General features: G+C 42.9%; 5 protein-coding genes, 1 long non-coding RNA gene and 1 pseudogene across 14 annotated transcripts in view; 3 read left to right on the forward strand and 4 right to left on the reverse strand.

Annotated features, from left to right (window-relative positions):
• Positions 1 to 6,455: 6,455 nt before the first annotated feature.
• Positions 6,456 to 59,772, reverse strand: b3gnt2b (UDP-GlcNAc:betaGal beta-1,3-N-acetylglucosaminyltransferase 2b). 6 transcript variants are annotated; one of them, XM_043704236.2, is made up of 4 exons: positions 59,637 to 59,772; positions 29,323 to 29,761; positions 9,418 to 9,496; positions 6,456 to 8,711 (listed from the first exon to the last, which is right to left on the reverse strand). In XM_043704236.2, exon 4 carries the CDS (start codon positions 8,700 to 8,702, stop codon positions 7,515 to 7,517), a length of 1,188 nt encoding a protein of 395 aa, XP_043560171.1. In that variant the 5' UTR covers positions 8,703 to 8,711; positions 9,418 to 9,496; positions 29,323 to 29,761; positions 59,637 to 59,772; the 3' UTR covers positions 6,456 to 7,514. The 6 variants fall into 6 exon arrangements, with proteins under 6 accessions (XP_043560171.1, XP_087847841.1, XP_043560170.1 ...); XM_087991715.1 differs by lacking the exon at positions 9,418 to 9,496 and adding an exon at positions 10,837 to 10,919; XM_043704235.2 differs by lacking the exon at positions 9,418 to 9,496.
• Positions 59,773 to 64,247: 4,475 nt separating this feature from the next.
• Positions 64,248 to 65,258, reverse strand: LOC148149067 (snRNA-activating protein complex subunit 1 pseudogene; annotated as a pseudogene).
• Positions 65,259 to 71,815: 6,557 nt separating this feature from the next.
• Positions 71,816 to 181,744, reverse strand: commd1 (copper metabolism (Murr1) domain containing 1). 2 transcript variants are annotated; one of them, XM_043704241.2, is made up of 3 exons: positions 181,554 to 181,744; positions 138,857 to 139,124; positions 71,816 to 72,781 (listed from the first exon to the last, which is right to left on the reverse strand). In XM_043704241.2, exons 1-3 carry the CDS (start codon positions 181,722 to 181,724, stop codon positions 72,750 to 72,752), a joined length of 471 nt encoding a protein of 156 aa, XP_043560176.1. In that variant the 5' UTR covers positions 181,725 to 181,744; the 3' UTR covers positions 71,816 to 72,749. The 2 variants fall into 2 exon arrangements, with proteins under 2 accessions (XP_043560176.1, XP_043560175.1); XM_043704240.2 differs by having other exon boundaries at positions 138,843 to 139,124; positions 181,554 to 181,742.
• A 6,849-nt stretch (positions 181,745 to 188,593) lies between these two features.
• On the reverse strand, positions 188,594 to 190,531 carry LOC148149068 (uncharacterized). The gene is made up of 2 exons (XR_015758547.1): positions 190,185 to 190,531; positions 188,594 to 188,821 (listed from the first exon to the last, which is right to left on the reverse strand). It is a non-coding gene; the product is annotated as an uncharacterized LOC148149068 (long non-coding RNA).
• A 76-nt stretch (positions 190,532 to 190,607) lies between these two features.
• cct4 (chaperonin containing TCP1, subunit 4 (delta)) lies at positions 190,608 to 217,511 on the forward strand. Its single transcript, XM_043704242.2, has 14 exons — positions 190,608 to 190,889; positions 191,233 to 191,285; positions 202,464 to 202,553; positions 202,847 to 202,955; positions 206,346 to 206,488; positions 211,346 to 211,467; positions 213,300 to 213,432; positions 214,547 to 214,686; positions 215,331 to 215,427; positions 215,554 to 215,664; positions 215,786 to 215,916; positions 216,621 to 216,855; positions 216,953 to 217,066; positions 217,324 to 217,511. The coding sequence occupies exons 1-14, from the start codon at positions 190,781 to 190,783 to the stop codon at positions 217,336 to 217,338; spliced, it is 1,602 nt and encodes a 533-aa protein (XP_043560177.1). The 5' UTR covers positions 190,608 to 190,780; the 3' UTR covers positions 217,339 to 217,511.
• An 8,508-nt stretch (positions 217,512 to 226,019) lies between these two features.
• On the forward strand, positions 226,020 to 259,715 carry abcb10 (ATP binding cassette subfamily B member 10). 2 transcript variants are annotated; one of them, XM_043704243.2, is made up of 13 exons: positions 226,043 to 227,919; positions 228,483 to 228,686; positions 231,679 to 231,881; positions 233,117 to 233,251; positions 243,190 to 243,336; positions 247,795 to 247,930; positions 249,689 to 249,784; positions 252,578 to 252,787; positions 252,983 to 253,062; positions 253,198 to 253,378; positions 253,479 to 253,522; positions 254,067 to 254,101; positions 258,795 to 259,715. In XM_043704243.2, the coding sequence occupies exons 1-13, from the start codon at positions 227,616 to 227,618 to the stop codon at positions 259,048 to 259,050; spliced, it is 2,031 nt and encodes a 676-aa protein (XP_043560178.1). In that variant the 5' UTR covers positions 226,043 to 227,615; the 3' UTR covers positions 259,051 to 259,715. The 2 variants fall into 2 exon arrangements, with proteins under 2 accessions (XP_087847842.1, XP_043560178.1); XM_087991716.1 differs by lacking the exon at positions 253,479 to 253,522 and having other exon boundaries at positions 226,020 to 227,919; positions 258,795 to 258,932.
• A 12,494-nt stretch (positions 259,716 to 272,209) lies between these two features.
• The window catches only part of nup133 (nucleoporin 133), a 62,173-nt gene continuing 46,024 nt past the window's right edge, over positions 272,210 to 288,358 (forward strand). The window contains exons 1-2 of one of the 2 annotated variants that reach the window (XM_087991718.1): positions 272,210 to 272,766; positions 281,052 to 281,170. In XM_087991718.1, the coding sequence (XP_087847844.1) occupies positions 272,594 to 272,766; positions 281,052 to 281,170 (292 nt within the window). In that variant the 5' untranslated portion in view covers positions 272,210 to 272,593. The remainder of the gene's footprint in view (positions 272,767 to 281,051; positions 281,171 to 288,358) is intronic. The other variant, XM_043704246.2, reaches the window with a different exon arrangement.

Here is a 288,358-nt window from a genome sequence, read left to right on the forward strand (position 1 = left end):
CAGGTAGATAGGATAGTGAAGGCGGCATTTGGTATGCTTTCCTTTAGCTTTAGATTACTCAGTGTGGAAACTGGCCCTTCAGCCTAACAATTCCACACCAACCCTCCAAAGAGCAACCCACCCAGATCCATTCCCCTACATGTAACCATTCACCTCACACTACGGGCAATTTTAGCATAGCCAATTCACCTAACCTGCACATCTTTGGACTGTGGGAGGAAACCGGAGCACCCAGAGGAAACCCACGCAGACATGGGGAGAATGTGCAAACTCCACACAGTCAGTCGCCTGAGGCAGGAATTGAACCTGGGTCTCTGGCACTGTGAGGCAGCAGTGCTAACCACTGTGCCGCCCGTTAGGATATTAGTTAGGATAATGAGTACAGGAGTTGGGAGGTCATTTTGTGGCTGTACAGGATATTGGTTAGCCCACTTTTGGAATATTGTAGGCAATTCTGGCCTCCCTGCTATAGGAAAAATTTGTAAAACTTGGAAAAAGTTTCAGAAAACATTTACGAGGATGTTGCCAGGTTTGCAGGGTTTGAGCTATAGGGAGAGGCTGAATAGGCTGCGTCTGTTTTCCCTGGAGTGTCGGTGGCAGAGGTATGTTCTTATAGAGGTTTATAAAATCATGAGGGGCATGAATAGGGTAAATAGACAAAGTCTTTTCCCTGGGTTAAGGGAGTCCAGAACTAGAGGGCATAGGTTTAGGGTGAGAGGGGAAAGATTTAAAAGGGATCTAAAGGTGATCTAAAGGGATCTTTTTCATGCAAATGGTGTTGTGTGTATGGAATGAGCTGCCAGAGGAAGTGGTGGAGGCTGGTACAATTATAGCATTTAAAAGGCACCTGGATGAGTATATGAATGGGAAGGGTTTGGAAGGATATGGGACAAATGCAGACAAATGGGACTAGATTAGGTTAGGATATCTGGTCGGCGTGGACATATTGGACCTAAGGGTCTGTTTCCATGCTGTACATCTCTATGACTTCAGAAAAGGGTGAGGAAGCTCAATAATGATGGAGTTAACAGTCAGTAGAATGCATGGAAAGCACCTTCAGAGATAAAGCGTTTTTACGAGATTTTGAAAGAGGAGATAGAAGCTGTGTGATTGATTGGAGAAATGGCTCCAACAAAATGACTGAAGGTCAAAAGTCAAAACAACAACATTTTTAAAAGGGAGAGGAAGAGACAAAGGAAGCACACGGTGAGGTCAGTGCAGAAGACAGACAGATAAAGAAACCCACATTGCTGACAGAGCACTGAACCTGCAGTGACTGCCTTTGCTGTTTGAATTCATGTATCACTGGAAATCGGAGTGCACCTGGGAAAATTAACAAACAGTGAAATTCACAAATTATCTTGGAGGAACCCGTTTGGCAGACGTCACAGGACAGAGATAATTGGATATTTTAAGGGTGGCCTTACAGTAAGTCTGCAGGAGTGAGTAAAGTGGGTTCTTTGGTTATATGTTTTATTGAGATATGTCTCTTGATTAAACTTAAAATACAAGCCATAAGTATTAATTTTACCAGGGGCAGTGTTTTGTAGAGGAATAAGACAGTGCTATTTTCTGGGTCTGTATATTGAAATAAGCAAAAATGGCCTTGAGTAGAGTGTTATGCTCTTCTTGTCAGATTTGGGAATTCAGGGAGAGTTTATGGGTTACTGAGGATTATATCTGCAATAAATGCCATTGGTCGCAAATGCTATCCAGATCGAATGGATCAATTCGAGAGACAGTTAGAGGCAATGAGGAATTTTCAAGAGCAAAAAGATGTGATGGATAGGAAGGGGGAAAAGTTGCAGATACAGTCATGTAGATGGGTTAACTCCAGGAAAGGTATGAAATAGGCAATGGCTCCAAAGCTGCTTTGGTTTGAAGCAACACTCGTTGTGAATCAGACAAGCAATCCAAAATATGCAAAATTAATCAGGATCCAGAAACTCCATCTCCATCCAGACTAAAACTTTGGTGAAGAGGACAGTGAAATTTAAATTCAACTTACAAAAGCTGGAATTGAAAGCTAGTCTGTGTGATGGTAACCACAAAAGTAATCATCAATTTTGTAAAGACCTACCTGGTTCACCAATGTCCTTCATGGAAGGAAATCTTACATCCTTACCTCATCTGGCCTAAACATGACTCCAGACCCAGAGTAATATGACTGAATCTTTACTACCCTAAGAGCCACTGAGTTCAAGGCAATTAGGGATGGGTGAAATAAGCTTTTCCAGAGACACCGACATCCCATGAAAGGAATACATTTTAAAAATTCAAGTTTCAAATTGAGTTTGGAATGGACAGAAGTTTAGGCTCCATTAGATTCCTTAAATTCTTCTGAATCATTCAGTGATCAGGAAATTGAAAAATAATCTATCATGGGTCAGTTCAAGGTAAGAACTTGGAATTGACTGAATCCTCAGATCACAGTGGGATGTGGAAGTTCAACACAGAATTGGATGTGCACATGTAAGGGATGGATGGGATTTCAACATCAAATGAGACTGTAATTAAGGAACTTATAAAAAGGTAGTGGTGTTTACTGTAATACATGCAAGCCTGAGTGGAAAGAATTAAAATTGCTGCCACATGGCAAAATTGAGGCATGTGCCAGAGGTGGATTTAAGAAGAATAAAGGTAAGTACAAGGGGAAGAAATAAATCAGGTTATATACCATCAGGATCAGATGAATTACAGTGGGAGGAAGTTAATGTGGAAGATAACACTGGCAGAGAACAGTTCTGCCAAATGACCTGTTGTTGTGCAATAATACTGTGCAGTTTGTAACCAAAAAATGAATGGATTCTATGACAGATCAGGGTAGTTATGGCTACAATGGAGTAGTGGGGTGAGAAAATTAACTAATTCCTGTTAAATGTTAACTGGGCTGCCCCAGAAAGTGATTGAATTTGATATGACGGATCTTTCTTCTGTATTGAATTTTAGTCTATGATCCTTGGGCATGGAATGACCAGAGTAAAGGTTTAGACCTGATTCCAGAGTATTTTAATACACATAGAGGATGGTGGGGATCTGGAACTCATCCTATGAAATGGTGTTTGAGACAGAAATCCTCACCACATTTCAAAAATATATGCATTGCGATCTAAAAAGTTCCCAACCAAAACCTGGAAAGTATCATTTGTCTTCACATCTCCTTATTGCCTGCTGGACAAACTTTCCTCATTCCTGAAGAAGGGATGCCCGAAACGTCGATTCTCCTGTTCCCTGGATGCTGCCTGACCTGCTGCGCTTTTCCAGCAACACATTTTCAGCTCTGATCTCCAGCATCTGCAGACCTCACTTTCTCCTCAAACATCTCCTTATTAGCTCAGGCAGGCACAATGGGCTGAGTGACTCCCTCCCACGATGTAAATTTGCATGATACTATGGAGTGAGGGACTTAGATCTTGTAGCATCTTTCAAACACTTGCAAACATTCTGAACTAATACTATTAAAGTTTTATCAAATTGATAAAGGTCATTATTCTTGTCTGATTAGTAACTAATTACCTCTCCCATCATTGAGAAGGAAATTTTATTCTTTTCCAGTTGAGTCAACTTTTCTGATTTCTGCTTTAATTTTGTCCCGTTGCAACCATAATTACAAGGTTTCAGTATATATTGTCAGTCAGTGATACATCTCACACATCTGCTACTGCTGTAAAGGGAAATTTTGGGGGATATTCTGTGTAATATTAAAAGATCAATCATGAAATAAAAATAACAAAGTGAGACAACTTGTACATGCCCATGTACAGGCAATAAAAACTTGACATAGATAAGCATTGTAATTTAAGTGGAGAGAAGCCCACATTGAAACTCGCTTTCCTTTCTCCGTTTCATTTTGGCAATGTGTTCACTGTGTCAGTGTCTTAAAAGGCCCGGGCTCACCCAAGACACAATCTTCAAACTACTTGAAGCAACATAGCACAAACAAAAAAAGATTCTATAAGATCAGTTTATTCACTTAGCACATGTATCTGCAGTCAAGACAGCCTAAAAAAACAAGTTTAATATGACTGGAACCTCTTAAATATAAACGAGAATCATACAATACAGAAGACACCCTTGAACTCAAATTGGCCTATATCCTTGAATGTTATGACACTTCAAGTGCTAAAAAGTATTTTTTAAGAGGTTGTGAGGTTTCCTGCCTCTGGCTCCCAGGCAGTGCATCCGAGATGCCAGTCACCATCTGGGTGAAAAGGGTTTTCCTCAACTCCCCTCTAAACCTCCAGCCTTTCACTTTAAAATGATACCCTCCAGTTATCGATCCTTCAGCTAAAGGGAACAACTACTTTCGATTCATCCTGTCCATGCCCCTCAATCTTCTCTACTTCAAACAACCTGCACATATCCAGCCTCTTATCACAACTAAAATGCTGCATACCAGGCAACATCCTAGTGAATCTCCTCTGTGCCCCCCTCCAATGCAATCACATCCTTCCTATAGTGCGGTGACCAGAACTGAACACAGTATTCTAGGTATGGCCTAAGCAAAATTCTGTACTGTTTCAACTTAATCTTCCTGCTCTTATAATCTAAAGCTTTAAATTTAACAAGGGTACCATCCAAGCTAATTCCTGGCCAATCAACACTCAGGAGTGCGAACTGATGGCTGATGCCAAGAACTTCACAGAATCTCTGACTCAATTACTGCACAGGAGGGGGCCATTTGTCTGTGTCAGTTCTCTCACCTATTGCCAATCTCCTGCCTTTTCCCCCACATCACTGAATACCAATTCTATCCAAATAACTATTTAATGCCCTCCTGAATTCCTAATTGAAACTGCCTCCACATTTCCAAGTAGTGACCTTAGAGGTTTATAAAATCATTAGGAGTATAGATAGAGTTAATGATACGTGTCTTTTCCCTAGGATGGAGGATTTCAAGACTAGGGGGCATACTTTTAAGGTAAGAGGAGGGAGATTTTAAAAAAAAGACACGAGGAATTTTTGTTTTTACACAGAGGTTGTTCCACGTGTGGAGTGAACTTCCTGTGGAAGTGGTGGATGTCAGTACAATTACAATGTTTAAAAGACATTTGGATAATTACATGAATAGGAAAGGTTTGGAGGGATATAAGCCAAGAGCAGGCAGGTGGGGACTAGGTTAGTTTGGGATAATATTCGGCATGGACTGGTTGGACCAAAGGGTCTATTTCTGTGTTGTATGACTCTATAGACAGTAAATAAATCTCAATAATAAGTTAGAAAGTTCAGAATTTGTTTTTTCTGGTTGCCCATCTCAATGAGATGGCTTTCTGTCATTAATGTCTCAACATTTATATAATAAATTATCACAATTTTAATGAAGTAACCTTGTCTCTGGAATTCCCTTCCTCTGAGTTTTGTAGGCTAGATCATTGAATTAAAGTTTAAGTTAGATATTTCTTACATGGACGACAGTGAGGAAACTGGTTGGGGGGCGGGGGGGGGGGGGTAGTCTAGAGGATTATTTTGGTGGTGGTGGGGGAGAGAAGAGAGTGTGAGGGACAGGAAAGTATATGAGACATGATCTTATCAAATGGTGGGGCAGGTTTGAAGGCTGAAATGACCTACTCCTGCTCCACAGTGCTAAATCTTCAGAATGTGAGAGTTGGACTATGAGAAATGGAAATGTTGATTCTGAACTATTTTAGTATTCACAAAACAGGGCCAGATGAAGAAACAAATTTATAGGAATGGCTTCAAACAAGAAAATGCAAATTACAAAATGTAAATTATAATACCTTCGTTTTAAAGATAATGTTGACAAAATAGAAACACATACCCATAAACAGTACTAACATTTTGAAGAGTCACACCAGACTCGAAATATTAATTTGTTTTTCTTTCAACAAAGACTGCCAGATCTACTGAACATAGGAGAATCTTCCTGATGAACAGCTTACACTTGAAACATCGATTCTCCTGCTCCTCAGATGCTGTCTGACCTGCTGTGCTTTTCCAGCACCAGACCTACTCAGTATCTCCAGCTTTCTCAGTATTTGTTTCAGATTTCCAACATTTTACTTTTTAACCACCAGTGATGCACATTAAGATGCAAATTCAAGTCATTCAAATTGATAAGCTTCTTGGAATTTGTGGAAATAGTAAATTACATCATTTCTGCAAATGTTGACAAATCCCATGGAAGTGTTCAGCAATTTCCAACTATATTCTCATGTTAAATTTGATAACACATTTTGCATTTATGCCCTTCCTCCACCTCAACCAAAAATATGCTAGGTATTGATATCTGCCAAATCCAGACACTAAATGGAGATCAAGGGAAAAGACATGGTGCTGGGGGCATTTTCACTTTTCTGATGTCACAGAACTAGCAAAACACTCATCATAGCTAAAATTAAAATCAAAGTGTTTTGTTCCAAAACTTATGCCAATATTTTCACAAAGATTGATGGATATGTAGGATTTTGCTGTCATGCATTTGTTTGAAGAGAGTCTAAGTTATAAATTGGTTTTATTGATAAATATGCAGCCGTTAAATAATTGTCACACATTTTGCTTTATGTACAGTTAGAGCTTCCTCCTTTTCATTTAAAAGAAACGCATACTAGAAAATTGTTACATTTTCAATCATTGCCAAGGATGATATTAACCAAGTTTATTCACAGACAAATCGCACTTGAGGCTTTACAGACAAATAGACATTGCTTTTTAAAATAGAAACTATAAACAATTTGGTCTTTTGATCGGAATAAATAAAACAGCAGACACTCTTTCACATAAACCACAGAAAGCACACATGCTTACATAAACTGGAAATTGTTCAGCAATAGAGTGGAAATAATCTGCTGTGTGCCCAGAATTTTAATATAATCTCTGGATTTATTATGTCACTCATTCTAAAATTTAAATAGCTTCAATTTTCCATTCACAAATTAGATTTATTTAACAAAATCCACTTACATTCTTCTTTGAAGACATGAAATATTGCCCTTCATGATGTACAGTACAATGTAATCAAATGATTGATAGCGAACCTCTAAAATTATCAGTGTACACATGATTTGACGAGACAGCATCATTCTCCCTGCTGAAACTGTGCAGGGTAACATTCAGTAATCTCTGATGCAGATAAAATACATTTTATTGCCCTACCATATTCTGACTGATTCCCTCTGTTGTCATGATTACCAGAACTCATTTGAATTGGGTCCATTATCATCTCCCAGGATTTCCTTTGATAGAGAATGGAAAGCATCCTTTTTGGAAGATAGCTACATTTGAGACAGTGCAAATTGCAGAGTCTGAGACATTTCTGTATGTTCAGTAGGATGAATAAGAAAATCTGACCAATAGAACTGACACCTCCTAGGGACTTCTAGAATCCTTTGGACTCTTTATGCTTCTCCCAGATCTGTTACTGGAGACAGGCTCCAACATACACTTTCTCACAGCTTATGAGCATTGCAACATCAATATGTGTGCAAGAAAGATAACCTTTTACAACCAATAGAAATAGGACTCAACTTTCAACCATTTTCCTTAAGTATTTTAGGTTAACATTTCAATTCAGGATCCTGCAGCCTGCTCCAGATTCTTATCATTTCTTGAGGATTTCTGCTGTGGACTAATATTAAGTTTTTATATGCACAGGTAACATGTCGATCTTTTTGCATTATATCAAAAGTCCTGAAACCTTTGTGCTTTTCTGGAGCAAGGCCAAGTTTTTTAAGGCACATTCCAGTATACACATCATCAATCGGATAGAGTGTTACTTTATGTGACACGTTATAAAGTCTCTTTGCCAAGTATCCAGAGTACAGAAACCCACCCCCACCAGCATAAGGAGGATATACCCCCTCGTATATACTCTCCGGAACATAGTATTTTAACTTTTTCTCTCGATGAGGCCCTGCATTTGTAATAACATCACCAATAAACAGATCTTTGGCCTTGTCCTTATCCAGAGTGTTCAAGTATTCCAGAACCTGCACAGTGTTCACAAAGACATCATCATCTCCTTTAAAAATATATTGAATATCAGAGCATGATTTGCTTACCCATTCCAGAAATAACACTTCTTTCAGAGTTAGATTAAAGAAGGTGTCCCTGTAATCCCACAAAAGAATATCTTTGTGCTGTTCACTCTCAAATTTTAGCATATCTGAGAGATTAGGAAAATCATCTGCCGGAGATGACTTTCCCAGTAAAAAGATCCTAGCCACTGTCTTATTCCCTGTAATTTCTTCTTTACCCCAAGACTGACGTATGGCCTGCCTTCTATCAAAGTGTGATTCCAGTGACTTTATAGCCAGCAGCAGTACAGGCTTATCCTGGCATTTGGTTGGTTGGTCAATTATTAATGGATAGCTCCTACATCGTAGGTAGGTTAGAAAATCCTTGAAACGATCCGGCAAAGAATCAAAATTACTAATCTCATCCTTTAACTGAGAGTTAGGTTCACATGTGTACATTGTTGTCATGTTTATGTTGTCCATCACAGTTCTGTTATATAAAGCAGCAGTAACAGGGTTATATAACTCATCCAGCTTGTGCTGTTCTCGATTCCAGTACGGCTTAATATGAACCAATGGCTTCCAAAAGACACTGTTAGAAATGATGACTTTTTTGCTGGAGTTTCTTTCTTGGTGGCCACTGCGTGAAATCTCTATAACTATATAAATGAAGAAGTTTACCATCATCAAAATCCCCACCAGCTTCGTCCTTTTGCGCCCCACACTCATTTTTCATACCTGTTAAAAGAATAATTAGACAACATTTACCAAACAGACAGAATGAGTAGTTCAGCTTCTTGCCACAGTCAGACTGCTCATACATGAACTGTCAACGAGTAGATCCAGAATCAAATACTGAGTGAGTATCTCAGGCTTCCTAACTTACAGTTATGAGGGAAAAGTAACTGGGTTTCTGATAATTCAGAGTAATTTTAAAAAAATGTCTTCTTAGCTCTGGTGATGGAAGGAGCTCCAAACAAAAACACCACAATCCTAAGTGGACATTTGAAGAACAGATTTAAGAGGATGTTGCCGGATTGAAAGAAATGGCGCTATGATAAAAGAGTGGACTGGCTGGGATTGTTCTTGGAAGAGAGGAGGCTGACAGGGAGATTTGATTAAGGTGCTCAAAACTGTACGGGGTCTGGATACAGTGGATAGGAAGGGAACAGAAGGATTAACATGAAAATGAAGACTCTTATTTTTACCAGTGGGGATGGGGGTTATGGAACTAACTGCCTGAAAAGGCAGCAACCTTTGGCTCATTTAGTTGGTGTCTGGATATACACCTGTAGTCTTGTCATGTGAGGACTACAGATCAAACGTTACAAAATGGGATTTGGCTGGGTGTCTTTTTTTTTGGCCAGTGCACACATGATGCACAAGTGTCTTCTTTCTGTGCTCTAAACATTCTATGTTTCCACAGTTTAAAATTTCTTGTTACCTTTCAATCACTAATACATCCACCAGATTCCTGATCCAATTTTACACTTCGAATCAAATCACAAATACCACAGTGAATCCTGCAATGACAGGAATGTGTGAGCACTGCCGATCAAGATGGAAGTGGAATAATGTTGCACCAATATAACTTCACACTAACAATGCAACACAGACATGAAAGAAAAATAATTCAAAAATGAAAATAAAGACAACAACAACATGTGGCAACAAAAAATTGGAACAATGTAGACCTGTTAAGAAATACAAGCTCCCCAACACTGAGCTAAGGGGGCTGCTCTTCGCTGTCTTTTACTGGGACAGTACGGGACCATGCACATTAATTACTGGAAAAGCCAAGAATGGTGCCTGCAATCAGGTCAACCTCTCCTTCTCATAACCCAGATCTTTCATACCCATAAAATAAAAAGAAAGATGATTTAAATCTGAAACAAAAACAAAAACAAAGCGCTGGAGAAACACAGCCGGTCTGGCAGCATCTATTTAGAGAAAAACAACATTTACATTTCCAGTTCAGTGATGCTTTGGCAGGACAGTTCTGATGAAGGATCATGGGGAACAAAATGCTAACTGATTTCTCTCTACAGATGCTGTCAAACCTGCTGGGTTTCATTTCAAACCCACGACTTAAATCACCTAGAAGGACAGCAGATGCATAGTACAAACAACGGAATTTCAGCAGCATGGGAAGAGTGCAGGCAAAATCGACGTTTCGGGCAAAAGCCCTTCATCAGGACCCTTTATTCCTGATGAAGGGCTTTTGCCCGAAACGTCGATTTTGCCTGTCCTCGGATGCTGCCTGAATTGCTGTGCTCTTCCAGCACCACTGATCCAGAATCTGGTTTCCAGCATCTGCAGTCATTGTTTTTACCAGCATGGGAAGAGTGACTGCCCTTGATATCATGGCTGTATTTGATCCAGTGAGGCATCAATAAAACTGGAGTCAATGGGAATCAAAGGAGAAACTCTCTGCTAGTTGGAGTCATAACTGGCACACAGGAAGATGGGTTGTGGTTGGTGGAAGTCAGTCACCTCAGCTCCAGGCCATCACCTCAGGGTAGTGTCCTAGGCCCAACTATCTTCAGCTGCACCAATAATGTTCCTTCCAACATAAGGTCAGAAGTGGGAATGTTTGAAGATGGTTGCATAACGTTCAGCACTATTCACAACTCCTCATACATAAACAGTCCATGTCCAGAATTCAGCAAGACCTGAACAATATTCAGGCTTGGAGTGAGAGATAGCAGTAATGTTTATGCAACCCAAGTGCCAAGCAAAGATCACCTCAAACAAGAGAACACCAACAATCGCCCCTTCATTTTCAAAGGTATTACCATCGTTGAATCTCCCACTATTAACACCTTGGGAGATTGCCACTGATTTGAAAGTGAACTGGACTCACCATGTGATTACTGTGATTACAATAGGTCAAAACTGGGAATTCTGCTCCAACTCATCTCCTGGCCTCCAGAGCCAGTCTACTGACTAAAAGGCACATGAAAAGAGTGTGATGGAACATCTCCAATTAAGCTCAACACCATCCATGACAAAATCGCCGATTAATCAGTATTTCATCCATCAACTTAAAATACACAACAAGAGTTCTTATAATACGTTATGGAATCAGTTTGTAGTAAGGCTGAGATCTAGTATTGTATGATGAGGCAGGGTTAATTAGCTAGTGTTAGGCTAAATGTTAGTAACAGCAAAAGATCCACTGGGGAATACTGATCATGACATCATAGGACACAGAACATTACAGTGCAATAGAGGTCCTTCGGCTCTAGATGTTGTGCTGCCCTGTGAAACCAATCTGAAGCCTATCTATCCTACACTACTCATTCTTGTCCATATGCCTATCCAATGACCATTTAAATGCCTGTAAAGTTGGTGCAACTACTACTGTTGCAGGCAGTGCATTACACGCCCCTACTACTGAGTAAAGATGATATCTCTGACATCTATCCTGTATCAATCACCACTCAATTTGAAGCTATGCCCCCTCATGCTAACCACCACCATCCTAGGAAAAAGGGTCTCACTGTCCACCTGATTTAATCTTGTGATTATCTTATAAATTTCAATTAAGTCACCTCTCAATCTTCTTTTCTCTAATGAAAATAGCCTCAAGTCCCTCAACCTTTTCTCATAAGGCCTCCCTTCCATATCAGGCAACATCCTAGTAAATCTCTGAACCCTTTCCAAAGCTTCCACATCCTTCCTATAATGTGGTGACCAGAACTGCAAGCAATACTCCAAGTGCGGCCACACCAGAGTTTTGTACAGCTGCAGCATGGCCTCAAACTTGAAAGGGTTCAGAAAAGATTTACAAGGATGTTGCCAGGGTTGGAGGATTTGAGCTATAGGGAGAGGCTGAACAGGCTGGGGCTGTTTTCCCTGGAGCGTCAGAGGCTGAGGGGTGACCTTATAGAGGTTTACAAAATTATGAGGGGCATGGATAGGGTAAATAGGCAAAGTCTCTTCCCTGAGGTCGGGGAGTCCAGAACTAGAGGGCATAGGTTTACGGTGAGGGGGGGAAAGATATAAAAGAGACCTAAGGGGCAACCTTTTCAGACAGAGGGTGGTACGGATGTGGAATGAGCTGCTAGAGGAAGTGGTGGAGGCTGGTACAATTACAACATTTAAGAGGCATTTGGATGGATATATGAATAGGAAGGGTTTGGAGGGATATGGGTCAGGCGCTGGCAGGTGGGACTAGATTGGATTGGGATATCTGGTCAGCATGGATGAGTTGGACCAAAGGGTCTGTTTCCATGCTGTACATCTCTATGCCTCTAGGGTGCCGAAACCCAATCCCACTACCAATAAAAGCTAACACATCAATAAAAACGTTAACACATCATTTGTCTTCTTAACAACCCTATCAACCTGGGTGGCAAATTTGTGGGATCTCTGTACACGGTCACCCAAGATCTCTCTGCTCATCTACACTACAAAGAATCTTACCATTTGCCCAGTAGTCTGCATTCTTGTTACTCCTTCCAAAGTGAATCACCTCACACTTTTCTGCATTAAACTTCATTTGCCAGCTCTCAGCCCAGCTCTGCAGCTCATCTATGTTCCTCTGTAATCTGCTACATCCTTCGGCACTATCTACAACTGCACCGACCTTAGTGTCAGCCACAAATGTATTAACCCATCCTTCTATGCCCGTATCCAGGTTGTTTATGAAAGTGACAAACAGCAGTGGACCCAAAACAAATCCACTGATTTACTACAATTAGTAACCAAACTCCAGGATGAACATTTCCCATCAACTAAAACTCTGTCTTCTTTCAGCTAACCAATGTCTGATCCAAACTGCTAAATCATCCTCAATCCCATGCCCCAGTATTTTGTGCAGTAGCCTACCATGGAGAACCTTATCGAATGCCTTACTAAAATTCACATACACCACATCCATCACTTTACCCTCAGCCACCTGTTTGGGTCACCTTCTCTAAGAACTCAATAAGGTTTGTGGGACACTACCTACCCTTCACAAAACCATGTTGACTATCCCTAATCAAAATATTCCTTTTGAGATTATTATAATTCCTCTCTCTTATAACCCTTTCCAACGCTTTACCCACAACCAAAGTAAGGCTCACTGGTCTATAATTACCAGGGTTGTCTCCACTCCCCTTCTTGAACAATGGGACAACATTTGCTATCCTCTAGTCTTCTGGCACTATTCCTGTAGACAATGATGACAAAGATCAAAGCCAAAGGCTCGGCAATCTCCTCCCTGGCTTCCCAGCGAATCTTAGGATAAATCCTATCCGGCCCAGGGGACTTATCTATTTTCACTTTGCGGAATTTCTAACACCTCCTCCTTGTGAAGCTCAATCCCATCTAGTCTAGTAGCCTGTTCCTCAGTATTCTCAACAACAGTCTTTTTCCAGTATGAATACTGATGAAAAATGTTCGTTTAGTGCTTTCCCCTATCTCCTCTGACTCCACGCACAACTTCCCACTACTGTCTTTGATTGGCCCTAATCTTCTCTAATCATTCTTTTATCCTTTATTTATCCATTGAACGCCTTAGGGTTTTCCTTGATCCTATCCACCAACAACTTCTCAAGACCCCATCTCATCTTAGCTCTCTCTTTAGGTCTTTCCTGGCTGCCTTGTAACTCTCAATCACCCTAACTGAGCCTTCACATCTCATCCACACATTAGCATTCTGCTTCCTCTTGATATAGAATTCAACTTCCTTAGTAAGCGGCTGTGTGCTCGATAACTTCCTCCATATCTGACTGGTACACAGGTACATTATCAAGGACCCACAGTAGCTGTTCCTTGAATAAGCTGCACATTTCTACTGTGCCCATGCCCTGCAGTTTCCTTCCCCATCCTATGCATCCTAAATCTTGCCTAATTGCATCATAATAGTCTTTCCCCTAGCTGTAGCTCTTGCCCTCCAGTGTATACCTATCACTTTCCATCGTTAAATTAAACATAACTGAATTGTGGTCACTATCAGCAAAGTTCTCACCTACCTCCAAATCGAACACCTGGCCGGGTGAATTGCATGTTAGGTTTGAATACCCCAATCTCAATAATGTTAAATCTAAATAAAGCCAAATACATATGCACCAGGGGGCAACTGGCCAAGTTTCAATAGGCAAATTAAATAAAGGTTTTCAGTAAATGAACAGTGGAAAATATGAAAGAAATAATCCAAAGTGTCCCACAATTTACACTCTAGTTAAAAGTAAAAGCTCCATAAAAAAGCCCCACTGCAGCACAATCAGGAAATTAAAGACAGTACAGAGGAACCTCGGTTATCCGGCAGTTGATTATCTGAACATCAGACTATCCGGCAAGATCTCAAGGTCCCGATGCTTAGCTAAACTGTGTTATCTGGCATTCGGTTATCCGGAATTTGATTAACCCAACGAAATACTCCTTGCCCGTGTCCTTTGGACAGTCGAGGTTCCTATGCATTATGTTAAAAGAAGATCAAGATTGCATGAAAAACTGTTGGAAGTCAGAGGATTGAGAATGCTAGCAATGGGTTACCAAAAAATTGATTAAAAAGAAAATGACAATAAACTAATCAGAAATATAACAACAAATTGTAAGGGGTTTTTATAGGGATATGAAAAAAAAGGTGAGCATCTAAAGTAAACATAAATGTAAACAAAGACAGGAGAAAAAGGGAGAAACACAATGAATATTTTGTATTTATCTTCACAGATTCATAACCCGAAATAAATAGTAACTTCACAGTTAAAAAGTGAGGAAATTAACATCAATGGAGAAACGTATTGGAGTAACTCAAGGAACAAAAGTCCAACAAACCTCTAAGACCTAATGGCCGACACTTTATGGTTCTAAAAGAGATAGCTGCAAGGCCAACTATAATTTTCTAGACCTCTTCAGTTTCAAGAATGATCTTATCAGATTAAAAGTTGACAAATGCCTGCTTTTCAAGGAGGTAAAAGAAAGCAGGTCAGTTATCCTGACATCAATTTTTGGGAAAATGCTGGCAGTTATTATGAAAGAAGTCTTAACAATGCATTTGGAAAAGGATAGCGGATTAAAATAAATCAGTTATCCTGTTCAAAATTTTTCAGAATGTGACTGGTACAGCAAATAAAGGAATACCAGTATATATGACTGCCAAAAGTCATTCAAGGAGGTGCTAGAAAAATTAATAAGCAAAAAAAGGCTCGTGAAGTTGCATGAGCATGGTTAGAGATTGATTAAGACAGAAAGCAGAGAGTGGGCATAAATGGTAGTTTGTTTTGAGTTTGCAGGCAGCAATTAGTGGAGCTTTACAAGAATTGGTTCTGATGCCTCAGCTAATTACAATCTATATGAATGACTTAGATTAGGAGCCTGAGAGTAAGGTACCTAAGTTTGCTGTTGATACAAAATTAGGTGGAAAGGTAAGCTGTGGGAGAACACAGACCTTGCAAAGAGATATAGACAGATTAAGTGAGTGGTCAACAAGATGGCAGATGGAGTATGTTATAGATAAGGGTAAAATTATTCAGTTTTAAGTGATTTTAAGAAACGAAAAGCAGAATTTTTTTTGAAAGGGTATAAGACTTAAATATTGATATTCAACGGGATGAGTATGCTTGAAGAATGCAAAAGTTAGCATGCAGTGCAATGAGTAAATAGGAAGGTAAACAGCATGTCAGTCTTTCTTAAAAGATAATTGGAGTACATTAACAAAAGTTCTGATGCAACTGCAGGGTTTTGGTAAAACCACAAGTGGAATACTGTGTGCAATTTTAGTCTTTACATTTAAGAAAGGCTACACTAGCAATAGAAGTAATCCTGGGAGGTTTAACTAAATTGGTTCCTGGGATACGAGTATTACACTTTGATTACAGGCTGAGTAAAGTTGTTCTATATTCTCAAGTTCAGAAGAATAAGAGATTATTTAGTTGAAATATATAAAACTCTGAAGCAGTTCGATAGAGTTGATGCTGAGAGATTGCTTCTGCATCTAAAAGATGGGAACACAGTCTCAGGATAAGGGGATAACTGTTTAGGACTGAGAGAAAGATGTTCTTCACTCAAAGGGTTAGCAATCTTTGGAATTCTCTTTCCAAGGGACTGTGGATATGCCATCAATTAATATATTTAAGGCTGGATCAGACAGATTTTAGTCTCTTTGGACTTCAAGGATATGGGGAGTACGTGGGAAAGTGCAGCTCATATCAAGATCAGCCATGATATACTGATGGCAGAACGCACTCAACAGGCTGTATGGTCTACACCTTTTCCTATTTCTTCTGATGACTCCCTCCATCACTAATTCTCACTAACAGCAGTGTGTACCATCTCATCTACAAGATGCACTGCAGCAACTCACCAAGGTTCTTTTGGCAGCACCTTCCAAAACTATGACCTCCATTATCTCGAAGGACAAGAGCAGCATTATATGGGAACATGACTAATCCTGGGTACTCCTCCAAGTCATTCATATCCTGGTTGGAAAATATATCACTGTTTCTTTACTGTTGCTGGGTCAGTGTCTTTAAACTCTCTTCCCAACAATGCTGTGGACATCCCTACATCAAATGGACAGCAGTGGTTCAAGAAGACGGCACGGTGGCACAGTGGTTAGCACTGCTGCCTCACAGCGCCAGAGACCCGGGTTCAATTCCCGTCTCAGGCGACTGACTGTGTGGAGTTTGCACGTTCTCCCCGTGTCTGCGTGGGTTTCCTCCAGGTGCTCCGGTTTCCTCCCACAATCCAAAAATGTGCAGGTTAGGTGGATTGGCCCATGCTAAATTGCCCATAGTGTTAGGTGAAGGGGTAAATGTAGGGGAATGGGTCTGGGTGGGTTGTGCTTTGGCGGGTCGGTGTGGACTTGTTGGGCCGAAGGGCCTGTTTCCACACTGTAAGTAATCTAATCTAAGACAGCTCAATCCCACCTTCTCAAGGGTAACTCAGGATGGGCAATAAATGCTGGCCTAACCAGTGATACCTACATCCATAAGTTTATATTAAAAAAAAAGAGCTTTCTATTTGAACACAGCAGATGTTCTAACATTCAGTTTGTATAATCCGGCATTTTAGAACATAGAACAGTACAGCACAGTACAGGTCCTTCAGCTCACAATGTTAACTTAAGATCAACTTAACCTACACACCCTTCAATTTACTGCTGTCCATGTGCTTGCTCAGCAGTCGCTTAAACGTCCCTAATGTCTCTGACTCTACCTCTACCACTGGCAGTGCATTCAATGCACCCACCACTCTCTGCGTAAAGAACCTCTGACATCTCCCCAACATTTTGCTCCAATCACCTTAAAATTATGACCGTTCGTGACAGCCATTTCTGCTCTGGAGAAAATGTCTCTGGCTCTCCACTCTATCTATGCCTCTCATTACCTTGTACACATCTATCAAATCACCTTTCTTCCTCCTCCTCTCCAGTGAAATGCCCTAGCGCACTCAACCTCTCTTCAGAAGACAAGCCCTCTATTCCAGGCAGCATCCCGGTAAATCTTCTCTGCATCCTCTCCAAAGCATCTATATCCCTTCTATAATGAGGCGACCAGAACAGGACACAATATTCCAAGTGTGTTTGAAACAAGGTCTTACAGAGCTGCAGAAAAACCTTTCAGCTCTTCAACTCAGTCCCCCTGTCAATGAAAGCCAAAACACCGTACGGCTTAACAACCAACAACCCATCAACTTGTCTGGCAACTTTGAGAGATGTACATACACGCCAAGATCCTGCTGTTCCTCTACACTGCCAAGAATCTTGTCTTTAACCCTGCATTCAGCATTCAAATTCGACCTTCCAAAACTAATCACTTAGGATTTATCTAGGTTGAACCCCATCTGCCACTTCTCAGCCCAGCTCTGCATCCTGCCAACGTCATGTTGTAGCCTGCAACAGCCCTTGACACTATCTACAACACCACTGACCTTTGTGTCATCGGCAAACTTACTTACCTACCCTTCCACTTCATCCAAGTCATTTATAAAAAACTATAAAAAGCAGAGGCCCAAGAACAGATCCCTGTGGGACACCAGTCTACCTCCAGGTGGAATACTTTCCATCCACTACCACTTGCTGTCTTTCAGCCAGCCAATTCTGTATCCAGACAGCCAAATTTCCCTGTATCCCATACCTTCTAACTTAATGAGCCTGCAATGGGGAGCCTTATCCAACGATTTATTGAAATCCATACACAAGTCAGATATAACAAGTAAATTCATAGAACAAGTTGGGCTGGCAGTATTTCGCTCAGATAACAAATTATTCGGATAATCAATTTGACCTTAAACAAGGGAACTGATCTAAATGTTGTGATCTCCCAGAGAGTTTGCTTGAATCTATCATTTTGATGAGACTGCTACTTAAACTAATCTTTGCATTCTGCAAATTGCAGGTTAAACCGAGAAGGACTAAACCTTTACCATCACATAAATACATTAAATGCCAGCATTAAGGAAGATCCTGAACAGCTTCTCCAATCACAACAGCATTTGCCAGTTTCCACTGAACCCGGTGCCACGATAGAAAGACATAACATAGAACATAGAAGGATACAGCGCAGTACAGGCCCTTCGGCCCTCGCTGTTGCGCCGATCCAAGCCCACCTAACCTACACTAGCCCACTATCCTCCATATGCCTATCCAATGCCCGCTTAAATGCCCATAATGAGGGAGAGTCCACCACTGCTACTGGCAGGGCATTCCATGAACTCACGACTCGCTGAGTAAAGAACCTACCCCTAACATCTGTCCTATACCTACCCCCCCTTAATTTAAAGCTATGCCCCCTTGTAATAGCTGACTCCATACGTGGAAAAAGATTCTCACTGTCGACCCTATCTAAACCCCTAATCATCTTATACATCTCTATCAAGTCACCCCTAAACCTTCTTTTCTCCAATGAAAACAACCCCAAGTGCCTCAGCCTTTCCTCATACGATCTTTCTACCATACCAGGCAACATCCTGGTAAACCTCCTCTGCACCCGTTCCAGTGCCTCCACATCCTTCCTATAGTATGGCGACCAAAACTCTGCCGCACCAGAGTCTTATACAACTGCAACAACTGCACTAAGTCCTGTCTCATGCAGGTGTTTATTTTCTCTGCCATTTTTCCACGAGGGGCCTGGTAGAGTGATGTGAACAAAGGACTGTGGAAATAACCCCTACGTTAAAAAAAAAATCCAGTTGCTGTTGCTTGAGGTGCTTGTGTTTCTTTGTTTTTGCCGGTGTTTTCACATGTTCTTCAGGACAGGTAATCCGAATTCACTTACCTCTTTGCTGTCATGTTTTTAATGGGACTTTCAGATCTTGTTTGGATAATCCAAAATTTGGATAATTGATATTCGGATAACTGAAGTTCCTCTGTACACCACATCCACTGCTTGACCTTCATCAACTTGTCTCGTCATGTCCTCAAAGAACTCAATAAGGCTTGTGAGGCATGACCTGCCCCTCACAAAGCCATGCTGACTTATCGTTAATCAAACTATGTTTTTCCAAATAGTCATAAATCCTATCTCTCAGAATCCTTTCCAGTACCTTGATTACCACAAATGTAAGACGTAGTCCCAATGATTTCCCTATTTTCTTTCTTGAACAGAGGAACAACATTTGCCTCCCTCCAATCAGCCAATACTACTCCCGTGGAAAGTGAGGATGCAAAGACCAGAGGCACAGCAATGTCATTTCTTACATCCCATTGTAACCGTGGACATATCTGGTCCTGCCCTGGAGACTTCTCGATCTTGATGCTTCCTATAATTTCCAGCACATCCACTTTCTTAATAACAATCTGTTCAAGCCTATTAACCTGGTCCATGGTATTCTCACTATTAACAAGCTCCCTCTCTGTAGTGGATACTGAATACTGAAGCAAAAAACTCATTTAGGGCCTCCCCTACCTCTTCAGACTCAGTGCACAAGTTCCCTCCGCTATCCCTGATTGTCCCTCGGATCATTTTCTTATTCCTCATGCATGTGTAGAAAGCCTTTGGGTTTTCCCTAATCCTTCCCACCAAGGCTTTCTCATGCCCCCTCTGAGCTCTCCGTCCATTTATGAGTTCTTTCCTAGCTACCCTGAAATCCTCTAAAACTGGGCCAGATCTTTGCTTCCTCAACTTTAAGGAAGCTTCCTTCTTCCTTTTTGCCTGTCTCACTGGGACAAAGTAATGCAACACTCGCTCTTAGGAAATAAGGCATGGCAGGTGACCGAGGTGTCAGCGGGGGAGGACTTTGGGGCCAGCGAGCATGATTCCATTAGCTTTAAAATAGTGATGGAAAAGGATAGACCAGATCTAAAAGTTGAAGTTCTAAATTGGAGAAAGGCTAATTTTGACAGTATGAGGCAAGAACTTTTGAAAGCGGATTGGGGGCAGATGTTCGCAGGTAAAGGGACGGCTGGTAAACGGGAACCCTTCAGAAATGCGATAATGAAAGTCCAGAAATAGTATATTCCTGTTATGGTGAAAGGAAAGGCTGGTAAGGTGTAGGTAATGCTGGATGACTAAAGAAAGTGAAGGTTTGGTTAAGAAAAAGAAGGAAGTATAAGTCAGGTACAGACAGGATAGATCAAATAGAAGAGTGTAAAGGCAGTAGGAGTATACTTAAGGAAATCAGGAGGGCAAAAAGGGGACATGAGATAGCTTTGGCAAATAGAGTTAAGGAGAATCCAAAGGGTTTTTACAAATACGTCAAGGACAAAAGGGTAATTCAGGACAAAATAGGGCGCCTCAAAGATCAGCAAGTTGGCCTTTGTGTGGAGCCGCAGAAAATGGGGGAGATACTAAACGAGTATTTTGCATCAGTATTTACTGTGGAAAAGAACATGGAGGATATAGAATGTCAGGAAATAGATAGCGACATTTTGAAAAATGTCCCTATTACAGAGGAGGAAGTGCTGGATGTTTTGAAACGCATTAAAGTGGATAAATCCCCAGGACCTGATCAGGTGTACCCTAGAACTCTGTGGGAAGCTAGGGAGTGATTGCTGCGCCTCTTGCTGAGATATTTGTATCATCGATAGTCACAGGTGAGGTGCTGGAAGACTGGAGGTTGGCAAACGTGGTGCCACTGTTTAAGAAGGGTAGTAAGGACAAGCCTGGGAATTATACACCAGTGAGCCTGATGTCGGTGGTGGGCAAGTTGCTGAAGGGAATCCTGAGGGACAGGATGTACATGCATTTGGAAAGGCAAGGACTGATTATGGCTTTGTGCGTGGGAAATCATGTCTCACAAGCTTAATTGAGTTTTTTGAAGAAATAACAAAGAGGATAGATGAGTGCAGAGCGGCGGATGTGATCTATATGGACTTCAATAAGGCATTCAATAAGATTCCCCATGGGAGACTGGGATACAGAACTGGCTCAAAGATAGAAGACAGAGGGAGGTGGTTTATTTTTTAGACTGGAGGGCTGTGATCAGTGGAGTGCTACAAGGATCAGTGCTGGGTCCACTACTTTTCATCATTAATATAGATAATTTGGATGTGAACATAAGAGGTACAGTTAGTAAGTCTGCAGATGACACCAAAATTGGAGGCGTAGTGGACAGCGAAGAAGGTGACCTCAGATTACAACAGGATCTGGACCAGATGGGCCAATGGGCTGAGAAGTGGCAGATGGAGTTTAATTCAGATAAATGCGAGGTGCTGCATTTTGGGAAAGCAAATCTTAGCAGGACTTATACACTTAATGGTAAGGTCCTAGGGATTGTTGCTGAACAAAGAGACCTTGGAGTGCAGGTTCATAGCTCCTTAAAAGTGGAGTCTCAGGTAGATAGGATAGTGAAGGCGGCATTTGGAATGCTTTCCTTTATTGGTCAGAGTATCAAGTACAGGAGTTGGGAGGTCACATTGCGGCTGTACAGGACATTGGTTAGGCCACTTTTGGAATATTGCATGCAATTCTGGTTTCCTTCCTATGGGGAGGATGTTGTGCAACGTGAAAGGGCTCAGAAAAGATTTACAAGGATGTTGTCAGGTTTGGAGGATTTGAAGGGAGAGTTTGAATAAGCTAGGGCTATTTTCCCTGGAGTGTCGGAGGCTGAGGGGTGACCCTGTAGAGGTTTATAAAATCATGAGGGGCATGAATAGGATAAATAGACAAAATCTCTTCCCTAGGGTGGGGTAGTCTAGAACTAGACGGCATAGGTTAGGGTGAGAGGGGAAAGATATATAAGAGACCTAAGGGACAACCTTTTCACACAGAGGCTTGTATGTGTATGGAATGAGCTGCCAGAGGAAGTGGAGGAAGCTGGTACAGTTATAGTCAGAGTCATAGTCATAGAGATGTACAGCATGGAAACAGACCCTTCAGTCCAATCCGTCCATGCCGACCAGATACTCCAACCCAATCTAGTCCCACCTGCCAGTACCCGGCCTATATCCCTCCAAACCCTTCCTATTCATATACCCATCCAAACGCCTCTTAAATGTTGCAATTGTACCAGCACCCACCAGCTCATTCCATACACATACCACCCTTTGTGAAAACGTTGCCCCGTGGGTCTCTTTTATATCTTTCCCCTCTCACCATAAACTTATGCCCTCTAGTTCTGGACCCCCTGACCCCAGGGAAAAGACTTTGCCTATTTACCCTATCCATGCCCCTCAATTTTGTAAACCTCTTTAAGGTCTCCCCTTGGCTTCTGACGCTCCAGGGAAAACAGCCCCAGCCTATTCAGCCTCTTTCTGTAGCTCAGATCCTCCAACCCTGGCAACATCGTTGTAAATCTTTCTGAACCCTTTCAAGTTTCACAACATCTTTCCGATAGGAAGGAGACCAGAATTGCACGCAATATTCCAACAGTCCTGTACAGCTGCGACATGACCTGGCATCTGGATGGGTATATGAATAGGAAGGTTTGGAGGGATACGGGCCAGGAGCTGGCAGGTGGGTCTCGATTGGGCTGGGATATCTGGTCGGCATGTTTGAGTTGGACCGAAGGATCTGTTTCCATGCTGTACATTTCTATGGCTCTAAGTGTTCCTTAAACAGCCTCCACATTTCTGTTGTGCATTTCCCATAGAACTGTTCCCAATACACATTCCACAACTCCTGTCTAATAGCAATATAATTTCCTCTCCCCCAATTAAATACCTTTCTGTCTGCTCCTATCCCTATCCCATGCCTGTCGTAAAGGTGAGGTGATTGTGGTCACCGTCACCGAAATGCTCTCCCACTGACAGACCTGACCCCTGACCTGCCTCATTGCGCAGCGCCAAATCCAATATGGCCTCCCTCTTTGTCAGCCTATCTACATATTGAGGTAAAAACAATGACTGCAGCTGCTGGAAACCAGATTCTGGATCAGTGGTGCTGGAAGAGAACAGCAATTCAGGCAGCATCCGACTAGCAAAATCGACGTTTCGGGCAAAAGCCCTTCATCAGGGAATAAAGGCAGACAGCCTGAAGCGTGGAGAGATAAGCTAGGGGAGGGTGGGGGTGGGGATAGAGTAGCATAGAGTACAATGGGTGAGTGGGGGAGGAGATGAAGGTGATAGGTCAGGGAGGAGAGGGTGGAGTGGATAGGTGGAAAAGGAGCTAGGCAGGTCGGACAAGTCCGGACAGGTCAAGGGGACTGTGCGGAGCTGGAAGTTTGAAACTAGGATGAGGTTGGGGGGAAAGGGAAATGAGGAAGCTGTCGAAGTCCACATTGATGCCCTGGGGTTGAAGTGTTCCGAGGAGGAAGATGAGGCGTTCTTCCTCCAGGCTTCTGGTGGTGAGGGAGCGGCGGTGAAGGAGGCCCAGGACCTCCATGTCCTCGGCAGAGAAGGAGGGGGAGTTGAAATGTTGGGCCACAGGGCGGTTTGGTCATTGGTGTGGGTGTCTCGGAGATGTTCCCTAAAGCGCTCTGCTAGGAGGCGCCCAGTCTCCCCAATGTAGAGGAGACCGCATCGGGAGCAACGGATACAATAAATGATATTAGTGGATGTGCAAGTAAAACTTTGATAGATGTGGAAGGCTCCTTTAGGGCCTTGGATGGAGGTGAGGGAGGAGGTGTGGGTGCAAGTTTTACAGTTCCTGCAGTGGCAGGGGAAAGTGCCAGGATGGGAGGGTGGGTCGTAGGGGGGGGGGGGGGGGGGGGGGACCTGACCAGGTAGTCACGGAGGGAACGGTCTTTGCGGAAGGCGGAAAGGGGTGGGGAGGGAAATATATCCCTGGTGGTGGTGTCTTTTTGGGGGTGGCGGAAATGTCGGCGGATGATTTGGTTTATGCGGAGGTTTGTAGGGTGGAAGGTGAACACCAGGGGCGTACTGTCCTTGTTACGGTTGGAGGGGTGGGGTCTGAGGGCGGAGGTGCGGGATGTGGACGAGATGCGTTGGAGGGCATCTTTAACCACATGGGGAGGGAAATTGTGGTCTCTAAAGAAGGCGGCCATCTGGTGTGTTCTATGGTGGAACTGGTCCTCCTGGGAGCAGATACGGCGGAGGCAGAGGAATTGGGAATATGGGATGGCATTTTTGCAAGAGATAGGGTGGGAAGAGGTGTAATCCAGGTAGCTGTGGGAGTCGGTGGGTTTGTAAAAAATGTCAGTGTCAAGTCGGTCGTCACTAATGGAGATGGAGAGGTCCAGGAAGGGGAGTGAGGTGTCTACATATTGAGTCAGGAGTCCCTCCTGGGCACACCTGACAAAAATCGGCTCCATCCAGACCATCTGCACTAAAGAGGTTCCAATCAATATTGGGAAATATTTTCCTTGATAATACGTTTTAGAATTCAAATCAGAAAGTTCAAAAGAAAATTCAAAGCTACTGTGTGGTATTGTAATAGAAAAGTGGCATTTATAACAATTGGTGAAATGCTGCTTACACAACTGGACTGAAACATGAGCAGGAGAAAGTGAGGGCTGCAGATGCTGGAGATCAGAGCTGAAAATGTGTTGCTGGAAAAGCGCAGGTCAGGCAGCATCCAAGGAGCAGGAGAATTGACGTTTCGGGCATAAGCCCTTCTTCAGGAATGAGGAAAGTGTGTCCAGCAGGCTAAGATAAAAGGTAGGGAGGAGGGACTTTGGAAATGTGATAGGTGGAGGGAGGTCAAGGTGAGAGTGATAGGCCGGAGTGGGGTGGGGGCGGAGAGGTCAGGAAGATGATTGCAGGTTAGGAAGGCGGTGCTGAGTTCGAGGGATTTAACTGAGACAAGGTGGGGGGAGGGGACCACCCCGTGGCTCAACACTTCAACTCCCCCTCCCACTCCACCAAGGACATGCAGGTCCTTGGACTCCTCCATCGCCAGACCATGGCAACACGACGGTTGGAGGAAAAGCGCCTCATCTTCTGCCTGGGAACCCTCCAACCACAAGGGATGAACTCAGATTTCTCCAGTTTCCTCATTTCCCCTCCCCCCACCTTGTCTCAGTCACATCCCTCGAACTCAGCACCGCCTTCCTAACCTGCAATTTTCTTCTTGACCTCTCCGCCCCCACCCCACTCCGGCCTATCACCCTCACCTTGACCTCCTTCCACCGATCGCATTTCCAAAGCCCCTCCCCCAAGTCCCTTCTCCCTACCTTTTATCTTAGCCTGCTGGACACACTTTCCTCATTCCTGAAGGGCTTATGCCCGAAACGTCGATTCTCCTGTTCCTTGGATGCTGCCTGACCTGCTGTGCTTTTCCAGCAACACATTTTCAGCTCTGAAACATGAGCAGGGACATGATGGGTGCAGATTTTCAAGCTTGACATTTTCCATCTTACTGACAATATTCTGATTCCAAGCTGTGTTAACATGTCTTTTAACCAAGGGTAAAAAACGACCAGACTGACAGTGACATTTTACTTGAACAATTATAAAATTACCATCAGTTTCTGTCCCATTCACATCATGTTTGTAAGAATTGTCTGTTTTTAAATTATGTTGCTTGTTCTCCAAATTTTAGGTATGTATTTTGTAAATAGTTGTATTGGATTTTGATAAACACAAAGTTAACTGCTGCTATGTGAAGAATTGTCCACATTGGTTAGACATAAATAAAGGGAGGTGACATAATGATTAACCTTAACGTGTCGTATAAAACTGGACATTTGGAAACAAAGACTAGGAAGTTAGAACAATTCAGAATGATTACATAGAAATTGAAAGAATTTAAAATGATCGAGTCTGTCTGGAATATACAGTGCAATAATAACAGACAAGAAAAGGATGAATCTCAGAAGTGTCGAACTAATAGGATAACAATTACAGGGGATTTTGACCATCTCAACATTCAGAGGGACAAATAAAATATGAAAAGCTTAGAGGGGCAGATTTCTTAAAATGTGTCTAGAAGAGATTTTCATATTAGCACATAGAATGTCCTATAAGACAGGTGACGGTGCTGGATCTAATTCTAGGAAACAGATCTAGGAAAATGGAATACTATCAGTGAGCGACCATAATTAGGTGGAGTTTAGGTAGTTGTGGAAAAGAACAAAGTTGAACTGGGAACAACTTCTGAATTGGAGAAATGTTGATTTTGATAAAGTAAGATAGCATCTGGCCAAAGTGGATTGGGAACAGCGACTTGTTGGAAAATCTACAGGAGGTCAGTGGGAGTCCTCATAAAAGGAAATAATGAGGGGGGCAGGGCCAACATGTTCCTGTGAAGGTGAAGAGTGGGATCAACAAGTCAAGTGAACTCTGGATTTTGAGAAATGTACAGTATTGGATAAGGAAATAAAAGGAAGCTTATGGTAGACACTGATGGCTCAAAACATGAGAAGCCTGGAGAAATATAGATAATGTTCTTTGCCATTTTTATAAATGACTTAGATGAGGAAATAAAAAGGTGGGTGAGTAAGGTTGCTGATGACACAAAGATCGGTGGAGTTGTGGATAGTGTGGAGGGCTATTGTAGGTTGTGACGGGACACTGACAGGATGTAGAACTGGGCTGAGAAGTGACAGACGGAGTTCAACCTGGGTAAAATGTGAAGTCATTCACTTTGGAAGGTCGAATTTGAATGCAGACTACAGGGTTAAAGGCAGGATCCTTGGCAGTGTGGAGGAACAGAGAGATCTTGGGGTCCATGTCCATAAATCCCTCAAAGTTCCCACCCAAGTTAATAGCATTGTTAAGAAAGTGTATGCGTTGGCTTTAATTAGCAGGGAGATTGAATTTAAGAGCTGTGAGGTTATGCTGCAGCTCTATACAGCCCTGGTTAGACCACACTTGGAACACTACGTTAACTTTTGGCCGCCTCATAATAGTAAGAATGTGGAAGTTTGAGAACGGGTGCAGAGAAGATTTACCAGGATGTTGCCTGGACTGGAGGGCATGTCTTATGAAGAAAAGTTGAGAGAACTAGGGCTTTTCTCATTGGAGCAAAGGAGGATGAGAGGTGACCTGATAGAGATGTACAAGATAAGAGAGGCATAGATAGAGTGGATAGCCAGAGACTTTTTCCTGGGGTTGAAATGGCTATCACAAGGGGGCATAATTTTAAGGTGATTGGAGGAAGGTTTAGGGAAGATGTCAGAGGTAGGTTCTTTACTCAGAGAGTGGTGGGTGCGTGGAATGCACTGCCAGTAGTGGTAGTAGACTCAGATATATTACAGACATTTAAGCAACTTTTGGATAGGCACATGGAAGATAGTACAATGAAGTGTACATAGGTTAGTTTGACCTTAGGGTAGGATAAAAGATCGACACAACATTGAATGCCAAAGGGCCTGTACTGTGCTATCTTCTGATGTAAAGGGGTTATGGAAAAAATATTAGGAAAAAAAATACGAGACATAAAACAAAACACTGTGGAGTAAAATAAACGAAAATCTAAAGTTGCTTTCTAAGTACATTAAGGGTAAGCGGGTAATGAAGGAACGAGTAGGGTCCATTAGCACAGCAGCAGTGTACCCAGATCTTGGCCCGAATGCCCAATGCATAGTCATAGCCATAGAAGTGTGTTGCAAAAAACCCAAAGAGGTTAAAATTTTAAAAAATCAATTCAGACTTCAAACCATCAAACTTTGTTCATTATAGTTTGGAATGTAGCTAATGATTGAGTAGTTATGTCTATAGGTCATTGATATAAATGGAGAATTTATCATATGGATTGTTTTAGGAATAATGCGTCAAATGCTTTTTAGCAAATATGGAAGAAGAAATCCTGAGTATTCGAGCTTGAGACTTATAAAGAGTGCTTTCTGAAATACATCAGCAAACAAATTGACAGGAAAAAGTAAATCAGACCCAGAACTAGCACTGATCGGTTCTAAGAGTAAAGGTCTTATGTAACTTCTAAATTGTTGTCCAGTTGCTAAGCTTGGTTTAATTGTTTTACTAATTCATAAATTACCTTTAATTTACTACCAAACCTATTGTCCACCAACCATTTGGCTGGTTAAGAACCCAGGACCGAAGGGTCTGTTTCCATGCTGTACATCTCTAGGACTCAATGAATTCTCAGGTATCTTGCAGACCTTAAACATTTACCTTAATTCACCCAATATTACTTCTCTTCCCTCTTTAGCTATTAGCTTACATTTGGTATGTAATTCCACAGGTACCTTCCACACATGGGCATCACAGCTAAGCAGCTCATCTAATGTCGAGTGAAAATAATACCGACAAGCCACAATCATCCAGAGAGAGGGAGGATAGGGTCATGAAAGAGTGCGAAGGGCGAGGTATGGGGCAAATAACACAAGTCAGAAAGGGGAAGGGCTGGTTGAGCATCAATGGTAGGGCCAGGCAAGTGCTAGGGTGGTGGAATGTGACCAGGATAGGGAAGAGGAGAATGAGAGGAATGATGGGTTGGCATCACCAAAACCTATCCTAATCTTCCACATACCTCTTCAGGTTTCAAAGGATTGGAAACACAATTAATTTTCAGAGGTCAATTTTACCCTTACAGATTTGGAATTTTAAAAGCCAGAGTTAAAATTGCATATCAGCCATGATGAAATGGCAGAGCAGACTTGATGAGCCACATGGCCTAAGTCTGCTCCTTTAATTTTGTGGTCTAAGTGAGATCCTTTCATCACTCAAAGTGAAAACTTCACTCAAAGTACCTTGGTTTTCCAATTCAGTTATTCCATGTACAACATTTACCTACATTCTAACAGGATTACACAGCATGGAATGTCTTCAGGCTTAAAAATAAACTTAGAAAATGATCATGCTGTAATAATTGAAGAGAATGGTGTATATTACAATGACCTACATACTAACTCAAACAAAAAAATCTCATCAACAATGAACACGTATGTAAAACTGCAGCAGGGAGAGGGAGGAAAATCATTTCAAACCCTTCTGTGGGTTGCAAAAGTGACAGTACGTATGCAATCAAGTTCAAGAAAATAAAAAGTGCAATTATTCCGAAAGGCTGATCCAGAGTGAAGGCTCAGAACATTAGCAGCAGAAACAAAATACAGTTGTGCGTTCACAACTCTTGAGACAAGCAGCCCAATAACCAGGAGCTCGTAACTACATTACCTCTGGTGAATAGTCCACTCTGCAATGAATGAAGGTTCCAGCCACATTTCTCAAGGCAGCTCAGTCCAGTGGTAAATGATGACAAAGTTGTCGATTGGCACTACTGCACCAGGTTCTTAAGAATCTCCACAGGATTTCCACAGAAATTGACTAGTGTTCAATAAAAACGACTATGCTTTCTCCTTATCAGCTCAATCTGTTAAAGTTTCACACTGAATTACAAGTAAGTACGTAACTGCACAGTTCGGAAATCAGACTCATTAAAATATCTCTTCTCACTTCACCAACCCCTTTTTTCCCCTCAAAGCAGGAGCAGGGCAGGGGGATCACTAGAACACCTACAGGTGGTGTTCTGCTTGCTGTCAACACAAAAGAATGGGATTTCCTTCCATATGATGGTAATATATTCTGTACATTGTATTCCAAGAATTTTCTGTATCTGAAACAAACCAAACAATTTGTATTTATAAAGTAGTTTTGATGCAAGAAAAATCTCAAAGCTCTTCATGCGAGCATTTAAAACAAAGTATGACACTACACCACACAAGGAACATGTCTAGTTGTGATGGTCAAAACCTTGCTCAACAAGGAAGATTTTAATGTGTGCCTTAAAGAAGGCAGGCAAGGGATAGAGGTGGAGAGGTTAAGGCAGCAAATTCCTAAGTTTGGGGCCAAGACAGCAGAAGGTGCAGTCAGCAACGGTGAAGCAATTTTAATCAAACACACGAAAGTGCAGAATCAGCAAAGCACAGATATCTCACAGGGTAATTAGGTTGGAGGAAATTACAGAGACAGGGATGGGTCAGGCCATGGAGAGGTTTGAAAACAAAGATTAAAGTTTTTAAATTAATTTGTTGCTTAACTGAGAGCCAATAAAGGTCAATGAGCACAGAGTTACGGAATGGGACTTGTTGCAAGCTTCGACATGGGCAGTTTTGAATGACCTTTAGTTACAAAAGGTAGGATAAGGGTGGAACCCTGAAATTATTTGAAATAAACAATTAAAACTGTGAAGAAAATTGAAGAAATGATCAACGCGAAATCCAGAATTAACTTTATCAGAAGGCAATTCAATGTTTGATACAATTTCACTGGGCAGATTTACTATTTACACATTAAATAGCATTAATGTTCACCCAATGAAATATTGTCACCATACTCTGAGCTACTGTTTTTAAAACTGGTCTCCAAACTCATATCAACTTCAATAAAATCTCCATTTTATGATATTATAGAATAAAATTAAATTCAAGAGGTCAATTTCATTATGCTAGATACAAAACAATTTCAAATATTTGTTAAACTTCAACAATAATTTTGGCAGCAAATGTTGTTTAAAAAAAACCCTTGCCTTAAAAGCTGTTCAGTAAAAGTCAATACTTTAAAGTTGCAAATAAAAGTTTGTCAAATACTTGCTTTGTACATTAAGGTTTTTGTCAGCACAACCTGGAGGAAGTAAAAGAAACGATAAAATATGATCAAAGTGCAGGAAATAGGAGCGGGAATTAGAAACTAGAACACAGATGTAGCACATATCAATATGCAGGTTCTCAGAAGTAACCATATCTCTACAACTTGGACAAAAAAATAAACCTGGCTTTCAGAAAAACACCTTAAATGGTTCTGAGGCGGAAAAACTGTCAAAATAAAATATTAAAGAAAATGACATCAATAAAAATTACAAACATGGACAATCTGTGTGGGATTTTGTTCAGGAGGACAAATATTTTAAAATCATACCCACAGCACCCGTGGTAAGAAATTCCCTAAATTGGGGATTATTGTGAGAAATACACAACGTCTCAGACACTTTACTGCAAAATTTTAAACTAGGTTCTTTTGGTTGACTCTACGCCATATTAGAACAACAGCTAGTAACTTGTGTTCATTTTCTTCCAAAAGTGATTATCCTAACGCTCGAGGCGTGCGGAGATTGGGAAACATGATGTGGAGGTGCCGGTGTTGGACTGGGGTAGACCAAGTTAAAAAATCACAACTTCAGGTTATAGTCCAACAGGTTTGTTTGGAAGTACTAGCTTTCAGAGCGCTGCTCCTCCATAAAGCACTATCAAAATGCACAATCGTTTTTTCTGCAGTATTCTAGTCTGCTGTATTTAGATTTAAAAATGGAAGGGGCAGCTGAAAAAAAAATGCTGGCCAGGCAAGAATTGGGAAACGTGCAATTAAAGCATGAAGCTGAGTCACAAAGCAGGGTGATTTCACTGGCAACTGCTGTGGAAATGTATAATATCAAAGAAAGCTGGTTGAAGTAGTTGGAACAAATTTACAGTGCTCAGAGCAAGATTCACAATTTCAGCAAATTCTAGCAAATACTCATCTGTGAATGGTCCAGAATGTTATTAGACAGAAAACCGAAAAACTCTTCCCAAAAGATTGCTGTCAGTTTAGTGCAACAGATGTTTCGGGACAAGCAACCCCATTACAACAAAATTGGCTGGTATAAAAGCCAATCCCTAATGTGGAACAGTTTGAACATAATGTTAAACAATTACTGAAAGAGAACTGCAAATGAAACACTGACGCTAACCCTATTGGCAATTTGAGAGATGGAAATTCCCTGTTTGTTCTTTCTGGCTGTGCCCTACTGATATCCAGAAAATACTTTCAACTTGCACAACCCCGACAGAGGTCAATGCACTCGGAGTGTGTACTAGGAAGAATTGGTAGTGTTTTCACTTTTCTAATTATTTACCAATAAGTTGAAGATTTCACATTTCTAACCAGTGCAGTCTCATTCGCAGTTTATAGGATTCCTTGCCCAAAAACCATTCACATCTGTTCTACATTAAAATGGTTTGAAATAATGTCCTCAAGGCAAAGTTCTTGGAATCTGCCCTCAACCAATTAACACAAAGTTAAACTGATACTTCGGTTAACTTCAATTCAGGAGTTTTCTCCCAGGTCACAATTCCTCCATCTGTAGAAGTCTTGCTGGAATAGCTTTCCAACTTCAGTTGCTCTTGTGGAAGTGTATACTGAGTGCTGAAAGACATTGGGCAGCCACAGCACTGCTCATGCCTCACTGAAGGCTGGAGTGATCAGAAGGAAACAACATTGGAAGCAGAAAAGATCAGGGTTTTGTAGTACTTTCTGTGGGACCCACACACATTTAGCCTTGTTAACGAGTTGCAGCTTAACACCACTGAACATGTTAAAATTAACTTCATGAAAACAAAATATACCCATTATAGACCTTGGTGTTTATGCCTCCCCAAAAGTCTGGCTCTGATCTAAATCAACTATCATTTCAGGAAAACCTCTGGTGACACTATGCCCCAATGCCTATTCTTATAGGAGCAAATGTACATTGCATCACACAATGTAGATATAGTTGGCAATCATAGACAATTCACAGCAGCAACAAAGGAATGATAAGTTAAAGACTGCAGTGCCATACGGCTGACTGCTAATTAAATGTCAACATACATATCAATACTGAACACATCTGCTTGGTTACCACAGAAACAGAAGTTCTCAGATTTCAGAAGCTTGACCACACTTTAATCCACAATTTGCTGAAACAGATGAGAAGGCCTCCGTTATGTGACATCCTCAAAAGTCTGGTACATTTCTCCCCACTGTGCAGAGGCTAGGAGTCAGCCATGGACAATCAGAGGGGTGATGCCTCCAGCAGGAACAAAGCCACAGGGATGGCTCCATTGGGCAATGAATCAGCCTTGAGGAAGGCCCAAGCCCAAATCCCTGGAATGGGATGTATGGAGTTCACAACAGTTTACCTGACAAGCCTTGTTATGTAGATGCAGAAAAGTGTGGCTTTTATTTTGCCTATTAATTGGTTAAATTCAAACATACTTTGCAACTTTCTCTCAGCTCACAGCACTCTCTCCTTTGAGGCACAAGGTCTTGAGTTCAAGTCAAAATCCAGGCCTTGCGCACAAAGCACTGATAACTCTAGTGCAGTACTGAGGAAATCCTGCAATGTCAGAATAGCTGTCTTTGGATGAAAAGTTAAATTGAGCCCCCTCCTGCCAGCTTGAGTGGATGTAAAGATATTACGGTTCTATTTCAAAGAAGAGCAGGTGGGTTTGTCTTGTTGTCCTGGCCACTAAATCCCACAATCAACATCACCAAATAGACTGCCTGGTCATTATCATGCTCCTGTTCATGGGAGCTTACTGTGTGCAAATTGGCTGCCTGATTTTTTCCAATAACTTCGCTGGCATTTTGAAATGGATGGTGCCCTTGAAAAGTGCTAATGAAATGCAAGTTTATTTCTCAGTTACACATTTCTACTAAATTCTATGCAACTGAAAAATGCCAGCATGGTGACCAGAAAATATGCCCAGTGTCTGTGGCCATTAACCAAAGCCTCTGAGCATTTTTTGATTGAATATTCTTATCGTAGACAAAATAAGCAAAGAAAATAGGCACAAATGATTTACTCCATAATGACCAGGCACCTTCAGCATAGGCAAATATCAGACATCCTTGAACAGTCAACTGATTGTCCTAAGTGGGAAAGAGAAAGAAAATGTTTTCTAGACTCGAACTGATTCCAGAATTGCAAACATAGCAATGGGGAGATTGGATAAGGTCGAACAGGAGAGGCAGAGATGTAGTAATAATGTCACTGGCTAGCAACCCAAAACCTCAGGCTAATGCTCTGGGAACACAGATTCAAATCCCATCACGGTAGATGATGAAATGTGAATTCAGCAGAAATTTGTAATTTGAAATTTGAACTCAATAAAGGCAAGAGGGGAGGAAATCGTTTGAAGGAGTCAGTGGGTTCTGAGAAGGTTCTGATCATCTAGCACCAGTCTGTGTTGAGGAGGGAGATCAATCTGGACAAGCTCATTACAGTGACTTCACTAACATTTGTGGAAAAAGGAGCAGCATTGGGAAGATGATACATTAAATATTGGAAGTGGGTGGATGGAGAAGACTAATGAGAGTAAGCACCGAAATTTCAAAGGCCTTCGACATTCAAAGATTCAGTCTATCAGGAGTATCCAGAAGACCTTAAGAAACTGACTGTGATATTTTCCGCATAGGCCAACTGAATGGCCACGAGAAAGAAAATGTCTAAAAAAGGGTAATGTTGGAAAAGCACAAGGTCAGGCAGCATCCCAGGAGCAGGAGAGTTGATTAGCCCTTCATCAGGAATATTGTACACTTTCTCTATGAGAAAGGAGATGCTGTACCTGGAGGTTATGTTGAATTGGCTCATTAGCAATATAAGAAACCAAACAGATGAGTGGGAATGAAAGACAGGCCCAAAGGAATGAGTGACTTTCATGACAATAGTCTGAAAAAGATCATGCCACTGGACAGGAGTCCACATCACAAGCAATGAAGACGGTTAACAGAAATGAATGACAAGCAAACTGCTATTATACTCAAAATAAAGTTCTATGGCCCAGAATATTGGTGTGGGAACATACAAGTGGCTAACACGTTATTGAGATTTAGTGAAAAGGTATTGGAAATTGGAAGGAATAAAAGCTCTTAGAGGAGGCAGTCACATCTGAGAACTAATTTTGGGGGTGGTGATGATGGAGTTACTGCTTTGTGATTGAATCATGTGCAAGTTATAGAACTGGTCAGATAGTTTGATAAATGTTGGGTAGGTATGGACATTGGTCTGGGTTTTAAAAAAGGCTAAATAAAAAACACAACAAGCATAATGGGGGGCAGGAGAAAATCTTGCTTAAGGAAAAAGGACATTCCAGAAGCTCTGGGGAAGAAACTGAAGTCACCACAAGGGATGCAACAAAGAAGTATTCACAAAAACAAAGTAGTAACAATCCAGGAAATTCTGAAATCTGTAGTAAAGAACTGTGCAAGTCAGCTCCCAAGAAAACATTCAAAACAAGAACGAACCCGAAGTAGACTGTACAAAAATTAGGGAATAGGCATGGTGAAAATTTGATTTCATTAAATTTGAAAATTTAATGAAATCCTTGAGTTCTGCATGTACAATCTACTACAATAACAGCTACCAATATTCTCCTCTCCCTGCTTAAATGTCTCACCCACAACAAAGAGCAAACTTGAATTTTTCACAAATTCAAAATGCTTCAAAGCAAATTAGAAGCTTCTGATGTGCACCCATTGTATTCTTCCATATGCTCACATAGAGAGGTTGCCCAAGAATCCTATAAACTGCGTATTTTCTTTTATCTATAAACTGTCTACTCAAGACATCATCAGAAGTCACAAGTCTGTTTTTGCATGTACACCATTTCTCCACACTTTTCCCTCTTCACCACTGACGTAGACAGACTGATTATTCAACATTCCAGCTTGGAAAAGTTGAAATTCTTTGAGATAAATTCTGTGAAGAACAAAATCAATGTTTCAATCCCTGTTGCAAGTTACCGTTGCCACTAACACAATTCCATCCAGCTCTCTCCCTGGACACAGACTCAGACTGAAACAGATTGCTTGCAATTGCAGCAGCCAGATCAATTCCAAGCTCAGGTCACTTATCCTAATCTCTCCTCCTGTGGTTCTAGGAAACATCTTAGGAATGTTTTGACATTTTAAGGGAGACATACAAGTTGTTACCCTCCAGTGTACATTAGGGCATTTCATCCATTTCTTGCAACATGGCTTTTAGGAGCAGACTGTAACTGAGCCTGATAACTACCACTTCAGCCTGTGACATCATGTTTGGAAGACGGGTGGAAGTAGCCACATGTTTAAAACAAAGCATCTTTCGCATTAAGTCTTGAATGTCATAGAATGGTTGCAGGACAGAAGGAAACATACTTATAAGGAACCTGTGTCTGCTACCTTCAAAAACAATTTAGTTAGTCCACTACCAAACAGAGATTCACGTGTGGAGTTACAGGAAGAATCTGAATATCTCCATATCCTTTGTGCAGTAGTGGAGTGAGAGTATTGGTGTTATTTCCAGCCCAATCAGCCAGCCTGAGATCTTTGGTTGAAATACTGATTTAATGTCCAATGCAAGATGCCATTTTGGAAAAGCTGTTGAAACCATCACGAGGAATGACGGTCGTGAGGCTCATGGAATATAGAACATCACAGCGCAGTACAGGCCCTTCGGCCCTCGATGTTGCGCCACCCTATCATACTTATCTGAAGCCCATCCCACCTACACTATTCCATGTACGTCCATTTGACTGTCCAATGACGAGTTAAATGCACTTAAACTTGGCGAATCTACTACCGATGCAGGCAAAGCATTTCATACCCTTACTACTCTGACTAAAGAAACTGCCTCTGACATCTGTCTTATACCTATCTCCCTTCACTTTAAAGTTGTGTCCCCTTGTGTTTGCATCCCCATACTTGGAAAAAGGCTCTCCCTGTCTATCCTATTTAACCCTCCTGATTATCTTGTATGTCTCTATTAAGTCACCTCTCAACCTCCTTATCTCTAACGAAAACAGCCTCAAGGCCCTCAGCCTTTCCTCGTGAGACATTCCTTTCATACCAGGCAACATCCTAGTAAATCTCCTCTGCACCCTTTCCAAAGCTTCCACATCCTTCTTATAATGCGGTGACAAGAACTGTACACAATACTCCAAATGTGGCCGTACCAGAGCTTTGTACAGCTGCAACATAACCTCCTGGTTCCGGAACTCAATCCCCCTATTAATAAAGGCCAAAACACTGTATGCCTTCTTAACAACCCTGTCAGGGATCTGTGTACATGGACACCGAGATCTCTCTGCTCATCTGCACTCCCAAGAATCTTACCATTAGCCCAGTACTTTGCATTCCGATTACTCTGTCCAAAGTATATCACCTCACACTTGTCCACATTAAACTCCATTTGCCATTTCTCAGCCCAGCTCTGCATCCTGTCTCTCTGCAACCTAGTACATCCTTCGTCACTATCCACAACTCCACCGACCTTAGTGTCATCCGCAAATTTACTAACCCACCCTTCTAAGCCCTCATCCAGGTCGTTTATAAAAATGACGAACAGTGGACCCAACACCAACCCTTGCAGTACGCCGCTAGTAACTGGACACCAAGATGAACATGTTCCATCAACTACAACCCTCTGTTTTCTTTCAGCAAGCCAATTACTGATACAAACTGCTATGTCTCCCACAGTCCCATTCCTCCGCATTTTGTATATTAGCCTACTGTAGGGAACCTTATCGAACGCCTTGCTCAAATCCATATACACCACATCAACCAGTTTACTCTCATCTACCTGTTTGGTCACTTTGTCAAAAAACTCAATAAGATTCGTTAAGCACGACCTACCCTTCACAAAACCTTGCCGACTGTCCCTGATCAGATTATTCTTTTCTAGATGGTTACAAATCCTCTCTCTTATAACCTTTTCCAACACTTTACCAACAACTGAAGTGAGACTCACTGGTCTGTAATTACCAGGGTTGTCTCTACTACCCTTTTTGAACAAGGGAACCACATTTGCTATCCTCCAGTCCTCAGGCACTATTCCAGTAGACAATGATGATTTGAAGATCAATGCCAAAGGCTCGGCAATCTCTTCACTTGCTTCCCAGAGGATCCTAGGATAGATCCCATCTGGCCCAGAGGACTTGTCTATTTTCTCACACTGCAGTATTTCTAATACCTCTTCCTTGTGAACCTCAATCTCTTCTAGTCTAGATGCAAGTATCTCTCTATCTTCCTGGCCAACATTTTCATTTTCTATAGTGAACACTGTCGAAAAATATTTATTTAGTGCTTCCCCTATCTCCTCTGACTCCACACACAACTTCCCACTATTATCCTTGATTGGCTCTAATTTAACTCTCATCATTCTTTTATTCCTGATATACCTATGGAAAGCCTTAGGGTTAACCCTGATCCTATCCGCCAACAACTTCTCATCTCCCCTATTGACTCTTCTGAGCTCTCTTTTTAGGTCTTTCCTGACTTCCTTGTAACCCTCAAGCGCCCTGAGTTTTCACATTTTGTCCTAACATAAGCCTTCTTCTTCTTGACCAGGGATTCCACTTCCTTAGTAAACCACGGCTCACGTGCTCTATATCTTCCTCCCTACCTGACAGGTACATGCTTATCTAGGACACACAGGAGCTTTTCCTTGAATAAGCTCCACATTTTTAATGTGCTTATCCCCTGCAGTTTCCTTCCCCATTCTACGCTTCCTAAATCTTTCCTAATTGCATCGTAATTTCCCTTCCCCCAGCTGTAATTCTTGCTCGCTGGAGTACACCTATCCCTTTCCATCACCAAACTAAACCTGACAGAATTATGATCGCTGTCTCCAAAGTGCTCACCTACTTCCAAATCTAACACCTGGCCAGGCTCGTTACCCAGTACTAAATCTAACGTGGCTTCGCCCCTTGTAGGCCTGTCTACATACTGTGTCAGGAAGCCCTCCTACACACACTAGACAAAAACTGACCCATCTATAGTACTCGTACTGTAGTGATCCCAGTCAATATTTGGATAGTTGAAGTCCCCCATGACAATTACCCTGCCTCTCTCACTCCTATCGAGAATCATCTTTGCTATCCTTTCCTCTACATCTCTGGGATTATTCAGAGACCTATAGAATGGTGACTTCTCCTTTCCTGTTTCTAACCTCAGCCCATACTACCTCAGTTAATGAGTCCCCAAACATCCTTTCTACAACTGTAATATAGTCCGTTGATGTACACACACTTCAAACCAGGTTCTCGCTTGCCAGAGTCAGATACTTGATTTGGGAACTCCCTACTCTCATCCTCTTCTGTACCGGTCCTACAATTTTGGTTCCCATCCCCCTGCTGTATTAGTTTAAATCCACCTTAATAGCTTTAGCAAATTTCCCACCCAGGATATTGGTACCCCTCTGGTTTAGATGAAGACCATCCTGCTTGTAGAGGTCCCACCTACCCCAGAAAGAGCTCCAATTATCCAAAAACCCGAAACCCTCCCTCCTGCACCATCCCTGTAGCCACGTGTTCAAATCCTCTCACAAAGAGGATGGAGGCCAGTTAAAATGCCTATCAGTGCTTATTAACAAGGACTAGCTGACTGGAAGGAAATATGGTGTCAATGTTCATATCAAGCACCACTTAAGGGAGACTCACCACCAATATCCCTCATTTTTTCCTTTGTGTGGGACTACTAAACCTTTTTGTATGGGTACACATGCAAAATAACTTGCAGGTGATTGGCAGCTGCGCAGCTCAGATGGAGTACTGCTCGTTACTTAAATTTTGTGCTCATTACTGCTGGAGGCATAAAGGGGATTTTTGGTCTCTCAGGAAATCAAGACCTTGGGAAGTGGTCAGGAAAGTGCAATTGAAGCCCACAATCAGACATCATCATATTGAAACAAGGAGGCGGCTCAACAGGCTGAATGGTCTACTCCTGCTCCTTTTTCTTATGCTTGACAAACTGCTCATCAATATAAGTATTAAGTTTGAGAACATTAACTTAAGGCAACAATGGAGACATGAGGCAAAATTTTTTAATGCAGCAAGCAGGTTTTGGAATCCACTGCCTGAGGATGTGGTTGAGGCAGGTTCAGTCATGGCTTTTGAAAGACAATTGAAATAAACACCTGAAGAGAACAAAAAATTGTCGAGCTACAAACTAAAGGCACTGGAGCAGGGAGATAAATTGTTCTTAGAGACAGTTAGTATGCATTCCTTCTACCTTGTAAGCTTTCTTTGATTATGGGACAGATTTTCAAATCTTCAGCAATGATCTATCAACATTTAATCCTTCAGATCACTCCCCCAAATATAGAGAGAGTGTTGCGCGAGTTTTCTCTACAGGAGTTATTGATCATGGAAGTCTTGCTCAGAGGCTCATGATTGTAGGAGGAATGGAAGGCTGACATAAGGCCAGGCAGAGTAGCACTAGCCTTCTTTTATTCTTTTTGAGATGTCAGCATGTATAGTAAGGCCCTTCTCATTGTCCTTGGCAAAGTGGCAGTGGTAAGTTGCCACCTTCAATAAGTGAACTCCATTTTGTTGGAGTAGACCTATTGTGGCTGTTTGAGGGTCAGGAGGTTGAAATGAACCCACGAGATATTGCTTGCCCTCTGGACCTTTTCCAAGTCAATCTAGGTGCCCCGTCTATCGAGAACCCAAGCCCCTTCTCCTTCAGTCTCTGAATCATTCTGTAATATCTTGATGCACGCGCAATCTTGTGTGCGAGCGGGTGGGAAAGGTCCACAGACACTGAACATGATCAGAAAAAGGAACAAGAGTAGGCTATTTGGTCCCTCGAGTCTGCTCCACCATTCAATGTGACCATGGCGGATCCAAAACTTGTCGCCTCCAATTCCTGAACTTTCTCCATAACCCTCAATTCCCTATACTGATCCCCGACTTGATAGACAAAGCTGTTGTTTAGTGCCTCCAAGCAAATTGAAATCATGCTAATCAGTAATTAGAATCATAGAGATGTACAACACAGAAACAGACACTTCGGTCCAACTCATCCATGCTGACCAGATATCCTAACTTAATCTGGTCCCATTTGTCAGCACTTGGCCTATATCCCTCCAATTCATATACCCATCCAGATGCCTTTTAAATGCTGTAATCGTACCACCCTCCATCACTTCCTCTGGCACCTCATTCCATACACGTACCACCCTCTGAGTGAAGTCACCCCTTAGATCCCTTTTAAATCTTTCCCCTCTCACCCTAAATCTATGCCCTCTAGTTCTGGACTCCCCTTTACTATTTACCCTACCCATGCCCCTCATGATTTTATAAACCTCTATAATGTCACCCCTCAGTCTCTGACACCCCAGGGAAAACAGCCCCAGCCTATTCAGCCTCTCTAGATAGCTCAGACCTTCCAAACCTGGCAACATCCTTGCAAATCTTCTCTGCACCCTTTCAAGTTTCACAACATCCTTTCCATAGCAGGGAGACCATAATTGCACATGATATTCCAAAAGCGGCCTAAATAATGTCTTATACAGCACAACATGACCTCCCAATTCCTATACTCAATGTTCTGACCAATAAAGGAGAACATATCAAAAGCCTTGTTCACTGTCCTATCTAGCTGCCACTTCACTTTCAAGGAACAATTAACCTGCACACCAAAGTCTCTTTGTTCAGCAACACTCTCCAGGATCTTACTGTTAAGTGTAAAAGTCCTGCCCTGATTTGCCTTTTCAAAATGCAGCACCACACTTATCTAAAGCAAACTCCATCTGCCACTCCTCAGCCCATGAGCCCATCCAACCAAGATCTCATTGTACTATTATGCAACCGTCTTTGCTGTCCACTACATCTCCAATTTTGGTGTCATCTGCAAACCAACTAACTGTACCTCCTACGTTCACACCTAAATCATTTATATAAATGAGAAAAAGCAGTGGACCCAGCACTGAATCTTGTGGCACACCAGTGGTCACAAACACCCCTTCACCACCACCCTTTGTCTTCTACCTTCAATCCACTTCTGTATCCAAATGTCCAGTTCTCTATGTATTCCATGTGATCTAACCTTGCTAACCAGTCTCTCATGGGGAACCTTGTCAAATGCCTTACTGAAGTCCATATAAATCATCGAGGTAAAAACAATGACTGCAGATGCTGGAAACCAGATTCTGGATCAGTGGTGCTGGAAGAGCACAGCAATTCAGGCAGCATCCGACTAGCAGCAAAATCGACGTTTCGGGCAAAAGCCCTTCATCAGGAATAAAGGCAGAAAGCCTGAAGCGTGGAGAGATAAGCTAGAGGAGGGTGGGGGTGGGGATAGAGTAGCATAGAGTACAATGGGAGAGTGGGGGAGGAGATGAAGGTGATAGGTCAGGGAGGAGAGGGTGGAGTGGATAGGTGGAAAAGGAGCTGGGTAGGTCGGACTAGTCCGGACAAGTCAAGGGGGACAGTGTTGCTGGAGGTTAGAAACTAGGATGAGGTGGGGGAAGGGGAAATGAGGAAGCTGTTGAAATCCACATTGATGCCCTGGGGTTGAAGTGTTCCGAGATGGAAGATGAGGCGTTCTTCTTCCATGCCTCTGGTGGTGAGGGAGCGGCGGTGGAGGAGGCCCAGCATCTCCATATCCTCGGCAGAGTGGGAGGGGGAGTTGAAATGTTGAGCCGCGGGGCGGTTTGGTGCAGGTGTCTCGGAGATGTTCCCTAAAGCGCTCTGCTAGGAGACGCCCAGTCTCCCCAATGTAGAGGAGACCGCATCGGGAGCAACGGATACAATAAATGATATTAGTGGATGTACAGGTAAAACTTTGATGGATGTGGAAGGCTCCTTTAGGGCCTTGGATGGAGGTGAGGGAGGTGGTGTGGGCACAGGTTTTACAGTTCCTGCGGTGGCAGGGGAAAGTGCCAGGATGGGAGGGTGGGTCGTAGGGGGGCGTGGACCTGACCAGGTAGTCACGGAGGGAACGGTCTTTGCGGAAGGGGAAAGGGGTGGGGAGGGAAATATATCCCTGGTGGTGGGGTCTTTTTGGAGGTGGCGGAAATGTCGGCGGATAAATCATGTCCACTGCTCTGTCCTCATCAATCCTCTTTGTTACTTGTTCAAAGAAACTTAATCAAGTCAGTGAGACATGATTTCCCACACACAAAACCATGTTGACTATCTCTAATCAGTCCTTGCCTTTCCAAATACATGTACATCCTGTCCCTCAGGATTTCTTCCAACAACTTGCCCACCACCAACGTTATGCTCACTGGTCTATAGTTCCCTGGCTTGTCCTTACCACCCTTCTGAAACAGTGGCACCACGTCAGCCCACCTCCAGTCTTCCAGCACCTCACCTGTGACTATCGCTGATACAAATCTCAGCAAGAGGCCCAGCAATCACTTCTCTAGTTTACTACAGAGTTCAAGGGTACACCTGATCAGGTCCTGTGGATTTTTCCCCTTTTATGCATTTCAAGAAATCCAGTACTCCCTCCTCTGTAATATGGACATTTTGCAAGATGTCACCATCTATTTCCCTGCATTCTATATCTTCCATGTCCTTTTCCACAGTAAATACTGATGCAAAATATTATTTAGTACCTCCCCCATTTTTCTGCGGCTCCACACAAAGGCCGCCTTGCTGATCTTTGAGGGGCCCTATTCTTTCCCTAGTTGCCCTTTTGTCCTTAATGTATTTGTAAAAACTCATTGGATCCTCCTCAATTCTAGTTGCCAAAGTTCTCATGTCCCCTTTTTGCCCCCCTGATTTCCCTCTTAACTATACTCCTACTGCCTTTACACTCTAAGGATTCACTCGATCTATCCTGTCTATACCTTACACATTCTTCCTTCGCTTTCTTAACCAAACCCTCAATTTCTTTAGTCATCCAGCATTCCCTATACTTACCAGCCTTTCCTTTCACCCTGACAGGAATATACTTTCTCTGGATTCTTGTTATCTCATTTCTGAAGGCTTCGCATTTCCCAGCCGTCCCTTTACCTGCGAACATTTGCCCCCAATCAGCTTTCAAAAGTTCTTGCCTAATACCATCAAAATTGGCCTTTCTCCAATTTAGAACTTCAACTTTTAGATCTTGTCTATCCTTTTCCATCACTATTTTAAATCTAAGAATTATGGTCGCTGGCCCCAAAGTGCTCCCCCACTGAAACCTCAGTCACCTGCCCTGCCTTATTTCCCAAGAGTAAGTCAAGTTTTGCACCTTCTCTAGTAGGTACATCCACATACTGAATCAGAAAATTGTCTTGTACACACTTAAATTCCTCTCCATCTCAACCCTTAACACTATGGCAGTCCCAGTCTGTTTGGAAAGTTAAAAATCCCCTACCATAATCACCGTATTATTCTTACAGATAGCTGAGATCTCCTTACAAGTTTGTTTCTCAATTTCCGTCTGACTATTAGGGGGTCTATAGTACAATCCCAATAAGGTGATCATCCTTTTCTTATTTCTCAGTTCCACCCAAATAACTTCCCTGGATGTATTTCCGGGAATATCCTCTCTCAGCACAGCTGTAATGCTACCCCTTATCAAAAATGCCACTCCCCCTCCTCTCATGCCCCCCTTTCTATCCTTCCTGTAGCATTTGTATCCTGGAACATTAAGCTGCCAGTCCTGTCCATCTCTGAGCCATGTTTCTGTAATTGCTATGATATCCCAGTCCCATGTTTCTAACCATGCCCTGAGTTCATCTGTCTTCCCTGTTCAGTCCCTTGCATTGAAATAAATGCAGTTTAATTTATTAGTCCTACCTTGTCCCTGCTTGCCCTGACTGTTTGACTCTCTTCTGTTCTCAACTGTACCAGTCTCAGATTGATCTCTTCCCTCACTATCTCTCGAGGTTCCCCCCTCCCCACCTTACTAGTTTAAATCCTCCCAAGCAGCTCTAGCAAATTTCCCTGCCAGTATATTAGTGCCCTTCCAATTTAGGTGCAATCAGTCCTTCTTGTACAGGTCACTTCAACCCCAAAAGCGATTCCAATGATCCAAAAATGTGAATCCTTCTCTCATACACCAGCTCCTCAGCCATGCATTCATCTGCTCTATCCTCCTATTCCTCCCCTCACTAACTCATCGCACCAGGAGTAATTCAGATATTACTACTCTCAAGGACCTTTTTAAATTTCTGCCTAACTCTCTGTAATCTCCCTTCAGAGTCTCAATCTTTTCCCTTCCTATATCGTTGGGTTCCAATGTGGACAATGACCTCCTGCTGGCCCCTCTCTCCCATGAGAACATTCTGCACCCTCTCGGTGATCCTTGATCCTGGCACCAGGGAAGCAACACACCATTCTGCTTTTTCTCTGCTGGCCACAGAAACGTCTGTCTGTACCTCTGACTACAGAATCCCCTAACACAATTGATCGCTTGGAAGCCGCCGTACCCCTTGTTGCACGAGAGGCAGTCTCAACACCGGAAACTCGGCTGTTCGTGCTACGTTCCCCTACATTTTCCAAAACAGCATACCTGTTTGAAATGAGTATGTCCACAAAAGACTCCTGCACTAGCTACCTACCTCTCTTACCCTTCCTGGAGTTAACCCATCTATGTGCCTGTATCTGAGACTTTCCCCCCTTCCTATAACTGCCATCCACCACGTGCTGTTGCTGTTGCAAATTGCTCATCGCTTCTAACTGTCTCTCCATCCGATCTGATAAGATTCGCAGCCAGCAGCATTTATGGCAGACATAATCCTCAGTAGCCCTTAAACTCTCTTTTAACTCCCACATCTGACAAGAAGCACATATCACTGCAAAGGCCATTTTTGCTTCTTCACAATCTACAGACCCAGAAAATAACACCGTCTTATTCCTCTACAAATACTGCCCCAGGTTAAATTAATAGCTATGGCTTATATTTTAAGTTTAATCAAGAGACATATCTCCAAAAACATATAATCAAGAAAGAACCTACTCTACTCACTACTGCAGATTCTCTGTAGGTCACACTGAAACAACAATCAACTTAGCTGATTCTGTCTAGATTAGAGTGGTGCTAGTGATTCTGTGCTGTGAACTTCACCCAACAGTTCCTCCAAGATCAGTTGTGAATTTCACTGTTTGATAATTTTCCCAGATGCACTCTGATGTCCAGCGATACACGAATTCAAACATCAAAGGCAGTAACTGTGCAGGTTCTTTCTCTCTCTCTCTTTCTTTCTTGCAATGACCTCACCATGTGCTTCCTTGGTCTGTTCTTCTCCCTTTTAAAACTGCTGTTGTCTTGACTTTTTTTTTCCCAAAGTTCCAAAACAATGCAACAGCGTACAAAACAATAATGGCTGCTCCTGGAATTCGAGGAAATCACCTCCAAAACCTAAAATATCTCAAAAAAGAGCAGCTGTTACAGATGGAAACTTTTCCTGTCCTCCATCTTGGATTACCCAGAATCCTTTCTTAAATAGTGGCACCACGTTAGCATACCTCCAGTCGTCCAGCACCTCACCTATGATGATCGACGATACAAATTTCTTAGAAAGGGACCCAGCAGTTGCTTCCCTTGCTCCCCAGGGTACACCTGATCAGTCCTGGGGATTTATCCACCTTTATGCATTTTAAGACATCCAGCACCTCCTCCTTTATGATATGGACATTTTTCAAGATGTCACCATACATTTGCCCACCTTCTATATCTTCCACATCAAACACTGTTGCTCGTTTCGTATCTTCCTCATCTCCCCTAGACATAAACTGCCTTGATGATCTTTGAGTCGTCCTATTTTCTCTCTCTAGTTACTCTTTTGCCCTTAATGTACTTATAAAACCTCTTGGGATTCTCCTTAACCCAATTTACCAAAGCTATGTCCCCTTTTTGCCCTCCTGATTTCCCTCATAAGTATCCTCATACTGTCTTTATACTCTATTTGATCTATCTTGTCTGTACCTGACATATTAGATTACTTACAGTGTGGAAACAGGCCCTTCGGCCCAAAAAGTGTACACCAACCCGCCGAAGCGCTACCCGTCTGGACCCATTCCCCTACATTTACCCCTCACCTAACACTATGGGTAATTTAGCATGGCCAATTCACCTAACCTGCACATTTTGGGACTGTGGGAGGAAACCCATGCAGACACGGGGAGAATGTGCAAACGCCACAGACAGTCAGTTGCCCGAGGCGGGAATTGAATGCTTCCTCCTTTTTCTTAACCAAACCTCAAATTCTCTTGTCATCCAGCATTCCCTACCTTAGCATTCGTCCTAATAAAAACAGTCTCTGGACTCTAGTTATCTCATTTTTGAAGACTTCCCATTTTTTAGCTGTCCCTTTATCTGCGAACATCCAATCAATTTTTGAAAGTTGATACCTAATACCATCAAAATTGGCCTTCCTCCAATTTAGGACTTCAGCTTTTAGACCCGGCCTGTCCTTTTCCATCACTATTTCAAAACTAACAGAATTGCGGTCAGTGGCTCCCAAAGTTCTCCCCCACTGACACTTCAGTCAATTGCCCAGCCTTATTTCCCAACAGTAGGTCAAGGTTTGCACCTTCTCTAGTAGGTACATCCACATATCGAATCAGAAAGTTTTCTTGTACACACTTAAATTCCTCTCCATTCAAGCCCTTAACACTATGGCAGCCCCAATATAGGATTAGAAAGTTAAAATCCCCTACCATTACCACCCTATTATTCTTATAGATAACTGAGATCTCCTTACAAATTTGGTTCTCAATTTCCCCCGACTATTGAGGGGTTGATAGTATAGTCCCAAAAAAGGTGATCATCCCTTTCTTATTTCTCAGTTCTGCCCAAATAGCTTCCCAGGATGCATTCCCAGAAATACCCTCCCCAAGTACAGCCATAATGCTATCCCTCAACAAAAACACCTCTCTCCCTCCTCATTTGGCCCCTTCTCTATCCTTCTTATAGCATTTGTATCCTGGAACATAAAGCTGACAGTCCTGCCCATCCCTGAGCCATGTTTCTGTAATTGCTATGTTATCCCAGTCCCATGCTCCTGACCATGCCCTGAGTTTATCTCCATGCCCTGTTAGGCCTCTTGCATTGAAGTAAATGCAGTTTAATTTATCAGTCCTACTTTGTTCTCTGCTTTGTTCCTGGCTGTTTGACTTGTTCCCTTTTCCAACTAACTGGTTCTCAGACTGATCTTTTTCCTCCCTATCTCCTTGGGTCCCAATCCCACCTTACTTAGCTTACTTGTGAGAAGCTCTAGCAAATCTCCCTGCCAGTACATTAGTCCCCTTCAAATTCAGGGGCAATCCATCCTTCTTATACAGGCCACTTCTCCCTCAGAAGAGATTCCAATGGTCCAAAAATGTGAACTCTTCTCCCCTGCACCAGCTCCTCAGCCACGCATTCAACTGTTCTATCCTCCTATTCCTACACTCACTAGCTCGTGGCACAGGGAGCAATCTAGATATTACTATCCTCAAGGACCTACTTTTTAGCTTTGTGCCTAATTTCATTCTCCCTTCAGAATCTCATCCTTTTCCCTTCCTATGTCAAGAGTTCCAATGTGTACAATGACCGCTTGCTGGTCCCACTCCTCTTTTTGACAATATTCTGCGCGCTCTCAGAAATATCCTTGATCCGGGCACCAGGGAGGCAACACGTCATTCTGATTTCTTGCTGTTGACTACAGAAACATCTGACTGGAGAGTCACCGATCACAATCGAACACTTCAAATCTGACATACTCCTCAATACATTAGAGCCAGTCTCAGTACCAGAAACTTGGCTGTTCATGCTACAGTCCAGAGAGTCCATCACCTCCTACATTTTCCAAAACAGCAGATTGTTTGAGATGGGGATAGCCACAGGAGACTCTTGCAATACCTGCCTCCCTCTCTGTTTCCTGGAGGTAACCCATCTACCTGGTGACTGCAGTTTTTCTCCCTTCCTGTATCTGTCATCTATTACAGCCCCAGCTCCTGTAATTTGCTCATTGCCTCTAAATGCTGCTCCAAGCGATCCATGCAATGTGATAGGATTCTCAACCAAACACACTTACTGCAGACATAATCATCAGTAACATGAAAACTCTCCCTAATCTCCCACATCCGATAGGAAGAGCACATCACTCTACTAAAGGCTGTCTTTGCACCTGAACAATCTACAGACCCAGAAAATAGCAGTCTTACTGCTCTTACAAACATTGCTCCAGGCTAACTTAGTTAGAATGTTTTATAGTTTTAAATTTTAATCAAGAGACAGATCGCAATAAAACATCAAAAAGAACCCACTCTACTCACTCTTGTAGAATTACAAAAGAAAATCAGCATGGTTACACTTCAAAACTATGTACTTATCTGTTCCCATGCTGTGAGCTCTCCCACACAGGTTCCTCTAAGGTCAGCTGGGAATTTCGTGTTGGTTAATTTTTCTTAGACCCACTCTGAAGTCCAGAAACACTTGCACTCAAACAGCAAAGCCAGTAGCTTGCAGATTCACTGCTTTGTCTGACAGCAATGTCAGTTTCTTTCTCGCTGTCTCTCACTGACCATATGGTCTCTGGTTTTAGACCATAAGACATAGGAGTGTAAGTAAGGCCATTCGGCCCATCGAGTCCACTCCGCCATTCAATCATGGCTGATGGGCATTTCAACTCCACTTACCCGCATTCTCCCCGGAGCCCTTAATTCCTTGTGACATCAAGAATTTATCAATCTCTGCCTTGAAGACATTTAGCGTCCCGGCCTCGACTGCACTCTGCGGCAATGAATTCCATCAACCCACCACTCTCTGGCTGAAGAAATGTCTCCGCATTTCTGTTCTGAATTTACCCCCTCTAATTCTAAGGCTGTGACCACAGGTCCTAGTCTCCTCGCCAAACGGAAACAATTTCCTAGCGTCCACCCTTTCCAAGCCATGTATTACCTTGCAAGTTTCTATTAAATCTCCCTTTAATCTTCTAAACTCCAATGAATACAATCCCAGGATCCTCAGCCGTTCCTCGTATGTCAGACCTACCATTCCTGGGATCATCCGTGATAATCTCATTCCAGAGACCATCCGTGTGAATCTTTGTCTCTTCCTCTTTTTGAAAGTGCCACTGTTGGGATCTTTCTTTCCCCAAAATCCCAAAACAATGCAACAGCTTATAAAAATAGTAACTACCGCTCCTGCAACTTGGGGAAATCAACTTCAACACCTGAAATACTTCAAAAAAAAAAAAAGGAGCAGCTCTTACAGCCACACGCTTTTCCCAATTTCCATCTTGGATTACCCAGAATCATGTTTTAGGCCCAAGAGACAATGCTAAATCTGGATTAGATCTGCTTTTGCACTGTAGCCGTTTAGAATCTTTTTCTATCCTTTGACTAAACAACCCATTGTAATTTTAAGACCTTCACTGTTTTTGTTACTCAGAAATCAGTCTTCACGATCCTGTCTAAATGCCCAAGTTATCCAGATCCCAAATAAGTTACCACCCCGTTGAAATTTTTTAAGCACGTTGTTTTGTTTTAGATTTCCAGCATCTGCGGTTCTTTACCTGGTATCAGTTTTCTACCTGGTATCAGTGGATTGCCTTATAAGGAAAGGTTAGACAGTCAAGGCCTGTATCCTGTGGAGATCAGAAGAGTCAGAAATGACTTAATTGAAACATAAAAAATCCTGGGGGAACTTGACAGTGTAGATAACGGAAAGAATGTTTCCTCTTGTGGGAGAATCTAGAACTAGGGGTCACTGTTTAAAAACAAGGAGTCTCACATTTGAGACAGATGAGGCAACTTTTTTTACCTCTCTCAAAGGGTTGCGTGTCTGGAATTCATTCCTCAACAGGCAGTGGATGCAGAATCTTTAAATATTTTTGAGAGAGAGTTAGATCGATCCTTGATGACCATGGAAATTAAAGATTATGGGGATACGCAGGAATGTAAAGTTGAGGTTAAAATAAGATCAGACCAGATCTTACTGAATGGCGGGCAGGCTTGAAGGGCTAAGTAGTCTACTCTTGTTCCTTGTTCAGATATTCTTAAGTAACGGAAAATACCACCGGATTCATTCTTACAGCAGAACCTGGTCTCGTTGTATTATATGCCTACTTTGTGCGTATCTGTACTGTACAATAATTGTGATTTGAAACTCTAATACATGAGAGGATGTTTAAAATAGCACAAAATAAACATGGAAACTTTCATCTGGATTTTATCCAGGGCTATTTAAACACAGCCCTGTCTGAACTTCAGCATGGATGCTCTGTCTGTGTTACAGATATTGCAATAACAAACAAGGATCATTTTACACTTCGAGAATTCCTTGACATTGGAATGTAACAGACAAAGTAAAAACAATTACTTTTTCTTCAATTATTTTATGCACCATCCAAGTTGTGTGACAGGAGATACATGTTCAATGCTCTGACAAATGTTGACAGCCAGGCTTCACTGGCACATTCTGTTCACTGCTGACACTTCCTATGCCGTCTCAAACCAAAGTGGATTTGACAAGGTAACTGAGCTACCTTGAGTAAATCCAACCACAGCAAATTCAATCACATTCGGAAAAGATGGAAAGAAAGAGGGAGGAAATAAAACAATGAATCACACTCCTGAATAGACTGAGGTGCTGGAATTGTTTGTTAGTCCTAATTCACTCTTCAGTCAGGAGCATAAACTGGTATCAGCCACACAGGAATCACCTTTAATCATTCCAGAGGTCAAACTAACCTTGGCAGTTCCTGACACAGACTATTATTGTACTTCTATTCTGACAGGAACAGTGTGTATTAGCTCAGCCTGTCTCAATGGCTCTAAAAAGGTGTATTTCCTTAAGGAGGAATTCTATCCATGGTGAACTGAACCCAAATGGGGAATCATAGTTTCGTTACAGCACAAGATGTTGCTATTCAATAAGTTGTGCCTGTGCCAAATACAAAACCTACAAGCATATCTATTATTCTCAGTGAAACTAGGCCTAAATTGACTACTATTAATTATCCCAAAATATGATGTACAACCCCAAAGTGACACCAGCATATAATGAATAGACAAAGTACATAAAAAAAACTGACTAAAGATATGAAACTACAACGTGCATATAGACAACTCCTGCTAACTTTCCTCCCAGCCACTCGCCAAACTGACTTGGAAATATACTGCCGTTCCTTCAGTGTCGCTGGGTCAGAATTCTGGAATGCTCTCCCTAACAGCACTGTCTGTCTACCCATCCAAAGAACTGCAACAGTTCAGAAAAGCAGCTCAGCACTATCATCTCAAATGCAATTCCAGACAGGCAATAAACACTGATCCAGCCAATAATGCTCGCATCTTGTTCATTTTTTAAAAAATCCTTTAACTTTAAAATCAGTATCTAGTGGTGCAAGGAAACATAATCAAACAAAAACATATGCTGAAGGGTGACCTTACAGAGTTTCATAAAATTATGAAGGGCATGGATAGGGTGAACAGTCAAGGTCTTTTCCCCAGAGGAGAGAAATCCAAAACTGGACAGCATAAGTTTAAGATGAGATGGAAAAGATTTAAAAAGGATCTAAGGGGCAACTTTTTCATGCTGAGGGTGGTGCGTGTATGGAATGAGCTGCCAAAGGAAGTGGTGGAGGTTGGTACAATTACAACATTTAACTGTTTTAACTGTGTACAGTTCTAGTCGCCACATTACCAAAAGGATGTGGACGCTTTGGAGAGGGTGCAGAGAAGGTTTACGAGGATGTTGCCTGGTACGGTAGGTGCTAGCTATGAAGAAAGTTTGAGGTTAGGTTTAGGTACATGAATAGGAAGGGTTGAGAGATTGTATGGGCCAAATGCTGGCAAATGGGACTAGATTAATTTAGGCTATCTGGTTGGCATGGACAAGTTGGACTAAAGGATTTGTTTCCATGCTGTACATTTCTATGACTCTTAAAAACATAATGAGAAATAAAAGATGTCACTCAGAACAAAAAAAACGGCAAATATTCAAGAAGGAAAAGAGAGAGAAAGACTCTGGGTTCAGGAAGGGAGATGCCAAGCTTGGGATTGATTTCTTGGCTGCTATCAATTAAACAAAGGGGGAGAAAAGCACAGAAACTCAGTGGTTAACACTGCAGCCTCACAGCACCAGGGTCCCAGGTTCGATTCCACCCTTGGGCGACTGGCTGTGTGGAGTTTGCACATTCTCCACGTGTCTGTGTGGGTTTCTTCCAGGTTATCTGGTTTCCTCCCACACTCCAAAGATGTACAGGTCAGGTGAATTGGCCTAGCTAAAATTGCCCATAGTATTAAGTGCATTAGTCACAGGGAAATGGGACTGGATGGGTTACTCTTTGGAGGGTCAGTGTGGACGTTTTGGGCCAAAGGGCCTGTTTCTACACTGTAGGGAATCTAATCTAACATGGACACCAACTGCTTTAATATAGCACTAATTGGTAAACTCATTTCGTAATGTTTAACTGTGTACAGTTCTGGTCGCCACATTACCAAAAGGATGTGGACGCTTTGGAGAGGGTGCAGCAAAGGTTTACGAGGATGTTGCCTGGTATGGAAGGTGCTAGCTATGAAGAAAGGTTGAGGTTAGGTTAGGTTTGTTTCCATTAGAAAAAAGGAGATTGAGGGAGGACCTGATTGGAGGTTTACAAAATCATGAAAGATATAGACAGAGTGGATTGAGATAAGCTTTCTCCCAGGGTGAAGGATTAAATAACAAGAGGTCATGCTTTCAAGGTGAGAGGTGGAAAGTTTAAAGAGGATACACACTGCAAGTACTTCACACAGAGGGTGGTGGGCGTTTGGAATGTGTTGCCAGCAGAAGTGGTAGAGGCAAGCACGGTAGATTCGTTTAAGATGCGTCTGGACAGATGCATGAGTAGGTGGGGAACAGAGGGATACAGATGCTTAGGAATTGAGCGACAAGTTTAGACACTACATTTGGATTGGCTCAGGTTTGGGGGCCGAAGGGCCTGTTCCTGGGCTGCAAATTTTCTTTGTTCTTTGTTCTCTTAGGATATGGATGCCACTGGTGGGACCCAGAAAGCCTTTGGTTGAGTGCAAAATCAAGGCTGACATTTTGGCTGCAGTAAAGACATTAAACATAAATTTAGACTGCACGCTCAAATTCCAATGGCCACACTTTCAACTATGGGTGAAGAATTAATCTCAATTTCCAAGCCAAAGCTTAATCCTCAATCAACACTGAACATATTTTTGCATCATCGTTTGCCCCAGGTGAGGTCCTGGAAGACTGGAGGATAGCGAACGTTGTGCTTATAAGAAGGGCTGCAAAGAAAGCCTGGAAGCTATAGACCAGTAAGCTTAACATCTGTGGTGGGCAAGTTACTTGAGAAGATTCTGCGAGAAAAGATATACATGCATTTGCAAAGACATGACTTGATTAGGAGTAGTCAGCATGGCTTTGAGAGTAGGAGATCATGTCTCACAAATATGTTAAGAGTTCTTTGAAGAAGTGACTAGGAAGGTTGATGAGGGCAGGGTGATAGATGTAGTATACATGGATTTCAGTGAGGCCTTTGATAAGATTCCACAGGTTTGGCTGCTCTGAAAGGTTAGATCGCATGGAATCCAGGGCGAGCTGGCTAATTAGATGCAAAATTGGTTTGATGGTAGGAAGCAGAGGGTAACAGTGGAAGGATGTTGAGAGTGTGGCAGCATCTGTGGAGCAGGCGAATCGATGTTTCAGGCATAAGCCCTTCATCTAGCTCAGTCCTGATGAAGGGCTTTTGCCCAAACCTCTATTCTCCTGCTCCTCAGATGCTGTCTGACATGCTGGACTTTTCCAGCACCACACTCGCGACTCTGATCTCCAGCATCTGCAGTCCGCACTTTCTCCTAATAGTGGAAAGATGCTTATTGGACTGGAGGCCTGTGACTAATGGTGTGTCTCAGGGGTCAGTGCTGTGGCCATTTGTATTTGTTATCTGTATCAATGATTTGGATGAGTGTACACAAGGCATAATTGGTAAGTTTGCTGATGACACGAAAATAGGTGGTATCGTGGACAGAGAGGAAGGTTATCAGAAATTGCAGCAGGACCTTGATCAGCTGGGGAAGTGGGCTGAGAAATGGCAAATGAAGTTTAATATAGATAAGTGTGAGCTCTTGCATTTTGGAAAGTCAAATCAATGTAGGAGTTCCGTAGTGAATGGGAGTGTAGTGGAACAGAGGGATCTTGGGAGTCTAAGTTGGCAGCTCTCTCAAAGTGGAGTCACAGGTAGACAGGGCAGTGAAGGCAGTTTTTGGCACACTGGCCTTCATCAGTCAGTGCACTGAGTGTAGATGTTCGGAGGTTATGTTGCAGTTATACAGGAGGTTGGTGAGGCTGCACTTGGAGAATTGGTTTTGGTCACCTTGTTATAGGAAGGATGTTATTAAACTGGAAAAAGGGCAGAAGAAATTTACAAAACTATTGCCTGGACTCAATGGTTTGAGTTATAGGGAGAGGTTGGACAAGCTAGGAATTTTTAAAATTTACAGCATAGGAGACTAAAGTGGGACCTTATAGAGGTGTATAAGATTATGAGAGGCGTGGATAGGGTAAATGTACTCAGTCTTTTTTCCAGGCTTGGGGAATCAAGGACGACAGAACATCAGTTTCAGGTTAGAGGGAAAAGAATAAAAGGGAACCTGAGGGGCAACAGTTTTACAGAGGGTGGTACACATATGGAATGAGCTGCCAGTGGAATTGGTCGAGATGGGTACATTAACAACATTTAACATGCATTTGGATAAATACATGGATAGGATAGGAAAGGATGAGAAGGATATAGACCAAATGCAGGGAAATGGGGTTAGTGTGGACAGACATTTTGTTCAGCATGGTCTGGGCGAAAGGACCTGTCTCTGTGCTGTTGGAGTCTGTGACGAAAAATGTCTTCCAGCCCATTGTGTTGACACTGGTCATCAAGCATTGACATATTCTAATCTCATTTTCACTTGGCCTGTCATTGTGATAGATGATGTGGTCATTATTATATTGCAGTTTGTGTGTGGCTGTTCTGTGCAAATTTGCTGTCGTGGTTTCTGCATTAAAACAGTGACTCCACTTCATATACAATTAATTGGGTATGAAGTGCTTTGGGATAACCTGAAGCTGTGAAAGGCACTATGGTGAGGCTTTCATTTCCCCTTGCTGAACCACTGCAATATTCTTGCAACAATGTTATTCAGCTGAGTGGTTATAAAGCCAGCTAACAGTTCATGTAGGGCTGGAAATCATACACAAGCCCAACCAGAGGAGGTTATTAGTGAACCACTTAGATGCTTATGTTAATCCAATAGCTCTTCGGTCACTTATAAGATGCCAGCTTTTTTTTCCCCTACATCTTTTTCAAAAGCAAATTCAAATTCCTAAAACTAACTTACTGAGATTTGGATTTGCCACCTAGCCTCTGGATGACTGGCCAATAACACAAAAATAAAGTCATGTTTATTTGCTTCAATTTGATAAACAGAACTTAGTCTTTTTAAAAAAATATTTTTGCCATCCACAATAACTGCAATATCCGTACAGCATCTAGTTTTAACAAAACACGAATCCTAATGGTAAACAAGTTCAGCTGCAGTTTAAAACTCAGCTACCACAAGAATCTAAAGTATCCTAGAATTAATAACAGACCAAGTGAGATGTTTAACACATTGAGAAACGTAAATGCAAGTGACAAAATGGAGTCTATAAAGGGCAATTATTTTGTTAATTAACAATCTCATTATTTAATTGAACATTTCAACAATTCTTACTATAATTCACAACTTCAGAATAAAGTTTGTTACAACAATGTATACAGTTCCATCAAGACTTTTATACTTGAGGCTTTGTTATACTTTTCATTATCTCAACAGAAAAATCAGAACCAAGGGTTGGTACAGCTCTGCCAGCAATTAGAACCTGACTTAATCTATGAGTGTTAAGAAAAATGGATCTGCCATCATAGCATTAAGATTTCCACTGAGAATAGTACAGAGTACAGATCCACTCCCCAGCTGCACAGAATGCAGGTGCACGTCAATCTCTTTGGGTGATAACGCACACAGGAAAAACTTACCACAGTATAAAACTACACAGTTATTTTTAAAAATATTTAACAGAATCAGGGGCAGCTGGCTAATTACTTTATTCAAAAAAGCAATGTCTAACATTTCAAAGTTCTATCTCTGTTTTCTAACATGCATTACACAATTAACACAGCATGTCATCCTCTTCACTTTCAAACAAAAATACCTACATTTGACAATGACTTGTCAGATTTAGTACATGACTTCTCCACAGAATAAGCACAAATTAAAGTTGTGAACCAGTGCCACTTGTAGCCTGTTTAAAATTACTATTGTTTCATTTCAAATTGTAAGACACTGGGATCTAACAGTTGACTACAGATGTCTCCACACTCGAGCCAGGTTCCACCATGTTTGGTAGTAAATTATGTCCCAAAGTTTCTGTACAATGATTTTGCTACTGGGTAAGTAAAGCTAGAAACCAGAATATCAAAATTGTGACTATCTGACCCCTACCACGGCCTCATGTCCCTATTTTTCTTGGCACATCTGGCCTTCTGGACACTCCCTCCCTCCTTCAGCAGCTTTTCAAGCACTTCTGCCTCAAGACTTGATGTCTGCTCCATTTCCCGATCTTTCCCACAATATAACCCGTTGTCGAGTGTTTATCATATTAACATTTTATAGAAATGAAAGACATGAGGTAATTATCCCAGATGGTGGAGGAAATAAGAGGGTACAGTATACAGATAAACATCAACACACAACATTCAACCCTTTATTCCAAGTTGTATATCTCAGCTCCCAAGCCACAAGGAAATTCGAGGTGGATTCAGTGTCTTGTCACCAGAATGACAGAATATTTCAGATACACTGTGCAGCTTCTAACAGTTAATATCACTGACAGAAGTCCAGAAAGCAGGGCCAGCCCTTGACATAACTTGTCAGAGGGACAGAGCAAGATGTTTGCTCGGTCTATAAAAAAGGACACACTGCTCGCACCAGGTTACTAAACAATAATTTAATTGAGTGCAAAAACAGAAATTGCTGGAAAATCTCAGCAGGTCTGGCAACATCTGTGGAGAGAAATTAGAGCTAACGTTTCAGTTCCAGTAGTCCTTCTTCAGACCTCAGTTTTGCCTCACTCAACATTCCCAGGACGAGTCACAATCTGGTACTTGATAAAGCTTTTCAACCATCGCATACATTTCCGAAAAATTAGAACAGATTTTGCTTTTCCTAACAAAAGCAGAACTGAAGGGCCACTGAACCAGAAATGTTAACTCTGCTTTCTCTCCACAGAAGCTGCCCAATCTGCCGAGAGTTTTCAGCATTTTCTGTTTTTGTTTCTGACTTCCAGAATCCACAGTACTTTTGGTTTTTGTTTGTTTTTCCTAACCCTGGTTGAGTGGAGGTGGCTATGTGGAACAAAATGGAGTACATTACTGTCTATGAAAACCTCTCAGCAATATAGATATAACTTTGGCTGTGGCGTCCACAAATACATTTTCATTTAAAATTACATTGCAACAATCCCTAAACAAAATTAATTGGGTCATCTATAAAGGTTTAACAAAATGAGACGGCTCACTTGGGGGCAAAAGTGCTACCTGATAACTTTGGATCACGTGAAGCTTAGAATTTATTTATTTACATATCTTCAATTGTTACAAATTAAAGGTTTATGGCAATTTATCAATTATGTGGGGACAATTTAAAAATCCATAATTTCACCATTCATAACCTGAAAATAGATATCATACATTAGTTTATATCAGGAGAAAGTGAGGACTGCAGATGCTGGAGCTCAGAGTCAAGAGTGCAGTGTTGGAAAAGCACAGCAGGTCAGGCAGCATCCAAAGACTGATGAAGGACTTGTGCCCAAAACGTCGATTCTCCTGCTCCTTGGATGCTGCCTGACCTGTTGTGCTTTTCCAGCACGACACATTAGTTTATATTACTCACTGCTGAAAATTGCATTTTTAACAAAATAACATGCACAAATTAAAATGCATGCATATTACTCGTACAAATCCATTTATCAATGGCACCTCATTCATTTGCAATAGAAAAACTGCAAGACAAATTCTGACTTCTCCAGAAATGTTTAGATGAGGGATTTCTACAGCATTCCCAACACAAACTCTCTGATCAGAATTAAACAGATAAAACAGAAGCATATACTTGTCCTTCTACACGTCTAATTCTACCTTCTAATCCCAATAGTCAACCCAACCACTAAGCAAACAATCTAGCCAAACCAAACTATCTTGTTAATTAGGTCGCCACATTAACAGGATTTTTTTCTTGCATTAAGTCTTTTAATTATTCCCTAAAAACGCAAGGTCCCTTGGACCATGTAAGGAAATACTTAGCTGCAAACCACTGCACTGGAAGAATCACAAGTATAACTGGGATTTGCTCTTACTCAGAGTCATACATCATAGAAACAGGCCCTTTGACCCACCCCGAGGCAAATAAACCTGCGAATGGGAGTAATAAGCTGATTGGGACAAAGCGTCCTGGGGCTTTGAGAGGGCTCAATTTATGATATTTTTGTTTGGTCTTTTCACACAGTGACAGGCTGATCTAATTAGTTGATTGATCTGACATAGTCACATCAGTATTGATCATTATTATTCAGGTTAACATTGACCAGCAGAATATGCAGGTCACTACTGATCGGGGACATTCGGGTCGATGTTGATCAGGGACATGTTACAGAAAGCACAAGAATCATTCACTCGGTGATGTTGCAAATATTGAAATGATTAATATTCTGGCACTCGCTGTTTCCGAGAATGTCTGCACTCAAACTGCAGCTTCCGCCCACCAATGAAACTAAACAGCTAAAAACAGCCGGAACCCAGGGCTGGGGCCCGAGACTATGAGGCCGAGGGCCGGGGACCGAGCCTGCTCTGGAGCAGCGGCACGGAGTCTCTATCATAGGCCAGGTAGATACCTCTGTGGGCGTCAGGGCCCAAATCCCGGTATACGTTCAGAAAGGGGAAAGAAGAGAGCAAAAAGAGTGAAGCCACCTACCTGCCGTTTGTCACCAACTGCACTCCCGCTGCAGCCCGCACCCGCAGTTCAACAGCAAAAATCAGAGCGAGACTGCGAATGAGGTGGGCGGGGTCAGGAGAGAGGGGAGGGGCGGGGATAAATGTGGGGCGTGACAGAGGCGGAGCGTCGCCAGGAGGGTTGACGACGTTTGCGTGATAGGTCGATGACGTAAGAAACGGGTGGTGCCGAAATGTTAGGGCGGGATCGATGGCGAGATGTCACGGGTTACGGGAGGGGAGTGCGGAAAGTGGCCATTGTTCATATCCAGGGGTCAGCGGCGTAAAGGGGCGGGGCGTATTATGCAGAGCGTTACGCAAAACGGCCTGATCTGGGCGTGAGAGCTGGGCTGATGAGGCATATCACATGGAGACAGGGCAACCGGGGTATGGGCGGGTACAAGTTCTGCGGAGGGATACGCCCTGTGAATGGGACCTGGGGAGGGATATGTACTGCGGAGAAAGGGCTGAATAGAGGGATAGGGCCGCCTGGGCTCTGTGGAAGGATATGTACAGTCAGGCAGCCGCTGAGAGTGGGTGACCCTGTCGAAGGGTGAGTCCTGTGGGTAGGTTGGGCCTGTCGCATCTGCAGTGGGGCTCTTAAATCTTTGAGAGTCCAAATGCTGCTACAGTATGCTTCCTATTACTGTTAGAGCTGAAAATGTGTTGCTGGAAAAGCGCAGCAGGTCAGGCAGCATCCAGGGAACATGAGCCCTTCTTTGCCCGAAACGTCGATTCTCCTGTTCCCTGGATGCTGCCGGACCTGCTGCGCTTTTCCAGCAACACATTTTCAGCTCTGCAGTCCTCACTTTCTCCTATTCCTATTAGTTAGTTCTCTTGTTTGACCTTAATCAGGAAATGACCATACTCGTCCTCTGGGTATTTGTAATGGGTGGGTAGAGTGGTGACTATTACAGACAGCAGGTATGTAATGTTCTCCTGTGAAGATCGTGGAAGGTAATTGAGTTTGGACCAGCTACTGACCAGCAATTTTCTGTGTGTGATACTGAAACAGTGAAAATAGGAGGAGCAGGAATTTGGGGGGGGGTCTTTAAGCCTGCTTCTCTATTGATAATGGACAACGGTGATCCTTAAACACAATAGCCTGTTACTAAATCTACATTACCTTCATTGGTCACATAAAGGCCTTCAACCTTGTGAGCAGACAGCCTGTTCAAAATCCTCATCAGCATTGGTTGTTCCCAGACACTCCTCAGGATAGTTCAGTCATTCCAGATGGACCTGAAGGGCATCATTCAGTTTGGTGGCTCTTTTGCAGAGACCTTCAACATTCGCAGTGGTGTAAACAGGGCTGTGTATTTGCACCCACCCTATTTGGAATCTTCTGTGCACAGCATTAGAACATTAATTAATGGTGTCTGTTTCCACACCAATTGGGAGAGGAGGCTGAAGGCTAAAACCAAGGTTCATGAAGTGAACGATGTGTTGCCAGTACCTCGTCATCTGCAAACACTTGGAAGAGCAACTGCAACAGCTCACGGACAGTTTCTTAAGAGCCAGCCAGGACTTCAGCTTGACCATGATCTTGGAGAAGACCAATCTGTCAGGACAAGTCATTGAGCACCTCCCTCCAATCACTATGAATAACTACAAAGAACATTTACAGCACCGGAACAGGCCTGTGGCCCTCCAAGCCTGAGTCGATCCAACTGCACTGTCTAAGCCCGTTGCCCAATTCCTAAGCATCAATATTCCTCTGCTCCCTACCTACTCATGCATCTGTCCAAACATATCTTAAATGAATCTACCATACCTGCCTCTACTACCTCTGCTGGCAACGCGTTCCAGGCACCTACCACCCTCTGTATCAAGTACTTGCCACGTATATCCCCCTTAACCTTTTCACCTCTCACCTTGAAAGTGTGACCTCTTGCTATTGAATCCTTCACCCTAGGAAAAAGCTTATCTCTGTCTATACCCTTCATGATTTTGTAGACCTCAAATGAGGCCCCCTCAATCTCACTTTTCGTAATGAAAAACAATCCTAATCTACTCAACTTTTCTTCATAGCTAGCACCTTCCATACCAGATAACATCCTCGTAAATCTTCTCTGCACCGCGTCCCCGTCTTTTTGGTAATGTGGTGACCAGAACTGTACACAGTATTCTAAATGCGGCCGAAACAAAGTCTTGTACAATTTTAACATGACCTGCCAGCTCTTATACACCTGTCCGATGAAGGCAAGCATACCAAATGCCTTCTTGTCTACTCTATCCACCTGTGTAGCCATCTTCAGGGTACGATGGACCGATCTCCCAGATCTCTCTGCTCATCAACTTTTCCCAAGGGTCTTCCATTTACAGTATAGTTCGCTCTAGAATTAGACCTCACGTTTGCATGGATTGAACTCCATCTGCAACTTCTCCACCCAACTCTCTAACCTGGTCCAGCACCGCTCCCGAGCACAAAGCGCGCGAGCCCTTGCTCCCAACCGGGTCCAACCCTGTGCCCCAGTACAAAGTGGCGAGCCCCCAACCCCGCCCCCCGACCCGCTCCAACCCCAACACAAAGCACGTGAACCCCCGCCCCCAACACAGCCCCATGTCCACCCCCGGCCCCTCTCCGGGCCATCTGGACTGCACACCAACAACATGCTGCTGCTGCTGCCTTTGTGGGGTAAGTCTCCAAATAGCGCCCAGACACACAGCCACAGACACAACTTTTTATTTTTGACAGGTTCCATGTTTGCCCTGTACAGGATAATGTTGGAGAGATTATTCCTGGGAGGGTGGGGGGGTGGTTTGTTAGGGTACACCCCTGTGTAGAACTCCAGGGAAAGTGTGAGGAGAGAGAAAGGGAGGGAGGTCGATCATTTGGAGACGGTGCCTGTTTAATCACTGTAAACATCACTGCTGGAAACACATCTTTGATGTAATGTTTCTATCGGGACCTTGAGATCTCCTTCGGATAATCCGATTTTCGGATAATTGGTATTCGGATAATCGAGTTTCCTCTGTAAATTCTCCTGTATTCTTTGACAGTCCCATATAGTTTCTGCTGCTCCACCAATCTTCGTGTCATCTGCAAACTTGCTGATCAGATGAACAATGCCTTCTTCCAAATCACTTATGTACATTACAGACAACAGTGGCCCCAGCACTGATCCCTGTGGAACACCACTGGTCACCTTTCTCCATTTCAAGAAATTCCCTTCAACTACTATTCTCTCCTGTTGCTCAACCAGTTCTTTATCCACCTAGCTAAAACACCCTGCACATCACGTGACTTCACTTTCTCCATTAATTTACCATGGGGAACCTTATCAAACGCCTTACTAAAGTCCATGTATATGACATCTACAGCCCTTCTTTGATCTATCAACTTGGTCACTTGCTCAAAGACCTCCATTAAGTTGGTAAGGCACGATCTCACCCGCACAAAACCATGTTGCCTATCACTGATAAGCCCATTCTTTTCCAAATATAAATAGCTTTTATCCTTCAGTACCTTCTCCAGCAACTTTCCCACCACTGATGTCAGGTTCACTGGTCTGTAGGTACCTGGAATATCCTTATCTTTCTTGTACAGGTGGACAACATAAGCAGCCCTTCAGTCCTCCGGCAACTCACCTGTGTTTAAGGATACTACAAAGATATCTGTCAGAGCCCCAGCTTTTCCTCTCTCACCTCCCTCAGCAACCTGGGATAGATCCCATCCAGTCCTGGGGATTTGTCTACCTTAATATCCTTTAGTTACCCAACATATCTTATTTGTCTACCTTAATATCCTTTAGTTACCTTCCTTATGTCAACATGATCCAGAATAAACAAACTTCTATCTAATCTCAGCATTCATCACCTCCCGTTCCTCAGTGAACACTGATACAAAGTAATCATTGAGAATCTCACCCATTTTCTCAGGTTCGACACACAACCTTCCTTCCTTATCCCTTAGTGGACCAATGCTTTCTCTGGTTACCCTCTTGCTTCTTATATAAGAATAAAAGGTATTGTATAAGGTGAAGGTAGTCCAGGGGTTTTGCACACCTTGGCTCCACCATCACAGCAGTCTCACCCTAGATTCAGTTCAACAGAAGGATCGGATGAACAGCCTCAACATTCATCAGGCTAATAGAGTAAGGGAGAACAGAAATCTAATGGCGCGAATCAAGGTTGCAGTCTACAGGGCCTGCATCCTCAGCACACTGCTTTATGGCAGTGAGACCTGGAGCCTGTACTCCAGACAGAAGTGACGTCTCAACACCTTCCACTTCCGCAGCTTGAGATGCATGTGGACTGACCGGGTCACCAATGAGGTCCTGGCCCGTGCCCAGCCTCTTCACCATGCTCCAACAATGTCGTCTCCGCTGGCTGGGCCACATACATCGCATATCAGATGGGAGGATCCCGAAAGACCTGGTGTACAGGGAATTGGCCTCCAGCAAGAGAGTAAAGGGCGGTCTCCATCTTCATTTCAAAGATGTCTGCAAGAGAGAGGATATAAAAGTAGCACTTTGTGTCTGATTCAGGAATGGACAGTCACAGTTTTGGTGCTTTGATCCATTCAGTTTTCACTTGCAATCACATTACTGGAGCTGTCAGGATTACTTGTAGTAGATAAAGTTATTTTTCTTCAACGCTGCTGCCTTCTCCTCTTGGTTGGTGGAGAATCTTTATTCTCTGCTGTGCTTTTTCACTGAGGAATTCAGATTTTTTTCGGAACTCTTCACTTGTTCCCAGTCAGACCCAGATTCTGAAGACACCACTTTCACTTGTCGATGCCTTCTGGATCTAGATGCCTTCACTATGGAATTGTATGATTTTGACTTCATCTTTGCCAGGGTCTGTGCACGACTGGAGCCCTTTTGACAATTAGATTCATCACCATCAGATCCAGAGATTTCTGGTTGATCAGTCAAGCTGGGGTTCTTTTTCTCTTGCCACTGTTGGAATTTCAGCGTTAGGTTCTTTAAGTCAGAAACAAAGTCACTTCGAATTAAACTTAATGCCTTGTCCAGCTGGGTTTTGTTTACAGAAATCACACGTTTCATTGTTTGATAATGATCATAGATATTCATAAGTTCCTCCAAAACATCAATGGAAACGAGTTCAGACACCAAGTTAGATCTCTCCCGGAGATTATCGTTAATAGTAATACTGGGCATTTTTCTCCTCTTCTTATTGTAAGTCAGGAATATTGGCATGATGTGAAACGGTAGGCTTTGTCATGTAAGAGTTTTTTCAGAACATAAATGGCATCAAAATGTTCTGCTTTCACCATTTCTTCTTGGCAACTTAGCACTTCCTCCCAATCTTTCAGTGCCATCCTTTTCTTTTGGCTGACAAAGCTGGATATAATAAAGTTCATAAAGAAGGTTATAAGCCCCCAAAATGGATCAGTGTGTGCGTGGAAGGGGGGGGGGGGGGGGGGGGGGGGGAGGAGAAGAGAAGTTCTGAATTGCCAAGGTTAATGCTTCTCTGCTGAACTTCCTGCCATTACTTTACCCATTTTTCCATAAAAGATAGTGGCAAACGTCATGTACCTCCAGAGTGCAGAGAATTCCTCATAGCGCACACTTTGAGTCTATTGGAAATGCAACAGCAGTCTCTCAAAGTCATTCTTCAATCCCACTGTCAATGACATGATTTTTGCAACGTCTTGAGTCACAGATAGACTATTTTTCAAACCAACAGTGAGATGTGACTGGAAAATCTTGTTCAGTCAGTGAATAGCTGAACCACACAGAGCACAAATTTCAATTAGGGCAGGTGACCAAGGTGTCAGTGGGGGAGCACTTTGGGGCCAACAACCATAATTCTATTAGGATTTAAAATAGTGATGGAAAAGGATAGACCAGATCTAAAAGTTGAAGTTCTAAACTGGAGAAAGGCCAATTTTAATGGTATTAGGCAAGAACTTTTGAAAGCTGATTGGAGGCAGATGTTCACAGGTAAAGGGGCGGCTGGAAAATGGTAAGCCTTCAGAAAAGAGATAACGAGAATCCAGAGAAAGTATATTCCTGTTAGGGTGAAAGGAAAGGCTGGTAAGTATAGGGAATGCTGGATGATTAAAGAAATTGAGGGTTTGGTTAAGAAAAAGAAGCAAGCATATGTCAAGTATAGACAGGATAGATCAGTGAATCCTTAGAAGAGTGTAAAGGCAGTAGGAGTATACTTAAGAGGGAAATCAGGAGGGCAAAAGGGGACATGAGATAGCTTTGGCAAATAGAATTAAGGAGAATGCAAAAGGTTTTTACAAATACATTAAGGACAAAAGGGTAACTAGGGAAAAAATAGGGCCCCTCAAAGATCAGCAAGGTGGCCTTTGTGTGGAGCCACAAAAAAATGGGGGAAGATACTAAATGAATATTTTGCATCAGTATTTACTGTGGAAAAGGATATAGACTCTAGGGAAATAGATGGTGACACCTTGAAAAATGTCCATATTACATAGGAGGAAGTGCGGGATGTCTTGAAACGTACAAAGGTGGATAAATCTCCAGGACCTGATCAAGTGTACCCTAGAACTCCGTAGTAAGCTAGAAAAGTGATTGCTGGGCCGCTTATTGAGATATTTGTATCATCGATATTCACAGGTGAGATGCTGGAAGACTGAAGGTGGGCTAACGTGGTGCCACTGTTTAAGAAGGGTAGTAAGGACAAGCCAGGGAACTATAGACCAGTGAGCCTGATGTTGGTGGTGGGCAAGTTGTTGGAGGGAATCCAGAGGGACATGTATTTGGAAAGGAAAGAACTGATTAGGGATAGTCAACAAGGTTTTGTGGGTGGGAAATCATGTCTCACAAACTTGATTGAGTTTTTTGAAGAAGTAACAAAAAAGATTAATGAGGGCAGAGCAGTAGATGTGATCTATATGGACTTCAGTAAGGCGTTCGACAAGGTTCTCCATGGGAGACTGGTTAGCAAGGTTAGATCTCACGGAATACAGGGAGAACTTGCCATTTGGATACAGAACTGGTTCAAAGACAGAGGGTGGTGGTGGAGGATTGTTTTTTAGACTGGAGGCCTGTGACCAGTGGAGTGCCACAAGGATCAGTGCTGGGTCCTCTACTTTTTGTCATTTATATAAATGAACATTAGGTATAGTTAGTAAGTTTGCAGATGACACCAAAATTGGAGGTGTAGTGGATGGTTAAGGAGGTTACCTCAGATTACAACAAGATCTTGACCAGATAGGCCAATGGGCTGAGAAGTGGCAGATGGAGTTTAGTTCAGATAAATGTGAGGTGCTGCATTTTGGGAAAGCAAATCTTAGCAGGACTTATACACTTAATGGTAAGGTCGTGGGGAATGTTGCTGACTAAAGAGTGCAGGTACATAGCTCCTTGAAAGTGGAGTGGCAGATAGATAGGATAGTGATGAAGCGTTTAATATGCTTTCCTTTATTGATCAGAGTATTGAGTACAGGAGTTGGGAGGTCATGTCGCAGCTGTACAGGACATTGGTTAGGCCACTGTTGGAATATTGTGTACAATTCTGGTCTCCTTCCTATCGGAAACTTGAAAGGGTTCAGAAAAGATTGACAAGGATGTTGCCAGGTTTGGAGGTTTTGAGCTATAGGGAGAAGCTGAACAGGCATGGGGTTGTTTTCCCTGGAGCGTCGGAGGTTGAGAGTGACGTTATAGAGGTTTACAAAATCATGAGGGGCATGGATAGGATAAATAGTCTTTTCCCTGGGGTCGGTGAGTCCAGAACTAGAGGGCATAGGTTTAAAGTGAGAGGGGAAAGATATAAAAGAGACCTATGGGGCAACTTTTTCTCAGAGGGTGGCACATGTATGGAATGAGCTGCCTGGGGAAGTGGTGGAGGCGGGTACAATTGCAACATTTAAGAGGCATTTGGATGGGTATACGAATAGGAAGGGTTTGGAGGGATATGGGCCGGTTGCTGGCAGGTGGGACTAGATTGGGTTGGGATATCTGGTCGGCATGGATGGATTGGACCGAAGGGTCTGTTCCCGTGCTGTACATCTCTATGATTCTATGACTCTATAAAGCTTGTAAATACTGTGGTAGGATGAATGTGGGATTGAATTATTTAGTGCTGGAGCATTGCAGATGCTGGAATTAATTTCCCAAGATTAAATGCTCAATACCAGGTTGAAGTTTGTTTTTTTGAAAAAAAAGGCTGGTACTTTGGAACAAGCTTCACTTCATTCTAGTGTCAAATTATGAAATTGAACTCATTGGATTTAAACTACAACTCTGATGTTGGTGTGTTAAGTAAACATGCTTTAACCCAAGTACCATTGTCCAGTTTGATGATGGAACAAAGAGATACACCACATTAGACAGTTGTACCTGCCTTCGTAAATTTTGGCTTTAACATGAGCACTAAATTTGAGGTGTCCACTAAATTTAAGCTACTGTATGATGGCAAACTGGAGTGTGAATGTATCTTTGTCAGTTTCTGGTATATCAGATATGCCAAACACATTGTTTGTGATGTAATTTACCATTCAGAGTTTTGGCCAATTTATTGAGTGCTATATGGTAAAAACATAAAAATTATTCCAGTGTACAAACTGAAATGATGTCTGCACACTGCTCAAGCACTAAGAGGAGGCAAGACCATCCATGCCAGACTTGATACCCTAACTTGGTTTCTCTCTTCACAAATGCTGCTAGACCAGAACTTTGCTGGCATTTTCTGTTTGCTTTAGGCACGGGAGTGCACTGTTTAGAGATCTATACTCTCTAATCAGATGGTTCACACTGCAGCACAGCAAGTAAACTCACTTACTTGTACATAAACTTTGACTTTCAGTCCCTTAGTGGAGACAGAGCTGGGCTACAAGATAAAACTAGTTAACTGATTTTGGCAGTGGTTCACAAAGCATGATCTGTGGATCACCACAGTCAAAACTATAAGAAAAAAGACTTGAACTTTCATCCTCACCACTCATGTGAATTCCAACCAGCTGGACTCCCACATGCTCAACATGATTTATAAAAGCCAAAGCCTTTATGCAGATGATGTTCTCCTTTTTCTTAGTAATCCTTTGATGTCCGTGCCCCGCCTGATCCAAGTTTTTAATTTATTTAGTGCATTCTCAAGTTACAAAATTAATTTCTCAAAATCGGAGGCAATGCTGATGGGTGGTCTCGCTAGTAAGTCCCACTTGTTGGACGGATTTCATTTTCCCTTTTGGTGGTCTCTGGAGGATTTTTTATATTTAAGTATTTTTATCATCCCAATATTTGGTCAGCTGTGCAAGGTCAATTTTGTGCATCTCCTGGAAAGGATAAGGCAGGACCTTCAATGTTGGGGGGGATCTTCCAATTTCTTGGCTAGGTAGAATATCTTTAATTAAAATGAATGTCTTGCCCCGCCTCTTCTACCCTATGAGAATGCTCCCAGTGATGCTGACAAGGCCGGCACTGCGCAAATTATATGGTTGGCTTGGTTCTTTCATCTGGAATCATAGACGGCCCCTCATTAATTTAAGAAGCTGCAGCTTCCACAAGCAAGGGGAGGGCTGGATTTTCCAGACTTTAGGAAGTATCAGCTGAGTTCTCTATTAAGCTACATAGCCGATTGGGTCTAGTCTGACCTGCAATCAATCTGGCTGGACATTGAGGCTTCTCAAGCAAAGTGTCCTCTTATTAGGTGAATTGGCCATGCTAAATTGCCCATAGTATTAGGTGAAAGGGTAAATGTAGGGGAATGGGTCTGAGTGGGTTTGCTTCGGCGGGTCGGTGTGAACTTGCTGGGCCGAAGGGCCTGTTTCCACACTGTAAGTAATCTAATCTAATCTCTTATTTTTTGAGAAGATGAAAGTCATTATGGATCATTGTAAAAACCCTATAGTATTAAACACAATTAAAGCCCGGAAGATAATGAGGCAAAACAAGGGTAATTCACATAAAACCTCCCCTTATACTCCTATAGTGGGGGCATGGGGTTTTCAACCGGGGCTCACAGATGTCACATTTAAATCCTGGAGGTCCAGGGGTATCTCCTGTTTAGGGGATCTGTTTGATGAGGGGGTCATGATGTCTTTTGAACAGCTGCACCAGAAATACTTCCAAATTCGAGATTACATACAGAAGACGACTATGTTATTAGATAGCCTTCATAAATCAGATAGGAACGAGTGTTGTGGCCCATGGTTTTACCCTCGGTCAGCACTCTATCATTTGTTACATAATGAAGTTTTGGAAGACATGGAACGATTGCTTAGAACATGGTATCAGGAATTGGGGTTGGAAATATCCACAGAAATGTGGGACGACATCTGGGAAAATGCCAGAAAAATCTCCACCTGTAATAGAACCCAAGCTATTCAGTTAAAGATACTCCATAGGACTCGTATTGTACCGGAATGATTGGAGATACTCCTCCTTAAACTTTGCCAATGTGTCCCAAATGTAAAATAGAGGTGGGCACACTCACACACTGCTTATAGATATGTCATAAGATCTGCAAATATTGGGTCAGAGTAGCAAATGCTTTGACAGAAATTAGAGTAGATCTAATCTTGCCTTCCTTGGATGTGCACGTGAGGAAATTATTTTCCATTCTCTCCTTTTGTGCAAGGAAAAATATCGTAGTAAACTGGGTAACTGAGGGCCCTCCAGGACTTTCGAATTGGTATAGGTTGGTCATGGAATGTATTCCCCTTGACTTCCTTACAAATATGGTGCACCAAAAAACTGAATTATTCTATAAAATATGGCAGACCTTTCTGAATTATATAGATACAGATATTTCGGCCATTTTGTCAAGGGTTTTCATCTAGTTGTGTAGCGGTTCTGGCTGGTCCGGGGGCCCTTGGGGGGAGGAATCCCGCATGAATACCGGTTTTATTATGACTTGATGTTAATTCGTTCCGAGCATGTACTTCACTATTTAATTACTATGTTATCCTTTTTTTTTCCTCAAGTAATGTAAGATATTTTATTATACGCTCTGATTAGTTATAGGTTAGATTAGTAGTTAGTTGAGTTTTGTTTTCTCCTTTCATTTTATTTATCTCTTCTTTTTGTCTGTTAGGTTTTGGTTATTATTTATTTAATATTTAATTATATATTGTTTGTATTTGTGTGTATCATTTTGTAAGTTTGTAAAAACATGTTAAATTTTCAATAAAAATATCTATTTAAAAAAAGAGCCAAAGAACATAGTCTTACATCGAGAGTTACGTTACTGTTTGTTTTATTAAACTAACATAGATGTATGTGTTAGTTTTTCAAATTAGTGACTTTTTAAAAAAACAATATTCCAAATAAACCTGTCTTGCAATACTAATATCCAAGGTGAAAATGTCTTTATGTTGTTAAAACATTAAGTAATTTGTCTGTATTTAAAAATTAATTCACAAATTGTATATACTCGTGAAAAAGCAATGAAAATACTCAATTTCCATATTTTCCCAGTAATTCTAACAAATTTCGTTTTGTGGTGGAAAGTGAAAATGTTTGGTGTGGGACTAATTGGTGGTCTGCAGATCTTTTAGGTGTTTCGATGACGCAGACAAAGATGTTCAAGAACCATTGGAATATAAACAAACTCATCAACTTCAAAAGCTCTTGCATCATAAAATATTTAAATGTGGATTCTAAGTAGGACCACAAGCATAATTCATATAGAACAATCCTACCCCTCAAGTGCAGAAACCATCTGACTGACAATAGAAATAACAATCAAGCAGCCAAGAATGCCATCTGGATCTGTGAGATGAATATGAACACTGCTGAGGAGTAGAGATGACATTCAATTCCAAATCATGGTTGAAAACATGAGTGGAATAAAACCTCAGCATCATTGATTAAAAAAACGTCTACCCATGATTCATACCCAATTACCTCTGCTGGAGAATCTTTGAGTGAAACCTCGGCCAAGGGCCAAAGATACACTCCCTGACAATTGTATGAACTCTTCCTTATTCTACACTCAAGTGGAAATATCATCTATAAAACTGTATATTAAAGCAGTTTAATAAGTACCATAAAAACTGTAGATTGATCCAATTCTGAAATTGTTGTTTTAGTTAATTAGGAATATTGTATAGTCCCAGAGGACCTCAGCACTGTCCTCTCATTAGAGAGACATGACTGGTGGTGGTGGTTTAATTGGACGGTGACCATGCCTCAGGCAAAGGATGAGATTGAGTGGGAGAATCCTTCCTCGTAACCCCACTTGGTGTGGTAATTAGTAATAAGCAATACAATTCAAAGATTATTGTATTTTCCAAGCATTTATTCAGATCATGTAAATGTATAGTAAAGTAATTGAGTTATATAAACACAGGATACTGAAAAGGTTTTCTGAAGAAACCCATATAAAGCATGAAAATTGTATATTCTTACAGCAAAATAAGTTGCCCTCAATATCTTGGTCCTGTAATGAAGAATGTTTTGTGTGCTTGTATCAGTAACATCAAAATCCCAAATATAGCCAACATGCAATACTGTGTTCATGGAGACCGTAGTCAAGTGAAAAAACTGATTTATGAAATTGATTGAACATCAAACATCCCTCATCAGGCTACAGCTTGGACCAGTTAAGCATCAAAGAATTTACCTCAACATTAATCCCCAGCATACCACCCTTCAAACCCCGTTATATCTTTCTGAGATGACTGTCCAATTAATATGTTGCCGACAAGGTTTCATAAGGAAATGGGCTGTTGAGACTATCCAAACTAACTTAACTTTAGCCTCTTGACAACAGACAAGAGAAAGATGACTTGCATTCCCAACCCAGCTGAATGCAAACTTACATTCTAAAGAAGATTCTAAATTAGCTGGTGATGTCTGAAGGGTTTAGGTGAAACATACCAAATCAAAAGCTGTATCTTCAGTACAATTTACAACAAAAATACTAGATGGTGAGGAAAGAATTAGTGAGGCAGACATTGTTACTTCAGGCCTGTGGGTAGATAAGAGGCTGTCATTAAGTAACCTCAAAATTGCATTGCAGTTCTGACCATTCTACAACCAATGTAATACATATATTCCATAATTCGATGGGATATTTAGTGCTCATAATGGTGTTGGTACTACCATCTGTTTAGTTTCTTTATCTCCATCAATGTCAGCTGATGTAACTCAGAGCACCAATACTTTTTTCAATTTCTGCTAGTTTGTTCAGGAGCTGGTTCACTTTGATCTCATTCAACTCCAAGCAGAGAAATTCCGATTCCTAAGATATAAAAAAGAAAGACACTGAGTGATGATCATTATTAAATAAAAGGATTAAATATCAATCACTGGACATTTATTTGCTTTACTGCTTTCATCATTAGGGAAGCAACTATACTGGAATCACACAAGACAAGATTTCAGATATCTGAAGTCATTTGTAAGAGCTGAGACTATTCAAATTTTACCTCCACAAATTTCAGTCAGGACAACTGGGTAATGATTGTAAATTGTGGACAATTTCTCTCAGAGGCTTGGAAGCTACTAAGGAAGATACAAGGAGGAATAGGGCATTCACCCCATCAAACCTGCTCTGCCAAACAATACAATCATGGCTGATCACTATTCCAGTGCCTTGGTTTTTACATTATTATGCTGATATACCTTCACATCAATGGCATTTAGAAGTCTGCCATCTCTATTTTAAAAAATAGCAAATGGTGGAATTTGAAATCAATAAAAGAAAATCAGGAATTAATGGTTCAAGATCAACGATGGCATAAGCCAACAACACCCTCATCCCAATGTACAAAACAGAGATACTGAATTCCAAAAATTCATAATTCTCTGTGTAAATAAAGTCTCCTTTAGTCAGTCCTAAATGGCCTCCCTGTATTTTTAAATTGTGTCCCCTAGTTCTACACTCCCAAACTTGAGAAACCTCTTCGCCTGTCTATTCCTTTAAGTTTCAATCAGATCACCTCTCGTGCTTTAAAACTCTATGGAGTACAAGCCCAGCATGAATTTCTTCAGGTACAATCTAAACAAATTCCTATACAATTGAAGCAATCATTACTCTTGCACTCAAGTCTTCTTGCAATTAAGTCTAGCATTTCATTAATCTCCCTAACAGCTTGCTACACCTAGTGCCTTCAGTGTCTTATCAACAAGGTCACCCAAGTCTCTTGGTACATCTGCACTTTCCAACCTCTCACTATTTAAGAAATACTGTGCACACCTGTTCCTCGTACCAAAGGGGATAACCTTCCTTTTTTTCCCCACATTATATTCCATTTGCCATGTCCCTGCCCACTCAGTAAATCTGTCCAAATACACTTGAAGCCACTTGACATTCCCCTCACAACACATTTACACCTAGCTTTATGTCACCTCTAAACTTGAAATTATTACATTTGATCTCTACATCCAAATCATTGATGTGTTGTGAATAGCTGGAGCCTGAGCACTGATCCTTGTGCTACTCCACAAGTCAGTCTACCAACACGAGAACAGAATTCACTTATTCCACCTGGTTTTCCATCGGTTAGCCAATCCTTAATCTATGCCATTAGATGACCTCCCTTCCCATGTCCTTTAATTTATTGACCAACCTCCCATAGTATACTTTTATCACAATGGATTTTTCATGCAGTGCAGCTATTTTTAAAACAAAATTGCCACTTTCTAAAGGCTACTAAGTTTTCTTAAATAAAAGTGACAACAATAGAGTCAATTGATGCTTTCACCCAAGTAAACAGCAGGAGAGCCCACGGCAAGATGACAAATCTCCTGACACTGCTGTAGTGTAACAATCTCATCATTGCTGCAGAACTAAAACAAGCTGCAAGCAACACAGATTTATTCACACAGCGATCACTAGAATAAATAGCGGAATGATTGAACAGGGATATTTTATAAAACACCCACACTCAATCAAAATCAGAGGTAAAATTTGTCTGAGCCTAAAGAAAACCCAGGATGAAAAATGTGAACAAATTAAACAAATACAATTTATTTTCCATAAATCAGTAGGACTCCTTATTTTACAGAACACAGTGATCAGAGCACAATGTTCAGCACAGATTAAATAAACAAATTTGTACTCTTAAAGCTATTAGCTGCAAATCGTCCACACACACTAGTCAAGAAACCTAATTTAACAAGTTACATTTATATTGTACCTTTAACAGAGAAAAAAATCTCAAAAGGTGTTTGAATATATTAATAGAAGCTAAGCTAAAAAGTAATATTTTGACACGTTTGGTTAAAGAGTTGGCCTGAGGAAATTTTTAAGGGGGAGGGAGTGTGGTGAAGGAAAGATTTGGGGAGGGAATTCCACAGCGTAGAGCTGAAGTCAATACAGCTGTTGAGGCTGAAGTAACAGGGTTGCACAGAAGGAGAACTGGAGGATCAGACAGTTTGGAAAAGGGTTCCATGAGGGTGAGGGGAGAAGCCAGGAAGAGTATAAGAGTAGGAGCGATGGGTGAGGAAGACATGGCACGAGAGATTGTTGAGAATTGTAGCAGAATTGTGTTTTAGCTAGGATTTCAATTACAGGATGTTCCCAAACATCTCAACATTTATATACTTAAGATTCCAAAAAGTTTTTTCCTGAAATTTCACACAACAGGATAAACTTCCCCTTTGATAATATGCACAGAATATTCAGTGAAACTTACTTAATAAACCTTTTACTCTATTAGAATGCATGATATTCAAGGACTAAACATTTTTATCTTTAACACCTGTTATAGGGATAATGCTAGAAGCTGTTATTAAAGAAGTTAGAGCTGGGCACTTGGATAAGATCAAGGTAATCAGCCAAAGTCGACATGGTTTTTTGGAAGCAAAATCATGTCTGACCAATCTGTTGGAGGTCTTCGAAGAGGTAACATGCTGTTGATAAAGGCTTGATGGGCTGTATCTCTATTTTCAAAAAGCATTTGATAAAGGTGCCAGGTCAAAGGTTACTGTGGAAAATAAAAGTTTTTGGTGTAAGGGGTAGAAGACTGACTGGCTAACAGGAAGCTGCCATTAGACGCAAATGTGTCTTTTTTCCGGTTGCAAGTTGTGTGCCACAGGGATCTGTGCTGGAACCTCAATTATTTACAATTTTACAGAGGCTGAGGGTTGACCTTATAGAGATTCATAAAATCATGAGGGCATGGATAGGGTTAATAGACAAAATCTTTTCCCTGGTGTGGGGGAGTCCAGTACTAGAGAGCAAAGGTTTAGGGGGAAGAGGGAAAAGATAATAAAAGGAACATGAGGAGCAATTTTTTCCCGCACACAGCATGATGAGTGTATGGAATGAGCTGCCAAACGAAGTGGTGGAGGTTGGTACAACTGCAACATTTAAAAGGCATCTGGATGGGTATACAAATAGGAAGGATTTGGAGCGAAATGGGCCAAGTGCTGGCAAACAGGACTAGATTAAGTAAGGATATCTGGTCGGCATGGGTGTGTTGGACCAAAGGATCTGTTTCTGTGCTGTACCTCTCTCGGACTCTATTCTACGGTTCTAAAAAACAATCTGAGAATGTTGCTTGAAGTGCTACATGCAAAACAATATCAAATCAAACCAGAAATTTTCACTTTGCTCATGGCTGTAATTACTCCCTTCGGTGAAGGGATGAGAGACAAAGCATCTCCTTCAATGAGGTTATGCAGTTCTTGGCTTTTCTTCCCACAGAAAAGGTTATAACAACACACTCTAAAAGGTCTGGAGTTGTAGGGTTTTTAGGGCTAATTTGATAATAGCTAACAGAGACTGCCTCAGGCAGAAGGCTTTCATGTACAATGAAAGGAGATTGGCCAGTTCTCCAAGCTCAGCTTTTCTGGTTGCTTTTAAAGTAGTAGTGTGAAGAAAGGCAAATGGACCTAAAGAAGCAAGTTCAGGCTGGTACTCTCTCTCTCTGACTTCTACCCTGTAGCAGCTTGTGTTTGATTTTATCTTTTGTGCCAAGGGGTATTTATGGGGATTGTTGGAAGTATTTGGAACAGCATAATTAATTGGGATAGTCTGTTGGGTTTCCAGATAGGATAAGTTATTTGATATTTGGCTTTCTGTTGTTTGTGTTTCATTTAGTAATCTTGTAAATAAATTATGTTTTGTTTAAAATGATAAAAAAGAAAAGCTGAGCAGGGAGAACTGGCCACTCCCCCTTTCATTGCTCCCGTGTTTTATGTAAAAAAAAACTTAAAGCCTTCTGCCTGAGGCAGTCTGTTAAGCTATTATCAAGTTGGCCCTAAAACCCTTCACCTCCAGACTTTTCAGACTCTGCGTAATTCATGGCCTCTCTGAAAAGAGCCAAGGACTGCATAACCTTAGAAAAGGAGTGGCTTCGTCACAGATGGAAGGCATGGTTGCCAAACTTGCTGGAGACACAGGGATAGGTTGGAAATTAAGTCACAAAGAAGACACAAGGTGGTTACAAAAAAAAAAGGTGAGGGCAAAAGTGCAGTAAAGGAATAAAGTGTCGATTCATTTCTGCACTTTTGAAAAAAACAACTTTGTTTAAATTGTTTAGAAACTTTTAATAACTTGCACAATAGTCATGTTGTTTGAGTCACATTGCAAGACTTTAGGAAGAAAACTAATATGACGATTAGCACCATTACTGACACTGATGGAGGATGGGACTAATGTTATTAATTTGGTCATCTCCCACATCATGGTGACTGAAAATACAACTGCCTCTGTGATTTGGTTCAAGCTCTCGAGTCAAATTCATATGGCACGGAAACAGACCCTTCAGTCTAACTTGCCCATGCCAACAAAGTTTCCCAAACTAAACAAGTCCTACTTGCGTACGTTTGGCCCATATCTCTCTAAACCAGTCCTGTCCATGTACCTGTCCAAATGTCTATTAAATGTTGTAACTGAACCTGCCACCAGGCATTCAGGGTTCAGGCTGTAGGTGGTCAAATTACATTTTTGACTGTTAGCCAGGAAATACAGGTCAAAAACAAAGGAAATACTCAACTGGTCCAGCAGCGACAGTCAAAGATCCCTTCCTTTGGACTACTGTGGAATTCATAGGCTGATGAACCAATCACTGATTCTGCAAACTTTGCCTGCACTGTTGAGTATTTACAGAAGCTTTTGCTTTTGTTTTGAGATTTCAACTCCCTTGGTATTTTATCTGTGCTTACATTAAGCAGTTTAATTGTTTTGGATGTAGGTGTGCTCGCTGAGCTGGAAGGTTAGTTTGCTCAGTGAGCAAATCTACATCCAGAACCTCAACCCGAGCTGTAAATCTTCTCAAAACTCACTAGTTTAATTCTTTATTAGTGGGTTCAACAATTCTGCATAAAAGCCCCACACTGTAATTCCACTTTAAGGTCCACGTTCCCAATACAAAACTATAACACTAAATTTGGATGGACTCTACTCTACAGACAGAAACACCTACTGCAAGCAGAGCTTGTCACAAATATGATTTTGGTTTCTATCCATGGAATTTAGCCAATGTTTGAGGAAGACCGATCTTTTCCAAGAAGCTAATCAAAACTCATTGCTATCCAGCAGTGGTTGAGAGAAGAATAAACAGCTAACAATATTGGGAATCATCAACCTTTCAGATTGTTGCTTTAGCCAGGGATGCTGTTACACTTTAAATAGTGTTATTTTTAATAACAAGGAGTCTTGTTATGTATGTGCCCTCATTGAGCAAAGGCTCTTGAATAATAATTGCAATAGTGAAGTAGATTTACATAATCAGCCTACACTGCATGATGATCCCACAATTCCTGGGTAAAAAGTTTAGGATTTGTGTCTTAGACTCAAAATATCCTTTGCAAAGGAGATATTTGTCAACTGCATGGGGCTTTTATATCAAATAAGGGAAATGAACACATTTTCATTCACATTTGAATCATGAAATGTTGGCTTCAGTGTACAGTAGACAGTGAGATATGCACTAGCAGTACATGATTAAATATACAGCACCTGTGACCTTTTACTTAGTGTACAAATTTCTGTCATTAATCCAGGAGCGAGGCAAAGGGAGTCTTATCTTTATTGCGAGGTGAAATATTTGATTTTGGCAGGTCACCAATTCAATAGATTTGTTAGAAGCTGAGAAAACATTCATCAGGGTCCAAACAGCTGTAGCTACACTTTGGCTTGGGATTTGAATACATGGTCACATGAATAAGAAGTGAATGATTTATTATCTATGCTATCATGTTACAACCATAAGTGAAGTATTATAACTGCTATGGCAATGTGGCAAGTTCGAAAGAGTATCATTTGTCTCTTGCACTTCTGAATCAAGAATAATACAGGACAGGAAGAAGCCATTCAGCCCATTATGCCTGTGCCTCATTTGAACTGATCAGCACTCCTTTGATCTTGCCCTATTGCCCAATACTTGTCACCTCCTTAAAGTAGTTATCCAAATCTCTTTTGAAAGTTACAATTGAACCTAATGCTCTTCCAGATTTGTGCATTCCATATCTAAACAACTCACTGGCTACATGAGTTCTGAAGGAAACATATTGGACTTAGCCCTGTTTCTCTCTCCACAGACCTGCTTTTGTTCTGAATTGTGTGCAATTTTATTTCTCACATTGTCAAATAACCAGAGGCAATCATTTTGAAGTCCTGTTCCAGTTACCAATCCATTTGCTAGTAGAAACTGTTACTTAGGACTCACGCTATCAAGATACTTCCTAGTTTTAAACACCTCTATCCAATCTGAAGAAAAACATGTTATGGTTAGATTCCTGGGATGAGAAGGCTAACATTTGACAAAGGACTGAGTGAATTGGTCGATAATGTATTGAGTTTGGGGAATGAGAAGTGATCTTATTGAAGCATTCAAGACTGAAGGGGCTTGACAGGCAATGCAGAGGTCTAGGAAATCTAGGTTACAGGATCACATTCAGGAAAAAGACTTTGATCATTCAGTGAGACAAGGAGAATTTTTTTTACTCTGAGGGTTATGAATCTTTGAAATTCTGCATCCCAGATGATTATGACACTCAATCCTTGAATATATTCAAGTTACAACAGACAAGTTTGGCCTCTCAGGGATTTAAGGGATAAATTCAGAGCACGCTGAAGTGGAGGCAGCAATAAAAGGTTTGAGAACATGATGATACAGATTTAAGGCAATTTCTAAACAAAAAAAAAGGCAAGGAGAAACCAAGTGATTGGGTTCCAGGAACACAGAAACAAGAAAAGGCCAACCTTTGAACCTGTTCCACTATTTAATGAGATCATGGCTGATCTGTGGCCTAACTGCATATACCTGCCTTTGGCCCATGTCCCTTAATCCCTTTACTTCATTTGTATCACCCAGATTTAAAAGTAACAACCGATCGAGGATCAATTGCTGTTTGTGGAAGTGAGTTCGAAACATCTGTCACCCTTTGTGTGTAGAAGTACTTCCTAACGCGTCTCCTGAATGGTATGGCCCTAATTCTCAGATTATGCCCCCAGTCCTAGAATCTCCGATGAGTAGGAATAATTGATCTTTACCCACGTTTCCTGTTAATATCTGGAAGACTGCTATCAGATCACCCCATAACTTCGAAATCAGCGGGGAAATCAGAGGGAAAATCATCCGAATTTGTCCTAATCTCTCCTCAGAATGTAAATTCAGGTGTCATTGTTATAAACCTCACACTGTACTCCCTCCAAGACCTATATGTCCTTCCTCAGGTGTGGTGCCCAGATCTTCTCTCAGTAAACCAAGCTGGGTCTTACCAGGGTTTTATGCTGGGACAGCAAAATTTCTGCATCCTTATACTCCAGTCCTCTAGATATAAAAGGCAGTATTCTGCTAGCTTTCCTGTTTAGTTTCTGCACCTATTCATAGCATTTCAAAGTTTACACATCTGAACCCAAAGTATCTGTTTTTGGGCATCCACTTTATTTAACTTCATAACATCTAGGGTTAACCTGATCTACCCTTTTGCAGTCCAAAATGGATAAGCCCACACTTACATACACTAAAATCCATCTGCCACATTTTTGCTGATTCACCTGGTCTAATATCCTTTGCAACTCGATGCTATGTATACTGTCTATAATCCTGCCTATCTTGGGCATCAGCAAATTTGGCTACATGGCATTTTAAATTTGCTGATGGAATACACTTTCATTAAACCTACCTGTGTCACATTCCAATGGAGGTACTCAAGAGGGAATTGGAATATCTGGAAAGGAAGAATATGCACAGGGAAATAGCAAAGTGAGGATGAGAGTAGCACTAGTCAAAATGCTTCTTCATGAAGTATGATGAGCCAATTGCCTCCTTCTGTGCTATAACAATTCTATGAATTAGTGCTGATAAATGGATTACGAATCACGAATTGGATTAGAGCCCTCCACAATCACCTGATGAAGGAGCGTCGCTCCGAAAGCTACTGTGCTTCCAATTAAACCTGTTGGACTATAACCTGGTGTTGTGTTATTTTTAACTTCAAGTATGGCATTCAGAATTAGACACAATACTCCACCCTCGGACAATCTAATGCTTTATAAAAATTCAAAATACCCTCCTTGATCTTTTATTCCATCCCTCAATTATTAAGACCAAGGATGCAGTATGCTTTATTAACTACTCCCTCAATTATGGAGTTCAACCATGTCAAGTGTGAAGTTGTCCATTTTGGAAGTACAAATAAGAATGCGGAATACAGGGTTAACGGTGGGGTTCTTAGTGAGGTGGAGGAGCAGAGGGATCTTGGAGTCTATGTTCATAGATCTTTGAAAGTTGCTACTCAGGTGGATAGAGCTTGTAAGAAGGCCTATGGTGTATTAGCGTTCATTAGCAGAGGGATTGAATTCAAGAGTCGTGAAGTGATGTTGCAGCTGTACAGGACCTTGGTTAGGCCACATTTGGAGTACTGTGTGCAGTTCTGGTCGCCTCACTTTAGGAAAGATGTGGAAGCTTTAGAGAGGGTGCAGAGAAGATTTACCGGGATGTTGCCTGGAATGGAGAATAGGTCATACGAGGATAGGTTGAGTGCGCTAGGCCTTTTCTCATTGGAACGGAGAAGGATGAGGGGTGACTTGATAGAGGTTTATAAGATGATCAGAGGAATAGATAGAGTAGACAGTCAGAAACTTTTTCCCCGGGTACAACAGAGTGTTACAAGGGGACATAAATTTAAGGTGAAGGGTGGAAGGTATGGGGGGATGTCAGGGGTAGGTTCTTTACCCAGGGAGTGGTGGGGGCATGGAATGCGCTGCCTGTGGGAGTGGCAGAGTCAGAATCATTGGCGACCTTTAAGCGGCAATTGCATAGGTACATGGATGGGTGCTTATGCTAGGACAAATGTTCGGCAAAACATCGTGGGCCGAAGGGCCTGTTCTGTGCTGTATTGTTCTATGTTCTAATTTAAACTATCACCTGTAATGACAATGCACACATACCCCCCCAGATCCTTTTGCTCCTGCATCCCCTTTGAAGTTTCACCTTTTATTTATACTGTCTCTCCATGTTCTTCTTACCAAATTGAAACAAATCTCCACTTTTAGATGCAGAGAACTTCACCTGCAATCTGTTTGCCCATTCAGCCAACTTGTCTTTACCCTTTTGAAATCCGACACTAGTTAAGAAACACTTTTTCCAACCTGCATCCCTCCTCTTCACCCATCAACTCCTTGACTCATCACAAGCAATTTTTCACCTCTGACTACATCTTGTGTTCTGGATTCCGAACAGATCTGGAATGTCAGTACTTCAATCGTCTTGCCACAGCAGGACCAGGTGATGTTCATATTTAAGATTGAGGTCAAGATTATCAATCTCCCATTACGATAGGCAAATGAAAAGACAGACTTTCAAATTAACAAACAATGAAATTCACAACTGATTTTGGAGGAACTGTTGGGCGAAGTTCACAGCACAGAAGCAGATAGGTGTATTGTTGTTTTAAGGGTGTCCAACAGAAAGTCTGCAGTAGTGAGTAGAGTGGTTTTTTTCTTGATTATAGGCTTTTCAAGGTATATTTTAAGTTTAATCAAGAGACATAAGTCATAATCAGTAATTTAACCTGGGGCAGTGTTTGTAGAGGAATAAGACGGTGTTATTTTCTGGGTCGGTAGATTGTGAAGAAGCAAAAATGGTCTTTAGTAGAGTGATATGCGCTTCTTGTTAGATGTGGGAGTTTAACGAGAGTTTAAGGATTATAGCAGATTATATCTGCCAAAAATGCTGTTGGTTGCGAATCTTAGCAGATCAAATGGATCAGTTGGAGAGACAGTTAGAAGCGATAAGGAATTTGCAACAGCAACAGTATGTGATGGATAGCTTTTATAGGAAATGGGGAAAGTCTCAGATACAGTCACATAGATGGGTTAACTCCAGGAAAGGTAAGAGAGATAGGCAGCTAGTGCAGGAGTCTTTTGAGGCGACATCCATTTCAAACAGGTATGCAGTTTTGGAAAATGTAGGAGGTATCGGAGTCTCAGAGGAACATAGCACGACCAGCCAAGTTTCTCGTACTGAGACTGGTTCTAATGCAACGAGGGGTACGTCGGGTTACAAGAGATCAATCTTGTTCGGGGATTCCCCAGTCCGAGGTACATACAGGCATTTCTGTGGCCAGCAGCGAAAAAGCAGAATGGTGTGTTGCTTCCCTGGTGTCAGGATCAAGGATGTCTCAGAGATGGTGCAGAACGTTCTCACAGGGGAGAGGGGCCAGCAAGAGGTCACTGTTCCACATTAGAACCAACGACAGAGGAAGGGAAAAGGTTGAGACTCTGGAGGGAGATTACAGAGAGTTAGGCAGGAATTTAAAAAGAAGGTCCTCGAGAGTAGTAATATCTGGATTATTCCCGGTGCTACGAGCTAGTGAGGGCAGGAATAGGAGGATAGAGCATGAATGCATGGCTGAGGAGCTGGTGTATGGGAGAAGGATTCACATTTTTGGATCATTGGAATCTCTTTTGGGGTAGAAGTGACCTGTACAAGAAGGACAGATTGCACCAAAATTGGATGGGGACTAATATACTGGCAGTGAAATTTGCTAGAACTGCTTGGGAGAATTTAAACTAGTAAGGTGAGGGGTGGGTCCAAGGGAGATAGTTAGGAAAGAGGTCAATCTGAGACTGATACAGTTAAGAACAGAAGCGAGTCAAACAGTCAGGGCAAGCAGGGACAAGGCAGGATTAATAAATTAAACTACATTTATATTAATGCAAGGGGCCTAACAGGGAATGCAGATTAACTCAGGGCATTGTTAGGAACATGGGACTGGGATATCATAGCAATTACGGAAACATGGCTCAGCGATGGGCAGGACGAGCAGCTTAATGTTCCAGGATACAAATGCTACATGATGGATAGAAAGGGAGGCAAGAGAGGAGGGGGAGTGGCATTTTTGATAAGGGATAGCATTACAGCTGTGCTGAGGGAGGATATTCCCCGAAATACATCCAGGGAAGTTATTTGGATGGAACTGAGAAATAAGAAAGGGATGATCACATTACTGGGATTGTATTATAGACCCCCCCCCCCCCCCCCCCCAATAGTCAGAGGGAAATTGAGAAACAAACTTGTAAGGAGATCTCAGCTATCTGTCAGAATAATAGGGTAGTTATGGTAGGGGATTTTAACTTTCCAAACATAGACTGGGACTGCCATAGTGTTAAAGGTTTAGATGGAGAGGAATTTCTTAAGTGTGTACAAGACAATTTTCTGATTCAGTATGTGCATGTACCTACTGGAGAAGGTGGAAAATTTGATCTACTCTTGGGAAATAAGGCAGGGCAGGTGACTGAGGTGCCAGTGGGGGAGCACTTTGGGGCCAGCGACCATAATTCTATTCGTTTTAAAATAGTGATGGAAAAGGATAAACCAGATCTAAAAGTTGAAGTTCTAAATTGGAGAAACGCCAATTTTGACGGTATTAGGCAAGAACTTTCAAAAGCTGATTGGAGGCAGATGTTCGCAGGTAAAGGGACGGCTGGAAAATTGGAAGCCTTCAGAAATGAGATAACAAGAATCCAGAGAAAGTATATTCGTGTCAGGGTGAAAGGGAAGGCTGGTAGGTATAGGGAATGCTGGATGACTAAAGAAATTGAGGGTTTGGTTAAGAGAAAGAAGGAAGCATATGTCAGGTATAAAATCTTCGAGGAGAAAGTGAGGACTGCAGATGCTTGAGATCAGAGCTGAAAATGTGTTGCTGGAAAAGCGCAGGTCTTTCGAGAGGAGCTGAAGAAGGGCTTATGCCCGAAACATCGATTCTCCTGCTCCTTGGATGCTGCCTGACCTGCTGCGCTTTTCCAGCAACATATTTTCAGCTATGGCAGGTATAGACAGGATAGATCAAGTGAATCCTTAGAAGAGAATAAAGAAAGTAGGAGTATACTTAAGAGGGAAATCAGGAGGGCAAAACGGGGACATGAGATTGCTTTGGCAAATAGAATTAAGGAGAATCCAAAGGGTTTTTACAAATATATTAAGGACAAAAGGGTAATTAGGGAGAGAATAGGGCCCCTCAAATATCAGCAAGGCAGCCTTTGTGTGGAGTCACAGAAAATGGGGGAGATACTAAATGAATATTTTGCATCAGTATTTACTGTGGAAAAGGATATGGAAGATATAGACTGTAGGGAAATAGATGGTGACATCTGGCAAAATGTCCATATTACAGAGGAGGAAGTGCTGGATGTCTTGAAACAGTTAAAGGTTGATAAATCCCCAGGAACTGATCAAGAACTCTGTGGGAAGCTAGAGAAGTGATTGCTGGGCCTCTTGCTGAGATATTTGTATCATCGATAGTCACAGGCGAGATGCTGGAAGACTGGAGGTTGGCAAACGTGGTGCCACTGTTTAAGAAGGGCGGTAAAGACAAGCCAGGGAACTATAGACCGGTGAGCCTGACCTCAGTGGTGGGCAAGTTGTTGGAGGGAATCCTGAGGGACAGGATGTACATGTATTTGGAAAGGCAAGGACTGATTCGGGATAGTCAACATGGCTTTGTGCGTGGGAAATCATGTCTCACAAACTTGATTGAGTTTTTTTGAAGTAACAAAGAAGAGGACTCATATTCATCCCCCTCCGTCCACGCATCAATGAATTTAATATACGCCGTGACATCGAACACTTCTTCCGTCGCCTCCACCTCCGAGCTTACTTTCACAATCAGGACTCCCGCCCACCTTCCGAGGACCCCTTCGCCCACCTCCAACACACTGCATCCACCTGGATACCCCGCGCTGGCCTATTACCTGCCCTCGACCTCTTCATTTCCAACTGCCGCCGGGACATTAACCGCCTCAACCTGTCTACCCCCCTCCCCCACTCCAACCTCTCACCCTCACAACACGCAGCTCTCCAATCCCTCTGCTCTAATCCCAACCTCACCATCAAGCCAGCGGATAAAGGGGGCGCAGTGGAAGTCTGGTGCATTGATCTCTACACCGCTGAAGCCAAACGCCAACACGAGGACACCTCTTCCTACTGCCCACTCGACCATGACCCCACCCCTCATCACCAAACCATCATCTCCCAGACCATACAGAACCTCATCACCTCAGGAGATCTCCCACCGACAGCTTCCAACCTCATAGTCCGGAAACCCCGCACTGCCGGTTCTACCTCCTTCCCAAGATCCACAAGCCTGACCACCCTGGCCGACCCATTGTCTCAGCTTGCTCCTGCCCCACTGAACTCATTTATACCCACCTCGACACTGTCCTATCCCCCCTAGTCCAGGAACTCCCCACATACGTACATTGATGACTGCATTGGCGCCACCTCGTGTTCCCGCGAGGAGGTTGAGCAATTCATCAACTTCACCAACACATTCCACCCTGACCTTAAATTTACCTGGACCATCTCTGACACCTCCCTCCCCTTCCTGGACCTCTCCATCTCCATTAATGACGACCGACTTGACACTGACATTTTTTACAAACCCACCGACTCCCATAGCTACCTGGATTACACCTCTTCCCACCCTATCTCTTGCAAAAATGCCATCCCGTATTCCAAATTCCTCCGCCTCCGCCGTATCTGCTCCCAGGAGGACCAGTTCCACCATAGAACACACCTGATAGCCTCCTTCTTTAGAGACCACAATTTCCCTTCCCACGTGGTTGAAGATGCCCTCCAACGCATCTCGTCCACATCCCGCACCTCCGCCCTCAGACCCCACCCCTCCAACCGTAACAAGGACAGAACGCCCCTGGTGCTCACCTTCTACCATACAAACCTCCGCATAAACCAAATCATCCACCGACATTTCCGCCACCTCCAAAAAGACCCCACCACCAGGGATATATTTCCCTCCCCACCCCTTTCCGCCTTCCGCAAAGACCGTTCCCTCCGTGACTACCTGGTCAGGTCCACGCCCCCCTACGACCCACCCTCCCATCCTGGCACTTTCCCCTGCCACCGCAGGAACTGTAAAACCTGTGCCCACACCTCCATCCAAGGCCCTAAAGGAGCCTTCCATATCCATCAAAATTTTACCTGCACATCCACTAATATCATTTATTGTATCCGTTGCTCCCGATGCGGTCTCCTCTACATTGGGGAGATTGGGCGCCTCCTAGCAGAGCACTTTCGGGAACATCTCCGAGACACCCGCACCAATCAACCAAACCGCCCCATGGCCCAACATTTCAACTCCCCCTCCCACTCTGTCGAGGACATGGAGGTCCTGGGCCTCCTTCACCGCCGCTCCCTCACCGCCAGACGCCTGGAGGAAGAACGCCTCATCTTCCGCCTCGGAACACTTCAACCCCAGGGCATCAATGTGGACTTCAACAGCTTCCTCATTTCCCCTTCCCCCACCTCATCCTAGTTTCAAACTTCCAGCTCCGTATTGTCCCCATGACCTGTCCGGACTTGTCTGACCTGCCTAGCTCCTTTTCCACCTATCCACTCCACCCTCTCCTTCCTGACCTATCACCTTCATCTCCTCCCCCACTCACCCATTGTACTCTATGCTACTCTCTCCCCACCCCCACCCTCCCCTAGCTTATCTCTCCACGCTTCAGGCTCTCTGCCTTTATTCCTGATGAAGGGCTTTTGCCCGAAACGTCGATTTTGCTGAAGCTCCTCGGATGCTGCCTGAACTGCTGTGCTTTTCCAGCACCATTGATCCTAACAAAGAAGACTGATGAGGGCAGAGCAGTAGATGTGATCCATATGGACTTCAGTAAGGCGTTCGACAAGGTTCCCCATGGGAGACTGATTAGCAAGGTTAGATCTCACGGAATAAAGCCAGAACTAGCCATTTGGATACAGAACTGACCCAAAGGTAGAAGAGAGGGGGTGGTGGTGGAGGGTTGTTTTTCAGACTGGAGGCCTGTGACCAGTGGAGTGCCACAAGGATCAGTGCTGGGCCCTCTACTTTTGTCATTTACATAAATGATTTGGATGCGAGCATAAGAGGTACAGTTATTAAGTTTGCAGATCACACCAAAATTGGAGATGTAGTGGACAGCGAAGAGGGTTACCTCAGATTACAACAGGATCTGGACCAGATGGACCAATGGGCTGAGAAGTGGCAGATGGAGTTTAATTCAGATAAATGAGGGGTGCTGCATTTTGGGAAAGCAAATCTTAGCAGGACTTATATACTTAATGGTAAGGTCCTAGGCAGTGATGCTGAACAAAGAGATCTTGGAATGCAGGTTCACAGCTCCCTGAAAATGGAGTCGCAGGTAGATAGGATAGTGAAGGTGGTCTTTGGTATGCTTTCCTTTATTGGTCAGAGTATTGAGTACAGGAGTTGGGAGGTCATGTTGCAGCTGTACAGGACATGGGTTAGGCCACTGTTGGAATATTGCGTGCAATTCTGGTCTCCTTCCTATCGGAAAGATGTTGTGAAACTTGAAAGGGTTCAGAAAAGATTGACAAGGATGTTGCCAGGGTTGGAGGATCTGAGCTGCAGGGAGAGGCTGAACAGGCTAGGGCTGTTTTCCCTGGAGCGTCGGAGGCTGAAGGTGACCTTTTAGAGGTTTACAAAATTATGAGGGGCATGGATAGGATAAATAGACAAAGTCTTTTCCCCAGGGTCAGGGAGTCCAGAACTAGAGGGCATGGGTTTAGGATGCGAGGGGAAAGATATAAAAGAGACCTAAGGGGCAACATTTTCACGCAGCGGGTGGTACCTGTATGGAATGAGCTGCCAGAGGATGTGGTGGAGGCTGGTACAACTGCAACATTTAAAAGGCATTTGGATGGGTATATGAATAGGAAGGGTTTGGAGGGATATGGGCCGGGTGCTGGCAGGTGGGACTAGATTGGATTGGGATATCTGGTCAGCATGGACAGGTTGGACCGAAGGGTCTGTTTCCATGCTATACATCTCTATGGCTCTATGCCTTACGCAGACTCATGCAATGGGAGTCAAGTCACAAATGAAATTTAATGAGAAGTAGTATGATTAATTTTAGTAGGAAGGGAGGGAACAGACAAAGGGCAAATTGGAGAGAGAGTAGGACCTGGGAATGTGTGCACACAAACCACTAAAGGTGACAAGGTAGACTGAGAAAGCAGGCAAAAGTGAGGACTGCAGATGCTGGAAGCCAGAGTTTAGATTGGAGTGGTGCTGGGGAAGCACAGCAGGTCAGACAGTATCCGAGTAGCAGGAAAATTGACGTTTCGGGCAAAAGCCTTGCTTCAGGAATGGATGATGAAGGGCTTTTGCCCGAAACGTCAATTTTCCTGCTCCTCGGATGCTGCCTGACCTGCTGTGCCTTTCCAGCACCACTCTAATCTAAAGACTGAGAAAGCAGTTTATTAAACATACAGAATCCTGCACTTTAGAAGTACAAGGCATTCAGTATAAAAAAGCAAGGAAGCTATAACCACAGAATTGATCCATCACTGATGGAAGCAATGCCACGCACTGTGTCTGCCCCCAAGCATCACTCACAAAAACATAGTGGAAGAATACAGCACAGAAACAAGCCCTTCAGCCCACCTTGTCCATGCAGACCAGGTTTCTTAAACTGAACTTGCTCCATATCTCAAACACTGCTGTTGTATCTATGTCCATCACTTCCTCTGGCAGGACATTACGGGGACTTACCACCTTCCGTGTTAAAAAAAAAAGCTAGCTGTCACATCTTTAAACCTTCCCCTTTTACTTAAAAGGTCCCCCAGTAATTGACACTTCTATCTTGGGGAAAAAGACTATGCCCATCCATTCTATCTGTGCCTCTTATAATTTCGTCAACTGTCAGGTTCCCCTCATCCTCTGATTTAAAGTGAAAACAAACCAAGAGAAAGTGAATACTGCAAATGCTGGAGTTTAGAGCAAAGGGTGTGGCGCTGGAAAAGCACTGCCAGTCAGGCAGCAGTGGAGCAGGAAAATAGACGCTTCGGCCAAAAGCCCTTCATCAGGAATGAGGCCGAGGGCCTCGGAGGTGAAGAGATAAGTGGAAGGGTGGGAGGTGAAAGAGAGGAGGTAGCTGAGGGTGCAATAGGTGGATGGAGGGGGCAGTAAAGGTGATAGGTCAGAGGGGAGGGTAGAGCGGATATGTGGTGGCGTCTGTGTGGAGGTGGCGGAAATAGCACATACGGAGGTTGGTGGGGTGGAAGGTTAGGACTAGGGGGGGGCGGGTCCTGTCCCTGTTGCGGTTGGAGGGGTGGAGTTTGAGGGCAGAGTTGCAGGATGTGGATGAGATGCATTGGAGGGCATCATTAACCATGTGAGAGGGGAAATTGCAGTCTTTAAAAGAGGCCATCTGGTGTGTTCTGTGGTGGAACAGGTCCTCCTGGGAACAGATGTGACGGAGGCAGAGGAATTGGGGATAAGTGATAGGATGTTTGCAGGAGGCATTGTGCGAGGAGGTGTAATCCAGGTAGTTGTGGGAGTCAGTGGGTTTGTAGAAAATGTCAGTGTTGAGTCGGTCACTGTTGATGGAGATGGAAGGTTCCAGGAAGGGGAGAGAGGTGTCAGAGATGGTCCAGGTAAATTTAAGGTTGCTGAAGTTGATGAACTGTTCAACCTCCTTGTGGGAGCATGAGGTGGCGCCGAGGCAGTCATCAATGTAGCGGAGGAAGAGGTGGGAGAGTGGTGCCGGTGTAACTGCAGAAGATAGACTGTTCCACGTAGCCAACAAAGAGACAAGCATAGCTAGGGCCCACGCGCGTGCCCATGGCCAGCCCTTTCTTCCGGAGGAAGTGGGTGGATTCAAAGGAGAAATTGTTCCGGGTGAAGAACTGTTCAGCTAAACAAATAAGAGTCAGTGGAAGGGTACCAATGGGGACATTGGGAGAAGAATAGAAGGGCTTGGAGGCCCTGGTCATGGTGGATGAGGTGTATCGGAACTGGATGTACATGATGAAGATGAGGCATTGGGGGCCAGGGAAACCAAAGTCTTGGAGGTGGTGGAGGGTGTGGGGAGTTCCTGGACCGGGGGAATAGGACAGTAGAGGAATGGGGAGATGAATTTGGTGGGGCAGGAGCAGGCTGAGACGATAGGTCAGCCGGAGTAGTTAGGCTTGTGGATCTTAGGTAGGAGGTGGAATTGGGTGGTGCAGGGTCCCTGAACTATGAGGTTGGAAGCTGTGGATGGGAGATCTCCTGAGGCGTTGAGGTTGTGTACGGTCTGGGAGATGATGGTTTGGTGATGGGAAGTGAGGTCATGGTCGAGGGGGTGGTAGGAAGAGGTGTCTTTGAGTTGGCGCCTGAAAACAAACCAAGTTTGTCCAATCTCTCCTCATAGCTAATATGCTCCAAACCAAACAACATCCTGGTAAATTAACATCCTAGAATCCAAGAGGGTTCTTTTTTTAAAATGGAATATGGTACAGTGGGCCAAGAAATGGCAAATGCAGTTTAATATAGATAAGTGCAAGGTCTTGCATTTTGGAAAGTCAAATCAAGGTAGGAGTTCCATGGTGAATGGTAAGGTCTTAAGCAGTGTAGTGGAACAGAGGGACCCTGGAATTCAGGTTCACAGTTCTCTGAAAGTGGAGTCACAGGTAGACAATTCAGTGAAGGCAGCTTTTGGCATACTGGCCTTCATTAGTCAGGGCACTGAGTATAGACGTTGGGAAGTTATATTACAGATATACAGGATGTGGTGAGGCTGCACTTGGAGTATTGTGTTCAGTTGTGGTCACCTTGTTATAGGAAAAATGTTATTAAACTGGAAAGTGTGCAGAAGAAATTTACAAGGATGTTGCCTAGATTTATGAGTCTGAGTTATAGGGAGAGGCTGGACAAGCTAGGACTTGTTTCTTTATTCGAGTGTAGGAGACTGAGGTGGTATCTTATAGAGATGTATAAGATCATGAGAGGCATGGATGGGGTGAAAGCACTCAATCAAGGACCAGAGGGCATCAGTTTAAGGTTAGAGGGGAAGGAATAAAAGGGAACCTGAGGTGCAACATTTCTTTTAAAAAGCACAGAGGGTGGTATGCATATGGAGCTGCCTTTGGAAGTTGGTTGAGGCAGGTTCATTGACAACACTTCAAAGGCATTTGGGCAAATACATGGATAGGAAAGGTTTAAAAGGATATGGGCCAAGTGTAGGGAAATAGTGTTAGCATAGGTAGACATTTTGGTCAGCATGGATCAGTTTGGGCCAAAGGGCCTGTCTGCATGTTGTAGGATTCTATGGCTGTCATTGGCAGTCTGACATTTCTTGCTTTGAACTGAAGTGGGTTGCCTGGGCAACTCAGAGAACAGTTAATTGTCAAATGCATAATTGTGGATTTGGAGTCACATGTAGGCCAGAGCAGGTAAATGCAGCAATTTTCCTTCCCAAAGGACACAAGTGAAGTAGATGGCTTTTTACAACATTTGAAAACAGCTCCATGACAACGTCGTCAAGGCTGGCTTTCAGTTCCAGATTTGTTATTAGTGGAATTCAAATTTCACCAACTGCCATGATGGGGTTACAATCATTTCCCTGCAGAATAAAACTGGACTTCTCCATGGGTGCTGGGGATAAAATAAGCACTACCGCACTTAGGTGGTAGTGTGGGGGTTAAATTAAAAAAGGAAAAAAAGAGTGAAAAAAGAAAAAAGAAAAAAAGAAAAAAAAAGTAAATCCCCCCGGTCTCTCTGGGGAAGAGGCACCGGAAGAAAAATAATAAAAAAAAACAAAAAAAAAAAAAACTGGACTTCTGGATTACTAGCCCAGTCACATTACCACTGTATAACAATCTCCGTTTAACTTCTAAAAAACATTAGCTCACCTTCAGCTGCAGTACTGTGACCAGTTCAGGGTGTTGCAATAGAGGACGGATGTGAAGGCAATGGGGGCAGAAGAGGTTCATGAGTATTGTTCTAGGAATCAGGAGTTGTCTGGGTTGTTTATTGCAGCTGTTATTATTTCCGTAATGCTTTTCCAAATGATACGCAAAACTACCCAAGTTATTTAATCACCTTCTCCACAGTTTCTACCAGTTAGTCAATTAGTAAACCTAAACACCATACAGACATCCTTGGACATAGAATATTCCATGAGAATCAGTGGTGGGATCAAAATCCTTTACAGTTGTTACAATGAAAATATAGGAATATTTGAAATATTCATATCTTGAAGCCCTTACTGACTCAAACACAATGACAAATCTACAACTGCAACTCCAAGTAAACAGGAAACGTTTTGAGGGGGCAAAGGTCTATTTGTAACAAAATTGACCTTTTTCACTTCTAATGTTCAGCTGGAGCTGCCAAAACAAATGTATTACTATTCCCAAAACAATTCTGCCTCTGTGCCACTTTTAAGTTTTCATATATTGTAAAATGGCAGCTTTCATACCTTTGAGCACAAAAGAAAAACTTGTCCCAAGTATTCACACAGCATTCATGGAAAACTGCTGCCTGCCTGGTGGAAACATTAATAATACAACAGTGCATCCATTCAAATACATTTCAAATTCTCTTTCTTTCACAGTATATTGTGATCTCTGCTTTATGTTTCCTGTTTTTATTTATAATCTGCCTTTTGAAGTCAGTACTTGACCTATGAAATGACAAAGTGGCCTGATTCATTGATATGGTTATAAAGATTAACACATTAGGAATTCAAAAGGACCAGATCGTATGAAATACTGCTTGGTGTTATAAGAGACTCAAGAGGACTGAACAATCTTGACTGACCATTGAAGCAATTTAGGTATTGTGTTCAAATGGAACAAGTTACACAGAGTTTCATTGTAAACAACACAATAAATTTGTAATTGTTCAAAATAGTTAGTTATATTTTGCCTATTGTGTTAATAAACAGAGAGCATTCATTGAAGATTGACAACAACCTAGAGGTCTACTAATGCTGCTAATCAAATGTATGTTCATAGCTCTCCCAAAAAGCTGTGGGGAACTGGACAGCTCTTCCAGAGTCCATGTGCTGACCAATCAACACTTTCCCTTCAGATATTGGCACTCTTATGAATTGCCCTGATGAGTGCAAGAGGAAATGCCCTGACAGAATGTGTCCTTTCTTCCAGCAACACTCAAATTATTTGATACTTCCGTGAAATAAACGACACAAAGATTAAAGGGAGTCAGGGGGCTGAGTTGAGTATGGTTGCCATTACAAAAGAGAAAGTGCGAGAAAAGCTAAAAGGTCTTAAAATTGATAAATCTCCTGGCCCCGATAGGCTACATCCTAGAGTTGTGAGGGAGGTGGCTGAGGAAATAGCAGAGGCGTTGGTTGAGATCTTTCAAAAGTCATTGGAGTCAGGGAAAGTCCCGGATGATTGGAAGATCGCTGTTGTAACCCTCTTGTTCAAGAAAGGATCAAGACAAAAGATGGAAAATTATAGGCCAATTAGCCTAACCTCGCTTGTTGGTAAAATTCTAGAATCCATCATTAAGGATGAGGTTTCTAAATTCTTGGAAGAGCAGGGTCGGATTAGAACAAGTCAACATGGATTTAGTAAGGGGAGGTCATGCCTGACAAACCTGTTGGAGTTCTTTGAAGAGATGACAAGTAGGTTAGACCGGGGAAACCCAGTGGATGTGGTCTACCTAGACTTCCAAAGGCCTTTGATAAGGTGCCACACGGGAGGCTGCTGAGCAAGGTGAGGGCCCATGGTCTTCGAGGTGAGCTACTGATTTGGATTGAGGATTGGCTGTCTGACAGAAGGTAGAGAGTTGGGATAAAAGGTTCTTTTTCGGAATAGCAGCCGGTGACAAGCGGTCTCCCGCAGGGTTCAGTGTTGGGGCCGCAGCTGTTCACATTATATATTAATGATCTGGATGAAGGGACTGGGGGCATTCTAGCGAAGTTTGCTGATGATACAAAGTTAGGTGGACAGGCAGGTAGTACTGAGGAAATGGGGAGGCTGCAGAAGGATCTAGACAGTTTGGAAGAGTGGTCCAGGAAATGGCTGATGGAATCCAATGTGAGCAAATGCGAGGTCTTGCACTTTGGAAAAAAGAATACAAGAATGGACTACTTTCTAAACGGTGAGAAAATTCGTAAAGCCAAAGTACAGAGGGATCTGGGAGTGCTAGTTGAGGATTCTCTAAAGGTAAACATGCAGGTTAAGTCCGTGATTAAGAAAGCGAATGCAATGTTGTCAATTGTCTCAAGAGAGTTGGAATATAAAAGCACCGTTGTGCTACTGAGACTTTATAAAGCTCTGGTTAGGCCCCATTTGGAGTACAGTGTCCAGTTTTGGTCCCTACACCTCAGGAAGGACATACTGCCACTGGAGCGTGTCCAGCGGAGATTCACATGGATGATTCCTGGAATGGTAGGTCTAACATATGAGGAACGGCTGAGGATCCTGGGATTGTATTCATTAGAGTTTAGAAGATTAAGGGAGATCTCATAGAAACTTACAAGATAATACTTGGCTTGGAGAGGGTGGACGCTAGGAAATTGTTTCCGTTAGGCGAGGAGACTAGGACCCGTGGACACAGCCGTAGAAATTTTAGATTAGATTAGATTACTTTACAGTGTGGAAACAGGCCCTTCGGCCCAACAAGTCCACACTGACCCGCCGAAGCGAACCCACCCATACCCCTACATTTACCCCTTACCTAACACTACGGGTAATTTAGCATGGCCAATTCACCTGGCCCTGCACATATTTGGACTGTGGGAGGAAACCAGAGCACCCGGAGGAAACCCACGCAGACACGGGGAGAACATGCAAACTCCACACAGTCAGTCGCCTGAGGCGGGAATTGAACCCGGGTCTCTGGCGCTGCGAGGCAACAGTACTAACCACTGTGCCACCGTGCCGCCCACAATTAGAGGGGGTAAATTCAGAACAGAGATGCGGAGACATTTCTTCAGCCAGAGAGTGGTGGGCCTGTGGAATTCATTGCCGCAGAGTGCAGTCGAGGCTGGGACGCTAAATGTCTTCAAGGCAGAAATTGATAAATTCTTATGTCACAAGGAATTAAGGGCTATGGGGAGAATGCGGGAAAGTGGAGTTGAAATGTCCATCAGCCATGATTGAACGGCGGAGTGGACTCGATGGGCCGAATGGCCTTACTTCCGCTCCTATGTCTTATGGTCTTATAACATTTTCTTAACGTAATCATGAAAGAAAACTGTTCTATACCAACAGGTTGATTTTATTAAATAAAAATTGAAAGAACTGCAGATGCTGTAAATCTGAAACAAAAAGAGAAGTTGCTGGACAAGCTCAGCAGGTCTGGTAGCATCTGTGAAGAAAAATCAGAGTTAACATTTCAGCTCCAGTCATCCTCACCAGACCCGAAATGTTAACTCTGATCTTTCTTCACAAATGTTCCAGACCTGCTAAGCCTTTGCAGCAACTTCTGTTTGTGTTGAAGTTGATTTTATTCCCAATTTCCATATAATAAATGAAGTACAAGAAATATATAAGGTTGAAATAGATAGATTCAATTTGATATATTATTGTCACATGCACCAAGGTACAAAGAAAAGTTTTGTTTTGCATGCAGTATCAGCAGATCACACCAAAGAACAGAGCAAAGAATACAATGTTACAACTGCAAATGGGGTGCACAGAGAGCAAGATCAACATTAAATTCAAAATTTGAGAGGCCCGTTCAGAAGTCTAATAACAATGGGGAAGCTGGTCGAGAATCTGTCCGTATGTGTTTACAAACTTGCATATCTTACGGAAGAGGGTGGAAGAGAGTGTAATCAGGTTGGGAGGGGTCTTTCATTATGTTGGTTACTTTCCTGAAGAAGTGGGAAGTATAGATGGTGCCAGAAGATGGAAGGCTGGTTTCAGTGATGGACTGAGCTGTGTTCATGACTCTGAGGTTTCTTGTGGGCTTGGGAGAACAGTTGTCAATCCATGCTATGATGCATTCAGATAGAAAGCTTTCTGTGGTGCATCTATAAAAATTAAGAGTCTTTGTGGACATGCTGAATCGCCTTAGTCTAAGGAAGTAAACACATTGTTGCGCTTTCTTGATCATCATATTGACGGGTGTGGACCAGGGCAGATTGCTGTTGGTCATCACCCCGAGGAACCTATCACTCTTACCATCTCCACCTCAGCATCACTGATGCAGACATGGGCATGCCCTCCATTTCATTTCCTGAAGTCAATGATCAGCTTGTTCATTTTGCTGTAGGTTGCGAGATTGTTGTCGTTATACCAACCACTAAGCACTCTCTCGTTTCTGTATATGGGGTGGGGAAAGCTGAGACCTAAGTCATAAAGTCTAGAGGTAAATTTGTAATTATGGTAAAGAAGATGGAGCTGTAGTCAATAAGTAGGAGCCTGACATAGATATCCTTGTTATCCAGATGTTCCAGGAATGAATGCAGGGCCAGGGAGATGGTGAATGTTGTGGACCTGCTACGCCAGTGAACTGCAAAGGATCAAGGTAATTTGATAGGCTGGAGCTGAGGTGAGCCATGATTAACCTCTCAAAGCACTTCATAATTATGAAGGTCAGAGCCACTGAGCAGCAGTCATTGACACTCACTGCAAGATTTTCTTTTGCCACTGGGATGATGGTGGTTTTCTTGAAGCAGGTGGGGAATTCAGATCGTAGTAAGATTCTTGATCATTCAGGGAATCAAGGGTTTGGGGAAAGGGCAAGTTCCTCTGCAAGTTTTGGCTGCACATTCAACATAGTGGTATGAAGCAAAAGGGAATAACATTCATGTTGGATTAGGTTACACTGATTTCTAAGTGGAAACTTATTTTCCAGCATTTGCTTTCTTCTCAGCATATGCAGGAGTACTTTTTAATTATAACAATAAGAAACATTGATTGGTCTGTCAGACAATGCAACAATCTCATTATAATAAGGTTACCGGAAAATAAACAGCAGAGTTTTAAAAACCAACGGTTGACCAGGTAGGACCCTTGCTTATTGGGGTTTAGAAGAATGGAAGATGATGGTATTGTTTGATTGGATGCTAAGAGGTTGTATCTTCTCGTGGAAAAATTTAGAACTCGCAGGAACAATTCCAAAACACTGCAGACAAGGAGGAATTTATTCTGCCAGATGGTATTAATGTTTGGAATTCCCTGCCCCAGAAAACAGTGGAAGCAGGGTACTGAATAAAATAAGCCAATTTAGCTAGAATTTTGATTCCAAGTGTGTGGATGTTAGTGAAATGGGGGAAGGTATGAAAGTGAACTGAAGGCCATAATCAACTCCACCTTATCTTACTGAATGGATTAAGGAGCTTAAAGGCCTCCTGCTCCTACTTTTATGTAAAAATCACACTTATTTCATGTCCTGCCTCAAACACACTGCTATTCATCTTCTATTGCACATTTTTGAAATTGCGTGTCAAATAATGACAAAACAATAACAACATTGGGAGGTGGATTGAGGATGGAAGCTTGAAGAAAGCCAGGGAAGGAATAAGACAATGCTAACAGCCCCATGCAGGCTATGGTGACAATGTTACTGATATTAAACACAGTCTTAAGGAGAGTTTGAATATAGAGTTTTGCAAAATAGAATAATTAGCCTGCACAAACACTTCCTTTTTATACAGGAGTATATTCTCAAACCAAAATGCTATCTTATATCTCGGTTTCAGCCCTGCAGGACAACAGTGTGAACTTCCAACTTAGAGGTGATTCCAGAGTGTCTCTGAACCTCAAAAGCCTGGAGGTAAAGCCTGGCGCAATCTGGAGTCAAAGCCTGGCCTAGACAAGAGCTGAAAGTTTGTTGCTGGAAAAGCGCAGCAGGTCAGGCAGCATCCAAGGAGCAGGAGAATCGACGTTTCGGGCCTGAGCCCTTCAGGAATGAGGAAAACAAGAGGCTATGTGCTGGTATGGACTGGGTTGAAAGGACTGTTAGTCTCAATGTTTTATTCTTTATTTTCCCAATTGATTCCTATCATGTGTAACGCTGGACTTGTTATTTTTTATTTTCCTAATTTTTTTCCCCCAAGAATTTGTACTTGAGATGGCACAGTAAGTAGCGATTTGTAACTGTACTCAATGTGAGTATGTGACAATAAAGCTAATTCTAAGATTCTAATTCTAAACTCACCTCTAAGTATGATGTCATTTGTGTGTGGACTCTAATATCTATTGAATAGCAAACACAACATAAATCAATTTGATTCTGTCCTCATCGGTCTATACCACTATAAAGGACAATGTGTGGGGAAAGGGCGGACAGGGGAGGGTTTGTTAATAAGCAAGACATGGAACAGGAGTGTCAGGACACCAGCTATAATCCACCAGCCTTTGTTTAACTCAAGGAGGACAAAGGGCAGGTAGGCATCCTATTCCCAGGAAGCAGGTTAACAGTTTAAAATATATTTAAAGAGGCCAGCAGTCTGTCTGTTTTGGTTTATCTGGGCCTGGCTAGATTTCCTGGGCAAGGAAAGCACCTCAATTCACAGAAAGCCACCAAAAGCATAGATACTTCCTCTCTGCTCTGCAAGTTTCCCTATCATAACTGCTTCATCTTTTTTGCCATACAAACCCCTTCCCCCAGGGATTGGAGCTCTTTCATGGTTTACTGCAATGCCCCTATTCATGAGTTTGGATTCAAGTCAGACTGGTTGAGGAAAAGGCAAGGTCAAGAACAGTCTTCACGGCCTGGAGCTCCTGTATCAAACTATTGAACTCAATATTAAAACTAAACACTGCAAGATATGGTATTCGGAGACATACATGATTTGTATTTTTAGTGTTACATGATTTGAACGGTTAAGCTCTTATTGCCTAGTGCTGCTCAGCTTATCCACGTTATCTTCATCCTCTTCCCACACTTAGTTATTTTTGTCCAATGTGGAGCAGCTCCATGACACGATTGTAAGATTTTACCAAGGTTCTAAAGCTCTTGCACAATAGAATTTGCCTTGTGATCAAGGATCAAGTACCTCCTCCTGTCATAGGTGTGGGAGATTATAGAGTCATTGCATCATAGAGATATACAGCATGGAAGCAGACCCTTCAGTCCAACCAGTCCATGCTGACCAGATATCCTAACCCAATCTAGTCCCACCTGCCAGCACCTGGCCCATATCCCTCCAAACCCTTCCTATTCATATACCCATCCAAATGCCTCTTAAATGTTGCAATTGTACCAGCCTCCACCACATCCTCTGGCAGCTCATTCCATACACATACCACCCTCTGCGTGAAACAGTTGCCCTTTATATCTTTCCCCTCTCACTCGAAACCTATGCCCTCTAGTTCTGGACTCCCCGACCCCAGAGAAAAGACTTTGTCTATTTATCCTATCCATGCCCCTCATAATTTTGTAAACCTCTATAAGGTCACCCCTCAGCCTCCGACGCTCCAGGGAAAACAGCCCCAGCCTGTTCAGCCTCTCCATATAGCTTCAAATCCTCCAACCCTGGCAACATCCTTGTAAATCTTTTCTGAACCCTTTCAAGTTTCACAACATCCTTCCAGTAGGAAGGAGACCAGAATTGCACGCAATATTCCAACAGTGGCCTAACCAATGTCTTGTACAGCCGCAACATTACTCCCAACTCCTGTACTCAATACTCTGACCAATAAAGGAAAGCATACCAAACGCTGCCTTCACTATCCTATCTACTTGCAACTCCACTTTCAAGGAGCTATGAACTTGCACTCCAAGGTTTCTTTGTTCAGCAACACGTTCCAGGACATTACCATTAAGGTGTATAAGTCCTGCTAAGATTTGCTTGACCAAAATGCAGCACCTCGCATTTATCTGAATTAAACTCCATCTGCCACTTCTCAGCCCATTGGCTCATCTGTTCAAGATCCTGTTGTAATCGGAGGTAACCTTTCACTGTCCACTACACCTCCAATTTTGGTGTCATCTGCAAACTTACTAACTGTATCTCTTATGCTTGCATCCAAATCATTTATGTAAATGACAAAAAGTAGAAGAGCCAGCACCGATCCTTGTGGCACTCCATTGGTCACAGGCCTCCAGTCTGAAACACCACCCTCCACCACCGCTCTCTGTCTTCTACCTTTGAGCCAGTTCTGGATCCAAATGGCTAGTTCTGGCTTTATTCCGTGAGATCTAACCTTGCTAACCAGTCTGCCATGGGGAACCTTGTCGAACACCTTATTGAAGTCCATATAGATCAGAATGACCTTTTTTTTATCCCTCTTGAGATGAATATGCAAGCTTCAGGAAGCAGATCTGGGTGGGAAACCTGTTAATGATGAAAGACACATTGTGGGGCAGGCAACTGAATGCAATGTGTGTTACATGCAACCCTCCCACAGCGTATCAGAATGTTAAAATTTCCCCATCATTTATTCATTTTCCAACAAAGGCTTTTTCCTCTGACCTAGTACAATAAAGTGAATTGAGGATTCCTCTCTTTCAAATAGGCTAGGTGCAACTAAAGCCAGACAAACTGATTTAAACTCAATAACTGGGCTAATTTGGTTGTTAGTGTCACATCCAACAATGCATTTTGCATTGACCTATAATGAAAAAATTAATTGAAATTATTAATATTTTGAAATGGGCGGAATATACTGGTTGGGAAAAAAAAGACTTTTCGTTATCATCTGCTGAAATATTCTGTTCTTACTTTAACTTAATTTATTAATGACAATTATTCACAATTTTTCACATAAAAAACACAGGACCTTTCAGAGTATTATTTTATCGTCAGTGGAATAGTCTGGAGTTGCAGTTTCCAGGAGACGGCTAAGTTGATTTATTGTTCACGTGGGAACATTATCCTCCCACACCCCATTTACTTCCTGCAGACAGTATTCCGTTGCTAGGAAGCATAGGCTGCAAGTTGAAGTGGACCTTTGCGTTGAATTAAATATTTGAATGCATATACATTATAACATTATTTCTTCCTTTGTTTTACCATTCGTGACAGTGCTAGTGCTGTATTCTCCCGAGTCCCTCCAGCTTGCGAGCTATGGGACTATCAATAATACTTGTCTCTTCAACTGGGAGCCCCTGGTTCATTTAACTTTCTCTTGAGTTCTTGAATCCGCAAAGAAGACACAAACGAAGACAAAAACAACTGATCAAACATCGGATTTTTCACAATTAACCGAAGGAAAACGTGGTGTTAAAAATCTGGGCTGCTCGAGAGTGAGCAGAATTTGTATCAGATTGAAGCATCAGTGCAAAGCTGACTAGTTTAATTTGCCTTTTTTACGCTTTTACAGACTCTTCAAAACATTTCTTATTACTTACACACTTGCTCAAAGATGTTGCAACCACCTTGTTCTCTCTCCTTCCAAACACTGGCAAGGGCCCAAAGGTCCACAGTATGCTAAACCTCACATTCCACCCCCTTGTTTTGTCAGTGCCACGATTTCCCCAGTCCAGCATTGCTAAGCTCCAAAATACAAATTTTTGGCTGCAAAATCTCAGTCCATTTCACCAGAAAAACTAACACACAAGACTGTGATCGAGATCTCAAACAAACAAGAACAAAAATTTCATGCGCTCAACGAAGAAACAGACATAACTGGGGTCACATAGGCACCCATGATCACACCTCTGATCTGAAAAAAGTGAGGATTTAAAGGAGAGGTAGCTCAAACTGCGGATGTGCTTGGCCGGGTTGGGGGTGAGAGTGGGGGTGAGGAATGGTGCTGCATGACTGTGTGGAAGAAGCAAAGTCTGGATGTAGGTTTGTTCGCGGAGCTGGAAGGTTCATTTTCACATATTTCGTCACCATACTAGGTAACATCTTCAATGTGCCTCCAGACAAAGCACTGCTCGTGTTTCCTGCTTTCTATTTATCTGTTTGGGTTTCCTTGGGTTGCTGATGTCATTTCCTGTGGTGACGCCATTTCCTGTTATTTTTCTCAGGGGGTGGTAAATCGGGTCCAAGTCAATGTATTTGTTGATAGAATTCCGGTTGGAATGCATTGCTTCTAAGATCTCATGCGTGTCGCTGTTTGGCTAGTTCTAGGATGGATGTGTTGTCCCAGTCGAAGTGGTGTCCTTCCTTATCTGTAGGTAAGGATACTAGTGAGAGAGAGGGTCATGTCGTTTTGTGGCTAGTTGATGTTTGTGTATCCTGGTGGCTAGTTTTCTGCCTGTTTGTCCAATGTAGTGTTTATTACAGTTCTTGCACAATATTTCATAAATGACATTAGTTGCTTCTTGTTTGTATAGGGTCTTTCAAAATCATTAGCTGCTGTTTTAGTGTGTTGGTGGGTTTGTGGGCTACCATTATGCCAAGGGGTCTGAATCGTCTGGCAGTCATTTCAGAGATGCCTTTGCTGTAGAGGAGAGTGGCTAGGGTTTCTGGACGTGTTTTGTGTGCTTGTTTGGGTTTGTTGCTGAGAAATCGGCAGACTGTGTTCATTGGGCACCGATTCTTTTTGAATACACTGTATCGGTGATTTTCCTCTACTCTGCGTGGTTCTTCTGTGCTACAGTGTGAGGTGGCTCATTGAAATAATGTTCTGATGCTGCTTCTGAGAAAGAGAACAGGAAGTGACATCACCACAGGAAATGACATCAGCAACCCAAGGAAACCCAAACATATAAATAGAAAGCAAGAAACACCATCAGTACTTCGTCCGGAAGCTCACTCAAGATGTTACCTAGTATGGTGATGAAACATCTGAAAATGAACCTTGCAGGTCAGTGAGCAAACCTACATTCAGAACCTCAACCTGAGCTACAAATCTTCTCAAAACTTGCTAAGAAGCTAAGTCTCCTAAGACGATCTTAACAGGGAGTGGTCATACAGAGGAATTCAACATCTGTGTTGGAAGTGATGACGAGTGGGCACAAGCTGGAAATTTTGAAACTGACGTAAATAATCAGAAAAGTAGTGGAGATTAATGGGAAGAGTCTGGGGAAGAAGTACACAATACTTAGGGCGGCACGGTGGCTGTGGTTAGCACTGCTGCCTCACAGCGCCAGGGACCAGAGTTCAATTCCTGTCTCGGGCAACTGTCTGTGTGGAGTTTGCACATTCTCCCTGTGTCTGCGTGGGTTTCCTCTGGGTGCTCCAGTTTCCTCCCACAGTCCAAAGATGTGCAGGTTAGGTGAATTGGCCATGCTAAATTGCCCCTAACGTTAGGTGCATTAGTCAGGGGTAAATGTAGGGGAATGGGTCTGGGTGGGTTGCTCTTAGGAGGGTTGGTGTGGACCTGTTGGGCCACAGGGCCTGTTTCCACACTGTAGGGAATCTAATCTAAGTGGGCTGGATTAGGGGCTACGATTAAGAGGTCAAATGTGACATGAGCTTAGTGACAGTTGTGAACAAGATGGTTCCCTCATGTTGCAAGAACTCAATCACCCCCTTGTGCTGTCGATCACAAGACTGAAATTATCACATTTTTGATTTTTTTTCATGAGTTGTGCAAATAATTTGCGCAAAAGAACTCAATTTTAAGCAAACATTCTCTCAATTTTAGATCCAGTTACTGAGATCTGTTTTGCAGATTTAGATCACAATGTTGACTCCACCACAAAAGTGATTTTATGATGAATAAATTGTCATTGGGTGTTTCCATGAATTTAATTTGTCTGCAGTCTTGCACAAAGACTCCCAAATCACAAATTATACTATTCTGCCTCCCAAAAGGGCTCAAGAAAATCAAAAGGGAGATTTTTAAAGCACATCTTTTAAAAAAAAACTGTTTACTGTTCCACAATTTAGTGTTTTTAAAAAGTCAGTTTATTGATTTACAGTTGTTACTCATGTGATACAAAATGGATTTTATAAGCACATTTTCTTGTGAAAGCCATTTTTAGATGTAATTATCAAATTGTATCAAATTTCCCCTCAACATACCAAAGAATGTTTTATATGGCAATTTTTAAAAAAAGGCTCTATTTTCAAACACTGCTCACTTGTTCTAGTTTATGCCAGATTTTTATTTGACAATGTAAAAAGCATTTCTTAGCAAAGCAAAATTTTGGAATCAATTTGCATCCAATTCTCTGTTTGTACCCAAAGTGGAGATACGACATTGAGATGGCTACTGGCAACCTGTCACACCATATAATCAAATACCATGCAGCAGCAGCTTAAAAAGAAGGAAGGGATATAAATGAAATTCAGGGTTATGGGATGTCCACACTGCAGGTTACAGCAAAAATTCAAGACTGCTGTCAAGAGAGCCAGATTGTTGAAGCTTTTCACCTTGCCCTCACAGGACAAATGCAAGAAAACCAAATTTCAAATTATTACAATTTATACAGGTGTGATTGGTTACAAAATCATGTTTAGTTGCCTGAGGAATTGCTTGGAGAAAGCAACAGAGAACCAAAAGGCTCTCTGAACTCCTGGTTTATTTAAAAAAATAATTGAGCGTATTACTCCAGTTTACAATGGGTCCAGTGTATGCATAGAAGTGTTGCTTCTAACAAGTATGAATGATATTACAAGCTCAACTTGTTATTGTAAACTAGTTAGTAGGGAAACTTTCAGCACACTCAGGGTGGTTCAGCAAGTGCTACCCAATCACAGAATCACACCCAAAGACAGAGATTCTGCCTATGATTTCAGAATTACAGGCCTATCAAATAGGGTCAGTACTCTGCCTACCATGCTGAGTACTAAACATACCCAACCTGATGACACCTACAAATCCCAAAACATGTACTGACAGATGTGATTCAATGATGGGATTGTTAAGCACATGCTGCCCAAAATTACAAAGTAACCAACTGAAGAATATTAGTACAGCTTGTAACTTGGTTAATTAACAGGCCTAAGAGGAGAAAGTGAGGACTGCAGATGATGGAGATCAGAGCTGAAAATGTGTTATTGGAAAAGCGCAGCAGGTCAGGCAGCATCCAAGGAACAGGAGAATCGACATTTCGGGCATAAGCCCTTCTTCAGGAATGAAGAAGGGCTTATGCCCGAAACATCGATTCTCCTGTTCCTTGGATGCTACCTGACCTGCTGCGCTTTTCCAGCAACACATTTTCAGGTAATTAACAGGCCTGCCAGGTGTGCCTCATATGTTCACAGAGGACCTGTTCGCTAAACTTAATGACGATATTTAAGACTTTCTCTCTTTTTTCCAATTATCTAGAAATTTCGGGGAGCTTACAGTTCCCCATTGCAGTCTCCATAGCAATGGTTCTGCCCATCAAACTTGACCAATCAATTAATATCCTTTTTGCCTGAAGTCTAAATTGTCATCATTTCAAATTTGGCATTCATACATTTATCCCAATGAGTGCTAGATGAAAAGTTTCAGTGATGTCTCTTACACAATATTTAAGTTCTACTTTACAAAGTGTCTAATTTGTCAAGCCTTCAAAGCAATGGACCGGTAACTCAAACAACTGGGTGCAAGTAAGTGATATTCAAAAATACTTTTTTTAAAAATAGTTAAAATTCTTTATAATTAAGAGTCATCATTCACAAAATATGTTGTGATTGCTGTTCGCTACCCCTGCCCACACTACAATTGTCCAATAAAAATCAAAGATAGGGCCTTGAATCAAAGAATCCATTTGAAAGTGATCAAAACAAACACGGGGACAAGAGATAAACTAAAATTTAAATAGGACCAATCTGAAAATGACGGCAGAGACACAAATAGTTAATTTCTTTTCAGGTTCATTCATTAACCTCCTATAATACAATGGATGGTAAGGTCAATGGACAATTAATAACATGAGTGGTAGGTGAAGATTTATGCTATTATATCAAATAAATACATTTTAACCAGCTGGAAAATACACGCTGCTCAAGCTGAAAACAACAGAAAATTAACCCAAAATCAGTCTTTAAGAAAGAGAGAGTAAAAAGAAACTGAGGGGTGCAGAATAGTTTTGCAGATACAGCGGTCAGTAAGAGGCCAAAGCTAATGAACAAGAGACACAAAAAATGTTTCAGCATGGTTTGGAAGATGGAAGGAGACTGCAGTATTTACAGACGCTAGAAAATAGGGTATGACAGACCAGGCTGGAGACCATGAACATTGTACTGGTGAAAGGGAGGTCTTTGTGACATATGATATATAGGGAAAACACATTTAGTACTGTGGTGAATATAGTGCTGAGGGCAGAGAGTTTGTTGGATGGTGGCTGAGGACTGTGCTTTTGGTCTTGCCTTTGTGCCATTGAAGGAATCCCTGCAGCTAAGTAAACACTAGCTCACAGACTAGCAGTGTAACTGTGAAGGGATTGAAAAACAGCAGGGAGAGGTAAAGATCTACATCAACAGCATTCTTGTAGGTACTGATCAATACATATGTAAATGTTGCAAAGGGCCAGTCGACATCTGCAAATACTATGTTCAGTGAAATACATAGTTTATTTGTAATAGCACAGTTCGTGGGTTGTGGGAGACTGAAGCAAGCTTGTGATGAGTTACGACGATGATGAAGTGGAGATTAATATCTTGTCCTCTTAAAACCACTACGCTGATATTCTACTATTGTGATTTAATTAGACATATCCTAATAGTAATGAGAAGATGGTTGCCAATCAAAGCTCTAAATTAGTTACTTCTTGGCTTTTGATTCTGTTGTCAAATTGTTCACAAAATTAGAGGAATAGCAGAGACTGACTATCTCCTTTTAATACTTTGATACAAGGTACACTGTCTGAAATGTAATCAATACCTGATGGAATCAGGACTGATTAATGTTTCAGCAATTATCTGACACTGAACATCTAAGGTGGTGGTCAAGGCCTTGGAGAGGGTGAGAGAGATTTAATGCAGTGGTACCATGACAGGCTTCAGTTACATGGAATGGAAAAACCAGGGTTGTTCTGCTTAGAGCAAAGATGATTAAGGGAGATTTAATAGATATGTTAAAAACTAACAGAGCTTTAATAAAAGTGTAGGGAGGAAGAAACAGTTTTCATTGGAGGGATGCTCAATATCATGAGGGGACAGATTTAAGATAATTAGCAATAACTCAGAGGGATATAAAAATTATTTTGATCCGAGTTTTGCTTTTCAAATATTAACAATTAGAAGGAAGAAAACAGCTTATATGACTTTAGTATATTTAGAGAAAATTCCAACTACTGCAATTAAGTGACTGGAATTAAATTGTTCTAACGAGCAAGGAAGCAGTTCAGTGCATGCATGCCCATACCTGGGCAATTATACACCAAATAAAGTCAGTTGAGTGGTGTGTATTATTTCCTCCTCCAACTCTTATTTTGATTTAATCCCTGCCCTCCCTTTCACTGTTTGATCACGCAGCATTGCCCTTTGATGTGAAGGGCACTGCTTGTCACTGGCCACTTGGGTGTTTCCTTTCTTCCTGATGGTGGAAATTGAATAAAGATTTGTACACCTTGTGTGTCTCACACCTGCACACACACACAACATGGGTGCTAGGGAAAAATAAGTACTACTGCAATCAGGCGGTCGTGTGGGTTGTTTTTGGAAACAATAGAGGAAAAAAAAGAGAAAAAAGAGTCAGTTGAAAGAGTTCCATCTTTAACGAAGCTCTTTGCCTTTCTGTCAGACCTGTTTTCAAACAGTATTTCAAATATTGCACAGGTGTCCCTTGTTGAAATTTTGCCCATGGCACCTCAATGAGTCTGGTGCATCTTAAACCAACTTCAACTCTGGTATGGATATCTTCTGTTTACACAGAAACGGTTCCAGGGAGAAGATACGTCAGTTGTGAGAATAGATTGATGAGAATAGAACTGTTCTCCTTGGAGAGAAGTGGCTAATAGGAAATCTAATAGACATTTTCAAGTCAAGAGGAACCTGGATAAAGTAATGGGGGAAATTGCTCCTGCTTGTAAAAGGATCAAAAACAAACGGGCACAGATTTAAAGTTATTTGCAAAAGAAGCAAATGAGACAGGAGGAAAAGCTTCTTCACACTTTGTTTCTATTTCTTAAATAGAATGCCTCACTTGAGCACTCCACTACAATTCCAGAGCTGAACCAATGTTCAAGAGTATGGAGGAAAGGCTGGAAAAAGGCACCAAATACAGATGGACACACCTCAGAGTCTGAAGGAGATATTGGAAGTGATTATGGAGGCATTGGTGGTGATCTTCTAAGAATCGGTGACTGAGAGAAAGTCTCAGAGGTCTTTTTTCTCCTCTCACCTTAAACTATGCCCTCTAGTTTTGGGACTCTCCCACCCTGAGCAAAAGACCTTGACTGTTCACCTTATCTCTACTCCTCACAATTTTATAAACATCTAGGTTATCCTTCAGCCTTCTACACCCAAGAGAAAAGGCCCAGCCTATCCACCTTCTCCTTATAACTCAATTCCTCCAGTCTTGGTAGCATTCTTGAAAATCTATTTGGCACCCTTTCCAGTTTAATAGTATCCTTCCAATCGTAGAGTAACCAGAAACTCCAAATGTGGCCTTACCAATGTCTTATATAACTGAAATGGGCAAGGTGCATATATGGAACAAGCTGCCCAAGGAAATGGTCGAGGCAGGTATAATTACAACATTGAAAAGACATTGGAACAGGTTTATGGATAGGCATGATTTAAAGGGATATAGGCCAAATGCATGTAAGTGGGACGAGTTGACTTTAGGAAATCTGCTTTGCATGTACGAATCGGGCAAAAAGGCAGTTTCTGTCCTACGTACCTCTAACTGGAAAATGGCTAACGTAACACCCCTGGTAAAGAAGGGAGGGAGGCAGAAGACAGGAAACTACAGGCCAGTTAGCCTGACCTCCGTTGTTGGTAAGATTTTAGAATTCATTATTAAGGATGAGAGTGTGGAGTATCGAGAAGTACATGGCAAAATATGGCTAAGTCAGCATGGCTTCACCAATAGTTGGTGTTGCCTGACAAAACTGACAGAATTCTTTGACGTGGTAAGGAGCAAGTCAGACAAAGGAGAGCCAGTGGACATGATATATTTGAATTTCCAGGTTCTGCAGAGGAGGCTGCTAAATAAGAGCCCATGATGTTCAGGACAAGGTACTGACATGGATAGAAGATTAGCCGATAGGCAGAAGGCAGACAGTGGGGTTAACTGGATCTTTTAAATGATGGCAGTCAGTGAATAGCAGACTTCCACAGGGGTCCATGTTGGGACCACAACTATTCCTGTTATGCTTTAACATAACATGGATGAAGGAACTAGGGGCATTGTTACTAAGTTTGCAGAAAGAATGGGTTGACTTTGGAGGGGGTCTAGACAAGGTTTACAAGGATGATTCAGGGGATGAAAGCTGGTCAAATAAGGAGGGTTTGAGGGTTCTGATTCTGAATTCAATGGAGTTTAGATAGATGACAGAGAATTTGTTCGAAACTTACAGAAGAGTAAGAGGCCTGGAGAGAGATGTTCAGAAGATGTTCCCACGAGTAGGAGAGACTATACCTGAGGGCAGAGCCTCAGAGTGAAAGGATGACCCATTACAATTGAGATCAGGAGGAATTTCTTCAAACAGAGGATGTTGAATCTGTGGAATTCATTGCCACAGAATGCTGTGGAAGCCAAGTCAAGAACTGTACTTAAGATGGAGATGGATGGGTTCTTGACTAGTAAGGGGATCAAGGGTTATGGAGAGAAGACTGAAGAATGGGCTTTAGAAACATATCAGACATGATCAAAAGGCAGGATAAACTTGGACCAAATGGCCTAATTCATCTCTCATATCTTATGTCCATGATGTGTTGCTCATTCGGAGAGCCAGTGCAGACACAATGGGCTAAATGGCCTCCCTTTTATGTGTTAATATTTCTGTGATTCTTCATAAATGCAATATTATATCATTAAATGGAAAACGGGCTTGAGGGGCTAAATGGCCTACTCCTGTTTGTTAAATTTACGAAAATTTACCAGATCTGCATTCTTCTTTGGCCTTTTGTCACTTGTCAAAATATCTTCCTTTTTTCTGCTGTTCCTCATTACCACTAGCCTAATGGCAATCATGTAACGCAAGTCAATTTTTGGTTCACTAATGTCCTTCAGAAAAATTTGACATCTTTACCAAGTCTGTACTTGATATGACTCTAGACCCACAGACTATAAATTGCCCAATGGGATAGACAATCAAATAGTGACACATCCCATAAATTCAAATAAAAATAATCGCTGTAAGCCAACTCAGAACCTCTAGGTATTCTGTTCGACGATAATGACCCATCGTCCAGTTTCATGTCCACCAGGTCTTTTGGAGATGCATTCTTAAAAGAAGTAATGAATAATTTGAGGAATTTAAGATGCATCTGCTTTTCATTATTCAACATAATCCCAGTATCAGGTTTGCTCTGTGCAGGAAACATATGCTTTTAGAATGGTCTTTGACAATTCAACATGTGAGCATATAAGACATTTGTTAAAAAATTGTAAGCTGATGTTAGTTTTAAACATAAATCACATTTTTTTTTTTTAAGGACTGGTAAGCATTTTCATTACAAAATAATGATTCATGTCTCTTATCAAATACAGCAGTCACTCTCCTTCCCAAATAAGGCACAGAGAAAATAAAGTTACTTAATTTTAAATTGAACCATCTGACTTCCTGTGGATTTCTTTTTACTGACAGTCTCAGGTAGGCAGCATAACAGTGATGACATTCTGATTGAAAACAAGAACAACTTAAGGACAAAGACAAGATACAGAAAAGGATGGAGAGTAGCAAGGCAATAGGAGACAGAGGGAAAAGGCAAGTATGAGGGTGAGGGGGAAGAGCTGGGGCATGAGTCAGGGCGAGGATGTGTAAGGGAGAGAGACTGAGCATGAGGGGCATAGATGAGAAAGGCAGGTCAAGGAAGGGGTGGGGAAGGTTAGAGCGAGATAGGGCAACGAGGCATGGTGGGTCAAAATGAGAGGAACAATGCAGAATTTTAAAATAAAAATCGTTGGATTGAGAATGACACTGACAGCTGCTCAGAGATGCTCCTGTTGCATCTAATGATTGTGGTCAACACTTCCTTTGTCAAATCAGAAAATCTAAATTTACTTGAACCTGTTATGGTTTATTTCCCCAATATTTGTAGTGTGGGTTTTTCCTGATCATATTCAATAAGATTATCTTTGTGGAGTCTTTTGCAAGTTGGATCCAATTGGTAAACAAATAAACACAATTGAACAGATCACTTAGCTTCATGAATGATGATAGTATTCTGATGCAACAAGCCACTATCACTTTAATTTAGTCAGCTGTGGAAATGACTTTTCAGCTGTGTTTAAGGTTGTTGCTTTGATGGATAGAGGGCCTGAACTGCCTTGACCAACAAAATGTTACTTATGTAGAGACAGATCTGCACTGGATGGTCCAGTTCCTGTCTTACCTGAAGAATGTGAGAAATGCTGTATCTTATTATCATTGTTCTTGAGGACTTGCATTTATGCTTGTGACTGAGAACAATCTCCTTGACTTTATCCTACTCTTAAAAATAAATAAATAAAGCTGTTTTGTAGCTTATTATAAAAAGTGTGATCTGAAAGAATTTTCTTTTTCCTCAATACCCAAAGGCTATGAGAACACAAGGAGGATCATGTGATTCTACTGAATCTCTGATAATGGTGTGTCAAGGCAGTTGACTGGGACTGAGCTTCCATTTTATAGTAGACTCAATGAACCAAATAGACTCCTGCTGTGCTGGATTCTTCCATCACTGTTCAGCAACTCCAACAGAAATGCCAGGAACACCACCAACCACACAATACTTAAGGCGGCACGGTGGCTCAGTGGTTAGCACTGCTGCCTTACAGCACCAGGGACCCAGGTTCAATTCCTGCCTCGGGTAACTGTCCGTGGGTTTCCTCCGGGTGCTCTGGTTTCCTCCCACAGTCACAAAGTTGTGCAGGTTAGGTGAATTGGCCATGCTAAAATGCTCATAGTGTTCGGTGCATTAGTTAGGGGTAAATACAGGGTAGTGGAATGGGCGTGGGTAAGTTAGTCTTTAGAGGGTCAGTGTGGACTTGTTGGGCCAATGGGCCTGTGGCTTCCATACTGTAGGTAATCTAATCTAATCACTCTACATGGCATTCATCAACTTTACCAAGGCTTTGACTGTCAGTCAGTCAGTCAGTCAATCAGGAAGACACTATGGAAGATTCTTCAGAGGTTGGCTGTCTAGTGAAATTCAATGATGTTGCAACAGTCCTCACCATTGGCAATACTACAGACTCCTTTGAGGTCAAAACAGGGGTCAACCAGAAACACACTGCACCCATTCAATCCTCACTTAATATTTTCACCAAATTGGTCTCAGCCTCAAGCTCAACAATACTCAAATCCTTTACCAACCAGTGCCAGGGCAAGTTTTGGCCCAAACCTCCATTAAGATTAATCTACAAATCCTCCCAAACCTACATTTCCCTTAGCTGGGAAACTACCTCTAAGAGGTAAAACAATGACTGCAGATGCTTTATTCCTGATGAAGGGCTTTTGCCTGAAACGTCGATTTCGAAGCTCCTTGATTGCTGCCTGAACTGCTGTGCTCTTCCAGCACCACTAATCCAGAACTACCTCTAAGGCTGACACTGAAGCCAAGATACAGTATTGCATCTGGTTTTCAAGTGCCACCTGCAGACGTCTAAGGATTAGAATCTTTGATGATTAGGACATCTGTGCTGGTACCAAAATCTGTGTATAAAGTACTCATCCTTCTGACTCTTGTATGTAGCTCTGAAACTTGGACAACGTATAGACACAACCTCAAGGCCCTTGAGAAGTACCATCAAGGCAGTTTTTGAGACAAATTCTCCACCGCAGCTGGAAGTACAGGTAGATGAACACTACTGTCCTTGAAGGTGACAGCATCAGCATCAAGGCAATGATCAATCCAAAGCCAATCCCGCTGAACTGGCGACATGCTTAGGATGTCCAAGTTCTGACTACCAAAGCAAATCATCTTTGTTTCGCTTAAGATGCACAAATGCAAAGGGGACAAAGGAAGTGTTTCAAGGACTCTCAAAGCTTTCCTCAAGAAATGCAATATAGATGTCAACACATGGGAAACCCTCCTTCACAAGAAACCAAATTGGAGGAAACTCTGAAGGGACATAATTCTTTGAGAACTTCTGTTGATAAGAGCAAGTTTGGAAAAGAAACTGGAGAAAAGAATGCTAATGATTGCAAGGGCAAATCCACTTTCTGGAAACACCTGCCAAATGCTTGGTCTAAAATGTAGCTCCAGGATCGGGCTCATCGGCCACGCAAGGACACAGAGAACCCATGGCCAACAATACAAATTTTCTTAGGTAGACAATCGTATTCATTAGCGGGTGAATGTTGTGAAACTTGAAAGGGTTCAGAAAAGATTTACAAGGATGTTGCCAGGGTTGGAGGATTTGAGCTATAGGGAGAGGCTGAACAGGCTGAGATTGTTTTCCCTGGAGCGTCGGAAGCTGAGGGGTGACCTTACAGAGGTTTACAAAATCATGAGGGGCATGGATAGGGTAAATAGACAAAGTCTTTTCCTGATGTTGGGGAGTCCAGAACTAGAGGGCATAGGTTAGGCTGAGGGGAAAGATATAAAAGAGACCTATGGGGCAACTTTTTCACACAGAGGGTGGTACGTTTATGGAATGAGCTGCCAGAGGAAGTGGTGGAGGCTGGTACAATTGCAACATTTAAGAGGCATATGGATGAGTATATGAATAGGAAGGGTTTGGAAGGATATGGGCCAGGTGCTGGCAGCGGGACTAGATTGGGTTGGGATATCTGGTCGGCCTGTTTCCATGCTGTACATCTCTATGACTGCTGATACCAATGGTGATTCTTCAATAGTTGTGTCACAGATTGACAGGATGATCAGGAAAGTGTTTAGCATGGTTGTTTTCAATGCTCAGACCACTGCTTATGTGAGTTGGGATGTCATGTTGCAGTTGTACATTGGTGAGGCCACTTTTGGTGTACTGTGTACAGTTCTGGTCATCCTGCTAACGAAAGGATATTATTTAACTGGAGGTGATTCAAACAAGATTTACAGGAATGTTGCGAGAAATGGAAGGTTTTAGTTATAAGGAGAGGCTGTATAGGGTGGGACTTTTTACATTGGAGTGTAGGAGTTTGAGGGTGATCTTTATAGAGGTTTACAAAATCATGAGAAGAATAGATATGATTAATAGCAAAGGTCTTTTCCCTAGTGCAGGGCAGTTCCAAATAAGGGGGCATATTTTTAAAAAGTGGGAAGAGAAAGACTCAAAGGGAGGCGAGGGGCAATATTTTTACACAGAGGGTGGTTTGTGTGTGGAACAAACTGCCACAGGAAGTGGTGGATGTGGGTACAGTGACAACATTTAAAAGACATTCCGATAAGTACATGAACAGGAAAGGATTGGAGCGATATGGGCGAAACACAGGAAAACTTGTATGACATGGACGAGTTAGACCGAAGGGTCTATTTCTGTGCTCTATGACTCTCTCTCTCTCTCTCTCTCTAGCATTGGCAATATCAAAGTCTAAAAATCATAATGAGATCAGAATTCAGTTGGTACTGAAGTAAAACAGTAAAGCAACCCGCTACGTTGTCAAAAAGACTGAACAACACAAAGATGCACTGCCAGGGCAAACTAACCAATAATGTGAAGCAGGTAATGAGCCAAGTTGCAGAAAGTAGTTTTGTAAAAGTTAGTCAAGTTTTCACCTTAGTTTTCCCAACTTAAAGACTTTTGTAGTGACATTTGTAACATAAATCTCTAAGAAAATGAATTAGCTCTCAATTAAATGCTGTACTTGGCTCAGAGTCATCAGCACATTGTTGCAATTTTTAATAAACTGCTTTCTCTTCATTTTTTGGGCTACTTTCTTTAATTTATTTTGGCTGTTGTACAGTTGGTAATTTCCATGAACATGTCACAATTCCTTTTGGAGTGTCTATCCCAGATTTAAGGTTGTGATGCAAGCTCCTAGTAATGGTAAATGCAAATCATTGACTGGGTCAATTAGAATATCATCCACCCATTATAAAAAAGCAATGAAAAAGAAAAACATTGATTTACTATTATGATATCAGGGATAATACTTAAATTAGTTTCCAAGTTAATAAATTGAGGGCATATATTTAAAGCGAAAACCAAATGGAAAAGGGGAAGTCAGCATTTTTTGATGTAGAGGGTTTCTGAGGCAAATAATGTAGAACTTAAGAGTGGTGGAAATGATGACAACAGCATTAATGAGGAGGAATATGAATATGAACAGGAGGTAGCCATTCAGTCATTTCAGCCTGTTTCATCATTCGATTAGGTCTGGTTGATATGGGTCTCAATTCCATTTACTCCACCTTTGCCCAATATCTCTCAGTTGCCCAGCCCAACAAAAATCCATCAATCTCAGTCGTAGAAACTTTGGTTGGTCCCCAAACTCGCAAATGTTAATTTCAAATTTGTGGAGGTATAGCGCTCCTTGACTTTATGGAGTCACAAAGCACAGTAGAGGCACTTTGCCCCATCAAGTCTGCATCGACTGAACTACATTAGTTGCGCTCTCCAGGACTTTGCCCATGGCCTTCAATGTTCTGACATTTCAAGCACTTGAAAAAGTGAGGTTTTCTGCCTCAACTACCCTCCCAAGCAGTGTATTCCAGATTCACACCACCCTCTGGGTCAATTCAAATTTTGACTCCTCTCTAAACTTTCTGCCCTTCACCGTATTATGTTGCCTCATTATTATTGTTATTAAAACAAAAAAGCATTAAAGTTATTTTTAAAAATGTAATTATTAGCTGTAATGGTTTCTCTCATCCTTCTTGTAAAATGGAACCATGGTAACTGCCCACCAGTCCTCTGACGCCTCCCCTAAAGCCAGAGAGGAATTAAAAATTTGGGTCAGAACCCCTGTACTTTCTACCCTCATCTCCAACAGCAGCCTGGGATACAACTCATTTAGATCTGGGGGTCTGTCCATTTTTAATCATGCCAAATCTTCCAAAACCTCCACATTCCCAATGTGAAATTGCTCAAGAACCTCTCAGTCCCTCTCCCCAAATTCTATACCTATTTTTCCCAAGTGAAGATGGATTTGAAGTACTCATCAAACAGCCTACCAATGTCCTCTGGCTGCACAGACAAACTGACTCCTTGGTCCTTAATGGGCCCCTACCCTTTCCTTGGTTATCCACTGCCTCTTAATACACTTAAAATTCTTGGGATTCTCCCTAATTTTAACTGCCAGTATTTTGTCATGGCCCCAACTTCCTCCCTGCTCTTTCCATACTCAACCAGAGCCTTGGTTGATTTGTTCCCTTTGCATATGCTAACAAACTCTCTATTCGTCCTTCTCCAATCCTGAATATTCTGAGACATCTAGGGTTCTCTGGAGTTGTTGCTCCTGCATGTCACCCTAAAGTAAACATCTTGGGCCTGTACTCTCACTTTCCTTTTGAAAGCTTTCAACTGTTCTGCTGCACATTTTCTGAGAAGTAGCTGTTCCCATCTACTTTGGCAAGTTCATAGAATTGTATGGTACAGAATAGGCCCTTAGGTCTATCAGGTCTATATTGCCAAAGCTACATGACACCCACACCAGTTCTACTTTTCATCACAAAACCTGCAGGCTTGAATGTTATGACATTCAAGTATGATATGTCAGGTATTCATCCAAGATTACAAGGTTATCTGCCTCAACTAATCTCCTACGTAATGCATTCCAGACTCTCTCAATCCTATGGGTAAAAAATGTTTTCCAAAAATTTCCTCTAAACATCCTGCCTTTCACCTTAAAAAAAGTGTGCCCCCCTTGCTACTGGCCCTTCAATTGAAAACAGCTGCTTCTGTCCATCCTGTTTATGCTCCTCGATCTGATCCCTCCACAACCTGCCCTACTCCAAAAAGAAAATAGCAAGCTTATTCACCCTCTCTTCAAAGCTGAAGTTCTCCACCCCAAGGCAACGTCCTGGTGTATCTCCTCTGTATCTCTTTATCCTTCCTATAATGCGGAGACCAGAATTGTACACAGTACTTCAGCTGTAGCTTCACCAAAGTTTTGTGCAGCTCCAACATAACCTCCTTGCTCTACAAATGTATGCCTCAGTTGATAAAAGCAAGCATCCCATATACCTTAACTACCCTATTAACCTGAGCTGCCACTTGCATGATTTATGGACAAGCACCCAAAGATCCCTCTGTTCCTCTGAGCTTCCTAGTGCCCTATCATTCATTGAGTACTCCCTGCATTATTCCTCCTTCCAAAGTGCATCCCCTCACACTTATCAAGGTTACATTCCATCTGTCACTGATCTACTTATCTGACCAGTCTGTCTATATGCGCCTGTAATGCTTTCTTCCTCATTGTTAACCACGTGGCCAAACTTTGTGTCATCCAGCCAATCTTCTGTTGGATCCTACCTTATTTGAATAAATCTACCTTTCCCCAATTCAAAACCCTTTTTTGCAAAACATCTTTAATTTTCCATAATAAACTTCAAATCATGGGAGCAATGGATACTGTCTGACCCGATGTGATCTCCAGTACTTATTTTTCAAACAGGTATTTGATTTACTTGATTCAGTTTAGCAATGGAAAGGGATAGGTACATGCCACAGGTCAAGAGTTATCAATGGGGCAAGGGCAACTATAAAGCGATTAGGTAAGAATTAGGATGCATAGAATGGGGTAGCATAATGCAGGAGATGTAGACAATGGAAATGTGGACCTGGTTTAAGGAACAGATATTGTGTGTCCTTGATAGGTATGTCTGTCATGCAGGAAGTGATAAGGTAAGGGAACCGTGGTTTACTACAGAAATTGCATCTCTTGTTAAGTGGAAGGAGGCGGCTTATGTATCGATGAGGCAAGATGGTTCAGATGATTTAAAGGGAGAGTTAAGAGCAAAGCGAGGACACAAGCAATCTTTAGCAAATAGAATAAACGAGAACCCTAAAGCTTTCTATAGGTATGTGAGGAATAAAAGGATGACTAGGGTAGGAATAGGGCCAGGAGAAAGTGAGGTCTGCAGATGCTGGAGATCAAAGCTGAAACTTTCTTGCTGGAACAGCACAGCAGGTCAGGCAGCATCTAGGGAACAGAAGATTCGACGTTTCGGGCACATGCCCTTCTTCCTAGATGCTGCCTGACCTGCTGTGCTGTTCCAGCAATAAAGTTTCAGCTAGGAATAGGGCCAGTCAAAGACAGAAGTGGGAAGTCAAGTATGAACCCTGTGGAGATCGGAGAGGTGCTAAACGAACATTACTCATCGGTTTTCACTCAGGAAAAGAAGAATATCGTAGAGGAGAAGAATGAGGTATGAGATATTAGACTGGGAAGGATCGAAGTTAGTTACGAATAGGTATTATCAATTCTAGAAGGAGTGAAAGTAGACAAGTCCCCTGGGCTGGATGGGATTTATCTAAGGATTCTCTGGGAAGCTAGGGAGGAGCTAGCAGAGCCTTTGGCTTTGATATTTAAGTCGTCACCATCTATAGATTTAGTACCAGAGGATTGCAAATGTTGTGTCCTTGTTCAAGAAGGGCAGTAGAGATGACCCAGGTAATTATAGACCAGTGAGCCCTTACTTCTGTTGTAGGAAAGGATTATAAGAGGTAAGATTTATAATCATCTCGCAAGCAACAATTTGATTTCGGATAGTCAACATGGTTTCGTCAAGGGCAGGTCGTGTCTCACAAACCTCATAAGGTTTCTGAGAAGGTGACCAAGCATGTAGATGAGGGTACGGCAGTTGACGTGGTATACATGGACTTCAGTAAAGCCTTTGATAAGGTTCCACATGGTCGGCTGTTGGAGAAAATGCAGAGGAATGGGATGGAGGGCGATTTAGCAGTTTGGATTAGAAACTGGCTTTCTGAAAGAAGACAGCGAGTGGCGGCTGATGGAAAATATTCAGCCTGGAGTCTGGTTATTAGTGGTGTGCCACAATGATCTGTTTTGGGACCACTGTTGTTTGTCATTTTTATAAATGACTTAGACGCAGGCATAGGTGGATGGATTAGTAAATTTGCAGATGACACTAAAGTCGGTGGAGTAGTGGACAGTTTGGAAAAATGTTACACGTTGTAGGGGGACATGGGTAAACTGCAGAATTGGGCTGAGAGGTGGCAAATGGAGCTCAATGCAGCTAAATGTGAGGTGATGCACTTTGGGAAGAACAACAGGAAGGCAGAGTACTGGGTCAATGCAAAGATTCTTGGAGTCCATGTACATAGATCCCTGAAAGTTGTCACCCAGGTTGATATTGCTGTTAAGAAGGCATATGGCGTGTAAGGTTTCATTCGTAGAGGGATCGAGTTCCGGAGTCCTATCATGCTGCAACTATACAAAACGATAGTGCGGCCGCACTTGGAATATCGTGTGCAGTTCTGGTCGCCATATTTCAGGAAGGATGTGGATGCATTGGAAAAGGTGCGGAGGAGATTTACCAGGATGTTACCTGGTCTGGAGGGAAGGTTGAGACTCTTAGGTCTGTCCTCATTGGAAAGGAGGCGGCTAAGGGGGGTTTGATAGAGACATACAAGATGATCAGAGGATTAGATAGGGTAGACAGTGAAAGTCTTTTTCCTAGGATGATGATGTCAGCTTGTACAAGGGGACATAACTACAAATTGAGGGGTGATAGATTTAAGACAGATGTCACAGGCAGGTTCTTTAGTCAGAGTGGTAAGGGCGTGGAATACCCTGCCTGCCAACATAGTTAACTCAGCCACATTAAGGAGATTTAAACAATCCCTGGATAAGCACATGGATGATGATGGGATAGTGTAGGGGGATGAGCTGAGAATTGTTCAAAGGTCAGCGCAACATCAAGGGCCGAAGGGCCTGTTCTGCGCTGTATTGTTCTAATGTTCTAACTTAAAATTGTACTGTGTTGTGGTCAATTTCATGCTCTCCCACTACCACCTGAACCACCTGTCTGGTTTCATTCCTAGAATTAGGTTCAGGATTGTACCATCCCTTATTGAGCCATCTACACATTCATATAATTAGCTCTTCAGAATTTCAAGAAATCTGCATCCTCTTAAACGCTTTACATGAAGACAATCCTAACTCATGTTTGGGAAGTTGGTTGCCCAGTTTGGGTTTTGCCAAGACCACTCAGCTACTGACCACATTATAGCCTTGATTCAAACATGGACAAAATCACCGAATCCCAGGGGTGAGGGGTGTGACTGCCTGTAACATCATGGCTACATTCAACAAAGTGTAGCATCAAGGAGCCTGAGCAATGGCAAACAGGGGGAAATTCTCCACAGAACCATTCCTGGCACACAGGAAGATGGTTATGATTGTTGGAGGTCTGTCATCTCAGCACCAGCACATCCCTGCAAGAGTTTCTCAGGGGAGTGCCCTTGGCCCAACCATCTTCAGTTGCTTCAATGACCTTCCTTCTGTAAGGTCAGAAATGGGGATATTCGCTCATGACTGCACCAATGTTCAACACCATTCACAACTCCTCAGACACTAAAGCAGTCCATGTCCAAATGCAATAAGATCTTGACAATACTCAAGCTTGGGCTAACAAGTGGCAAGTAACATGTGCACCACACAAATGCCAGGCTCTGACTATCTCCAGTAAGAGATAATTTAACCACCATCCCTGGACATTTAGTGCTGTTATCATACTGCATTCCCCACTGTCAACACTTCTGAGCGTTACCACAGACCAGAAATTCAACTGGACTTGCAATATAAACAATGGTTACAAAAGCAGGTCAGAGACTAGGAATTTTACATCGAGTAACTCACTGCCTGACTCCACAAAGCCCATCCACCATCTACAAGGCACGTATCAGGGGTGTGATGGAATACTCCCCACTTGTCTGGATGGGTACAGCTCCAACAACATTTAAGCAGCTTGACACCATCCAGGTCAAAGCAGCCCACTTGATTGGCACTACACCCACAAGCATTAACTCCCTCCACCACTGACACTCAGCAGCAGCAGTGTATACGATCTACAGAATGTATTATAGAAATTCAAAAGATCTTTGGAAGCACTTTCCAAAACCCACCATCACTTCCATTGGGAAGGGCAAGGGTAGCAAATACCTAGGAACGACATGACCTGCAACTTGCCCAAGCCACTCACCATACCAATTTGGATATTGCTGTTCCTTCACGGTCGCTGGGTCAAAATCCTGGAACTCCGTCCTCAAAGGTATTGTGGGTCAACTTGCAGCAGTGGTTCAAGAGAAAAGCTCACCACCACCTTAAGGGCAACTAAGGACTGGCAATAAATACTGGCCAACAAACAACACCCATGTTCCATGAGTGGAAAAAAAATTGAAATTCCCCAATTACCCGATTGCTATTATTACACACCTCAGTGAATTGTCTACATATCAACTCCTCTGTTGCCTGCTGACTATTTGGGGGTCTATATTGAACCCCCATCAATTTGACTGCCCCCTTTATATCCTTAATCTGTACCCATAATGCCTCGTTTTAAGATACTTCCAGATATCATCCCTCCTTACTGAAGTAACTGACTCCTTAATAATGCAATATTAGCTTCTTTTTTACACCCCCCCCCCGATCCTGCCTGAAGACCCTGTATCCCAAAATGTTGTGCTGCCACTCCAGCCCCTTTCCTTAACCACATCTGTGATAGCAACATCGCAATTCCACATGCCATCTCGCGATAATAACTCATCTGTCCTACCCAGAATACCTGCTGTATTAAACTAGAGGTCATTGAACCTCTTACTTCCTCGAATCACAACATGCCTGAACTTCCTCTGCCTTCAGTCCCTAACTAATGTATGCTGTCTCACTATTGTACTCCTGCTCTGTGTCCTCTTCCTTACCAAACTAGTTTAAATTCCTCCCAACAGCATGAGCAAACCTACATCCTTGGATGTTGGTTCCATTCTGGAACAGGTGAAGACCATGGTGCTCATACAGGTCCCAACTTACTCAGTGGTCCAGGAAGCTAAAGTCTTCCCTCTGGCACCAATCCTTGAGCCATACATTCATCTCCCCTATTCGCCTATTTCTGTACTTGCTACCATGTGGCACTGGGAGTAATCCAGAGCTTACAACCTTAGGAGGTCCTGCTCTTTAACGTACTGCCTAGCTTTCTGAATTCTTTATGCAAACCCACATGTCTCATTCTAGTTGTATTTTTGGTAGCAACTAGTACCACGACCTCTGATTATCTCACTGTCCCTTTCAGGATGCCCTGTATCCTTTCATTGACATCCCTTGAATCCGAACCATGATCAAGTAATTGCCAGAACACAAACACATTGCTAAAGCTTTCTAACTTGCACTCATCAGGACAAGTACAACAATGCCAAATTTCAAAACATCGCAACAATTTTTATCTGTGTGAAGTACACTGACTGACTGGTTCATGTGTTGCCATGGAGAATGTGATTTGCAACTACTGACACTGAATGACTCCAAGAATGACATAGGAGCTTTCAAAGAAGACAGACGACTTTAATCTAGTTCCTTCGTTTACAGAAACTAGATCCTTGTGAACAAGTCTATTGTCACTGCAAGAAAGTGGAAAGTAACCATATTACGAGCTCAACTGACTAGCTTAAATTGGTAATTACTAGCCATCAATGCAGTCAGGATTGTTAAGTGTCACATAATTGTGGAATCAGAAGTGACTAGTCTACCTCAAAATTAGCCTAAAAAGAGAAAGTATTTCAAAACTCTTGAACAATAGGTTGAATGAGCAGATGCACACTGCAAATATGCTATGGCTATGAGAGGAGCATTTTCACATGAACAGAAGGCTGACATCAGTTTAAAAAAGACAAAAAGAGAAACCATGCTTGAGAAACTCAGTAGGTTGGCAACCTGAAGAGCAGTCCAAAAGTGTGGTGCTGGAAATGCACAGCAGGTCTGGCAGCATCCAAGGAACAAGAAAATCAATGTTTTGGACACTGGTCCTTCATCAGGAGTGTGTGTGGGTAAAGCAGGGGCGGGGGGGGGGGGGGAAAAGAGAGGGAGCTGGGAAGGCAATAGGTAGATGCAGGTGGGGGTGATGGTGATAGGTCAGAGAGGAGGGTGGAGTAGATAGATGGGAAGGACGTTGGATGGGTAGGACAGTTCAAGAGGGCAGTGCCGAGTTGGAGGGCTGGATCTGGGATTAGGTGGAGGGAGGAGAAATGGTGAAATTGATGTTGATGCCGTGTGGTTGGAAAGTCCCAAGGTGGAAGATGAGGCGTTCTTCCTCCAGATGTCAGGTGGCTAGGATTTGGTAGTGGAAACAACCCAGGACTTTCATGTCCTTGGCAGAGTGGAAGTGGGAGTTGAGATGGTTGGCCACAGGGCAGTTGGGTTATTTGGTACGTGTCATACCGGACTCAATATAAACTCAATTTTTCTTTCCACAGATGCTATCAGACCTGCTGAGTTTCTTCAGCAATTTCCACTTCTATCTCAGATCTCCAGCAGCCACAGGACTTTATTTTTCTTGTAGTTCAAGATGTTTTTTTTGAGACTACAATTGAGCAACTTTGAGTAAGAATTCAGTGGAAGTACAAGGTCAGGTACATAGGAATTGCGTCCAACTATTGTCTGAACAAGTGAAACAGCATTTTCCTTTGATAATTTATAATGGGTAAGAACATAAGAAGTAGGAGCAGGAATAGGCCATCTGGCCCATCTAACCTGCTCCGCCATTCAATACAATCATGGCTGATCTTTTCATGGACTCAACTCCATTACTCACCTGCTGACCACAAGGCTCAACTCTTTACAGTTCAAGAAATCTTTGCCTTAAAAACAATGAGGTAGCCTGAACTGGTTCAACAGGCAGGGTATTCCACAGATTAACAGCCCTTTGGGTGAAAAAGTTCCTCTTCAATCCTAAATCTACTCCCCCTTATTTTGAGGCTGAGCTTCCCTAGTTCTAGCATCACCTGACAGTGGAAACAACTTCCTTGCTTCTATTTTGTCTATTTCTAATTCCAATTACATATCAGGTAAATAAGCGCGGCACGGTAGATCAGTGGTTAGCACTGCAGCCTCATAGCACCAGGGTCCCAGGTTCGATTTCAGCCTCGGGCGACTGTGTGTGGAGTTTACACATTCTCCCTCTGTCTGCGTGGGTTTCCTCCGGGTGCTCCGGTTTCCTCCCACAGTCCAAAGATGTGCAGGCCAGGTGAATTGGCCATGCTAAATTGCCCATAGCGTTAGGTGCATTAGTCAGAGGGAAATGGGTCTGGGTGGGTTACTCTTCAGAGGGTCGGTGTGGACCGGTTGGGCCGAAGGACCAGTTTCCAAACTGTAGGGAATCTAATCTAATTTAAATATGAGCTTGAACATTATGGAAAATTCCTTGCTTTGGGATTTTTTTAATGTAAAACTGAGAATGCCAATGTAGGCCTTGGTTTTTTGCATTTTTGATCGTTTTTGAAAACTAGTCATATTAGGAATGTAATTTTTATCCGTAATTATCAGGATTTTCTGTGAGGAAGAACTACTATTCATTGCCATTCTGCTTACCAGACTCAACATTTTACCCATTCCTGAAGGGCTTATGCCCGAAACGTCAATTCTCCTGTTCCCTGGATGCTGCCTGACCTGCTGCGCTTTTCCAGCAACACATTTCCAGCTCAACATTTTAAACACAAAAGTGGAAAAGTCTGGCCACATGATCAGTAACCTAAAAAGAAAAAAAATGTGATAGTAACATTGAGATTTGATTGCTTAGTCTATGCTGGTAACTTGGCTCTGCTGCTCGCTTCCAGATTGTCAAAATACCTAATTAATCAAATGCCAATTAAAACCGTAAACAGACGCATATGAATATACCAATGGAGAGCAGCAGTAGGCCGTTTGGCCCCCAAGCATACTCCACCACTCAACAAGACCACAAACAAATTAATTGGGGTCTCAAATCTATACTCTGAACTCTGATTATCAGTTAGTCCTTGGTTAGTCAAGATTGAGTATTTGAGCAAATCAATTCTGATTTCTCCTTCAGAGAAGATACCTATGAGGGACAATGATACACCAAGATTAATTCCATAGTTTGACGTACAAAAAGGTTTATTAAAATGAACATAGAACATTACAGCACATACATGTAGTTTGGCCCTCCATGTTGTGCCAACCTGTTGAACCAAATCTGAAGCCCATCTATACTACATTATTCCATATTCATCCACATATTTATCCAATGACCATTTAAATGTTCTTAAAGTTGGAGAGTCTACTACAGTTGCAGGCAGGGCACTCATCACCCCCACTAATCTGAGTAAACAAACTATCTCTGATATATCTATCACCCCTCAATTGAAAGCTATGTCCCCTCGTGCTAGCCATCACCATCCGAGGAAAAGGACTCTCACTGTTCACCCTATCTAACCCTCTGATTATCTTACATGTCTCAATTAAGTCACCTCTCAACCTCCTCCTCTCTAGTGAAAACAGCCTCAAGTCCTTCAGCCTTTCCTTGTAAGACCTTCCTTCCATACCAGGGACCATCCTATTATATCTCCTCTGAACCCTCTCCAAGACTTCCACATCCTTTCTGTAATGTGGTGACCAGAACCATACACAATACTCCAAGTGTGGCTGCACCAGAGTTTTGTACAGCGGCAACGTGACCTCGTGGCTGCGAAATTCAATCCCTCTACCAATAAAAGCTCGCACACTGTATGCCTTAACAACCCTAACCATCTGGGTGGCAACTTTCAGGGATCTATGTACATGGACATCAAGATCCCTCTGCTCATCTACCAAGACTCTTAGTATTGGCACAGCATTCTGTATTCCTTTTGTTCCTTCCAACTTTACCCTAATCCACCTGTTTGGTCATCATCACAAATAACTCAATAAGATTTGAGAGGCACGACCTACCCTTCACAAAACAGTGTTGATTATCCCTAATCAACTTATTTCTCTCTCGATGCTTATAGATCCTCTCTCTCATAACCTTTTCCAGCACTTCACCCACAACCGAAGTAAACCTCACTGGTGTATAAATACCAGGGTTGTCTCTACTCCCCTTCTTGAACAAGGGAACAACATTTGCCAAGCTCTAGTCTACTGGCACCGTTACTATAGACAATGATGACATAAAGATCAAAGGCAAAGGCTCAACAATCTCCGACCTGGCTTCCCACAGAATCCTAGGACAATTCCGATCCCACCTGCATATACCTATTTTCACACTTTGCAGAATGGCTAACATCTCCGCCTTGTGAATCTCAATCCTGCCTAGTCTTGTAGTCTGTTTCTCAGTATTCTCCTTGTGTTTAAACCAGTGTGAATACTGACGAAATATTTTCATTTAGCACTTTCCCTATCTCCTCAGACTTGACGCACAATTTCCTACCACTATCCTTGATTGGCCCTAATCTTTCATGTGAATGGTGTTACAATACAGAAATATTAAGATCTAAAGCATCTTGGTACTGTTTGAAATAAATCACAAGGAAACCATGACTGGTTTGCAGTAAACATCACACTGTTTAATATACAATCATGTACACAGGTCAACAAAATAGAACACCAGCAGCTTTCATCCAAGGTGTACAAATTCCATCTCAGAAGAGGAAACCTTTTCAAAGCTTTCTGATATTGAGTTTTTACTGTGTTTGCTTTGGAGCAATTTCTAGCAATAATATTTACTGAAACACTGCAGGAAGCATGAAGCTATGATTTGTTACATTGACAGTTTAAAGGTTGATTTGGCGACTAAATACTAAAACGTGAACTTTCTGGTCACCTGTCATTTTAATTCACCATTTTACTCTCACATGACATTGAAATCATAGAAGCCCTACAATGTGGAAACAGGCCAGTTTGCCCAACAAGTCCACAATGACCCTCCGAAGGGTATCCCACCCAACCCTATTCCCAAACCCTATTACTCTAAGTTCCCCCGGCGAACATGGTATGGTTGTTGAAGAAGGGTGGTGAGGACAAGCCAGGGAACTATAAACCAGTGAGCCTGACATCAGTGGAGGGCAAGTTGTTGGAGGGAATCCTGAGGGAGAGGATGACAGGATGTATTTGGAAAGGCAAGGACTGATTAAGAATAGTTAACATGGCTTTGTGCGTGGGAAATCATGTCTCACAAACTTGATTGAGTTTTGTGAAGTAACAAAAAGATTGATGAGGGCAGAGGGGTAGATGCGATCTATATGGACTTCAGTAAGGCGTTCGACAAGGTTCCCCATGGAAGGCTGGTTAGCAAGGTTAGATCTCACTGAATACAGGAAGAATTAGCCATTTGGATGCAGAACTGGCTCAAAAGGTAAAAGACAGAGGGTGGTGGTGGAGGGTTGTTTTTCAGACTGGAGGCCTGTGACCAGTGGAGTGCCACAAGGATCGGTGCTGGGTCCACTGCTTTTCATCATTTACATAAATGATTTGGATGTGAACATAAGAGGTATAGTTAGTAAGTTTGCAGATGACACCAAAATTGGGAGGTGTAGTGGACAGCAAAGATGGTTACCTCAGATTACAACAGGATCTTGATCAGATGGACCAACAGGCTAATGAGTGGCAGATGGAGTTTAATTTAGATAAATGCAAGGTACTGCGTTTTGGGAAAGCAAATCTTAGCAGGACTTATACACTTAATGGTAAGGTGCTAGGGAGTGTTGCTGAACAAAGAGACCTTGGAGTACAGGTTCATAGCTCCTTGAAAGTGGAGTCACAGGTAGATAGGATAGTGAAGACGGCGCTTTGTATGTTGGTCAGAGTATGGAGTACAGGAGTTGGGAGGTCATGTTGCGGCTGTACAGGACATTGGTTAGACCACTGTTGGAATATTGTGTGGACTTGTTGGGCCGAAGGGCCTGTTTCCACACTGTAATGTAATGTAATGTAATCTAATCTAATCTAATTCTGGTCTCCTTCCTATCGGAAAGATGTTGTGAAACTTGAAAGGGTTCAGAAAAGATTGACAAGGATGTTGCCAGGGTTGGAGGATTTGAGCTATATGGAGAGGGTGAATCGGCTAGGGCTATTTTCCCTGGAGTGTTGGAGGCTATGGGGTGACCTTATCGAGCTTTATAAAATTATGAGGGGCATGGATAGGATAAATAGACAAAGTATTCTTCCTGGGGTCATGGAGTCCAGAACTAGAGGGCATAGGTTTAGGGTGAGAGGGGAAATACATAAAAGAGACCTAAGCGGCAACTTTTTCACACAGAAGGTTGTACGTGTATGGAATGAGCTGCCAGAGGATGTGGTGGAGGCTTGTACAATTGCAACATTTAAGAGGCATTTGGATGTGTATATGAATAGGAAGGGTTTGGAAGGATATGGGCCGGGTACTGGCAGGTGGGACTAGATTGGGTTGGGATGTCTGGTCAGCATGGATGGGTTGGACTGAAGGATCTGTTTCCGTGCTGGAAATCTCTATGACTCCATGAATAATACACCTAACATACACATCCCTGAACACTACAGGCAATTCAGCAGGGCAAATTCACCTAACCGGCACATCTTTGGAACATGGGAGGAAAGCTGAGCACCTGGAAGAAACGCACGCAGACAAGAGGAGAATGTGCAAACTCCACACAGGCAGTCATCCCAAGCTGGAATTGAATCAGAGTCCCTGGTGCTGCAAGGCAGCAGTGCTATCCACAGCCACTGCAATGCCCCACCTCTGTCCTTGGCCTACTGCACTGTACCAATCGAGCTTAGTGTTGAGGAACAGCATTTCATCTGTTAATTAAACATTTTTACAGCCTTCCAAGCTGATCACAGGGTTGAACCATTCCAGACCATAACCTCTACTCTCCCATCTTCTTTTCTTTTCTTTGCCCATTTTGTTTCTGTTTTCAACCAGCAGCACTCCTGCTCAGTGCATATTTTGTTTGTTTTTTTTTCGCTCCAGCACAACTCCCTTTTGACTTGGAGGACGAGTTTTCATCATTCAGCCTCTGGTCTTCCACTCGATCATAAATCTCCCTTTGTCCTTCTCCAATCTACCCCAAGCTGCAAATCTCTTACATCTCAAATTTTTTCCACTTCTGACAAGAGGTCACAGATTTTAAATATTAATTGTTTTCCTACAACAACAGCTCGAAGGGCGGGAGCTTGGAGCAGGGGTCTGCTGGGAGCAGTGAGTCACTGATGTCAAATATAAAAGCTCAAATCAGAGAGCAGTGATTTCTGGGAAAGGAGGGACTTTTTCTTTATTTCCGTCCAGCTATATAAGTCAGTGTTGTCTAAACCAGAGACCCAACCACCTCCTCTAACCTTAAACACGAGGGACACATCAGGTGAGCTTCTCTTCTTTTTTACTTTCTGGTAAGGGGGCAGTGCAGGGAGAGGAATGTTCCTCCTCCATGATGTTTGAGGAGAGGGAGGCCACTTGTGTCCCATCCAAGTACATCTGCAATAAGTGCACCCAACTCTCGCTCCTCCAAAACCGTGTTAGGGAACTAGAGCAGGAGCTGGATGAACTTCGGATCATTCAGGAGGCAGAGGCTGTGATAGGTAAGAGTTACAGGGAAGTACTTACTCCTAGGCACGAAGAAACCTGGGTGACTGTTTGAAGGGGGAAAACAAACAAACAAACAAACAAACAAACAAACAAACAGTGGAGGGATCCCCTGTGGTCGTTCCCCTGAAAAACATGTATACCGTTTTGGATACTGTTTGGGGGTGGGGGGGAACGATTTACCAGGGGTATGCAGTGGGGCCCAGGTCTCTGGCACAGAGCCTGTCCCTGTTGCACAGAAGGGAAAGAGGGAAAGGAGGAGAGTGTTATTGGGGACTCAATAGTTAAAGGCGCAGATAGAAGGTTTGTTTGGAATAAACAAGACTCGTGGTTGGTGTGTTGCCTCCCAGGTGCCAGGGTCCATGATGTCTCGGATCATATCTTTGGGGTCCTGAAGGGAGAGGATGACCAGCCCCAAGTCGTGGTCCACGTAGGTAACAATGACATCGGTGGAAGGAGGGATGGGGATGCAGGGCAGGATTTCAGGGAGCTAGAGTGGAAGCTGTGAGCTAGAACAAACAAACAAACAAAGCTGTTATCTCTGGTTTGTTACCCATGCCACATGATAGCGAAGCAAAGAATAGGGAGAGATATCAGCTGAACATGTGGCTGCAAGGATGGTGGAGAAGGGAGGGTTTCAGGGACTTGGATAATTGGGGCTCATTCTGGAGAAGGTGGGACCTGTACAAACAGGATGGTCTTCATTTGAACCAGAGGGGTACTAATATCCTGGGTGGGAAATTTGCTGGTGCTATGCAGGTGGGTTTAAACTAGCTCAGCAGGGGCGTGGGAACCTGAAGTGTAGTTGCAGTGCACGGGAGGATGAGAGTAGGGAGGACAGGGACAGGATTTCACAGTCACAGCAATGTGCTGGCAGACAGCAAGCTGGTTTGAAATGGGTCTACTTCAATGCCAGAAGTATCCAAAATAAGGTAGGTGAGCTTGCAGCATGGATAGGTCCATGGGACTCCGATGTTGTGGCCATTTCGAAGACATGGATAGAGCAGGGTGAGGAATGGATGTTGCAGGTTCCAGGGTTTAGATCTTTCATAAAGAACATGCAAGGCAGTAAAAGAGGGGGAGGTGTGGCCTTGTTAGTCAAGGATAGTAGAACTGTGGCTGAAAGAACTTTTGATGAGGATTCATCTACTGAGGTGAGAAACAGGAGAGGTCACACTGCTTGGAGTTTTTTTAAAATAGGCCTTCACAGAGTTCCAGGGAGGTGGAGGAGAGGATTGGCAAAACTATTCTGGGTAGGAGTGAAAGGAACAGGGTGGTCATTATGGGGGACTTTAACTTCCCCAACATTGACTGGAAATGCTATAACTCTAGTACATCGGATGGATCAGAATTTGTCCAATGTGTACAGGAAGGTTTCCTGACATAGTATGGACAAGAGCCGAGAAGAGGTTGGTTCTGATGCTTGGTATTGAACCAGGGCAGGTGTTTGATTGAGTTGTAGGTGAGCACTTTGGAGAGAGTGACCATAATTCAGTTACGTTTAGTTTAGCGATGGAAAGGGATAGGTACATGCCTCGGGTCAAGAGTTTTCGATGAGGCAAGGGCAATTATAATGCGATTAGGCAAGAATTAGGATGCATAGAATGGGGGAGCAAAATGCAGGGGATGCAGACAATGGAAATGTGGAGCTGGGTTAAGAAACAGATGTTGCATGTCCTTGATAGGTATGTCCCTGTCAGACAGGGAGAAAGTGATAAGGTAAGGGAACCATTGTTTACTATAGAAATTGCACCTCTTGTTAAGCAGAAGGAAGTGGCTTATGTGTTGATGAGGCAAGATGGTTCAGGTGAGGCAATGGAGATTACAGATCAGCTAGGGAGGATTTAAAGAGAGAGTGAAGAGCAGCAAAGCAAGGACACAAGCAGTATTTAGCAAATAGAATAAACGAGAACCCTAAAGCTTTCTATAGTTATGCAAGGGATAAAGGGATGACTAGGGTAGGAATAGGGCCAGTCAAAGACAGAAGTGGGAAGTCGAGTATGAACCCTGTAGAGATAGGAGAGGTGCTAAACGAACATTTCTCATCGGTTTTTACTCAGGAAAAGGAGAATATCGTAGAGGAGAAGAATGAGATACGAGATATTAGACTAGAAAGGATCGAAGTTAGTTACGAATAGGTATTATCAATTCTAGAAGGAGTGAAAGTAGACAAGTCCCCTGGGCCGGATGGGATTTATCTGAGGATTCTCTGGGAAGCTAGGGAGGAGATAGCAGAGCCTTTGGCTTTAATATTTAAGTCGTTATCGTCTACAGGTTTAGTACCAGAGAATTGCAAATGTCGTGTCCTTTTTCAAGAAGGGCAGTAGAGATGACCCAGGTAACTATAGACCAGTGAGCCCTTACTTCTGTTGTAGGAAAGGATTATAAGAGTTAAGTTTTATAATCATCTCACAAGCAACAATTTGATTTCGGATAGTCAACATGGTTTCGTGTCTCACAAACCTCACAAGGTTTTTGAGAAGGTGACCAAGCATGTAGATGAGGGTACGGCAGTTGACGTGGTATACATGGACTTCAGTAAAGCCTTTGATAAGGTTCCACATGGTCGGCTGTTGGAGAAAATGCAGAGGAATGGGATGGAGGGCGATTTAGCAGTTTGGATTAGAAACTGGCTTTCTGAAAGAAGACAGCGAGTGGCGGCTGATGGAAAATATTCAGCCTGGAGTTTGGTTATTAGTGGTGTGCCACAATGATCTGTTTTGGGACCACTGCTGTTTGTCATTTTTATAAATGACTTAGACGCAGGCATAGGTGGATGGATTAGTAAATTTGCAGATGACACTAAAGTCGGTGGAGTAGTGGACAGTTTGGAAAAATGTTACACGTTGCAGGGGGACATGGGTAAACTGCAGAATTGGGCTGAGAGGTGGCAAATGGAGCTCAATGCAGCTAAATGTGAGGTGATGCACTTTGGGAAGAACAACAGGAAGGCAGAGTACTGGGTCAATGCAAAGATTCTTGGAGTCCATGTACATAGATCCCTGAAAGTTGTCACCCAGGTTGATATTGCTGTTAAGAAGGCATACGGCGTGTAAGGTTTCATTCGTAGAGGGATCGAGTTCCAGAGCCGCAATATCATGCTGCAACTATACAAAACGATAGTGCGGCCGCACTTGGAATATCGTGTGCAGTTCTAGTCGCCATATTTCGGGAAGGATGTGGATGCATTGGAAAAGGTGCGGAGGAGATTTACCAGGATGTTACCTGGTCTGGAGGGAAGGTCTTATGAGGAAAGGCTGAGACTCTTAGGTCTGTCCTCATTGGAAAGGAGGCGGCTAAGGGGGGTTTGATAGAGACATACAAGATGATCAGAGGATTAGATAGGGTAGACAGTGAAAGTCTTTTTCCTAGGATGATGATGTCAGCTTGTACAAGGGGACATAACTACAAATTGAGGGGTGATAGATTTAAGACAGATGTCACAGGCAGGTTCTTTAGTCAGAGTGGTAAGGGCGTGGAATGCCCTGCCTGCCAACATAGTCAACTAAGCCACATTAGGGGGATTTGAACAATCCTTGGATAAGCACGTGGATGATGATGGGATAGTGTAGGGGGATGAGCTGAGAATAGTTCATAGGTCGGTGCAACATCGAGGGCCAAAGGACTTGTTCTGCGCTGTATTGTTCTATGTTCTAATACTTCCTGACAGGTTGATTTTTCCAGCATATTCTGTTTGATAATAAATCATTTTCTGCAGTAGGCTGCTGGGTTATCAGTGTCTACAATTGCTGCCCAATGATCCTCACTCTATCGTTGCCCAATAAGCAATACTAAAATCCTCAAGTGCTTTTCTGATGCAGAGGACAACAATTACAAAAAGAACAGAAGCTAAAGGAGATAAATCGTGGTGCTATGAACAGTGTGTGTGTAATGGAACAAATACATTTGTGTTAGTGCAGAGTAAGATCACCTGCCACAAAGGACAGTAAAATAGATAAAGGTAAGAAATGCAAAACATACAGTAACTTAGTGCAGCAAAATAAATGTGAGTGACTGTGAAGCCAACAGCAAGATTGTTGAGTGTTCCAAATTTGAGGGATGCAATAAGCTGAGAACACTCCACAAAATAAAGTTAGTTCAGGAGTTAAAGCTATGAAAAGCAATTATAAAGAAACAGTGTGAGTGATTTAAGATCAGTAGTTGTTTTGAGTAAAACTATTCTAATGATGTAAATAAATGATAGGAAACAAATATCCACTCAATTATTAGAATATTTTATGATCCAATTAATGTTAAAGAATTAAAGGCAAATCTGTCCCTAAAATAGTGGCAGCAATTTGATGACCATCACATGGAGCATATTTTCCTTGAATCTAATTCAATATTTTATCCATTTTTTAAAAACATTGTAGGTTTATATTTGTTTTTGTTTTGTTTAGGGATTGTGGAGGAGAGATTGCCATGGGATAATTTGCTATGAAATGTTTCATGGGCAGGGAACATTAATATTTTAACTAGCTTGTACTGTTGGAATTCTAACAAGTTGCCTGTGTTTTTTTAAAAAGCCCTCAAATAAACAAAAGTTCTTTTTTGTAGAATACAGTTAGAGAGCTGGTAAAAAAAAAACAGGTTTGGCATTTGCAACCCAAGGTTCTGCAGCCTGCACAGAAGACAGAACTGTGCCAGGGGTTAGGTTATGAAACACTTCATAAATTTTTGTGGGCTTTATAGGAGGTAAAAAACACAGTTTGCAGCAATAGACTGTTTATATTTCTCCCATAAATCAAAGAATCAAAAGTTTTAATAAATAAATAAATAAATAAAGGTTTCTGATGAAAAGTGGGATAAAGGGCTTTGGGAAGCAGGCATGGAAGTGAAGACCAGGATAAGATTAGTCATAATCACATTAAATAGCAAAATGGGTTAAAATGCCTACTCCCTTACCTAGTTCTTACGTTCCTTTGTAATCGTGAGAGTATTATAGGGAGTGGAAAGTGAATGCAAAAGATTATAATAATTGGAATAAACACAAATTGTCCAAAGCAAGCAGTTTTAGCGTTATTTATAACATGCACTAAATCCAGATCTTGCGCTGCTATCAACTACACAAGTTAAAATGGTTTGCTAGATTGAGCGGGGTAGAGTGACAATGGCAATAGTTGTGGCTGCTGATATTCCAAGGGAGCAGTACTGGGTGGGTGAACCAAATGCGAAGTAAACTGGTGCAAGTATGGTGCGGTACATCCCATGACAATGGAGCTGTTGGAAATTCTCCGAAGGAAGCAGCAATGACTGCCTGGGTGATCCTGTCGACAATATTGGAAAGGACAGGATAGATGTAGACTTCGCCTAGAGATTCAAGCCTAAGTCTGTGAGAGGATGCATGTAAGATTGTGGGAGTGTGTGTGTCTGTAAGGGTGTGTGACTGTCCGTGTGTGTCCGTGTATATATAGGAGTGTCTGTGTGTATAGTGCAATGATGGTCACCTGTGGTGTGACATGAACCCAAGGTCCCGGTTGAGGCCGTCCCTATGGGTACAGAACATAGCTATCAGCCTCTGCTCGGCCACTTTTCGCTGTTGCTTGTCCCGAAGTCTGCTTTGGAGGATGGTCACCCGAAGGTCCGAGGTCGAATGTCCTGGACCGCTGTAAACCAAGCAAAGACTACGGCAACAGATGAATGGACACCGCACAACAATCAACAGACAGCAGTGTTCCCTCCCAGTTGGGGAATACTTCAGCAGTGACAGACAGACGGGCACACACACACACATTTACACACTCTCACATGCATCCTCTCTCAGACTTAGACCACTCTACACTCGAGCACACACACTCTCACAAACCCCCACCCCAGACAGACAAACAGACATCCACACACATAAAGACCCACATGCACACATATTCACCCCACAAACGTATATGTATTAGTACTTGCAGAGTTACATTGTACTTTGCTCAAAAACTGCAAGAATTCATGTGAACCTCTGTTATCTTACTTTTTAGATTAGAATCAATCTAAACATTATGGCACAGACAGAGAACACACGGGGCTAACACCTTCAACATATTGTCTGGCTAACACCAATTGTTACAGTTAACTTGAGAATGTAACTTTTTTAAAAAAGTTTTGTGATTTACACATGAAAGAAGTGAAACTATCATGGTATTCGAACAGATGAAAGACTCAACAGACAATCAAGGTATTTTTCAATGTACAATTTCAGTTACATCACACTGTAAACTTTTGCTATCAATTCTGTGCCTTACAACTGTGTCCTCCACAACCACCAGATGAAGGAGCAGTGCTCCGAAAGCTAGTGCTTCCAATTAAACCTGTTGGACTATAACCTGGTGTTGTGTGATTTTTAACTTTATTTCTTCCCATACCTCCTTGACTCCCTTACGGATTAAAAATCTGTCAATCTCAGCCTTGAATATATTTAATAACCCAGTCTCAACAGCCCTCTGTGGTAAAGAATCCCAGATTCACTACCCTCACAGAAGAAGGGCCTCATCTCCGTCTTAAACTTAAATCTGAGATTATGCCCTCTGCTCAAGCACATAACTCCATTTGCACAGTTTATATTCCATCTGACTAATGTCTATCCACTCACTTAACTTGTCTTTATCCCTCTGTTGACTCTATGTCACTATTTTTGTCTCATTTGCAAACCTGATGATAGTACTGTTGAAGGGTCTCTTAAAAACGGAATTTTCCTGTTATTTACTGTGCAGCATGAGATTTCATTTAACAGCCAGTACAGCAGTACCTAACTTTCCAAAATTCTCACATATGAAAACAAAGGGGAAAATTATAAAACATAGAAGTCATGATGCCCAAGACGAGCATCAACAATTCATCTAGTGCCAAATGCACCCTATTATCAGTTTACTGTTCTTCAACATGAGCTGAGAGAGTATGGCAAACTAACCCTCAGATAAAGGCAGCCAAGAAATCATCCAATGTCAAGGATCAAAGGTCACATGACACCAAGTTATAGTCCAACAGGTTTATTGGAAAAAACAAGCTTTCGGTGTCTCAATCCTTCTTCAGGTGCTAGTGTCATGAATCCAATGTCACGAATGGTTGCCCCATGGCCATGAGCCCAAAGGATTCAGACACACGATTACCACAGAGAAAGTAACCTGCCCGAAATATAACAAAGTGCTAGGTTTGGAGAGGAGCACTCAGGATACAAGGCACTGGGGGAAGCCCACAGGGACTAAGATACACTTGTGCTGGAATAACCATGTTTGAGCCAAGAAAGTTAGAGAAGCAAAATCCATGGAAAAACTGCATTGGGGCTCGGTCTACTGGAGAATCTATGCAGGGATTAAGAATAGAGTACACTCAGGGTAGATGGGAGTTTCTCAAGACAGCAGTTCTGATTAAGCAGACCTTCCAGGGAGCAATCTTCATCGAGTTGTCTTACCCGACAGAGGGAAGTGGACCAGAAGCGGAGGAAGACCAAGACCAAATGTCTTGGTCAGAGCAGAATGCTGTCCCCACAATTTGAAACAGAATGAAAAATTCTGTGCCGGCAACGATCTGTCCTCTTATACCAGTGAGCCATCCCCAGTTATCACAGGTGGACACTTTCTCCATCTGACTGATGGATCACATCCAGCCTACAGCTTCTTCAACTTAAACTCAAACCTGCAATAAATTGTCCACTGCTTAACTGTGATTACAAAATTGTATAAACAACAGTATATTTACTTGTCTCATCCAAGTCATTAATATCGGTTAACAAGAGTGGCCCCAGCACTGATCCCTGTGGCACTCCACCAGTTACAGTTCACTATCCTGAAAATGCCCCCCTTTTCCCAACTTTGTTTTACTAGCTAGTCAATCCTGTATTTATGCTAATACACTTCCCCAACACCATGGATAGTTACTTTATTAAGTTGCATAACATATAGTATTTTATCTAACTCTACATACAAACACGGAACGTTTTAAATTACCGTTATTACCTGTACAGCCATTCTTAGGCTGTCAACAGCTTGAAAACTTTTGGAAAAGATGATTGAAGGAAAAATGGTTAACATATGGGAGATTTAAGAAGAAAATGGTTTAACGAACTTGAACTCTGACATCTTCTTTTATAGTTATCCTTTAATGGATTTCTGTTCAACAGGTTAAATCAATAAACACTCAATAACTCACAGGAACAGGTATAAAAGATATTTCAAAAACATAATGTAATTGCTCTTGAAATTAAAATTCCAGCCTCTCATGTTGTCTATTAATACCGATTTGTAGGATCTCCTCACCATTTCAAAGAACAGCATAGCACCAATGGAAACTATTCAGCTCACTGTGTACATGTTAGCAGACTCAAAGTCAGCTTATTCTAAACAGTAAATGGAGGTAGTGATTAACATCTACAGATGGGGGGGGGGGGGGGTTAAAAAAAAAACAGCTCATCACTGATAATCTGTCAATTCCTGCTGAAAGTGCATCTATACAATCGCCCACAGAGAACAAGATTAGAATTAGATATAATCATCTACCACCCTCTGTCCTTCTAGTCGGATTGTTTTCCAGCATTTCATACAAGAATGACACCTGAGGAACACATCCTTTTAAATTAGTTACCAAGAGATACACAATACTGTGGAACTGCTTCAGAAGGAAATCAATGCATTTGCGAAAGGAGATGAAAACAGAATTGTGGGAGAAAAACTGTGTCAAAGAACTTCAGGATGCATACTTGCATTGTTTGTTTTCAAAATGACCAGTTTACACATCTTTGGATTTTGACTTTGATCAGTGCAAATATGAAAATTAGGTTAGGATTCTTGAACTCCTACATTAGTGTCACGATCCAAAACGCTGGTTCCATTCTTACCTGATTGTTCTTACCAAGTTCAAACTCCACAATAGCAACCGGTGTGTTTATTTGATCTAAATGTCTGGACTGAGACTTCAGGTCAACTCTCCAACTCAAATTCCTCAGGCAGTTCTCCCATTTGCTCTGATTAATAAGACTTTCTCGGATTTTCACTTTATGACTTTTCCAGAATTTTGTTAGAACTGTCGCCTGCTCCGGTGTAATTCCATTTGGTTTCTTGGTCTGTGCTGTTAAGAAGGCTTCTAGTTGGTTTAAATCCATGTCTGCAGATGCTATTGACTGTTGAGATAAAACTCATATTAGACCACAGTTGTTTGCCATTATGTACAAAATAATTTGTTTAACAGATTCAGCACGAACCAAAATCTAAGCAGACAAGATAAAAAGTACTTTCCGCTGAAATAAATACCATTGCAAACAGCCTTATCAAAGTATCTAGCATTGCTTCATAACATAAACCAAATGCACTTTTCAACCCAAGGCTTGGACACAAAATCAAGGCTGATATTGCAGTGCAGTACTGAGGCAGAACTGCACCGTAAGAAGCACTAGTCTGATGAATACAAATTCAAAGACAGTTAAGTACAACAGGGACTCACCGCGGACCTCATGAAATCACCTTATGCTCAATGGTGTCAATTATTTTTATAGTACTGAAAACCAAGCCATTGCACGTTCTTCCTCTTTGCTTCTCAGTTAGTTCATACACCAATGCAATGATTTAAAGATAAATTCTGGAAAGCAGCACTTTGGGTCACTTTGGCAGATAAATAGTGAACTCTAATTTAAGAAGCTCTTTACATTCTTGTGTTGTCAATTTCAAATATGGAGTTCTTGTGCACTTGTCAGTAATGGTTGACTATCAACTTAAAAGCTCGATTTCAGCTGAGCAGAGAACTATTTTGTCATGTATTGCCCCATAGCATTACCCTTGTGTGTGTACTGAGGCTTTTCAACAATTTGCAGTGTCGCGTCACAATGCAAACACTAACACAACAACATCACAGCATCAACTCATTTGAGTTGATAGAACAGTTAGTGCTGGGACCGAAGCACACGACAATATTTCATTTTCACTTTGAAATTAGCTTGCAGAAAGACAGAATCAATGATTCACAAAAAGAGAGAACCTAGAGTAATTCCAAAAAACATGAATTACAAATGATAAATAAAATAACTTGCCAAAGAATTTACGTTATAAAGTATTAATTGTGGTTAAGAGATTTAAAAAATAACAGTATAGCTAGAATCTAATCACATCAAATAATTGTCAAATAAAATGACCAAGAAGATTTAAATGTTGTCAACTGTCAATAAATTTCTCAAATTGTGTGTCTGGGTGAATCAATGGTTAACACAGTACCTTGCAGAAAGAATCACCAGTAAACAGGAAAGCATTCTTGAACCCTGAAGAGAAATCTGACTTTCTGCCAATGAAAGTGCATAAAAGCTTCATACCACAATAGTAAATAAAGAAAGAACTGGTAGTTAGGAATTTTCCAACTGGCCCAGACAGCAGGGAAAAGTTGCTGGAAAAGCACAGGCAGCATCTGAGAAGCAGGAAAATCGATGTTTTAGGTAAAAGCCCCTCATTAGGAATGAGGCTGGGAGCCTCGGGGATGGAGCAATAAATGGGAGGGGGGTGGGGCTGGGGAGAAGGTAGCTGGGAATGCCATAGGTGGATGGAGGTGGGGGTGAAAGTGATAAGTCAGAGAGGAGGGTGGTGCGGATAGGTGGGAAGGAAGATTGACAGGTGGGACATGTCATGAGGATGGTGCTGAGCTTGAAGGTTGGAACTGGGGTAAGGTGAGGGGAGGGAAAATGAGACTGAAGTCCACGTTGATGCCCTGGGATTGAAGGGCCCCAAGGTGAAAGATCAGGCGTTCTTCCTCAGGAGCCGGGTGGTGAGGGAGTGGCGATGGAGGCGGCACAGGACTGCATATCTTCGGGGGAGTGGTAGGGGGAGTTGAAATGTTCAGCCTCGGGGCAGTGGGGTTGGTTGGTGCGGGTGTCCCAGAGATGTTCCCTAAAACGCTCTGCCAGAAGGCATCCAGTCTCCCCAATGTAGAGGAGACCGCCTAAGGAGCAACGGATATAATAAATGATTTGCATGGAAGTCAAGGATGGATGTGGAAGGCTCCTTTGGAGTCTTGGATGGAGGTAAGGGTTGGGTGTGGGTGGGGAAGGTGTGGGCCAGGTTTTGCGATTTCTGCGGTGGAAGGGGAAGGGGAGGCTGGCTTTTTAGGGGGCACGGACCTGACCAGGTAGTCGCAGAGGGAATGGTCTTTGCGGCAAGCGGATAGGGGTGGGGAGGGAAATATACCCCTGGTGGTGGGATCCATTTGTAGGTGGTGGAAATGTTGGCAGATGATACAATTTATGTAGAGGTTGGTGGGGTGGAAGGTGAGGACCAGGGGGGTTCTGTCCTTATTGCATTGGAGGGGTGGGGTTCGAGGGCAAAGGTGCGGGACGTAGATGAGATACGTTCGAGGGCATCTTCAACCACATGGGAGGGGAGGGGAAATTTTGGTCTTTAAAGAAGGAGGCCATCTGGCATGTTCTATGTTGGAACTGGTCCTCCTGGGAGCAGATGCAGCAGAGGCGGAGGAATTAGGAATACAGGATAGCATTTATGCAGGTGGTGGTGTAATCCAGGTAGCTGTGGGAGTCAGTAGGTTTGTAAAAAAAATGTCAGTGTCGAGTCGGTCCTCGTGGATGGAGATGGAGGGGTCTTCGGAAGGTGAGGGAGGTGTCAGAGATGGTCCAGGTGAATTTAAGGTCAGGATGGATTGCGTTGGTGAAGCCCATGAACTGTTCGACCTCCTCATGGGTGCACGAGGTGGTGCCGATGCAGTCATCAATGCAGCGGAGGAAGAGGTGGGAAGTGGTGCAGGTGTAACTATGAAGATGGACTGTTCTACGTAGTCGACAAAGAGACAGGCATAGCTGAGGCCCATGCAAGTGCCCATGGCTACCCCTTTTGTCTGGAAGAAGTGGGAGGATTGAAAGGAGAAATATTTGAGGGTGAGGACCAATTCAGCCAAGTGAATAAGGATGTCAGTGGAAACGTACTGGTGGGGACATCGGGAGAGGAACAAAGGAGGCCCGAGTCATGGCGGATGGAGGTGTAGAAGGACTGGATGTCTTGGAGGAGGTGGAGGGGTGGTTGGTGTCCCGAACATATGTGGGGAGTTCCGGGACCAGGGTGGATAGGACAGTATCGAGGTAGGTGGAGGTAAGTTCGGTGGGACAGGAGCAGGCTGAGACGACAGGTCAGTGAGGTACTCAGGCTTGTGGATCTTGGGGAAGATGTAGAATCATGAGGTTGGAAACTGTGGGTAGAAGATCCCCGGAGGTGATGAGGTCGTGTATGGTCTCGGAGATGATGGTCAGGTCCACGCCGCATAACAAGCCGCTCTCTCCTCCTGGCAACTTCCCCTACCACCCATAGGAATTGCAAAACCTGCACCCCCACTTCCCCTCTCACCTCCAACCATGGCCCCAGAGGAGCCTTCCACATCCATCAAAGTTTCACCTGCACATCCACGTCATTTATTGTATCAGTTGCTCCTGATGCTTTGACTGGATGCCTTCTCGCAGAGTGCTTCAGAGAACATCTCCGGGACAGCTGCACCAACCAACCCCACTGCCCTGTGGGTGAACATTTCAACTCTCCATCCCACTCTGCCAAGGACATGCAGGTCCTGGGCCACCTCCATCACCACATCTTCACCACCTGACGCCTGGAGGAAGAATGCCTCATCTTCCGCCTCGTGACCCTTCAACCCCAGGGCATCAATGTGGACTTCACCAGTTTCTTCATTTTCCCTCCCCTCACCTTACCCCAGTTCTCACCTTCAAGCTCAGCACTGCACTCAGGACCTGTCCCACCTGTCGGTCTTCCTTCCCACCAATCCAACCTATCACCTTAACCACTCCCCCCACCTATTGCACTCTCTGCTACCTTCTCCCCAGCCCCACCCCCCCTCCCATTTATCTCTCCACCTGAGGCTCCCAGCCTCATTCTTGATTAAGAGGTCTGGCCCGAAACGTCGATTTTCCTGCTCCTCGGATGCTGCCTGACCTGCTGTGCTTTTCCAGCAACACACACAACTCTGATCTCCAGCATCTGCAGACCTCACTGTCTCCAAGCAGTTAAAGAAACGACAAACATCAATAATAGGAATTAATCAAATGGGAGAAACGTTGGAGGGGTTCTTTACAGCACATTCCAAAAAGTAGCAATCACAATGTGATGAGACAATGTGCAAGTTTCTGAATCATCACATTGGGAAACATGTTGGCTTTAGTAAAAACACTGCGCACAAGAGAGAACAAAAACTTAAACAATGTAATTATCCCAAATAAAACCAAGCAATTTTGACAAAATTATCTCTGAAATGGCAGCAAGCTATTTCTATTTATCACTCACTTCTGAGCTTAACTTAAACATTCACCACAAATCACCAATAAAATGTAAGGACAAAATGACGAATTACAATTTCTTAAATTAATAGCTCACATTTGCCACAAAACATTTCAACACGAATATTTAAATGATCACATTTTACATTTCTTCCAACAGAAATATTTTCACAGAAAGCTGTTCATCTCATATAGACTAGAAACAGGATGATTTATGTTGAAATCTATCTGGCTACAAAGTAGAAATAAGTTTATTCAAAAAGTGGAATTCTACAGATGTTCAAATGAAAACAAAAGAGAAAATACTGCAAATACTCAGGTCATGCAGTGCCTGTGGCTAGAGAAACAGTTTCAGGTCTGTGACCTGTCATCAGAAGGCAGGGCTAATGAATGTGGTGCTGTGGAGTGCACTTCGGGGCCAGCGACCACGATTCTATTAGTTTTAAAACAGTGATGGAAAAGAACAGACCCAATCTAAAAGTTGAAGTTCGCAATTGGAAAAGGACCAGTTTTCACTGTATTTGGCAAGAACACTCAAAAGCTGAATGGGGGCAGATAATGAACAGGTAAAGGGATGGCTGGAAAATTTGTAGCCTTCAAAAATGAGATAAAGAGTCCAGAGACAATATAGTCTTGTTAGGAAGAGCTGGTAGGTGTAAGGAATGCTGGATGCCGAGAGAAGTTATGGTTTTGGTTAAGAAAAAGAAGGAAGCATAGGTCAGGTATAGACAGCAGAGATCAAATCAATCATTAGAAGTATTTATAGGCAGTAGGAGTATACTTAAGAGGGAAATCAGGAGGGCAAAAATGGGGACATGAGATAGCTTTGGCAAATAGAGTTAAGGAGAATCTTAAGGGATTTTATACATACATTAAGGAAAAAAAGGTAACTAGGGAGAGAATAGGGCCCCTCAATATCAGGTAAAAACAATGACTGCAGATGCTGGAAACCAGATTCTGGATTAGTGGTGCTGGAAGAGCACAGCAGTTCAGGCGGCATCCGAGGAGCAATAAAATCGATGTTTCGGACAAAAGCCGAATAAAGGCAGAGAGCCTGAAGTGTGGAGAGATAAACTAAAGGAGGGTGAGGGTGGGGAGAAAGTAGCATAGAGTACAATAGGTGAGTGGGGGAGGGGATGAAGGTGATAGGCCAAGGGCAGGGGGAGGGTGGAGTGGGTAGGTGGAAAAGAAGATAGGCAGGTAGGACAAGTCATGGGGACAGTGCTGAGCAGAAAGTTCTCAAATATCAGCAAGGCAATGCACATGTAGAGTGCAGGAAATGGGGAGGAAATACTCAATGAGTATTTTGTATCAGTATTTACTGTGGAGAAGGACATGGAAGACCTAGAATGGGGGGAAATAGATGGTGACTGAGATATTAAAGGGTTAATTTGTGCTGCTGATATTTAAGAAATTGCATGTCCTGGGAGGAGTGTTTTTCTGTCTGGCAGGCAGGGTGTGACAAGCTAATCATACTCTGCAAATGCTGCAGTGAGGAATGGCCTGATCACACACCATTTCAACGGATGGCCTGATCACACACTGGTTGTTCACAGACATTGGCATGTTCCAGTTGCATCAAGCGTGTTAGAATCTCAAGAAGGGAACCCAACAGTGACCTCTTGAAAAATGTCCATATTACACAGGAGGTGCTGCTGAATGTCCTAAAATGCATAAAAGTGGATAAATCCCCAGAACCTGATCAGGTGTGGCCTCTGTGGGAAGCTATGGAAGTAATGGCTGGGCCCCTTGCTGATATATTTGGATCATCAATAATCACAGGTGAAGTGCCGGAAGACTGGAGGTTGGCTAATGTGGTGCCACTATTTAAAAAAGAAGGGAAGGAAAAGCTAGGGAACTATATACCAGTGAGCCTGACATTAGTGGTGGGCAAATTGTTGGAGGGAATCCTGAGGGACAGGATTTACACGTATTTGGATAAGCAAGGACCGATTGGGCTTAGTCAGCATAGCTTTACACCTAGGAAATCAGGTTTTATCCCTTCAAAAAACTCAATCAAGATTGCAACAAAGAGGACTGATGAGGGCAGAGCAGTGGACACAATCTATATGGACTTCAGTAAGACATTCGACAAGGTTCCCCATGGGAGACTGGTTAGCAAGGTTACAATTCATGGAAACAGGGACAACTAGCCATTTGGATACAGAACTGTCTTAAAAGGTAGAAGACAGAGGGTAGTAGTGGAGGGTTGTTTTTCAGACTGGAGGCCTGTGACCAGTGGAGTGCCATAAGGATTGGTGCTGGGTCCACTGCTTTTTGTCTTTTACACAAATGATTTGGATGCGAGCATAAGAGGTACAGTTAGTAAATTTGCTGATGACACCAAAGTTGGAGGTGTAGTAGACAGTGATAAAAGGTTACCTCAGGCTACAACAGGATCTTGATCAGGTGGGCCAATGGGCTGAGAAGTGGCAGATGGAGTTTAATTTAGATAAATGCAAGGTGCTGCATTTTGGAAAAGCAAATCTTAGCAGGACTTATACACTTAATGGTAAGGTCCTAGGGAGTGTTGCTGAACAAAGATGCCTTGGAGTGCAGGCTCATAGCTCCTTGAAAGTGGAGTCGCAGGTAGATAGGATAGTGAAGGCGGCTTTTGGTATGCTTTCCTCTATTGGTCATAGTATCGAATAAAGGAGTTGGGAAGTCATATTGCAGCTATACAGGACATTGGTTAGACCACTTTTGGAATATTGCATGCAATGCTGGTCTCCCTCCAATTGGAAGGATGTGGTGAAACTTGAACGGGTTCAGAAAAGATTTACAAGAATGTGGCCAGGGTTGGAGGATTTGAGCTATAAAGGAGAAGCTGAATCGGCTAGGGCTGTTTTCCCTGGAGCATCAGAGGCTGAGGGGTGACCTTTATAGAGGTTTATAAAATCATGGAATTAATGTTCACCGCTCCATGACACATCAAAACTGGTTTATTGACCAAAGGCAGATCCTCACATATAAATAGAGTATATTTCACTTCAAAAAGTAAACTTCATTTGGAGTTTCAAAATAATACACACAGTCCTATAGATGTGGTCTCTGAGGATCACACAAAAAACATTTTCAGCAAAAGACATGCTACATAATCATGCAGGAGAATAGTTATTTAAACATTTCAAACTCGTCCTGAGAAAATGGCAGACACAGAAATATAGTTCCATCAACATATTCTCAAATATATGTTGAGTAGACATTTAGCACACCACTCGAGTGTAGGGCCAGCCGCAAGATAGTGCCGGAGCATGGCAACTTCAACTTCAGTGGTCCCAATGCAGGACTCAAAGTGGTGACGGTGCTACAAGCATCCAAGTTGGCTCTGATGTCAGTGCTGGTTCAAATGCACCTTGCATTTCATCAGGAAGGCTGTCGACTCTGATTCTTCAATTCATTCCAAATTGGTGGCAGCATTGACGAAGTGGGCCCAGCACAAGCAGTGGCAAGGCACAGAACTCGAGGCAGTGGCTAAGTGGCAGCACCATGGCGTTGGTGGGTCCAGCACAGGTGGCATTGGTGAGCCCAGCTCAAGGAGACAGTGGCGGCGAGGGTGATCCAGACATTTTCTTTTCCTTTTGTTTCTGTTTCTTTAATTTCTACTCTTGCTTTTAATTCTACCTATGTTCTAAAATGATGCTGGAGAGTGGCAAATTTGTACACTTTTCATCATACTCCTGTACTTGAGTACGTGACAACAAAGTCTAATCCAATCTAATCTCAAATCGAACATGGGAGTAAAATTTCCCATTAATTCAATGCACGTACCCACCATGCTTTCTTTCTTGCTGAAAAAGTAAACAGCTTTGGTTTGTGGGCCAAATGCAACATTATCTGCTGTAGTTTTCCCACACCCATACATTTTTAGAAACGGTAGGTTATAAATGTCAGTAGGAAATATCAATATCGATTTGCGTAAATCTTTTCTGTGGAGTCTCTGATCAAATGCATCAAAATCTTTTAACATTTGAAATTAAAATCAAGTCTTCACCATTTACAAGAACAAATAACAATACAGCACAAGATCAGGCCCTTCGGCCCTGCTAGCCTTTGCCCTTCCATACCAAAACTGTCATTTATTGGCACCCTGAGCATAGCAAAAGAACAATACATTAAACATTCAGAAGGTTAAAAAATATGCAAAAAGGTGAAATGTCAGTGCACAGACAGTCCTCTACCAGCATCCCCTTCTGCTATCACTGCCTCAACAATAAGAGCCAACAAAACACACTATTGTGGAAGTCAGAGTTAAAAATCATTAAGCAACTAGAGCTCGCTGGCTTTGACCAGGATAAGCTGACCTGATCATTGCAAATTTATGAACTCATTGAATGAGGTCACAGAATCAAATATAGAGTATAGGGTTCTTGAGCAACCTGAACAGACCAGGATATTTGGATTTCTGCAAGGGATTTGATAACGTGGCACATGAAAGGTTATTGCACAAGACTGGAGCTCCGTATTAGCAGGGATCGAGGACTGGGTGGAGCTAGGAATAATGGATCTTTTTTCGGTTGGATAGACAGAACAAGTGTGTATCACAAGGATCAGTCCAAGGGCTTCAATCATTTATCATCTATATTCATGACTTGGAGGATGGGACAAGGTCCTAGGTATCTAAATGTGCTGACAATTCAAAGAAAGGCCTTTATTGCCAAATAGTTGGAGTTTAAAAAAAGGAACGTTCTGTTACAATTGTCAAGGGTGTTGGTGAGGCTGCAGCTGGAGTACTGTACACAATTCTGATCTCAGTATTTATCTTACTGAAGTGGACTCGCTAAGTTAAAATAAAGTTGATCTTGTTAAGGCTGATCTTGCCTCATACATGACATGTGCAATGTAACATGTTTGCCTTTCTCTCTACAAATGTTTTTTGACCCTATAATCTTTATGTTCTTCCTTACTATGACCTGCTTGTACTGTGCACAAAGAAAGCTTTTTGCTGTCCTTTGGTACACGTGACAATAAATCAAATCGGAGGATAGACGTATTGGCATTGGAGGCAATTCAGAAGTGATTCACTAGGCTGGTTCCTGGGTGAAGAGGGTGACTTATCAAGAATGGCTAAACATATTAGACCATTATGTACTCGAGTCAAAAAGTGCTGCACTGGAAAAGCACAGCAGGTCAGGCAGCATCCGAGCAGCTGTAGGATCAACGTTTTGGACATAAGCCCTTCATCAGGAACATTCCTGGCAAAGGGCTTATGTCTGAAACGCAGATTCTCCTGCTCCTCGGATGCTGCCTGACTTGCTATGCTTTTCCAGTGCCGCACTTTTTGACTCTTATCTCCAGCATCTACAGTCTCTCTTTTTCCCATTATGTACCAGAGTTTAGAAGAGAGAAGGGTGATCTTATTGAAATATACAACATTCTAAGGGGTTTGACATGGTAGATGTTGAAAAAAAATTTCCACGAGTGGAGGAATCTTGTACTATGGGACATAATTACAGAATAAGGAGACACTCATTTAAAAAGCGATGCAAAGGAATTTATTCTCCCATGGGACAGCAAACATCTGGAATTCTCTACCCAGTGTATCATGGAGCCAAGATCAGTGAAAATATTTAAAGAGGAGAAACAATTTGAAACATCAGGAAGCTGAGGGCCACAATGAGCTGCAATGAAAGAGGAATGGAGGTCTGAGCAGAGCAGCCATCATGATTGAATCATGAGGCAGGCTTGAGACACCAAATGGCCCGTTATGCTCCAATTTCTTATATTCTTAAATCTCTCAGATACAGCCCAATACAACATTTCACATCCTGAAGGTAGGTTCCTATTAGCTTTCTCATTCCAATTTTGACTGAAATTAATACTTTTTTTGTAACTTTTATGAGTAAGTCCTGCAACTCCTGCCCTTGGACAATGTAGGTCAACTGCATTTGGAGAGGTGATGGCCCAGTATATTACCACAAGACTATCAATCAAAAATGACTAACGTTCTGGAATTTCAATTCAATAAAAAAAATGCCTGGAATTAACAATCTACTGATGACAATGGAACTTGTACCGATTTTTGGAAAAAAAACATGCAACACACTAATGACCTTTAAGGAAGGTTTCTCTCATCTGGTCTAGCTGACATGTGATTCTACACCCACAGCAATGTGATTGACTCTCAACTGCTCTTTGAAATGGCCAAGCAATCCACTCAGTGGTATCAATCACTAAAAAGAAATGCAACAGGACAATCTACCTGGTGTTGACCTTGGCACTGGAAAAGACAATGGCAACCCTGTGGATCCTACAAAGTCTTCTTTACTATCATTCATAGCTAGTGCCAAAATTGGGACAATTGTCGCACAGACAAGTCAAGCAACAGCTTGACAGATATCTTACTGACAATGTCCCAGACACCACCATCACCATCCCTGGATATGTCCTGTCCTACTGACAGGACAAACCCAACTGAGGAGGCAGCACAATGGGAACAGGGAGCAAGGAATTTCCCTGGGAGTCCTCAATGTTGACTCTCGACCCCATAAAGTCTCATGGCTTCAGGCTAAACATGGACAAGGAAACTTCCTGATTACCATATACCATCTTCCCTCAGTTGATCAATCAGTACTCCTCCATATTCAACAACACTTGGAGGAAGCAGAGGAGTGGCAAATGTGAAAAATGTATTCCAGGTGGGGGATTTCAACATCCGCCAGAGAGAGGCTCATCTGCAGCACTATTGATATTAGTAGAGTCCAAAAGGATGTAGCTGCTAGCCTGAGTCTGTGGCATGTGGAGAGGGAATCATCAGGAGGGAAAACATACTTGACCTCATCCTTAACAATCCACCAGCTGCAGATGCATTTGTGCATGACAATATCAGTAAAAGAGTCGCTGTGGAGACAAAGTTTAGTCTTCACATTGAGAATATCCTCCACTGTATTGTGCAGCACAATCACCATGCTAAATGGGATAGACTTCGAACAGATCTAACAATACAGGACTGGGCATCCAGGAGGCACTTTGGGACAACAGCAGAATTGTATTCCAACACAATCTAAAACCTCATGGCACAGCATATCCCCACTCAACCATTACCATCAACCCTGGTCCAATGGAGAGTCCAAGCAGGACCTGCACCAAGCTTGGCTAAAATTGAGGTGTCAACCGAGTGAAGTTATCATAAACAGGACTACTTGCATGCCAAACAGAATAAATAACTGCCACTTATGTCCGTACACACGGACAAAAAAGGACACTGCATCCATCCCACGACAAGCCAAATAAATATATGCACGGGAATTCCTGGGGGCCAGACATTCAATCCGGAACTCTAACAAACAACTGGAGGTATACCAACCACTAAGCATCAAAACTGAAAATGATACCACCCAACTCAGCAAACGTAGACACAAAAAGTGGGACAGAGTTAGTCATTAATCTCAATTAACTTGGCCTTGAAAGCATTCCATCACCTTATCCCCACTACTTCCTGGGCAACAGAATTCCAGGCTAATGACAGTCAGGAGAAAAAATAATTCATACCTCCATCTTCCATGGGATATCCTTATCTTTTAACTATGTTCCCTTATTCCTATCTCTCCTACAAGGGAAACATGTCTTTAGCATTCCCTCTGTTTCAATAACATCCCCACCTCATTATTTAAAGTTCCAACAGATACACATCAAACTTCTTCAACTTGTCATCTAAGATTCTCCAAACAACAAATATACGTTAGGTCTACCATCTCATTTGGTAGCATGATGGTTCAGAGGTCAGCACTGCTGCCTCACAGGTTCGATTTCCACCTCAGGCGACTGCCTGTGTGAAGTTTGCACATTCTCCCATGTCTGCATGAGCTTACTCTTGGTGCTCTGGTTTCTTCCCACAATCCAAAAATGTGCAGGTTAGGTGAATTGTCCATGGTAAATTGCCCGTAGTGTTCAGGGATGTGTAGGTTAGGTAAATGCAATTCAGGGGTAAATGTAGAGTAATAGGGTAAGAGAATGGATCTGGGTTACTCTTCAGAGGGTTAGTGTGGATTTGTTGGGCCTAATGGCCGGTTTCCACAATGTAGGAATTATATATAAAATCTCTCATTTCCCCCTTAGTTTTTTGAAAATTTCAATCAAGTCACTTCAACCTTTAAATTCCAAGGAAAATAACCCTAGGTTGCAATATCCATTTTTGATATTTAACCCTCGAAGGGAGTGCACAGCAAATCTAGCAGGATGGTACCTGAACTCCAAGGTCAATAATCCTTCCTAAATTGTGGTGACCAACACTGCTCGCTGTAATTCAGATGTGGTAGCATGACTTCGACCCCATTGTATTCTATTTCTCTTGTTTTCAAGTATTTCATCAGCCTTATTTTTCTGTCCAGGTTGTTCGGTTGTAACGCGCATTTCGTCAGATCAAATTGGCTGTAATGAGACTGATGAATTGTGAATGTTGTTGAGATAACACAAACATTCTACTGAATGGGTATGGCAATTTTCTATTAACAATGTTCCACAGCTCAATTTTCTATGACGGTTTTCCATCGCGCCATTTTATATACCTCAAGGTTGCAGAGGAACACAAATGTTACATTGTTCTAGAACAACCTGTACCTCTTAATAGCAGTTGAAGTGATCTGCTCTTGACCCCAAACCTCCTTGAATCTCAACTATTTCTAACTTATTACCACTTACAGCCCTCTGTCATATTCTCACATTGCAACACTGGAGAGGGGATAAAGGTTCTTTGAAAATCAACTTTCACTTCCAGGCTGGGTGCTCATTTGTGTTTAAGGATTGTGTTGCATGATGTCACATACCTTCATGTGGCTCAAGTTTACAATTTGTAATGGTTTACTACAACTTGGAATAATACAGTGAAACATTAATCCATAGGAGCATTATGAAGAGATATTTGATATTGAACCACAATAAGGAAAGAGGCAGAAGCTTGGCATGAGAATTCTAGCATTTTGGATTGGGACAGGCAAAGGCAAGGGTCCCAATAAATAAAAATCAAGGATAGAATTAAATGAGTACTAACAATTTGGAGAATTATAGCAAGTTAAAAGTGGAATCTGTTTCTCCAGTTTATACAAACATGGAATTCTTCATTATGTAGCTGAAAAAGGCAATTACAGCTTTGTTTAAAATGAAGTTGTTCAATTATTTGGAAAGGACAAATATGAAAAATACAAAAAGCACAAAATTGAAATTGGATCTGATCAAAAACCTGGATTTGATCCAAGGAGTTGAATAGCTCCCTTCAGCCAGTGTGTGTCTCTGGTCAGCTCCGTACCAAAGAAAGTAGATTTCTAATTTGAGAAATTTCCTAAAATAACTTATTCAATTATCATGGTAACTTGCAATAATACAGCACAAAAAGTAAGGATTTGAACCAATGCCCCCAGCACATGAGCCTGGCACTCTGGATTACTAATCCAATGACATTAATATCACACCACATCGTGCCTCTCCACTTTTTTTCAGAAATGCCTTGGCACTCACCTCTCAGACCAAGCTCTGGATCACCCCACAATCTCTCTTTTGGTTTGACAAATATTTTTAAATTAACTTTCTCTGCAGTGCCTTGGGATGTTTACATTACAGACAATACATTAATGCCTATGGCTGTTTCATTTGAAGGGGACACCTGGAGATGTACAGCAAGGTGAAGTACTGGAGCCAAAGGACTGTTATTATTTCCGGCAATGCAGTACACATCTTGAGTGAAAGATTTCATGGGCTATATGTTAGAGAAGTACTAAAATTTATCCATGTTGTACAAGATGCACATGTAAATGATAAATTGTTAAGTCTCATCTACACCCCTGCATTCAACTTACTACGCCCAGAAAACAATGTGAATGTTCACAAACAAACAGAAATTACAATATGATCTCTAACCAAAATTTATGGTTTACTTTAAGTTATATATCACAATAATTTTCTTCTCAATTAATAATGTGTTAAATTCATTCCCCTGAACAGGACACAACTGTAGCACAAAGCAGCCGACAAGGAAACAGTTTAATAAGTTGCAGAATATAAGCAATTCTGAGAACATGTTGCAGTTTCTTTATTTCAACTGCAACCACAAGACACTGCAGCTTTTTTAAAAAATGATGATAAAAGCAGGATGTGGCTTCAGGACAATCCACCCCCACCAACGCCACACAACTGCATTCTACTGACACGCCCCCCACAGATCCCACTGTCACCATTCCCACCAGTTACCGGATCCGCCCCCACTCCCAGCTCCACACCCACACCAGATCCCAGCTCCCAGCCCTGCCAAGTTTTCACCATCCCTATAGACCTCCCCCTCACTGAGGACGAACGATCAGTCCTCAGCAAAGGACTCACCTTCATCCCCCTTCGCCCACGCATCAATGAATTTAATACACGCCGTGATGTCGAACACTTCTTCCGTCGTCTCGCCTCAGAGCTTACTTTCACAATCAGGACTCCCGCCCACCTCCAACACACCACATCCACCTGGACACCCCGGGCTGGCCTATTACCCGCCCTCTTCATTTCCAACTACCGCCGGGTCATTTACTGCCTCAATCTGTCTACCCCCACCACCGCCACCCCCCCCCCCACTCCAATCTCTCACCCTGACAATCCCGACCTCACCATCAAGCCAGTAGATAAAGGGGGCGCAGTGGTAGTCTGGCACTGACCTCTACACTGCTGAAGCCAGACACCAACTCGAGGACAGCTCTTCCGCCTCCTCGAACATGACCCCACCCCCCCATCACCAAACCATCATCTCCCAGACCATACAGAACCTCATCACCTCAGGAGATCTCCCACCCACAGCTTCTAACCTCATAGTCCGGGAACCCCGCACTGCCAGTTCTACCTCCTTCCCAAGATCCACAAGCCTGACCACCCTGGCCAACCCATTGTCTCAGCTTGCTCCTGCCCCACTGAACTCATTTTTCCCACCTCGACACTGTCCTATTCCCCCAAGGAACTCTCCACATACATTCGAGACACCACCCACGCCCTCCACCTCCTCCACGACTTCCGTTTCCCCGGCCCCCAACGCCTCATCTTCACCATGGATATCCAATCCCTCTACACCTCCATCCGCCATGACCAGGGCGTCCAAGCCCTCCGCTTCTTCCTTTCCCAACGTCCCCAACAGTACCCTTCCACCGACACGCTCATTCATTTGGCCAAACTGGTCCTCACCCTTAATTTCTCCTTCGAATCTTCCTACTTCCTCCAGACCAAAGGGGTAGCCATGGGCACCCATATGGGCCCCAGCTATGCCCCTCTGCTTGTTGGCTACGTCGAACAGTCTATCTTCCATAATTAAACTGGCACCACTCCCCACCTCTTCCTCTGCTACATTGATGACTGCATTGGCGCCATCTCGTGCTCCCGCGAGGAGGTTGAGCAATTCATCAAATTCACCAACACATTCCACCCTGACCTTAAATTTACCTGGACCATCTGACACCTCCCTCCCCTTCCTGGACCTCTCCATCTCCATTAATGACGACTGACTTGACACTGACATTTTTTACAAACCCACCAATTCCCACAGCTACCTGGATTACACCTCTTCCCACCCTACCTACCTGCAAAAATGCCATCCCGTATTCCCAATTCCTCCGCCTCCACCGTATCTGCTCCCAGGAGGACCAGTTCCACCACAGAACACACCAGATGGCGGCCTCCTTTAGAGACCACAATTTCCCTCCCCATGTGGTTAAAGATGCCCTCCAATGCATCTCGTCCACATCCTGCACCTCTGCCCTCAGACCCCACCCATCCAACCGTAACAAGGACAGAACGCCCCTGGTGCTCACCTTCCACCCTACCAACCTTCACATAAACCAAATCATCCGCCGACATTTCCGTCACCTCCAAAATGGACCCCACCAGGGATATATTTCCCTCCCCACCCCTTTCCGTTTTCTGCAAAAACCGTTCCCTCCGTGACTACTTGATCAGGTCCACGTCCCCCAACAACCCACCCTCCCATCCTGGCACCTTCCCCTGACACCGCAGGAGTTGCCAAACCTTCACCCACACCTCCTCACTCACCTCCATCCAAGGCCCTAAAGGAGCCTTCCACATCCAAAGTTTTACCTGCACATCCACCAATATTATTTATTGTATCTGTTGCTCCCGATGCGGTCTCCTCTCCATTGGGGAGACTGAACACCTCCTAGCAGAGCGTTTTAGGGAACATCTCCAGGACACCCGCACCAATCAACCACACCGCCCTGTGGCCCAACATTTCAACTCCCCCTCCCACTCTGCTGAGGACATGGAGGTCCTGGGCCTTCTTCACCACTGCTCCCTCACCACCAGACGCCTGGAGGAAGAACGCCTCATCTTCCGCCTCGGAACACTTCAACCCCAGGGCATCAATGTGGACTTCATCAGTTTCCTCATTTCCCCTTCCCCCACCTCACCTTAGTTCCAAACTTCCAGCGCAGCACTGTCCCCATGACTTGTCCTACCTGCCTATCTCCTTTTCCACCTATCCACTCCACTCTCCTCCCTGACTATCATCTTCATCCCCTCCCCCACTCGCCTATTGTACTCTATGCTACTTTCTCCCCACCCCCACCCTCCTCTCATTTATCTCTCCACGCTTCAGGCTTCCTGCCTTTATTCCTGATGAAGGGCTTTTGCCCGAAACATCGATTTTACTGCTCCTCGGATGCTGCCTGAACTGCTGTGCTTTTCCAGCAGCGCTAATCCAGAATCTGGTTTCCAGCATCTGCAGTCATTATTTTTACCTTCAGGACAATGCAATCTTTTCTTGAAATTCAGATGTAAAACACTCCCAACAAACTTCAATAAAGAACATTTAGGAATGGTACATTCCCCTCTGTCCTCCAGAACATTCTCCTCCTATATATTTTTTATAAAGCTCAGTTTCCATTTCTTAGTTGGCACTGGAAACGAGTATGCATATGAAATTTTGCTTCATCCAAAACTACTCTAAAGTGCTACTTCTCTAGTCTACAATGTATACCTGGTTGCTGGCTTCTAATTTAGAGAGTATGCATTATCAGTGCAGCCTGATAATGACAAAATAATTCATAAAAGCATATTTTAAAATTCCAGCATCTGAAGTAAATAAAAACTAAAAATGCTGGAAACTTTCAGCAGGTCAAACAGCATCTGTGGAGACAAACAAAGTTTCTGGCCTCACACACATGCAAACTGCTCAGACCAAAACAATTTCAAAGAGTGGGCCGAGATTGATGCGAGGCCCTCAGTACCAGAAAGCCCTTAATCTCACAAAGTTTGAAATTAATACTTCCACCAGGTTGGAAAATCTGATGCAATCTACCTAATTTCAGAACTGGTAATCCCCAGCACATCGAAAGCAATTTAGCTTCTCAGTAGTTTAACAGAATTCAACCATGTAAGATGCAGCACAGAAAGGTACTAATGCAGCTGTAATTCATACATGGTTCAGGCCTTCAAACAAAAAACTTAAATGAAGACGTTTGCATGTTGTTCAGTATCTGAAATTAGGAATGGTATATTAGTTAGCAATTTTAATAGAGTTTATAAAATCATGAGGGGCATGGATAGGGTACATAGAACATAGAACAATACAGTGAAGAACCGGCCCTTCGGCCCTCGATGTTGTGCCAACCTGTGAACTATTCTCAGCTCGTTCCCCTTCACTATCCCAAAATCATCCATGTGCTTATCTAGGATTTGTTTAAATCTCCCTAATGTGGCTGAGTTGACTACATTAGCAGGTAGGGCATTCCACGCCCTTACCACTCTCTGCGTAAAGAACCTGCCTCTGACATCTGTCTTAAATCTATCACCCCTGAATTTGTAGTTAGGCCCCCTCGTACAAGCTGACATCATCTTAGGAAAAAGACTTGCACTGTCTACCCTATCTAATCCTCTGATCATCTTGTATGTCTCTGTCAAATCCCCTCTTAGCCTTCTTCTTGCCAATGAGAACAGGTTCAAGTCGCTCAGCCTTTCCTCATAAGACCTTCCCTCCAGACCAGGCAACATCCTGGTAAATCTCCTCTACACCTTTTCCAATGCTTCCACATCCTTCCCGAAATATGGGGGGGCCAGAACTGTATACAATATTCCAAGTATGGCCGCATCAGCATTTTGTATAGTTGCAGCATGATATCGCGGCTCCGGAACTCAATCCCTCTACGAATTAAACTTAACACACCGTACGCCTTCTTAACAGAATAGACAAAGTCTTTGCCCTGGCATGGGGTGAGTCCAGAACTAGAGGCCATAGGTTTAGGGTGAGGGGGGAAAGACCGAAGGGGAAACGTTTTCACACAGAGGGTGGTACGAGTATGGGATGAACTCCCAGGGGAAATGGTGGAGGCTGGTACAATTGCAACACTATCTCTGTTTTAAATGATGGAATTTAATTGTAAATTGATTGCAGTGAAGCAATGGTGGACTAGCAATCCTGAACGTCATGCCCATGTTGTGAGATCATAGGTCTGAAATTCATCCTATCAGATGGTAAACTTTAAATTCAATAAAATCTGGAATATACTGCTGACCTAATTAGTATAGAAAACCACTAGTGATTGTCATAAAAACCTACCAGGTCACTCATGTACTTTCATAAAGGAAATCTGCTATTCTTACCTGATCTGGCGCACATTTCGATTCCAGACCCTCAGCAATCTGGTTAACTCTTAGAGTCATAGAGATGCACTTCACACTGAGGGTGGTGGCCGTTTGGAACGCGTTGCCTACAGAGGTGGTAGAGGCAGGCAGGGTAGATTCATTTAAGGTGCATCTGGACAGATGCACGAGTAGGTGGGCAGCAGAGGGATACAGATGCTTAGGAATTGACCGACAGGTTTAGACACTACAATTGGATCGGCTCAGGCTTGAAGGCCCTCTTCCTGGGCTGTAAATTTTCTATGTACGTACAGCACGGAAACAGACGCTTCAGTTCAACTTGTCCATGCCGACCAAAAATCCCAACCCAATCCAGTCCCACCTGCCAGCACCTGGCCCATATCCCTCCAAACCCTTCCTATTCATATACCCATCCAGATGCCTTTTAAATGTTGCAATTGTAACAGTCTCCACCATTTCTTCTGGCAGCTCATTCCATATACGTACCACTCTCTGCGTGAAAAAGTTGCCCTGTAGGTCTCTTTTATATCTTTCCCCTCTCACCCTCAACTTATGCCCTCTGGTTCTGGACTCCCCCACCCCAGGGAAAAGACTTTGCCTATTTAGCTTATCCGTGTCCCTCATGTTTTTATAAACCTCTGTAAGGTCACCCCTCAGCCTCCAACGTTCCATGAAAAACAGCCCCAGCCTATTCAACCGCTCCCGATAGCTCAAATCCTCCAACCCTGGCAACATCCTTGTAATTCTTTTCTGAACCCTTTCAAGTTTCACAACATCTTTCCGATAGGAAGGAGACCAGAGTTGCTCGCAATATTCCAACAGTGGCCTAAACAATGTCCTGTACAGCTGTAACATGACCTCCCTACTCCTCTACTCAATACTCTGACCAATAAAGGAAAGCATACCAAACGCCTTCTTCAATATCCTATCTACCTGCAACTCCACTTTTAAGGAGCTCTGAACCTGCAGTCCAAGTTGAAACTTTATTGCTGGAACAGCACAGCAGGTCAGGCAGCATCCAGGGAACAGGAGATTCGACGTTTCGGGCACAGGCCCTTCTTCAGGAATCTTCAGGAATTCCTGAAGAAGGGCCTGTGCCCGAAACGTCGAATCTCCAGTTCCCTGGATGCTGCCTGACCTGCTGTGCTGTTCCAGCAATAAAGTTTCAACTTTGATCTCCAGCATCTGCAGACCTCACTTTCACCTGCAGTCCAAGGCCTCTTTGTTCAGACACACTCCCTTACCATTAAGCTCACAAGTCCTGCTAAGATTTGCTTACCCAAAAAGCAACACCATGCATTTATCTAAATTAAAATCCATCTGCTACTCCATCGGATCTAGATCCCACTGTACTTTGCTGTAACCTTCTTCACTGTCCACTACACCACCAATTTTGGTGTCACCTTCAAACTTACTAACTGTACCTCTTATGCTCACATCCAAATCATTTATGTAAATGATGAAAAGTAGTGGACCCAGCACCGATCCTTGTGGCACTCCTGGTCACAGGCCTCCAGTCTGAAAAACAACCCTCCATGACCACCCTCTGTCTTCTACCTTTTGAGCCAGTTCTGTATCCAAATGGCTAGTTCTCCCTGTATTCCATCAGATCTAACCTTGCTAACCAGTTTCCTGTGGGAAACCCTGTCAAACGCCTTACTGTTGTCCATATAGATCACGTCGACCTCGAGGTAGGAAGCAATAAATATTGGCCTAGCCAGTGATATTACATCCTGTGAATGAATAAAATAAAATTTCTTTCCACCAGTTCTCTGTTACCTGCCATTACCTGGCAGGACACTAGGAAACTCAAAAGGAACAGAGCGATCTTGGTATGCTCGTCCACAGATCCTTGAAGGCAGCAGGGCAGGTTAATAGAGTGGTTAAGGAGGCATACAGGACACTTGTCTTTATCAGTTGAGGCATGGTTTATAAGAGCAGGAACATCATGTTGGAGGTATACAATACTTTGGTTCAGTTACAGCACTACAGGAAGAATGTGATTGCCCTGGAATGGGTGCAGAGCAGATTCACCATGATGTTGCCTGGGATGGAGAATCTTGGCCATGAAGAGAGGCTGGAGAAGCTTGGCTTGTTTTCTTTGGCGTGGACTAAGTAGAGGACAGACCTTAAAGAGCTGTATAAAATTTGAAGGGGCAGAGACAGGGGGGTCTGGAAAGCATCTGCTCCCCTGAACTAAAGGGTCAATAACAAGATTGCACACTTTTAAGGTGAAAGGTGGGAGGTTTAAAGGGGGCTTGAGGAGAAATTAGATTAGATTAGATTAGATTACTTACAATGTGGAAACAGGCCTTTCGGCCCAACAAGTCCACACCGACCCGCCGAAGCACAACCCACCCATACCCCTACATTTACCCCTTCACCGAACACTGCAGGCAATTTAGCATGGCCAATTCACCTGACCTGCACATCTTTGGACTGTGGGAGGAAACCGGAGCACCCGGAGGAAACCCACTCAGACACGGGGAGAACGTGCAAACTCCACAGTCAGTCACCTGAGGCGGGAATTGAACCCAGGTCTCCGGCGCTGTGAGGCAGCAGTGCTAACCACAGTGCCAACCACAAATGTTTTCACCCAGAGGGTGGTCGGGGTCTGGAATGCACTGCCTGGAAGGCCAGTTGAGGTGGCTAACTTTACAATCTTTAAAAAGTGCTCAGATGAATACTTCAGGTGTCAAACATTCAAGGCTATGGGTCTAGTGCTGGAAAGTAGTGTGTAGATTTAATGTAGTATTTGATAGGGATAAGGGCCTCTTCTGCACTGTATGATTCTATTTTAATGATTTTTTTGTCTAATTTTTGTTTCTACTTGACTGCTCCCATTTGCACATTCTTAACCTGATTAGTTAGTCTATTTAGTAATTTTTCAATGCTAGTTAGATGCCAATTCAGCCTTCATGTTACAAATGCCTTTTTTGAATAATATACCTGAATAATAATATTCTAATTCAGGATGATAACCTTTCATCAGAACGGTAAACAAAAACATGAACAAGTGAAAAGTACCAGGTTTTGCATCACTTGACCATTTCGGGTTGTGAAATGAATTCTCACTGCACAATATTTCATTCTGGTTCACTCATGACTTTTCAGTATTTCAAGTTGAATTACTCTGCATCTCTTTCAATCTCCTTTCTCAAACCTTCACAAGATTAAACAGAACTTTGGCATCACATTTCCGATTTTGATCATCAGCTTGCTCATATTTTTGCAGTGTTTTGATTACTCAAATTCAAACAACAGAAGTAACTTTTGAAGACTGCAAATTCTCTGATGACCTGAAATTCTCCATGCTTAGAAGATGATGGCAAATTGGTAGCATTCACAGATTTATAAAAGGAAAATCATGTTTGACAAACTTGAAGGTTTTAGAGGATGTCACTTGGACCACATGTGATAGAGGACCAGTGCAAGTCATAAATATGGTTGTATATATGTATTTTCAGAAGGTTTTTCATAAGGTCCCACACAGGAGGTTGGTAAACATAATTTATGTATCTGAGATTGAGGCAAGGTGTTAAAATTCAAAGAGAATTGGTTAACAGTGAGAAAACAGGGTAAAAATAAATGGATTGTTCTCAGGATGACAGACCACTAATGGGGGTACTGTAGGGTTCAGCACTGGGGCCACAGCAGCATACAATCTTGGTAAATGAAGCAGATATGAAGGCTGTTGTGGTGCAGTGGTAAGCATCCTTACCTCTGAACCAGGAGGATAGGGTCGAAGTCCCATCTGCTCCAGGAGGTTTGTAATAACATCTCTAAGCTGGTTGATGATAAAATATCTAGATGTGAGGACCAATTGTAATATTTCCAAATTTGGTGATCACACAAAACAAGGTGAGAACATTAAGTTTGAGGAGGATGCAACGAGAATGCAAAATGTACATGGACAAGCAAAGTGAATGAGCAAAGGATGGAGATGGAATATATGGACATAGGAGTAGGTGGCAGCCTTCAGCCCCTCAAACCTGCTGTGCCATTCCAGAAAATGGTTATCAATTTCTTTAAAGCTATATTCCTACATTATCTCCAAAACAAAACATACAAAATAGAAGGTTAAGTAAATTTCAGCTTCTTTGGCCCGAATCTGCCATTCATTGAAGTCATAGCTGATCTCTTAATTTCATCTTCCACGTTCTTATTTACGCCCTGACAATCCTAAACAAACCTCACAGGGATCTTTCCAGCTCAGCCTTACAAGTATTCAAAACGGTGCTTCCACCACCTTTTGACAAAGAGAGTTCCAAAGACTGAGCCACTATGAGAAACAAATTCTTTTCATATGTCTTAAATGGATTTTAAAATAGTGACCACACGTTCTATTCTCCCACAAGAAAAGAAAATCCTCTCATCTATCCTGACAAGACCCTGAAATATTTTTGATTATACCTTTCAATCAAGTCATCTCTTACTCTAAATTCCGGCAGATAAAAGCCTTGCCTCTACCACCTGTTAGATATTTTGCAAGTGCATCAATACCTCTCAACTACTATTAGTTGTTATTACCCATTATTGATCAAAATTATCTGAACAATCAGATTAAGTCACACTTTAATACCAAACAAACCACAATAGATAAACAAGATCAAAGACAAAGTTCTTTCACATTCTCTGAAGGTACCAAGTAATCACACCATAAAAGAATAAAAAGAGGTTTTTATTTAAAAATAATGCCCACTGAGGACATTGTCACATTTTGCTGGAAATCCAATTCAGCAAAGCAGAAATATTAAAACAATAGCAAAAAAATGCTTATTTGCTGGAAATTGAAATAAAAATGGAAAATACTAGAAATGCTCAGCAGGTCAGATAGCATCTGCATAGAGAGAAACAGAGTAAGCGTTTCAGATTGTGGATATTTCATCGGATCAAGTCAATAACCTGAAAGGTTAACTTGGTTTCACTCTCCATTGACAGACTTGTTATAGCTCAGGAGGAAGCCATTTGCCTATTGTGCCTTCAAATGAACATGACCTCGTGTCAGTCTCCTGCTTTTTCCAATACTCTCGCACACTATTTCTGTTCAAATATCCATTTATTCTACCAGCTTCTGTTCTTACATCTGTTTTGAAACTATCCTTAACCAAAATTCATCAATTTGCACTCTTAACTCTATTCCACTTCGTGGTGTTAAAGTTGCACCTATTAAGTGCCTGGCCATTTCACCAGTTTGATGCCTGGCATGTGGAGTGCTTCCAGTGTATTGTTAATCGTTGCAAGATTTGCGCATTTAAAACAATCATCTGATTGCAATAGTAATTCAGCTGCTTCATACCACCAGCTCTGGTCTAACAGAGGCACAAAATACAAGTGCAAAAGGTCTTAAACTATTTACCTAACAAGTTATAAATTAACGTTTGCCCACAAGACTGAAAAATAAATTAACCATAAATGCTACAAATAAAACAGGTGGGATAAAATTTACAATCCATTTCACTGAAACTTTAACCTGATTCCTCGAGCCTCACAATGAACAAACACATTTAGCTACGTTTAAAGAAATGATGAATGATTATGAATGACAAAATATTCCCAGAGGGTAAGAAATTGTTATTTTCACTTTCAAGCAATAAGAAATAGAAGACTTAGAAAATATTTTGAACATCTTGCTTCTTATAACCCTCACTAAAATGGTATAATGAATACCAGAAAACCTTCAAAGTAAAATCCAAAAGAACAGATGGTGCAAATCAAAAAAATAAAAATTGCCGGATAACCTCTGAGGAAGGGTCACTTGACCCAAAATGTTAACCGATTTCTCTCCACAGATGCTGCCAGGTCTGCTCAGCTTTTCCAGCAATTTGTTATTAAAAGCTTTAAATTAAGTCTCCATATTCATGCCCAATTTTCTCTCAATTGTCTGGAAAGCTTTTAAATCATGGAAAATCTCTCACTCAAAAAGCTATTTTAGCTTCCTCAATTCTATAAATAACAACTTCCCAAGGGCCTCAGTAAAACCAGAGTTGAGGTGTGCAGCACATTCAACAGGCATAACAGCTAACATCGCAGAAACACCAACAGTAACAATTATGAGCAAGACTGACATACAGTAGATTGCAAGCACTGAAAACAAAATGCATTAGAATACAATGCGCTTTTTGAACATCAAAACTCGTTGCAGGAGGCAGCAACTCAGCCTCTAGCCTGCTCCGCCATTCACTATGATCTTGGCTGATCTCATCTCAGCCTCCATTCCAATTTCTTGCCCACTTCCCATAACGCTTCAACCTATTAATTAAATACCCGACAATCTTCTCCCAGCATCCACCACACTCAATGAATTCCACTGGTTAATGAATCTTTAAGAGAAGTAATTTTTCATCTCTATTTTAAATCTGATACCTCTAATCAGAATGATTGAATGGCGGAGTGGACTCGATGGGCCGAATAGCCTTACTTCCGCTCCTATGTCTTATGGTCTTAAACCAATTGAATCATTCTACCTTGTCCCACAAGAGGAAACAATCTTTCTATTTTGTCAATCCCCTTTCACGTCTTTTATATCACAATTAGATCTCCCATTTTTTCTAAAGGGTATAGGCTGAAATTGGTCAATCTATCTTCCTAAGACAAACCTCTCACTTCTGGAAACAATCCATTGAACCTCCTCTGAACTGCCTTCAATGCAATTGTATCCTTCCTCAAGTAAGGGGACCAAACACCAGTACTCCAAGAATGATCTCACTCATGCTTGTACAATTGCGGCAACGCTTCCTTACATTAATTCTCTCCTCCTTTAGCAATAAATGCCAATTTTTCTTTCTTGTCTTTTGTGGGGCCAGCATTTATTTCTGGTCACTAGTTGCCCTCGAGTAAGTGGTGTTGAGCTACCATTTGAAGAGCTGCAATTCACGTGCTGTCGGCAGACAATGCCATGAGGGAGGGAATTCCCGGATTTTGACCCATCAACAGTGAAGGAAGGGCATAATGTTTCCAAGTCTGGATGGTGAGAGATTTGGAGGGAAACTTACACGTGGTGTCATTCCTATGTATCTGCTGCCCTTCCATCAGAGCCCTACAGTGCAGAAAAAGGTTGTTCAGCCTATGAAGTCTGCACTGACCCTCCAAAGAGCTTCCCACCCAAATCCATACTCCACCCACCCCATAACACCGATTGGGTTTTTAATCATGGCTTATCAACTAAACTGCACATCCCTGGACACTATGGGCGTGGCCAATTCACCTAACATGCACATCTTTGGACTGTAGGAGAAAACCAGAGTACCTACAAGAAACCCATACTGGAATAACAGTCAGAATCTCCACACAGACACTCACCCAAGGTTGGAATTGAAACCAGGCCCCTGGTGGTCTGAGACAGAGGTGCTAACTACTGTTTCAGCGTCCTTCGAGATGGAATTAGTTGAGAGTTCGGAAGACGCTGTCTCAAGATCTTTATCAAATTTCTGCAACTCATCTTGCAGATAGTACAGACAACATTTACCGATGGCCTGCAAAATTCCATTTGCACTCCTTATTATCGGATACATCAGCATACGAGTTGTGATTTGTGCATGAGGACATCCGATTCTGTTACAGAAGCACTGAGATTTCTCTCCATTCAAAAAAATATATAATGTTGATAATACATTTATAAAAATAGTCACATACTAGGACAGGTTCAGTTTGTTTTCCTTGGAGCAGAGGAGGGGGAGAGGGAATGTGATTGAGGCTAACAAAATTTGAGAGGAATAGACAGCAGATGATGAGATTCCTTTTCCCATGACAGACGTTTCTCTGACCAGAAGACATAAATTTAATTTGAGGACAGAATTGTTCAGAGCAGGTCTAAGAACAATGTTTTTCACTCCAGAGGGTAGTAGAAATATGGAACGCATTACTTAAGAGGGGTGCTATTCTGAGTGCAGCATTGTGAGAATTGGTTTAAATTGGGTTGGATACTGAAGTAGATCTCAATTAATTATTAATGAAACTAATTTATTGACAGAAGTAATTACAACTGAAACAGTATTGTAAATATTTAACTTCCAAGCTCCAATATCAAAAACACAAGAACTTATTGTGGCACTGGTCAAAGCTGCAATAATTTACTGTTGAAGCAGAGACATCAACAAGAAAGGCTTACAATTCTTATTACAAATGTTACAGTCAACTTCAAGGTGCTTTAATGTCAGCTCAAGGTGCTGCAATGAACGAGGACTATTATATACAAAAATTATGGAAAATAAACTCAAAAATCTAAATCAGGATTTTTAAAACAAAATGTTCAGTTCCAATGTGCTAGCCCTGTTATTTTATGATGTTAATACATGACCATTTATAAAGCACACAAAGACCCTCTAGTGGCAATAAGGGAGAATACACAAAACAGCTCAGAAAATTATACAGGCTCAGGCCTACCAAGTCTATGCCAACCAACAAACCCAAACGACACTAACTGCACTTAGCTGCTTTTGGTCCAAAGTTGATTATGCCCTGTAATTAAGTGCTCATCCAAATGCTTCTTAAAGTGTTGCAAAATTACCGACCTCCATCATCTCTCAGGCTGTGCATTCCATATTTCAATCACCCTCTCAGGCAGAAAACATTTTTTCTTAGACCACCTCTATACTATGTTCTCCTCACCTTAAATTCATGTCTTCTGATCTTAGACATGTCTGCCACGGGGAAAGGAGTCTCACAATCTACTGTATGTCTCCAAAATTTTATAAGCCTCAATCAGATTCCCCTTCAGTCTTCTTTGCTCCAAGTTTCTCCTTATAACTGAGACTCTTCACCCCAGACAACATCCTGGTGAATCTCTTCTGCACCCTCTCCAGTGAATCCTGTCCATCTGCTAGGGGTGGCATAGTGTCCCATGGTGCCAGGGACCTGGGTTCAATTTCTTGAGCCACTGCCTGTGTGGAGTTTGCACATTCCCCCATGTCTGCGAGGATTTCCTCTGGGTGCTCTCGTTTCCTCCCACAATCTAAAGATGTGCAGGTCAGGGTGGACTGGCCATGCCAAACTGCCCAGTGTCCAGGGCTTTTCAGGTTAGGTGGATTAGTCATGGGAACAGCCCATTGTATCCAAGGATTTGAAGGCAAGGTGGATTAGCCATTAGATATGCAGGGTTACAGGGATACGTTCGGGGATCAATTTTGGATCCAGTTTACCAACTATCCTTGGATCTCACTTGCTCTTACCTTTAGGACCAGTCTTCCATTTGAGATCTTACCAAAGGCCTTACTGATGCCCATGTCAACCACATCAATGGCACTACCTTCATCAATATATTGTCACCTCTTCAAAAAACTCAATTAAATTAGTCAGACAAGATCACCCTCCAACAAAACTATGCTGATTATCCTGATTATTCTGTGCCTTTCCAAGTGTTGATGAATTCTGCCACCCAGAATGTTCTCCCAATAATTTCTCTGCAACTGATGTGAGACTAACCGGGCTGTAATTGCTTGGCAATCCCTGCTGCCCTTAAGTAAAAGAACCACTTTAGTTATTTTCCAGTCATCTGGTACTTCACCAGTGGCCAGTGAAGTATTAAGTATTTCCGCCAGAGTCCCAGCAATCTCCTTTACTGCCTCTCAACAGCCTGGATACATCTCATCAGGCTCTGGGGATTATGTGAGGTAAAAACAATGACTGCAGATGCTGGAAACCAGATTCTGGATTAGTGGTGCTGGAAGAGCACAGCAATTCAGGCAGCATCCAAGGAGGATGCTGCCTGAACTGCTGTGCTCTTCCAGCACCACTATTCCCGAATCTGGGGATTATGTGCTTTTATGCCACAAGAACATCTGATAAACACTAACATTAATAATGAGAATATAAGAATCGCAGCATCTACTGAAGTCCCCATTAACCATGTCTTTAGCCTCCATGAATACAGATGAGAAATATTCATTTAAGACCTTACCGACATGAGGGGAGGTCATGACCTCAGCCTCATGGTAATATTGCAGGACTATTAATCCAGAGACCTAGGTCCAAAATGATGGAATTTGAATTCAATATTTAAAAAAAATCTTGAACTCAGAGACTGATGACAACCATTGTCCATTGTCAGAAAAACCCATCTGGCTCATCAATATCCTTTAGGATACTAACTGCCATCCTTGCCTAGTCTGGCCTCCATCTGACTCCAGATCCAAAGCAATGTGGGTGACTTAACTGCCTTCTGGGCAATCAATCAGGGATGGGCAATAAATGCTAGCCCAGCCAGCAATACCCATATCCTGTAAATGAATAAAATTAAAGCTCCATGCAAAAGTTGCCCCTTTGGTCTCTAATAGGCCAAACTCTTTCCCTTGTAATCCTCTCTTAATATACCGACAAAGTGCCTTTATTTCCTTAATTCTACCTGCTGAAGATTTTCTGTGGTCCCTCTTCGCCCTCCTAATTTATTTTTTAAGCAACCTTCTTCACACTCCAGGCTTTTGAAGGGAGTTTTGGGTCACAGAGTCATAGAGATGTACAGCATGGAAACAGACCCTTCAGTCCAACCCGTCCATGCCGACCAGATATCCCAACCCAATCTAGTCCCACCTGCCAACACCTGTTCTGTATCCCTCCAAACCCTTCCTATTCATATACCCATCCAAATGCCTCTTAAATGTTGCTATTGTACCAGCCTCCACCACATCCTCTGGCAGCTCATTCCATACATGTACCACCCTCTGTGTGAAAAGGTTGCCACGTACGTCCCTTTTATATCTTTCCCCTCTCATCCTAAACCTACACCCTCTAGTTCTGGATTCCCCCACCCCAGGGAAAAGACTGTCTATTTACCCTACCATGCCCCTCGTGATTTTATATACCTCCATAAGCCTCCAACGCTCCAGGAAAAAAAGCCCGAGCCTATTCACCCTCTCCCTATAGCTCAAATCCTTCAACCCTGGCAACATCCTTGTAAATCTTTTCTGAATCCTTTCGAGTTTCACAACGTCCTTCCGTTGGAAGGAGATCAGAATTGCACGCAATATTCCAACAGTGGCCTAACCAATGTCCTGTACAGCCGCAACATAACCTCCCAACTCCTGTACTCAATACTCTGACCAATAAAGGAAAGCATACCAAACGCCTTCTTCACTGTCCTATCTACCTGCGACTCCACTTTCAAGGAGCTATGAACCTGCACTCCAAGGTCTCTTTGTTCAGCAACACTCCCGAGGACCTTACCATTAAGTGTATAAGCCCTGCCCTGATTTGATTTTCCAAAAATGCAGGATCTCACATTTATTTAAATTAAATTCAATCTGCCACTTCAAGATCCTGTTGTAACCTGAGGTAACCTCCTGCGCTGTACACTAGTGCTCCAATTTTGGTGTCATCCGCAAACTTACTAACTATACCTCCTATGTTCATATCCAAATCATTTATATAAATGACAAAAAGTAGATGACCCAGCATCAATCTTTGTGGCATTCCACTGGTCACAGGCCTCCAGTCTGATAAACAACCCTCCATCACCTCCCTCTGTCTTCTACCTTTGAATCAGTTCTGTATCCAAATGGCTATTTCTCCCTGTATTCCAAGAGATCTTGCCAAACAGTCTCCCGGGGGAACCTTGTCGAACGCCTTACTGAAGTCCATATAGATTCCATCTACTGCTCTGTCCTCATCAATCCTCTTTGTTACTTCTTCAAAACACTCAGTTAATTCAGTTGGCTGGATGGTTGGTTTGTGATGCAGGGTGCCACCAACAGCCTGTGTTTAATTCCTGCACCAGTTGAAATTATTATGAAGGGCTCCCCTTCTCAACCTCTCTCCTCATTTGAGGTGTTGTGACCTTCTGGTTAAACCAACCCCAGTTGTCTCTCTCTAATGACATCACAGCCCTATGGTCCTGAAGGACTGTGGAAACTCTACCTTGATTGAGAAATTAAATCCAAATAGAATGAGATGAAGTCAGAAGAAGTTTATAATGGAACAAGTGACAGGCAGTCAGTAACACTAAGACAAGAGAATGAACTGAGAATCCCAAGACAAGCAGTCAATCTTGTCCATCTGTGGCTTCACAGCATTGAGAAAAGTCAAGTGAAACAGGCAAGGGCTGGCAATAATTTTGGTCATTTAACTTCAGTGAACCAGGTAAGCTATTAGTATTTGAAAACTTTTCATTTTACTAAGGTTTACTGGTAGGAAGAAAGCTTACTGGGAGCTATAAAGTAAATTGATTTCTAATTGTAAATAAAGACAGCAGGCAAGTGATAAGATGTGACAACAGCATGTAGGACACTCGTGGATTATGACTTGGAAATGGATGTTGGACACTGCTGTATAGCTAAAAAAGCACCAAGAGTTTCTTTCTCTGCAATTTGAAGGATATAGGATTATGCAGTACATACATTCACTGTACAAGATTGCATACTATTTGGAGCAGTGAGATGGATACTTGTTCAGAGTGACATCAGGAGTCTTTGTTAAGAAAAAACAACCTAACAACAGCTTTTGATTCAGTCCAGCTATAGTTTGTTTCATGTATGCTGCACACTGGAGACAGCCCAAAGTCTGCAAACAAGAAGCACCTCTCACCTTTCTGAGAGTTTCAAGAAAATAAATCTAGAGAATCTAAAGAAAGAATTCTCATACAAGTAAAAAGTTTAGGTCAAGCTACTGAACCAAAGATCAAGCATTGCTCTGCAGATAATATTGCATCCCTAAACAGTAGATCCACAGTAGGGCATAGTATAAACCAGGAGATACTGCGGAGTTGTAAGAAAGGTAAAGAAATTATCATGGGTAATTTTAATATTTAAATCGATTGGATTAATCAAAATGGTAAGGGTAGCCTCGAGAGAGACAGACTGTTCATTCGAAGTATCGGAGATTGGTTCTTCAGAGCAATATGTTGGGGAACAAACCAAGGAGCAGGTGATGATGAATTTGGTGTTGTGTAATGTGGTGGGATTAATGACCTCACAGTCGATGATCTTTGAGATAAGAGTGATGCTAGAGAAACTGGAGTCCCACACTAACGTTGTGGAATAAAGCATAAGCGAGTAGCCCCAGTGGACTTTTTAAAATCTTTCAAGAAGATATTCAATTGCACCCAACTAAAATATATTCCAGACAGGAAGAAAGATTGTGCAAGGGGGTAAAACACCTATGGCTAAGCAAGGAAGCGAGAGATAACAAAGACAAAAAACTAAGGCATACCATTTTGCAAAGGCCAGTGGCAAGCTGGAAGATTGGGAAATTTAAAGATCAAAGGCTTACGAAATAACTATTTCAAAGAACAAAGGTAAATTATGCAAGAAAACAATCACAAAATATGAAAACAGATAACAAAAAGTTTTTTTTTTAAAGTATAAAAGAGTGTCGCTAAAGTGAATTTGGTCAATTGGAGGATGAGACTGAGAAGTTAATAGTGACAAACACAAATGGCAGCAACACTAAATCAATATTTTGCTTCAAATTTCATGGTGGAAGAAATGAGTACCATCCCAATAGTAATGCAAAGGTGAAACAATGATAGGAACCGAGAACAATCATTATTAGGTAAAAAGAACTGAGCAAACTATTGGACTGAAGGTAGAAAGTCCCTTGGGGCTCATAGTCTACATCCTGGAGCCATCCTGTTTCCTCCCTCAGTCGAAACACAACACTCAGAGTAGCAATATAGCTTTACCACTTTCACCTTTACTCCAGGCTCTGGTGGGAGAGAGAATAATCGCCTTTCTGCACAGGCACATGAGTTCTCTGTCTTCTTCAAGCAGCAGTTTCTCGATAGGAGAGAGACAGGGGCAGTTGTCATGGGGGACTTCAACTTTCCAAATATTGACTGGGAATACTACACTACAAGTACTATAGATGGATCAGTTTTTGTCCAGTGTGTGCAGGAGGGCTTCCTGATAGTACGTAGACAGGCCAACAAGGGGCGAAGCCACATTAGATTTGGTACTGGGTAATGAGCCCGGCCAGGTGTTAGACTTGGAAGTAGGTGAACACTTTGGTGATAGCGATCACAATTCTGTTATGTTTACTTCAGTGATAGAAAGGAATAGGTGAATACCACCAGGCAAGAGTTACAGCTGGGGGAAAGGCAATTACGATGCGATTAGGCAAGATTTAGGAAGCATAGGATGGGGAAGGGAACTGCAGGGGATAGGCACATTAGAAATGTGGAGCTTATCCAAGGAAAACCTCCTGAGTATCCTAGATAGGTATGTACCTGTCAGGCAGGGAGGAAGCTGTAGAGCGCAGGAGCCGTGGTTTACGAAGGAAGTGGAATCTCTGGTCAAGAGAAAGAAGGAGGCTTATGTTAGGAAGAGATGTGAGGGCTCAGTTAGGGAGCTTGAGGGTTACAAGGTAGCCATGAAAGACCAAAAGAGAGAGCTCAGAGGAGCCAGGAGAAGACATGAGAAGTTGTTGGCAGATAGAATCAGGGTAAACCCGAAGGCTTTCTATAGGTATTTAAGGAATAAAAGAATGACGAGAGTAAGATTAGGGCTGAAAATGTGTTGCTGGAAAAGCACAGCAGGTCAGGCAGAATCCTTCCTGACCTGCTGCACTTTTCCAGCAACACATTTTCAGCTCTGATCTCCAACATCTGCAGTCCTCACTTTCTCAGAGTGTAAGATTAGGGCCAATCAAGGATAGTAGTGGGAAGTTGTGTGTGGAGTCAGAGGAGATAGGGGAAGCACGAAATGAATATTTTTCGACAGGATTCACTATAGAAAACGACAATGCTTTTGAGGAGAATACTGAGATACAGGCTACTAGACTAGGTGGGATTGAGGTTCACAAGGAAGAGGTATTAGAAATCCTGCAGAGTGTGAAAATAGATAAGGCCCCTGGGCTGGATGGGATTTATCCAAGGATGCTCTGGGAAGCCAGGGAGGAGATTGCCGAGACTTTGGCATTGATCTTTAAATCATCATTGTTGACAGGAATAGTGCCAGAAGACTGCAGAATAGCAGATGTGGTTCCCCTGTTCAAGAAGGGGAGTAGAGACAACCCTGGTAATTATAGACCAGTGAACCTTACTTCAGTTGTTGGTAAAGTGTTGGAAAAGGTTATAAGAGATAGGGTTTACAATCATCTAGAAAAGACTAATTTGATTAGGGATAGTCAGCACAGTTTTGTGAAGGGTAGTTCATGCCTCACAAACCTTATTTAGTTCTTTGAGAAGGTGACCAAACAGATAGATGAGAGTAAACCGGTTGATGTGGTGTATATGGATTTCAGCAAGATGTTCGATAAGGTTCCCCACAGTAGGCTATTATACAAAATGCAGAGGAATGGGATTGTGGGAGATATAGCAGTTTGGATCAGTAATTGGCTTGCTGAAAGAAGACAGAGGGTGGTGGATGATAGGAAATGTTCATCTTGAAGTCCAATTCCCAGTGGTGTACCCCAATGGTCGGTGTTGGGTCCACTGCTGTTCGTCATTTTTAAAAACTACCTGGATGAGGGCGTAGAAGGGTGGGTTCGTAAATTTGCAGACGACACTAAGATCGGCGGAGTTGTGGATAGTGACGAAGGATGTTGTAGGATACAGAGAGACATAGATAAGCTGCAGAGCTGGGCTGAGAGATGGCAAATGGAGTTGAATGCGGACAAGTGTGAGGTGATTCACTTTGGTCGGAGTAACCAGAATGCAAAGTACTGGGCTAATGGTAAGATTCTTGGTAGTGTAGATGAGCAGAGAGATCTCAGTGTCGAGGTACACAGACCCTTGAAAGTTGCCACCCAGGTTGACAGGGTTGTTAAGAAGGCATACAGTGAGGGATCTAAGATGGTGGCAATCTGAGAAGATCACACTGCAGAGCTTCGCATCGCAGCAGGAGCAGGATGGTCCTTTAACCCACCCAACCCAGGTCATCAGGATTTCTTGCGGCGTTGGAAAGATTGTGGAGCCCCAAGAAATACTTAAAAATTGTTTCTTGGGGCTGTATTTTCAGCTGTATTTTCAGCTGTCCAGAAATGCCTAAAAAGGGAGGAGGAGCATCTGAGGTCAGGCCTGCAGCAGCCTCGGAGCCGATTACTCTCCAGGACCTGGTGAACCAGCTCTCGAAATCTCGTGAGATGTTGGGGAAACAGATTGAAGAGAAGCTGGCTCCAGTCTCTCTCATGCTGCAGAAGCATGAGCAGCAGCTGGGAGACCTGGAGAAGAGGACGGATGAGGTGGAGCACAGGGTCACAGTGGTGGAAGCTGATGCCAGTTCATTCAAGGAAGAGTTCCAAGCCCTGAAAACGCAGGTTCGTAATTTGCGTGACCAAGTGGATGATCTTGAAAACAGAGGCAGGAGAAAAAACATTCAGATCATCGGTCTGTCTGAGGGTAAGGAAGGTGAGCGGCCTGCGGAATTTGATGAAGATTGGCTTCTGACATTCCTTGACTTGGAGACTGGCATGAGAGGATTGAAGATAGAGAGGGTTCACCGGGTCGCAGCACGGAGGTCGGGTCTGGGTCAACGCCCTCGTCCTTCCCTGGTGCGGTTCCATCATTACCAGGAAAAGGAGAGAGTCATGGAGGCTTCCAGACTACAGGGGAAGGATCCAAAGGCCCTAATTTACGAGGGGTCTAAGATCATGTTTTTTCAGGACTTTTCAGTGGCGGTGATCCAGAAATGAAAATTGTATGATGGTGTCAAGAGAAGACTGAAGGACCTTGGGATTCAGTATTCCCTGAGATATCCGGCAGTGCTTCGGGTCGCCTTAGATGGATCCATGCATCTCTTTGACACATCGGAGAAGGCAAGAGACTTTGTGGACAAACGAACCTAATTTAAACAATTGTAGTATGTATAAATATTGTTGCTTGGGTATGCGTTTATCATTCTGTAAAAGAAATGGAGGAAATCCGGTTGGAGCTTTATTTTTCCCCCTTTTTTTCCTCTATTGATAATAATTTGGTTCAAACTATGTCTGGCGGTGGTTAAGATGTACATTTTAAATTTCTAAGTTAGGATGGGTGGGGTATTTATTCTTTTTTTTTAAATAAAAGAATGTTTTTTTATTCATATTGATATTCTATGGGGTGTTTATTATTTTTAGCTTGTGCTTGCAATGCGGCTCTAGCTGGGCGAAGTGAAGGTGGTTGAGATGGTTAGATGCCTATTTATGGGCATTTCGGGACGGGTAGTTACCCGCTCCGGGCAGGGGGCTGATTTCCCTACTCAGCGCTATTGGCGCTTTATATGTTGGTTTGTTTTCTAGTTTTTGTTGTTTTTTTATTTTTAATAATTTTGTATGTTTGATAAATGTAGTGGTTTTAGTTTATGTAGTTTTTATATTTGGTGGACCATGCGACACTAAGGCTCAGCAATTTGTGGTTCGGATTCCTCCTCTCTGGAATTTAAATGTAATTGCAGAAGATTATGGCTAATGATTTGATTAAATGGTGTACCTGGAATATAAAGGGAAGTCACTCACCAATTAAGAGGAAGAAGGTACTCTTGAATCTTAGAAAGGAGAAGGTGGATATTGCTTTGTTCGGAGACACATTTGGATGACAAGGAGCATCTGAAATTACAGCAGAATGGCTTTGACCGAGTTTATTTTTCATCATTTAATACCAGAAGTAGGGGAGTGGCTATATTGGTAAGGAAAAATCTTTCATTTAAATCGTTGGAATGTGTTAAAGACACATACGGTAGGTTTGTAATTCTTAAAGCCTTGATAAATGGGGAAGAATATGGCATTTTAAATGTTTATTGTCCCCCAGCTCATCCTCTTAAATTCTTGGTAGATGCTTGTTCTAAACTGATAAGTCTCAAGTCTCGGCACATCATTATAGGGAGAGATTTTAACTGCCTCATGGACCCCACAGTAGACAGGTTGCCTAAAGGTCCCTCGATACCCTCTGCACAAACTAAACAGTTATTGGGTCTGTGTGGGGAATTAGGATTGGTGGACGTCTGGAGGTGTCTCCACCCGAACAGGTAGGGATTTCACGTTCTTCTCCAATCTGCGTAGATGTCACACGAGGATTGATTTTTTCTGACCCCTGCGGTAACCCTGGATCTGGTGGCATCCTGTACGATTGGTAATATTGCCATCTTTGATCATGCTCCAGAGTACCTCATGATTAAAATTAAGGATGTTACAGTGGATTCAAGGTAGTGGCGAATGAACCCCTTTATGCTCATGGACAGCAAGTTTGTGGAGTATTTCTTGAGGGAATTTCGGGCATTCCTAGACATAGGCTCAGTTGATAGCTCATCTGTTCTCTGGGAAACTGCCAAAGCTTATGCCAGAGGGTTAGTTATTTCATATTCCACAAGTAGGAAGCGGCAGAAGGGTGAGCAGCAACGTCTCCTTGAAGCACGGTTGAAGGCAGCCGAGAAGGCCTACTTTGACAGACCCTCGTTGGTCAAACTACAGAGGATTACGGCACTGCGGTCTGCACTAAACTCCGTGCTCACGCAGACAACAAAGAAGGAGCTGCAAAGCAAAGGTTATACGAGCATGGTGGCAAGCCAGGCAAATACTTAGCATACCTTGCCAGAAAGAGAAGTGCCCCACAAACCATTACAGCGATTAGGGAAGGGTCTGGGAACCTAACATGTGATTCTAAAAAGATTATTGTACTATTCCAGAGATTCTACTCTAAGTTATATCAGTCTCAGAATTGTGAGGAGGGGGCAGGCCAAAATTGAATTCTTTTTTAGAGATCTGAAGTTCCCAGGTGTGACTCCCGAACAACAGTCCTTTCTCAATGCCCCATTATCAGAGCAAGAAGTGCAGGAAGCTGTGAGGCAGCTTCAGAGTGGAAAGGCACCCGGTCCTGATGGACTTCCCAGTGAATTCTATAAGGAATTTTTAAGTATACTGTCAGGCCCGATGCTGAATAGGTTTAATGATTCATACAGTCATGTTTGTCTCCCACCATCTCTGAGAGAGGCCAATATTTCACTTATCCTTAAAAAAGGGAAGGATCCGGAAGACTGTGCTTCATACAGGCCCATCTCGCTCTTAAATGTGAATTTAAGATCCTCTCTAAGGTTCTTGCGTTAAGGCTGGAAACTGTGTTACCCTCTATTATTAAAGAGGATCAGACGAGCTTCATAAAGGGTCGCAGATCCTCCAATAACGTTAGGAGGCTGCTTAACGTAATTCAAGCATGCCAACAGCAGTCAATACAGGGATTGGTGATTTCTTTAGATGCAGAGAAGGCATTTGACCGAGTTGAGTGGTTGTACCTTTTCCATACTCTAGACCGGTTTGGTCTGGGTGAAGTTTTCGTAAGATGGGTAAAGGTTCTCTACAGTGTACCTCTCACTGCGGTCATTACCAACGGGGTACGATCAAGCAATTTTATTATTTCTAGGGGCAGCCGGCAGGGCTGTCCCCTTTCATCATTACTTTTTACGTTGGTGATTGAACCGTTGGCAGAGGTCACTTGTGGGGATCTCAATATATCAGCTCCAGAAGTGGGGTCAAAATTACATAAGATCTCGCTGTATGCAGACGACGTTCTAATTTTCTTGACAAATCCAGCAGTCTCAGTGCCTTGCCTGATACAATGCATTCACGCATTTGGCACTTTTTCAGGGTATAAGGTTAATTTTGCTAAATCAGAGGCTATGCCTATGGGTGGTCTTACGAAAGAGTTGGCTCTTGAGAGTGACTATAGATTCCCATTTAGGTGGTCACAGGGGGTTTTGTGTATTTGGGCATATTCATTACTCCAGTTCTGGATTGGCTGTTCAAAGCCAATTTTACTCAATTATTTGAAAAAAATTAAACAAGATCTCCAAAGATGGGAGGCACTTCCAGTCTCATGGTTGGGTCGGATAGCGCTTATCAAGATGAATATTCTCCCTCGTTTGCTATACCCTACACGGATGCTCCCCCTGATTTTCAATAAACAAACACTCAGGAGACTGAGCAGTTGGTTCAGCTCCTTTATCTGGCACCGTAAACGGCCCCTCATTAAATTAGCCAAACTGCAGCTGCCTCACAGATTGGGGGGGAATAGACCTTCCGGACATTAAAAATTACCAATTAAGCTTGCTTTTGACCTACGTAAGTGATTGGGTTTGTGGGGACCCTCTTTCAATATGGCTAGATATCGAAGTCTCCCAGGCAAGGTGCCCTCTTACCAGTTTGCTGTTTTTGGACAAGGTGAGGACAGTTAGGAAATATTGCCATAACCCAATAGTCATCAATACTGTTAAAGCATGGAGGGCAATTCGACAGAGGGAAGGTAATAATGGCAAAACATCTTTGTTTACACCTTTAGTGGGTATGCCGAGTTTTCATCCAGGTATGATAGGTTCAGGATTTAAACGTTGGGCAGCTAGGGGTATATCTTGCATGGGTGATTTATTTGAGGGAGATGTGATGATGTCCTTCGATCAGTTAGTACGGAAGTACGAGTTACCTAATAGTAACCTCTTTCATTTTTTTCAAGTCAGGGATTTTATTCAAAAAAGGACCACACTTTTGACTTATCCCTACAAATCTGACATAGAAAGAGGGGTACTAAGGGCTTATAGTACACTCTCTGTCAGTACTCTATATCACCAATTGGGAGGTGCCACCTCAGATGAGTCTGATTGACTCTGCAAGATGTGGGAAAGAGAGCTGGGTGTTGAAGTTTCTTCAGAGGCATGGGAGGATATTTGGGAGAATGCAAGGAAGATATCAATTTGCAATAGGACCCATACTTTACAGTTGAAGATTCTCCACAGGGTCCACTTAGCCCCAGACCGTTTGTCAAAATTTAAACCAGGGGTATCTTCAGCATGCCCAAAGTGCAAGGTTTGTACGGTACTCTTACCCATTGTCTTTGGTCTTGTGACAGGCTTCAAACATATTGGATCGCTGTGGTGGGTGCAATGGAGGGGATTTTAGGTGTAGGGGTGGAGAAGGACCCTATTTCGCTTCTTATGGGCCTAGCCATTGTATTCCCTGCAGACTCGCATAAGGAAAAACTTTTCAATATTCTTACATTCTGGGCAAGGAAGAATATCTTGCTAGGTTGGATATCAGAAAAACCCCCAGGCCTGTTGGAAGATTGTAATGGAGCATATTCCCCTGGATTTTCTCACAAATATGGTACACCACAAACCTGAGAATTTTTACAAGACATGGCAACCCTTTTTGAAATACCTGAACTCAGATTTATCTGCCACACTAACAAGGGCTTTTATATAGCCGTAACGATTGTGTTTCATGAGTCCAATATCCAGGGAGGAGGAACTGTGAATGTATGAGTGTTTTGTTTGACTGGGCTGAGTTATTACTATCTATTTGCTTGTTGTTAGGTATTTATTTAGTTAAATAGCTAGTTTAGGGTTTTTTTAAATTTTATACTTCTCTATATATGTTTATACATTCGTATAGGAGGGTGGGTTGGGGATTTTTTTTATTATTTGGGTTTAGTTTTGTACTATTTTTGTACTGTTTTGAATTGCATTGTTTTGTATTTGTTGTAATGTTTAAATATCTATTTTTTCTTAATAAAAATATATTATAAAAAAAAAGGCATACAGTGTTTTAGCTTTTACTAATAGACGGATCGAGTTCCGGAACCATGAGGTTATGCTACAGCTGTACAAAGCTCTAGTATGGCCACATTTGGAGTATTGTGTACAGTTCTGGTCACCGCATTATAAGAAGGATGTGGAAGTTTTGGAAAGGGTGCAGAGGAGATTTACAAGGATGTTGCCTGGTATGGAGGGAAGTTCTTACGAGGAAAGGCTGAAGGACTTGAGGCTGTTTTCGTTAGAGAGAAGGTTGAGAGGTGACAATAGAGACATACAAGATAATCAGGAGGGTTAGATAGGGTGGACAGGGAGACCCTTTTTTCAAGAATGATGACGGTGAGAGGGTATAGCTTTAAATTGAGGGGTGATAGATATAGGACAAACGTCAGAGGTAGTTTCTTTACTCAGAGAGCAGTAAGGGTATGGAATGCTTTGCCTGCAACGGTAGTAAATGTACTTAAAGTTGGCAAATCTAAGTCGTCATTGGACAAGCATATGGATGTTGTGGTTCTGTTCGCCGAGCTGGAAGTTTTTGTTGCAAACGTTTCGTCCCCTGGCTAGGCGACATCATCAGTGCTTGGGAGCCTCCTGCAAAGCGCTTCTTTGATGTTTCCTCCGGTGTTTATAGTGGGGCTAACCACTATAAATACCTGAGGAAACATCACAGAAGTGCTTCACAGGAGGCTCCCAAGCACTGATGATGTCGCCTAGCCAGGGGACGAAACGTTTGCAACAAAAACTTCCAGCTCGGCGAACAGAACCACAACAACGAGCACCCGAGCTACAAATCTTCGCACAAACGTTGAAGCATATGGATGTACATGGAATAGTGTAGGTTAGATGGGCTTCAGATTGGTATGACAGGTTGGCGCAACAGACGGCCGAAGAACATTACAGCGCAGTACAGGTCCTATGTTCCGGTTTATTAATGAATTATGTACTCATTTTACAGGGAGGAGCATCCAGGTAAGGCAACAGACATATTGATTGGGTGACTGTTGCAATCAGAGAGTATCAATAGCAAAGATTAAGCCATCTGGTGTTACAGTATGTATGTTCTTAACCTTAACTGGCTTCACATAAAGAATACTTTTTACCTTGTTAAACTGACCTCACATACTGAACGCTTCCAATATTGTTAAATGGCTCTACATAATGACTGCTTTTCCACCTTGTTAACCCATTACCCTTGCCTCCAGCACCCTATTGTTAACTGCAAGCTCTTATCTGATCTAAGTCATGCTCAGCTGAACCTCTTGCTTCACAAAATTCAAAACTTAACTCTTTCTCTACACACATTCTCACTCGGGTCTTAAAGGAAGCAATAGCAGAGAAAGTTGATCCAGCAGTTTTAATATTCCCTGATGCAGTAAAGATTCAAATGAATGGGAAAATCACTAATTCATCCTAATTCGAACAGGGAGGCAGAAAGTAGGAAAATACGGACTAGTTTAACATCTGTTAGAAACCATTAATGAGGAAGTATTAAACAAGACAATGGAACTGGTCCATCGGTCCATCAGACTGAGCATGATTTTATGAAGGGTAAATCATGATTGACTAGAGTTCTTCAAAAATATAACTAGCAAAGTGAATAATGGCAATCTTGTAAATATATTACATCTGGACTTCCAAAGGTATTTAACAAGGTTGCCACACATTTAGTTAAGTTGCCTTTTAATTCCTAAAACCAAAATGAATACACAAGAATTAATACACAAGCTAAGATCACATGGGTTAGCTTGAACAGAGAATTGGCTAACCAACAAAAAGCAAAGTCTGGATAAATGTGTATTTTTCTGAAAATGTGACTAGTGGGGTGCCACAGCATTCAGTCCTTGGAATCCAACTACTTACACTCTATAATAATGACTTGGGTGCAGTAATAGAAACCATTATTGCCCAATTTGCTGATGACATTAAAATAGATGGCAAATAAGTTGCAACAAAACAAAAACCTTATGAATAGATAAAGATGTTAGATGTATAGGTCAAATTTCGCAGGGGGTTAATGTGGATGAGCGTGAGGTTATTCATTTTGGTTTTAGGAATTAAAAGGCAACTGAACTAAACGTAAAAAGGCTTCAGTGCAGAGGAATCTAGGTGTCCTCGAACATGAATGGCAGGAAACTATAGTGCAGTTACAATAGGTAGTTTTTAAAAAGCAAAATGTAGTTTTGGCAGTGCTGGAAAAAGGCATCGAGTACAAAAGTAAGGAAACTTCGCTGAAACTGTACAAAGCCGAAGGGGAGGGGCCCAGGGTGGGCGGAGTCACGTTTGCACTTACCCGCAGTATCCCAGCCATTTTCTCGAGCAGAATTCTGAAATCTTGCTGCGGCAGGTCAGGATAGAGCTGCTCTTTCAGCATTTGCTCGGTAATGCCAGAGTTGCGATAGTAGATGAGCTGAACCAGGCCACTCAATAAGCCGCTGAGGGACTGAGAGTGCTGCTCCGCCATGATGCTCTGACGTCACGAGCAGACCGGTCGACCTTTGACCCCTTTTCCTCACGTCGCTCCAGAAAGCATCTGTAGCGTCCCACAACGGTTTCTAATTGAAATGCAGCGACCTGATTCAGCGCTTCCATTGTCGCTCATCCACCACTGCAGCTTCCAATCCCACGACAGCTGCAGCTCCTCCAATGCAGCTTCCAATACCGCTGCTACTGCAGCTCCTCCAATGCAGCTTCCAATACCGCTGCTACTGCAGCTCCTCCAATTCAGTTCCATCTCTGCTGCAGTTCCCAATACCACTGCAGTTTCACCTGTGGTTCCCAGCTACTCTGCATTGCATCTCTCAGCAGGGCTGACTCTGTCAGTAAATTGTACTCTGATAGAGGCAGAAATCTTAATTACACTTAAAAAAGGACATGGGTACTCTTGAAATTCCAGAATATACAGAGCTGTGGACCAAGATCTACTGGTAAGTTGTTAATCAAGACAGTAAAACGTCTTTATTCCTGACATTCTCTAACAGACGCAGAACATTATTAAATCAAAATCACTTTTTAAATAAGATATAACGAGTTTTTGACATATGATCAAATTGACCTTACTAGGTAATGCTGAAAATGAGTTCACCAATGAAGCGCCTGGATTTGTTTGAAGAATGTGTCCAGTTCACTAATGTCCTTTAAGAAAGAGAATCTTACTCCCTAACCGAAGAAGTGTGGTAAGGACAAGCCAGAGAACTATAGACCGGTGAGCCTGACATCGGTGGTGGGCAAGTTGTTGGAGGGAATCCTGAGGGACAGGATGTACATGTATTTGGAAAGGCAAGGGCTGATTAGGGATAGGAGAAAGTAAGGACTGCAGATGCTGGAGATCAGAGCTGAAAATGTGTTGCTGGAAAAGTGCAGCAGATCAGGCAGCATCCAAGGAGCAGGAGAATCGACGTTTCGGGCATGAGCCCTCCTTCAGGAATGAGGAAAGTGTGCCAAGCAGGCTAAGATAAAAGGTAGGGAGGAGGGACTTGGGGGAGGGGCATTGAAAATGCGATAGGTGGAAGGAGGTGAAGGTGAGGGTGATAAGGTAAGGGTGATAGGCCGGAGTGGGGGTCGGGGCGGAGAGGTCAGGAAGAAGATTGCAGGTTAAGAAGGTGGTGCTGAGTTCGAGGGTTGGGACTGAGACAAGGTGGGGGGAGGGGAAATGAGGAAACTGGATAAGTCTGAGTTCATCCCTTGTGGTTGGAGGGTTCCTAGGTGGAAGATGAGGCGCTCTTCCTCCAGCCGTCGTGTTGCTATAGTCTGGCGATGGAGGAGTCCAAGGACCTGCATGTCCTTGGTGGAGTGGGAGGGGGAGTTGAAGTGTTGAGCCACGGGGTGGTTGGGTTGGTTCATCCGGGTGTCCCAGAGGTGTTCTCTGAAACGTTCCGCAAGTAGGCGGCCTGTCTCCCCAATATAGAGGAGGCCACATTAGGTGCAGCGGATGCAGTAAATGATGTGTGTGGAGGTGCAGGTGAATTTGTGGCAGATGGGGAAGGATCCCTTGGGGCCTTGGAGGGAAGTAAGGGGGGAGGTGTGGGCGCAAGTTTTGCATTTCTTGCTGTTGCAGGGGAAGGTGCCGGGAGTGGAGGTTGGGTTGGTGGGGGGTGTGGACCTGACGAGGGAGTCACGGAGGGAGTGGTCTTTTCGGAACGCTTATAGGGGAGGAGAGGGAAATATATCCCTGGTGGTGGGGTCCGTTTGGAGGTGGCGGAAATGGCAACGGATGATAAGATGTATATGGAGGTTGGTGGGGTGGTAGGTGAGGATCAGTGGGGTTCTGTCCTGGTGGCGATTGGAGGGTCGGTGCTCAAGGGTGGAGGAGCGGGAAGTGGAGGAGATGCGGTGGAGAGCATCGTCAACCACGTCTGGGGGGAAATTGCGGTCATTGAAGAAACAGGCCATCTGGGTTGTTCGGTATTGGAACTGGTCCTCCTGGGAGCAGATGCAGCGGAGACGAAGGAATTGGGAATATGGGATGGCGTTTTTACCGGGGGCAGGGTGGGAGGAGGTGTAGTCTAGGTAGCTGTGGGAGTCGGTCGGTTGATAGTAAATGTCCGTGTTGATTCGGTTGCCCGAGATAGAAATGGAGAGGTCTAGGAAGGGGAGGGAGGAGTCTGAGTTGGTCCAGGTAAATTTGAGGTCGGGGTGGAAGGTGTTAGTAAAGTGGATGAACTGTTCAACCTCCTCGTGGGAGCACAAGGCAGCGCCGATACAGTCATTGCTCTAGCGGAGGAAAAGGTGGAGAGGTGGTGCCAGTGTAGCTGCGGAAGATGGACTGTTCCACATATCCTACGAAGAGGCAGGCATAGCTGGGGCCCATGCGGTTGCCCATGGCTACTCCTTTGGTTTGGAGGAAGTGGGAGGATTGGAAAGAGAAGTTGTTCAGAGTGAGGACCAATTCAGTCAGTCGAAGGAGGGTGTCAGTGGAAGGGTACTGGTTGGTACGGAGGGAAAGGAAGAAGCGGAGGGCTTTGAGTTCTTCGTGATGGGGGATGGAGGTGTACCGGGACTGGATGTCCATGGTGAAGATAAGGCGTTGGGGACCGGGGAAGTGAAAATCATGGAGGAAGTGGAGGGCGTGGGTGGTGTCCCGAACATAGGTGGGGAGTTCCTGATTAGGGATAGTCCACATGGCTTTGTGTGTGGGAAATCATGTCTTACAAACTTGATTGAGTTTTTTGAGTAAGTAACAAAGAGGATTGATGAGGGCAGAGTGGTAGATGTGATTTATTTGGAGAGTAAGGCATTCGACAAGGTTCCCCATGGGAGACTGATTAGCAAGGTTAGATCTCATGTAATACGGGAAGAACTAGCCATTTGGATACAGAACTGGCTCAAAGATAGCAGAGGGTGATGGTGGAGGGTTGTTTTTCAGACTGGAGGCCTGTGACCAGTGGAGTGCCACAAGGATCGGCGCTGGGTCCTCTACCTTTTGTCATTTACATAAATGATTTGGATGCGAGCATAAGAGGTACAGTTAGTAAGTTTGCAGATGATGCCAAAATTGGCAGTGTTGTGGACAGCGAAGAGCGTTACCTCAAATTACAACAGGATCTTGACCAGATGGGCCAATGGGCTGAGAAGTGGCAGATGGAGTTTAATTCAGATAAATGCGAGGTGCTGCATTTTGGGAAAGCAAATCTTAGCAGGACTTATACACTTAATCGCAAGGTGCTAGGGAGTGTTGCTGAACAAAGAGAGCTTGGAGTGCAGGTTCATAGCTCCTTAAAAGTGGAGTTGCAGGTAGATAGGTTAGTGAAGAAGGCGATTGGTATGCTTTCCTTTATTGGTAAGAGTATTGAGTACAGGAGTTGGGAGGTTATGTTGCAGTTGTACAGGACATTGGTTAGGCCACTGTTGGAATATTGCATGCAATTCTGGTCTCCTTCCTATCGGAAAGATGTTGTGAAACTTGAAGAGGTTCAGAAAAGATTTACAAGGATGTTGCCAGGGTTGGAGGATTTGAGCTATAGGAAGAGGTCGAACAGGCTGGGGCTGTTTTCCCTGCAGCCTCAGAGGCTGAGGGGTGACCTTATAGAGGTTTACAAAATTGAGGGGCTTGGATAGGGTAAATAGGCAAAGTCTTTTCCCTGGGGTTGGGGAGTCCAGAACTAGAGGGCATGGGTTCAGGGTGAGAGGGGAAAGATATAAAAGAGACCTACGAGGCAACTTTTTCACACAGAGAGTGGTACGTGTACGGAATGAGCTTCCAGAGAAAGCGTGGAGGCTGGTACAATTGCAACATTTAAGAGGCATTTGGATGGGTATATGAATAGGAAGGGTTTGGAGGGATATGGGCCGGGTGCTGGCAGGTGGGACTAGATTGGGTTGGGATATCTGGTCGGCACGGACAGGTTGGACCGAAGGGTCTGTTTCCATGCTGTACATTTCTATGACTCTAAGACTCTACCTGGTCTGACCAACAAATTATTCTTGTCCCACTCTATGTGGTTGACCCTTCAATTTATTGGAAGTCATTGTTGAAACCAGAACTCTATAGTGCCGTTCAAGAGGGAAACATGTAAATACTCGAAGGTGACTCCAGGATTGTGTGATGCCTTCTTGCAGCCAGGATCAAGCATAAGACCACAAGAAAAATAAACAGAAGTAGGCCATTTGGCACTTCAAGTTTGCTCTGCCATTCAGTAGAATCATGGCTGATCTGGCATTATTCACGGAGGAAGTGAGAACTACAGATGTTGGAGATCAGAGTCAAAGATTGTGCTGTTGGAAAAGCACAGCCAGTCAGGCAGCATCCAAGGAGCAGGAGAGTCGACGTTTCGAGCATGAGTTCTTCATCACATTCCTGATGAAAAGCTTATGCTCGAAACATTGACTGTCCTGCTCCGTGGATGCTGCCTGACTGGCTGTACTTTTCCAGCACCACACCTTTGACTCTGACATTCTTTACATTAACTTTCCTGCCCTTTCCCTGGAACCCTGATTCACCTACGCATCAAGAATCTTTCGATCTCAGCTTTAAGGTACACAAGAACTCTGTGCTCCCATTTCTCTATGGCAAGGAGTTCCAAAGAATCTCAGCCCTCTGAGGAAAGAAATTCCTCCTCACCTCAGTCTTACACTGATGCCCATTTATTCTGAGACTACGCCTTCTGGTCCTAGATTCTCCCTTGAGTGAAAATATCCTCTCAGCATTTACCATGTCAAGCCCCTTAAGAATCCAAGATGTTGCGATAAGATCATTTTTATTTTTCTAAATTACAATTGGTAGAATTCCAACCTCTTCAACGTTTACCTATTCCTCCATTCTGGGGATTATCCTGGTGAACCTTCTTTGAACTACTTTCAACTAAATATTCCTTAAATAAGGGGACCAAACTCTTAACAGTACTCCAGATGTAGTCTCACCAGTACCTTTGTAGAGTGGAGTAAGACTTTCCAATTCTTATACTCCAACGACTTCAAAGTAAGGGCCAACATTCTATTAAATTTCCTGATTACCTGCTGCATCTGTGTGCGCTAGCTATCTCTGTTTTGTGCAAAGTAATCCCAATGTTATAGCGAGGCTGCAGGACATCCTTCTAGTAGAGATGGATCAGCCACAAATTGTGGTCCACATTGGTACCAACAATTGAAGTAGGGTGAGGTCTTGAAAGGAGAAAGTGAGGTCTGCAGATGCTGGAGATCAGAGCTGGAAATGTGTTGCTGGAAAAGCGCAGCAGGTCAGGCAGCATCCAGGGAACAGGAGAATCGACGTTTCGGGCATAAGCCCTTCTTTCCTGAAGAAGGGCTTATGCCCGAAACGTCGATTCTCCTGTTCCCTGGATGCTGCCTGACCTGCTGCGCTTTTCCAGCAACACATTTCCAGCTGAGGTCTTGAAAACAGATTTCAGGGATTCGGAAGGAAACAAAAAGCAGAACCATAAAAGTAGTTATCTCAACACTACTCCTGGTGTCAAATGCCAGTGCTGATGGATTGCATCCGAGGATTTTGAAGGAAGTAGCTTCAAAGATAGTGGATACATTGGGAGTATTCTCCAAATATCCTTAGATTCTAGAAAAGTCATAGATATAGAATCCCTTCAGGGTGAAAGCAGGCCATTCAGCCAATCAAGTCCACACAGATCCTCTGAAGAATATCACACCCAGACCCACCCCCCATACCTAATCCCTGTAACCCCGCATTTTACATGGTTAATTCACCTAGCCCACAGACCCCTGGACACAATGGGCAATTTAACATGACCAATCCACCTAAACTGCAAACCTCTGGACTGTGGGAAGAAATCAGAGCACACAGAGGAAACCCATGTAGATACTGGGGGATTGGAAAACTGCCAATGTAACATTCTTATTCAAATGCGAGGGAGCTAAAACAAAGGTAACTAGTCACCATTTGGCTTAACATCTATTAAGGGGAAAATGTTAAAGTCTTGGATGTAATAGCAGAGCATTTAGAAACACAAAATCAAGTAGAGTCAGCAAGGCTTCATGAAAGGGAAATTGTGCCTAACAAGGTTATTACACATCTTTGAAGAGTTTTGAAGCAGGGTGGGTAAAGGAAACCAGTAGATATAACATATTTGGATTTTTACAAAGCCTTCGATAAGTTACCACAGATAAGGCGAGAAAATAAGATGAAAGCAGGTTATGGTGCAGATACTGAATTAGCATGGATAAAGGACTGGCGAACTAATAGAAGACAAAGTTTAGATAAAGGTTACACTTTCAAGATAACAACCTGTTCAACATAGTGGAGTGCTATGGGGATCAGTTCTAGGCCACAATTATTTACAATACGCATATCATTAACATGGACAAAGAAAGAACCAATTTTGTGGTTGACAGAAAAAATGGGTGGGAAAACAAGTAGTGAGGAATCAACAGAATTGTAAAATCATTGAGTCATAAAGCTGATGTCCTAAATAAATCTAGTCCCATTTGCCAGCATTTGGCTCATATCCCTCTAAACCTTTCCTATTCATATATCCATCCAGATGTCTTTTAAACATTGTAATTGTACAATGATTTTTAACATTGTGGAGGAGGTGTTGTCACCTATCCTTACAGATTGCGGTCTGGAGGTTAGGAAGTCAAGGATCCAGTTACAGAGTGGGGAGCAGAGTCCTATGTCTCAGAGTTTGGTTGGGATTATGGTGTTGAAGGTGGAGCTAAAATCAATAAATAGGAGTCTGACATAGGTTTCCTTGTTATGCAAATGGTCCAGGGAGGAGTGTAGGGCCAGGGAGCTTGCGTTGCCATGGATCTATTGCAATGGTAGGTGAGCTGTAGTGGATCAGGACAATCTGGAATTGATGTATGTCAATACTAATCTCTCAAAGCACTTCATTACAATGGGTGTCAGAGCCACCAGACAAGTCATTAAGGACATTGCTTGATTTTATTTCACACAGGGATGATAATGATATGTTTCAAGCAGAATGGAACCTGACATCATTGTCAGGAGAGGTTAAAGATGTCGGCAAATACTCCGGCCCAGTGGTCTCCATAGGATCTGAGCGCACAGTCAGGGACTCCATCCAGGCCATTGTTTTCAATGGGTTCACTCTCAAGAAGGCCGATATGATGTCTGCGTGGTTAAAGAAGTACCTGTGATTTTTGGAGCACAGAAACAGACCCTTTGGTTCAACTCATCCATGCTGACTAGACATCCCAATCTAACCTAGTCCCATTTGCCAGTATTTGGCTAAAATCCCTCCAAACTCTTCTGATTCATATCCCCATCCAGGTGTCTTTTAAATATTGTAAGTGTTCCTGCCTCCACCACTTCCTCTGATAACTCGTTCCATGTAAGCATCACCCTCTGCTTGAAAAAGTTACCCCTCAGGCTAACCCTAACCCTAATCCTCACCCTCATTTGAAAGTTAAGTTGGTTGGGTTTGTATATATTGAAATATATAAGGTTCTTAGAGGATTGACAGGAGAGTTGTTCGCACTTGTATGAGTGTCTCAGATCAGAAGCCACTCTCAGAATAAGGGATTGACTGGTTAAGACACAGATGAGGAGGAATTTCTTCTTTCATGGAGGATCGTGAATTAGTAAACTGTTATTCATAAGGTCACATTTTCTGAAGAAGTGTCACCAGACCCGAAATGTTAACTCTGATTTCTCTCCACAAAACCTGCCAGACCTGTTGAGATTTTCCAGCAATTTCTGTTTTTGTTGTGTTTTCTGTTGTCATTTTTAGTGCATAGCCAGGAGGTCCACCCAGTTTAATTCCTTCGAGCCTCCTGAACATTTTGACAGTGTGGCTTGTTGGGCCATTTCAGAGTCAACCACATTGCTGAGAGTCAAGATTAGAGTAGTGCTGCAAAAGCACAGCAGGCAGGTCAGGCAGTGTTAGAAACGAAGCTCACTCACTTCAATCATTTCAGTCTGAGACAAGATCTGAATCAGTAGTATCGTTTATTACACTCTTGCAAGAGGGGTATGGTGTCCACTATGCACAAGGCACACACACACACTGAATTTAACAAGTACACAATATTAAGTAATTTGTTTCTGTTTCCTCTTCCCATTGCTTCTCCCCTCTTTTCATCTGTTTCTAATCTAAACCAGGCTGTTTATCTGTGAACTCATCCAGCCTTGTCCGTGAGAAAATGTTTGTGTCTGGCCTCACAAGGCCGTTTGACCACCTCCCTCTATGGTCTTCTTGTTATTTATCCTTCTTCACTGCCATCTGTTTCCGTGCTTACTAAAGCAATATTTCCTTTTATTCTTTATTTACACAGAGCCTTGATGGTGTTTTTTTTTGTTTTTGCTGAAGTGGGAAACAGATGCTTGTAACTGTTTGTACAGGCATATCTAGCTTCACCTACACCCCCTCCCCGTATCTGTCAGTAACATCTACCATTGTTTGCAGGCACATTTCATTCTTGTATGCACATTTTAGCTAATGCAATAACTCAGCTCTTGGCTGAAACAATAATACACTGGTGTGAGTGCACTTACCTTGCATAATCAATTATGATTGCAGAAGTAACACTGCTTTGCCTATATCCCACAGGCAGCATCCGGGAGCAGGAAAATCGATGTTTCGGGTAAAAGCCGTTCATCAGGAATTTCTGACGAAGGACTTTTACCAGAAACATCGATTTTCCATTTTCTCCACATTACTGAGAGTCTGGTCAGACTAAGTTTTCCTTCCCTAAAGAACATTACTGAGCAGATCCAGATATCCCTCCACCGTCAGCTGCATGGCAACTCGGACCCGGCTCGTGATTCCCGTGATAATTATTTTTTAATTTTTACATTCATTACAATTTTCGAGATTGTATTCCCGTATCTAAATTCCTCAGAAATTCCCTCCCGGCTTCTGCACAGACAGCCGCTGACGTCAGTGGGTGGGGCCCGTGTCCGGGTCCTGGCCGTTTCTGGAAGTTTCGCCGCCTCAGAGACGCCGCTTACCTGGCGCTCGAGAGCTCACTACAATCCGGCGCCATCCTCCGTCCCAGGGCCCCGTTCCGCCGCCATCCTCCATCCAAGGGTTCCGTCCTGCTGCCATCCGGGTCCGTCCTCCAACTCAAGGCCCAGACCCGGTCTAAGCGATGCCAGAGAAAAGCGACAACAAAGGCCCGAACAGCGCGACCAAGGGAGTTTATCAGGACCGTGAGAAACCGGCTCAGATCCGCTTCAGCAACATCTCCGCCGCTAAAGGTGGGGCCGGGTGGGAATATGACCTGCCGCGCCGGGGCGGGGTGTGTGGAGTGTCGGAGAAACAGGGGGACACGGCGTGGTGGGGGGAAGGGTGAACCCATTGTGGTTTGTTTGTGGCGCCCCGGGGTGTGGAGAGAAAGTTCACGATATGGAAGAATATGTGGAGACTGTTCACCGTGAGGTTAAACCTCAGTGTCCCAGCTTCAGCCATCCGTCCACTCTCTGGATAAATGCTGCACAAATACAGATTCCCTCCCCTCAGCAGACTTCATTTTAAGTTTAATCGATGTAAATAAGGGTAATCTTAAAAAGTAATTTTTAAAAAGGTTTGTTTGTCTTTCAGCTGTTGCAGATGCCATACGGACAAGTCTTGGCCCAAAGGGCATGGATAAAATGGTACATCCTTATTGCATTTATAATTTAATCTCATGCTTTTCTGTCCTAAATATGTAAATACTCCTTTGCCTTCTGTCTCCTTTTCAAGCAGCAATTAGGTTAATGCTTAATACTTAGCTTACTTATGCAAATGTTATTGTGCCACCTAACCTTCATAAATCATTGTATATCTGTGGTTAAGTCACAGGCCTCCAGTCTGAAAAACAACCCTCCACCAGTACCCTCTGTCTTCTACCTTTGAGCCAGTTCTGTATCCAAATGGCTAGATCTCCCTATATTCAGTGAGATCTAACATTGCTAATCAGTCTCCCATGGGGAACCTTGTTGAACACCTTACTAAAGTCCATATAGATCACATCTACTGCTCTGCCCTCATCAGTCTTCTTTGTTACTTCTTCAAAAAACTCAATCAAGTTTGTGAGACATGATTACCCACGCACAAATCCATGTTGACTATCCCAAATCAGTACTTGCCTTTCCAAATACATATCCATCCTATCCTTCAGGATTCCCTCCAACAACTTGCCCCCACCGACATCAGGCTTACTGGTCTATAGTTCCCTGGCTTGTCTTTACCACCCTTCTTAAACAGTGGCAGCACGTTTGCCAACCTCCAGTCTTCCGGCACTTCACTTGTGACTATCGATGATACAAATATCTCAGCAAGAGGCCCAGCAATCACTTCTCTAGCTTCCCACAGAGTTCTCGGGTACACCTGATCGGGTCCTGGGGATTTATCCACCTTCAACCATTTGAAGACATCCAGCACTTCCTCCTCTGTAATCTGGGCATTTTGCAAGATGTCACCATCTATTTCCCTACAGTCTATATCTTCCCTATCATTTTCCACAGTAAATACTGATGCAAAATATTCATTTAGTATCTCCCCCATTTTCTGTGGCTCCACACAAAGGCTGCCGTGCTGATCTTTGAGGGGCCCTATTCTCTTCCTTGTTACCCTTTTGTCCTTAATATATTTGTAAAAACCCTTTGGATTCTCCTTAATTCTATTTGCCAAAGCTATCTCATGTTCCCTTTTTGCCCTCCTGATTTCCCTCTTAAGTATACTCCTACTTCCTTTATACTCTTCTAAGGATTCACTCGATCTATCCTGTCTATACCTGACATATGCTTCCTTCTTTTTCTTAACCAAGCCTTCAATTTCTTTAGTCATTCAGCATTCCCCATACCTACTAGCCTTCCCTTTCACCCTGACAGGAATATACTTTCTCTGGATTCTTATCTCATTTCTGAAGGCTTCCCATTTTCCAGCCGTCCCTTTAACTGTGAACATCTGCCCCCAATCAGCTTTGAAAAGTTCTTGCCTAATACCGTCAAAATTGGCCTTTCTCCAATTTAGAACTTCAACTTTTAGATCTGGTCTATCCTTTTCCATCACTATTTTAAAACGAATAGAGTTATGGTCGCTGGCCCCAAAGTGCTCCCCCACTGACACCTCAGTCACCTGCCCTGCCTTATTTCCCAAGAGTAGGTCAAGGTTTGCACCTTCTCTAGTAGGTACATCCACATATTAGAAAATTGTCTTGTATGCACTCTCCATCTAAACCTTTAACAATATGGCAGTCCCAGTCGATGTTTGGAAAGTTAAAATCTCTGACCATGACTACCCTATTATTCTTACAGATAGCTGAGATCTCCTTCCAAGTTTGTTTCTCAATTTCCCTCTGACTATTCAGGGGTCTATGATACAATCCCAATAAGGTGATCATCCCTTTCTTATTTCTCAGTTCCACCCAAATAACATCCCTGGATGTATTTCCGGGAATATCCTCCCTCAGCACAGCCATTCCCCCTCCTCTCTTGCCTCCCTTTCTATCCTTCCTGTAGTATTTGTATCCTGGAACATTAAGCTGCCGGTCCTGCCCATCCATGAGCCATGTTTCTGTAACTGCTATGATATCCCAGTCCCATGTTCCTTACCATGCCCTGAGTTCATCTGCCTTCCCTGTTCGGCCCCTTGCATTGAAATAAATCTTCCTGAAGGGCCTGTGCCCGAAACGTCGAATCTCCTGTTCCCTGGATGCTGCCTGACCTGCTGTGCTGTTCCAGCAATAAAGTTTCAACTTTGATCTCCAGCATCTGCAGACCTCACTTTCTCCTTGAAATAAATCTGGTTTAATTTATTAGTCCTACCTTGTCCCTGCCTGCCCTGACTGTTTGATTCACTTCTGTTCTCAACTGTACCAGTCTCAGATTGATCTCTTTCCTCACTATCTCCCCACCTTACTAGTTTAAATCCTCCCAAGCAGTTCAAGCAAATTTCCCTGCCAGTATATTAGTGCCCTTCCAATTTAGGTGCAATCCGTCCTTCTTGTACAGGTCACTTCTACCCAAAAAGAGATTCCAATGATCCCAAAAATGTGAATCCTTCTCCCATACACCAGCTCCTCAGCCATGCGTTCATCTGCTCTATCCTCCTATTTCTCCCCTCACTAACTCGTACCACTGGAAATAGTCCAGATATTACCACCCTTGAAGACCTCCTTTCTAAATTCCTGTCTAACTCTCTGTAATCTCCCTTCAGAATCACAACCTTTTCCCTTCCTATATCGTTGGTTCCAATGTGGGCAATGACCTCTTGCTGGCCCCTCATCCCCCGTGAGAACATTCTGCACCCTCTCTGAGACATTCTTGATCCTGGCACCAGGGAAACAACACACCATTCTGCTTTTTCTCTGCTGGCCACAGAAACGTCTGTCTGTACCTCGGACTACAGAATCCCCTAACACAATTGATCTCTTGGAAGCCGCTGTACCCCTTGTTGCATTAGAGGCAGTCTCAATACCAGAAACTTGGCTTTTCGAGCTACAATCCCCTGAGAATCCATCAACCCCTACATTTTCCAAAACGGCATACCTATTTGAAATGGGTATATCCACAAAAGACTCCTGCACTAGCTGCCTACCTCTCTTACCCTTCCTGGAGTTAACCCATCTATGTGACTGTATCTGAGACTTAACCCCCCCCCTTTCCTATATCTGCCATCCATCACATACTGTTGCTGTTGCAAATTCCTCATCGCTTCTATCTGTATCTCCAATCAATCCACTCGATCTGTTAAGATTTGCATCCAACAGCATTTTTAACAGATATAATCTGCAGTAGCCTTTAAGCTCCCACATCTGACAAGAAGTACATATCACTGCAAAGGCCATTTTTTCTCCCTCACAATCTACAGACCCAGAAAATAACACCGTCTTATTCCTCTACTAAACACTGCCCCAGGTTAAATTAATAGCTATGGCTTATATTTTAAGTATATTCAAGAGACTTCTCTCCAAAAACACACAATCAAGAAAGAACCCACTGTACTGAATAATACAGCCTTTCTCTTGGACAGACTTAAAACAACAAATAACTTATCTGATTCTGTGAACTTCGCCCAAACTGGTTCCTCCAAGATTAGTTGTGAAATTCACTGTCTGTTAATTTTCCCAGATGCACTCTGATATCCAGCGACACATGAATTCAAAAACAGCAAAGGCAGTGGCTGTGCAGGTTCTCTCAGTCTCTCTCTCTCCTGCACTGTCCTCACTATGTGCTTTTTTTGTTTGCTCTTGATATACAGCAGAAAATGGACCTTCGGTACATTTCGTCCATGCTGACCAGATATCCAAAATTAATCTAGTGTTTTATGCAATATTTAGAAGGCATCGGCTTGGGTACTTTAATAGGAAGGATTTAGAGGGATATGAGCCAAATGCCGGCAAATGAGATTCTAGAAGCCTTCTAGAAATCCAGATATACTATATCTTCAGGCTTGCCATTAACCCCACCTTCGAAGACTTCTAGCAAGTTCGTCAAATGTGATTTACCCTTCATAAAACCACATTGACTAATGGATTGTATTTTGACTTTCCAAGTGTTTTGTTATTACTTAATGAGAGTATAGCTGTTTCCCAATGCTACATGGGAAATTTCCTACTTTCAGCCGTTTGTTGAATAAGAGTATTGTATTAGAATTTTTCAAATCCACTGGAGCCTTTGCTGCATCCAAGGCATTTTGGAATATTAAAACTAATGGATCCACTATGAGTGTTGCCATTTCGTTTAAGACCCGAGGATATAGGCCATAAGGCCCGAGGACCTTGTCTGCCTTCAACCTAAATGGTCTGCTCAGTCTTCTTTCCCTGGCAATTGTTCTGAGTTCCTCCCTTTCTATAACCTTTGCATTACCTATTAGATTTGGGATGGCAATGAAAACTGAAACAAAATATTGATTCTGCGTTATCCATGACTAACTCTCCAGTCTCTCCCTCCAAATTCACTTTGTCTACTCTTTCATCTTATACACCAAAAGCTTTTGCTATCTATTCTTATATATTGCATTGGTTTTGCTTCATAATTTACTGTTTGGTAATCTTTTGATCTTTAAACATTTCCCAGTCCTTCAGGATGCCACTGGCCTTTGCAATAGTTTTTGTCTTAGTTCTTTCCTCAACCATAGATGTTTCTTCCTCCTCTTCAATCTTTGTTCCTTTGGACCGTAAGAAATAGGAGTGGAAGTAGGCTGTTTGGCTCTTTGAGCTTGCTCTGTCATTCAGTAAGATCATGGTTGATCTAACAATCCTCATATCCACAACTTCAACTCAGGAAAAAAAAGTCTCCTCATTTCAGTCTTAAATTTGTCCCTGTAGCTTTGTAAGAATTCTATATGTTTCAATGAGATAATCTCTCATTCTTCTAAACTCCAGCAAGTAGAGTTCCAGTTTTTTTAAACCTTGCCCATAAGATAGTCCCTCCATACTGGTGATCTTAGACTGAGCCTTCTGAACTGACTCTAATGAAACAATGCCTTAAGGGAATCAAAGCTGCTCACACCACTCCAGATCTTCATCAGCATCTTTTACAGTTGCATTAAAACTTCCTTGCTCTTACAATTTCAAGAAGATGAGATTGTATTCCATTAGCCTTCCAGATCACCATCTGCACATGTGCAAGCTTTCTGTTTCGTGCCAAAGTACCCCCAAGACTGTTTATGTTGTAGCTTTCTGCAGTTTTTGTATATTTAATTCATACTCTGTTATAGAGTCCTCGAGATGTACAGCACAGAAACAGACCCATTGGTCCAACTCGTGCTTGACGACCAGATATCCCAACTGAATCAGCTTGGACCAGCCCATATCCCTCCAAACCCTTCCCGTTCATATACCCATCCAGATGCCTTTTAACTGTTGCAATTGTACCAGCCTCCACCACTTCCTCGGGCAGCTCATTCCATACATGTACCATCCTCTCTGTGAAAAAGTTGCCCCTTGGGTCCCTTTTTTTTTGTAACTTTCCCCTCTCACACTAAACCTATGCCCTCGAGTTCTGGACTCGCCAACCCCAGGGAAAAGACTTTGCCTATTTACCCAATCCATGCCCCTCATGATTTTATAAACCTCTATAAGGTCACCCCTCAGCCTCCGGCGCTCCAGGGAAAACAGCCCCAGCCTATTCAACCTCTGTATAGGTCAAACCCTCCAACCGTGGCAACATTCTTGTGAAACTTGAAAGGGTTCAGAAAAGATTTACAACATCTTTCCGATAGCAAGGAGACCTTTATTTGTTCTCCCTTGTGAAATGAACAACTTCATGTTTTCCTACATTATACTGATATCAACATGTTACTCGCGCACTTTATCAATATCTCTCCAAACTCTTTGCATCCCTCTCTCAACCTTTATTTCACACATTTTTGACTTCTGTAAATTTAGCTGTAAGTACATTAACTTCCTTCCTCAGGTCATTAATATGTATTGTAAACTGTTGTAGTCCCAGCACTGATCTCTGAAACCCCACTAGTTGTGGGTCACCAACCTGAAAATGCACCCATATCCCACTCTGTCTCTTGCCTATATGCCAGTTCTCTTATCCATGCCAGTCTACTCCCTTGAACATGGTAGACTGTTGTCTTAAAATTTACTGAAGTAAATTACTTTATTAAGTACCGTGTTGAGCACTCTGGAAATTCACAGCACATCTACTGATTCCTCTTGATTCACTCTGACTCAGACTTCCTCTGAAAACTAATAATCTGACATGATTTCCTTTTCATGAAGCCATGTTTGACACTGCTTGACTAAATTGATCTTCTAAATATTCTACCATTACTTCCTTAATTGATTCCAATACTCTTCCAACAATATAATGTATTTTATTTGGGATCAATTGAATATCTTCTTAAACACCTGCCAATGTTCATCAACTGTCCACCTTTTTAGTCTTTCTGAAAATCCATTTGTGCCAGATCAGTCCTCGTACCAATGTAATTATCTTTTATTTAACTCAAAAATGCTGGTATGGGACTCTCCAGTTTCACATCCTCCAATTGCATTTGAAATTCTAGAAGCCTGTGTTCATTCTTTCCTAGAGGAATCTTTAAAATGGGCTCACCTCATTGCACAAGACAAATCCATAATTGATAAAGGGTCCTGACCCAAAGCGTCAACCTTACTGCTCCTCCAATGCTGCCCAACCTTCTCTGCTCTTTCAGTTCCACATTTTGTTGACATTGACATCGTGCATCTGCAGTCCTTACTATCTGTGTAATTGCTACTCTGGTTGATTCCCAACATATTGTTCTAAAGAAAACTCTACATTTACTGAACCTTCCCTTGAGGCTGTCTTGCTAATTGATTAATCCAGTCTATATGCATATTAGCATCACCCATGCTGTACATCCTTTTTGTAACAAAAAGGTACATTATTTTCTGCTTTATACTGTCCACTACTGGAACCACTGTTTTGGGGAAGTATAGATTACTACCACCAGGGACTTCTTTACTGTTGCTCATTTCTACTGAAACTCCTTTAAAGTTTTGATCTCCACTATTGATTTCTTTTTTATCTCTACAGCACTGATCTAGTCCTTTACTGACAAAAATACACTACTAAAGGGGAGGCAATGGCCTTGTGGTATTATCTTTTGTCTGTTAATCCAGAGACCCAGATAATGTTCTAGAGATCTTTATTTAAACTTGGCTATGGCAGATGGTGGAATTTGGATTTTTTAAAAAAATCTCTGAGTCTAATGACGACAGTGAATCAATTGTCCGAAAAACCTATCTTGTTCACTAATGTTCTTTCGGGAAAGAAACTGCCATCCTTACCTAGTCTGGCCTACTTACAGATGTTTATAAAATCATGAGGGGGCATGGATAGAATAAACAGTCCAAGTCTTTTCCCTGGGTTGGGTGAGTCCAGAACTAGACGGCAAAGGTTTAAGGTGAAGGGAAAGATTTAAAAGGGACCTCAGGAAATACTTTTTCACGCAGAGGGTGGTGTGTGTATTGTATGAGCTGCCAGAGGACGTGGTGGAGGCTGGTACAATTGCAACATTTAAAAGGTATCTGGATGGATATAGGCATAGCAAGGGTTAAGAGGGATATGGGCCAAGTCCTGGCAAATAAGACTAGATTAATTTAGGATATCTGGTCAACATGGACAAGTTGAACCAAAAGGTCTGTTTTAGTATGGCTCGAATTTAGCTCGATGATGTGTGACTCCAGACCCACAGCAATATGGTTGACTTAATTGCTGTCTGGTCAATCAGGAATGGGTAATAAATGCTGCCTTGCCAGTGATACCCTTATCCTATCAATGAAGTAATAAAAATTTCTATTATCTCCTTCCAAAACAGAATACCACAAGATATTCAGTTCCCAAACCTGGTCTCCCTGCAACCACATCTCAGTAATGGCAACTAAATCATATCTGTTTGTCTCTAAGTTCAAATCAGAGGTGTGCACCAATAGCGAGGGTCCCAACATGGAGTCCTACAAAGCCCACTTAAAACAGACTTCTGACACAGAAATATTTTACCATCAACCTTTACCTCCTGACTGTTAGCCAACTTTGGATCCAGTGTGCCTCTTTGCTTTGGATCTCATGGGCTTTTATTTTTTTGACCAGTCTAACATGATGGACAATCAAAAGTCTTGCAAAAATCAATCTTTGACCGTGTCAGATGCATTGCTCTCGTCAACACTCCTGGTCACCTCATCAAACAAATAAATTTATCAAACACAACTTTCAATTAACAAACCTCTGGCTAACCCTGATTAGTCAATGGCTCACCAAGTGCAGATATATTCTGTCTGTCAGAATTCGGACTGATAACTTCCCCACCTCTGAGGTTAGACTGACTGGCCTGTAATTGCCTGGATGTATCCCTTTGCTGCCATTGTTCCAGTATTAGAAGTCTTATATACCTCTTCTATGGCCAGTTAAGATTTGAAAGTTTATTGCTAAGATCCTTAATATCTTCTCCATGGTCTCCCTCAACAACCAGGGATACATTTCATCTGGGACTGTGAATTTATCCACTTCGCAGGTTGTGAAACTTGCTAGTACCCTCCTATCTGTTAACTTTTCTTGTTACACTTACACTCTGTTATCTGCAAGAAGCTGCTCCTTGCCCATTTTGGTTAAATCATATCTCAACCTTTATTCCTGGCCCCTCCTTATATTTGTCGACAGAAAGAGTTACAATGGACAAAGAACAGGGCCCAATGTATGAATATCAGCGTTCTCTTATAACGGGTACACTGAGAGCTGGAATTGGTTGTTGAGCATAATTAAGTGTTCCAAGTTTCAGTAATGGAGAACCTTGCAGAAATGTATTCCTGGTTCTGATTTCAAGGAGAACAAAGTTCTGTACTGAACAGATTTTGGTTTTTAAAAACCTATAGTCCTCATCAGCCCACATGAACTGATAGGTTTTGTAAGATGGAGAAAATGTTTGGAGGAGCCTCTTGGAGACACACAAAATAGGCATAGGGTTGGGCATTTGGCCCTTTGAGTCTGCTGGCCATTCAGTCTGGTCATGGTTGATCATTCAACTTGTTCCTGTGTTCTCCCCATATCCATGGATCCCTTTTGCCCTCAGAGCTATGTCTAACTCCTTGAAAAAACAATATTTTGGCCTTAACCATTTCCTGTGGCAGAGAATCCCATGAGTTCACCTATTTCAGGGTGAAGAAATTTCTCCTCTGTCCAAAATGACCTACCCATATCCTTGGTCATCAGGAACACCCTGTCTGCATTTACATCTTGCAGTACTAATGGTGTCAAGTCTGTCGTAATAATGCTAAGCTGGTGGGGACAAGTTTATCATTGAAAAGCACTGGGGCACAGTAATGGTGGGTTCACATCTGTCAACATATAACAGTGGGGTACAGTGAGCTTTTGGAAGGTCCTGCACAGGAGACTGAAAGGTAAGAGTCAGTGGAAGCCAAGGAAATTTTGCAAATGGGATCCACAATTGGCTGAGTGGCAGGAAGCAGAGAGGCATGATTGAGATGTTTTCTGATTGGAAGTTGTGTCCCGTGGGGTGCCACAGTGTTGGAGTCATTGTGGCTTATGGTTTATATAAATGGTTTAGAATTGTATGTAGGAGGGCTGATTTAATAAGTTCGCAGATGATTCAGAAATTACTGGGTGTTGTGGTTCTGTTCGCCGAGCTGGGAATTTGTGTTGCAGACGTTTCGTCCCCTGTCTAGGTGACATCCTCAGTGCCTGGGAGCCTCCTGTGAAGCGCTTCTGTGATCTTTCCTCCGGCATTTGTAGTCGTTTGAATCTGCCGCTTCCTGTTGTCAGTTCCAGCTGTCCGTTGCAGTGGCTGGTATATTGGGTCCAAATCGATGTGCTTATTGATTGAATCTGTGGATGAGTGCCATGCCTCTAGGAATTCCCTGGCTGTTCTCTGTTTGGCTTGTCCTATAATAATAGTGTTGTCCCAGTCGAATTCATGTTACTTGTCATCTTTGTGTGTGGCTACTAAGGATAGCTGGTCGTGTCACCATCTAGCCACGAAACGACACGACCAGCTATCCTTAGTAGCCACACACAAAGATGACAAGTAACATGAATTCGACTGGGACAACACTATTATTATAGGACAAGCCAAACAGAGAACAGCCAGGGAATTCCTAGAGGCATGGCACTCATCCACTGATTCAATCAATAAGCACATTGACCTGGACCCAATATACCGACCACTGCAACGGACAGCTGGAACTGACAACCGGAAGCGGCAGATTCAAACCACTACAAATGCCAGAGGAAAGATCACAGAAGCGCTTCACAGGAGGCTCCCAAGCACTGAGGATGTCACCTCGACAGGGGACAAAACGTCTGCAACCCAAATTCCCAGCTCGGCGAACAGAACCACAACAACGAGCACCCGAGTTACAAATCTTCTTTCAAACTTTGAAAAATTACTGGGGCTGTAAATAATGGGGAGGATAGCCTTGGAGGAGGATATAGACGGTCTGGTCAGATGGGCTGATTAGTGGCAAATGGTATTCAATCCAGATAAATGTGAGGTGATACACTTGGGCAGAACAAACGAGGCAAGAGAATACATGATTAAGTACATGAATAGGAATGGTTTGGAGGGATACGGGGTCAGGTGCAGGCAGGGGGGACTGGTTTAGTTTGGGATTATGGTTGGTGTGGACTGGTTGGACCAAAGGGTCTGTTTCCGTACTGTATTACTCTATGCTCCCTATCTCTGGAAGTAGTCATCTCCTTGGTGTTGTGCACAGGCAACCATTTCAGCAGTTCATTTGTTACAGGAACAAGTCCAGATTAGATTGGAAAGCATTTGGTTACTTTGAGATATCTCTGTGTGATCCAGCAAAAGCCTTGGCTGTTTCAAGGTCTCATGGCTGTCAAATTAAGAACTACAACCTGTAAAAGGAAGGTGTTTTCTCATTGGTGTTCAAAATATGCTGGGCCACCACCTTGTCTTAGTTTGAGTAGCTTCAGAATGGTGGAGCAAGTGTGCTGAATACTAAAATGCAAATTTGAGATGCGTATATTTGAGGTTCGAATTGTAGGCGTTAGTGAACTCTTTCCAAGCATTCCCCCATCTTTAAGGACCGAGCTATCTGTGCATTCACTGACTTGTGTGTTTGCCTGTGTCTTAAGAACTGTACGTCAAAATTGATACCAAGTGCTTGGTGACAGCATCCTGTGGAAATAGTTGGGAAATATGCAAATTCTTCCTTTTCCCCATCCAACCTCCCCTCATGGTCTCAAAAGGTTGTTCAGATTACTTGCTAGCTTTTACAGAAATATAATTAGTCATGCAGAGTGCAATTTCTCTTTGGGTTTTTTGGAAGCTGATTTTATTTCTCTTTTCAACATTCTTCTCTCCTCCCTCCCCAGATCCAAGATGGAAAAGGTGATGTTACCATTACCAATGATGGAGCAACTATATTGAAGCAAATGCAAGTTTTGCACCCAGCGGCAAAAATGGTCAGTGTTGTGAATGTTGTCTATGATTCTTCGATAACCTTCTAAACACTGAATTAGCTTTCTGCAGCAATTAATTAGAAATATTTTTGAATCTAACACCACTTTGTGTTGTATCTTGTACATTCATTTCCATATTATGATTGAACGTTTTAATCATGAAAGATCTGTGAGCTGGCTGTGGTGTTCATTTATTTCATCATAAACACTCATTTGTTTCACCTTTTTAATAAACAGTTGCCAGTTAAAACTTGCAAAATTTCCAGGCTTGTACTTTTTGTTTTCTTTGACTTAAGCTGGTGGAGTTGTCAAAGGCTCAGGATGTGGAAGCTGGTGATGGAACCACGTCTGTTGTGGTAATTGCAGGAGCTTTGCTTGACTACTGTGCTAGACTGCTTCAAAAAGGTATGTATTACAAGAAATGTATTCAAACTGACTCTTAGTATCAATATACAGAGGAACCTCGATTATCCGGCAAGATCGCAAGGTCCCAATGCTGGCCAAACTGTTACCCAGCATTTGATTAATTGAGCGAAATATTCCCTGTCCTTTGGATAATTGAGGTTTCTCTGTATACTTAAATATTGGGTTGAAGCAGTTTTGTCACATTTCATGCATAGGACAAAAGCCAAAGAACTGGCTATTCAATCCAACCAATGCATACTGATGTTCCTCCCCAACTTCCTTTGATCTTTGCTCATTCTAATCTATCATCATGACCCTTTATTCTCTTCTCTCTCATTTGCTTAGCTAGTACTCCATTAAATGAATTGATACTGACCATTCAATTGCCTAGTCTGGTAGCATGTTAAGCATTCTCACCACTCTGGGTGAAGATTTTGTTGTGAATATCTTGTGGATGTTTTCCAGTGCTGCTCTTCCCCACTGAAAAATGATTTTTCTGTGTATTTATTTCCATCGCCTCAAAGCTCTGTTGGGTCAACCTTTTAACCTTTTTCAAGAGTAAGGAGACCTAGCCTACTACCCCTATATACCCATGCATTTCTAATGACATGGGCAGCATGGGGGCACAGTGGTTAGCACTGCTGCCCTCGCAGTGCCAGAGACCCGGGTTCAATTCCCTCCTCAGGCGACTGTGTGGAGTTTGCACATTCTCCCTGTGTCTGCGTGGGTTTCCTCCGGTTTCCTCCCACAGTCCAAAAATGTGCAGGTGAGGTGAATTGGCTATGCTAAATTGCCCGTAGTGTAAGGTAAAGGGATAAATGTAGGGGAATGGACCTGGGTGCATTGCGCTTCGGTGGGTTGGTGTGGACTTGTTGGGCCAAAGGGCCTGTTTCCACACTGTAAGTAATCTAATCTTCCCTGTACCCTTTCTGGGGTCAGTCATTTTATAATATGGTGACCAGAATTGCATGTGGTACTGTGTGGTTTAAACCAAGTTTAATATGAGTTGAGCATGAGTATATTGGCTTTTTTTTTAAAGTAGAAAAACTTGAATTTGAGACTTGATTTGTCTAAGCTAGTTAATATCCTTGTCTTATTTATGACTTTTTTTGCAAGGACTGATTTGATAGCTGTGTCTTCTTTGCACTTGCTTTCAGTTCAATCTATCTGGATTTCATCTTTTAATATCCATTGTACTGCCAACAGCTTTGATTCAGTCTTCACCCTGGCTCGACTTTTGTTTCATCTGACTCCTATTACTCCTGCTTAAAAGTCTTCAAACGTACCCTGACCTTTCTCCCTCTGCCCCACCACGATCAGTCATCTGCCATTGCCTTAGTTTGGTTCAAAACACTCCCAGCCCTCTTCAATCCTCAATGAGTTCAAAACTTGACATGATAGTGATCCCTTGGTGGTAGTAACAAACCTTTGAACATGTGGAAGGTATTCTGTGTGGCTGAGGTCTTAAGCTAACTCCTGTTTTAATTCTCAGCACTACTGAACCCCAAGAGAGCACTTCCTCAATTCCTATTAAGCACTTTTGTTGTCAAGCTCTGTGCCATTCCCTTCTTTATGGATAATAACACTTCAGCATTGTTTCCTCCTTAACGCAGACTATTTCGATCTTTTGTTCAAAATAATAAAACAAGATTATCTCCAGTTTTCATTGTTTCCTTATTATTTGTCTGTAGGTATTTTTGTATGCTCTTTTAATGCCTTTGCACAATATTGTCAGTTCTTGTAAATTGAGGATTATATTCAGTATCTTGTGGGTAATCTAATCAATTGTTTCTCTAATTGGAGTATCTGTTTCTAAAACCTGTCACCTGTTTTCTTTCACTATTAAATGGTTTTTTGAGAAGGTGACCAAACATATAGATGAGAGTAAGCCGGTTGATGTGGTGTATATGGATTTCAGCAAGGCGTTTCACAAGGTTCCCCACAATAGGCTATTATACAAAATGCAGAGGAATGGGATTGTGGGAGATATAGCAGTTTGGATCAGTAATTGGCTTGCTGAAAGAAGACAGAGGGTGGTGGATGATAGGAAATGTTCATTTTGAAGTCCACTTCCCAGTGGTGTACCCCAAGGGTCGGTGTTGGGTCCACTGCTGTTCGTCATTTTTATAAACTACCTGGATGAAGGCGTAGAAGGGTGGGTTCGTAAATTTGCAGACGACACTAAGGTCAGTAGAGTTGTGGATAGTGACGAAGGATGTTGTAGGTTACAGAGAGACATAGATAAGCTGCAGAGCTGGGCTGAGGGGTGGCAAATGGAGTTTAATGTGGACAAGTGTGAGGTGATTCATTTTGGTCAGAGTAACCGGAATGCAAAGTACTGGGCTAATGGTAAGATTCTTGGTAGTGTAGATGAGCAGAGAGATCTCAGTGTCCCGGTACACAGATGCTTGAAAGTTGCCACCCAGGTTGACAGGGTTGTTAAGAAGGCATACAGTGTTTTAGCTTTTATTAATAGAGGGATCGAGTTCCAGAACCATGAGGTTATGCTAAAGCTGGACAAAGCTCTGGTACGGCCACATTTGGAGTATTGTGTACAATTCTGGTCACCGCATTGTAAGAAGGATGTGGAAGCTTTGGAAAGGGTGCAGAGGAGATTTACTAGGATGTTGCCTGGCATGGAGGGAAGGTCTTAGGAGTAAAGGCTGAAGGACTTGAGGCTGTTTTCGTTGGAGAGAAGGTGGTTGAGGGGTGACTTAATAGAGACATATAAGATAATCAGAGGTTAGTTAGGGTGGGCAGGGAGAGCCTTTTTCCAAGTATGGTGACGGCGAGCATGAGGGGGCATAGCTATAAATTGGTGGGTGATGTCAGAGGTAGTTTCTTTAGTCAGAATAGTAACGGTATGGAATGCTTTGCCTGCAACGGTAGTAGATTTGTCAAGTTTAAGTACATTTAAGTCGTCATTGGACAAGCATATGGACATACATGGAATAGTGTAGGTTAGATAGGCTTCTGATTGGTATGACAGGTCAGCACAACATCGAGGGCCGAAGGGCCTGTACTGCGCTGTAATGTTCTATTTTCTATGATTTCCTAGGGCGCTGTTATGGTGCAGTGAGAGTGTCCATACCTCTGGACCGAGGGGCTCAGATTCAAGTCCTGCCTGCTCCAGAGGTGTGTTACAGCATCTCTGAACGGGTTGATCAGAAAAATGGGTTAAATAAATAGTTGCCTGTCTTTTACTGTTTTGACCATTTATTTCCAACATTTTGCTCTCTCTCCCAATTGATTTTGATTGTTTTCTTTAACGTCCTTAAAACTCTTGTTTGCAGTTCTGTTTTATGAAATTTGGAGATCTGCTAATCACATGCTTAAGTCTTGTCTTAATCACCTTTATTTTGCAAAATTAATTGATCAATTTTGTTACAGGGATCCATCCTACAATCATATCTGAGTCTTTCCAAAAGGCCTTAGAAAAGGGTGTAGAGGTTTTGAATGGCATTGCTCAACCTGTGGAACTAAGTGATCGAGAATCTCTCCTGAACAGTGCTACCACTGCTCTCAGCTCCAAAGTAAGAACAATTGCAATTGTGTGATTCATACTGATAACTTCTATCTTATTAATAGGCTTTGCAACGTAAGTATTTCAAACATGAAAAATATTGTACATCACAAGTCATCTCAATTCCAGTAGCTTACTTGCACTTTTACATTGAAAATATTATTGAATTACATTGAATATATCACCAGTTTACCATTTTAAAGTCACTTGATTATCATACTCATTGCACATCAGGCAAATTTCTCTTGGCTCATTGGTGAGATGCAGATTTGTTCATGGTTATTCATTCAATTAGGAGTGTTATTTGGAAAACTTCAAATCAAATCATTAAACAAAGGAATCTTGGCTTCATAGCCTTTGCTGCGTCTGGTGTACAGAGAACAGTATGGCACAGTACATGCCCTTGGACCACGATGTTGTGCCAAGCATTTATCTTAATCAAAGATCAACCTAACCTATGCACCCCTTAATTTGCTGCTTTCCATGTGCTTGTCCAGCAGGCATTTAAATGTCCCTGACTCTACTATCACTGCAGGGGTATTGCATTCCATGCACCACCACATTGTGTAAAAAAAAAAACTGCTTCTGACATCTCCCCTACACCTTTCTCCATCACCTGAAAGTTATGACTCCTTGTAACAGCCATTTTTGCCTTGGGGGAAAGTCTCTGGCTATCTCCTCTATGCTTCAGTACTTTCTATACCTCTATAGAGTCACCTCTTTTCCTCCTCCAGTGTGAAAAGCTCTAGCTCACTCAACTTTTCTTCATAAGACATGTAATGTACTCAATTACTTTCTAATATCTTGTGTGAAATAAACTGAATTGACCACTTTGGGGACCTAAAGAGGGAGAGAAGAGTTGTTCACTTTTGGCTGAAGTTGCTTCCAAACATTTGAACCTGTCTTTTGCACTTAGATACTGGATTTCTACTGTGGCTGAAGATGAGGATATCCTTGTTAGATGCCTGATTGCTTGTTGCCACTCGTCTTAATTGTAGGGCTAGCTAGCTATGGTCTGATTTGTTCACTCTGCCCTCTGTTTTTAGAATACTGTTCAGGCTTCAGTAGGTTACACTTTGAATTCTCAGGTGCTGCTTAATACTTGGAGTGATGAAGTGAAGAATGTTGCAGAATGTGTGCTTGGCCAGTTTGTGTCAGCGCACTGTTCTGTTGCTGATGATACAAGAAATATTGTACGTGTCCACAATTCAGCTGCTATTGTCATTATGTAATTGTACTTAATGTCATATTGTGAAAGATTTTCTGACTTGATGGACTGTACTGTGGATAGATGTGGAGAAAGTGAGGTCTGCAGATGCTGGAGATCAAAGTTGAAACTTTATTGCTGGAACAGCACAGCAGGTCAGGCAGCATCCAGGGAACAGGAGATTCGACGTTTCGGGCACAGGCCCTTCCTCAGGAATGAGCAGAGAGTGTTCAGCAGGAGAAGATAAAAGGTAGGGAGGAGGGACTTGGAGGAGGGGCGTTGGAAATGTGATAGGTGGAAAGAGGTCAAGGTGAGGGTGATAGGTCGGAGTAGGATGGAGGCGGAGAGGTCAAGAAGAAGACTGCAGGTCAGGAAGGCGGTGCCGGGCTGGAGGGATCCGGCTGAGACAAGGTGGGGGGAGGGGGGATGAAGAAACTGGTGAAGTCCAAGTTCATCCCCTGCGGTTGGAGGGTTCCCAGTCGCAAGATAAGACGCTCCTCCTCCGACCGTCGGGTTGTTGTGGTTTGGCGGTGGATGAGTCCAATGACCTGCATATCCTCGGTGGAGTGGGAGGGGGAGTTGAAATGCTGTGCTACAGGTTGGTTGGGTTGGTTCGTCCGGGTGGCCCAGAGGTGCTCTCTGAATCGCTCCGCAAGTAGGCGGCCTGTCTCCCCAATATAGAGGAGGCCGCAGCAGATGCAGTAGATGATGTGGGTGGAGGTGCAGGTGAATCTGTGGCGGAAGTTTCCTTTGGGGCCTTGGAGAGAAGTGAGGGGGGAGGTGTGGGCGCAAGTGTTGCACCTCCTGCGGTTGCAAGGGAAGGTGCCGGGAGTGGAGGTTGGGTCGGTGGGGGGTGTGGATCTGACAAGGGAGTCGCGGAGGGAGTGGTCTCTACGGAATCTGACAAGGGAGTCGCGGAGGGAGTGGTCTCTACGGAATCTGACAAGGGAGTCGCGGAGGGAGTGGTCTCTACGGAATCTGACAAGGGAGTCGCGGAGGGAGTGGTCTCTACGGAATCTGACAAGGGAGTCGCGGAGGGAGTGGTCTCTACGGATCTGACAAGGGAGTCGCGGAGGGAGTGGTCTCTACGGAATCTGACCCATTAGTCCAAGAACTCCCCACCTACGTTCGTGACACCACCCACGCCCTCCACCTCCTCCAGGATTTCCGCTTCCCCGGTCCCCAACGCCTCATCTTCACCATGGACATCCAGTCCCTGTACACCTCCATCCCCCATCACGAAGAACTCAAAGCACTCCGCTTCTTCCTTTCCCACCATACCACCCAGTACCCTTCCACCGACACCCTCCTTCGACTGACTGAACTGGTCCTCACCCTGAACAACTTTTCTTTCCAATCCTCCCACCTTCTCCAAACAAAAGGAGTAGCCATGGGCACCCGCATGGGCCCCAGCTATGCCTGCCTCTTCGTAGGGTATGTGGAACAATCCATCTTCCGCAACTACACTGGCCCCAACCCCCATCTTTTCCTTCGCTACATTGATGACTGTATCGGCGCTACCTCGTGCTCCCACGAGGAGGTTGAACAGTTCATCCACTACACTAACACCTTCCACCCCAACCTCAAATTCACCTGGACAGTCTCGGACTCCTCCCTCCCCTTCCTAGACCTTTCTGTTTCTATCTCAGGCGACCGAATCAACACTGACATCTACTACAAACCAACCGACTCCCACAGCTACCTGGACTACACCTCCTCCCATCCTGCCCCCTGTAAAAACGCCATCCCATTCTCCCAATTCCTTCGTCTCCGCCGCATCTGCTCCCAGGAGGACCAGTTCAAAATACGTACAACACAGATGGCCTCCTTCTTCAAGGACCGCAATTTCCCCCCCGACGTGGTCGGCGGTGCCCTCCACCGCATCTCCTCCACTTCCCACTCCTCCACCCTTGAGCACCGCCCCTCCAACCGCCACCAGGACAGAACCCCACTGGTCCTCACCTACCACCCCACCAATCTCCATGTACAGCGCATCATCCGCCGTCACTTCCGCCACCTCCAAACAGACCCCAGCACCAAGGATATATTTCCCTCCCCTCCCCTATCAGCTTTCCGTAGAGACCACTCTCTCCGCGACTCCCTTGTCAGATCCACACCCCCCACCGACGCAACCTCCACTCCCGGCACCTTCCCTTGCAACCGCAGGAGGTGCAACACTTGCGCCCACACCTCCCCCCTCACTTCTCTCCAAGGCCCCAAAGGAAACTTCCGCCACAGATTCACCTGCACCTCCACCCACATCATCTACTGCATCCGCTGCAGCCGGTGTGGCCTCCTCTATATTGGGGAGACAGGTCGCCTACTTGCGGAGCGATTCAGAGAGCACCTCTGGGCCACCCGGACGAACCAACCCAACCAACCTGTAGCACAGCATTTCAACTCCCCCTCCCACTCCACCGAGGATATGCAGGTCATTGGACTCATCCACCGCCAAACCACAACAACCCGACGGTCGGAGGAGGAGCGTCTTATCTTGCGACTGGGAACCCTCCAACCGCAGGGGATGAACTTGGACTTCACCAGTTTCTTCATCCCCCCTCCCCCCACCTTGTCTCAGCCGGATCCCTCCAGCCCGGCACCGCCTTCCTGACCTGCAGTCTTCTTCTTGACCTCTCCGCCTCCATCCTACTCCGACCTATCACCCTCACCTTGACCTCTTTCCACCTATCACATTTCCAACGCCCCTCCTCCAAGTCCCTCCTCCCTACCTTTTATCTTCTCCTGCTGAACACTCTCTGCTCATTCCTGAGGAAGGGCCTGTGCCCGAAACGTCGAATCTCCTGTTCCCTGGATGCTGCCTGACCTGCTGTGCTGTTCCAGCAATCAAGTTTCAACTGTGGATAGATGTACCCCGTTATGTACATTGGGTGAAGTTCAGGTCAAGTAGACTGATCATTTGCTTGTGCTTGTTCTTTCGGTTCTAGAGACAGGTGAAGTGGTGATATTCCTAGGCTTGAGGGATGTGAAATCCTTTTTTGAGTACAGTATCTTGTCTGCCCTTTGTGACCTCCTCACTGAGTAGAGGCAGAGGTGTATGCTAGGTAGCAATCACCAGATGGTGTCCCTGGAATTGTTTAATCAGATAGATAGTGCAAGACTTGATTTGCAATTTCTGTTGTATGCTCTTAGAGTAGGCCCTACTTGATTATATATCAATGTGCCTATTTCTGAATATGTTCTGTGGCTGGAATAGAAACTTGAGTTTGTTAATGAGGATGTTTGGAAAGTGAATAGCTTTGCTGAACAGCCTGTAGGAAACTTGGGCATTAATGTCTAAATGAAAGAGAAGTTTTTATTAGATTAAGTGCCTAAGTCTTGCTGTGCTATGATACGTTGTCCCTGAGAAGTAAGTCTCAATTTTAAGATTTTTTTTCAACCTGACAGTGAAGGGTTCAAGTATGTAATAGAGCAGAGACAGACAAGAGGACCACACAATATTTGGTAGGGGGCAGGAGGGATAATATTTGAAGGGGAGATAAAAATGTCTAGTTTTCAGAAGAAAATTAAGAATTTAAAATTTTGACTTGTTTCCAAAATGGCAGGAATAAAGTTAAGATTCCCAGATGTGTGAAAGTACAAAGGGGAGACATGACTAATAAAATGCTTTAAATAATTAAAACTGAATTTTGTATTGTATAGGTTGTTTCTCAGTATGCCAGCCTTCTTGCTCCAATGAGTGTTGATGCAGTAATGAATGTAATCGATCCTGCAACTGCTAGTAGTGTGGATCTTCGCGATATCAAAATTGTCAGGAAACTAGGGTAAGAACGAGTATTTGAGTATTTATAATTCACATATTGTCTCCTTGAGTTAGCTACCGTTGTCAGTTTATCTAATTACAGAAATTTGGAACTGAAAATTAATGTCACCGTCCTTTTTAATGAGATTTCTTTTCCTGTAACACAACTCAGCCGTAACACCAAACCATGAAATCTTAGTCCTACAGGTAGTAAATTGAGAAAATGTTTTTAAAAAGATGACAAGCTTTTATCATTCTCTCTATTTTTGTTTCTTAATTTGTTTGCATCTAATTTGACTTTACCACTCTCCGTCATTTGTTTCTTGTTGTAATTCTTCAATCCCACTTGGTGATATCAGAAATGATGAAACTGAGGGCCTGCGGTTCCAGTTCCCATTTGGTCTTACTCACTTTCAAAACTGACAAGTGCACCACTAATTGTCATCAACTGAGTGCACTGAGGTATTCTTCCTTCAATAAAATTTAAGCGTTCACTTGATTCCAGTTAAATAAGCCAGTTGTGATAGCAAATTAATGAAGCACCTTTTGCATGAATTTCTTTCATTTTCTCATTTTTCTTGAATTTTTAGCATTTTGAAGTCTGCATTCTGCGCTGAAATGTGTTTAATTGTGATGGGTTAATGTGATTTTCAAATAAGTTTTGTCAACTTTGGTTATTTGCAATACTGGAACAGTAAGGTGATCATTCTTTCTTATTAGCTCATTTCCACTCATATTAGCTTCACTTGATGTACTCAGGAATATCCTCCCTAAGTCCAGTCGTAATGTTATCCTTAACCAAAAATGCACTCCACCCTCTCACGCCACCCTTTCTATTTTTGCCATATCATCTCTACCCTGTAACAATTTGCCAGTCCTGCCATTTCCTGAATCATTTTTCTGAAAAAGCTATGATATCCCAGTTCCAGGTTCTCAACAATGCCCTGAGTTCATCTGCCTTACCCATCTGGCCTTTTGCATTGAAATAAATGCTGTTTAATTTATCAGTCCTACTTTGTTCTCTGCTTTGCTCCTGTGTGTCTTGACTGTTTAACTTGCCCCTCTTCTCTAGTGTACTAGCCTCAAACATAACTCCTTTGGGGCATGGCCTCCCAATTGAGATTCAACCTGCCCCTTATACAGGTGTTTCTGCCCGAGAAGAGATTCTAATGATCCAAAAATGTGAATCCTTGCCCTCAGCACCAGTTCCTCATCCACGCACTTGTCTTCTGCCTCATCATCCTATTTCTACTCTCTCGCATTATCTATCTCCTTTTAACAATCACTTCCTCCACCACTAATGCAGTGGCAGCAGTGTCTTCCATTTTGAAGATTGACTGCAACAACACACTAAGGCCTATTTTCACCATCCAAATATGTAACCTCAACAGTTGCAAGTTCCTATCCAAACGACAGACCTTTCCAATTAGGAAATATATCTCTGTTACTTCGTGCCATTGGATCAAATTTCTGATCTTCCCTTGCAGCACTGCAGCAAGATCTGCAGTGGTCAAGATGACAACATACCACCTTTTATCAGAGCGGTTAGGGATGGCCAATAAATAATGTTGTCTAGTAAGTTGCACCTATACCCATGAATGATTATTTTAAAAAGTTGCTTTCATATTTTGGTCATTAATTGTCACATGAATCACCTTGATTGTAAAAGTCGTCTCCTTCCCTCCAGTTATAATCAAGCAGTTGTGCATTACAGCTGAGTGTGGATTTGAGTCCTCACTTAGCAGATAGCAATTCAAAGCAACTTAGTCTTCACAAGTGGCATTTGTTTTTTAAATTCATGCTGTTTTTAAAAATTATAAAATCGATCTTAAATCATCAAAATTTGTCTTGCAGCGGAACAATTGATGACTGTGAATTGGTGAATGGACTCGTTCTGACTCAGAAAGTAGTTAATGCGGGTGTCAGCCGAGTGGAAAAGGCTAAGATTGGGCTCATCCAGTTCTGTTTGTCTGCTCCAAAGACTGACGTAAGTATATTTCTGTATAATTTAGCTGAAGCATTAAATCACACAATTAGCCTTCAGATTTTAACATACTTCATTGATCACAGCATTCCAAGTCTTATGAAAAGCAGAATGCAGTTGTGAAAGTGTTATCTTGTGTGAACTGTTCGTTTAAAGCAACAGGCTCCCTGCTTGCGTGCATGTTAAGGTGCATGATCTATATGTCACAGCTTACTGATGATTTTCGATTGGAATGACCACAGATTCCACTTCCTCCTTAAAGTATATTGATAACTCTGTTATTTAAACTGTTTCCTGATTAAGATAAATATCAAAGCAAGATATCTGAAAGCACTCCAATTATATCTATGTGGGAGATTCTAGTCCTAATGCAAAACCATGAATGTGAGTTATTCTTGTCATTTTCAATACATTGCCTGCATGATTAAATACTAACTCAGGACTGCCTTCTTGCAAACTCTTTCAGTTAGAATTTTTGGAAAACATGCATTCTATTCTTGTTGCTAAGTCCTTACTGACCTACAACATACAAAGAGTCCTTAACATTGCAAAATATCCAAAAGGTACTCTTAAAGGACCATTTTGCGACAAAGTTTCATGTGGAGCCATGGGAGGTAAAATGCTATTTTAGTGCATGTTCCTGGTTAATCTATCAAATATGTAGCTCTGTTAATAGAAGTCCTGTTTCTGCACTGTAGGGATTCTATGAATCTATAAATAGGTTGAATTTACCAGTTTTATCACACTCCGGCAGAGGTAGTACACCTGTTGGCATGAATTTGGGATCAGCAGCTACCTGGCAATTACTTGCCACTGTTTTCCCTGTCTGATCTTTTATCAGGCCAACAATTTGGGCTGCATTTTTTTTTTACAAATTAATTTTTTGTGCATCACATCCAATGGCTTCTGACACTTAGAGTACTCACTAAAGCTTTGGACAAAATAATGATTGGTATTCTCAACTGAGATTTTGTCATTAACTTTAATTTTAAATTTGATATGTGTTACAGATGTCATTAAGCTGCTTCCATTATTGTGCTCTGGAGTGTCAGCCAATTTATGCTCAGGATTTTGGTGTGTAATTAAGAAGTTCTGTAAAGTTTACTTTCTTCTGTAGATGGAAAGCCAAGTTGTAGTTTCTGATTATGCCCAAATGGACCGCGTGTTGCGTGAAGAAAGAGCCTACATTTTGAACTTGGTGAAGCAGATCAAAAAAGCTGGTTGCAATGTTCTGCTGATTCAAAAATCAATTCTGAGGTAATTTTGAGTTAGACGTGAATCTGTACCATATCTACTTGGGTAATGTTTTGGGAATAGGCATATATGATATATATTTATCAAGCTGGCCACTCTCATTCTTATACAAATTTAAAATATGATCTTCTGATCATGCCATTTATGGGGTACTTGGAAAGTAAAGAGAGTGAAATACAATGTGAAATTTGAACACTGGGCATAAATTAGAGCCTTGTCAGCAGTTATTTAACAAAATTACTTCTGAAATGTGTCCTCTCAATCAGTTTGCAAAGTCTATGTCTAAATGTTTTTATCAGTTTCAACAAGTTGATGCTAGTCCAAAGTGTACACCATTCATTGACAATAATGCAAAGATTATAAGTGTTATGGTTGTCAAATTGTATGGTGGGCAGGGTTTCAGTTTACACTTGAGTTTTAATGTGATTTGGGTTTAATAAACATGTGTTCTATTCTTTGGCAATGGCACCTCCAAGATCTTTGCAGAAATGCATTAACTAAATGCTGTATGAGTTTTTTAGCATTATTCCTGTTTCTCGAGCCAAGCTTCCTATTCCTTTAGCCGTGCAGTTTTGATTCTATGATTCTATGACTATTTCAGTTTTAGTCATACTAGTCTATGTTCACACTATTAATATTTTTTACAGGGATGCACTTAGCGATCTGGCCTTGCACTTTCTTAATAAGATGAAGATTATGGTCATCAAGGATATCGAGAGAGAAGATATTGAGTTTATCTGTAAGGTACAAAAGACTTATGTGACAGTTGTGATGAAATTTAATCTTTTTTTTTGAAATCTTGGCAGTCAGTTTTATATTCTATTCTTTGATTATTACTTACAAGCCAATAAATATTCATTTCCTTCCTAGACTCTTGGCATAAAACCAGTTGCTCATGTTGACCAGTTCATGCCAGATATGTTAGGCACAGCAGAGTTGGCAGAAGAAATCCGTTTGAATGGTTCTGGCAAACTGATCAAGGTAATAATGAGCAATGCCTATGGAAGTGAGCAACTATTTCCGTTCCGGCTACATTGAAGCTTCAATATTGGCAACAATTGTAGTTGCCTAGTTATGCAAATATGATTGCTTTTTGCTGTAGATTACTGGCTGTGCAAATCCAGGGAAAACGGTATCCATTGTAGTCAGAGGGTCCAATAAATTGGTAATGGAAGAAGCTGAGCGTTCCATTCATGATGCTCTCTGTGTCATCCGCTGCTTGGTAAAGAAAAGGTAATTTTCCTGCAGTGCTCTTACTCTTATTTTTCTTTTGGCTAGTGTTTAATTTTCTAATTCAGAGAATATTTCCAGCGTATTGTCAAATATTATTAGAGCAGATGTTTGTGTTTAAATCTGAGGCTAGAATTTAAAATCATACCTTTCAAGGGAGAGGTTAACAGTTTGACCATTGATGGGAATTAATTTGGCTTTTTTGTATATATTTCGTTTGTCTATTTTTAATTCCTTAATCACATCTGGATTTTATGGTTTGAAGTAAATGCTGTCTTTAAATTTGTATTTCAGAAGTTAGTGTCTTCTCATGCTATTGATAGTAAGTTGGTGCTCTGACTATTTGGTTCCTTTTCGTAGTCGTGGTACCCCTCCATGCAAGCCTAATAGTCGATTTATATAGAATGTGCATGTTTTGATTTTTCTCTTTATACTTGAGTAAAGATTACATCATTAAATCTTGAGAATTCTGAACGGGGGTTTAAAAGCAGTATGAATTCGGAGAAAAGCTCTGACCAATTGAAACTAATTATTTCTGGAATTTATATAAAGATTTACAAAACCACTAATTTTGTCCATCATAATTGAAGAACAATGTTTTTGACACTGAGCAGAATGAATCATGGTGTGGTGAACACAATGATAGGATCAACATTTTATTGAAACAAATTATTGTATAATCCACTGAATTCATATCTTTTTAACAGGGCTTTGATTGCTGGAGGTGGAGCTCCTGAAATTGAGTTGGCAGTACGCTTAACTGAATATTCCCGTACTCTTAGTGGCATGGAGGCATACTGTGTACGTGCGTATGCTGATGCCTTAGAGGTTATCCCATCTACTTTGGCTGAAAATGCAGGTCTTAATCCAATTTCCACTGTCACAGAATTGAGAAATAGACACGCACAAGGAGAAAAAACTGCAGGAATTAATGTCAGAAAGGTGAGACCTGCATTCAGAATATTTTTTGTTGCTGGGACGTTTTTGAAGGAAAATACAAGTGAACAGAAACTACATTTGGTTTTGCTTTATTTTTCAGGGTGGTATTTCTAACATTCTAGAGGAGCTGGTTGTGCAACCTTTACTTGTCTCCCTCAGTGCCCTGACACTTGCTACAGAAACAGTTCGTAGTATCCTGAAGATTGATGATGTGGTAATTGTTTCATTATAGTATGGTTGGGGTGGGGGTGAGAATGAAACTTCGTTCACTGTCATAGTTCTTCTAAAGCAATTACGGTCAAAAATGAGTAGAAAATTTGTCTGATCTGTAGATATAAAAGTATTGGGTTTCAAATTGTTTGCTGCCATTATTAATGCTGCTTATTGTTTGATGTCTGTTCTGAGACCATAATGTTTTTCATGTAACTTGATTCCTGGCTTGTAATAATTTGGTTTACTTTCTTTCCCCAGGTTAATGCACGATAGATGCAACAGAAGTGATTCAGATGTCTCAAATCCCCGTGTTTATCTGCTGTGCCAACTTGTGATTGAGCACAACCTTTCTGATGTTTCATCATAATGCAGAGTTGCTACATGTTTGTGTTTACTAACTGTAGTAATGCTTTAACTTAATAAAATATTCAAAGTTTGAAATTCAACTTGTTTTTATTCATGTTTTTCTTTTTTGAACTTTCATGTTCTTGTATGGTTGTCAATTTTATTAATGAGTGAACCATAGAATATGTAGCACAGGCCAACCAGTCTATGCCAGGATTTATGCTTCACTCAAGTCTATTTTTTTTTTCCTGGAGAAAGTGAGGACTGCAGATGCTGGAGATAAGAGCTGAAAATGTGTTGCTGGAAAAGCGCAGCAGGTCCGGCAGCATCCAAGGAACAGGAGAATCGACGTTTCGGCATAAGCCCTTCTTCAGGAAAGGGCTTATGCCCGAAACGTCGATTCTCCTGTTCCTTGGATGCTGCCTGACCTGCTGCGCTTTTCCAGCAACACATTTTCAGCTTTTTTTTCTCAACTAAATTGAACTATTTGAGCCATCTGTTCCTTATCACTTTTTTTTTCTTTATCGTTTAATGGAATGTCAGCTTCTGTTGCCTATGTGGTGTTTGAGACTATTTGGAGCTCAGGTTGAGGTTCGGGTTGTAAGTTTGCTCACTGAGCTGGCAGGTTAGTTTTCAGACATGTTACCTTGCATGGTGACAAGTCTCCGGTGAAGCTTCACTGGAGATTCATTGATGTTACGTACCATGGTGACAAATCGTCTGAAAATTTGACAGCTCAGCGAGCAAACTTAAAACCTTTTGTTGCCTATCCCTAATTACTGTTTAACTAAGTAGTTTGCTCACAGGGCAGTTAAGAGTGAAACATTTTTTGTGGATCAGGAATCACATGTAGACCAGACGGGTAAGCCTGGCAGATCTCCTTCCCTGAAGAATATGTGAACCAAATTGTGTTTGATTCTTTTTTTAAATCACAATTGGCAATGATTTCATAGTCGCCTTTTTTTATGAGCTAGCTTTTGATTTCAGATTTATTAATTGAATTCACATTTCATCTCCCTTTGTGGGATTTGAACTGTATGACCCACAGTTTAATCTTGTTCTCTAGATTATTGGTCCATTTACTTGTTTTGACTACTCCCAATGGATTGTGAGTTCAACATTCTGACCACTCTTTGCATGAAGACAGTTCCTTTGAATTCACTATTGTATTTCTTGGTGATTGGGTATCATCGATACCTCTATTTAAGTCTTTCTGTTGAGAGAACATTCTTTTGAAAATCATTTGACCACCACTTGGTGTTTTATTTTCATTCCAAGAGAACACAGACCCTTTCAGTCCCTTCCTGAAAGAATATACCCATGCATTTCTGATATCATCCTTCTAAATTGTCTGTACAAACACTTCAATGCCTCCACTATATATTATTTTATCTATAAGGATGGCTAGAGCTGTGGTTTAATGTAAGTGCAGAACAGGTTTAGGAGAACTTATCAAGTCTCCCTCGAAAAATCAAGCATGCTGCTTGGTTTGGCTTTTTGTAGCCCTGTGAAACTGATGCAGCTGTCAGTGATTAGTACTCAGCATATCCCATTGTTTGTGTATTCCTACGATGATACACTACCTTGCAACTATTGTAGAATCCCTCGAGGGGAAAAGCCATTGAGACCATAAAGTCTGCACTGATCTTCCAAAGAGAATACTGCTGTATTCCCATGACCTGCATTTACCAGCTAATCCAGAGTCTGCACATTTTTGGAACCATGGGAGGAAACAGGAGAACTGGCAAAAACCCATGATACAGGGAAACATACAAACTGTCTACAGCCAGTCACCCCAAGGCTGGAACTGAACCTAAGTCCATGGTACTGTGAGGCAGTAGAGCAACCCACTGCCTTCATGCTGCCCTTTTATGCTGAACTTCTTTTGCTAATTATTTGCCTTGCTGTCAATTAGATGTACATTGTATTATTTTTAAGTTGTGTGGTTGAAAAATAATTCTCATCAGCTTGTTAGCAGGTCTGTCTTAATTTTCTTGCCTATATTGTGCAAAATAAATACCTTTTTATGTCAAACCTCATTCAGTTACTTCTGACATATGGTTTCAAAACATTGACAGCATTGTTTGAGCAGCTTTGATATCTTGCAGATCTTATTTTTTAAAAAAACATGGTGAGGTGGGTTGGCCAAGCTAAATTGCCCATAGTGTCCAGGGATGTGGGGATTAGTCATGGGAATTACAAGGTTATGGGGATAGGGTAGGAGTAGATTTGGATGGTCATTGTGCACATGGGCCAAATGGCCTAGTTCCACAATGTCTGGATTCTACGATTCTAAAAGCATAGCTTCAGTGAATCTTGCCCATAAACAGGAATAGAATTTTATTTTCATATAGTTTAGATCTAATGTTCAATTTTCATCTGCAGTATTAATATGTGGAATAAGTAGCTTTTGTTGAAAATACTGTGCATAATAAATGCGGTTGAAAATTGGATTGTGTGCTTTTAGCTGTGGTGTCGTAGGAGAATAAAGTTGGGATGAAGGAAGAACACTTCAAAATTAGAGGACTTAAAGGTTTTGTGTGAAATGTTGAGAAGCAAAGCCAGCGGTTCTTATTCAAAATCAATCTTGTAGGAATGAGGGCTTACTGTCAGTGGCTTGAGGTATTGAAAAGCTGACCGTTAGTAGTGCTTCTGATACGAAGTGGAATTCTGTTCCATATTACAAAGGAGACCATAATCTTTATAGTCTGAACAAATGTCTTGGGAAGAAAATGGAGCCAGTATCAAGGGAGTTGACGTTAAGGAAACAAGTAAATGTGGAAGAAGTTGTGTAATGTCGCAAGGCAGTCCACAGCACAGACTGGTTTTGGGTTTTGTTATCCCATGCGAGATTATACCATTCAAGGCTTGGTCGCATGCGTATGAGGGTAACGAATGGTGGTCAGATTTCAAATGCAGTATCTGATTTTGGGGGAATTTTCAAAGTTTCAAGGATATTTGAAATATTTTGAGTTGCAATTTGATAGGATAGTTAATGGCACAGGAAGAGGCCAGTGTGTCCATTGGTGTCTGCACCTGAATAATGAGCCATTCCATTTCATCTTTCCAACAATTGGTACCTAGCCCTGCAGGTTACTGTACTCAGAATTCTTACGGGGCAGAAGCAGGCCATTTTGCTCATCGAGTTTGCACAGACCCTCCGAAGAACATTCCACCCAAACCTCCCCCCTACAACACCACATTTCCCATGGCCAATCCATTTAACCTGCACACCTTTGGACTGCGGGAGGAAACCTTAGTTACCCCATGCAGAACGGGACTCTGAGGCTTTTTCTTTCTAATCATAACAGGAGAACGGTTTACTCACAATCTTAAATAAAAGCCAAAAGAATTGGGGATGCTGTAAGTCAGGTACAAAAACAAATTGCTGAAAAAGCTCAAAAGGTCTGGCAGCATCTGTGGAGAGAAATCAGAATTGACGTTTCAAATCTAATGACCCTGTCGTTAATTTTGATTTTTCTGCACAGATGCTGCCAGATCATCTGTGCTTTTTCAACAATATCTGTTTTTGTTTCTTATTTACAATTCTGTTTGTGAAGCAGGCGAAATGCATAATGTTAGAAACGAAAATCGCCTCTCAATAATCGCTCTAAGACAAATTCAGAAAAACAAAGTTTTATTACAAGTCTGCAGAGTTGGGCACTCCTTCAAGAGAAAGAGAGCCCAGAGGCTTACAAAGTTCTCGTTTAAATACAGTATAAGCTCCTCCCCTCTATAGCTCCAAAGAGCCACGAGGTTCACATTTTAAAAGAAATCATTATTTTAAAGTCTGTAACAAATGTCTCCAGACCCTCCCCTCCCTGGCTCTAATGAGCTATAAGGTTCACATTCCTAAATTGTCACGATACTCCAATTTTCACCCTTATCTCAAAGTCCGCAACAAATGTCTTCAGAGTCTCTAGAGTTGTTGTTTTTCTCGCCCCGTAGTCTCATTAGTCAAAGACCTATTCTTCTTTGTCTGTCTAGGGTCTTATCAGCAGATGTTTTCTGCATTAATTTGTAACTGATGTCTTCTCGAGTCGTTTCGCTATCCTCAGTCTTATCAGCCAAGGTCTCATTCTTCCCTGTCTGTGTTCATCAATCAATTGCAGCTTGAATTGTTAGACACTATTCTACTTTTAAATATATAAAATGTTAAAATGTTCTAAAGGAAACACAAGCTTTGTCTTTTCTGTGGTTTCTAAAGGAAACACAAGCTTTGTCTTTTCTGTGGTTCAGGCACATCTTAAAGTTCAAACCAAAATCACTTCTCACAATTCCACCCTTTTCTTTCTTTAAGATGTGCCTGACCAAGATAAACCCCCCTTTTCAAGGGCCCGGGAAATCCTATGTCTTTCGCAGTAACATCACTTTAAGTTCCCGCGTCCCATGTTGTGGAACCACCACTGCCTGGAGTCGGGAAATATTTTTCTGAATTAAAAACTGAATACAGGGAGTTAGGCAGGGTAATACGAGAAGAAGAATCATGCCTCCCCCAACCACCAGCAACGCCGTGCGCCACCAGCTACCACCTAGGAGACCATCCCACCATCCGATGCCACTAAGAGGACGCCAAGATTGTACTGGCACATGGGCCAATCTCCTGATTTCATCGGAAATTTTCAGAACCGCTTTACCATTATCGTCAATTTCTAGACAGCAGTTTGTCAGGTTAAATTTCCCGCACACACCCCCCACATACAGGAGTAAACTGATCAATATCCCCACCAATACAGTCCAAGTAGAGTTCATTATTACTGTCTTTTCAGTTTTACCGACAACGGCTTGTCCCCTTGCTCGCATGTCCAGGTGCTTTCTTCTTCAGGCGGAACAGGCCCCTTTATCCTTGATGCGTGGACCCACCCTTTTTCTTTCGTCCGAACAGCTGCTTCAGTTGTTAACAGAACCAGGAACGGTCCTTCCCACCGCGGCTGGAGCTTTTCGGCCTTCCAGGTCTTAACAAGTATCCAATCTCCGGGCTCCACCTTATGCAGGAGGAAGTCGAGCGGCGGAGTCTGAGCCAGGAGACCTTTCCTTCGGAGTTCTGCAAAAGAACGGGATAAGGCCAGTAAATAGGTTCGGATAAATACATCCCCCCCTTGTAGAGTGGGACATCCATCAACCTTACTCCAATACGGTAATCCGAAGAGCATTTCATAGGGGGAAACCCCGACATCTCGGCGAGGTGCCGTACGTATCCTCATTAGGGCAATGGGCAGACACTGTGGCCAGGGTAACTTAGTTTCTAGCATCAGCTTAGTCAATTGGGTCTTGAGCGTGCCATTCATTCTCTCAACTCGACCCGAACTCTGAGGATGCCAGGGTGTGTGGAATTTCCATTGGATGCCCAGGGCATTACAGATCAAATGGTGTAGCTTAGAAATAAAATGTGTCCCGCAATCGGAGTCAATAGATTCCATTATGCCATATCTCGGGATTATGTTCTCTAACAACAGTCGGGCCACGGTTGGTGCATCGTCTTTGGCAGTTGGGAAAGCCTCTACCCAGTGAGTGAAATGGTCTACTATTACTAGCAGATATTTCCATCTCTGTACTGGGGGTAATTCCGTAAAGTCAACTTGGATCCTCTGAAATGGCCTAATCGCTAGGGGCTGACCACCAGCTGGCATAGAACGCATGGTTTTCTGATTAATACGCCGGCCTGATATTCGTTCTGGCGTGATACGGCGGTGCCCCTTACTGACTTGATGGCCCAGATATCTTACTTCTCGCTCCACAAACTGGAGTTTTGTCCTGGAGACGCGTAGACCCTGTTTCCCCAGGAAGTTCAACAGGGCAACGGTGTCTGCTCGTACCTCCTCTTCTCTTGGTCCTGAGAGTAAGAGATCATCGACATATTGGAGCAATTGATTCTCCGCGTTACACTGAAATCCTTCTAAGATCTGCTCCAGTATTTGTCCAAACAAATTGGGTGACTCCGTGAATCCCTGTGGCAAGACCGTCCATCTTAACTGTCGCTTTCGTCCTGTGAAGGGATTCTCCCATTCAAAGGCAAAAAGGTTCCGACTTTCTTCGTCAAGGGGGCAACTCCAAAAAGCATCCTTCAGATCTATTACGCTGAACCATTCATGTTCGGGGGGAATTTTACTCATTAACGTGTAGGGATTAGGTACCACCGGGTATCTAGCCTGGACTACTTCATTCAACCCCCGCAGGTCTTGCACCAGCCTATATGTCCCGTCCGGCTTCCTCACAGGGAGTATTCGAGTATTGAAAGGGGACATGCATTCCTCCAGTAGTCCATCTGTGATTAATCTTTCTATCACAGGTTGTAACCCCTCCCGTCCTTCCATAGCAATCGGGTATTGTTTCCTTCTTACCGGGCCTCTTCCTGGTAACATGGTGATTTGGAGAGGTTTGATGTTTAGACCCCCTCTGTTCCCCTCTCGGTACCATACTTCCGGGTCTATTTGTTGATCATCATCTTCGGTGAGGGCGAACAACCTTACCACCATTTCCCCGTTACTTGGTACCGTTCCGATCCCTAGTTTGACCTGCAAGTCTCTTCCTAACAAATTAAATCCCGCCGATGGCAGTAGAAGGAGGTCTCGTTTAGTAGTTCTGTTTTCATATCCAATTTCCACGTCCTCTACCACTGGGACTTGTAATTTCTGTCCTCCAATTCCAGATACCCCCATAACTTTTCCTCCTGCTCGGGTGCCGGGGGGTATTTGGATTATACTTGATCTTTCGGCTCCCGAGTCCACCATAAATGTGATCTCCGATCCTTGGGGCCCTACTTTCAAGTTTACCAGGGGTTCCTGTCGATAGTCCTTTTGCCCCAAGGGTAGGAACCCCCGACCTCCCTAATCTTCCTCCATCAGGGCGTACGACCTCACCTCCCGTTTGTAGCGGGGGCACTCTCGTTTAAAATGTCCCTCTTCATTACAATAGTAACATCTGAGTGTCCTCTTCGTTTCCCTGTCGCGGCCTCGAGTTCCTCCACCCTTCCTTTGTTCCGGCCATGGTTCTCTTTTCCTCTGCTCTTGCCACGACTCTCCCCTTTCCTGTTTCTGCCACGGCTCTCCCATTTCCTTTCTTCCAGCTGTCATTTGTTGCACCGTTTGCATCATTATCTTTGTCGCCTTCCTTTGCTTCTCATCGTCCCTTCTCACAAACACCTTTTGCGCCTCTCGTAGTAATTCACTTAAAGATTTACTATCCCAATCATCCATTTTCTCTAACTTCTTCCGTATGTCAGGCCAGGCCTTTGATACAAACTCTACCCGTATGAGTTGTTGCCCCACGTCCGTCTCAGGGTCCACCCCAGCAAACTGCTGCACATTCTTCCTAATCCTGTCTAGGAAGTCCGTAGGGGTTTCCTCCGGATTTTGATGATTACCAAAGGCCTTGGTAAAATTGTGCCCCTTCGGGGCTGCGTGTCTTATTCCTTTTATCCAATATTCCCGCATGTCTCTCATGTTGCGCCGTCCTCCCTCCGTGTTCTTATCCCACTCGGGGTCGGTGAGGGGAAACTTCTGCTCCCCTCCTTCTCCCCCCTCTCTCTCCCAGACCAAGAGCGCAGCTTGTCGTATCATCTGATGCTCCTGGCTAGAGAACAATGTTTTCATGATGGAACACATCTCTTCCCACGTGTAAGTATTCGGACCCAGGAACTGATCCAATTGTTCAGCAAGTCCCATGGGGTCCTCTAGTAGACCCTTCATCTCCCTCCTGAAATTCCGTACTTCAGTACTCGTCAAGGGGACGTTCACATATCCCGTCCTTCCTTCCTCGCCCCCCATGGGCACTTCCCGGAGTGGATTCATTCTTGCAATCGAGACAGGGTTTTGTCTGTGACCCTTTTCAGCTTGAGATCTGGTCTGTACCCCTGAGGTTGTTTGTGATTCCTCCCCATCTTCTTCCCCTTCCCCTGAATCGTCGTCACCCGAAGGAACATTCTGTGGGGCAGACGGGGTCACGTAGGGCGGCGGTAAGTGATCTAAAGGGTCCCATTCTTTCTGCCCTTTCGAGTCTTTATTAGTTACCTGCATTTGACAAGATATCGTAACCGGCAGCCAACAAAGGGCATAATCACTTTCTTCCAGATTAACATCAGGTTTTGAATTGACATATAAAATGAGGGCTTGCCGGACCCAGTCTTCGTCAGTACCGAATCTAGGCCACCACACTGAGTCGCCCTGAATAGGTTTCTGGGACCACTTTTGACAGTATTTTACCATCTTCCTTTTAGATTTTCCCTTTCTTCCAGCCTGATCCCAATTATTTAGCATTCTCCCTAACGGACTATCGTCAGGTACCCCGGGGTATGTGTCATTGTCCCTGTGAAAGCCTACCTTTCCCTTAATCACCTTAGATCCCTTATTTCCCATTTCCGAGGACTTCGTATTTTTCCCGTGATAATCTATCACAATGTAGCCAATTCCCGGACCTTCAGTCCCGTGATCGCCCAGGTTCCTTTGCAGGCACCCCCGGTCTTTGGATTCCTGTGTCCTACGTCTCTGTGACACAGATCACAGGCACCCCGTAGGTACACATTCCTCCTCAAACACGGTCTCTGCAAAATCCCTCACAGGCGAGCCCCGGCCTCCAGATTCTTGAGTCCCACGTCTCTGTAGAAAAAAAAATCCACAGGCACCCCGTAGGTACCCAGTCCTCCGGAAACACGGTCCCCGCAAGTTTTGTCTTACCTGGGTTCGGTGCACCGAAATTACTCGATCGTTAACCGTCCCCACTGCCTCGGGTACACCCCTCCTTTGTTTTCCTGAGCCTCCCGGATATCACTCGCTCAAGCCGCGCGGGGCGACAAGCAAGGAATCAGGGACTGCTGAACTCAGCAGGGTGCACCTTCTCCGATATCCTTCCTCAACTCCCCTTGCGGCCGGAGTGTTGATCCCGGACGAGCCCCCAAGTTGTTAGAAACGAAAATCGCCTCTCAATAATCGCTCTAAGACAAATTCAGAAAAACAAAGTTTTATTACAAGTCTGCAGAGTTGGGCACTCCTTCAAGAGAAAGAGAGCCCAGAGGCTTACAAAGTTCTCGTTTAAATACAGTATAAGCTCCTCCCCTCTATAGCTCCAAAGAGCCACGAGGTTCACATTTTAAAAGAAATCATTATTTTAAAGTCTGTAACAAATGTCTCCAGACCCTCCCCTCCCTGGCTCTAATGAGCTATAAGGTTCACATTCCTAAATTGTCACGATACTCCAATTTTCACCCTTATCTCAAAGTCCGCAACAAATGTCTTCAGAGTCTCTAGAGTTGTTGTTTTTCTCGCCCCGTAGTCTCATTAGTCAAAGACCTATTCTTCTTTGTCTGTCTAGGGTCTTATCAGCAGATGTTTTCTGCATTAATTTGTAACTGATGTCTTCTCGAGTCGTTTCGCTATCCTCAGTCTTATCAGCCAAGGTCTCATTCTTCCCTGTCTGTGTTCATCAATCAATTGCAGCTTGAATTGTTAGACACTATTCTACTTTTAAATATATAAAATGTTAAAATGTTCTAAAGGAAACACAAGCTTTGTCTTTTCTGTGGTTTCTAAAGGAAACACAAGCTTTGTCTTTTCTGTGGTTCAGGCACATCTTAAAGTTCAAACCAAAATCACTTCTCACACATAAGAAACAAAATCGATTAAAAGACAAAAGCAACAACTGGTTGATTGAATATCTACATATAGGCAAAAGTGAGGACTGCAGATGCTGGCAATCAGAGTCTACATTAGAGTAGTGCTGGAAAAGCACAGCCGGTCAGGCAGAATCCGAGGAGCAGGAAACTCGACATTTCGGGAAAAGCCCTTCATCAGGATAGTATAATGTTTAACCAAGTTAGTAAAGAAGCACATGCCATAATCATCCGCGTGTAAAAACACAATTTAGAATAGGTAAGTGGCTAAAGATAAACTATAAAATAGAAAAATACCAGGAGCATAAGGAGAGAGAATAAACATGAACAATAGAGTGCTGTAGAAAGCCCGGCGTTGTCAGGTGAAGAGCTTTTGGAGAGTGTCACAGCGGCTTAGAGCTGGAGTGTGCGTTGAATTGGGTGTTGGGAAATGTTAGAGGTATTGCACTGGCGTTGGCTCAGGGGGCGGTGCAAGCTTAGTGGATGCAACAATAAAAAGCAGCACCAGGAAACGCTCGGGACCTTTGGGATGGTCCGAGCAATGCCAGTGGCCGGGGCCTGATTCTCATCCACTCTTTCTTCGTTGTTTCGGCTGCACCGAATGGCATCCCGGATTCTGTTACTTGGCCGGGCCTGCTTGGCCGCACGCTGTTTGCAGGCGGCCGGTAATGGCTTCCAGTGGAGCCGGCTGCCGCGTTGTTGCTCGGGGCTCGCGGCCGGGGGAGCTGAGCCCGGCGGGGGTCACCATGGCAACCGGGCACCGGCCCAGGGCCTCCAGCCCCAAAAGCAGCAGCCCGACACCGCGCGAGAGACGGAGCGGAGTCGGGCCCCCACTACCGGAGCTTTAGTGGAGGACGCAAGGAGGCTGTTGACCCTGGCCTACCCGGAGCGGTGGCCGCTGTCAGGTAGGCACTGCCACCCAGGAGAGGGATGGAGTGTCCCGGGTTCGGTGGTCCCACTCTGGCGATGACATCCGCATCTACAATCCCCGCCCTCCCTCCTGGTCAAAGTGTTCCTGAAATCAGCCTCGTCAGCGCCATTTCCCCATTCTCATATAAGTTTATGTTTAATCCACCTTCACACCCTCCCCGTGGAAATGCATCCCCACCTCTGGTTATCAGAAATCTCACTTGAGGTTCAGTTGCACTAACTGATTGGGCAACGCTATAAAATGATGATAAAGAACTACATGCTTTTCTGAAAAGATGCTCTATGAGAAGGTGTCGATTTCTCGTGTCCTTAATTTTATTGACAGTTTCTAAAGCTGCAAGTGGAAATTCGATTGTAAAAGGGCATGTGTTTTCATGGTTGTAGTGTTGAATCAAGGGAGTTGGCTCCTGGTTCTACTTCTGCAGCCAGTTCTCTGTAATAAATTGCCCATTAGTCGATCTCCTTATCTTTGCAGTACAGTCAGCCTGCCCTTGTATTGCTCTGATATCTACAAGTTTGTATTGTTTTCTCTCCCCAGCTGCTGTGGGCTTCTTGGGTGTGTCCAGCCTTGTGACCATGTCTGCTCCCTTCTTTCTGGGAAAGGTTATTGATACTATTTACATGAATCCTGTTGGAGAGAATGTGACTGGGAGCTTGACCTCACTCTGTGCAATATTGAGTGGTGTCTTCATATGTGGAGCTGCTGCCAATGCTGCCCGTGTCTACCTCATGCAGATTTCAGGTGAAGAAAATGTCTGTGCAAATTTTTGGCTGTAAGGGACTTCCAAGATGTTTGATTGCTGTAATTAGTGCATGCACAGCAAGGTTCCACAAAATATAATTCATTTTAGGACATAGATATGTGCCACTGAGTCAGTCTGGCCAAACTGATGGTCAAAACCAACTACATCTCACCCCTCCTCATTTTTCTCCTCCTTTTGCTTTAATGCTTATCTAATTTTTTTGTTATAAAAGTATCAATGCAATTCACTTAACTACTCTGGTAACAACTGTCCATTTTCCCAATCTATTGGTAATGTTTCTCATAAATTCTGTGTTGAACTTGTGACTAGGATTAAGCCATGGGTTATACATGATCTTAAATCATCTGCTCCAAGTTTAACTCACTCAAGCCTGTCAGAATTTTCAAGATCACTCCAAAACCACATTTTTCCAGACACCAGACCCCAAGCCATTCTGAATAATTGAAACCTCTCTGTCAAGTTTCCTTATAAATCTATTTCACACTTACGCCTATGCTTCTCTCTCTTTTGTACTTTGGAGATGAAAGCCATATGCAATATCTCCTAAGCATGGTCTAACTGAGATTCGATATAAGTTTTAACAAATCCCTCTGGTTTTAATTCTATTTATTAGAGCTTTGTTAATGCATATTGCTACTATTAATAAAATGAAAAAAAATAGGGAGGCTGGAAATCTGAAAATAAAACAGAAATTGCTGAAGAAATGCAGTTGGTCAGGCAGCATCTGTGGAGAAGAAACAGTTCATGTTTTGGGTTCAGTGGCCTCTCTTCGAACTTCAGGATTTTTTCCTATTATGGTCCCCATTTTCTTTCTCTTGCACTTAGCATTAACAATCCTTTTATCGGCTGCCTTCTCCCTCTGGGCTCCTTCTTCACCTGCCACTTATCTCCCCCAGCAAATTTAGTACATTTTCCTTACTACTATGTTCTGAAGAATTTGTGAATCTGTACCCATGTCCTGATCTTTTTGCTTACTTTTTGGCCTGCTTATTATTCCTACTGTAATGCAACACCTATGTTTTCATTGTGAAATTTTTGTTTGCCATTTACCACACACATTCTTAATTATTAAACTTGTCTTTATGTCTCAGTGATACCTTTTTTTAGCTCTGCTACATAATGTGGTGTCATCTGCAAATTTCAGTATTCTGCTTCTGGGCTCCTGAGTTTTTTCATTTGTCCACTGGATATGGGGATGGCTGGTTAGATCAGCCTGTATTGTCCTGAGAAAAGTGGCATTGTGCTGCTTTCTTGAACTACTGCAATCTGTATGGTGTGTGTTTATCGACAATGCATTATGAAAGCAGTTCCAAGGTTTTTCAGTTCGAGGATAATTCCAAGTCCGGTTAATAAGCAACTTGGAGAGGAAGTTGCAGGTTTTGGTGTTCCATGTATGTGTTTGTTCATGGCCTTCTATGTGATAGAGGTTATAATTTTGGAAGGTGTGTCAAAAGAGCTTTGGTGAGTTTAGGCAGTTTGCACACTGTTGCAACTGTATGGGGAAGGCAGTGGATGGGGTACAATCAAGCAGACTGCTTTGTCCTAGACAGGTATGATATGGAGGTGCCAGTGTTGGACTGGGATGGATTGGGTCAAAATCACAACACTAGGTTATGGTCAAACAGTTTTATTTGAAATCACAAGCTTTCAGAGTGCTGGTCCTTCAGAGTGAACACTTGACCTGATGAAGGAGCAGCACTCCAAATGCTTGTGATTTCAAATAAATCTGTTGGGTTATAACTTGTGTGACTTCTGACCTTGTACTAGATAGTAGGCAAAAGTGAGGACTGCAGATGCTGGAAACCAGAGTTTAGATCAGAGTGGTGCTGGAAAAGCACAGCAGGTCAGGCAGCATCCGAGGAGCAGGAAAATTCAAAAGAAATTTAGGAATGAAGGGCTTTTGCCCGAAACCTCAATTTTCCTGCTCCTCAGATGCTGCCTGACCTGCTGTGCTTTTCCAGGACCACTCTGATCTAAACTCTTGTACCAGATAGTGTTGACCTTCTTGTGTTGTTGATTTGTATTCATCCAGGCATGTGTACAGCATTCAGTTACGTTCCTAACTTATTCTTTTTGCTGGTATTGTACATTGGGAGTGTCTCCCTGTTCTTCGAACGGTACATGGGATTGTTTATACCACACTAAAAAGGGATAAGTGGAGCTTGGTTTATTGTCAAGATGGCATTTCTCATTACATCGCATAGTCACGATGGCACTGAATTGTCCCTGGAGTAAGGATTGCACCAGTGACTGTTCGGTGTGCTTTGAGAATTCTCAGCCACATGAAAGGTTCACGATACTATAGATGCAGGCTTTTTAAATGCAATTCATTGTTCAGTGAAACCAGTGGATGCAACTAAAGAACGTGCTTAAATTGCTCTTGTTGTGAAACTAGATGATTTTAGCTTGCTTCATGCAAAAATTATTGTCTTGGTGATTAACTCATGATAATTTTAATGCCAAGTGCTGATTAGAAAGGGTACAATTGAAGGGAAGTGACTAAATAACAAAGAAGAGGAAGCTATGATATAGATGAACAAGTCAGAAACTGAGGAAAACATAATGATTTTAGAAAGAATTGGAGGCTTACCTGCACTGTGAAATGCACATTTATTTTTGGAATTTTAGTGGAATACGTCCTCCTTTATAGAACTCTGTGGGTGCAAGAAAAGGGAAATGTTTGCAATAAAATCCATTGAGAACCTGGATATAATAAAAACAGCACATTGGAGAAGCTCAGGTCTGGCAGCATCTGCGGAGAGAGAGAAGGTGTTTCTATTGAATTTCCCTAGCATTCTATTTTTAATTTCATATTTCCAGTGTCTGCATTATTTTGCTGTTTATTTGACAACTGGGGTGTGTTAAATTGGCTGAGGGTTAACCAGTGAGTGATGGAAATCTTACATTCTCCTGTTAACTGTGATGGTGCATGTACTGTCAGTCTAATGCCCTTTTTTTTGTGCATCACAGGGCAACAGATTGTCAGACGTTTAAGGACAAGATTGTATTCTTCAGTTCTATGCCAGGAGGTTGGGTTTTTTGATAAGACCAGCACAGGAGAACTGATAAACCGACTTTCATCTGATACTGACCTGCTTGGACGCTCGGTGACCGAGAATCTCTCTGATGGCCTAAGAGCTGTTGGTCAAGCAGCAGCTGGTGTTGGCATGATGGTTTGTTAAGGCTGGGAAAGGGCTGATGAGTAAACATTGTCTCACTTCTGAATTGGTTAACTCTGATACTTTTGTTTCCTTTATTTAAGCACATTTTTTGTCTTTTGTTTCTAAGGTGTTTACAGACTCTGAGGACAATTGTCATTTCTAATTTGCACTAATTCCATCCGCAAACTTTGCACTCAAAACATGTACCCCTATGCAAATCTGAAATCATTAATTTTACAGAATTTGATTGAAATCTTCAATCTGTGTGACCATATGAGTGTCCAAAAGATGTACGTGGCAGCATGCAACAGGGACATGTTATGAACATTTCTCTGCAATGGCTGTGACCATGTTCTGGTCAATTTAAATGCCTTGCCTGTGTCTGTTCCCATCTCCCCTACCCTGCCCTGCCAATCTCCTCTGAAGATGTGGAATCTTGCTGATAATAGTTTTATTGATGCCAACAACAATGTCCTAGATTGTCAATCGGCAATTCTGTTTCATATGGCAGCACAGCCAATTTTCATTCTCTTCTCATCTTGTGTTCATAACTGTATTTTCCAACAGAAATCACTGAATAGTAATTGAGGATAGAAGCATTTGCTATCTTCTTTCCCTTCGACTCAGACATTGGAGCAGACATTGCAGAACTCCAACTGTCACCCTTATTGAAGACAGCTAACGAAACAGTTCTGTACTCAAACTTCAGGTACCTTTCATATGTACCTGTGAATTGAGTTTGTACTGCGAGGCAGAATTCATACCTGCTGGAATCTGAAACCTGTTGGATAAAACAAGTGAATATCTTACACTTTTGTGAATACAATCTTGAGAAAATAAAGTCTTGAGTAATGCCTTTTTGTAATTTCTGTCTGAGGTAAAATAAGGAAGTATCTAAATGCTCTCATTAAATGTTCCCAGATCAGTCTTCTATTTTAATCTTTAGTTATCAATAATTTTCAAAATATGTTGTTGGTTATCAAATGGTAACGAGTATTTAGCACAACTTGAATCATCCAGGTGAATGCCTATTTGGAGAAATGAGTTGAATGCACATAGTTGATTGTTGCCTGGGTTCATTGTATCCATTTTTATCTCAAACTGGAACTCTTCATGATATTTAACATTTTGCAGAATGTAATAAATTTGTGATAAATTGATTTAAATTGACAATTTCTAATATTTTGAAATGTCAACTGACCACAATGGATGTTGCTCACTTAATTTTCTCTTTTTTTTTTGAGCAGTTTTACGTGTCACCTCAACTGGCTCTGTTTGTCCTGGGCATTGTTCCTCCAGTTGGTGTCCTTGCAGTGTTTTATGGTAGATATATGCGCAAGCTTGGTCGAGTCACCCAAGATTCACTGGCTGATGCAACACAGGTAATGCTTTTAGTTATTCTATCATAAGATGTGGCCGCACCTGGCCAGACTAGCATTTTTCTTAAGAAGAGTAAGGAGGCATTATGATTCCAGAACCGTCACAGTGAAGACTCCTTCAGCCCTTTAGTTCACTCATGTGATAAACCTTCACAGTTCCTTCACAGCTAATAAGTCACGTTGCAGCTGTATAGAACTTCAGTCAGGCCATGTTTAGAATATTGTGTATGGTTCTGTTCGCCACGCTGCAAGAAGGATGTGCAGGCTTTTGGAGAGGGTACAGTAACAGTTTACCAGGATGTTGTCTGATTTGGAAGGTTTTAGCTGTGAAGAGAGATTAGATAAACTTGGTTTGTTTTCACTCTAATGTCAAAGGATGGTGGGGGAGGGGGGCACCTTTACAAATTTGAGAGGCATGGATAGAATGGATGGTCAGAGTCTTTTTCCAGGGTAGAAATGTTAAGTACTCGGGGGCATAGTTTTAAAGGGAGTTAGTTTTTAAAGGAGATGTGAGAGGCAAATTCATTACAAAGAGGGTGGCAAGCACCTGGAATGTGCTGTCAGTAGAGATGGATACAATAGCAATGTTGAAGAGGTGTCTTGACAGATATGGATAGGCAGAGAATAAAGGGATATAGACTGTTCAGAGGTAAAAGACTTTTAGTTTAGAAAGGCATCATGTGGTGTAGTCTTGGTGGGCTGAAGGGCCTGATTCTGTGCTGTACTGTGTTTTTTGTTTTGTTCCGTAAATGGTGCCAGAGTGTCAAAGCTGAATAGTTTCTTTGCAGCAGAAAAGGTTAAGGAGAGGTTTAATATTCAAAATTGAGAAAGCTTGAATTGAATTTGTAAGGAGAAACTGTTTCCACTGGATGGGTCAATAACTTCAAGATACAGATTTAAAAATATTATCAAAACAATCATGTGGTGCTAAGGATTCATTTATGCATTGCTGTGATCTGGAGTGCACTGTGTGAAGGCATGATGGAAGCACATTTAATAGTTCAATAAAAAAGGCAATTGGATAAATACTTGAGAAGAAAAATGTAGGTCTATATAGAAATGCAGTAAAATTGTATTAAATTGATAGCTGTTTCAAAGATACAGCCCAGACACAATGGACTGAATGGTTCCCTCCTATCCAAGAACACTTCTGATCATTCTTCCTGGATATCATGCTTATTTAGTGATCAAAATTTGCTTGAAGAATAACTCCTTGTCCACACAAATCTCCATTGCTGTCCGGACAGCTGGAACTGACAACCGGAAGCGGCAGATTCAAACCACTACAAATGCCGGAGGAAAGATCACAGAAGCACTTCACAGGAGGCTCCCAAGCACTGAGGATGTCACCTACACAGGGGACGAAACATCTGCAACACAAATTCCCAGCTCGGCGAACAGAACCACAACAACGAGCACCCGAGCTACAAATCTTCTTCTCACAAACCTTTGAAGGAAAATAGGATGAAAAACAAATCCAATCTTGCTTGTTTTGCCCATATCTCCAGAGCAAACAGACAGAAAAGATAGACTGTGTTCCACTGATGCAGCCAATCCAACTCTATCTGTGCTCTTTGCACCGTGTATTCAGTGCTGTGGCTTCTCTTGGGTTCTCTTTGTCACCCTTGACTGTTTCATATTGTTCACAGTTTTGATGTTCACCATATGGATAATTGCTGGTTAAGACAGGACTGATGAGCTGCTGTACCATTTTTAACTACTTTTTTCAAACTCATGTATTCCAATGGATTAAGCAAATGTGAAAAGAGCTGATTGCGAGGTAATAGAGTTACTGTGTTTAGGATTGTAAATAGACTATATAATGAAACCACGACAAGCTGTAGGAGTACAAGACTTAGACTGTGTTTGTGAAGTGCATTAATTCAAAAATATCCGATGAAAACAATATTTCAATATCCAGGAGGTCAATATATGGAACAGGCTCTCTCTGCCAATGGTATTGGCAGATTAAATTTACTATTTCAAATATAATTAGATTTCGGAAAATATTCTATGGCATAATTTGCAACATGATATTTGGTGAGGAAGCATACTTGGGAGAACCAGGTGATCTTAGATCTTTAATTCACAAAGCCCCCTATTTAGATTAGATTAATTTCCTTTACAGTGTGGAAACAGGCCCTTCGGCCCAACAAGTCCACACCGACCCGCCGAAGCGCAACCCACCCATACCCCTAACCTAACACTACAGGCAATTTAGCGTGGCCAATTCACCTGACCTGCACATCTTTGGACTGTGGGAGGAAACCAGAGCACCCAGAGGAAACCCACGCAGACACGGGGAGAACGTGCAAACTCCACACAGTCAGTCGCCTGAGGCGGGAATTGAACCCGGTACTCTGGCGCTGTAAGGCAGCAGTGCTAACCACTGTGCCACCATGCTGTCTCTTCATGCCCTTTCCCCACCATTTCAATCTGAAGAATATGAAATTTGCCTTGATATTGACTGATTGGGAGATGGTATTAACTGTTCTCCTATTCCCATGCTAGCTTTCAGTATCCAGTTCTGGAGCCAAACTCCTCAGAAATACAAACTCTATAGAGATCGGGAAGGAAGCTTATCTTGTGGGCGATATTCTTGCAACAGTTCTGAATTGAACTGATAAAGGATCACTGGTTGAGGCAACCAAAGATTGGTCTAGGCGGGTTCATAGTTAAGTAACCAAGACAATTATCTAGAACCTGCCAGTATTGCACCAACTGTGAATCCAACGGCTGGAGTTCCAAGTCTCAAACTTTACATCCTTGCACTTTGAGTTACATTTACAGCTGTTAATATTTGAAAATATAAAATGTTAATTAAATCAAGCTTAATAAATGGTGGTATTTCACAAGCTTTGTCATATGTGTCAAAGCAGATATTTGGGGCTACATGTGTTCAGCAGTGTTATGGTTCTGCAACAAGCCAATTGCTGTCATCTGAAAGAGAGGCAACTGCAGCAGTGATCCCAGATCAAAGGATTGCTTAAAGGCACAAGGTAAAGAGTAGGGATAAAAAGCTCCATTTTTAGGATGGCAGATTAGATTAACTTAGATTCCACGGTATGGAAACAGGCCCTTTGGCCGAACAAGTCCACACCAAACCTCCAAAGAGTAACCCACCCAGTCCCGTTCCCCTACCCTATATTTACCCTTGACTAATGTACCTAACACTATGGGCAATTTAGCATGACCAATTCACCTAACCTGCGCATCTTTGGATTGTGGGAGGAAACCGGAGTACCCGGAGGAAACCCACGCAGACATGAGGAGAATGTCCAAACTCCACGCAGACAGTTGCCTGAGACGGGAATTGAACCCAGGTCCCTGGCGCTGTGAGTTCTGCAGTGGTCAGTGTTGGCAACTACTAATGTTAAACATTAACAATCTAGACAAAGGATCTGAAATCATTTTGTTATCTGTAAACTTTGCAACAAAATAGTTGAAGGGAACAGGTAGTGTTGAAGAAGTGAAAAGGCTACAGACTGACTTGGATAGACCAGGAGAGTGGGTAAAGAAGTAGCAGAGGGAATACAGTGTGGGAAAGTGTGAGGTTATGCACTTGGGTAGAAAGGATAGGGGTGTAGGCTGTTTTCTGAATGGGAAAAGGCCTCTGAAATCAAAAGCACAAAGGGGTTAGGGAGTCCAAGGTCAGGATTCTCTTAAAGTTAACTTGCAGGTTCAATTGGCATTTAGGAAGGCCAATTCATTTTGTTAGTATTCATTTCAAGAAGGCGTGAAGTTTTGGGCCCTGTATCTTTGGAAGGATGTTCCAGCGATGGAGGTGTTCCAGAAGAAGTTTACAAGAATGATTCCAGGGATGAAAGGCTTGTTGTATGAGGAGCGGTTGAAGACTTTGGGTCTGTACTCAGAGTTTAGAAGGATGAGGGGAATTCCATTGAAACTTACAGAATACTGAGAAGCCTGGATAGAGTGGTTGTGTTGAAGATGTTTCTGCTAGTGGGAGAGACTAGGTGGTGGTGGTGGTGGAGGCAAGTTTAGGTTGAGTACACGATCCAACTTCAGCAGTGGCTGCCTTGGCGCGGTGGGCCTTAAGTGGATCCATGGCAGCGGCAAGGTCAAGTTTTGGCTGGTGCGGTAACTGGAGGCATTGGTGATGTCTGCTTTGGCAAGGTCCAGTGGTGAGGTCCCTTTCATTCATGGCTGACCATGGGTTGCATCCTCACTGTTCAAGCTTTGTTTTGCTGGAGCAACATCACTTGTGACTGAAGAGACTAATACTGGAGTGACAATCCCGGTCGCAGAGGTCATATCTGTATGTGGTCGTTGATCTGCTAGAGCTGCTGCACTCCTTCCAGCGTGCCCGCTTGTCTGATGAAGCACTCGTCGGCTTCTTTTCCCCTGTTTTGAGGTGTTGGTTCAGGGTGCTTCTCCATCTCATGTTGTTAGCTGCAAACTGTTCCCAGGACTCTATAATGATATCAAGTGCCTTCATGTCGCTTATGCGGATGTCCTTGTAGTGCAGCTGGGGACGCCCAGTGGGCCTCTTCCCGGATGCGAGATCTCCATAGAGGATATCCTTTGGGATGCAGCCATCCTCCATGTGGTGGATGTGGCCCAGCCAGCATAGTCTCCGCTGCCTGAGCAGAGTGTACATTCTGGGAAGGCCAGCGTAAGATAGGACTGCTGTGTTGGACACTGTCTTGTCAGGATACGATGGATACTCAAGTGAAAGGTGTTCAGTCTTCTCTCCTGTCTGGCATATGTAGTCCACGTTTCACTGCCATACAACAGTGAGCTTGTGACGCAGGCGGTGTAGACTGCCAGGACTCATAGTGATGACAGTGTCGGTGAAGGGAGTTGGCGCCGAAGAGTGGCAACTTTCATTCCAGCAGCGGCATGCAAAGGGGACTCATGCATGGCCACCAGAAGAACTTAACAAAAAGTACCGTAGAGTTGGTTTTTTCTATTTATTTATCTACCTTTTTATATTCCATATTTTGGTTTATTTTTCTGCATTTTATGATGGCGCTGGAGAAAGGCAACACCATATAACACTTTTATAAACAGTATTTTGTAACAAAATACACATGACAATAAGTCAAATCAGATAGCATTTCTTGAACGAGGGGAGGTAAATCTGTGGAACACGTTGCCAAAGAAGATAGTTGAGCCCAAGTCATTGAGTGTGTTTAAAACAAAGATAGGTTCTTGATGAGCAGAAGGATCATGGACAATGGGGAGAAAGCAAGACAAATGCTGTTGAGAAACATATCAGCCATGATCAACTTGATGGGAGAAAGTGAGGACTTGCAGATGCTGGAGATCACAATCAAGAGTGTGGTGCTGGAAAAGCACAGCAGGTGAGGCAGTATCCAAGGAGCAGGAGAGTCCTGATTAAGGGCTTATCCTGCTCCTCGGATGCTGCCTGACCTACTGTGCATGATCAACTTTATGGGCTGAATGGCCTAATTCTGAACCAAATATCCTACAGTCCAACGGTCATTCATTCTAACCTATGTTTCTTGGGGCACTACATCCAGTTGCTCTGCCTTGATTGCCAGTGAAACTCGGGTTCTGTTTTAACCAGCAGAATATGGAGATAACCAGCAAAGGGCACTGTGTAGCTCATGTATATTTTGAGGCCCAGATAAGAGTTGAGAATGTAAAATGCTCCCAGTGTTGCACCAAGAGAAATGCTGTGTATTGCAGACTTTTGGATGAGGTGTTAAACTGAGACTCTGTGCCTCTTCTTGAGGGTGTGAAAGGCCTGACTCTTGCAGACAAGAGTGAGATGTCTTTTTCATATATCCTGGTCAATATTATCCCACAACCAGCATAACTAAAGACAGATTATCTTGTCGTCATCATGTTATTGTTTATAAGTTCTTGCTGAACATCAGCTGCTGTGTTTCCTGCGTCAGTGTTGAGTTTGATTTATTGTTGTCACATGTATCCAGATACAATGAAAAGTCTTGTTTTCTGTGCTGTTTTGTGTGCAGATCATGCAAGGTAGCAGAACTGAATATATGGTGTTAGAGAATAAGAGAGGGTGCAGAGAGAGTGAGCAATATTAACATTGATAACAGCCTGGAAGAAGCTGTTCTTGAACCTGTTTGTACAAGTATTAAAACTTCTTTATCTTATGCCCAACAGAAGAGGGTGGAGAGCGTATAATTGGGATTGGAGGGGTCTTTGTTAGTTGCTTTCCTGAGGCATTTGGAAGTATAGATCATGCCAGTATTTGGAAGACTGGTTTGCTTGATGGACTGGGCTGTGGTCACAACTCGCTATAGTTTCTTGTGGTCTTGGGAAGAGCAGCTGCCATTTCGTGCTTTGATGCTTCCAGATAGAAAATTCTTTAAAAAGCATCTGTTAAAATTGGTAAGTGTCTTCGTGGCCATGCCAAATTTCCATCACCTCATGAGAAAGTAGAGGCATTATTGTGCTTTCTTGACCATTGCATTGGCGTGGGTGGACCAGGGCGGATTGTTGGTGATCACTCCTGGAAACTTGGTGCTCTCGAACATCTCCACCTCAGCACCGTTGATACAGACAAGGTGTACCATCTACTCCGCCTCAGTGCGATTTGATGCAGGCAGGGGTATACCCTCCACTCCACTTCCTGAAGTCAAACACCAGCTCCTTCGTTTTGCTGACATTGATGGAGAGATTGTTAGCTTTATGCCATGCTGCTAAGCACTCAATCTCTTTCCTGTATTCTGTTTTTTCATTGTTTGAAATCTGATCTACAATGCTGGTATCATCAGCAAACTTGTAAATGGAGTTGGGATGGAATTTGGCCACACAGTCATGCGTGTATAAGGTGAATAAGAGGAGGCTGAGTAAGCAGCCTTGCCGGGCAGTGGTGTTGAGGATTGTCATGGTAGAGCTGTTGTCACTGAGTTTTACTGATTTGTGGTCTATGGGTCAGAAAGTCAAGGATTCATTTACAGAGGGGGAAGCTGAGATCTAGGTCTGAGTTTGGAATTTTGGTATGGAAGACTGAGCTATAATCAAGAGCCTGAGAAGCAGTGACTATGTTTTACATATACTTGGCAGAAAAGTGCTTTATGATTTTTCAGAGCTCATGAGAGCTCGTATCTAAAGTCCTAGGTATTTTCCCTTTTTTAAAGTTTTTTTTTCCCTAAGGAGAAAAGTACTATCTTCTCAATGACTATCTTACAAATATTAACACTGCAGGAAACAAGGTGTTGATTTGCTTGACAAAAGGAATTGTGAATGTATATGACCACACTGATGGAAACCATAAGATGCAGATTACATATTTGTAATTTCATTAACTGTTCTAAGCTTTTATAAGGTGGTATGTGTGAGTTTTATTAGTGCCACCCTATTGGCATTGGGAGCAGCGCACTGCTTTGGTTATTTTAAAATGTCTGGTCCCAAACATGTATAAATTTAAAGATATGTAATATTTTGCATTTCAATATCAAATCTAATCCCATTGAACATCATCTCTTCAGGAAATCTGCAGCAAGGAATCCCAGGAGACAATTTAACAATTACTGTGATGTAATGTGAAATATTATGTTGAGATTCTTCATACTGTATTAATCCAAAAATATTTTAGGATCAGCTAAGAGGAGCAAGTTAACCTTTTGCTTGTGATGCCTTTGATAGAAACCTTGTGTCCAAAGTGCTCTGTTGCAGTCTAGCAGCAGAACAGAAGTGCTGGCTCACTTTAGTTTATGTTTAACTTCTTCATTGCCCCTCTCTTTTCAACACAGAAAATAGGAACAGAGTAATCCATTTGGCCCCTTGTGCCTACTTTGCCATTTGATCGTCTATACTCAATTATCCTGTTCTTGCTTTCCCCCCCACATCCTTTGATCCTTCTAGCACCAAGCACCAACTCCTTCTTGAAATCATGCAATGTTTTGCCCTTGACTGCTTTCTGAGGTAGTGAATTCCACAGATTCACCACTCTCTTTTTCTGGGTGAAAAGCATTCTCCTCATCTCAGTCATTGGGAACATCCTTTCTGCATCTACTCTGTTTAGTTCTGTTATAATTTTATCGGTTTCCATAAGATCCCCCTACTCATTCTTCTGAACTCTAGTGAGGCTCATGAGAAAGTTTATATAATTATTGTGGAATTGTATTTCCTGCCTGGCTGATGAATCATCTGTGATTCAATTCCAGTGGATTGTCAGATGGATTTGGACACCAGATTCTAAACTATGAAAGTAATCACCCCAACACACACAAAGGAAGCTGCATCAGGACACTATTCAAAAGGGCCACAGCACACTGTAGTACACCAGAACTGCAAAAAGAAGAAGAGGAATACCTTACAAGGTATTCGCCAAAAACGGATACCCGCACAACTTCATCAGCAGATGCCTAAGAGAAAGACCACGGAACGAGGACATACCACAACCAAAAGGACTAGCCACACTACCATACATCAGGAGCATCTCGGAACTGACAGCCAGACTACTGCGACCCCTAGGACTCATAACGGCACACAAACCAACAGCCACGCTCAGACAACAACTCACCAGAATGAAGGATCCGATACCCAACATGAGCAAGACGAATGTAGTGTACAAAATACCATGCAAGGACTGCACTAATCACTATATAGGACAAACAGGAAGACAGCTAACAATCCGCAGACATGAACATCAACTAGCCACGAAACGACACGACCAGCTATCCTTAGTAGCCACACACAGATGACAAGCAACATGAATTCGACTGGGACAACACTACTATTATAGGCCAAGCCAACCAGAGAACAGCCAGGGAATTCCTAGAGGCATGGCATTCATCCACAGACTCTATCAACAAACACATCGACCTGGACCCAATATACCAACCACTACAGCGGACAGCTGAAACTGACAACCGGAAGCGGCAGGGACAGACCACTATAAACACCGGAGGAAACATCAAAGAAGCGCTTCGCAGGAGGCTCCCAAGCACTGAGGATGTCGCCTAGCCAGGGGACGAAACGTTTGCAACAAAAACTTCCAGCTCGGCGAACAGAACCACAACAACGAGCACCCGCGCTACAAATCTTCGCACAAACTTTGACCAGACTCTAACTTTTGCCTCTACCTTTACTGGGCAATCGCTGGCTGGCTGAGTAATTCTGTCCCACTGTTCAGGCTGTAGTTCGTTAAGGCTGTAGGGATTAAATCTGGGACTACATAGTGTTGAATGGAGCCTAATAGAAACTGGCTAGCTTTTTCTGACTCGACATACATAGTTTTATGATTTTGATAGAAAAAGCGTGCTAGTAATCAGGCCCTACTATTATGTGAGCACCCACAAATGCATGAATGACCAACTGAATTAATAAAATTTGCCTGACTTTGACCACTATCTAAGATAAATGAAAATTCGCTCACTCTTTCACTCATTCACTCAACAGATAAGATGTTTGCAGAATTGTCTGTCTTATGAGTGGAAGCATAGGCAAAAAGGAATGAATTTTTTGAATAGTATTAAAACCATGGGAAGACGTTTCTCACCATTCTTTTAGTTTTTAACAATTATAACAGCTTGTTGGCTACTGAATTGAGGATCTTTTGTTGTCAATCAGTTGGACCAAAGTCTTTGCATGTGTTAAGAGTTTTAATCTTTAAAGTTTTTGAGTACTGGTTTCCTTGCACCCTTTCAGAGGGTGAGAGAGAGAAATGTATCTTGGCTTGCAGACTTCCCAGATGTCTGAGTGCATCTACTCATTGTTCTGTGAACTGCAACTTAACTAACCAAAAGCTGTTACTGAGCAGCTTTCCAACCTGAAGGCACCTGGTGCCTGATTGTCTCTAACTTTCATGGCCTTGTGTAACCACACAAAATTCCACTTTTGATCATCAATTTGCTTTTTTACAAATAACTAGTATTTTCCCTGCTACATAATTGTGTCCAATCTTTTGTTTTTCTAGTTTGTTTTCCAAAAAAAAAACATTTCAACAATGACCTTGATTTTCTCCCACCCATTCACAGCTTGCTGAAGAGCGCATTGGGAACATCAGGACGGTCCGTGCTTTTGCCAAGGAGGAGTCAGAACTGCAGACGTATACTGAGAAGATCAGCCAAGTGTTGCACCTGGCCAGGAAAGAAGCATTGGCCCGGGCAGGGTTTTATGGTGCAGTAAGTTCAGTGTTGTTAGGAGTTTGAGCGTTGTCCTTTACCCGTTTTGACTCTTTCCCTGAAGTGATGTATCCCAGCTCCTGAGATCATTAATTCCCACATTTCAAGGACCATTTTCAGAATACTTTACAGCGAATTGACAAAATATTATTACTTAAAACTTGATGTCAGGCACCAAGTAAAAGAATAAATAAGTAATGTAGATAAATTGTGGTTGAGCTTAGCCAGTTGCATATATAATAGTAGTATATAACTACTGTGCTGAATTATAATGTTACTGCCAGGATAGTTATCAGCAGATATTCGTATCAATTAAAAGTTAAAGCTTTGGGTAGGAAATGTATCTCATTGAATTCTTTAGTTCTGAGTAAATCAAACAGATTATGAACTCTGAGAGGATAGATAACACTCTCTTGTTTTGGGCTGCTGGAATACAGGCCAGTCAGGAGATATGTTAGATTGGAACATGCTTCCTCAAATGGTGGTTGAGGCTAATTCAGTTGTTAAATTTAAATTTGAGGTAGAGGTTTTTATTAAGCAAGGGTATCAAGGGATATGGGCCAAAGCTGGTAAATTGGGTTAAGCTGCAGATCAGCCGTGATCTTATCGATTGGCGGAACAGGTCTGCTGCTATTCCTGTATTCTTATCTTAACAAGATATGGAGGAGGGAATGACAAAGGAACACTGAATGGGCAAAACTGTGACAGCCATAGATGAAATACACTGTTGCATGTTTGAGCTGAGTGATAGATCATTGGCTTCAGATGAATAAGGAGTGGGGAAAGATCCATTTAAGAGTGAGATGAGGCATTTCTTCCCTCCGATGGTGGTGAATATTTGGAATCCGCCACATCAGAGGGCTGTTGAATTTCCAGAAAGTATTTGATCAGGTATTGCACATGAGGCTACTTCGTAAGGTAGGGGCCCATGGTGTTGGGGATAGGATACGAAAATGGATTGTAGCACTAATAGAAGACAGGCTTGGGATAAGGGGATAGTTTTCAGGATGGCGAACTGTAATTATTGCAGTACCTAAGCAATCAGTGTGGGGACAAAAAATTTATAACGTATGTGGATGACTTGGATGAGGAAAGTAAATGTATATCGCCAAGAATTTGGATGACACAAAAATAAGTTTAATGTAAATGATGAGGATGACAGGTTTCAGAGGGATAGACAGGTTAAATGACTGGGCAGAAACTTGGCAAATGGAATATAATGTAGGAAATTGTGAAGTCATGTACTTCTGCAGGAAGAACAGAAGAGCTACCATTTAAATTTGGTAAGATTTCAGGATAGCTACAGAACAGAGATTTGAGTCCTTGTGCATGAATTACAAAGGTAGCATTAAAGTTCAACAGGTAATAGGGAAGGCAATGCAGTGTCAACCTTTATTTCAAAGGGAATGAAGTACTAAAATAGGGAGGTCTTGCTAAACTATGCAGGCACTAGACAGACCACACCTAGGATACTGTGAACAGTATGGGCCCCTAAACCTAAGGAAAGGTATACTGGCTTTGGAGGCAGTCCACAGAGGGTTTAATAAAATAGTCCTAGGTTTGAAAGTACTTCCTTTTGAGAGGTTGAGCCTGAACTCTTTGGAATTTAGAAGAATGAGAAGCAACCTTATTGAAACATAAAAGATTCATTGGGTACTTGACAGGGTAGATGTAAAATGTTTATTTCCCTTTGTGGGAGCACCTTGGACTAGAAGACAAAATTTCAGAATAAGGTTTTGCCCATTTAAGACTGATTGATTGATAGGAGGAAGTTTTTCTGAGAGTCATGAATCTGTGGAATTCTTGACCCCAGAGGGCTGATGAGGCTGGGTCATTAAGAATAATCAAGACTGAGACAGCCATACAGGTTTTTAATCAGTCAGGGAATCGAGCATTCTGGGGAAAAGATAGGAAATTTGAGTTGAGGGGGTTATCAGATAAAGCATGATCTCCTTGAATGGCAGAGCAGACTCAATGGGCTGAATGGCGTACTTCTCCATCTGGTCTGTAATCATTGAGCTTGTTCAAGGTGGAAATTGGCAACCAAAAACCATCAATGTCGTAAAGTGGGGATCATGGAGATAGTATGCAGAGAGTTTAGAAGATCAACCATGATCAGTTTGAATGGTGGAGCAGGTTTGGCTTTTTATTTCTGATCTTTCAAATCAGAGATTTGAGTACAAAGATTTAGGACAATCGAAGCTAGTGCACAGAGGTAACTACATCTCTTCTTGTCCCTTTATTAATGAGTGCACATGCTCTCTCATCTGCTTACACACGGAATTTTTCAAACACTTAACATTACAGATAACAAAACATGGATTTCGGTAACACTATTTGGCTGTGACGTCACTGAAGATTTAGGGAACAGTATTTTGGAGAATGCTTATCTCTACTGGCAATAGCGCGATTTCAGCAGGATCGGTTCGCGCACTTCATTCTGCAAATAGGCCAATGCGTGTGCTGAAATCTCCACGCCATTCTGTGCACACACCGGTGTTCTTGCTCATCTGCGCATGCTCCATTGTCCACACGAGATGTTGATACCGAAGTGTCTGTGCCGTTCTGCATATGCACAATGTGAGCTCGGCCTTCATGCCATTTTGCACATGTCAGCTGCCAATAGAGCGGCTGTTTGTGAGCCCCGTTATGTCTATTAAATTATTTTTCTATTTAGCGAGGTTTTGTTGGAATGCATCTATGGTGTTAGAGGAGAATTTCCTGTATTTATTCTGCATGCTCATTACTCCAGTAAATTAATCATTTGATTAATACTGCCCATCCCCCACAGTACTCAGTAATCAGTCAACTGATTTGACTGATTCCGAAAAGACCACTCCCTCCATGACTCCCTCGTCAGGTCCACACCCCCCACCAACCCAACCTCCACTCCCGGCACCTTCCCCTGCAACCGCAAGAAATGCAAAACTTGCGCCCACACCTCCCCCCTTACTTCCCTCCAAGGCCCCAAGTGATACTTCCATATCCGCCACAAATTCACCTGGACCTCCACACACATCATTTACTGCATCCACTGCACCCGATGTGGCCTCTATATTTGGGAAACAGGCCGCCTACTTGCGGAACGTTTCAGAGAGCGCCTCTGGGACACCCGGACCAACCAACCCAACCACCCCGTGGCTCAACACTTCAACTCCCCCTCCCACTCCACCAAGGACATGCAGGTCCTTGGACTCCTCCATCGCCAGACCATAGCAACACGACGGCTGGAGGAAGAGCGCCTCATCTTCCGCCTAGGAACCCTCCAACCACAAGGGATGAACTCAGATTTCTCCAGTTTCCTCATTTCCCCTCCCCCCACCTTGTCTCAGTCAAATCACTCGAACTCAGCACCACCTTCCTAACCTGCAATCTTCCTGACCTCTCCGCCCCCACCCCCACTCCGGCTTATCACCCTTACCTTGACCTCCTTCCACCTATCGCATTTCCAATGCCCCTCCCCCAAGTCCCTCCTCCCTACCCTTTATCTTAGCCTGCTGGACACACTTTCCTCACTCCTGAAGAAGGGCTTATGCCCGAAACGTCGATTCTCCTGTTCCTTGGATGCTGCCTGACCTGCGCTTTTCCAGCAACACATTTTCAGCTCTGATCTCCAGCATCTGCAGTCCTCACTTTCTCCAACTGATTTGACAGTTTAGTATCTGTGCCAAAATCAGTAGCTGCTACTTATCAGCTGATGTGCAGAGTGCTGTAAGATGTTTGGTATGTACTTACTTTCCATGATTATTTCTGTATTGTCACTGTTGTCGTAATGTAGTCATTTCTGGGCTCATAATGTGTAAAGGTTTCAGCTGGGAAGTGCAGACAGTCCTGCAGTTGCTTGAAGGCATCCAAGCAAGCTATCCCCAATTATTCCTTTTTTTTAAAAAAAACCCAAAGAACTGCAGATGTTGGCATTTGGAAACAAAAACTGGAAATTGCAGGAGAAACCCAGCAGACTTCCTTCTGAAGGATTGTTGGACCCAAAACATGAATTCTGCTTTCTTGCCATTGATGCTGCAAGACCTGCTGGGTTTCTCCAGCAATTTGTTTTTGTTTCCAATTCTTCCTACTTGCCTTTCACAATGTTCTTGCAATTATTTGATTGGTGTTCTTCACGATTAACTGAACATCTATATTGAAACTGTCAAAAGAGTCTTACATTTTTTTCTGAGGTGATCCACTGAAGGGTTGCTTGCTGAAGTGAAAGATTGGTCACAACAGGGTGTTTGATGTGCCTTATCTCAATAGGTCCCTTTGAGCGCCCAGTGCACCTGGTTGGCCTCTGAACTTTGAAACATTGTATGAATACAGTTACCTAGTAGATTATTGAAGTTTTTATTTTATTTATATCTGAATCCTCAGCTTTAAGAGGAATAGCATGGAACTAAATGCTTGATTAACTAGCAGTGATCAGGAATGGGGATGCTAATACTAAGATTTATTTTTCTGTTTCAGACTGGTCTAACCGGAAACCTGATTGTTCTGTCTGTCCTCTACAAGGGAGGCCTGATGATGGGTGATGCCTACATGACAGTGGGAGAACTCACGTCATTTATGATGTATGCCTTCTGGGTAGGAATAAGTATTGGAGGTAAATGTTTAGCTTTATGGATTGTGGAAAGTTTGAGGAGGTTTGTCTGTATATTTTGTTTTCAGAAGGGGAGCTTTGCTGACAAGGTTAGTAATTATTATCTGTCCCTAACTGGCCTTGAGAAGGTGATACTGAGTGATTGCCATGAAATACTGCAACTTCTCTAGTTAGGTACACCCCATGGTGCTGTTCGGAGGGAGTTCCAAGCCAGTGGCATGTGACTAAGACAGGACGATGATCCCATCTGTTTCTGTCAGTCAGAGGCTTTTCTATTTTTTTGATGGAGAGGCCAGAGAAAACTCCTGTTGAAGAAACCTATTTTGACAAATTGTTATTGTGTGCCATGAGAATGGATCATAGTCTTTGAAAATAAACTTTTGCGTGACTGGGTCATGTGAAGGAATAGTATGACTAAGTTAACATTATAGGTATACTTTGAGAAAGTAGCAAGATAGAGTTTCTGTAGGCCTGGCAGCATCTGTGAAGAGAAAGCAGAGTTCTGAGGAAATGTCACTAGTCCCAAAATGTTAACTCTGCTTTCCCTTCAGAGATGCTGCCAGACCTGCTGAGCATTTCCAGCAATTTCTGTTTTTGTTTTGATTTTTATCATCCACAGTTCTTTTGGGTTTTATTAAAATAATCTCTGTTGGAGGCGAGTCTCTGGGAGTGGGTGGAGATGAGAACTTTGACTGGCGACAAGTAGAGTTTGACCTTGGTGTGTAGTTTCTGGGAATTGTGTTGCTGTAGTGTGGGTACATTGTGCTACTTTAAAACAGATGACTTCTTAAAATGTATTCTTGGATGGGATATAGATGGCGCCAACAAAGCTGATTTGTCAATGGGTCAGTTAGATCCAATATATTGACATGAAGGGCTCAGTTGGTGTTTCTCAGTTCACTATTTAACAGCCAGAAGCAGAAGGTGTAAAGCCTCTGGGTACTAATTTTGTTCAGACAAATTTATGGGAAAAAGCAGTGATAATTGAATTTATTCTGATGTTTAACTTGGGACCAATACTGCAGAGACCTGTGTCTAAACCTGCTGCATCTCCAGATGCCAGGTAATTTGTGGGGAAAAAAAGCAAAGTGATACCAGAAAAACCTTTTCACACAGCAATGGTTGGGAATGGAATCTACTGCCTGGATGTGGTGGAGGCAGATTCAAATGAGGCACTCGAGAGGACGTCAGACTGTATGCAACAGTGCCTTGTTTCAAAGGGTCAGCCAGGTTTGGTTGAGTTGCGTATAGATGAGACAAATAAGGACAGCAGATATCAGTCAGAAAAGACACAGATGATGCAGTTTGATGTTTTATGACAATCTTAACAACACCTTGTCACTTTTAACTGAGTTTTTATTTATTACACTGAACTCTTTCTCAAACTGTCATGGTGAGACATGAACTTCCAAACTTTGGATCTTAGTCTAGACCTCTGAGTTGCTTGTCCTGTAATAACATCTATTCCTGTACCTGGGAACTGAAGGTTTTTTACTTCAACAAAGTAGCACATTGCCATGAGTGCCATGCTTGGTTTTAAGTGGATAATTTTGCTCCGATTTCCAGTGCAATTCAGTCGGACATGAGAAATTTTTAAATGCTCAGAAATAACTTATACTGGCAGATCATTACTAGTTTCTCACTTACTGTGGCCACTCCTGAGGTCACGGCATTCAATGAGCACTTGTTGTTTATGGAGCAGTTTCTGAAAGATAATTGTATTGAATCGTATTCAGTTCTGTTTTGTTATTTTCTTTTCAGGCCTCAGCTCTTTCTATTCAGCATTAATGAAGGGTCTTGGAGCAGGAGGGCGATTATGGGAACTATATGAGAGGAAACCAGAGATGGCCCTGAACGGTTAGTACCTCTATTCATTCGAAGGGTCTATCCAAAACATCTTTGTGAAGCCTTGTGCTGAGGTGGTACATGGAGGCATGGTCACTGCCACGCACGCACACAACCCCCATTCCAGTCACATAATACTCCCAGTCCAGGATGTTCAGTGCCAATACAGCAGAGAATGTAGAGCAGGTGTCCTGATCAGTGTCAGTGAGCAGCATTCTGACAGCAGGTGTCAGTTTACAGATGATGTTTTTCATTGTTGTTCATGTTCTGCTAACAGTGCAGAATTAAGTTGTGAAAACCAGCAGTCAGGTCGCAGCTGAAGTCCAGTCATGTAGCATATTGAAATAGTATGTCATGAAGGGCACTGAAAAGAACAGAACTAGTAGGGGGCTCTGATTTTAAAACTGATTCCATCCTGTCTGCACCCACTCATTGAGGCCATTTAGAAGAACAACCAGTGAATTGTTGGCACTTACAACCTGAACAATGAATGTGTATCTGCTGAGGTCATTGCCTGTGATTAGCAATTGAAGGCCAACATGCAACAGGCGCAAAGGGCAAATTTTAGAGTTAATCACCCCCTCCCTTCAGGATTTTTGCAGGATGAGCTGAAGGAAGGTTGGAGGGTTTTCGAGGAAATCTGTCTGTCTGCAAGACGCCTTGCCAACTGCAACCTTCCCAGTCTAATTTTGTGCATTGCTAACAGAAGCAAAAACAGGAAGGCAGACTTTTACCTGAATGGCAATAGATTGGGAAAGTGGAAGTGCAATGAGACCTCTATGTTCTTGTGTGTCAGTCACCTGAGAGTAAGCATCCTGGTGTGGCAGGCAGTGAAAAAAGTGGTAAATGGTGTGTTGGCCTTCATAGCGAGAGCATTTGAGTACAGGAGCAGGGATGTCTTGCTTAAACTGAACAGGGTCTTGATGAGATCGTAGCTGGAGTATTGTGCATAGTTTTTAGCTGCTCATCTGAGAAAGGATGCTCTTGCTATGGAGTGAGTGCAACAAAGATTTCCTAGACTAATTCCTGGGATGACAGGACTGATGTATGAAGAGAAACTGGATTTGTTTAAGATTTTGGGCGGCACAGTGGTTAGCACTGCTGCCTCACAGCGCTAGAGACCCGGGTTCAATTCCCGCCTCAAGCAACTGTGTGGAGTTTGCACATTCTCTCTGTGTCTGCGTGGGTTTCCTCCCACAGTCACAAAAATGTGCAGATTAGGTGAATTGGCCATGCTAAATTGCCCATAGTGTTAGGTGAAGGGGTAAATGTAGAGGAATGGGTCTGGGTGGGTTGCTCTTCAGAGGGTCGGTGTGGACTTATTGGGCCGAAGGGTCTGTTTCCACGCTCTAAGTAATCTAATCTAATCATTATATTCACTGGAGTTGAGATTGTAACATTTATTGTTTGCTCTGGGATATTTCAAGATGATCACTATGGTATTCATAAAAAAAATTAAAATAATTTTCAGAACTGATGTGAGTATAGGAGGAATTGTCAGTAAATTTGCAGATGACACTAAAATTGGAGGTGTAGTGGACAGTGAAGAAGGTTATCTAGGAGTACAACAGGATCTTGATCAGATGGGCCAAGGAGTGGCAGATGAGTTTAATTTAGGTAAATGCAAGGTTTTGTATTTTGGTAAGGCAAACCGGGGCAGGACTTACACACACAAAGTTGGGGTCCTGGGGGGGGGGTGTTCTCAAACAAACAGACCTTGGGGTACAGATTCATTGTTCCTTGAAGGTGGAGTCACAGTAGACAGTCTCATGAGGAAGATATTTGATACCCTTGCCTTTATTGTTCAGTGCATTGAGTGTAGGATTTGGAATGTCATATTGAGACTGTACAGGACATTGATTAGGCTACTTATTGGAATATTGGTCTCCTTGCTTGTGGAAATAGGTTGTTTAACTTGAAAGGGTGTTGCACAGATGTTGCTGGAGTTGGAGGGTTTGAGCTATAAGAAGCAGCTAAATAGGTTGGGCTATTTTCCTTGGAGCATCAGAGGCTGAGGGGTGACCTTACAGAGGTTTATAAAATCATGAGGGGCATGGATAGAGTGAATTGCTATGGGCTTTTTCCAAGGGTAGGGGTATCCAAAACTAGAGGTCATAGGTTTGAGGGGAGAGGGGAAAAATTTAAAAGGGCCCTAAGGGGCAACTTTTTGTGGGTGGTGTGTGTATGGAATGAGCTGCCAGAAGAAATTATGGAGGCTGGTATAGTTAGTACAATTCAAAGGCATCTGGATGGGTACATGAGTAGTAAGGTTTAGAGGGATATGGGTCAAATGCTGGCAAATGGGACTAGATTAATTTACGATATCTGGTCAGCAAGGACATGTTGGACCGAAGGGTCAGTTTCTGTGCTGTACAACGTTGACTCTGACTGAGATCTCTCAGACACTATAAAATTCAGACTGGGTAATGCAGAAAAGCATGTTCCCAGTGACCACAGTCCAGAACCAAGGGTCACAGGAAAGGCCATTTAGAACTGAGATGAGGAGAACTTTCTTCAGAGTGCTGAGCCTGTGGAATTCACTACCGCAGAATGTCATTGAGGTCAAAATGCCAGATGTTTTCAAGGAGTGAGATATAGTTCTTTGGGCGAAAGCAGGAACAGGGTAGTCAGTTGGATGATTAGTTATGATCGTACTGAGCTGTGAAGAAAGCTCAGAGGACCCAACTGCTATTTTCTATGTTTCTATAAATGTTCAGTCAGCCAAAGTACTGTGTCAAATTTCAGGTTTTGTAGAATGTGAAATTGGTTGCCTTTTTGAAAATGTCTATTTATGTTTTCTTTTAGTGGGTATGATCTTGCAGCCTGATCAGTTTAAGGGTGCCATTGAATTTCGCAGAGTCACTTTTGCCTATCCGACCCGACCAGAGATTCCAGTGTTCAGTGAGCTTGACTTGTCTATCCCAGCAGGCTCTGTGGTTGCTGTAGTCGGACCCAGTGGCTCAGGAAAATCAACACTAATGTCATTGTTGCTCAGACTATACGACCCTGTTTCAGGTAATATTGGATTCGATGCAGGATTTTACATGGCTAATGATTCTGAAATGTTTCTTGGAGAGGTCCTGATGGAGGATTTGAGCAGGACTGCATTGCTTTGTGTTCCTGCAGTACTCTTGAGAGTAATACGGTAGTGAATGGGAATCAATCACATGAAGTGGTAAGGATTTATTGAGTGCAATATTTCTATTTCAGGTACTGTCGCTGTTGATGGGCATGATGTTCGTAGCCTCAATCCATTCTGGTTGCGGAAAAATATGGGTGCAGTGAGTCAGGTAAAATGGGTAGAAGGAATTGGTTAAAATCTGGGTCCAGGCAGAGGGGGGGAAAATGCAATAGCAAGAATCTGATAAACTCAGTTTTGTTTGAAGCCATTGCTCTTTAATGTTATGGTTATTTTTGGTACTCAGGAACCAGTTCTATTCTCCTGCTCAATTGCAGAGAATATTGCATATGGGGCAACCCATCCCTTTCAACTGATGATGGAGGACATAGAAAAGGCTGCAAAGATTGCCAACGCTTCTGAATTTATCCGCAGCTTCCCTAAGGGCTTCCAAACAGTGGTTGGCGAGAAAGGCATCTTACTCTCAGGTGAGTTAACTATGTTTGGGGTATCTCATCTGCTGTTTGCTGAGACTACAATGGAATAATCCTCTCCGTTGTAATTCTCATTGTCCTATCTCTATGTTAGGTGGTCAGAAGCAGAGGGTTGCAATTGCTCGAGCTCTACTCAAGGTGAGGCTCCTGTGCTTGATTTTGACCTTTTCATTTTTCAAGTAACACCTGAAGGCCATGCAGAAGGCCTCGCTGACCTGCTCCCGCTCTTCTATACCCCCAATCTGAGTAGATGAGCTGAAGGTATGGAAAAATAATATTTCAATAAATTATATAAAATTGAAAGCTTCACTGCAAGGTGAAGTTTGCAGGTCAGATGTTTTTACAATCTTCTGAACTTCTCTCCTTTAACCGTCATAACCTCAATCAGTGATTCACTTTGTGACTTGTGCCTGATCCTAATTGCCAGTTGACATGTGAGAAATTAAAATCTCTTTTGCTCTTCGTAAGCCTCCCTACCTGGTAACAGACATGTTTAATTACTTTGTAGAGTATCAAGAGAGTTAACGGATAAGTCATAATTCTGAATTGAGAGGAAGGGTCACTTGACCTGAAACGTTAACTCTGATTTTTCTCCACAAATGCTGCCAGACCCGCAATTTCTGTATTTGTTTCTGATTTACAGCATCTGCAGTTTTTAAGCTATAATTCTTTATGCTTTCAGAATCCCAAAATTCTGCTGCTGGATGAAGCCACCAGGTGAGAGATTTTAAGACTTTATGTTGAGAGAATTTCTCAATTTGCAAAACCTGCCAAAAAATTAATTAGTAGTAGAAAGGGTGTTAATTGAAACAACACTTCTGAGTTGTATCTTTCAGGATCTGATCAATTTTAAGTTTGAAGAACGTGTTATGGGTTGTGGCTGAAGGGGGTTGTTGGGCGGCTTGATTAACACCTACTTTAAGGTTGAGAGAGGGACAAATGGAACAGAGGTTTCAATTAGAATATCAGTGTGCTGATGCTCAGTTTCGCGTCTGTCAGGGCAAATCGCTTCCAACTCCATTGCAACCTTTCTCCAAACATGGACAAAAGAGCTGAATTCCAGAGGGCAGGCAAAGATGGCTGTCCTTGACATCCATGCAGCATGTGACTGAATGTGGCATCAGAATCCTAGCAAATATGAAATTAAAGAACAAAGAAAATTTACAGCCCAGGAACAGGCCCTTCCAAGCATGAACTGATCCAAATCCACTGTCTAAACCTGTCGCCCAATTTCTAAGCGTCTGATTCCCTTTGCTCCCCACCTATTTATGCACCTGTCCAGACGCATCTTAAATGAATCTACCGAGCCTGCTTCTACTCCCTCTGCTGGCAATGCGTTCCAGGCACCTACCACCCTCTGTAAAGTTACTTGCCGCGTGTATCCCTCTTGAACTTTTCACCTCACACCTTGAAAGCGTGACCTTTTGTTATTGAATCCTTCACCCTGGGAAAAAGCTTAACTGTATCTACCCTGTCTATACCCTTCAAGATTTTGTAGATCTCAGTCAGATTTCCCCCACCAGCCACCCTGCCCACCATCTCATTTTTTCTAATGAAAACAATCCTAATAGCACCTTCCATACCAGGCAACATCATCGTAAACCTTCTTCGCACCCTCTCCAAAGTGTATACATCCTTTTGGTAATATGGTGACCAGAACTGTACACCGTATTCTGAATGCGGCTTGTCCGATTTTAAGATGACCTGCCAGTTCTTACTCAATACCCTGTCTGATGAAGGCAAGCATACCATATGCCGCCTTGACCATTTCAACTCCCCTTCCCACTCTGCCGAGGACATGGAGGACATGCCTCCCTCACCACCAGACGCCTGGAGGAAGAATGCCTCATCTTCCACCTCGGATCACTTCAACCCCAGGGCATCAATGTGGACTTCAACAGTTTCCTCATTTCCCCCCCCCCCCCCCACCCCCCCCAACCCGAGTTCCAAACTTCCAGCTCAGCACTGTCCCCATGACTTGTCCTACCTGCCTATCTTCTTTTCCACCTATCCACTCCACCCTTCCCCCCCCCACCGCTCCCGACCTGTCACCTTCATCCCCTCCCCCCACTCACCTACTGTACTCTATGCTACTTTCTCCCCACCACCCACCCTCCTCTAGCTTATCTCTCCACGCTTCAGGCTTTCTGCCTTTATTCCTGATGAAGGGCTTTTGCCCGAAACGTCGATTTTACTGCTCCTCGGATGCTGCCTGAACTGTTGTGCTCTTCCAGCACCACTAATCCAGAATTCACCTATGCAGCAACCTTCAGGATACAATGGACCTTAACTCCCAAATGTCTCTGCTCATCAACCTTTCCCAAGGCTCTTCCATTTACAGTATAGTTCACTCTAGAATTAGACTTCCCAAAATGCATCACCTCACATTTGCCTAGATTGAACTCCATCTGCCACTTCTCCACCCAACTCTCCAGTCTATCTATATCCTCCTGTATTCTTTGATAGTCCCTTATGCTTTCTGCTACTCCACCAATCTTCGTGTCATCTGCAAACTTGCTGATCGTACCAACAGTGCCCTCTTCCATGTCATTTATGTATATTACAAACAACAGTGGCCCCAGCAGTGATCTCTGTGGAACACCACCGGTCACCTTTCTCCGTTTCGAGAAACTCTTATCAACTACTACTGTGTCTCCTGTTGCTTAACCAGTTCTTTATTCAACTAGCTAGAATGTCCTGCACACCACGTGACTTCACTTTCTTTATTAGTTTGCCATGGGGAACCTTATCAAACACCTTACTGAAGTGTATGTATTTGACATCTACAGCCCTTCCTTCATCTATCAACTTGGTCACTTTCTCAAAGAATTAATGGAAAATCAGGGGAATATTCTCCGCTGGTTTGAGTCACACGTGACACAAAGCAAGATGGTTGTGGAGGTCAGGCACCTTAGCTGCAGGACATGCCTGTAGTTCTTACAGGTAGTTCTCCTATACTCAATCATCTTCAGCTGTTCCAACAATAATTTTCTTCTTTTTATGGATGAGCCATATATCTGAGTAGAGCAGGTCAGAGGCTAGGATTATAAAAGCTAGAAGTCAAGAGTGAGAGAATATTCTACATTTGGCCTGGACGAGTGCAGCTTGATTCCATCCAGGCCAAAGCAGCAGCTTGATTGACATGCCATCTACCACTTATGCTCCCTTCATTTCTGATGCACAGTGGCAGCAGCATGTACCATCTGCAAGAGGCATTGCACAAACGTGCAACCTGTACCATCAAAAGAACAAGGACAGCAGACCGATGAGAACACCACCGCCCCCCCCCCCCCCCCCCCCAAGGACTGCAGTGGTGCAATAAGACAGCTCACTGCTATATCCGTACAATTGGGGTTGCACAGTAAATATTGGCTGAAACAGGGACACTCAAATCCTTTGAATGAATAAACAAAATCCTGAAGGATCTTCTCCATTAATAGCCTCATGGCAAATTAATGGTATAGTTTATTGTCAGTAATTTGTAATTGTATTAATGAATATTAATCTCTTATATTGAATGCCTTTTATCAACCAATCATGTATCAGACCCACAGCAATATGACTCTTAATTGCCTTTTATGAAATTATGGATGCGTAAAGAAAATGCTAACCTAACTAGTGATGACCACATCACATGAACAGAAAAATAAAAAGATGTATTCCGGTCTGTTGGCTACTATAATCAGTCTGATTTAGAATTTGAGTAATTTAAAATTATAATCATATAGCATAGAAATATGTCCTTTGGTTGACAGAGATGGTTGCCTAATGAATACCAAATCATACAATTCTGTTTACCTGCACTTGGACCACAACTTAGTGTGCCCTGGCATTTTAAGTGCTTATTCAGATGCTGCTTAAATGTTATGGTGTGGAATTGCCGGTGTTGGACTGGGGTGGACAAAGTCAAAAGTGACACAACACCAGGTTATAGTCCAACAAGTTTATTTTAAATCGTCCACTTTCAAAGCATCGCATCTTCACCTGATGAAAGAACAGAGCTTCGAAAGCTTCTAATTTCAAATAAACCTGTTGGACTATAACCTGGTGTCGTATGACTTCTGACTTTGTTAAATGTTGTGAGAGTACCTGCCTCCGTCACTCTCTCAGGCAGCATGTTCCACGATTCCATCATCCTCTGGGTGGAAAAAAAATTCCTCAGATCTCCTTTCAGCCACTTACTCTTCACTTTAAACTCCATGCTGTTTGGTCTTAGGAACGTTTGCTGTGGGGAAAAGATTCCCTCCATTTACCCTGCACCTCTCAGAATTTTGTATACCTGAGATTTTCCCCCCTCGATCATCCTCTGCTCCAAGGAAAACAAACCCAGCCTATCCTGTGTGGTCTCATAACAGAGACTGATAATCCCAGGCAACATCCTGGTGAATCTCCTGTGCACGTTCCTAAGTGCAATCATGTCCTTCTGAAAGTGTGATGACTACAACTGCACAATGTTCCATCTGTGGCCATAACCTATGTTTCATAGAGTTCCTTGCTCCTGTATTCTACTTCTAAGCTAATCAATGCAAGCATTCTGAATGCCTTCTTCACCCTGTCTACCTGTGCTGACACCTTCTGGCATCCATGGACTTGGACACAGAGATACCTTTGGGTTCAGTGACATGACAGCAATGATTTTAAATTTCATTAGAATCATAATAGTCAAATAATTCTGTATAATGCTGGAAATCTGCAGGAGCTCCTCCATCATGACTAATAGTTCATTATCGTTCCAACCATGCAATCTTGGAAGGTATAACCCTTACCCTCACATTATATCCCTCCTCATTGTCTGAGGCTCCAAACACACCCCCCAGATGAAGCAACATGTTATTTGTACTATTTTCAATCTAGTCCACAGTATTCACTGCTCACAATGTGATGGTCTTTATATTGGTGAGATCAAATACATCTTGCTTCCATACTCCCATTTCTGTCCTGCTACAGTGTTCCAACAAAGCTTAATGTAAGCTAGAGGGACAACATCTCATTTTCTACTTAGTATCTAAAGGCCTCTGTAACTCAATGTTATGCTTAAGAACTTCAGAGAATAACCTCTGTCTTCCATTTTGATTACAACCCTTTTGTGACTGTCTTGTTTGTGCCTTATTTGTTACACTTTTTATCGCACCTATCATTTCACCTTTTGTAAACCTCTCTATTTTACCACCATTTAGTATTGTTTTGCTCTCGGAGCTGTCATTATCCATTCCATTCACTCTTTGCCCCTCTCGCAATTGCATAAGAAACAATTTTTCACCTCTTTTAATTCAGAAGTCCTGTAACTTCAGTTTTGTTGGTCTGTCCATAGATGCTGCAGATCTGAATTTTTCCAGCATTTTCTAATTTTAATTTAATTAATGACATTTTTGCCTTGTTCGCCTTGCTCTTAAATTTCTTTTGTCTAAAGTGCGCTGGATGCAGAGAATGAATATTTGGTGCAGGAAGCTTTGGACCGATTGATGGAAGGAAGGACTGTACTGATCATTGCCCATCGCCTGTCAACCATTCAGAATGCTGATGCTGTTGCAGTCCTTGACCAGGGCAGAATAGTTGAATATGGTACCCACCAGGAACTCCTTGCAAATTCGGATGGATTGTTTCGCAAACTTGTGGAGAAACAAACAATTTTGCAAAACAGTCAAAAACATGTGTTGAAAGTGTAATGCTCCCAAATGTTACTCCTCTCCAAAAAAAATACCTCCAGGTCAAAACAACCAAGAAATGCCTTGGGTTCTGATTAACTGCAGCACTGATTTATTAAACAGATTTTGAAACCTGTGTTCTGAACAGTGTTCAGGTTTTCTGCTATAGCACTGAAGTAACTGGTGAAAGGTATCAAATGTGAGCCACAGAGTGAGAAAGCCCAGTTCAACCCTGGTTCAGCAATTGTGCAGCTCTCAGGACCAGCTTCTCCATGGCTTTGTTGGACAAGTCTTCATTGTGAGGCCTTACACAAGGAAAGGTTGAGAGTGACTGAGAAGAAAGCAAATTTTTAAATGGCCATAGCTTCTCTTTGCCACGGAGTTTTAAAAGCATTTTTATCTATTTTGGGAACCACCTTTTAAAGGACACATTTGTTCTGTAACTTTCTCCAAATGTTTCAAGGGATGACAAATTCCTTTGTGATAATGAAAAACACTTGAAATAATTGGTGAAATTCACCACTGTATAGTCTGTATTGTGTGAAATGTTTGATTAATAGATGAAATGTGTGATTGAATCAATCCTAAGTGTTTATAAATGTGAATTTTAAATTGCTTCACAAATGTTTGACCCTTTATCTATGTTATCAATTTTACAGTAAAATAAATGATCAATTTATAACCAATTTTAAATAGAGTCTTCATTTTACTTAGAACAACAAAAACAAATCACTGAAAAAAATTCAGAAGGTCTGCCAGCAGCTCTGGTAAGACAAGAGACTTAACACTTCAGGCCTAGTGACACTTCTGAAGAAGTTTTAAATTCCATCTCCAGAGTTGTTTCCCATGCTGAAGATGAGGGTTGCACCTCTGGAAATATGGCTCTGGTGAAGGGTATTGGAAATCTGCTCAACTGAGCCAAGGTCCAAATATTTCCTTACATGGTGAGCAGGGAGGAGGTGAAGGGGAAAATTAGATTAGATTAGATTAGATTACCTACAGTGTGGAAACAGGCCCTTCGGCCCAACAAGTCCACACCGACCCACCGAAGCGTAACCCACCCAGACCCATTCTCCCACATTTACCCTTTACCTAACACTACGGGCAATTTAGCGTGGCCAATTCACCTAACCTGCACATTTTTGGATTGTGGGAGGAAACCGGAGCACCCGGAGGAAACCCACGCAATCACGGGGAGAATGTGCAAACTCCACACAGTCAGTCGCCTGAGGCGGGAATTGAACCCGGGTCTCTGGTGCTGTGAGGCTGCAGTGCTAACCACTGTGCCACCGTGCCACCCACAAAATGTTGCACCTTCTGCAGTTACATGTGGTCCATTTCAGGGAATAAACTGTTCACTCATCCACTATGAAGCCACCATCTCCCATAGCTACCTTCACTACAACTCTTCACACCTCATGTCGTGCAAGGACTCCATCTCACTCTCATGGTCCCTTCACCTACGTCACGTCTGTTCGGATTATTCTACCTTCCAAAATAGCACTGCTGACCTGGCTTCCTTCTTCCATAATCATGGTTACCTGCCCACTGAAGTTAACAGGGCCCTGAACTCCATTTGACCTATCAACTGTACTTCCACCTTTGCCCCTTCCCATCACACAACCACGTGATCGGGTTCCCCCATGTCCTCACTTCTCATCCCACCAGCCACTGCATTCAAAGTATCATTCTCTACCATTTCAGGCAACTCCAGCAAAATGTTGCCACCAAACACATCTTCCTCTCGCTTCCCTGTCTGCATTTTGCAGGGATTTGAGATACCCAATGAGAATGTGTATTGGGTATGAGCAGGTAAGGAAAGTTAAGTTTTGAGTATAGTGAAACGAGGTTCAGCTGAGGATGATAAGAACTTGCAGTTGACAATGGGGTGCTGGAGGCAAGGGTAATGGGTTAACAAGGTGGAAAAGCAGTCATTTATGTAGAGGTATTTAACAATATTGGAAGCGTTCAGTATGTAAGGTCAGTTTAACAAGATGAAAAGTATTCATTGAATCCAGTTAACAAGGTTAAAAACATTCATTGTATAACAGTAAAGGACTTGGTCTCTTCTATTGATACTTGTTGATTGTAATGGTCACCCAATTAATATGCATGTTGCTTGATCTGAATGCACCTCCCTGTAAAATTACTATATAGTTCATTGAGAAACTGCTCTTCTGAAGAAGACCGAGAACTCATGTCCCTGTGCAGAGTGATTGTTCGCTCTCCCTCCACGGCCCAGAATAAAGATGAAGGAGATAAAACTATACCGTGTCTCTGAGCGTCTTACTTTGACTGAGGGGGGGAAACGGGACAATATTGGCATAGTCGGCGGGATCCAAACGAATAGTTACGATTGGACGGTGTCAGCAACTGCCCGGAATATCGGTGACTCAAGACGGATGCGCTCGCAAGACGTTAAAACCTTGGTCCCTCTCGATATTCATGTGTGCCAGGGATGGTCCCCTCACTCGATCACACTCTATTCTACAGATTCCTCGAATGGTAATTAGTTCAGTCGAGAGACACCGTTTTACAAGCGTGCCGGCAGGCAGAGGTTTGAATCCTCTGTGCTGCATTGGGGTTCAAGTCCTCTGAGCATGTGATTGAGGTTAGAGTCCTCTGCACAGTCCTGGGGTTCAAGTCCCCAGAAGTGGATTAATTTTGAGGTTCAAGTCCTCCATGCTGTACAGGGGTTAGAGTCCCCAATGCAGTGACAAACAAGGGTTTGAGTCCTTTTTGTTTGGTTGAGATTAAAGTTCTATGTGATTAAGTGGGATTCAGGTTCTCTGTGTTTAGGTGGGGTTCAAGCCCCTGTGAGGAGTAAAGTGAGAAAGGGGTTAAATTCCCGTAGTGGCGAAATTTGATGCTCTGAGAGTCTTTGTTCTCAGGGAAGAGAGTGGCTTGGATTGTGGCACCATGTGGTCCACTGTGAGGGTTTTCTCTCTTTATCAGTTTAATTCACTGATAGGATGCAAAAAAAATGAGGAAATGCTGAAATTAAGTTTGTACTAATACTTGGATTGAAAAAGAAAAGATTCAATGTAAATTGTGCCATGCTGAGAGTGTTGTTTAAACATTTTTCGTTTGTTAAAATACTGGTTCAGAAAATCCTTTTAAGTAACTGTTTGCCTTGTTTGAATCAGGATCTCAATTCAATGTGTTTTGTGGGCTATGTAATAGGGCAGATTTCGTTTTACATTGAAATTGTACAAAATGTGTTTTTTTAAATTATCAAATTTGTAACCTTAAAACAAATTGATTAAGTGCCTTAGCCTCTGATTTGTTTGAAATTCTGCAATACTTGTCTTTTAAAAATAAGTTGGGTCCGTGGTCACGTTTTCGCCAGATGAGATTGTTTTTATAATACCTTTGCTGTTGTGTTTTTAATGCAGAGTGTTTACAAAAAGAAGAGTGCATTTTGAGTTTGATATTTTAAGATTTTAGAGAATGTTAGAACTTGAGGCTGTGCTGTTTCAGTTCTTTCAATTACTGTTAAGACTTCATTGGCCCCCTTCATATTACAAATTCAAAGAATGTCAATCTCTACCAACATTGCCACTGTAATTCCGACTGTTTTATTTAGGAAGGTTCATTTGGAGAACATATTTTAAAATATTCAGCATTTGTTTCCCACGACTATTTGAGATTCAAATCTGAACCGAAACTGCCTCTTCTCAATTGCTAAAGCTCAGGAAACGTTTTGTTGTTTTCTTGCTGTTTCAGGTTTTTGAAATACTTTTCCTGACAGCTTTCACATTAGCCAAGTATCAATTTGTAAAAGGAAAATAATTTTTGAATACCCTGAATGGGGGTCTCCCGAGGGTTTGATTTTAGGACCATTGATTGCTCTTTTTAATTGACTGAATTGTTTACCTTGCCACCTTGGCAAGGAAGGAATCAGAGAGGAAATGCAAAGATACTTTCAGCAACTAACATCTTCTGTAAGTTTCTCCATTCACAGATAAAACAGATCTTCAGACCACTTCTCTTAAACCTGATCCAACGGATTCAATCAGCTCCCCAGTCATCAGCATGAAAAGTGAAGAAGTTAACAACCATGAAGAGGAGGTTAGTAAGCTTTTTGTTAGTGGCCTTCCTACGGACATTGAACACCTGAGCTTTACCTTGTCTTTCAATAATTTAAGGGATATGAAGGTTCACTGATCAAACTAACATCACAACAGCCAGTTGGCTTTGCTACGGTTAACAGCAGAGCGGGAGCAGACACAGCAAAGAATGCTGCATTCACCTAGCCTGCTGCAGCAGTTGCAACTGCTGCACACTCATATGTGCTGGTAACTTCCATCTGAAACATCTCTGCAGGATGGAAGTCTCATTACATTTGTTAAGTATTTAACTGCCCTCATCCAAGAAATCAGATTTCTTCATGGAGTGATGCAAGGACAGACTGAATTTTGTTTTCAGTTTGGACTTTTACTGAAGGAGATTTTGGATAACTGGCTTGTTTCCACTCGATATGGAGTGGTGACTAAGGACTTAAGAACTTTACTGGTGAATTTTTTCCACGTGAGAGGATTCTTCAAATTCTAGTCACTGTAATGGTCTAGTGATTTTTGTTGTTATAATCATTTATGCTTTGTCAATAACTTGCTTAAATACTGGCTGTTAGAGTCTTTTGAAAGCTGGTAGCATCATCTCAGTGATTATCATGAAATGATGAGGAGGGAATGAGAATGTGTATAGGGTATAAGCAGTAGGGAAAGAATTAAGTTAACTGAGCATGACTCAAATCAGCTAAGAACTTGCCGTTAAGAATGGGATGCTGGAGGCACAGACAATGGGTTAACAAGGTGGAAAAGCATTCATTATATGGAACCATTTAACAAGATTGGAAGCATTCACTATGAAAGGTCAACTAACAAGGGGAAAAGTATCCATTGTATGAATCCAATTAACAAGGTTAAGAACATTCATTGTAGAACAGTAAATGGCTTGGTCTTTGCTATTGATACTCTTTGTAACATTCACCCAATTAGAGTCATAGAGATGTACAGCATGGAAACCTGTCCATGCTGACCAGATATCCCAACCCAATCTAGTCCCACCTGCCAGCACCCGGCCCATATCCCTCCAAACTCTTCCTATTCATATACCCATCCAAATGCCTCTTAAATGTTGCAATTGTACCAGCCTCCACCACATCCTCTGGCAGCCCATTCCATACACGTACCACCCTCTGCGTGAAAAAGTTGCCCCTTAGGTCTCTTTTATATCTTTCCCCTCTCACCCGAAACCTATGCCCTCTAGTTCTGGACTCCCCAACCCCAGGGAAAAGACTTTGCCTATTTATCCTATCCATGCCCCTCATAATTTTGTAAACTTCTATAAGGTCACCCCCTCAGTCTCCGACGCTCCAGCGAAAACAGCCCCAGCCTGTTCAGCCTCTCCCTGTAGCTCAGATCCTCCAACCCTGGCAACATCCTTGTAAATCTTTTCTGAACCCTTTCAAGTTTCACAACATCTTTCCGATAGGAAGGAGACCACAATTGCACGCAATATTCCAACAGTGGCCTAACCAATGTCCTGTACAGCCGTAACATGACCTCCCAACTCCTGTACTCAATACTCTGACCAATAAAGGAAAGCATGCCAAACGCCTTCTTCACTATCCTATCTACCTGCCACTCCACTTTCAAGGAGCTTGAACCTGCACTCCAAGGTCTCTTTGTTCAACAACACTCCCAAGGCCTCCCTATGATATTGTATAAGTCCTGCTAAGATTTGCTTTCCCAAAATGCAGCACCTCACATTTATCTGAATTAAACTCCATCTGCCACTTCTCAGCCCATTGGCCCATCTGGTCCATATCCTGTTGTAATCTGAGGTAACCCTCTTCACTGTCCACGACACCTCCAATTTTGGTGTCATCTGCAAACTTACTAACTGTACCTCTTATGCTCGCATCCAAATCATTTATGTAAATGACAAAAAGTAGAGGACCCAGCACCAATCCTTGTGGCACTCCACTGGTCACAGGCCTCCAGTCTGAAAAACAACCCTCCACCACCACCACCCTCTGTCTTCTACCTTTGAGCCAGTTCTGTATCCAAGTGGCTAGTTCTCCCTGTATTCCATGAGATCTAACCTTGCTAATCAGTCTCCCAGGGAACCTTGTCGAACGCCTTACTGACATCCATATAGATCACATCTACTGCTCTGCCCTCATCAATCATCTTTGTTACTTCATCAAAAAACTCAATCAAGTTTGTGAGACATGATTTCCCACGCACAAAGCCATGTTGACTATCCCGAATCAGTCCTTGCCTTTCCAAATACATGTACATCCTGTCCCTCAGGATTCCCTCCAACAACTTGCCCACCACCGAGGTCAGGCTCACTGGTCTATAGTTCCCTGGCTTGTCCTTACCACCTTTCTTAAACAGTGGCACCACGTGTGCCAACCTCCAGTCTTCCGGCACTTCACTTGTGACTATCGATGATACAAATATCTCAGCAAGAGGCCCAGCAATCACTTCTCTAGCTTCCCACAGAGTTCTCGGGTACACTTGATCAGGTTTGGGGATTTATCCACCTTTAACAGTTTCAAGACATCCAGCACTTCCTCCTCTGTAATCTGGACATTTTGCAAGATGTCACCATCTATTTCCCTACAGTCTATATCTTCCATATCCTTTTCCACAGTAAATACTGATGCAAAATATTCATTTCGTATCTCCCCCATTTTCTGAGGCTCCACACAAAGGCTGCCTTGCTGATCTTTGAGGGGCCCTATTCTTTCCCTTGTTACCCTTTTGTCCTTAATGTATTTGTAAAAACCCTTTGGATTCTCTTTAATTCTATTTGCCAAAGCTATCTCATGTCCCCGTTTTGCCCTCCTGATTTCCCTCTTAAGTATACTCCTACTTTCTTTATACTCTTCTAAGGATTCACTCGATCTATCCTGTTTGTACCTGACATATGCTTTCTTCTTTTTCTTAACCAAACCCTCAATTTCTTTAGTCATCCAGCATTCCCTATACCTACCAGCCTTCCCTTTCACCCTGACAGGAATATTCTTTCTCTGGATTCTTGCTATCTCATTTCTGAAGGCTTCCCATTTTCCAGCCGTCCCTTTACCTGCAAACATCTGCCTCCAATCAGCTTTTGAAAGTTCTTGCCTAATACCGTCAAAATTGGCCTTTCTCCAATTTAGAACTTCAACTTTTAGATCTGGTTTATCCTTTTCCATCACAATTTTAAAACAAATAGAATTATGGTCGCTGGCCCCAAAGTGCTTCCCCACTGGCACCTCAGTCACCTGCCTTGCCTTAGTTCCCAAGAGTAGGTCAAGTTTTGCACCTTCTCTAGTAGGTACATGCACATACTGAATCAGAAAATTGTCTTGTACTCACTTAACAAATTCCTCTCCATCTTAACCCTTAACACTATGGCAGTCCCACTCGATGTTTGGAAAGTTAAAATCCCCTACCTTAACTACCCTATTATTCTTACAGATAGCTGAGATCTCCTTACAAGTTTGTTTCTCAATTTCCGTCTGACTATTAGGGGTTCTATAATACAATCCCAATAAGGTGATCATCCCTTTCTTATTTCTCAGTTCCACCCAAATACCTTCCCTCAATGTATTTCCAGGCATATCCTCCCCTAGCACAGCTGTAATGCTATCCCTTATCAAAAATGCCACTCCCCCTCCTCTTTTGCCTCCCTTTCTATCCTTCCTGTATCATTTGTATCCTGGAACATTAAGCTGCCCGCCCTGCCCATCCCTGAGCCATGTTTCCGTAATTGCTAGATATCGCAGTCCCATGTTCCTAACCAAGCCCTATTACGTATGTTGTCTTATCTGGATGCTCCTCCATGTAAAATGACTATATAGTTCATTAAGAAACTGCTCTTCCGGAGAAGACAGAAAACTCATGTCCCTATGCACATGAGCGATTGTCCTCTCTCCCTCCAGGGCCCAGAATAAAGATGAAGAGGGTAAAACTATACTGTCTCTGAGCATTTTGCTTTGACTGACGGGTGGGAAAACGGGACGACACTTAGACCACTAACCACACCCCCTCTCCATGGCACTTACCATGTAATTGCAGAAGATTCAAATCTGCCCTTTCACCTCCTAACTGCTCACCATTGAAGGGCCTAAAGAGTCTTTCCAAGGGAAGCAGCATTTCACCTGACCTCCCCCAGCTGTGTATTGTAATTACTGCACCCAATGTGGCCTACTCTCCATTGGAGAAACCAAATGCAGACTGGGTGACCGCTATGCTTAACACCTCCAGTCTGTGTGCAAGCATGACCCTCAGCTGGTCATTTTTACAGTGTCCTGCTCACATCCCCCACATGTCTGTCCTCTGCATGCTGCAGTGCTCCACTCAATCACAGCACCAACTAAAGGAACAACATCTCAACTTCGGACTAGGCATTTTAAAACCTTCTGGACTTAGTGAGTTCAACACATTCAAATTATGAACCAACTCAGATTTCTTCCCTTTCTTTTCGCTTAGCTGGTTACATGATAGAGTCAGATATACAGTACGGAAACAGGTCCTTTGGTCCAACTTGTCCATGCCGACCAGATTTCCCAACCCAATCTCGTCCAATTTGCCAGCACTTGGCCTATTTCCCTCTAAACCCTTCCTATGCATATACCTATCCAGATTTCTTTTAAATGTTGTAATTGTACCAGCATCCGACACTTCCTCTAGCAGCTCATTCCATACAAAAGGAGTAGACCCAGCACCAATCCTTGTGGCACATCACTGGTCATAGACCTTCAGTTTGAAAGGCAACTCTCCACTACCACCCTCTGTTTTCTACCTTCAAGCCAGTTCTACTTCTAAATGGCTAGTTTTCTCTGTATTCCATGAGATCTAACCTTGCTCACCAATCTACCATGAGGAACCTTATCAAACACCTTACTAAAGTCCACATAGATCACATGCCACCATTCTGCCCTCAATCCTGTTACTTCTTCAAAAAGCTCAAATCAACTTTGTGAGACATGATTTCCCACACACAAAGCCATGTTGACTATCCCTGATCAGTCCTTGCTGTTCCAAATACATTAAATACTGTCCTTCAGGATTCCCTCTAACAACTTGCCCACTGGTCTGTAGTTCCCTGGTTTTTCCTTACCACCTTTCTTAAATAGTGACACCATGTTAACCAACCTCCAGTCTCCCAGCACCTCACCTGTGACTTCGATGATCTAAATATCTCGTCAAGGGGGCCCAGCAATCAACCAGTTCTATAGCTTTGCACAAAGTTCTAGGGCACTCCTGGGGATTTATCCACCTTGATGCATTTTAAGATATCCAGCACCACCTCCTCTGTAATATGGACATTTTTCAAGATATCATTATCTATTTCCCCACACTCAATATCTTCCATGTCCTCCTCCACAATAAATACTGATGCAAAATACTGAGTATCTCCCCTATTTCCTGTGGTTCCACATATAGATTGCCTTGCTGATCTTGGATGGGGGAGTGGTGGGAGCTATTCTCTCCCTAGTTACCTTTTTTGTCCTTAATGTATTTATAAAATCCCTTTGGATGCTCCTTAACCCTATTTGCCAAAGCTATCTCATAACCCCTTTTTTGCCCTCTTAATTTCCTTCTTAAGTATACTCCTACTACCTTTAAACTTTAAGGATTCAGTCAGTCTCTTCTGTCTGTATCTGCCATATATTTCCTTCTTTTTCTTAAGTTCTCTAGTCATTTCAGCCTTGCCTTTCACTCTAACAGGAATATACTGTGTCTGGACTCTCGTTATCTCATTTTTGAAGGCTTCCCATTTTCTTGCTGTCAATTTACCTGTGAACATCTGCCCCCAATCAGCTTTTGAAAATTCTTATCTAATTCCATCAAAATTGGTCTTCCTCCTATTTAGAACTTCAACTTTTAGATCTGGTCTATCCTTTTCTATCATTCTCTCACCATGTCCTCTCTCCCCTACCTCCACTCAATAGGACCATCTGTTCTTTCAAGTCTGGCGGTTAAACGCATTATTGTTCAAGATTAGAGTAGCCCTGCTGAAGGGCTTTTGCTCGAAACATCGATTTTCCTGTTCCTTGGATGTTGCCTGACCTGCACTACTCTAATCTTGATTCTACTCTCAGCATCTGCAGTACCCACTTTTGTCGCTTTTTTGTTCTGCCATTCTCACATTTCAATCACAAACTCTCAACATCTTTTCTTCCCCCAGCATTTACACCCCCTCCACTATAGCATAAATAGAACATTACAGTGCAGTACAGGCCCTTCGGCCCTCAATGTTGCGCCATCCTGTGGAACCAATCTGAAGCCCATCTATCCTACAGTATTCCATTTTCATCCAGATGTCTATCCAATGACCATTTAAATACCCTTCAAGTTGGCAAGTCTACTACTGTTGCGGGCAGTGTGTTCCACGCCCCTACTAGTGAGTAAAGTAAATACCTCTGACATCTGTCCTATATCTATCACCCCTCAATTTAAAGCTATGTCCTCCCGTGCTAGCCATCACCATCTGAGGAAAAAGGCTGTCACTATCTAAACCTCTGCTTATCTTATATGTCTCAATTAAGTCACCTCTCAACCTTCTCCTACCTAAAGAAAATAGCCTCCAGTCCGTCAGCCTTTCCTCATAAAACCTTCCATACAGGTAACATCCTAGTAAATGTTTTCTGAACTCTTTCCAAAGCTTCCACATCCTTCCTATAATGCGCTATCCAGAACTGTACGCAATACTCCAGGTGTTGTCACACCAGAGTTCTGTACAGCTGCAACATGACCTTGTTGGTCGGAAACTCAATCCATTTACCAATGAAAGCTAACACCGTATGCCTTCTTTATCTCTCCACTCAGCCTCTATTCCTGATTAAGGGCTTTTGCCCAAAACGTTGATTTTCCTGCTCCTCGGAAGCTGCCTGACCTGCTGTGCTTTTCCAGCACCACTCTAATCTAGACTCTGGTTTCCAGCATCTGCAGTCCTTGTTTTTACCCCGTTTTGCCTTCTTAACAACTCTATCAACCGGAATGGCAACTTTCAGAGATCTATGTACACGGACACAGATCTCTCTGCTCATCTACACTGCCAAGCATCTTACAATTAGCCCAGTACTATTTATTCCTGTTGCCCCTTCCAAAGTGAATCACCTCACACTTTTCCACATTAAACTCCATTTGTCACCTCCAAGCCCAGCTCTGCAGCTTATCTATATCCCTCTGTAATCTGCAACATCCTTCAGCACTATCCACAACTTCATCGACCTTAGTTTCATCCGGAACATTTTCTAACCCATCCTTCTACACCCTAATCTAGATCGTTTATAAAAGTGACAAATAGCAGTGGACCCAAAACAGATTCTTGCGGTACACCACGATTAACTGAACCCCAGGATGAGCATTTCCGATCAACCATCAGCCTCTGTTTTCTTTCAGCCGGCCAGCTTCTGATCCAAACTGCTAAATCACCCTCAATCCTATGCATCTGTATTTTCTGCAATACCCTACCATGGGGAACCTTATCAAACACCTTACTGAAATCCATATACACTACATCAAACACTTTACCCTCATCCACCTGTCTGGTCACCTTCTCAAAGAACTCTAAAGGTTTGTGAGGCACAACCTACCCTTGACAAAACAGTGTTGACTATCCCTAATCAACTTATTCCTTTTGAGATGATTATAAATCCTATCTCTTATAACCCTTTCCAACACTTTATCCATGATCTAATAAATCACCAAGGTTGTCTCTACTCCCCTTCTTGAACAAGAGTACATTTGCCATTCTCCAGTCTTCTGGCACTATTCCTGTAGACAATGACAACACAAAGATCAAAGCCAAAGGCTCTGCAATCTCCTCCCTTGCTTCCCAGAGAATTCTAGGATAAATCCCATCCGGCCTAGGCGACTTATGTATTTTCACACTTTCCAGAATTGCTAACACCACCTACTTGTGAATGTCAATCCAGTCTAGTCTAGTAGACTGTACCTCTGTATTCTCAATAACATTGTGTTTTTCCAGTGTGAATACAGAGGAAAAATATTCCTTTCCCGCTTCCCCTATCTCCTGAGACTCCATGCACAATTTCCCACTACTATCCTTGATTGGACCTAATCTGTCTCGAGTCATTATTTTATTCCTGATATACCTATAGAATGCTGCCCCTCTCCAGCCTCCTGCTTGTCTACTTTGGATTCAAACATCTGCAGCTTTTTTTGTCTCCATCTAAGCCCTCCACACTTCACATCAGCTCTGATGAAGAATGTTAGAAACAAGTTTTAATAAAATTAGACGAGACCACCAAAACTGGAAACAAGACTATTTATTCTACGATCTTGCAAAGAAGGACATCAAATGCAGACCCAAATGAGCAATGAACATTCAAACTAGTACACAGTTATACTTTTGAGCTGCGTGAGGTCACCTCTTCTGACTCCTACATTACCCAAACAACTTTATTCTCTGACTAACTTACGATCCGCTCTTATTATTTTCCCCCCCTTCTCCAAGTTGGCGACCCTTCCCTCTGTAAGTGCTGACAGAAGGAAGATTTTGCTAAACTTGGATCTTGATGTTCCTTTCACTTTATCTGTTTGCTTGTAACATCTTCCATTGTTCATAGGTACATTCCATTCCTGAATATACATTTTAACAATGTGTCTTTTCTTGCCTAGTTTGTGTTTCAGCTATCTCAGCTATTTTGCTGACTAAATTATTTAAACTATCATGATGAAAGAAATTATTTCAGAATAATTATGCACTAAAGTTAGTACCCAATTATAGATTTCCCTAGTGCTTGCTGATTTAATCATTGTCTGCAGCTGCCCTTTTTACTCGATTTATCAGCACTATACTTAAGCTTATTATCACTACCTTTTTGCGAAAACACACTTCCCCATTTCTTACAGAATCAGTCAGACTCTAAACATTAGATTGCTCTCTGTCTCCATGGATGCTGTCTGACCTGCTGTAATCTCCAGCATTTGATGTTTTCAGCAGATTCCAACAACTGCAACCTTTTGCTCCTACTTGTTATCACATGGTCTGCCATAACACACTATCCATTTCTCGCCATTAACAGCCATTCATTCTCCGCGACTGTTCTTCTCTCTCTTTCCGCTTGATCTGAAAACAAACCTTCAGGCTTAGCGAGCTAACTTATATACTTAAACTAACTTTTTCCTAGCTACCATCACTTGTGAGGCAGGGTGACCTAGACCTGAAACATTAATTCTGATTTCTCTGCCAGTCCCACAGAGTTTCTCCAATAATTCCTGCTTTTGTTTCGGATTTCCAGCTTTGAGGAACGGGAGTCATGCGCCCCGCCAGCCAGCCAGCGACCAATCGGAACGTCCGTTACAATTAGATGTAAACTTCAGACCATTCGGGAATGTGTTTATATCGTCCGTCCCTCAAATATGACCAATCAGACCCAGCTCCGTCCGGCGGCTCGCGCAGGCGCATTGGTTTGGCCGCGCGTGCGGGAGTTTGACAGGCTCGAGGCCTAACCGGCGGCCGCGGGGACAGAGTCTGACTCAGACCCAGAGAGAGAAAACCCGGGAGTGGGGCCGCTGCTGCTTTCGGAATGTTTTCCCTGCGAACTCCTGGCGGTGCCAAACGGCCCCTCTCAGGTTGCCTTGGGTCCCCGCTGACCCGAAGTGGCGGCAGCGGCGGCTTCCCCGTGCAGAGCCGGAGGAGTGTGTCGGCCGGCGGGGCTTGCGTCTTGTCCCCGTCCTGGCGCTCCAGCCTGTGTGCCCGGTGAGTGTTGTCACGGCTGGAAATAGGAGAATTGCGTTGTCCGGCGCCTGTCACATCCTCGTAAAGTGTGCTCGTCTGAACGTAGTCGGCACAGCAAGATCCCACAGAAACCTCTATGACACTAACCATAATAACCAGGGGAGCTCAGTCCTAAATGTGCAACCGGCATTACGTGGGAATTGTTCGATGCTCCTGGCAGCCTGGATGAGCACAGGCTTCATCAGCTGGGCGCATGGCATTGGGCAACATGTTTTTAGATATGGTCACCTTAGCATAAGAAAGTACAATCACGGTGGATGTGGTGGCCAGTAAGAGAGGCAGGTATGCACTGAGAAAAGTCCCAGGGTGTTTAGAATCAGAATCCCCAGAGTGTGGAAACAGGCCCTTCGGCCCAACAATTCCACGCTGACCCTTCGAAGAGTATCCCACCCAAACCCGTTCCACAACATTTACCCCTGAATGATGCACCTCAGCTACACATCCCTGAACACTATGGGCAATTTATTTTGGTCAATTCACCTAACCTCCACATCTTTGGATTGTGGGAGGAAACCAAAGCACCTAGGGGAAACCCGCACAAACGCAGGGAGAATGTGCAGGACTATCCTGAGAGCTGTGGTACTACTTACTGCACAAGGCTGGGAGTAGGAGAACAGACAGAAAGGAGGGGCAATAGTATTGGAGACTTGGTGAGGTGACAGATAAGTATTTCTGTCATGGAGTCAGTAACTTTAGGTGAAGACACAGGCATTGAAAATTAAATGCTTGGTGTTCTGTTGCATCAGGTTTGTGCTTTTAATTTTGTATGAAGGGATGTGATAATGTTTTGGAAAATAAAATGCTGGGTAACTCTGAAATGAGTGGTCATGGTTTAATACTTTTTTACATAAAACCAGGTGATTAATGTTGCTTTATCAGCTGTTGCGTTGAAATAACAAAACTTCAGAGGGTATAAATGTCTGTTTGGTATGTTGAACAGAATTGGAATCAACGTTTACTGCAATGTGTTGCAAGACAGCTGTCTGCAGCTAAGATTTTTTTTAAGATTAGATTACTTACAGTGTGGAAACAGGCCCTTCGGCCCAACAAGTCCACACCGACCCTCCGAAGAGCAACCCACCCAGACCCATTACCCTATATTTACCCCTTCACCTAACACTACGGTCGATTTAGCATGGTCAGTTCACCTAACCTGCACATTTTTGGACTGTGTGAGGAAACCAGAGCACCCGGAGGAAACCCACGCAGACACGGGGAAAATGTGCAAACTCCACACACAGTTTCCTAAAGTTTGAAAATGTGGTGGAGTCATTAAAAAATTATGCTAAATGTTGCATTGTTGATTGGATAATGTCGAGTTTACTCATTAACTCAACACTCAAATAGTGTCTCATCCAGAAATGTGCCCGGAATTGCTTAAAGCTCTGTTCAGATTTAGAGCAAATTACTGCTGATGCTGGAATCTGTACTGAAAACAACAAATGCTGGAAAATGGAAAGCCTTAGAAATGAGATAACAAGAGCCCAGAGGCAGTGTATTCCTGTTAGGGTGAAAGGAAAGGCTGGTAGGTGGAGGGATGATAAAAAAACTGAGGGTTTGGTTAAGATAAAGAAGGAAGCATATGTCAGGTATAGAGAAAATAGTTTCAGTGAATCCTTAGAGTATAAAAGCAGTAGAAGTATACTTAAGAGGGCAATAAGGAGGGCAAAAAGGGAACATAGCTTTGGCAAATAGGGCTAAGGAGAATCCAAAGGATATTTACAAATACATTAAGGACAAAAAGATAACTGGGGAGAGAATAGGTCAGCAAGGTGGCCTTGTGTGGAGCCGCAGGAGATGGGGGAGATACTCAACAAGTATTTTGCATTAGTGTTTACTATGGAAAAGGACATGGAAGATCATAGAATGCAGGGAAATAGATGTTGACATCTTGAAAAATGTCTGTATTACAGAGGATGAAGTGCTGGATGCTTTGAAACACATCAAGTTGAATAAATCCCCACAACCTGATTAGGTGTACCGTAGAATTCCATCGGAAGCTAGGGAAGTGATTGCTGGGCCCCTTTGCTGAGATATCTGTATCATGGATAGTCACAGGTGGGGTGCCGGAAGACTGGAAGTTGGCTAACGTGGTGCTATTATTTAAGAAAGGTGGCAAGGAGAAGCTAGGAACTATAGACCGGTGAGCTTGACATCAGTGGTGGGCAAGTTGTTGGACTGAATTCTCAGGGACAGGATGCATGTGTATTTGGAAAGGCAAGGACTAATTAGATGTCGTCAACTTGAGTTTGTGCGTAGGAAATCATGTCTTACATAGTGAAGAAGGCTTTTGGTATGCTTTCCTTTATTGGTCAGAGTATTGAGTACAGGAGCTGGGAGGTCATGTTGCAGCTGTACAGGACATTGGTTAGGCCACTGTTGGAATATTGCATGCAATTTTGATCTCCTTCCTAACAGAAGGATATTGTAAAACTTGAATGGGTTCAGAAAAGATTTACAAGGATATTGTCAAGTTTGGAGGATTTGCGCTATAGGGAGAGGTTGAATAGGCAGGGGCTGAGGGGTGACTGTATAGAAGTTTATAAAATCATGAGTGGGATGGGGGAGTCCATAACTAGAGGGCATAGGTTTAGGGTGAGAAGGGAAAGATATAAAAGAGACCTAAGGGGCAACATTATGCAGCAGGTGGTACGTGTATGGAATGAGCTGCCAGAGGAAGTGGTGGAGGCTAGTACAATTGCAACATTTAAGAGGCATCTGGATGGTATATGAATAGGACATGTTTGGAGGGATGTGAGCTGGCTGGCAGCTGGGACTAGTTTGGGTTGGGATATCTGGTCGGCATGGACAAGTTGGGCTGAAGGTTCTGTTTCTGTGCTGTACGTCTCTATGACTATGACTCCTGTGACTGTGGCTGTGACTCCAGGATAGTGTGATAACTCCTTGGGGTTAGGGTCAAGGATGCCACTGAGCAGCAGCACAGCCTTTGGGGGAATTGGGCAATTGTGGTGGGGAGCGTGGTGGATGCACAAGAAGGCTATGGTTCATGTTGGTACTAGGGACATGGGTAGAGAGCAATGATATCCTGCAACAATATTCTCGGGTATAGAATTTAGGTAAGATGGAAGTGGGTAGAAACCAGGCGGTGTTGCGATATTGATCAAGGAGTCAATTCAGATTTTTTTTGTTTTAAAAAAGGTTGATTTCTTAGTTGAGGCTTAGTGGGTAGAATTAAAAAACATAAGTGGCAATCACTGTTGGACCTTTTTAAATATTGAAAAATTATTTCTACACATTTCTGTAATTATTGAAATGATGATCATTGGAATTTCAATCTCCCCATTGTCAAATCGTGTAGACAGAATAAGAAAAATTTAGATGGGGAGACCCAGATGAGATGTATCCTGGGCTGTTGTGGGAGGCTGAGATCTTGATATTAATTTTCAAATTTGCTCCAGCCACAGAAGTGGTGTTCGAGACTAATGTGAAACCATTGAGTGGTGGAGATAAACCAAGGGACTGTAGCTCAGTGAGTCCAACATCGTAGAGTCATAGAGATGTACACCCCCAACCTTTCAGTCCAACTCATCTGTGCTAACCAGATATCCTAACCTAATCCAGCTCGTTTGCCAGCACTTAGCGCCAATCCCTCTAAACCCTTCCTATTAATATACCAATTCAGATGCCTTTTAAATGGTGTAATTGCACCAGCCTTACTACTTCCTCTGGCAGCTCATTCCACACACACACACCTCCCTCTGCGTGACAACGTTGCCCCAGAGGTGCCTTTTATATGCCCTATGCCCTCTAGGTTTGGAATGCCCCACCCCAGGGAAAAGGTCTTGTCTATTTACTATATCCATGCCCCTCATGATTTTATAAACCTTTATAAGATCATCGACACTCCAGGGAAAACAAACCCAGCCTATTCAGCCTCTCTGTATAGCTCAAATCCTCCAACCTGGCAACATCTTTGTAACCTACGGCCTAACCAACATCCTGTACAGCTGCAACATGACCTCCAAACTCCTATGTTCAGTGCTCTGACAAATAAAAGAAAGCCGCCTTCACTATCTTACCTACCTGCAACTACATTTTCAAGGAGCTATGAGTCTGCACTCCAAGGGGGTCTGTTTGTTTGGCAACATTCCCTAGGACCTTACCATTAAGTGTATAAGTCCTGCCTTGATTTGATTTTCCAAAATGCATCACCACACATTTATCTAAATTAAGCTACATCTGCCACTCTTCAGCCCATTGGCCCATCAGGTCAAGATCCTATTGTACTCTGAGGTAACCTTTTTTTGCTGTCCACTACACCTCCAATTTTGGTGTCATCTGCAAACTTACTAGCTGTACCTCCTATGTTCTCATCCAAATCATTTATATAAATGACGAAAAGTAGTGGACCCAGCATCAATCTTTGTGTCACTCCACTGGTAACAGGCCTCCAGTCTGAAAAGCAACCCTCCACCACCACCCTCTGTCTTCTACCTTTGAGCCAGTTCCACATCCAAATGGCTAGTTGTCCCTGTATTCCATGAGATCTAACCTTGCTAGGAGAAAGTGAGGACTGCAGATGCTGGAGATCAGAGCTGAAAATGTGTTGCTGGAAAAGCGCAGCAGATCAGGCAGCATCCAAGAAGCAGGAGAATCAACGTTTCGGGCATGAGCCTTTCTTCAGGAATGAGGAAAGTATGTCCAGCAGGCTAAGATAAAAGGTAGGGAGGAGGGACTTGGGGGAGGGGCATTGGAAATGCGATAGGTGGAAGGAGGTCAAGGTGAGGGTGATAGGCCGGAGTGGGGGTGGGGGCGGAGAGGTCAGGAAGAAGATTGCAGGTTAGGAAGGCGGTGCTGAGTTCGAGGGTTGGGACTGAGACAAGGTGGGGGGAGGGGAAATGAGGAAACTGGAGAAATCTGAGTTCATCCCTTGTGGTTGGAGGGTTCCCAGGCAGAAGAATGAGGCGCTCTTCCTCCAGCCGTCATGTTGCCATGGTCTGGCGATGGAGGAGTCCAAGGACCTGCATGTCCTTGGTGGAGTGGGAGGGGGAGTTGAAGTGTTGAGCCACGGCGTGGTTGGGTTGGTTGGTCCGGTTGTCCTAGAGGTGTTCTCTGAAATGTTCCGCAAGTAGGCGGCCTGTCTCCCCAATATAGAGGAGGCCACATCGGGTGCAGCGGATGCAGTAAATGTGTGTGGAGGTGCAGGTGAATTTGTGGCGGATATGGAAGGATTCCTTGGGGCCTTGGAGGGAAGTAAGGGGGGAAGTGTGGTAGTTGGCGCACCGACCTTTATACCGCTGAGGCTAAACGCCAGCTCGCGGACACCTCCTCCTACTGCCCCCTTGACCATGATCCCACCTCCCACCACCAAACCATCATCTCCCAGACCATCCATAACCTCATCACCTCAGGGGATCTCCCATCCACTGCCTCCAACCTCATAGTCCCACAACCCCGCACCGCCCGTTTCTACCTCCTGCCCAAAATCCAAAAACCTGACTGCCCCGGCCGACCCATTGTCTCAGCCTGCTCCTGCCCCACCGAACACGTCTCTGCATACCTCGACACGGTCCTGTCCCCCTTAGTCCAAGAACTCCCCACCTACGTTTGGGACACAACCCACGCCCTCCACTTCCTCCATGATTTTTGCTTCCCCGGTCCCAACGCCTTCACCATGGACATCCAGTCCCTGTACACCTCCATCCCCCATCACGAAGGACTCAAAGCCCTCCGCTTCTTCCTTTCCCGCCGTACCAACCAGTACCCTTCCACTGACACCCTCCTTCGACTGACTGAACTGGTCCTCACCCTGAACAACTTCTCTTTCCAATCCTCCCACTTCCTCCAAACCAAAGGAGTAGCCATGGGCCCCAGCTATGCCTGCCTCTTTGTAGGATATGTGGAACAGTCCATCGTCCGTAGCTACACTGGCACCACCTACCACCTTTTCCTCCGCTACATCGATGACTGTATCGGCGCTGCCTCATGCTCCCACAAGGAGGTCGAACAGTTCATCCACTTTACCAACACCTTCCACCCCGACCTCAAATTCACCTGGACCGTCTCAGACTCCTCACTCCCCTTCCTAGACCTCTCCATTTCTATCTCGGATGACCGACTCAACACGGACGTTTACTATAAACCGACCGACTCCCACAGCTACCTAGACTACACCTCCTCCCACCCTGCCCCCTGTGAAAACGCCATCCCATATTCCCACTTCCTTCGTCTCCGCCGCATCTGCTCCCAGCAGGACCAGTTCCAATACCGTACAACCCAGATGGTCTCCTTCTTCAAACACCGCAATTTCCCCACAGACGTGATCGACGATGCTCTCCACCACATCTCCTCCAATTCCCGCTCCTCTGCCCTTGAGCCCCGGCCCTCCAATCGCCACCAGGATAGAACCTCACTCCTCCTCACCTACCACTCCACCAACCTCCATATACACCGTATCATCCGTCATTTCCGCCACCTCCAAACGGACCCCGCCACCAGGGATATATTTCCCTCCCCTCCCCTATCAGCGTTCCGAAAAGACCCCTCCCTCCTTGACTCCCTCGTCAGGTCCACAACCTCCACTCCCGGCACCTTCCCCTGCAACCGCAAGAAATGCAAAATTTGTGCCCACACCTCCCCGCTTACTTCCCTCCAAGGCCCCAAGGGATCCTTCCATATCCGCCACAAGTTCACCTGCACCTCCACACACATCATTTACTGCATCCTGCACCCAATGTGGCCTCCTCTATATTGGGGAGACAGGCTGCCTACTTGCGAAACGTTTCAGAGAAACACCTCTGGGACACCCATACCAACCAACCCAACTATCCCGTGGCTCAACACTTCAACCCCCCCTCCCACTCCACCAAGGACATGCAGGTCCTTGGACTCCTCCATCGCCAGACCATAGCAACACGACGGCTGGAGGAAGAGCGCCTCATCTTCCGCCTAGGAACCCTCCAACCACAACGGATCAACTCCGATTTCTCCAGTTTCCTCATTTTCCCCCCCCCCCCAACCTTGTCTCAGTCCCAACCCTCAAACTCAGCACCACCTTCCTAACCTGCAATCTTCTTCCTGACCTCTCCGTCCCCACTCCCACTCCAGCCTATCACCCTCACCTTATCCTCCTTCCACCTATCGCATTTCCAATGCCCCTCCCCCAAGTCCCTCCTCCCTACCTTTTATCTTAGCCTGCTGGACACACTTTCCTCACTCCTGAAGAAGGAAGTCATTTCTGAAATGTTAGGAAAGTTGTCTCACAGAATAATAAGCAACAACCTGATAACGAGTCATACTCGTGGAATCGTACTTTCCAGATACCACCATCATTAAGAGAGAGATTCCGGTTCCCCTTTGCGATGTGATAGCTTCAGAGTTATGTCATGACATAACCAGTTTATTGGAAACTGTTCAGCTGCCCTACACATTAACAGCTTCAAGCGCAGAATGTGGTCTTTTGTTGACTTCATACGTTCTCAAATTCTTTGTGTTGTTCACACAACAATTTGTTTCAAAGTACTGACAAACGTTGAACTCTATCATCCTGGCACCAATATTGCAAACTTGCTTTTTCTTTAGAATTTGAATAGTCTTATCTTAGTTGTTCTGTAAATGAAATTTCATTTCCTTTCTCACTCTATAGTTTATGATCTCTTTCCTTCTCCCTCGCGCTCGTTCGTTCCTTCTCCCTCGCGCTCGTTCGTTCCTTCTCCCTCGCGCTCGTTCGTTCCTTCTCCCTCGCGCTCGTTCGTTCCTTCTCCCTCGCGCTCGTTCGTTCCTTCTCCCTCGCGCTCGTTCGTTCCTTCTCCCTCGCGCTCGTTCGTTCCTTCTCCCTCGCGCTCGTTCGTTCCTTCTCCCTCGCGCTCGTTCGTTCCTTCTCCCTCGCGCTCGTTCGTTCCTTCTCCCTCGCGCTCGTTCGTTCCTTCTCCCTCGCGCTCGTTCGTTCCTTCTCCCTCGCGCTCGTTCGTTCCTTCTCCCTCGCGCTCGTTCGTTCCCTCCTCTCTGGTATTGTCTAATCTCTTTTTATAATACAGTGGGATAACTCAGATGCTGGTTGCTATTGGAATTGCCTAAAGTTTACCATAGAAGAGTTAGACATTCTGAGCTGTGAATTCCTTTGGCACTGAAATTAGAAAGGGTTTTTTTTTGTGTCGCATATTTGCTATTGTTTCTAACTGATTTGCTAAGTTTGAACAGTAAGAATATACTTTGACCAAGTACAATGGCATTTGTTTTCAATGTAGCAATTGAAAATTTTGACTGGAATTTTTTTTTTCCTCAAGTCCAACCCCAATCAGAGGAGCACAGTATCAAACAGTGGGTGAGACACTCAACTATGAAATCAGGAGTTTCGGATCTTCCCTTCCTGTTAAGGTTATGGAGGCCATAACCCTAGCTGAAGGTAACCTTTTTTTTAATTAAACAACTAAATGGTGTATAAGTAATTGACTTGGTGATTTTGAATCATTTTTAAGTTTAATGTTTTCTGTGCTCACTGAGACAGGAAAGTTTGCATTTCAGTTTCTACCTTAACAGTAAAATGTTAAATTTTGGTTTATTGCTTTTATCGTGTTTAAAGGAACACTGCACTATCGACTGAACTCCTGCAGAATTCCACAAGCAGAATGTTGCATCTGCATTATTTCTATCTTTTTAGAACTACTTGTCAGGGGCAGCTTAGGCACGGACACAATTTTACCCCTTTAGTGACATGTCGGCATCAATAATCTTCCCTAGTAATAATATGGACCACAACAGGGAATCTAGACAGCACACTCTACGTTGTCAGCTTTTGGCACAACTCTACGTTGTCAGCTTTTGGCACAACACTGTAATCGGGAGTAATTGTGAAGCACAGATCAGGGTAAATGCACTCATTAACCAAACAATGTGGGCTCTGTCACGGTAATGGAACTAGTCGTTATTCCAGTGGAAAGCACTGACTAATTGCAGCAACAGTGACACTAATTTAGCCATTTGCACTCATTCAATAGAATGTTTGGTACTTGCAGTGCCAGTACATGTCCTTCATAAATGGATGTCTACTGAGAAGGGGGTCACTTAACTCAGTTGGCTGGATTGCTGATATGTGTTACAGAGTGATGCTCTAAGTATGGGTTCCATTCCCATGCCGGCTGAAAGTTATTATGAAGGACTCTCCTTCTTGACCTCTCCCCCCACCTCAGGCATGACGATACTGAGGTTAAACTACCATCAAACATCTCTGTCTAATGTGAGAGCAACCCTATCTTCTGACTGGCTGTGACAGCGATTACCTTTTATTTACCCAGGCTGGAGGAGGCTCTACATGTAATTTTGAAGTGATAGGAGCAGCAGAGTCAGTCTCCAAGATGCTGCTCCTGGATGTTTCAAACAGAAGTCATCCAGCACTCTGAGATTAGGTTGATGAAAAGGAGCTTTCAAAAAAGAATGTACAGGTTAAAAGGGTCAGATTTAAATTGCAATGTGATGATGAAGCAGTGAATTGTGTTATCAAACCCTAATCGTTGGCTTTCAAGAATCCAGAGCTCTTGAGCTGACCAGTATCTGTTGACCCACATCCCAACAAATGGCAGTCTGTCCCTGCTGTTGCAGTTGCCCTTCCAGGAGTCAGGAAGTTGAGCCCAAGACCCATGAGGTACTGCTGTGTCTCAGCAAAAACCGATCAATTCCTGTCCTGAGCATGCCCAATGACTGAAATGATCAGTTGGAAGAGCAGAAGCAGCCCATTGCGTCTGCTCCACTGTTCAACGAGGTCATGGTTTATCCAATGATCCTCAAATCCAGTTTCCTGTCCCTTTCCCGAAACCTTCGATTCTCTGGTGGATTTAAAAACTGGTCTATCTCAGCCTTGAATATACTTAATGATTTACAGCTTCATCAGCCCTTGTAGTCAAGAATAGGACATAGAACAGTACAGCACAGAACAGGACCTTCAGCCCACGATGTTGTGTAAGGTAAACCTAATGTATGAACCCTCAAATTTCTGTGACCATATGCATGTCCAGCAATCTCTTAAATATCCCCAATGACCTCGCTTCCACAACTGCTGCTGGCAAAGCATTCCATGCTCTCTCAACTCTCTGTGTCAAACCCGCCTCTGACATCCCCTCTGTACTTTTTGCCAAACAACTTAAAACTATGACCCCTCGTGATAACAATTTCTGCCTGGGAAAAAGTCTCTGGCTATCAACTCTATCTATGCCTCTCATTATCTTGTACACCTCAATTAGGTCCCCCTCTCTTTCTTCTTTTTTCCAATGAAAAAAGTCTGAGCTCAGTCAACCTCTCTTCATAAGATAAGCCCTCCGTTCCAGGCAGCATCCTGGTAAACCTCCTCTGAACCCTCTCCAAAGCATCCACATCTTTCCTATAATAGGGCAACCAAAACTGGACACAGTATTCCAAGTGCGGTCTAACCAAAGTTTTATAGAGTTGCAACAAGATCTCACGGCTCTTAATCTCAATCCCCCAGTTAATGAAAGCCAAAACACCATATGCTTTCTTAACAACCCTGTCCACCTGGGTGGCAATTTTAAGGGATCTATGTACCTGCACACCAAGATCCCGCTGTTCCTCCACACTGCCAAGAATCCTGTCTTTAATCCTGTATTCAACTTTCAAGTTCAACCTTCCAAAATGCATCCCTTCGCATTTATCAAGGTTGAATTCCATCTGCCACCTCTCAGCCTGTTTCTGCATCCTGTCAATATCACGCTGCAGCCTACAACAATCCTCTATACTGTCAACGACACCTCCAACCTTTGTGTCATCTGCAAACTTGCTAACCCATCCTTCAATCTCCTCATCCAAGTCATTAATAAAAATTACAAAGAGCAGAGGCCCAAGAACACAGCCCTGTGGAACACCACTCACCACTGACTTCCAGGCAGAATACTTTCCTTCCACTACCACTTCCTGTCTTCTGTCGACCAGCCAATTCTGTATCCAGACAGCTAAATCTCCCTGTATCCCATTCCTCCTCACCTTCTGAACAAGCCTACCATGGGGAACCTTATCAAATGCCTTGCTGAAGTCCATATACACCACATTCACTGCTCGACCCTCATCAACTTGTCCAGTAACATCCTCAAAGAACTCAACAAGATTTGTGAGGCATGACCTGCCCCTCACAAAGCCATGCTGACTGCATTTAATCAAGCCATGCTCTTCTAGATGGTCAAAAATCTATCCCTCAGAATCCTTTCTAACAAGACGACAGACGTGAGACTGACTGGTCTGTAATTGCCAGGGATTTCCCTATTTCCTTTCTTGAAGAGAGATATTACATTTGTCTCCCTCCAGTCCTCCAGTATGACTCGAGTGGAGAGCGAGGATGCAAAGATCTTCGCAAGCAGCGAAGCAATCACATTTCTCGCTTCCCAAAGCAGCCGAGGACAAATCTGGTCTGGCCCTGGCGACTTGTCAATCTTAATGTTTGTCGAAATTTTCAGCATATCGGCTTCTTCAATCTCTATCCGTTTCAGCATGCTTACCTGCTCCTCAATGGTTTCATTCACTACAAGGCCCTTTTCTTTAATAAAGACAGAAGCAAAAAACTCATTTAGAGCTTCCCCTACCTCCTCAGACTCCACACACAAGTTCCCTATGCTCGCCCTGATCGGCCCTACTCTTTCTTTGATCATTCTCTTATTCCTCACATACGTGTAAAATGCCTTTGGATTCTCCCTAATCCTTCCTGCCAAGCTTTTCTCATGCCCCTTCCTGGCTCCCCTCAGACCATTTTTGAGCTCCTTCCTCGCCTGCCTGTAATCCTCAAGAGCTAAGCAAGACCCTTACTTCCTCCACCTTACGTAAGCTGCCTTATTTCTTTTGATGAGAAGCTCCTCTGCTCTTGTCATCCAAGGTTCCTTTATCTTACCCCTTCTTGCCTGTCTCAGAGGAACACATTTATGCATCACTCGCAACAACTGTTCCTTAAACAGTCTCCACATGTCTGTAGTGCCCTTTCCATGGAGCAATTGCTCCCAGTCCATGCTTCCCAACGCATGTCTGATAGCATCATAGCTTCCTTTTCCCCAATTAAATATCCTCCCATTGTGCCTGCTTCTCTCCTTATCCAAAGAGAAGGCGGCACGGTGGCACAGTGGTTAGCACTGCTGCCTCACAGCGCCAGAGACCCGGGTTCAACTCCCGCCTCCGGCGACTCTCTGTGTGGAGTTTGCACATTCTCCCCGTGTCTGCGTGGGTTTCCTCTGGGTGCTCCAGTTTCCTCCCACAGTCCAAAGATGTGCAGGTCAGGTGAATTGGCCATGCTAAATTGCCCGTAGTGTTAGGTGAAGGGGTAAACGTAGGAATATGGGTTTGGGTGGTATAAGCTTTGGCGGGTCGGTGTGGGCTTGTTGGGCCGAAGGGCCTGTTTCCACACTGTAAGTAATCTAATCTAATCAAAATAGCTATGTAGAATGTGAGGCAGTTGTGGCCACTATCACCAAAATGCTCTCCCACCGCAAGATCTGACACCTGCCCTGGCCCATTGCCAAGCACCAAATCCAAATTGGCCTCTCCCCTCGGCCTGTCAACGTAGAAGAAATCCACAGACTCACTACCTTCTGAGAGAAAAAAAATTACTCTTCAATTCAGTCTTAAATGAATAAAACCTTATTCTGAGTCATAGAGATGTACAGCATGGAAACAGACCCTTCGGTCCAACCTGTCCACACCGACCAGATATCCCAACCCAATCTAGTCCTACCTGCCAGCATCCGGCTCATATCCCTCCAAACCCTTCCTATTCATATACCCATCCAAATGCCTCTTAAATGTTGCAATTGTACCAGCCTCCACCACATCCTCTGGCAGCTCATTCCATACATGTACCACCCTCTGCGTGAAAAAGTTGTCCCTTAGGTCTCTTTTATATCTTTCCCCCCTCACCCTATACCTATGCCCTCTAGTTCTGGACTCCCCGATCCCAGAGAAAAGAATATGTCCGTTTATCCTATCCATGCCCCTCATAATTTTGTAAACCTCTATAAGGTCGCCCCTCAGCCTCCGACGCTCCAGGGAAAACAGCCCCAGCCTGTTCAGCCTCTCCCTATAGCTCAAATCCTCCAACCCTGGCAACATCCTTGTAAATCTTTTCTGAACCCTTTCAAGTTTCACAACATCTTTCCGATAGGTAGGTGAGCAGAATTGCATGCAATATTTAAACAGTGGCCTAACCAATGTCCTGTACAGCTGTAACATGACCTCCAAACTCCTGTACTCAATATTCTGACCAATAAAGGAAAGCATACCAAACGCCTTCTTCACTATCCTATCTACCTGTGACTCCACTTTCAAAGAGCTATGAATCTGCACTCCAAGATCTCTTTGTTCAGCAACACTCCCTAGGACCTTACCATTAAGTGTATAAGTCCTGCTAAGATTTACTTTCCCAAAATGCAGCACCTCGCAATTATCTGAATTAAACTCCATCTGCCACTTCTCAGCCCATTGGCCCATCTGGTCAAGATCCTGATATAGTCGGAGGTAACCCTCTTCGCTGTCCACTACACCTCCAATTTTGGTGTCATCTGCAAACTTACTAACTGTACCTGTTATGCTTGCATCCAAATCATTTATGTAAATGACAAAAAGTAGAGGGCCCAGCACCGATCCTTGTGGCACTCCACTGGTCACAGGCCTCCAGTCTGAAAAACAACCTTCCACCACCTCCCTCTGTCTTCTACCTTTGGGCCAGTTCTGTATCCAAATGGCTAGTTCTCCCTGTATTCCATGAGATCTAACCTTGCTCATCAGTCTCCCATGGGGAACCTTGTCGAATGCCTTACTGAAGTCCATATAGATCACATCTACTGCTCTGCTCTCATCAATCTTCTTTGTTACTTCTTCAAAAAACTCAATCTCGTTTGTGAGACATGATTTCCCATGCACAAAGCCATGTTGACTCTCCCTAATCAGTCCTTGCCTTTCCAAATATGTGTAAGTCCTGTCCCTCAGGATTCCCTCCAACAACTTGCCCACCACCGAGGTCAGGCTCATCGGTCTATAGTTTTCTGGCTTGTCTTTACCGCCCTTCTTAAATAGTGGCACCACGTTTGCCAACCTCCAGTCTTCTGGCACCTCACCTGTGACTATCGATGATACAAATATCTCAGCAAGAGGCTCAGCAATTACTTCTCTAGCTTCCCACAGAGGTCTAGGGTACACCTGATCAGATCCTGGGGATTTATCCACCTTTAACCATTTCAAAACATCCCGCACTTCCTCCTCTGTAATCTGGTCTAAGACTCTCCCACAAAGGGAAACAACAACCTTTCTCCAGCTACCCTGTCAAGTACCCTGTTTCTTTACGCAGAGTGTGGTAAGGGCGTGGAGTGCCCTACCTGCTAATGTAGTCAACTCGGCCACATTAGGGAGATTTAAACAATCCTTAGATAAGCCCATGGATGATTTTGGGATAGTGTAGGGGGATCAAGCTGAGAATAGTTCACAGTCGGCGCAACATCGAGGGCCGAAGGGCCTGTTCTGCGCTGTATTGTTCTATGTACCCTTAGAATCTTGTATCATTAAGGTTGCCTCTCATTCTTCTAAATTATTTCAGTAAAGACCCAACATACTTGACTCATAAGGCAGTCCCTCCATACAAGGATCAACCTGGTAAACCTTCTCTGGACTGGCTCCAGTGCCAACCCTCCAGGTATATCTTTCCTTTGATGTAGGAGTGCCTCATAATTTTACTAAATGTTTAAACTGTTTTTGAAATTGCTGTAAGTACATAGTTTTCATTTTATTTCCACTACTTCTGTAAATATTCTGTTTTATTGTTGAAGGGAAATCTACCACATTATGTATTAATGTTTCATTGAGAGAGCATTTAATAAAACCAAAACAATTTAAAATATACTCTATAAAGCCAGGCTTGAGTATGGAATCTGAGTTTCTAGTGCACGGTGGCACAGTGGTTAGCACTGCTGCCTCACAATGCCAGAGACCCGGGTTCAAATCCCGCCTCAGGCGACTGACTGTGTGGAGTTTGTACGTTCTCCCCGTGTCTGTGTGGGTTTCCTCCGGGTGCTCCGGTTTCCTCCAACAGTCCAAAGATGTGCAGGTCAGGTGAATTGGCCATGCTAAGTAAGTGGTATGGTAAGGTCAATGTTAGGTAAGGGGTCAATGTAGGGGTATGGGTGGGTTGCGCATCGGCGGGGCGGTGTGGACTTGTTGGGCCGAAGGGCCTGTTTCCACACTGTAAGTAATCTAATCTCTCAGAATCTTCTCAAGTAAGTTACTTACATAATATCATTGGGATTGTAATGCTGTCCTTGGTTAAACATTTGGATTATCCCCTGCCTCACTGGGGTATAGCTTTGTTCTGAGCCATGAACTATTTTCTTTAATATCTGCTACTGTTCATCAATCCTCTTTTTCGCTATGTACATTTCCCAGTCCGCTCTAGCTAACCTGGCCCTCGTTGTGTTGTGATTATCTATATTTAAGTACAGGAATTTGATTTGATTTATTATTGTCACATGTACTGAAATACAGTGAAAGATATTGTTTTGCATGTTATCCAGACAAGTCATACCTTCTATAAGGGTAATAGAACAGAATGTAGAATATAGTG

This window comes from Chiloscyllium plagiosum, unplaced genomic scaffold, assembly GCF_037043375.1.
Source record: "Chiloscyllium plagiosum isolate Xiang-an unplaced genomic scaffold, Cpla_swu_hap1 HiC_scaffold_10, whole genome shotgun sequence".
Taxonomy (NCBI): Eukaryota; Metazoa; Chordata; class Chondrichthyes; order Orectolobiformes; family Hemiscylliidae; genus Chiloscyllium; species Chiloscyllium plagiosum.

What these genes read in the sequence shown, in the direction of transcription:
- b3gnt2b (XM_043704235.2), bottom strand. Translation starts at nt 8,702, where the DNA reads ATGAGTGTGGGGCGCAAAAGGACGAAGCTGGTGGGGATTTTGATGATG.
- commd1 (XM_043704240.2), bottom strand. Translation starts at nt 181,724, where the DNA reads ATGGCGGAGCAGCACTCTCAGTCCCTCAGCGGCTTATTGAGTGGCCTG. An exon ending in AAATGGCTGGGATACTGCGG is followed by an intron (nt 139,125 to 181,553) that starts GTAAGTGCAAAC and finishes TTATCTCAACAG; the next exon opens with TCAATAGCATCTGCAGACAT. An exon ending in AACTTGGTAAGAACAATCAG is followed by an intron (nt 72,782 to 138,842) that starts GTAAGAATGGAA and finishes TTTATATCTTAG; the next exon opens with GAATCGGAATTTCTCTGCTT.
- cct4 (XM_043704242.2), top strand. Translation starts at nt 190,781, where the DNA reads ATGCCAGAGAAAAGCGACAACAAAGGCCCGAACAGCGCGACCAAGGGA. An exon ending in CCACTGCTCTCAGCTCCAAA is followed by an intron (nt 206,489 to 211,345) that starts GTAAGAACAATT and finishes TGTATTGTATAG; the next exon opens with GTTGTTTCTCAGTATGCCAG. An exon ending in CGCTGCTTGGTAAAGAAAAG is followed by an intron (nt 215,917 to 216,620) that starts GTAATTTTCCTG and finishes TCTTTTTAACAG; the next exon opens with GGCTTTGATTGCTGGAGGTG.
- abcb10 (XM_043704243.2), top strand. Translation starts at nt 227,616, where the DNA reads ATGGCATCCCGGATTCTGTTACTTGGCCGGGCCTGCTTGGCCGCACGC. An exon ending in CTACCTCATGCAGATTTCAG is followed by an intron (nt 228,687 to 231,678) that starts GTGAAGAAAATG and finishes TGTGCATCACAG; the next exon opens with GGCAACAGATTGTCAGACGT. An exon ending in GAAAGGCATCTTACTCTCAG is followed by an intron (nt 253,379 to 253,478) that starts GTGAGTTAACTA and finishes TCTCTATGTTAG; the next exon opens with GTGGTCAGAAGCAGAGGGTT.